This window comes from Peromyscus maniculatus, chromosome 4, assembly GCF_049852395.1.
Source record: "Peromyscus maniculatus bairdii isolate BWxNUB_F1_BW_parent chromosome 4, HU_Pman_BW_mat_3.1, whole genome shotgun sequence".
Lineage (NCBI taxonomy): Eukaryota > Metazoa > Chordata > Mammalia > Rodentia > Cricetidae > Peromyscus > Peromyscus maniculatus.
Genome location: NC_134855.1, coordinates 116,378,532 through 116,665,870, shown reverse-complemented (window position 1 = coordinate 116,665,870; position 287,339 = coordinate 116,378,532). Strand labels below are relative to the sequence as shown.

Below are 287,339 nucleotides of genomic sequence, written 5' to 3'. Positions count from 1 at the left end.
CCTTTTCCAAGCCTCTGTTGGGTGAACTTCTTAAGCGACAACTAACCCTAGAAACATCATTCTGCATTTTCAAAAGAAACCCACCATCTCTGTCATGGTCCCTGGGCTCTGGGCTCTTCAACTCTCCTCTCCCTACTAGCTCTGCTGGACAGCTAAGAAACATGTGTATCTTCAACATCCCTGTATAATTCTTACTATTTTATTTCCACTGAAAGCAAGAAGAAGGGTAGAGATATAATAATATACATGGTTGCATCATCTCAGGGATCAACTTTCTGGTGACATTTCTTAACTAAATGGTATTGTTACAATGACTCTTGTGCACATTTTAATATATATAATATATATTAATATATACTATATTATATATTTATATATTATATATTTAATATATATAATATATATTATATTTATATCACTTTACAGTGGAGGCCACTGAGGCTTAAGCAAGGCCGCTTACCCAATACCCTATAGTTAGTGAGTCATGAGGACAGAAGTAGTAGGGTTCAAGTGTTCTGACATCTACCACAGTAATTTTAAATTACCCATGTCTAATATTACTAGCCTATTGTCACCAGGATTTGCTCTGAATTCCACTCAGCTCTCTAATCCTTATGATTTCTGTTAAAAGAATTCAGATGAGACATAGCTCAGTGTAGAAAACAAGTTGTTCATTACAGAGCAAAGTAGGGCACTCTCAAAGAATGAGACAGAAAATGGCCAGAGACATTATGACAACCTACGTTTATTTATACTACTTCTAAGATCTCTAGTACACCTTTTCCAAAAGGTATTGTTCTGTCCTGGTATGGGTAGGCTCATTCAGATGGGGGTGTGTGATGGTATGTCCTTAGTATTTACCAAAAAGCCTCTGGCTAGGCCATCATATAAGGTTTAGATAGTTATCTATTAATGACTTTCTAGGCTATTTGTGATGTCATATCTCCACATAGAGTAATATTACTCTGATCCTACTCTTTAGATTAGCAATCAGAGTCCAGTGGTCTCAATGTTGGTTTGATAACCTGCTGATTATGAAGGAGAGGTCCATCCAAAGTGATTGCCAAACCTGCTAATATCCAACTAGCTGCCTAACACTATGGATTTTTCAAAAGTGCAATTTTCTTTACTCAGTTTCAAAGAAAAGCAAATGGACTATTTCCACAGAAATGGAAAAAAATAAATCTCTTCTCTTTTTATCTTAATAGCAAAAAAAGCCAATGGAATTTTCAGATATTTGATAGCTTGTCCTTTCCTGAAGACTCAATGTTGGCTTCATTTTTTCATTATATCTTGGATCCCTATTCATCCAGGTGCTGATTCTACTAACAAACTTAGGAGGGGCTGGAGATTGCACGTGATTCTGAGTCATGAGTGGCATGGTCTAGACTGAGGAGAGGAATGAAGAGCACCATATGGTTATCACTAAGATTTCCCTCACAAAATTGCTCTTTTGTAAGAATTTCCAGGAAGGGGCACACACCAGGAGAAGAGAGACATTATTCTGAATCAGGCACTTAGAAATTGCTTTTACAAAGGAATAGTTAGTTACTTGTATCTGAAAGTTTTCCTGTGTCCCGCCTGAGCTGCGCTCAGGACAAATCTCTCTCACTCGCCAGTCCCATAGCCATTTGGACCCAAATAAACACACACAGGCTAATATTATTTTTAAACTATGGCCATGTCAGGCTTCTTGTTATCTAGTTCTTATATCTTAAATTAACCCATTTGAAGTAAATCGGTGTTGCCAGGAACAAATGTGTCTCATTGTCTAGAAAGTCTAAGTTTCTAAAAAATTTTAAATGTCGTATTTCAAAGGTCTTTGAAGTGTTTGAAGATTACCTACCTAATTGAATTATATCTATGTGTATCTAGAAAATGTAACATGGCCATAGTTTAAAAGTAATATTATCCTGTGTGAAATTTGTCCTGACTATGGCCCAGGCGGGACACAGGAAAACTTTCAGCTACAGTTATACATATGTGCATCCTTGGTAATTGAAAACAGGGTGAAAGCTAGGCATCTATGCCTTCATTTTGCATCTCCTTTACTTTGGCTCAAACTCCTGCTTGACTCTGCCCACCTGTTGTATCTCATCCCTGGTAAAGGGTGACACTACAGGAATAAGCTAGTGTCATACTTATGTAATCACCTTGGATTCCAGAAGAGCCAAACCTTGAAGGACAGATATCCCCACCCACATGAAAGCAACAATCCACAAGAGTGAGGCTGCACCCTGAAACAGAAGTAATCTCCTGTAGGAAGCAGATAGGTTCCCTCAGACAATGACAGCAATTAACAGATTAACCATTTATTTTATAGTTCCTTCTCAAAGCCTGAAGTCTTCCTAGTCATTGAGATAATGAGCCCTAGTAAGAGACAGCTGCTGAGGTACCATTATTCCTAGGGTGCATTCATTATAATGGAATATACTTGAGAAAAACCCACAAAAACAAAAGCAATATGAACGACCAGGAATTGGCAGACTTTACAAATGGAGCTCCTACCTGCTCTGCTCTAGCCAACCTGTTCAGTGAAGTAACTGCCAACCTTGTGTGCAATTTCAGCTGTGCTCATCATTCTGAGAGTTCAGCACACACTAGCAGACAAGGTGGAGTGGGAAAAGCTTAATTCATCTCTCTTAAAGCTGCACCCCCCCTTGAATGTCTTATCTCCTATGATTTCATCTATAGAATATATAATGTACATTTTATAAAAGCAAAAAATAGACCTCCTGGTTGGAAAGACTTGGAGAGGGAATGAGCAAAGTACAAACACCTGAAAGAAGACTAATTCCATTGGGCAAAAAGCCCAAATCCACAGACACCACAGAGACAAGTGGAGACCTCAGTAGAAGGATCCTTCTGTCCCAACAGATGAAGGTACTGGAGTGTTTGAAGCCAGGTTGTGACGAAGAGCCTCTGTCTGATAGGAACAGTGTGGCCTTATCCCCAAACACCAAACTCAAAACAACCTTGAGCAGCCAGAGCTTGCCTATACACTTTGGCTGGCAAAGATTTCAAGTGGTAGGTTTTAAAACTTTGCCATTCCACTCCATCATTTACTTTTACCTGTCTACTTACATTGGGGATAGAACTGAACTTGATTTTTATAAGCCAAGAGCACTCAAGCAAAGTTATAGGACAGAGAGTTCTGGAAGATTTCTGGCTGTTCAAAGCGCCTAGTCAAATGATTTATTTTGGTCAGTATATCTTTTAAATCCTATTCTATGGACAAAACTCCAAGCTTACATTATTTCATAATAACATGGCTAAATATTTCACTCACTCACTGATTTTGGAATTCCTCCAAGGCCATGGGGGAAGTTACAAACCTCTTTTTCCCAGCTTCTATGAATATACCTTGGCTGGACACAGGAGCAAAATAATTCCTTTAACCCTAGCTCTGCGTGGCTGCCTCAGTAGCCACACAGTATACTTGAAGTAAGTGACTGGGGTGATGTTGAAGGCCCTTTCATTTACCCAGCACTGAGGACCTGGAACTGCATTCTGTATTTACTTCTAACTATTTGGTGAAGTGGAAATGATCACTACCAAATATCATCACAGATGTACAAACAGGCTAGGAAGTATTGTCTTCTCGGGATGATGCAGGTAGGAGATAAAAGATCTAGAAAAACATTATCTCCTGAAATCTCAGCTTCCAAAGTCCTACTATCTATTATCTGTCTTTCTGTCCCATTCTATAGCAGGGAAAAGGACACTCAAACAGAGGGAAGACATTTGGAGGCCTCCTTTTGGTAGTGACAAATTTTAATCTCACCTGAGATTTTACAATAACAAGCCAACAACACAGACTAAGCTGCCTTTCCCTGCTCTGAACTGCTCATCCTTCTCATCCTGCAGCCAATATTCACTGCACATTGATCAAACCCTTGTCCCCTACTTAGACCCTATGCTAGGCATTAAAAAAAACCACTCCAATGAACAGACACTTATTCCCAGTTTTCAGGAGTTTCTCATCACAGGAATAAAACAAAACAAAATAAAGCTTCTTAGGCAACATTTAAGTACAGATGGAAGTTTTCAAGTACAGTACTGTATAATGCAAAGGAGTCCAGGTTTTACAACTGGGCTTCCAAAAGCAGCATAGAAAATGCCCTAGTTCAAATCTCTTGTTTCTTAAGCAGTAGTGGTAACAGCAGGTCATGGAGCTGTGGAGGAGCCCAGAGTGACCCTCCTCACCAACATTCCCAAACAGTAACATACTGACTCATTTCTACAAAGCTTGTACAAGCCAGGCAAACTTTTATGGAAGCAGATATTCCTCTATTTTGGTTGCCTAAATCTCTGAATATGTTTAATAATATCTGATAGCAGATCTCATTCATTGGATTAGCTCTGCAGCAATCACAGACAGCAGACTCCTATATCCTATGAATCTTCAAGAGTATGCCCCCAATAGTTCCAATACATACAACAAGGCTGCAGTCAGAAATAGACCACTCTTATGTAAACTAGTTGTATTTCTTCTGTGAAAAATGGTGTGCTAGAATCTGCTCACACCAGCTCAAAGAGACTTAATTGCTCAGTCTCTAGAAGTCCTCAGTCAGTTATTAAACACAAGCCACCACTTGCATATATATGCAAAGGTAACAAAGACATGGATTTCATCACTCTAATTATTTTATGTTTTGCTACCTTCCACAGTCTTGAGGTTATTTTCAGATACTTTGTGGGCCCATGTGTTGGGAAAACTTCCCAGAACTGTATTCTAAGATGTCATACTGGAAATTTGAAATCAGCCGCTGTGTATTTATGCTATGATATTCAGTTAACACTAAAAATCAAAGCCTTTTCTCCCCTAGAGAGCCAGTTGTTATATTTTGCCAGCACAGTACTAAAGAAAATCTTTCTCTTCCATAAAAAATAATGCAACCAGCATATCTTTAATTATGGGTCCAAGGCAAATACAGGCCCAGACACAGCTGTGTAAAAGCCTGCAGAGGAGACAGATGAAGACTAGACAACTAGAGGCTGATGATAACATTGCAAAGCCTGCAACAGGCAGGCTTCTCAGCCATGCCACCTAACAGGCTAAATATTGACTGGGAACTTAGGGGAAACGATTCATTCAGTTTTTCTAGATTTTCAGATGTGCTCCTCAGAGAAGTCTTCCAGGAGCCCCTCAGAAGCTCCTAAAGTGGAGAAGTACAGATTATAGGGCAGGACAAAACAAAGTTGTCATTGAACCAGAAATGGTTCACAGACAGACACCATGAGAGTAAAGTCCCCACCACTCAAGGAGGACAGACTCCCCAAGGAGGACAGACTCCCACTGAGAGCCAAAAAAAAAATACCTGGAGAATGAGGCACATGGGGTAGATTTCACGTTTTGAAGTTCAGTGCTTCCATTCAGTTGCCGTTTAGATAGACTTTAAAATTGGGTTTTGAAGAAGCCATCTATAATTCAATGTTCTCCAACAGGTCTTTCTACAAGGCTAGAAAACACCCTGTGTTATCTGTAGCATACTACCAATGTATGCTGTCAAAACCTGGGGGTACATCATCTGGCTATTGAGCCCTTGAGGCTAATGCAGCCTAGTTATTAAACTTTGGATTATACTTGGCTTTAATACCATAGACTTAAATTTATATGACTTTATGTGGCCAGTAGCTACCCTATTGGACAAATTCAAGTCTAGTAAATGCATAGCATGCAAATAGCATTCAATCAGGGTGGCTCTAAGTCTTAGAATTAGGGTACTAACTAAGTATGGTTCCATGGTTTAGCTAGCTTATTAAAGTATAGTCAGATCTGCAGGATCCTCTAAAGAGTAAATTTCTGTTATTTTTTTTAAAGGCCAGTCTCATTACTTAATAACACCACTTTAGCCAATGCCCCAGGAAGTGGTTCCCCTGAGCTAGGGAAGAAAGCCCATAAGAATATGCTTATTTTTCTAAGCTCTTATAATTAATTTTATCATATGTAGTCTAGTACAGCTTTTGAGTCCACCCTGACTAGTCAGAAACATAATATCCACCAACTTGTCATCTTCTGTGTACCACCTTCTTACTGAGTTGCATTCTCTCTCTGGTCCCTAACTATGGGACTAGTACTGTTATAGTCTCCGTGATCTTTACCCTGTCTTTACATCTGCTGGGTCTGTAGTTTTGAGCAGCTCTCTGTTCTTTAGAGTCATGATAATATATTACCCCTACCTTCTAGGAGACTTTTCCATTAAAGAGAACATACAGAGTACCTGGAGAATCACAGCAGCATGACCCATTTACCAGCCCCAAACTCCTATGATTATGAGGCCTCTCAGCTATGCCCATTTGCATGAGTGAAATTGGACCTTGGGTCATCCTTTGTGGCTGATGATAGAGTTGGATCCTGTGAGTATATCTCTTCTAAATCTAATTTTAACTTTTGAAATTTATTTTATATGTATGGAAAACAATATAAGGCTCCAGCACATGTATACAATCTGTAACGACCAATTAGCATTTCTATCCCTATTCAATGCTTATTTCCTTAAATCCTTCTAATACTTTTAAAATTGATAACGAATTAGTGTATAAGTTAGTTACCCAACTATGCTACTGTGTTTTATAAAACTCTTGAACACTGAAAGAATCTTCATGTTTGTTTTTGATGGATTTCCACATTAACATTCAAAAGAACTTAGAAATTATTTGAGGCTAATTTTCTTTAATTTCTATAAACCATAATACATGGGCTCTTGGAACCAGGTTGGCTACATTTATTTTATCTTGGCTATCAGATAATATCTTCTATTTTGGTTGGTTTGAGATTTTTCTATTTATTTATCTACTTACCTAGTTGTTTATTTTTGAGGAGTTGATATCTTTGTGTTTTTGTTTATTTCTGTTTAATCAGATTTTCAAAAACATTGATTATATAAACTAAAATTTACCTTCTTAGTCATACAGTTACTTCTGTGAATATCGACAAACACAATACAGTGATGATTTAGATTAAGATACAGTTAGAATCATAACAAAAGATTCCCTCATGTCCCATTGCAGTCATTACTTTCTCTGTTCCCAAGACAACATGATCTGCTTTGAGTCCTTGTTCTGCCTCTTCCAGAATTCCTTGGGTGGGATCAAAGACCAAGTGGATAGCTATGATCCTCTGATGTCTTCCACTTACAATACTATATCTAAGAATGTCCTGTTTCACTTGTTCATGTGGTGATAATGGGGTACCACTTGTTACAGTTACTGGGTACTGCTGCATGCACTGTAACAAGGGCTGCCCAGAAGGCAAAAGAGGAGCTAACAACTGACATTACAGACAAGTCTTGGAAGTCTTCTCAGAGGAGGAAATACTTCACTGGGATCAAAATGGGAGTCAAATTATGAAAAGAAGAGCCTTCCAGGTCTAGAAGTTAGTGCCTAGGTAGACAGTAAAAAGAAACAATCTTCCTGTCCCAAAGAGAGCTACTAAGTTGCAAAGCATCTTGTATTTTGGTCTAGAGACCAAAGGTACATCTGATAGTCTTAGGATTCAAGTTCAAACTGTATGCTCCTAAAATCCAGTAACCCTGGGCCCAAATAAAATTAATGCATGCTTCCAGCTACCAAATGCATCTGCATCAACAGCCTTAAATTTACATCATTAGTAGTGAGGCAAAACCCTTTCAAGCTGGAAACCCATCAGCTGAACTAGAACACATTCTATATTAAGCCTCTCCCTGGAACCAGGGTTTGGGAAGATGAAAGGAGGGACTGAAGACAAGTTCTCAAACTTCCCCTGACATGTAAGCAGGAGAAAATGACTTAACATTAAATAGGATTATAGGCCCATTAGTTTTCCCGTGGGAATTTTAGCAGAATGAAGTTGAAAAATAATGGACAGAGATTATAGGCAAATGTTTCTAGGTTCAGAGGCAGCAGAATGGTTCAATAGTCAACCAACTTCTTGGACAAGTCCCTTGAACTTTCTGGTCGTGTTTTCTTTCTTGTCGCGCGCTCGCCCCCCGCGCCCCCCCCCCCACACACACACAAATGGAATAGTGAAGGAATGAAGTCAGGTCAGGCCATTTCAGAAATTCTTTCTAGCTCTTTTATTTTGTGGTTTTAGAAGTTGACGTCAAAACCATTGCACTTAAGGAAGCTTGCAGCACACTCTGAAGTGGGGCTCACATAAAGGCTGCATTCACCATGCCAAGGTTCAGCGAGCACAAAGGAGCTTTTTGTTGAGGTGGTGGGTGGAGGGTGGAGCAGGAATCTAGGAGGTCTGCTATTCATGTACACAGATCCCAAATGAACTCTTGAAGTTATTGTAGCAATGGTGAATGTAAAAAGAAAGAGAATTGCCATTGGCTCTACCAATCACCCCGCACCTCTCCCGGGCCACTAGAAGAAGGTGCAGAGGTCACTGGGCCTGGTTCCCATCTGTCTTTGGTAAAAGGTCATTTCAGCCCCATCTGTTCACATCAGCTCAACTGGAGTCCTAATCAGTTTCCTTGGGACTGCGGAAGTTAGCATAATTGAGACCAGGTCGGTGTGTCCCAGGCACCTGAGGACACTGAGATGTTCTAAAGAAGTAATTCTCTACTTTTCCACTGGGTCACTGCCTCCTTACTCCTCTACTTCATCTCCAATTTGTGACTGCCTCTGCCCTACAGGTCTACCACCAGCCCTGGACATTTTCTGACCTTATAGGTAGTAATCCAGCACTTTTCTCTGCTCATTTAGTGCAGAAATGAAACTCTGAGATAAGAGACACCACAAGAGGGTCAGGTTCCTGTGATGAGCCAATGTTGCCAGGCTGTCTTAGATAAAAAGGGCCCCAGAGAACTAGGTTCACTGATACTCAAATCTCTTTAAAAACAAACAAACAACAAAAATCCAAACCAGCAACACTTCTCAAATAAAACTTGTAAGGAAAACTAAAATGGAGAACAGATCTAAAAGTTATGGAACCAGGGCAAAAATATACAGTAGAGATGGCAGAAACTATTTATTCTTTTTTTGTGTATTTATTTTAAATAGACATAATATTTATACATATTCATGTGTACAGTATGATAAAATGATACATTGTAGAATATAGAATGTTCTCAAAGTAAACATTTGTAACCTCTCAAGCATCCAAGCTTTCAGTGTGTTAATAATTTACAAGCTCCAGCTGGCCATAGTTGCACATGCCTATAATCATAACTACAGCAGAAGCTGAGGCGAGAGGGTCAAAATTTTTGAGACCAACCAGAGCAACTTAGCAAAACTCTGTCTCAAAATACAAAACATAGAGAATGGAGCTCAACAGGAGAGCACATGCCTAGCACATGCAAGACCTATGTATGATGGCCAGTACCAGAAAAAGAACAATCTTTCAAAACCTCTTTTCATCTTATTCTGAACATATAATGAAATGTTGTAGAATAAAGTTGCCCTACTTGCCAGAATTAATTCTTCCTTTCTAATTGAACTTTGGAACCCTAAACCCCACTTTCCCTATTGGCCCTATTCCTCGATATTCTTAACCTCTAGGGACCATCATTCCATTTTCCTCTTCAATATGATTAGACTTTTCGCTTCTACATGTAAGTAGTGATGTACCATATTGTCTTTCTGTGTCTAGTTTATTTCATAATGTCCCCTGTTTATCCATGTTGTTTCAAATGACAGAATTCCATTATTTATAATGAATCTTAAGCTTAGTCCTTTATTCTTTTCACAAGGTTATACACAAATACTCACATGTGCACACTGAATATCTGTGTGTGATACATTATTGGATATAATCATCTTCATATAGGTAGTAGAGCAAAAGTATCATTATGCTGGACAAGCAAGCATATGTTTATTCTCTTCCTCTCCCTCCCCCCCTTCTCTCTTTCTCTCTCTCCCCCACTAACATTCTCCTAGGAATGCTACCAGAATGAAAGTGGAGAAAGACCCAGAACCTTTAGCTAAGAGTTTCTAGTTAGGAGGAAACAGGTACACTAGAATGTTCCTTGCATCAAAGGCAACACAATCAGGGACTGCAAAGACAAAAATCACACTTGTACAAAGTCTTCCACAAGTTTTCTAAATAAATAATAACTAGTTCTCAGGTTAGATGATGGGACTGCACCACTGGTTCTGCATAGTTAGTTCCTCGTGCCTTACTTGGGATTTGGGATTACTATCCATGTCATCTAGTAGCCATTATCTAAACGGGGTAAATATGAACTGTTAGCCTGATTTTTCCTTTGAAATTTTCAAAGTAGTATGTTGAACATATTGGTCCCTCCCTCCACTCCCAACTCCCCCCAAAAAACCCTTTATTATCTTCCTCTTAACTTCCTGTCCTACTTCTTAATTAACTATTTTTTTATTTATTTTAACCCTCTGAGTTCAATTAGTGCTGCCCATGTGTGCAGGAATGTGAGGACATCCTCTGGGGCATAGAGAGCCTACCAGTGGCCATATCCCTAAAGAAAAGTGCTTGTTCCTCTCTTAGCAGCCACTACTGTCAAGAGATCCTCTGCTGCTGGAGGTGAAGCCTTGGAAATCCCTCCACACTCAACATTTAAATGTTTAACTGGCTTTATACTGCCTAGGTCTTGTGTAGAGATCTGCTCTTGTTATTAGTTCACATGTTTAACAGCCATGTCATGTCCAGGGGACAGCATTTCATGTCACATCTCCTGACTCTCTGGCTCTTACATTCTTACATTCTTTCTGCTCCCTCTTCTGCAATGCTTCCTAAGCCTTGCGGCTAGAGGGTCCATATAGGTTAGCCATCTATGGATGGGCACTCACAGCTGTTTATTCTCAACACTTTGAACAGGAATGTGTCTTCAGCATTAACCACTAAATACTAAAATAAGAAGCTTTTCTGACCAAGGTCGGGAGCTGCACAAATGTGTGGATATGCACATAAAATATTAAAAAGACAGTTTGACAATATGGCATTTAGAAAAACAACATCAGTGAGTTCTTCCTTGGGGCCTATAACTTTAGCTATATTATTATTATTATTATTATTATTATTATTATTATTATTATTTTGTTTGTACTACTAGACATGAATTTTCTGCCTTGGAGCAGACCTCAAATCCAACAGAGCAGTTGGTCATCCCATAGACAGGTGTGCCACTATTGTAGCAGTGGGTACATCTTGCCTAACAGGTTGAGATTGCAGCATGAATGATCCAGTGCTGGATAAGAGCATTGATGTCTTTTCCTCCTCTGCAGGCTGCAATAGTAATTTCCAAAAGCAAAAAAAAAAAAATCTAGCCATCAGGGAGAATTTCATGGTCAGTCAGTTCTAATGTTCAAAGAAATGGTCTATGAGAAAGATAGTACAAAAGAAGGAATGGGCTTATTTGGTTTCTACAAGATATTTTTCAAGGAGAGAGATTAAAACACATACACACATTTACAAGTTTTATAAGGCAAATGTTCTGACAAAAAAGAAAAGGATACTACTTTGTTTGCAGCAGGAGGAACCAGGCCTCTCCTTTTGAGTTGTTACGCAGCACACACACAGGGATGCAGACACATGGTGCTTACTTGAATTTTCAACATTTTGAATTCAATAGGCTGAGACCTTTCATAATGAATTCCCACCCCATTCTTGAATTAGCATTTTCCCAGTTGTGACAATGTCAGAGCCTCTGCCTATGTAAAACACAGCTTCTCTACCCCCTCAGCTCTCAGCAGTTAGAGTTGGGGTGAAGACACCCACACTGACTACAATCAGAACAACAGGATGCTTGGGCTACTCCAGGTAATTCAGTCCAAATCTCAGGAGATGGAGCATGTTAAAGTCTGGGCCTGAAATGTTCTCCACAGATCCATATATTGAAGGTTTAGTGCCATTAGGAGTTGTTAGAACCTTTAAGAGGTAGAGAGCCTAGTAGACTATATTAGGTCATTGTGAGATCCCCATGTCTTCCTCTCATTTCTCATTTCCTGGACACTGTGAATTGAGTAACCCAATACCTCTCCATAATCACTCCATGGTGTATAGCCTCACCACAGCTAGTGAGTATAACCACTCATAAGTGAAAACATCCAAAACTGTCCCTAAATCAGACTTTTCAAACTTTCCTCTTCTCAAGTTTATTGCTTCAGTTATTTTGCCACAGTAACCAAAAACTACCCCAGAATCTGAGCGTTGCCATGATTTGAAGAGGAAGCAGGTGATTCTAATTTGCTTCCAAGGCTATAAGATTCACTAGGTTAAAGGTGTAAAAATGGCAGTGATGGACTAGATAAGACAGGAGCTCTTGGCCCTGGCTCCACCTTAGAATCCAGGGTTCTTTTTAATAGTCTTGTTGCATAGACTACTCCAGGCTCCAACATATGAGGATCTCTAAGGGCACAGGACTGGAAGCCAAGCACTTGCAGTTGTTAAAGCTCTCTGTGCAGTCCTGAGTTCCAACCAGAACCACTAAGTTAATAATTGGCCTTTAATAGCAGGAGGACTCATGGGTAAGGATCATAACCCTATAAGTTATATGTGTGTAGCTAGAAGTTTCCTCAGGTCCCACTCGGCCCCACAGTCTGTATTCCTCCAGCTGCTTATACTCAGAGGCTTAATATAATTGTAAATTATATGGCCTATGGCTCAGGATTCTCACTAGCTATCTCCTATAACTTAAGAATTTCTATTAATATGTAAGTTGCCACGTGGCCATGGCTTACCGGTCTTAGTTATATTGATGTGCCATTGTTCCTTTTGCCTTTACAATCAACTCAAATCATAGTTCTCATCTCAGAGGAAATATGAAAGACTTTCTTCTTAGCCAAAAATGAGTGACCCGTGTGTCAAGTCTGAGTTCTGGGGCCAGGGACAGAGAGCTGCAAATGGCTAGGAAATTAGAAAAAATATGTAAGCGTCACGCAGGCATGACATACTGTATATACCCTGTGTGAAAGTGTGATTCCCTGGTCTTGAGGACATTTATACAAAAATCATACAAAAGTGGCATCATGTCAGAAATAGTTCTATGGCAAATTACATAATGCTCACATTATTTACTCATCATTCCCCCATATCTGTAGCTGTCATCTTAGCCAATTCATTCTGGATATCCATTTTAGTGCTATGTTATCTAAGCCCTTCTCTGTCCTTTATGGCTTTTATCCCTTTCATCAGGGATGGAGAATATGGATTCTGGTTGGTCAAGTAACATGTGTCCAACATAGAAATGGTTACACAAACTTTTATAGTCACAAAACAAAAGAAAGTCATTAATTAAAGCATTTGTGGGAACATCTGGTAAGCATCTTTCGGGAAAGAAGGGAAAACACTATAGAGATTCTTCATGCTGTCTGATGGCAGTCTTAGCCATTTGGTTGGTAGAAGCTAATGGTCAGTTAATATTCCCAAGGTTTTACCTGATAATTGAGAAAATATTATGTTGGATACAGAAGTGGGCTACTAAGGGAACTAGACAGCCCAAGATAACATGGCTCTGGGTCTACATTAATCCAACTGTCCACAATCACAAAGATCCAGTCAGACAGTCAGAAGTGAAGACTATCAACACAGCATGGTTTAAGGGGGTGGGGTGGCACTTCAGTTTTTATCACCAGTGCCATTCTCAACTTTATTATCCAATGTAAGTAAAAGATTTCAGGGCAGAGAGCACTGTCAGTTCCTTACACTTCTCATGTCGGGTTGACAATCCAGTTTATACACTCACATGTCCATGCCCCACAGACAGAAGCACTGGGAAGAAGACTAAAGGTGTCCTAATTGAAGGAGGGAAGGGAAAATGTTCTACAGGTTCTCAGACTTGTGCATGCACAGGTTATACCTAGCTGGCTTGTTAGATTCTCCTTCTCAGGGATGCCCATTTACTCATCTGGGATGAGACCTGAGACTCCAACAAATTCTTGGCTATTATTAATGCCCCTGTACTCAGGGTGAACCTAGAGATCCTCGGGCTGTCCAATTCCTCTCTTTTCCTTTCTTGTTCATCACACAATCAAGAAAAGATCATTCTGGGCCTGCCTTTGGTTCTTTCTATACCTCCATGACCACCCAAGCTCGGGCTTGGATTGAGGCAGCACTTGAAAATTGCTTCAGAAGGCATTCAGGCACTATTCAAAGGAAAATAACATGCATAAACAGACTTGGTGGTTTTGAGGGAGCTCCCTGCCTGTTCACCACCATCTGCAAAGAGCTCTTTGTAACAGGCAAAGGGAGAGAGAGTTGGTGGGGGTTGGTCTCTCACAAAATTCTTGTTTTCATTTTGCTGTTGTTTTTCATCTCCACCCCCATATTTTCTCACCACACCCTGGGCTCACTCCATTTCTTGCCCCAGGAAACCATCTATCATGTTATAAAGAAGAATAAGAACATTTTAGAGATGTAAATTTATGGACGTATCCTCAATGCTGCGGTGTACTAGAAGATGGTGAATAAATAAGAGCCTTTTCATAAACACCAGGGAATGAGAACTTACTTTAAAAGCAAGAGCTTTTTCCTGGAACTGGAGGACACGGAGCAAAGCACAAACACAAAGTCAAGTTCACTTCAGAGGCAAAGGAAAGGCAAAGACTCACAGGGGAGAAAGGTTGAAGACCCAGGAAATCTAGAAGACATTCATAAAGAGAAGCTTTGAGTCAGCCCCACTGTACACAAGCGTCTTTCTGCAGTCTAGGAACACCCTTTCCAAGAGCTGTGCCAACTCAGAACTAACATTCTCATAATGTCCTCAGCTCCTGAGCCTCATAAAGCACTTTAGAGCTCACTCCAAGGTTGCAAAATAAGCAAATAAAACGATCAAAACACAGGGTTCCCACTATTTATCTGAACTTTGAATTTAACAAGGTCTCTGGAATTTTATCTGGGTACCTGTATCAATCATTGCCCCACTCCTATGGTGCCTTGCCTGGTTGAAGTCACTAGCTATTATTACTTGCTTTTCAGAATACCTGTAACCTTTTTCAGAATACAAGCAACCACCTGTTATATTTACCAGAGTGTCAGGGAGGACAGGAGATGTTTGGCTTTTATCACAGAAGCACATGTGACAACACAAAGTTTCAGGCTTCACACTTTCTAAAGCTGGCCTGCTATAACCACACTGAGTCCACTTGGCTCTTCCACCACTTCTAAAATGATTTCTGTCACATTCAGATGACAACTTCAAATGACAAATACTTATAAACCTTTGGATTCCCTCTGTCTCATTTTGCACCTCCAATCAGAGTATCATCTAAAACTTTAAGTACAGAGTCCTGAAGCCACAACCAATGACCAACTGAATTGCCTAGTGACACTTGCCATTAACATCTTCCAAAGCTCCTCAGGGGAGTCAGTTGTGCAGCTGTCTTTGGGAGCTTTCTATTGCTGTGATAAAACACCATGATCACAAGCAACTTGAGGAGGAAAGGGGTTACTTGGCTTCCACATTCTAATTACACTAGATCTTAAAGGGAAGTCAAGGTAGGAACTCAAGGTAGGACTCTGGACACAGGAACTGAAGCAGAAGAGTGCTGTTTACTGGCTTGCACCTCCTGGCTCGCTCAGTTACACACACACACACACACACACACACACACACACACACACACACACACACACACACACACACACACACACTGGTCTGGGATCTCCCACTTCAAGCGCTAATCAAGAAAATGTCGCCACAGAATTGCCTACAAGCCATCTGATAGAGGCATTTTCTGAAATGAGCTTCCTCTTCTCAGAAAACTCTAGTTTGTGCCAAGTTGACAGAAAACTAACCAGGACAGCTTCTTGGATTGAGAAGCCCTTGTGTAGAGCAGGCTTCTAGGCAGGCTGGAGGTCCTGCATTTACAGCAGGTTCCCAGGCCAGGTGACACTGCTGCCAGAGAGAGGAACACAATTTTGGGGGAAAAAATCTTAAGGAAAATTGAGTACCAGTTATTGAGAGTCTTTCTAGTGAAGGGTGGTCATCATTCATAGGAGGGAGCAGTTTGTAAGCAGTGTATCCTACAACACTGAGAATACACAGTAGGTACCACAGTGCACGTGAATGTCTTCACAGAGGGCAGATAGTTAGATGTGTGTTAAGTGCACAAGGGTAGAAGATTGTTTTAAGAGTTCATAGCTTTCTTAATGTTTAAAACTTGTACTAGCTGAGATACTAAGATCCAAGCACTTCTCTGATAAAATAAGAAGACCGAATACTTACAATCTCTGTTTCAAAGAACCCTATCATAGGGATGCTCTTGTCTCCCTAATTTTTAATGACTTATACCTGAAAGTTATATGTCCCCAACTGGTAGATATCAACATTTAAATTCAGAGATGATTATAGACCCATGGCTATTGCAAGTATTCTACAAATAAGAGCAGTCAGACCAATGTTTCTATTAAATTTAGATACACTAGCTAATTCATAATATAATTATGTCAGTACTTCTCACAAATGAATGTGTATCCCAGTATATCAGGCTTTGCTAAAATGAAGGCTTGGGTGTAGTAGGTATGAGGGAGCCAAGGCTGACCCTCAGATCACACTGGTGGTATCCAGCCAAGGGATACACCCATGGTAAGCATCAAGGAACACAGCACAGCTTCCTCCAGTAAGTTCAGCTGTGCTTAGCTCTGACACTTGGTGGCTTTAGCTTTCTTAGCTGTGCCATTCTAAGTATTCTGTTTTTTCAAATATATATTCTTTTGTTTTATTAGGCCCACAATTAATAACTAAAAGAATGGACTGAGACTTCTTCCATGGAACTGTGTTCATTAAAAATTTGGAAACATTCCTTAGAAAAATATGCTTTTTGATCATTATATTTTAAACTGCTTTCTTTAAAAAAGTTGCATGGAGCCTCACTACTTCTGCCTTCATCATTTTTATTTTTCAGATGCCTGCCAGGTGTGGTAGTGCACGCCTTTAATCCCAGCACTGGGGAGGCAAAGGCAGGTGGATCTCTGTGAATTTGAGGCTAATCAGGACTACATAGTGAAACCCTGTTTTAAAAAAAAAATTTAAAGGAAAGATGTTTTCTATATTAATATGGGATGGGAGAGGCTTTGGTCCAGTGTTATAGAAATAAAAACTGGCAACATGTATAAATTTTCATGCAAAAGTTTTAATTTGAAGAACAGAGCTTGAGGAAAAAGGAAAATTCAGGCTGTCCAGTAACAGAGAGGAAACCCAGCATTTTGTTAGATTCCTGTCAGGGTCCAAGGGTGTCAATCATGAGAATTTTTAAAAATGTCTTCCTCATGGTTTAAAGAGACTTTTCAGGTAAAAATACAAACACATATCAGTGGCCAGGTTGTTCCCAGAGACATCCTGACATTATCCTGTACCTGAGGGGTTTCCTCGAATAGGGTAGGAGAATGAGGGGCAGACATATTCCACACATTGTCAACACTGGAGGAGGGCACTCCTGAGAGTCACAGGCTCTACAGATGAGAGAATGAGAGCCCTTGTCTCCATGAGTGTCCCTGTTAATATTTTAATAGGAAGTTACTTGCAGTAATTGTATGCAAAATGAATGTGTACAAAGCCAGCATTGCTTTATGATATAATTTGTTATTTTCATTTGAACATGGGTCTATGGAAAAATTACAATTCTTAATTTATAAAAAAGAAAAAACCATGTGGATAGGGGGAAGGAGAAAGAATGTAACTCCTATCTTGAAAATAAATACTTTTTCTTGGCTTCTGTCAAAGGGGAAAAAAATGATCAACTTTCCAAAGATGAATTCCAGCCTCAGAATACAGGCATCTCTTATGTCAGAATCAAAATGTCGAAAATGAGAGCAGTGTTTATTTGCAGAAAGCTCTCCCAGTTGGCAGTGTCTTTAAGATTATCATCTTACACTTCCCATGAGATCTAAGAGAAGAGATTTCAAAGGTCTCCAAAAGAATGAAAAATGTCACCTCCTCCCAGCGCACAGTCACTCATTTTAGCTGCCCTCACTAATACAGTCTGAGTGTGTGCCCATTCTTTGTTTTTAGAATGCTATCACATTTTTCATCAATGACAAGGAGTATAATGGTGCCTCTATTACCCTCACATAAACCATCACTTTTCACTCTAATATTTGTAATACACTTACCACATTAATATTCCCAGTTTCCCACTGTTCCCATGGCTTTGGTAATGACCTCCTAAGACCCTGGGCTTTGGTAATGACCTCCTAAGACCCTGGACTTGGCTGTGCTTGTTTTGGCCAGTGAAAGAAAAGCAAATGAAGCAAGCAAGAGCCTGAAAAGCTAGTTACCTGTTCTTTTCCTGTGATGCTTCAACTGGAAGCTTGTCAGAAATGTGCTGGGAGAGCAGTTATCCCAGCAGGGGCCCAGTGAGGTAAGCCATTCCCTAGCTGATCATTAGCTGTCAACAAACACATGAGAAACCTCAGAAGGTCAGCTAGACTCAGCCCATATCAGAACATCAATTGCCATACTCAGAAGAATGAGGTTGTTTTTGAGAATGGCTTTCTTCTTCTGCAGTAACCACGAAGTCTACAGGAGTAAGCAGGTCTCTAGCTTGTTCCCACCCAGGACACCTAATTCAAGGCCAGTACAGACTTAGAAAGATGATTGTTTCAGGTTTCAAGAAGGCAAAGTTGGGAAGACTTGAGGCAGAAAAAGAGCATTTTGAGAAAATATTGTCTAAAAGTTCTGAAATCTTGAAGCTCGCAGCATGAAGAAGCCCATCCTCTAAGAGCAGAGTAAACAGCAGCTATAGATAGAACCAATATAAATACACCTGCCTACTCTTTGGCACTTACAGTCTTTTGTTTTGCTTTTCATTCAAACGTGGGAAGAAGCCATCAGCAGGATGCCTGAAAGTTTCTGGGTCTTTAATCAAACAAACGATAAGGAAAATCTGTCAGTCTTACCAAATGATGTCTACAGTCATTTATTCTTGGAAAGGAAAAGAAAATAGTGTGATTTGAGTTTATACTGTAGAGCAGAGAAGGAAAGGAGCTTTTATTCAAAATGTTGAAATGTGTGAAAGCTGTACACTAGTATATACAAAGCAAGATCCTATGTACTGCTCACCCCCCAGCAGAACTATGCCTGAGCTTACAGCTCTGCTTTTACTCTTGTTAGAGAAGCTAAAAGACACTTTACTGATTTCCAAAGCCAACTCCATGAAACTGTCCAATTCCTATGACAATATCAACTCTACTTAAACATTTAATGGTATACAGTAAGGCCAATGAGGCTCTTCAGGGGAAGGCACTTGAGACCAAGACTAATGGGTCAAATCCAAACTCCAACATCCAGTGTAATTGGGGTATATATGTGGAGTGTTATGGAATATGTGTACACTGTGTGAAGATACATTGCTGTGACTGGTTGAATAAAGAGCTGAATGGCCAATAGCTAGGCAGGAGGTATAGGTAGGACTTCTGGGCAGAGAGAGAGGAAGTAGATGAATCTAAACACAAGAGAGATGCCATGGAAAAGTAGAATGAGTCAGGCACAGCATGGGGGTTGCTGTGGGATGGTCTGTATGTCAAAGTGCTCTGATTGGTCAATAAATAGAACACTGATTGGCCAGTGGCCAGGCAGGAAGTATAGGCGGGACTAACAGAGAGGAGAAGATGCCGGTAAGCCACGAGCCACGTGGCAAGGTACAGATTTATGGAAATGGATTAATTTAAGCTATAAGAACAGTTAGCAAGAAGCCTGCCACGGCTATACAGTTTGTAAGCAATATAAGTCTCTGTGTTTACTTGGTTGGGTCTGAGCGGCTGTGGGACTGGCGGGTGACAAAGATTTGTCCTGACTGTGGGCAAGGCAGGAAAACTCCAGTTACATGGGGTGGTAAAGGCCACATGGTAAAACATAGATTAATAAAAGCAGGTTAAGTTAAGTTATAAGAGCTAGTGGGATAAGCCTAAGCTAAGGTCAAGCTTTCATAATTAATAATAAGTCTCTGTGTCATTATTTGGGAGCTGGATGGCAGGACAAAGGAAGACTCCAAGCAGTGGCTACATTTAAAAATTTGTTCCCAGTGTCCCACCTCAGACTTGCAATCATTTTCAAGCTTTCTTCAGTTAAATATAGCCTCTTGCCTGGTTTGAGAATAACTCTTCTAAAATGATCTTCCCAAGGTCCATAAGTGACTTTAATGTAAATCCACCTACTTTGGTCTCCTTTAAATAAGAAGTGGGGAGCAATGAAAGCCTGCTTCTCCCATCAATTAATAAATGGGAAATATCTGAAGTCCTGCTTAAAGCAAAATACTCAGTTGTCTTCCTATGTTACTTGTTAGCTATTAAGTTTAAGAAAATAATTTAATCTAGGGACTTTAGACTGTTGATTGACAAGTTTACCTTAATGGCTCAGCATGTTTCTGATTCTGTTTTTTGCATGCTTTCATCCCTGAGTAAACTCTGCATTATTTATTTTCATTTATCTTCTAACTCTTGCCACAAACCTGACACTTTTCAAATACTCTCATCTAAGATGGATCATCCACCTCTGTGATGAACATTTCTATTGCTTGACTCCCATCTACTGTAGCCAGAAACATCATTAGCATAAAAAGGAGGAACTTTTGGAAGGGGAACTTTTCCCTCTTGTTCAAATTATTTCCTTAAGGTCTTCCTTCATCATGGGGTAATAACACAAAAATACATGTTTAATCCTACACAGACATAAGGATCACAGAAGGCATTCAGGAAGATTTGTAGACAATCTTTGTTTGACTACAGCTACTGTGTTGATGGAATAGGGTAACCAAAATTCAAAACCTAGCTCTGTTGAGACAAAAGTTATGTCAGGCTCATGAGTAACTCAGCAAGCCTCCCTTTATGAGGCAGTGGAAGAACTGGACAGAAAGGAAAGATAGAAGAATTTTCTCCAGAAGAAAGTACTTTGTGAGTAATTACAGGAAGCTGCAAAGTCACTGTTAGGATTGATCAGTTCTGTTAAATCGGATCTGAACAGGTCTGAAGCTGGAGTGTAGTTCTCAATTGGTTCTCTGCTGTGTGGAAAACTGGGTAAGTGTAGGGTGATGCATTTGGGGAGAGGCATTTGGTACATGGGAAACTTATCTACTACAAAACCCAAATAAATAAGATGTTATATTTATTGTCTTATAATGTGCTCTTTGTGCCTAACAATCAGATGAAAACATTTTCTTCTATCAAAATTACTTTAACTTTATTTTATTTTATTTTTTATTTAATTTTTTTTTCATTTTACATACCAACCACTGTTCCTCCTCCCTCCCCTTCTCCCTTCCTCCCCATCTCCTCCCATCCCACCCCAATGCATTCCTCATAGTGAGTAAGACCTCCCTTGGGTAGTCAACACAGGCTGGCATATCAATTTGGGGCAACACTAAGCTCCTCCTCCCTGCATCAAGGTTAAGTAAGGCATCCCACCATAGGGAATGGACTCTAAAAAGTCAGTTCATGTACCTGGGATAGGTCCTGGTCCCATTGCCAGGGGCCCCACAAACAGATCAAGTCACACAACTGTCACCCACATTCAGAGGGCCTAGTTTGGTCCCATGCAGGCTCCCCAGCTGTCAGTCCAGAGTCCTTGAGCTCCTACTAGCTCGGGTCAGCTGTCTCTGTGGTTTTTCTCATCATGATTTTGACCCCCTTTGCTCCTATAATTTCTTCAACCTTTAATATTATTTTTTAATGGCTGCAAAGTGCAAGTTGAAAATCCCTTATGTGAATTCCTTGGAACCAGAAAAATTTTATATTTTGGAATATTTGAATATGCATAATGAGACAACATTAGGATGGAACCCAAGGTAAAAAAAAATATAAGATGTTATGTTTCATGCACTAGTCATATAGTTTGAAGATACTTTTTATAATATTTTTAGTATGCTTATGATTTGACAGTGACCTATTCCATGAGATTAGATGTGGAATTTTCCACTCTGCATTTTGGAGCATTTGGGATTTCAGATTTCCAAATTTGGAATGCTCAACTGTCATTTCCACATCTCCTCTGTAGAGATACAGAATAGCAATGCCAAGTCACAGCCAGATCTCATACCAACTCTCATTTAGTTTTCATATTTCTGGAAATGCAGTTCTAAGCCAGAATTGGTAGCCACTTTTCCATCATACCTCGAATCAGTCACGCATCTGATATTACAGATAGAAATAGGTAGGGGCATAGTAATACACTGGGCATGTGATGCCTGGTCTTTTCTTTATCAGAAAGAAGTATATGACTACTAGGCAGCCAGATTAATGTAAATGTACTATCAGCTACTATTATAGTTAGAACTTTCCCAGTCACACTATACGACAAATAGTCAAGTATAAGTGGCTTACAGGGTAAGGGGCTATGATGATCTTAGGAAATACTAATTATGACATGGAGTAAGGAGTAGGGAATATGAGTCATAGCTATGAAAGGCAGTAAAAAGAGGGCATGTGACTGAGTAATCACTGTGTGTACTCCTGGTTGATTTTGCTAGTGAGCATGAGGACAGATAGATAACTCCTCAGTTACTTACTACTTTTTAATAATTAACCCCATCAGCCATTGTTTAGGGGATGCTCTGAGAGGAATTGAATCTCAAGCACTTCCTATCTGCTGTGGACAGAGCCCTGCAAAGTGATGCAGAGCCAGCGCACTCTGAAATGGTATGGGTGGGAGAGCTGTAGTAAACTGTGACAGACTAAAATGGAGCAAAGTGGATTAGTTACATACGGGTCTGCATCGTCTAACTAGTCTCCTTCAGTTATCTTTCATCCCTGAAACTAGAAGGAGAGTTTTATAAAGCCCTGTGTCCAGTTTATCGTTCAAATTCCAGAGTGAGAATGTACTGTGACAGTTATTCATGTGCAATAAGCTGTGTGTATTTGAAACTTCTGCTTCCAGCCCTTGTAGGGTAACAAGGATTAAATTTTCTCTCTCACCTGAATTGCCTAAAAACAAACTGTATAAAATATATGAATCAATGATTACTTGTGGATACTCCTTTTTTATGGCAGAGTAGTGTTCATTATTCATTCATTTACCAGTATAAGAAAATTGCACTGGTTATGAGTAAAGTTGTTTGGAATATTCATGTATATATATTTGTGAGGACAACTTTTCATTTATCTTGGCTAAGTACCTCAGAAAGAAAGTATGGGTCATACTGTAAGTCTATATTTACCATAAAAAACCCTGCCAAACATTTATAAAATATTTCTTTTCACATTCTCATAAGCTGGCACAATTACTCCACATCAATATGCAGTAGTCCCTCAGTGTGGGTTCACTTTGCATTTCCCTCATGATGGATAACATTGAGTATCCTTTTCTGTAGCTATTGGCCATTCACAAATACTTTCTATGAAGTGTCTATGTGAATATCTTTAAATTCAATACGTTTTTTTTCTTCCATTCAGCTCTATATACTTTTTCTATACTCAACCAAGAAGTCCAACATGAAATATACTAGGCAAGTGTTCTGTCCCTATTTGTGGCTTGCGTGTTCCTTCTCTTGATGGCTTCTTTCAAAGGATAGGTGTTTTGATTTTGTTTCTTAATAGTCCCAATTTAATTTTACTCTCAGGAAAGTTGTATTTGCTAGAAGAATCTAGTATTGTTTCAGCATTTTAGAGATCAGGAGACCATCATTTCTCTGTCTTATTTGAAGCTGTAGCTAGTGACAATGTCAGCATGAAAATTCATTTTTATGAGTCTAGGTCTGTTCAGAACCTGAGTGTATCAATTCAGGGGTGATTTGGGGGTTTACTCTTTTGAGTGACATCTAGAAAAGACTTGCTTTGTGTGGTGATACATGCTCTCGCAGATGGAGGGTTTCAAGGCTCTACTTATAAATCTGTATTCCAGCTGCAGCTGCCTCTTCCCACCCACGAAGGAAGATGTGGTGAGGAACAGGACAGCAGTCTTAAATTCTTTCAAGCTGAACGCTGTTTATTAAACCTGGCAGGTGATGGCAGAGCAAGGTCGCCTGCACTCTCATCTTCTCTGACCTCTCATCAACTTCTCTTTCCTTCTTGGACTTAAAAAAAAAATCACATTTTAATGCTATCCATAATTCATGAAAAGAAATGATAAAATCAAAACATATTACTACTGGCTTACAAATGCTGGCGCTACTATTAATTATTAACAGTTCCTAAAGGAAGGCAGAAGCAATCCCAAAGGTGAGAGATAAAAAGCCAGTGGACACATATGCACGGGCATGAGCAAATGTGCACACACACACACACACACACACACACACACACACACACACACACGAGAGAGAGAGAGAGAGAGAGAGAGAGAGAGAGAGAGAGAGAGAGAGAGAGAGAGAAATTGATTGAAATCCTTTGTACAAAAGTTTCCAGTTATCACTCATGTTAAGTAGAAATTTATTTCTCTCCTAAAGAAACAGTAATTTAGCTAAAACTATGACGGCAGTCACCTCATCATGAAAGATCTTTTCGCCACAGAAGAGAAACCTGAAGTCCAAGGCAAGGAGGGCTGCTCTGGGTCCACAGACAGATAGGCATAGAGTCAGTCCTGTCTTCTAAGGAGCAGAACTTCTCTTCCTAAGCTTGTTCTTAATTGATAGATGATAGTCATAATGTGTACCAGTGAGGCTTGATGTTTCTTTAAGTGTAAATGTCGTAGAATGACCAAGTCAGGTTATTTAGTGTACCTATGACCTCAAGTGTGTATCATTTTGTTGTAGAGAGAACACTGAAAATCTTTTCTTTTGGTGATTTTGAAATATACTATAAATTATTATTACCAACTATAGTCACCAGTGCTACCCCATAGAGAGTTAGACTTTGCCCCACTAACTGACACTGTAAATTTATTCCCCAATCTCTCCCCTTTCCTTGTCCAATTTGCTTCTGAGCCTCTGGTCTCTGGTAATGAATGTTTTATTGTCAATTTCTCTAAGTCCAGGATTTTGCAGACAAGTGCTCACCAATGAACTATATCCCTAATCAAAGGCCCACCATCTTTAGATTCCACAAGAGCCCATGAGCTTGTATTAATGTAGGTTTTAGGTTCAAAGCCTGGACTCTAGCAATTCCAACAAGCACAACTTAGCTGTCCACCCCCAGCATCCAATACAAAGAAATAAGCAATAATGAAAAATAAAGAAAGGAGACTTAGTCAGTGAAGCCACATTAAGAAGAGAAACAAAGGGCTCCAGTGGCCCATAAGTCCATCTCTAGGTACTGACTTGGGATTTACATTTAAACAAAAGATAAGCAGTATGTAAAATTAAACAATCTTGGTCAGTGTGTAGTCCTGCACATCACTGACCTTTATTGTCTTGGCTCATGTCTGTCCTTCAAGGAAGTCCAATAAGTTGTCAGAGCTATGTGAATTTTTTTCCTGAGAGACAAGTTCCTCTTTTGGCTGGCACCTGAGCTTCAACCTTTCCCTTCCTCTAGTATGATCTTCCTGGTGAAATTTTTAATTCTTTGACATCATTTTTAAAATAGTCTGATAGAGAAGTGCACATATGTCTGCCTTTAATCCTAAAACTAAAAAAACTGCTAGAAGAAAACATCAGGGACAGCTCCATAACAATGGACTAGAAGTATTGTCTTGGATATGATCCCAAAATGAAAGGCTTTTGTAAAGTCAAAGCTAAAAAAAGAAAAAACAAACAAACAAAAATAATACCAACAAACCCCACAAAACAACAAAAACAAGCAAAACAACAACAATAAGCTAAGATGTTATAATCCATAGACTAGGAGAAAATATTTTAAAATGATATATGTGAATTGATACCCAAAATATATGAGGAACTGAAACTACTTGGGAGGCGAAGGCAGGAGGATGAGGAGTTCAAGGCCAGCCTAGGCTACAGAGCAAAGTTGAGATAAATCTGGGCTGAAGCAAAAAACAAAAACAAACTAAGTAAAGTTAAAACAAACTAACAAGCAAAAAAAACCCAAAACAAATAGAAAATAAAATGACTTGAAGGGACATACTAAAGATGATATAGAAAAGGGCTGGAAAGATCCTTCAGTTCAGTAGCGTAGAGACTTGTTGCTCTTGCAGAAGGCCCAGATTTGATTCCCAGAACTCAGATGGTGGTGCACAACCATCAGTAATTCCAGTTTCAGGGTATCCAATGCCCTTTTCTGGCCTCCATGGGCATCAGGCATAAAATAAAAAGAAAAAAGTGGAAGGTAATGCCAACCTTCAGAAATCTTCAACCTGAATGCTAGGGACTCTTCTCTGAGGCTCAGTCAGGACAAATGGCTTGTTCTGAGAACTAAGTTGATGCACACAGGCAGAGATTAACTGGGGAGGATCAGAGCTAGAGGAAAGACTAGGAAGGATCTTAAATGTGATAGAAAAAGTGAATTATCAGCCCAAACTTGCTATAGCCTTCTAAATAATTTTGTCTAGGCTCATGATCTTAGGAAATTAATAAAAATAGAGAGAATCTACTTCAAAGACAATCCTCTCATAAAAAGAACTAACACACACACACACACACACACACACACACACACACACACACACTAAGGGCGCATAGGTCTGAAATGGCCTGCATAGCTGGAAAGACACAAGTAAAACCAAACAAGAAGTTTCCAGCTGTGAGGAAAGCGCTAGCTGTTCTCTTCTCTGGAACTTTCCAGCTCAGCCAAGCTTATGCACTGTATTCTCTTATTTTAAACACAAGGACTTTTTTTTTTTTTTTTTGGTATGCTGTTTTTTTCCTCCTCAGCATTGGAATTCCACCAGAGTTCTAGAGAGGAATATATTCAATGTCAGGATTTGTCTTTATTTGAGAGAGGGGAAAAAATAGAAATTACAGAGAAACCCATGGCATGGCTCTTTCTGTCAGCAAACAAGGGAAAGTCCTCTGGGGGAAACATCTGCCTTCCTTGGGTGACTGTCCATCTCCAATCCCAGCAACACCAGGCAAATCCACAGTGGTCTTTCCACTGCAGTCTTGTTCCAGGGCCAATAGAAGAGGCTGTTCTTTGTACAAGGAATCTCAACAGCATTCTCCCTCTCCCCTCTCCCTCTCCTCCCTCTCCCTCTCCCTCTCCCTCTCCCTCTCCCTCTCCCTCTCCCTCTCCCTCTCCCTCTCCCTCTCCCTCTCCCTCTCCCTCTCCCTCTCCCTCTCCCTCTCCCTCTCCCTCTCCCTCTCCCCCTCCCCCTCCCCCTCTCTTCTCTTCTCTTCTCTTCTCTTCTCTTCTCTTCTCTTCTCTTCTCTCTCTCTCTCTCTCTCTCTCTCTCTCTCTCTCTCTCTCTCTCTCTCTCTCTCTCTCTCTCCCCCCATGCCTCTTTTCTTCACTTCTCATCCAAAGGCTTCCCAACAGAATCTTAGCCTTCACAGGCAGGAGATACAGATGTAAGAACGTTCTGACAGCTTGGCTATCTAGCTATACTATAACACCCTCTTCCATTTTCACTTTAAAAATCCACCATGAGAGGCGGCTCAGCAGTTAGGAGCAGTGCTGTTCTTCCACAGGAACCGGGTTCAATTCCCAACACCCACAAGACAATTTACAACAGCTGTAACTCCAGTTCCAGGGAACATTATGCCCTCTTCTGGCCTCCACTAACTAGCACCAGGCCTACACAGGGAACATAGACATACATGCAGGCAAAATACTCATACACATAAAATTAAAAGCAAAACAAAACAAAAATAAGCAGCATTAATTTCTTCTCTTCAGTGCTTATATTTTGATTTTGAAACATACTACACACAAATACTATTTCCTTCTTATAAATGTTATGCAGTTAATAGTTTAAGAAGACAGGCCAATCACAACGAATAACGAATGAATGACTGTTCTCTAATGTCCATTTGGAACTAAATTGCCCAAGTTCCAGTAGGGGGTCTGGCACTGGGGAGGAAGATGTTTGTACTCTGAGGGAGGTGGGATGTCTATGCTGCGATTTGGACTCCAGTGAGTCCTACAGTAATTCCAAGATGGATTATGCCTTCTATTTTTGGATTCACACTGGGAAGCCAATTAAATTAAAAAGCTATTCATTTCCCTATATTTGTCTCCAGGCTGCTCAAATAGAAATGCAAACGACTCCTATTGAGTGAGTTTTCTGCCTCAAAGAGAATGGGACAAAAACACCAAGCTCTGTGTGTTTCTCAGAGTCCAACTTGCCTTGAGGGGGAAAACCACAAACCCCCAACTCAGGGCTAATTACTGATTTCTTTTGCAAGTCATCCTAAATGGAGGCACAGTCACCTTCTCTGGCTTTCACAGTTTGGAACAGTTGTAGAAATTGGGTTCCCATTTACACAAATGGACACAACCAAGAGAGAGCAGCTCATTTTCTCCCAGCACAACTCAGAAGAATGGAGAAACTACAGTCCTTAAACATAACAAACACGGTTTCCATTCACTATAGGGTATGGCCTTATAAGGAAGATAGTTGCCTGTAATCTCAAACTCTATATTCTCAAATTCTACAAAATTGAGATAGTCTACACTCCTAATAATTCAAACTGAAGTACCAGGAACAAGCTGTGCTAATCTGATTTATTGTGTGTAGACAATGATGACCTGATCTCAGAGGCTAAAGCTTCAGTTGACTTAATCAGCTAAGACCCTCTTGGAAGCAGTAGGTGGAATCTACCTGCCTGAGACATTAAAGGACTGAAAATAGGCCTTTGGGAGGCACTGAGGAGTAGTCACTGAGGAACTGACTTCTTATCTCTACTAAGAGTAGACATGTCCTTTCAAAATTAGATTGACTGGTTGCTTATCCAAGAAAATAATTTGAAGCAGTTAACTTTCTGGCGTTTTTGTTTGTTTGTTTTCTCCTGAAAATACCTATGGCCTGCAGGGCATAGGGAGATTGTCCTCTACTAGTCCTTGTACAGAAACGATTTCAGTAGCCTATAGTCTATAAGATGACAGCCCACAACCTGCCATTTGTAGATCATTTTGTGTACCTGGCCAGCCCAAATTGAAACTTTCCCATCCCATTGGCAGATGAAATGTTATGTTGCCTCTAATGGGAAGACTACAGAATCTTAAGGATAGGGAAGATATGGCTTCTGGCAGTTTCAGTGGCCTTCATTATGGCTTAGGGAGACTTATGGAGCAGGCTGTAATAAGAACAAACAAATGTGTCCATATTTATGAAAGTCTGAAACTATTTCCCAGAAAAGAAGCCATTTGGAGAAAATTGAAAATCACTTGACTTTATCTTCACTTTCATGAAAAATATCCCCATCTGAGCCCTGCTTAACTGTAGAAATTCACATCTATCTATAAATGATTGGAAAGAAGGCAGAAAAAGGAAAAGGAAGAAAGAGAAGGTAGACTTGAATAGGAATCCCAAGATCTAAAGAACAGTGTGAGTATTTTATTATTAACCTGCCTCTCAAATTTCAAATTTTTCTCTGTTTTTTTCTTCTTTCTCATAACAGAGCAAATACGAACCTGGTGCCTAATCTTCTATTAGGGAAAAGCTCTGAAACGGATTTTGGTTTTTGGCAAGTGATGAAAATAGCAAGTTGAATAGACCAAGATGAATGGGTATTTTTTTTTATTCCTTTATATTTCTACTGTCTTCCTTTAAAACTCCAAAAAGCCATTAAAAGAAGTATAGTCTACTCATAATAATCCCTAATTTTAAGCCATTTATTATAAAGCAACCAAATGGTCATCAAGGATAGAATAAATTACAGTGTGTTCACTTGTAGAATGGACTACGAAGCAACAAGGAAAACCACTAACTCCAACTACATGCAACAGCAAGAAATAACCTCACAGCATACTTTTTAGCAGCAAAACCCATGACAATGGAGTCATCCTTGTATTTGCAGCACACTTGTGCCAGTATCCTTGAAAAATATCAATCTCCATGGCTCACGTACTTAAATAAGTATAGATTATTGTACTCCAAGTCCCCAAAGGCATTCTATGTCTATATCAATGTTAGTATTAGCTGATTGAGAAACTGAAGTTAAGAATTCTTGGGACAATTTTAATGCGTAACCCTCTAAATTTCTTCTGGTTTCATTCACTCTAACATGCTGTATCAGCACATTATTGTGACTCAGAAAAAAATGCTACCAGACAAACAATAACAAATGCTCATTTGTGCTCACACCTCTAGAGCCATCTGGGGTAACTTGGGCAGCTGTTGGTCTCTGGGGCTTATTCCCTCACCTGGTATTATGTAAACTATGGATGATAAGTCAGACTAACAGGGAATAAACTGGGGCATTTTGGATATTTTTATTATTATTAAGGAATTTTCTATTCATTTTACATACCAACCACAGATCCCCCTCTCCCCCTCCCCCCTCCTCCCACCTCCCAGCCCTTCTCTCCAACCCACCCCACATTCCTACCTCCTCCAAGTCAAGGCCTCCCATGAGGAATGAGCAGAGCCTGATACACCCAGTTGAGGCAGGTCCAAGCCCCTCCCCCTGCACCAAGGCTATGCAAGGTATCCCACCATAGGCATTGGAACAGTGACAGAGTGGGAGAGCAAGGAAAGAGATACCATCATAGAGGTCGAGACATCATGGTAATAGGGAGAAACAGAGTGCTAGGGAAGTTCCCAGGAATCCACAAGGATGACCCCACCTTATACTACTAGCAATAGTGGAGAAGATGCCTGAACTGGCCTATTCCAGTAATCAGATTGGTGACTACCCTAACTGTCATCATAGAGCCGTCATCCAGTAACTGATGGAAGCAGATGCAGAGATCCACAGCCAAGTACCAGGCTGAGCTACAGGAGTCCAGTGAAAGAAAGGGAAGAGGGATTCTATGAGCAAAAGGCATCAAGATCATAATGGGGAAATGCGCAGAGACAACCAAACCAAACTAATGGGAACTCATGAACTGTAGACCAATGGGTGTGGAGCCTCCATGGGACTGGACTAGGCCCTCTGCATAGGCGAGACAGTTGTTTAGCTTGCCCGGCTTAAGAGGACCCCTGGCAGTGGGATCAGGATTTGTCCCTGGTGCATTTTGGATTTTTTATCTCCAGGTATTCATGCCCTCAAGTAGTCCATCAAACCCAAACTACAGCTTGCCTGTGTAACTCAGGGGATATTTCTTTAAAATATATTTTACTGAAAACAGATTTTTTTCACATAATATATTCTGATTATTGTTTCCTCTTCCTCTACTCCTCTCAGTTCCTCCTGAGCTCCCCTCTCATCCAGTCCTCTTTCTTTCTCTCTCTCATTAGAAAACAAATAGGCTTCTAAGCGATAATAATATAATGTATCTAATATAATATATTAAAACAAAAACTAACATATTGGAATAGGAGAAAACAAACAGGAAAAAAGCCAAAGAAAAGGCACAAGAAACAGATATAGATGCAGACAGAGTCTCACTCATTTGCACATTCAGGAATCCCATAAAAGCACTAACCTGGAAACTGGAAGCTGTAATAACCTGCAAACCTCATAGGGTAAAAGGGTATATGTATATAATAAAAATAAAAAATGTTTAAAAAAAAAGCCTTAACCTGACATTAGGAAACAAGGAGATACCAGCCATGGGGGTCTAATGGGAAGAGTAGTTTGTTTCCGCAGTGATACTCCCTTGGAGAAAATGAATTGTCATTTGCAAGTGGTTAGCTATTGGAAATAGCTCCTGGGTTAGGGAGAGGGGCATGTTCTACTTCTTCTTTCAGGTGTGGGATGCCCATCAGGTACAGACCCATGCAGGCCCTGTACATGCTGCCTCTTTCTTTGAGTTCATATGCCTATCAATCATGTTGATTTAGAGGACCTAGTTCCCTTGGTGAACTCGATCCCCTCAAGCTCTTACACCTTTTTCACCTCCTTTTCTTAGGGGTCCCTGAGCTCTGAGGGGAGAGATTTGATGGAGGCAACCAATTTAGGATTGAGTATTCCAAGGTCTCTCACTCTCTGCATATTGTCTGGTTCTAAGTCTCCATATTTGTTCCTATCTGCTTCAGGAGGAAGGTTTTTTCATGATGGCTGAACAAGGCACTGATTTATGAGTACAGTAGAATGTCAGTAGGAGTCATTTTATTGCTATGCTCTTTTAGTAGAACAGTCATATTTGTATCTGAGCTATCTAGTCTCAGGTTTTTGGTCACCCAAGCAGTGTCATGTATGGGTTTCATCTTGTGGAGTGGGCCTTAAGTCAAATCAGATCCTGATTGGTTACTTACATAAGCTTTATGCCACCATTGCAATAATACATCTTGCAGGCAAGACACCATTGTAGATCAAAGGTTTTGTGGCTGGGGTGGTGTTTACATTTTTCCTTTGGTAGCATACAGAATACCGTCCTATACTAAAGACAACAGAATGTAGGGGTGAAGGCTCTATGTAGGTACCATTTTACTTCCCCATCTACAATGAATTGTGTATGTGTTGTCTGTGACAATGGGGCCTTGCTATCAGTTTGTAGAGAGCAACCTATTAATATCTTTTCAACATACTGGGTTGCTTGTGGATTCCAATGGGACCCTTTTGGCTAACACCTCAATTATATGTAACCCACCCCAGTACTAGAAGCTTCATTTGGCGACAAGAGATAGCCAGTTGGGGCACCATCTTCCCCATTATTCTGCAAATTCATTTAGATCCCCTTCATGTACGTACATATTTTAGGAAGTGCTGTGGGATAATGCTTTTGTACACTGGTTTAGTAAAATGCTGACTGGCCAGTAGCCAGGCAGGAAGTATAGCCAGGATAAGCAGACAAGGAGAATGCTGGAAAAAGGAAAGCTGAGTGGGGAGACACCAGCCTTTTGTCCAGGGAGCAGCATGTAGTGGCACACAGGTAAAGCCACAGAACACGTGGAGAATATAAATGAACAGAAACAGGCTGAGTTTAAGTGTAAGAGCTAGTCAATACTTAGCCTGAGCTAATGACCAAGTAGTTTTAATTAATATAAGCCTCTGTGTGTTTACTTGGGTCTGAGAGGTTGTGGACCAGGTGGGACACAGAAAAACATTCAGCTGTAAGGAAGCTTCTACTCTATTAGGTTTTCCTAGTCCTGGGAAGACCAACTATAACAATTGTTGAGATATATCACCTGTCAAGATTCAGGAGGTCTCCTCTGATCAAACCTGATCCATATCAACCCTGAGGGAATCCATAGCCTCTCATTTCCTGTGAAAACAAAAGCAAAACATCTTCCCCAAAGCATTTTTTACTTTCATTTGACAAATACATTTTTGATTCCTTTTTTAAAGTTAAGACAACCCTAAAATATCTAGGCTGGTTCAATTTAGCAGTCCTGTTCGAAATCACATGTCTCTTAGCAGCTGTCATTTATTTGCTTATCAAAATCCACACAATACTATATAGGATCCAGAGTCCCTGTGTATCATCATTACATGGCTTTTTTTCTTTTATATTACTTTTACTCTCTCTTCAGAGACTTTATTATTTTTTAAACTATTTCTTTCTTTCTATGACTATCTATTTCCTTCTTTTTTCTTTCTTAATCCTATGCACATTTTTAAACACACTGGAACATGTTTAGATGTTTGTTTGTTTTTGGAGGGGGGTCTGGATCTCTTTTACCGTATATCTCTAGTCTTTCTTAACCACATAAGCCTTTAAACTGCTAAGCTGTGTAACTAGGTCCTCCACTGCAGCTGTGGTGGCTGATTCTGCTGCTTCTTAGGTCCATAAGAGCCAAGCCTAAATTTCTCAGGCCCAGTTGGACGTAGATGAACAAGAACTACATTCAACACCCCAGATCTGAAATGCCAGTGTTCTGAACTGTGGCAGGCATTTTTATTTATTTTTTTTGTTTCTATTCAATGTGAAAAGGCTGTTTAAGTGCTCTGCTGTACTGTATAGCAGAACTTCTTAAAGTAGCCGTGTCTGGTTTTTGTTTGTTTGTTTGTTTTGTTTTGTTTTGAGCTTTCTCAGGCCCTATGTAAATTGAAGACCCATGTTGGAATGTGAAAATGTAGTGTGGTTTTTGTTTTTTCTCTTTTTTCTTTGGGCTCACCACCCAGCTCCCAAATAAATACATGGAGACTTAGTCTTACTTATAAATGCCTGGCCTTAGCTTTGTTTGTTTCTAGGCAGCTTTTCTAATTTAACTTAAATTATACCATTTCTCTTTTTCTACATTTTGCCTCTGGGCTTTTTCTCTCTCTTTATTCTGTATATCTTGTTTTCCTTCTTACTCTGTAGCTGGCTATGTGGCTGAGTGGCTGGACCCTGGCATTCTCTTCTCTTTCTCTTTTTTTATGTTTCTCACTCCTCTCTTCTGAGCCTAGATTTCTCCTCCTATTTATTTTCTCTGCCTGCCAGCCCTGGTTAGCTCTCCCTCTTTGTTAGCTATTAGCCATTCAGCTCTTTATTAGACCAATCAGGTATTTTAGACAGGCAAAGTAACACAGCTTTACAGAGTTAAACAAAGGCAACATAAAAGAATGCAACACATTTTTGCATCATTAATCAAATATTCCACAGTATAAATGAATGTAACACATCTTAAACTAATATTCCACAACACCCCTCCCCATGTGATCTCCCTGTCCCAACACCCCTCTATCAATTCATAACTATTTATTCTGTTTCCCTTAACTTGGGAGATCTAGCTGTTCCCCCTAGTCCCTTCCTCTATATCTAAACTCTGTAGTGCTACAGATTGCACCCTGGTTGTCATTGACTTAACAGCTAATATCTACATATAAGCTATAAGTGAATGTATACCATATTTGTCTTTCTAGGTCTGGGTTACCTTACTCAGGAAGATTTTTTTTTCTATTTCTGTCCATTTACCTGTGAATTTCATTATTTCATATTTTTAATGGCACAGTAATAATCTATTGTGTGGATGTACCATATTTGCTTTATCCATTCTTTAGTTAAGGGGCATCAAGGATGTTTCTAATTTCTGGTTGTTAGGAAAATAACATCAATGAACATGGTTGAGTAAAAGTGTCTCTGTGGTAGGACAATGAGTTGTTTGGGTATAAGCTTTAGAGTGGTATATCTGGATTGTGAGGTAGACAAATTCTCATCTTCCTGAGGAGCTACCACACTGATTTCCATAGTGGCTGTACAAATTTGCACTCCCACCAGAAATGAATGAGTGTTTCCCTTATAGTACATCCTCACCAGTATGCTGAACATATCTTTGTTTTCAGTCATTGTGTTTAACCTTTTAATAATTCTCAGTTTAGATCTGTACCCGATTTTATTGGGTTATATGGGGTTTTTTTGACACCTAGGGTTTTTTTTTTTTGTTTGTTTTAGTTTTTTATATAGTTTGGCTATTATTAGCTTTCTATCAAATGCGTAATTAGTAAAAAAAAATTTTCTCATTCTGTAGGTTGTGCTTTGTCAAAAATCCTACCAATCCAAGCACATGGTGGGGGGAGTGGTACTTTGAGTATAATTGCCCCCCATAACCTCATAGGGAGTGGCACTACTAGAAGGTATGGCTTTGATATAGTAGGTATGGCCTTGTTGGAGGAAGTGTGTCACTATGGAGGTGGGATTTAAGGTCTCATGTATGCTCAAGCCATGCCCAGTGTCTCAGTTTACTTCCCATTGCCTTCTAAGGAAAATGTAGACCTCTCAGCTCCTTCTCTAGCAACAGATCTGCCTGCATGCCGCCAAGTCCCACCATGATGTTAATGGACTAAACCTCTAAACTGTAAGCCACCCTAATTAAATGTTTTACTTTATAAGAGTTTTTGTGGTCATGGTGTATCTGCACAGCAACAGAAACCCAAAGACAGTGATTTTTCCATCTTGTGATATGTTCTTCAATTTCTTTCTTCAATCTCTTCAAGTTTTTAATCATACAAATCTTTCATTTGCTTGGTTAGAGTAACCTCAAGATATTTCATATTATTTTACATATTATTTGAGACTATTGTGAAAAGTATTGTTTTCTTGATTTCTTTCTCAATCTGTTTGTCATTTATATATAGGAGGGCTAGCTACTGATTTTTGTGAGTTAATTTTGTATCCAGCTATCTTGCTGAAAATGTTTATCAGCTGTAGGAGTTTCCTGGTGGAATGTTTAGGGTCACTTACGTATACTATCATATCATGTTCAAATAAAGATACTCTGACTCCTTCCTATCCTATTTGTATCCCCCATGACCCCTTTGTCTTATTGCTCTAGCTAAGACTTCAAGTTCTATATTGAATAAATGTTGAGATAGTGGACAACCTTATCTTGTTCTTGATTTTAGTGGAATTGCTTTGAGTTTCTCTCCATTTAAGTTGGTGTTAGCAATGGGTTTGCTCTAAACTGACTTTTTTATATTAAGATACATTCCTTGTATCCCTAATCACTCCATGACTTTTATCATGAAAAACTGTTGGATTTTGTCAAATGCCTTTTATGCATCTCATATGATGACCTTCCATCTTTCAGTATATTTATATGGTTGGTTACATTTATCAATTTGAATATGTTGAACCATTCCTATATCTCTGGTATGAAACCAATTTGATCATGGTGAATGATTTTTTGATATGTTCTTGGATTTGGTTTGGAAGTATATTATTGAGAAGTTTTACATCTATATTTATAAGGGAAATTGGCCTATAATTTTCTTAGTTTTTTTAGGGGTGTGTGTGTGGCTTGGATATCAGAGAAACTATGTCCTTGTAAAATGAAATTGAAAATGTTTCTTCTTTTTCTATTTTGTGGAATAATTTGAGGAGTACTGGCATTAACTTTTCTTGAAAGTCTGTGCTAAAATTGTGTGATAAAACCATCCAGCCCTGGACTTTTTTTTTTTTTTTTTTTTGATTCATAGACTTCTATTTCACTGGGGGTCATAATGCTGTTTAAATCTCTTGCCTAGTTTTGGTATGGATTCAGAAAATTATATTTCTTTTATATTTTCCAATTTGGTGGAAGTACAGGTTTTTAAAGTATATCCTTATGATTCTCTAGATTTCTTCAATGTATATTGCTATTTCTCTTGTTTCATCTCTAATTTTATTAATTTGGATATTCTCTCTCTTTTTTTAGTTAATCTCTCTAAAAGTTTGCTTATCTTATTGGTTTTCTTAAATAACCAACTCCTTTGTTTCACTGATTCTTTGTATTGTTGGTTTTTGGTTTTTGTTAAATTTTTGTTTCTTTTTTATAGCTTTCAGTCCAAAGTTTGATTATTCTTGCCATCTATTCATTTTGAGTGTGGTTCTCATTTTGCTCTGGTGATTTCAGAAGTTCTGTTAAGTTACTAGTATGAGATCTCTCTAATATTTTTATATAGGCACTTAGTGGTATGAACTTGCCTCTTTGAATTGCCTTCATTGTGTCCCATGAGTTGGGGTATGTTGTGTATTCACTTTCATACAACCCTAGAAAGTCTTTTATTGCTTTCATAATGTAAGTCTTGACACATTTTTCAATCAGTATTGAGTTGTTCAGTTTACATGCCTTTGTAAGCTTTCTGTTGTTTCTGTTGTTCTAGATAGCCAGCTTTCTTCCATGGTGGTCTGAGAGGATACAGAGAGTTACTTCAATTTTCTTGTATCTGTTGAGATTTGTTTTGTGTCCTACCTAGTATGTGCTCAGTATTGGAGAAAATTACATGAGTTGATGAGTAAGACAGTATATTCTTTTGTGATTGGGTGAAATGTTCTGTAAATATTTCTTAGGTTCATTTGGTTCATAATGCGAGTTAGCTCCAGAATTTCTCTGTTTAGGTTTTGTGTGGCTGACCTGTCTATAGGTAAGAGTAGGGTATTGATGTCTCCCACTATTAGTATGTAAGGGTCAATATACAGTAGTGTTTCTTCTATGAATTTTGATGTCCTTGTGTTTGGTGAATAAGAATTGCAATGTTCTCTTGGGGGATTTTTCTTTTGATGAATATGTAGTGTACTTCCCTATCTCTTTTGACTAATTCTTGGTTTGAAGTCTCTTTTGTCTATATTAAAATGGCTATACCAGTTTGCTTCTTAGGTCCATTTACTTGGACTATTTTTTTCCATCCTATTACCCTGAGATGATGTCTATCCTTGATATTAAGGTGCATTTCCTAGATGCAGCAGAAGGACACATCCTGCTTTCCCATCCATTCTATTAGTCTGTGTCTCTTTATTAGAGGAATTGAGACTGCTGATGTAGGGAGATAAAAGTATTTGTTGATCCTGTTATTTTATTGTTGCTGTTGTTGCTATTGGTGGTGGTAGTCATGGTGGTGGTGGTGTGTATGTGTGTGCATGTTTCCTCTCTTTTAGTTTACTGATATGGGGTTATTTATTCCTTGGTTTTTCCTGAGCATGGTTAACCTCTTTAGATTGTTGTTTTCCTTGTAGCACCTTCTGAGGGATGAATATGTAGACATGTATTCCTTAAATTTGATTTTATAATCGAGTGCCTTTTATTATGGGCTGTATTATTTTCTCCATCTATTTTGGTTGAAAGTTTTGCTGGCTATAGCATCTTGGGCTGGCATCTTCAGTCTCTTAAAGATCATAGAACATCTGTTCAGGCCCTTTTGGCTTTAGAGTCTCCATTGAGACATGAGGTATCATTCTAATAGGCCTGCCTTTATATGTTATTTAGTCTATATCCCTTGCAGCTTTTATATTCTTCCTTTGTTCTATACATTTAGTGCTTTGATTATTATGTCCCAAGGGGAATTTCTTTTTGGTATACTCTACTTAGTGTTCTATATGCTTCTTGTATCTTAATAGGCATCTCTTTCTTTAAGTTAGGGAAATTTTCTTCTGTGATTTTGCTGAAAATATTTTCAGTGCCTTTGACCTATGTGTCTTCTACTTTCTGTTCCTATTATTGTTAGATTTGTCTTTTCATACTGTCATTGATATATATATATATATATATATATATATATATATATATATGTGTGTGTGTGTGTGTGTGTGTGTGTGTGTGTGTGTGTGTATTACAAAATATCCAGGAAACTATATATATATATTATATATATAGTCATATATATAGTTATATAAACCATACATATGTTAGATACATAAACTTTGAGGTATCTATTTCTTCTATTTTGTCTTCAATGCCTAATACTCTTTGAGTTTCTAAAACTTTAATTTCTCATATTTCCCTCAGTTTGGATTTTCTTTATTGATTCTATTTCCACTCTCAAGTCTTGAACTGTTTCATTCATTTCTTTCCACTGATAGTGTTTTTATAGAGTTCTTTAAGGGAATTATTAATTTCATCTCTATGGACCTATATCATACTCATAGAGGCTATCTGAATATCTTTTTTCTTGTATTTCAGCTATGTTGCAATTCTCAGGTCCTACTGTGTAGTAGGGTTACTGGGCTCTCATGGAGACATATTATCCTGGCTGCTGGGTGTGGGATGATTATGATTCTATGTGCTGCTTTTCAGTCTTATCTTTATCAGGTGACTGCTTTGTTCCTTGGTTTTTATTGCCTTCTCTGGTTCTTAGGAGGGTGTGGTAGCCGTGTATTGACTGGTAGGGAATTCTTCTAGGTTGCTGCTAGGTGTGACCATTGGGGGTTCTGGGTCATATGTGTTTCTCAGTATTGAGGGTTGACATTTTGGAATGTGGATGGGATGAGGGTGGAAATGGGGTCCACCAGAAGGAGAAAAGCAGGATTTTCCACCAGGATCTGCTTGGTCTTCCAGGAATGGGGCAGAGAGTGAGGAGAGGCCATAACAGGTAGACTATCACACAGCTGAGGATAAAACCTGGGATTGGATTTGGAGAAGAGGAGGGAGGGTGAAGATCTGAAGCTGGTCTATCTGCTTTGTTGGCCTACTTGCATCTCTGGCAGGCTTGGCTGGTGAATTTTACGGGAATGCCTTCTGGAGTTGGGGACTGAGATAACAGGACTGGTGGAGAGGGAGGTTGGAGGAGAAAATCTTTGTGATCTACTAGGGGCAAGGAAGAAGGGACTACAACAGATGGTTTGGTACAGAGCTGGGGATGGAACTAAGGAAGTGGATTTGAAGGGAAGGAAGGAGAGGTGAAGATGTGCAGTTAGCCTCTCTGCTTCCCTGGCTGAAATGCCCTACATGTTCCCAGGGGAATGCCTATTAGTGTTGGGGGCTTGGATAATGTCAGGATAATTCAATAAGCAGCTAATCAAACACTTAGCAACCAAAGACACTGCAGCTTCTGCCTTGCTCTCAGCCCTGTAGAGAGATGTGTATAGCAAGGATTGAATTCCAACATCTAGGGACAACGACAACGTGGCAGAAAACCAAATGATTTAGGTTAGAAGTAAATCCTCCAGAATCAGTCAACCTCTGAGCTACAACTTTGAGTTAGAACCAGTCATCTAAGCTGTTGTTGAATTCCTCAAATTGTGAAAGATAGTAAACACATTTGTGTTGTGTTTTGTTAGTTGGTTAGGTTTGGGATTTTTTGTTGGTTTGTTTCTTTGCTTCCTTTCTAGCTTGCTTGCCTTTTAATTTTATGTTGCTAAGTTTGTGGATAATTTCACATGTGTTTCTAAGTAACTAGTATTCTAGATCGCATATGATATAGCTATCATTATTCAATAGCCTACCTGGATTTATTTATAATGTGATATCAGAGATTTAAGGGGACAAATGAAGGCATAGGCCACATTTCAAACCTTCATTGCACCATATTTTCTTTTTGACTAGAACACACCAGATAACTGAACCTACATTCATGGGTATCTTAGATAGGGTATCTATTGCTACGAAGAGACACCATGACCATGGCAACTCTTATAAAGGAAAACTAATTGGGATTGGCTTATAGTTTCAAAGGGTTAGTCCATTATCATCATGGTGAGAAGCATGGTGGCATATAGGCAGACATGGTACTGTAGAAGGAGTTCTACATCTGCATCTGCAGGTAACAGAAACTGAACGGTTACATTGGGTGTGGCTTGAGCATATATGAGACCTCAAAACCCACCTCCACAGTGACACACTTCCTCCAACAGGGCCACACCTACTCCAACAAGGCCATAGCTCCTAACAGTGCCACTCCCTATGTGCCAAGCATTCAAACATGAGTCTATGGTGCCATACCTATTCAAAGCCCCACAATGGTGTAGGGTAGGTTAACTCACCATGGGAAGGTAAACTACATGAAAAGGTTGATGGCTGAAAAGTTGTCCACAAATCCATGGATACTGTACTATTTTAAAAGATGGTGTCTATTCCTCTCTTCTTACACATGAGCTGAACATAGTGATTCAGTTCCAATGATTAAAATATGATACATTTGGTGGTATGTGGCTACTCATGCTTTGTCATAAAAAGGAAAACTGTTTCCTGCTTCCCTCTATACTATGGCTTTTTTGTTTGTTTTGGAAAAAGACAACCACATATCATTAGGATAGACATAGAGAGGTCTATGAGGAGACAAACTTAACAGCCATGTTGGAAGTGTATCCTCAAGCCCCAGTGAATCCTTCAGATAAATGTTTCCTTCCCACATTTTACCTGAACTTCTGAGCTAAACCACTATTGAATGTTGCTCATCCACAGAAACTGCAGGAGGTAGTCATTATAATGTTATGGTAAGTCTCTAAGCTATGTGGTAACTTGTCATACAGAAACCTACAGGTTCAGAGAAGGATGAAGGAACTGTTTCAGTTTGCTTTGTTTTTGAACCCACATGCTTGGGATCCTTATTCTTACTTTTCTAGATAATAGGACCTCATGTAGCTACTCCAAGCAGAAAAGAAACAGAGCACAGGGTGTTCAAAAACCTTCAGTTAAGGCCACAGCATCATCTCTAAGGTTTTCCATGCCTACAACAATGCCCAAAGCACAAGGCACCTCTGCTCCAGTCAGAGCCCCATTCCCACTGAACTGAATCAAGATACCTCAGCACATACTAAAGTAAGTTGGTAACTATACACTAGAACCCCTAGCTGTAATACATAGAAAGATGGCACCTTCTCACTCCATTCACCCAACAGTGGCTTCTGTGAAGCACCAGCTATTTCATGCTGTTCTCAAAAGTCTAACGCAGCTGAAATTATTGGAAGGGATGGATCTTCAAGAATAGATGGACAAATGAATTATGGTTATGAGTTATCCTCACTTCTTCTCCCCATACAAGACCATCATTGTATTATTTTAATATTGGTAACTGTGGAAATAATTTGTCTTTCTACTTTCCAAACTCTAAATGATTTTTTGCTCTGTTTTGTTTTTAAAGTTTCAACTTCAGAGCCATTTCTAACAAACTGCTAATGATGGCCTAGAGTGCCAGGTGAAGACCAACTGTGAGGTTGCACCTGATCAGTCTAGATAGAAATCTGGAATCAAGTTATGAAGATGACACCGGTTGTGCCAAATGAGAGACCTGAGAAAACAAACAGCCTTGGTGTCCCTGTTTTCCATTTCCTCTCATGACTAGATAAATGTGTAGGTTAAAACTACTTCTGAGGAGTGATCCCTCATTAGCCACTTCACTGAAAGGACATCTAAGCCAGTCCGTGCCCTCTGTTTTGTCCCAGTACCAGGTAGAACCTAGATATATAAAATGACATCTATTCTGATAGCAATTCCAAGATGTCTCCACCCAAATTCTGCTCAAAATGCCCCTTTCCCTCAACAATGACTTCAAATATACCCTAGTGTTCTCCACTTTGGGATCACTTATGCTAATCTGCCATCAATAAGGGTACCTTGCCAGTACATCACTACTAATTGTTGCCAGACTTTAATATCCATTCACTGAGAATGACAAAGTCCAAACTTCCTAGGGCATGCTCTGGATGCCACAATTGACATCTCTAAACAAGGTTGAGCATGGAGGAGAGAAAGGCGTGGAAATTATGGGACACTTCAAGCTATGTGAGATGAATCTTTCTGTGAAACCTGTTCAAAAATACCTTACCCTGTGGTATTATCTCCACATAGATAGTGGTCCATCCACTAAAACATAACCAGAATGTAAATTATATTTTTCTTGAAATTTCTCAAAAGGGGATTATATTTTCTATTTTTATTTTAAATACAACCTAAAACTCTGTCTTCTTTATAATCTTCTTTAGACACTTATGTTTCCCATCTCTTCTGTCACTCTCCGAACCGTCAATTCGGATCCATATCCCTACCTTTTCCTCCCTTCCTTCCTTTCCCCTCCCCTGTGCTGAGTGAGGTAAGCAGGATTTGATCTCTGGGTTCCATCATCTTCTCAGTGGCCTGATACACTCCTTTTCTGAAACAGACTTAGAATTGCCCCAGTGGGGAAGGAGAGAGGGCATTCTCCTGTATCATCTGTGCCTGGCTTGATTATTACTGCCACATCATAACTCAGGGAGATCATTCCTTCTATTTCAAGGAAATAGAGCAGGCTACTTATTAACAGAATTCTAATATTTCCTGATTAAGAAAATAGACTATGTCCAAAGACTACATTGACCTTTAATTAATGTATACGTGTGTGTTTGTGTACATAGTGTTTGGTGTGTTTTCTCCAGAGTCTAATAACTCCTAACAAGATGAAGATTGTTGCATTGTCTGTGGTCTCCATCACCAAGAAGAGGCTGGGTCTTATAGATAGCCATTATTTATCATTTACCTATTTTATTCATTTATTTATTTATCTAATGGTTATCATATTGTCATCAATATCTGAAATGTCACCTTAGAAAGTTATTTTTCAGGAAATCAAACCACTGGAAGCTCAGAAAGAAAATCCGTGATCATAATTTTGAGAATATTAGAGCTAGAATTCAATCAGATGTCTTTGACATACATCCACTGACTTTACTGCTCTGCAGAAAGCCTCGTAACTCCTCATGCTGGGAGTCAGCTCTGAGCCAGTCCCTGTGACTGCTAATTGTATGCAACATTAATGGAGACTGTGGATGGCACTGGCTTCCCAACCTGCAACTCCGATTCATAATCCCTGGTTTACCAGCTGGGACTCTGATGGGGCGTTTTACAGCAGAGCCTTTGCTACTCTCATGAAACATTATAATCACATAAAATATTATGTTGTACCATTGATTGTAAGTAGTGTGGAGCCTACCCGTGGCATCTGTGCCTTAATCACCTCTTTTCATCACTTCACTGCCCATTTAGGAGTCCTTAGAAGGCTTCCCTCCACATGAATAGGGGTGTGGAGTTTAATCAGCCACACCTGGTGAAGACACCCTCATTTGCAATTCCAGTTCAACAACTCACTCAATGTAGCATTGGGAAATTCTCTCCACTTCTCTCTCCTCATATTTATTCAACAAGGAGCTAACATTTCTTTAGTCTCATTTCACCCATTTATATATGGGACTTGCTGGACAGACAACCTGTTCCAGATGCTGAAACCAACTTCCCTATAGACAAGTACAACCTTGAATCAGGGGCATAGGCTTGTCACCTCCATCTACTGAGTTCTACCAAGGAGAACCTTAGTGCCAGGAAAACTGCCCTCGTTTTCAACCTTGAGAAGAGATAAAGGATGTAGCTGGACCAAAATGTGACATCACAGATCTAAAGCTTGTTCCTACCTAGCACTGGAGTAACCTTCCTAGCTGTCCATGTGCTTAGCCTCATACAACTTTCAGGACCTGAAGCAGGCCATTTCCTGGTTCCACCCAGTTTCCTGGGGAACAGAGCACACAGCACTAGAACCAGCCGACTAATCTGCAGGGCAGTAATAAACAAAGCCTGCTTTGAATTAGCACCCGCTTCTGCAGAAAACATAAAGTGGACCCATTCAAAGGCAATGAGCTAAGGCTGCTGAGGTCAGAGACTACCTCTACTAATCTCTGCCCTATACCAGCAGGGCTGCCATTGTGTCCTTTGAGAGGTCTCTCCCAAAGTCAGCAAGATGACAGCCTATCAGACTTGGGTGAGTACTACATACACAGTGTGGGTCTAACAACACTCCACAAATAGAAATTACATCTCTGTTGTAACACAATACTTCCAGTTCATCACAACTCATCTTGTCTTCACGTAAATGTTTCTGATTTTAGCAAATACATAAACACAGAAGTCAATAACTGGAGAAAGAGAGAAAGAATGTCTCCCTCTCCACGCTGGTGTTTCTTCAGACCCTCAAATGCTCTACTGCCATGTGATGCCTTGATCAGCAAATATATTAGACATTCTAATCACCTAGGACCTTTTATAATATGTCAGACCCTAACTGATTCAATTTAGTCATTTAAAAAAAAAGACATGAAAGTAGAAGGAAGGCTTGTTGCAAGAAGAGAATTAAAGGAAGTGGGCAGGGATAAGCGAGGGGAACCGAGGGGGAGAAGTAATCAAAATACATTATATAAACATACAAAACTGTCAAAGAATAATTTCTATAAATTAAAAGTTACAGTGCCCACCACTGACTCAAACCAATTATATCTCCATGCTTGAGGAAGGAAATCAGGAATGAGGGTTTTAGTTTTTTCAAAGATTCCTGGCAATGCATAAGGCAGTGTTTGTTAATCATTAGCAAAATGGCTATGAACATAGTCTTCTGGGAAGACTAGGATTCTGTGTTAGAATCCTAGCCCCACCTCTTGTGTGACCTTGGCCAAGCTACTTATATGTTCTGTGCCTCATCTTTCCCATTTGAAAGCTATAGTGTGAACAAAAACCAATAATGTAAACCTCCCATGACTTTTACTAGGATTCAGTGAGGCATTATTTGACAAGTGTCCACATCAACTCCTGGCACCTGATAAGTACTACCAAAGTTTGTTGTTAAGAAAAATAAACACACTAAGTTCATTCCTTCCTCGGGGTCTTGCTCCTGTGAGTCTTTCTTTCCAGACCTCACTGTTATCCTGATCCTGTAGTATTGCATGCCTTTAATCCCAGCACTCGGGAGGCAAAGGCAGGCAGATTTCTGAGTTCCAGGACAGCCAGTAGAGAGACTTTGTCTCAAAAAACAAAACAAATAAACAGACTTCATTGCCCCTGACTGTCATGGACAATAAGAAATTCAAAAGTTCTACTTATGCTCCTCTACCTTAGCATCCCATTTAGTACCACATGTTTAGGCATATTAACTGCAATCATGTATTTTGGTTGCCTTCTCCCAGGGAAGTCATGTGAGAAAAAGATCTACCTAACTCTAGATCAGCAGCCAGAAATGGGAGAAAGGAAAGGGATGTGAAGTAGGGGGCGTGAATTTCATTCCTGGGGAACACTCAGTGGTGCATTAAAAAAGAGAGGCTCAAGCTTCTGGACAAAGACTCCTTCATGAGCTCCCAAAGTTCATGGCACACATTACAGTCCTGGTGTTTGTTGTGGGTGCAACATCATGGCTGGGAAGAAGTCCATGTGTTGGCATCCTCAATTAAACCTTGTGCAATATGAACCTTACATGTAAACAAGAGAGGCAGCCTCTCCCTAAAAATCTAGACCTGTTGAGATTCCATACAAGATAACTGCCTTATTTCAATTCCTTCATTTAATTTCAGTAAACAGTTCATATCTATCATGTTTAGTATAAAGCTCAATTAGCTCTTTTAATTTCTCCCAACTGTAACTCACCCCATGTCAGGGTCACAGTTTTCACACACTGTATGGGTATAAGAGAATAATCTTCAAAAATATTAAGCTTATGAAATACATAAGAACCATTATCAAAGGTAGGGAAGATATTTATACCCTATATGTATAGCATGGTGGAGATCAGCAATGATTCCATAGGAACCAGACAAGGCTCCATGCATTACAATAGGATTTGAATTTCACTTTCTGCTGATCATCCTTAAGCCATCAGATATGAGTGTTCCAATCCATGGAAGATAATATATCCTACCCTAGAATCCCAAGTTATTTGGAGTGTGATTTGAATTGTACTGTCACCTCCCCTTCCAAAGGATCTGCTATGGATTCCATCAGATGAGAGCTGTCCTTTATGAACATTTCAGGATACAGATAATAAAAGTATTATGGGGCTGGAAAGATGCTCAGTGGTCAAGAGGACTATCTACTCAACCAAGGACCTCAGTTCAATTCCCAGCCCCCACATGGTGGCTCACAACCATCTGTAAGTCTAGTCCCAGGGAATCTGATACCTTCTTCTGGTCTCTATAAGCACTGCATGAATGTGGTACACTGACATATGTAAAACATGTATGCACATAAGATAAAGTAATTTTTAAAAAAGAAAAGCATCATATTGGTGAAGGCTGCACACCTAAATATAATCTGAGAAGATGCCACCATGCTGAGAATTTGAGAAAATGTCACAGTGGAAATTTTCTGTTACCTGGCATCTGACTATGGAAGATTGCCTAGCAGATGACAGCCAGGCAAGGCCATTCTTGTTTTGTTATTGTCTGACGTGGGTCTGGAGTTCTCATCACAAGGAGCTTCAAAGAAATGTGACTTGGTTTATGAACTGACCTGCGGTCAGAGAACAGCCTTGCTCTTGCAGCACATTCTGCTCATCATGCACATTAGGGTCTTTCCCTGCATCCAGAATGTCTGTGCTCTATCTACCAGACTGACCTATCTGTTTCGCCCTTTTCCCTTCCTTGACATGGTAGCTCTGCAGCTCCAGTTCAGACTCAGACATCTAGTAGATTAGTGCTTCTCAAACTTTAATATACACACAGGTCACCTGGGAAAGTTCTAGTTTTCAGGTTCAGATGCAGTCAGTCAGAGAATACAGATGGTCAGAGACACACCTTGAACAGCAAATATCTAGCACTTCCATATTTCTTCTCTCCAAACCCATCAAAATCTAAACCTTAAAAAATGACTATTTGAGCACAGGGATTCAAATGAGAGGGAGGTATGCTGTTTTTCTATTCCTGAGGTCATTTGCCATTTTACAAATCTAAGAGTGCTGTGCCATTACAAATCTAAGAGAGCCAGTGTTCTAGTATCTAGAATTCTGGTGCTGGAAGCAGTTTCAATTGGGTCCAAGAAATATCTACCTCAGTGCTCAAGCCTGGAGCCAAGTTTACAGACAGGCAGCCCTGTGACTGAGGCAACGGAAAGGGGGAAATAAACACCCCAGGGTGGAACCCAGGGTCTTTTTCTTTTTCTCCACATAATAAAGTATTTGGATATGTGCAGCTGGTTCTGTGTCAGACCATAGAGCAAGAAAGTATACATAATCAGCCCTTTTGAGGCTTAGCGGACCACAATCTGTCCCCTGTTACAGACTCCAGCTGCTGAAAAGGCCTCCTTGCTACAGGAAGGGGTGGTTAAGACCAATCCTACCCCTGACTTTATTATCCAAAGCAGTTGATGGAACACTCCCTGTGAGGCTCCCCTCCCTTCCCCAAACTGTATTTTCTCTCTTGTTGTTCTTAAGGATCTTTTTATTTATAGCTAGGAACAAATAATTACCTACAGCTGTGTTTCTCAATTGCAGACAAGGCAGTACTTCCTCCTACCCAGTCACCCGCCTGTTTCCTCATCCCAGGACCTCCTGGCATATTCCAGGTCTGCAGGTTTCTTCCCCCTCTCAGTTTCCTTTTGTACTCAGTGTGGCTGAGAATGATGCCAACCCCACCGGCAGAAAAAGTAGAAAATGCAGGCAAAAAAAATGTACTTGCATGTTAAATCTGAGGAGGTATTCAGTGACTGGGAGCAATTACTGGGAAAGGGTGGATAAATCAGAATACCAGAATTAAAAGGGGGGATTCCTTGAGGATCCTAGACCACGGAAAGGGTCATTGCAAAGGTCAGAGAACATGAGAATCACTGGACAGATCAGATTTTTCAGCTCCACCCCAAGATGATGGGATGAAGCAGATGACAGGTACAGCCATAGATCCGCATCTTTAATAATCTCTCAAGGTGGTGTTCTTAGTACCAACTGGCCACATCACCTCTTTTCCTGAGACTGCAATCCCTTTTAGCCCTTTCATTCTGTGAGATCACTGGGATGCACTAGTGGGCGACTCCTAAGATGAGGAAAGAAGGGGACGAATCTTTGCTAGTGACCCACGGTGAGTCAGATGTGAACTTGAACTATTACTTCATCCTCACAATGACTTGTGAGATCGCTGGCAGTTAGTTGTTCCTGGTGTGTACCTGCTGTTTGTTTGGTTTAAGATGGTGAAACTGAACTGAAAGGCCACACAGATACTATCACACCGCAATGTTGAAGGGCTCAGATTTGATCGCATCTGGAGCCCATGACCTGAGACCCAAGATGCTGTATCAGTGATGTAACTAGGAGCCCCTACTCCATGGCATTTTCATTGTTAGTTCATTCTAAAAAGTTAAAATCGGTATTTAGATTTATGCCAAAGTGCCGTCTGTACCGTCCACAAGTTCACTGGTATTAGTGAAGTCTTCTAAAATTTAATTAGGGTAATGATTTACTTTCTTCTAAGACCGCATAATGGTTAAGCAAATTCAGTCCAGACGGTGTGTAGCTGTAGGACTTTGAGCAAGTTTCTGACTTCACTATGCTTCTATTTTTTCCCGAGCCTGTAACGAGGGCTAGCATTACCCATCCATCAAGAGAAAACACGCTAGTGCATGTACGGAATGACACAGCAACTTTAGCTTCAGCTCCATGATCTCCATAAAGTCCTGTGTAACTATAGGTCTTAACAACCAGACAGGACCCCACAATGATATCAGACAGAACAACCAACAATGGCTTTGTTTTTTTTTTCAAAGGTGTCTTTTCTAGTCTTTGCCGATAATTTAGAGGTTAGGGATGAAAAGAATACCAGTGGCACCTATGCAAAATGTTAATACAAAATGGCTCAGAGTTCCTTTGTTTTCTTGCCAAGGTGATTGTACTTTGATTATTTGAAGGTAGAAACCTGGAGTTATTCAAGGTTCTGAATCTGCCCTTGCACATCCCAGCCAGTGTGTGCCCTAAAGCCTCAGAAGAGCCAAAAGATGGGAAGATAAGAATTACCTCATCACAAAAGGGCAGGTAGCTTTTTATTCTTTGTCAAAAATCACCTTCAAGGACCAGGGTGCAGTTCAGTGGTAGAGCGCCTGCTTCATAAGTCATCTCCAGCATAAACATAGCCACATCACTGCAAATAAAAGAAATAGTTTCAAAATTAAAGAAGTAATGTAAATAGTGGGACTAGGGAATACAAAATTAAGTCTATACTTCCTGCTTTAGCTTGAACATCAAGAGAAAAAGCTTAATTTCTCCTCTATTTGTTATATCTTTATTCTTGACAGAGTAACATTCCAGCCCTCCATATCAAGACTGGAGTGTTTTCTTAGCTCTTGGATTTGGGGTTCCCTGTGTGAGTTACTTTGGCCAGTTGGATTCAGCGGAATTGATGCAATGGCAGTATTGGGTGTGGGTCTGAGAGGCTTACGTTCTTCTGGAATTTTGTCATGACCTCAAAAATAAGCCCAGTTCTTATGCTGCAAGGTGGAAGACACACTTTAAGACAAGCCATAGAGGCCATCCAAGGGCAGCAAGCCTCTTGTCAGTTTACCAGATGATTATAGACTCAAGGTCTGGATCCAACAAGGGAACCAGGTAGCTGGTCCATAGATTCAAGTTAATTGCTTTCTTTCTATGATGCTGGGGGCTGTATGTTTCACAATAGGAACTAACTGCTATACCTACATTGTTGATAAGAATAAAACAGCAATAACATTAAAAAGTAATTATAAGTCAGGTATGTGGTACACACTTGTGGTCCCTCACTAAGGAGGGCCTGGTAAAAAATGGCATATTCAAGACCAGTCTGGGTAACATAGAAAGACACTGTGTCAGAAAAATGTGGACACTGAAAACAGTAACATCTGGACATTTATTATTATTTGCCAAAGTTGGAGTTTCATGTGGATTAACCAAATATTATTAAGCATTTCTCAAACACTAGCACTACATTTAATGTAATCATCTCATTTAATTTTTACAACTCTATTATATATATTATAATATATGCTTATATATATGTATACACACACACACACACATATATATATATATAATCCCTATTTTACAAATGATCAAATACATGGTAAATAAATAGCTGTTGAAGAAATGAACAAAAGAAAAGGCAGCATGGTAGTCAGTGGCTGGTGAGAAAAGTAGTTGAACTTAGATTAGATTGGGTTGACCATTCAGGTAAGGACAAGTGAGAGAAGCCATCCCCTGGTCAATCCTTATACTCACTATGACAGGAATAGGGTAATAATGACAATGACCAACACTGGCCAAGCACTCACTGGATATCATGCTGTTCAATGATGTTAACATATCCCAGTGGATGAACCAACTCATATAAGCCTATGAAGAAGATATGATTTATACACCCAAAAGCCAAAGCCTGCCACAGAAATCCTACAATATGTGTTTTTGTGCTTTGCCTGGATGTATGTACACCAGGTTAGTGCCTGTGGAGCTCAGAATAGACGGATCCACTAGACTTGGAGTCAGGGATAATTTTGAGCCATCAGGTGGGTGCTTTGATCTGAACCTAGGTCTCTGCAAGAGCATCAGATGTTCCTAACCACTGAGCTATCTCTCCAGTCACTCTTTTAACACCTCTGTTGACTGCTCCAGGTTATTATACTAAAAGTTCCTGGTTTTATGAGCCCTCTTTATTCTCCAAAGGATACCCACAATCTTTCGTTACCTATTTGCACATAATCATATCACCTTTTTGAGAAACTAAGTTAAATTTCTCATGGAGACCTAACAGATGTCCTTCTGTGGGGTCTGGAGACTCTCTACCATTCTCTACAAAGGCTGCCACTAAGCCTTACCTTTTCTACTGTCAGTATCACATGTCTGAATTAAGACATAATCTCTACAAAGCTTAATGTTAATTAAATCACACTAACTTAAGTTAGGAGACAGCAGACACCTTGAGGAAACAATGGGTGTGACTTAATAGAGTACAGATGGTGTGGGAGAAATTGGCAGACTAAGTCCAGGTCCTCTTTAAATATGGGTGCTGCTGCTAACTACTACACAACTGGTGTCATAGCTGTGACAGGTGTTTTTATTTTACCAAAGAAGACAGACACCTAGATACTTGTGGGCAAGGGAGGAAACTGCTGGGCAGGCTAGAACTGGATTACAGGAAGCAGGTTTGGAGTCCTGAGTCCTGTGTCATTTTCTTAGTGTAGGATTACAACAAGGGAGGTCCTTACCTTATGGACATCCTCATCACCGGGGAGCTGGTCAGGTTACAGGATCTGAGTCACAGGGAGTGTGACCCAGGTATCTGGGTTATCAAGCCCTTCAGGTGATACCTATCCATACCAAGATAAGACTGTCCCAGAAGCAAAAAGGAGTAGATATGCAAAGTCCAAACCATCAGGATCTGGAATGCAGCTGTGGCTAATGGACAGAAAGGTCTCTAGTCCTCAGGGTAAGGAAGAGGGAAGGCAAAGGTACAGATACAATACAGGAAGGCCTTTGGAAGTAATGCACACAGGCCTGGTCCCTGAGATGCTCTGAGGATCCTGCTCATCATCTTTGCTCCTGTTCTAAAGCCAAGACATCAGACTCTCCAGCCTGTGGCCTCCTCCCATCCCAGCCCTCTAGAGAGTGACACTGTGTCCCTTTATTTGCAGAGCTTCGTCAGCACTAAATCTGTTCAGAAGCATATCCCCAAGTTGTCACTATTCACAGATAATTAGTCAAAGATCTCCATCTGCCTGAAGGCTCACCACACTTTCCATATTAAATTTCTATGCAAATATGGTGATTCTGGGACGGAACAATGTCAAGTAGTGGGGTAGGTACCTAACTCAAGTCAGCACAGGACGCATCCTTAACAGGCAATCTATAAAATATCCAGAAAGATCACATTGAGCTAAGTCTTGGTACGTGGGCTCCCAGAAGCTTAATATACTTCAATTTAAGTCATGAGCTATATTATACACACATTGTGTGTGTGTGTGTGTGTGTGTATGTGTGTGTGTGTGTGTGTGTGCCCTACTGTTGTCTGAGTTACATAAGAAACTTCCCAGAAAGCCAAACCTTCAAAGTACAGCTCAATTAATTTAATCATTCTTCTTTTATTCCTTCTCAGTTTTTGCTTATTTAAATGTAATTTTACCTTTTCCTATTTTATGATATTTGCTTCCTTCTTTAGAAAGCAGCTGAGTTATCTTCAAGAACAAATCCCATTGAGGCAGAGACCTCAAGGACATAGGGCTGAAGATTAAAGCCTAGAAGCAGCTTGAAATACTGATTATGATTTGAAAGAAGGGTCGAATGTCCAATATTAATTCAGTTATAACTGAAAAGACATTATTCTTATTGTTTCTTTCCAAGCAGAACGATCTGGACTCTCATGAAGATCATTGCCAGGACAAGGGAAAATATAATAAAAATTGAAGGAAGCCATTCCTTAGCCCAGTGATAAACCTGCACTGACACTCTGCCTGGAGATATTTTTAGGCTAAAATTAGACTCAGGGTTCATATAACCTCCTTTCTGTTGTATGACATAACTATTGCTATGAGCAGAGCATCCAGCACACAGTGACAGCAACCATTTCTAACCGTGGGCTTCCACTGTGTGTCTGTTGTGATGTACAGGTGCTAGCTAGCCTGTGACCAGCTAATGTCTAACCAGCCTAGAATGACTTCTCTTTCTGCTGACCAGTTACCTACCAAGACCCTAAGTTAAAAGTTCCCTGTTAAATTGTGATAGGCACTGTCTGCACCCCAGACCTTTAACATCCCTTCTGTTACCCCCCCCCCAATTTAATGGATTTTGCTGCTTTGGTGACCCATATGGTCAATCCTGGACCTTTCCAGTATTTAGAGTTAGAAGTGGTTTACCTCTAGACAAGATTATGAAAACCTACGTCTCTTACTTTGGTGGAGATAATTGTTGGTGGATAATTAATGTCCCAGACACAATAAGAGGTCAGGCTGAAGCTAGAGATTTTCTCAAATTGGCCTTTTGCTCAACCTTAAGCCCTCAAGCATTCTGTCTTTCCCACTCCTTCTGAGAGCTTATTTCTAATAGACCATTTGCTCAAAGGCATTCATCTTCAAGCCTGATTTCAGTCATTCTGAGCTAAGAAAGACTGTCTATCCCAGATGTTTCCAAGAGCAGATTTGATAATCTGTGATAAATGTATACTGTTTTGTCTTTTTTTTTTTTTTAAGAATAAAATCTCATGCAAAGCTGGGCATGGAAACACACACTAATAATCCCAGCTCTTAGGAGGCAAAAGTTTCATGAGTTCTGGCCAGCCTGGGTACTGTAGCAAGACTCTGTCTCAAAAACAAAAACAAAACAAGAAACATAAACAACACCAACACAAAACAACAAAATCATACAAAGAAGAACTTCCAAACCCCAAAAGGTTTACCTTAAGAACAAACAACAACCTCACATGGCTTTGCATGGGAAAAGACAAACATACAGAGATGTGAAGCCACTGGTTAGCAGTTACACAGTCAAGGAGGCCAGAACAAATTCAAGAATTCTTCCCTTTGACTTCCATTCAGTTCAGTTACTAAGAGCAACTGAGCTCCCCTAAGAATCCACCACCTCAGGAAAGCTTGGGGGAGGAAAGAGCGGTGGCAACAGTTTGCTAAGACTGGCTGTGGTACTGAGTCAGGCTTCCACTGATCTTCTTTCCCTCATCACTCACCCTCTCTTCTCCCCCCACCACTTGCTTTTGCTCCTTGCTCCCTCTCTCACCCCCTCCTCCCATCTGTAGGCCTTCTCTTCCCCTTCCCTTCCTCTCTCCCTTTTCTTTGCTCCCTCCTGGCCTTTCACCATCTTCTGCCCCTCTCCTGCCCTCCAGCCTCTTCCTCCTTCCTCTTCTTGTCTTTACCATCTCTTCACGAGTCTTCCCCACAGCCTCGTTCCTTCCTCCCCCCCCCCCCCCCGCCCCGAATCTTTTTTCCTCATACTCATTTTCTGTTTATTTCGCAAGTGAAGACTTGTGAGCTAGCAATTTGGCAAAATACACAAATTCGAACTGACAGTCGTGAGCTGGCTATTCAGAGGCGTTTCCATCAGCAAGAATGCCATCCCAGAGATTCACGGCCTGTGAAACGGGAAACAGAAACAGCGGCCTTTTTCTAGCAGAGGAATTTTATTGGCAGTGCTGCTCACAGATCTGCAAGGCTTGATTTAGCGGACTGAAGATCAATGTGAAAATACTGTCAAGCTCCCGAGACTGGGAGGATATTTAGATTCCTCCGCTCGTGGACATCATCGTTATGAAAGGAAAAGGAAGTGGTTAGATTATAAATTAGAAAGGCCTACAAGAGAAATTCCATCCTTTCTGAATCCAATCTTTTATGAATCTTCTTCCAAAAAGCTGAGCACTACTGTCTAAAAAAAAAAATTTTTTTTTTTGAGTAATTTCTTCTGGTATTTCAAGAGCCCTTTGCCAAAGAGGCAGCTTTCAGGTACTTGACATGGAGCAGACAGAGTTCTGGCCAACCATTTCTGCTCCTTTGCTGATTTCCTACTTGAGGATAGCCAAGAAGTTCAACACTAAACACCAGTTGGGAGCTGGTGGAAGTGGAGGAAGTTGAATCATCTCTTTGTCTTTCTGTAGACAAGGACACTGAGACCTAGGAAAGCCTATCTTATACAGAGAATCCAAGGAATAAATCAAGAGCGGGGGATCCCAAGACGGGTGGCGGGTTGTCTTAAAAGTTTGTTCATTTTCCTCAGGCCTATTTCTTAATCTTTTGACATTCAGAATTATGGAGGTTAAAAAATGTCCACATCTGTGCGTGCCTCCCTTTGTCAACGTTCTGCAGTGAACTCCACTGTGTGTTCCATCAGAAGCTGGACTGCATTTTCTGGCACTGTCCTCTTAGGCAGCCTTTTAACTTGCTTTGACCAACAGTACATAACAGAAGTGCCGCCGTCTATCCTCAGAGCTGGCCTCGGAGGCTTGCATGGGAAAGATTCCTTTGTTGAAACCTGCTCAGTCATCCCAGGTTGGGCTAGTCTTTCAGAGGTAGGTTCCACATGCTGGGAGGATGGACCGTGTTGCTGAGGTCACCCTGTGCTAGTCACTCTCAACTGACCAGGATCTGCCCACAAATGCCCAAATTTAGCACAGAGAGGCAAAGCTGTCCGGCTACACCCATCCTAAATTTGTTAGCCACAGTATCATGGGCTAAGTAAATCACTGTTATTTCAAGCCTGTGTCATGGGGTGGTTTGTTATGGAGCCAAATTTAGCTGACATACTAGGTTCCTTCATCGCTTTGAAAAAGGGAGGGAGCATAGGTCTCTGATTTTAAGGACTATTTGAAAGAACCACATTCACAGAAGGTTAAAAACCCTCTGAGTTTCTACCGGGTAGCCACTAGCTGCATAAACTTAATTATTGAAATGAAGTCAAATTGGAACTGCATTCTTGGGGCTGGGGAAATGGCTCAGTGAGTAAACCTCTTGCTGTGCAAGCAAGAGGTCCTGAGTTTGGATCCCAGCAATTATGTAAAAACATTTGCTGCAGGGGTGCATGCCTGTAACCCCTGTACCAGGAAGGCAGAAGCAGGCAGATATCTGGAGTGTACTAGCCAGGCAGCCTAGCTGAACTAGGGAGCTCAAGGTTCAGTGGAAGACTCAGTTTCAAAAACTAAGCTGAAGAGAAATTGAAGAAAATGCCTATCTTGCCTAAATGCCTAAATCTGACCTCTAGCATCCACCCACCATCATACACACATAGTCACACTCACATAAACACGTATACAAACATACATCAAACATATATACACATATGTAAATACACATACACACACACAGGAAAACTATGAACTTTAGTCCTAGTAATGATGATTCAAGTTCACACCTATCACACGTACCACTCACAACTGCACAGAATAGCACAGGTACAAGGGCGATCCTAGCAGCAAACAAAGACCTGGTCCTAGAGTCACTATGAGAACCAGCCTCAGAGAGTGCAGCTCAGACCTGCAATGTCACTACTTCATGATGCTTCCTCCTTGGAAACTTTCAAATCTGTATTGAATCTTCTATTTTACCTAAAATAACTAAATCACTGAGGAGTGTTTGGGCTGGCTGTAAACTCTATCAGTGTTGCAGGGAGAGAGTGGAAGTGTGGCTTTTAACGAGTTGGGAAAGTCTTCTTCATGCTGAAGGTTTCCCTCCTTCAGGGTTTGCCCTACATTTTATTTTAAGCATTTTTATGTCGATAAGGTTGATAGCTAACTTTATTTGAATTCAACCCTCTACAAGGACCAATAGAATTTTTTTAAGTATGTAGGCTGCTTCTTTCCAATTCTCTTTCCACTATTTTCCCCTCTCCCACTCCAATGTGTCCTTTGACTTCAAAGAACTAGAAAAGACTCAGAGGAAAATGGGTATCTGACCTAATTAAGCACATCGATTGAAATTTTCTCTTAGCTGATGAAATATTCCCTTTTCTTCCCCAGCCTCATTCTGATTTCCTGAAACAGGGGACCTAGAATACTGTCCTCTTACTGTGCCATAAAAACTTACAGTCCTTGGGAGGAGCATCCGGCAAGCAGACAGCAGGCAGGGGACAGTCCATGAAACAGTCAAAAGGGAACTACAGTTCTCAGATCCCAGCCCAGCAACCTTCACCACTTGGTCTAATAACTTAACTTTCCTGTGGCTGTGCCTTGGAGTTTGCATTGATTGCATGGCAAATTTCAATGCCAATAAGTATTTGATGACTGGAAATAAGGGAAGCATCAGAAACAGTGCTGCACTGGATGGAACAAGCATTCTACTAAATGAGAATTCCAAATGGCAAGCTAATGCCTCATCCAGGTCTTTACAGTCTGATTTTCTATGTCCATACTCAGTTCTTCTGATCTGTGTTACTGAAAGATGTACCTACAGCCTCTAAGCCTATCCTGAGATCACCCATTTCACCTGCAGGAACAGGGGTCCAAACTGTTATCCATGCAGCCAGCTACTAATGATAAATAGGGGCCCCAAAGCCCAGTGCTCCTGCCTTCAAAAAGTCCAAGAAGGAAGTCAATGCACTCTAGAGGGCCCTGCGTGTAGGCTCAGGCTGGCCTTTGCCACTGTTCCCTTTCAGTCTCTTTTCATCTCACAGCTTTCCCCATCTAGTGACTCATGCTAATTCCCTCTTGGCTTTGCCTTCCTTGGCATTGCTGGTACATTTGGCTACAAGCTGTTCAAAGCAAAGATGACAAAACCTACTTTGTCTTCTTTCCAACTCAACATAGGCACATTGCACCTGACAAACACCCATACACTGATTGAGAAGGATTACACTTGATCTTAGAAGACTTGAGAAGTGATAAGGATGTTATTGGATGAGTGCTATGCAGTCTCCATTTCCTGCCTTATGTTTCTGGGTTACTAGGTCTTCAGGTAGCTTGTGGTACCCACTATGTAATACATTGACTGCAAAAACACATCTCCATTCTCTCCTACTTCGCAATATGCTTTGCAAGGAAAGGCACAATCTCTTTCACTGTTCCTTGACTCTGAGTCCAGCTTCTGACTTGTTTCCATTAATAGAACACTGCAAAAGTGATGTTCTAATTATTCTAGACATAAGTCTCAAAGGGCAAACATGCTTCCTATCCCCTTCCTCATTGTCCAGTCACCATCCGAACAACACTGAGCTAGCTAGTTTCCTGGAGGATGAGCTTCCACATGGAGCAGAATGAGCCGCCACCTGAACTACCTCTAAAGCAGGCAGCTCCCACACAGCCTTTCAGATGACCCAGTACTGCTGAGAGGCCATGGCAGATCTATAAGACATACATCTATTTATCATTTTCAACAGTTATATTTTGAGATGATTTGTTAGGCACAATAGATAGCAGATAACCTGAGTGAAGGGAGTGCTGAGCAGGTGACCTTATACCAGATCTGGGTTTATGTTACGTCATTGTCTTTGGATCAGATAGATAGATCGAGAGATTTGTTATTTTATACACACAAATACACACGTACACACACACAGAGAGAGAGAGAGATAGATAGAGAGAGAGAGAGAGAGAGAGAGAGAGAGAGAGAGAGAGAGAGAGAGAGAGAGAGAGGCTAGTTGGCTTCCAGGTATGACCATGTGATCAAGTTTCTCTAGTTGAAAGTTAGTGGAAGGTTGGATGGCTATTGTGGGTCTGAGGTGGAGACAATCAATTGCTGCTGCTGTTGATCTACAAAGACACCAGCATCCTAGGGATGTTGGAACGACAGAACCTGATTCCAAAAATTGCATGTGGTGGAAAACCATCTGCTCAAGGGAAGACCCAAATGTGAACTCTAGGTGGTAAACCAATAGTATCCTATTTGAAAAAGTTGCTGAAATATATTTGGTTTTACTAGTAGCTTTATTGTGATTAATATGCTTTCACCCTATGGTTATTCATCCATCCATGCATTTGATAAATATTTATGAAGCTCTCATCTATAAGGCACTGTGCCAGATTTCTGCCTTCAAGGATCTTACCTGACGGCTTAAATATAAGGACAGACAGGTTTATTTGCCTTACTGTGTGGCAGGCCATATATAAGTTACTTCACATACAGCATATCAGTTAACCATCACATCAGTTCTACAATATAGATGATACAACCTGTAATGACAAATGAGAAACCTGAAGCCCATGATATCGATGAGACAGGACTTTTAACTTAAATGTCTTTGACTTTCATCACATTATACTGCTTCCTACAGGAGAAGTTATTTAAATACACAAGAACTCTCAAACTAGTGAAGAACACATAACACAAGAGAGAAATCTTTACATGTTGACAAAGATAGCTATTTCAATATCACATTCATGCTTTACCCAGGCCATTCTCTGCACAGAATCATCTATTTCTGTCTGTGGTCTGGTGAGCATCATCCTCATCTTCTTCTGCATTAAACAAATTATCATCATCATTTGTGTGTATGTATGGTATATGACAGATGAGGGTATTGTGCATGCCATGGCATGCATGTATAAGTGAGTGAGCCACTTTATGGGGTCAATTTTGTCCTTCTATCTAACTTACAGGGATTCAGGAGATCTAACTTAGGTCACTAGACTTACTTAGCAAATGCTTCCACCCATTGAACCATCCTACCAGTCTCATCTTTGACTTCTTTGACGTCACGTGATGTTTGGAGGCTCAGAAAGGTCCATACAAGCCTCCAAAGTATTTGTTAAAGCATTAAAAATAAGGACTCAGTGAATCAGAAACTTGCATATACCTGCTTTTCTATTCTATTTGTTGCAATTTTAAAACTCATTTCCTCCCTCTACCAAGTAGCACTGACAGAGCTACCTAACCCCACCTCCAGAGAATGGGGGCAGGGAGAGAATGTGCTCAAAATGCATAACACCTTAGAAAGCATACATCAATCTTTTAGTCGTTCTCATTTATTTAATAAACAATAATGTAATGTATCCTGTTTTCTTGGTCATATACATAAACTTTCTACTATCTTAATTAATTTCAGACACACTCTATATAAGAATGTTCTCAGCATCCTAACTTGGCTGTAAAACCCAAGGCTTTTCATTTGCCTCAGATGTAAATGCCAGGGGAAAAATCACATGCAGTTAACAGCCCACAAAAATCTTCAGATCTGACACGTTTCTCAGCAATTGGATGGGAGTCTGAGGGAAGTGGATGACCCACAGACTTCAAGGCTTCCTGTCTTAGTTAAAAGAGATACAAATTGCTTCCCCAGTGTACCTTCTCAGGGGATTTTCCAGGATAAAATGCTGAGATTGCACGGATCTACCTTAAAGCAGAAACCTGAGGGAGATGCCATTACTTTTTCATGTCATTTTAATGGACCTGCTTTTGAAAGACAGTGATGTGTTTGTGCGAGGTTCCTGGACACTTTATACTGGGCTCTGTGATGGCTCTTTATGATTACACAGTAAGCAGAGTGGGACCCCATGCCTCTTAGATATTTAATAGGAGCCCCCTTTTTACATAGTTACTCACTTTACTTTCTCATATACTCCTTTGCTTTCTGCCTGACTCAAAAGAAAAATGTTTACTTGCTTACAAGCCAATATGTATTTATGGTGCACCTGTTTCAGCTGGGACTCTGAAAAGAACCCAGAAAAAAATCCACATTATGTAGACATTGTCACTGTCTCTGTCTTTGAGGGGCTCACTTCTGTGGCTGCATTGTACCTATGATGCTCCATATTTTAGTTACCAGTGCACCACCCAGATAGAGCTCCTAGTGAGACCTACAGAGGCTGACTTGTGATGTGGGACAGATGTTCTGTGCTTGTTTATTGAATGAACAATTGAATGTTTGACAGAATAGCTCACACACATATTGTGAAAAACAGTCTATTTTACACAAACAGCCCCCAGTTTTGTTGCCCAGGGCCCAACGATGAAAAGAAAAACACTCTTCTAGAAACTTCTATTTTAGTTCTATAAAGTATACATCCATTCTGTTATCCCTTCAACAAAGAGCAATCCTATAATGGTCAATATGAGTAAATACCTGCAGTAGCAGAGTTAGCCTAATCTTTAAGAGGGAGAATAGGATTTGAGAAAATCAATCAATCAATCAATCAGTAGACATCACAATTTGACAGTATTAAATAATAGAAAATAAACAGTATTTCCATTGCTACTTCATCACAACAAACCACTCCATAATGATATTAAAAAAAAACACCCTTTGTTATAGACTCCATAGATGAAGCATTTGGACAAGGCACACTAGCGGAATACTGTCCCGAGTGTATTATACAGGACTTCAGTTCTAGGTTGCCGGGCTTGACTGTCAGGGGCTGCAGCTACCTGAAGGCACTTGCTGGTAATGTTTGCTGTCTCTTGTGACATGCATTGAGTGCTGACTGGAAAACCTCCGTGTATCTTGGGCTTCCTACCAGCATGGTGGCCTCATGCCTCCTACCTTCATGCCTGTTGACTACAAGATCCAAAGGCAAGCGGCCCAACTGGCAATGTGAAGCTCTATTACTCTAATATCATAGCTTTTCTAAGTGAATCTGGAGGCTGTGAAATCTAGGATCAAGGCACTAGAAAATCCAGAAGACTGCCTGGAGCTTTGAAAAGGTACCCACAGAGGAGCAATGACATGTGTTCTCATGGCAGAAGGACAAGAGGGCCAAAGGCTAAGTAACACATCTTTAATGAGGACCAAAATCCCACTAATGAGGGAGGAGCCCTCATGACCTAATAAGTTTTTAATGGTCCCCTTTTTAATACTATCACATTGGCTATTATGTTTGAACACAGGAATTTTGAAAGAGACACATTAAAACCAAAGCACACAGCCTTAGCAATGAACAGGCCCAGTAATGGCATGAACTCTGTGGGTGGCCTTAGTCAATCTGAAGGTCATATGGTGCCAGCTGCTACAGCTTGTTCTCACAGAACATCTGTGCTGCCATCAGCATGAATCCAAGAGCCACTTGGCAATAGACACTTCACTGGCTGTCATCCAGAAACAACCCATGGTCATACAACAGGTTATCTGTTGTTATATAACAAATGTAGAAGCTTCATGGCTTCAAATCACTGCTTACTGTTTTCTATGATTCTATGGGTTGAATGAACTATTCTGTGTCTGGAGTCAAGTCAGTTGATCGGGACAGGACTTGCTCATGCTTCCAGATGTTAATCTGACAACCAGAAAGACTTAGGTGACTTGTCTCTTAATTTCATGTCTTTTGAATCCCTCCAACAAGGTGGCCTGGGCTTATTTTCATAATAGGCATTACAGAACATAAGTAGAAGTTGACAAGTTCATTTCAAGTTTCTGCTTATGTCTTGTTAAAGTTTGGATTTGAAATACCCTACATTAACTCATATTTTAAAGAATTGGTCCCCAGGTTGGCACTACTGTCAGAAACGATGGAAATCTTAGGAGGTGGGTCCCACCTGGGAGAAGTCAGTCAGCAGTGGTGTGTCTCTGAAGTGTATAGCCTAGTCTTTGGTTCTTGTCACATTCTCTGTGTCCTGGTATTGCATAATGGGATAGACTCTGCCACAAGTCTCCTTCCATGACTGCCACCATGTCTTTCCCACCAAAGCACATTAATTAATATCTCTAAATCTGGGAGACACAATAAAGCTTTATTCCTTTCAGATATTTCTATGGATCAGGTATGTTGTTTAGTGACACAAAAATAACAAATGTATGTGCCATTTGCTACTGTCTTATTGGCCAGTGTAGATCATGTGGCCAAGCATAGAGTCAATATGAACATTCAGTGTAATCTAGTTACATTGCCACTCATTTGTCTTATAGAGTTGTGATTTTTATTAAATAATGGGCTGACTAGGGGGTTGTTGACCAATTTGAGACAGCCAACAAGAGACAGAGTTACATCACCACTGGGCCCCCCCTTCTGCCCTTTCTCTGTAACACAGTCCCCAATCCCCTTTAGTCATTGTGGACCCCACAGTTAAAGAATATGATTACGGAGTAGGACACTAAGAGTCTGCTCCAATGCTTACATACCCTAGTATCCTAGTCCAGAGTTGGCTCTGCTGAAATCACCTGTGATATGACTGAGAGGATTTTTGTTTGTTTATTTGTTTGTTTGTTTGTTTGTTTTGTGGAAGACAATGTGGCTTAGGTTCTGGGACAGTTCTGACCTAACCCATTTAATGTTTTCAGGTTCAATGTCTTTACAATGTGGAAGCCAGGAAAGTTTATACCTACCTTGAAAAGACAATGAATATAGTAAGACCTTTAGCACAGTGTGGCAGAGAGTAAATAATAAGTTAGAGTATTTATCATTGTATTTATTGGAGGACAACACAGATGTTCCCTAAAAGTTGACCGTATGAGGAAGGCATAAGTGGAGACTTCATTACAGCGACAGGTGTCCATAGAGCCCCTTCGTGGGCAGTAGAAAAGCTGTTACTACGATGAAGAAGCATTTCTCGGGAAGAAGTATCATGTTTGGCGGAAGACAGCTCCTGAGAAACAAACGATTGGCTGATGTGAGGTGAAGGCTGCCTCTTTCTTTTCCAGCCCTAGTCATTCTCCTAGGAGAGGCTTGATGAAAAAAGAGAGGGAACTAACTGTCACTACATGACTCTAGCCCCACTTCTTTTCTTAGTAGGAAACACTTTGTATTAGTTACTTTTCTGTTGCTATGATTAAAAAATGACCAAAAACTATTATTATGAAGAAAGAGTTTATTTGGCTTAGATTCCCAGACAGAATCCATATTGGGAGGGAGAGGTATGGCAGCCGGCAGCTGGAGCAGGAAGCTGAGAGATCACATCTCCAACCAAAAACACAAAGCAGAGATAAGAGAACTGGAAATGGGGGAGGCTATGAACTCTCAAAGCCTCTCTCAATGATGTATATCTTCCAGCAAGGCCACAAAACCTACCCAAACAGCCCAATCAACAGGGAACCAAGTGTTCAAATATTTGAGCATATGGAGGACATTTCTCATCCAAACTATCACAAGCTTAGAACAAAAGACTGAAGAGTAAGATACACAGAGCTTAGGAAATTGGACAGCATTTGTAACATTATTTAACAAAAAACACTAGAATTTTAATGCCCAACTACCACACATGCATAGGTTGTATATTGTGCCTATACAAGTGCATGGAGATTCATTTACATTGCAGTCTACACGACCAGTGCTTTTGATACTGTGCAATGTATATACAACACCAGTGTACAATAAAGGAACATACCTGATTGCTCTGCTTAAGCCAAACTTTTTACATCATTAAGCTGAGAAGGAAATTTACAGACATCCATTGATCTCAGCCTTTATATTCAAAACATTCACAACTTTCTCTAGACTAGACCTAATTCAAACTTGATGAAAACTTGTGTATGCTTTTTCTAACTCAAGTTTTCTTCCTGACACTGAGAGCTGATCTCAAATTATGTATGACTTTCCACATTCTATCATTATATTTCTATCCATGTCTGACTTCTCTTTACAGTAGAGTGAGAATGATTCTCTTATCTTCAGAGCTAAACCACATGGTATTATTACTACTATTTATGTTATTGTTGGATTTTGAAACTTAGTACATTTATTTATTGTTAAAAATAGTAAAGAGTGGCTTATGAAAGCAATGGACACTTTGCAAAGATGTGTTTCATTCTTCTTTGTGAATCTACAGCATTTAAAATTTGACTATCAGGGCTGGATGTAGTGGCACACACTAGCACTCAAGAGGCAGATACAGGCAGATCTCTGTGTTTGAAGTCAACTTAGTATGCACAGCAAGTTCCAGGCTACCCAGGACTATCTCAAAACAAATGAGAAATTTAACTGCTAAAATTATGCTGGGGTGGGTGTGTGTGTGTGTGTGTGTGTGTGTGTGTGTGTGTGTGTGTGTGTGTGAGTTTAATTCTTATTAGAAAGTGTTTTAGAATCTTAAATGGTTGTGTAAGTTCATGGAAATCACACTCATAGTGTGGATGTAAATATATATTCAACAAAAATCCAGACTGGTGGGAAGATGGAGAAAATAAACTGAGGGAACATTTCAGAAGCCATAAATTAAAAAGATCCTGAGTAACTGTCTACTGAAACATGTAATTTCTCCCAAAAGAGACAGTAAATTATATCTGAAAATTTAAGTGACCCTTCCAGACTGTTAAATATTTCATAAATACAGGATTAGAGTTGCAGACATGAGCTTCTTTGTAGTAAGATCTCCCACTCTTTAGTCCTAAGACTGATTTTCTCACTGGTCACCACCTTCTGCAATTCTCCACACTCTCTTTTACTTAACCAGAAGATTTTGGTTTTCTTGTGTGAGGAGACACTACATTAAAGAGAAGTGAAGTATTCCTTCCTTGAATTACAGGGTCATTTGTGTCTCTATGTTCCAGAGATAAAATGCCAGTCACACAGGCTTGGATAATGTCAGAATTTACTGGTGTATCTGTAAGATCCAAGGGGGAATGCTGGTTGCTGGCCAACACTCAGAGGTCCACATTATTAGGAGAGCTGTGATACTTTCCTTGTGTGATTCTTGTCTTATTTCTCACTGTGGGTTGGCTTGGTCCTTGGATTAGCTTTTCTCATAGCAGTAAGGAAGCTGCCAGCAGCTCCAAGGGGTTCCATCTACTTTCTATCAAGCAGTGATACCAAGAAAATCAATCTTCATCTTGACATTTATCTTGACTCTGGTAGACTGCTTACAAAATGGCTCCAATTCCCAACCCCTCTATGAAATCATAACCTATTAAATATGAACTTCTGGTTTCTCTCAGTGTAAAATGCAGCATCTTTCCCTACCTCTGGAAATTGTCTGGTATTATGGCTTACATTAGCCAATAGAGTATAGTAGAAATGATAAAATGCTTGTTCTGAGCCTAAAATTCAAGAGAACTTCATAGTCACTGGCTTGAAGTTCTGCCTTATACATGAGGACAAACCCTAGCTATCCTGACGGGGAGTGAGAGAAGGCATATTACAGAGATTGTCACATCAGCTGGGCCCAACCCAGACCAACCTACAGATATCCAAGCCTCAAATACAGGAGTCCTTCCTGGACTGCAGGCCACAGATCCACAGGCAAGGGCAGTTGAGAAGAGCTGCATAATCAATATGGGCCTATGAGTTAACAAACTCTTACTGTTTTAAAACCGTGGTTCTCAACCTGTAGGTCATGACCCCTTTGAGGATCACATATCAGATATTCTGTATATCAGATATTTACATTTTTATTCATAATAGTAGCGAAATTAGAGTTATGAAGTAGCAATGAAATAATTTTATGATTGGGGTCATCACAACATGAGGAACTGTATGTATTAAAGGGCTGCAGCATTAGGAAGGTTGAGAATCACTGGTTTTAAACATCTGAGGACTGTGGTAGTTCATTACACGGCAACAGGTAACTGACTCATAGATTTTCTTTGACAGTATTGACTGCATGCTAAAGGCTCTCCTGAAACTATTACGACAGTGGACCTGATCCATTTAATGTCTCCTTGGAAGTGTACATGGAAGTAGAAATGGAAACCGTAAAGAACAGCAAGGAACACTAAGCAGGGTATGGCATAAATGTGAGGAGAGGAGATTATGCAATCTTTGAAGGCATACAATCTGTCCTCCATCATTGCTTCCCCAGAGTTCCCAAGTGTATGAGGATGGAATAGGATAAATGCCTGAAGAGCTCCACTGGACTGAGGGACCCTAACCCAAAACAGGGCATCACAAACATCTCGGTTGAGATGCTTGCTTCAACAAAACTGCCAATTACTGGCTGCTCTGAAGGCTCAAGTTACTGAAAATTCTTGTCTAATATTACTACTGGTACCATTTTTTTGAATACTGACAGCTTCTATAATACACATGAAAACATACCAAATCCCATGGCTTTTGAGCTCATAAAGACTTCAAAGAAGAAAGCTGCCATATGTCCTATGAGTATTCAACAGCATACAGGCCAGTAATTCCCACAGTATTTTTTTTCTGGAAGGTTCTGTACCAGAAAATCCTCCTGCAATGCTTAGCAATGCAATGAAACCTCTAGCCAACTTTATTTGAAAACACTGTCAAGTGTTGCTTTAGTCTGTTTCCTAAAATTTATGTACTACTACTTTTTTCTTTAAATACACTATACAAGGATTAAAATAATTTTAAAACAATTAAATAGAAATAGAAAAAGCAAGAATACACATTGGATTCATTCTATCCCAACAGGTATAAAGTGTTGTAAAAGCACCCCTCAGTATAAAATCACTACTGGATGCTCCACTTCAAATAACAGATATTGACCGTGGCTGAAAAGAAACAGTGTCACCCTTCTAGTACAGGGAGAAATAATCATAGCTTTCTAGTAGCAAGTTTTTTTCCTCTTTTTGTTTCTCCGTGCTGCTCTTAGAAGCAGAGCAGGAAGGAATGTGTGTGTTTGAGAAATTGATTATGTTCTAGAAGAACAATTTAATGGAATTTTGAAAATATTAGTAATTAGTCAGATTTTCAACTTATGGAGAGCTTGGGAAGAAAATAATGCCAAGGGATTTTGATATGAATATTGACCTGATGTACTGTAAAGGACTTAACTTTAAAAATTATATGGACTTAACTTTAGACTTATTCATTAAAAATTAAGGAAAATTGAGGATGGAGATATGGTTCAGCAGTTAAAGAGCACTGGCTTCTTTTCCAGAGGACCTGGGTTCAATTCCCAGAACCCAAATGGGGGCTCACAACTATCCGTAACTCTAGTTCCAGGGGCCCCAAAGCCCTCTTCCAACCTCTGCAAGCAATTCATACATGAGGTGCATAGACATCCATGCAGACAAAACACGAATACACATAAAAATAAATAGATTTTAAAAATTAAAAATAAGAGAATAAGGACTATTGAATTAAACCGCTGAGGAAATCAAGCAAATGTTTTGCCATTCTCAACATTTCTCTATGAAGGGCAGTAACACCCTCAATGGCTCCACAGTGTCACAATTGCCTGCACTATGTCCTTGCATATCTATCTTTACCTTACCTTTACCAGGTAACTGTATTTGGTCTTTTCTTTTGGACAATGGAACGACAATACATTTGATACAAGGAGAGTCTTGAAAAGTGTGCACATGTTTTCTCTTACTGTCTTAGATTCCTGTCACCATATTTATGTGCATAGGCTAGCCTGTTACAGTCACATGAAGAACTCAATCATCTCAACCTAGTGGGATTTAAACCAATAAAAATATAGAATCCATAGAATGTGGGAGAGGACAGATTCTGTCTGAGTTTATTTTGGGTACAAAAGTCTGTATTGGTTGTCCCCAACTTCACAGCAAATTTCCTTAATATGCAGGGGCTTAAAAACTACATATTTATTAACCCATATAATTTATATGGGTCACAAATCTGGATCAGGCTTAGCAAGGAGGTTCTTTTGGGGTCTCTCATTAAGATGTAGTCAGGGTGTCAGCTGAAGGTCTGAATAGGATAGAAGGATCTGTTTATAAGATGACTCACCCAAATGCTAGTACCAAACGTTGTGACCTGATAACTAGAAAGTCACCTTGGACATTTAGTGAGATACTCTATGGTTATGAATACTTGCCCCCAGAGCACCTTTTCAGATAAAGAATCAGAGATAGACTAGAAGACAGGTTAAACAAGCTTCAATGAAAGGAAAATATAGTAAGAAGTTAGAGTATCATACACAACATAAGGCAGCTTAGACCAGGAAAAGAGAATAGAGCTGACTGCAACAAGTCTTCATGGCCAGAACCTTTTATTGAAGTGGACATAAAGACTGTATACTTCCCTGGATGACCTGAACCTTGGGCAACAAAACTGTGCTTCACTCTTCCAACCAATCATGGAAGAAATAGTCGAATACATTCTATCACTGTTGGCCTAAACTTTGCAATTAATTACAAGCTCTATGTGGCCACAAACTCAAAATGAATGTCTGCAATATATTTATCACCATGAATTTATCTTTCAGTTTTATTCAGCTTTGAGTTAGGATGGCACAGCTAGTTTGATTTCCTGTAGTTGGTTTACTCTTAAATTCTGAGGCTAGTTTAGGAACCTGACCTGCTGCTTTGGTTTAATTTTAACTGAGCAGTAATAAGCAGTTTAAAAACTGTTTGCCAAAATATTAGCATTTCCAAGTTTTAAACTGTGTCTTTGAGAGTCTGACTTCTCTCTCAATTCCTGGATGCCTCGCCTAGCCAACACCCTTATGCATTTGTTGGCTGTTGGCAGAGGTCTCAATTCCACACACTATTTACATCTTTTCATGGGAAAATTACCTTAGTTCTTTTGTGAGGATGGCTGCTGGCTTTCCATAAGTGTGAATAACCCCAAAAATGCAAAGCACAAGTTATGGTATCTTTTTTGACAATTGTTAAAGTAACACATAATTATCACATGATAGCCTATTAATTTCCCAAGTTAGAACATTCACTATACAGGAAATCACATTGCAGTATGAATCTAAAGACACAGGGATCATCCCCTGCAGGCCATCTAGGAGAGGGGGCTGCTAGAATACCTTGTAGATTTAGATCTGCAAGTAAAACATGAGAACTTTGTGTTTCCTTCTATGTCAGTCTCCAATATTACTTGAATATGTGCCGGGCCTTACTAGGATTTATTTCTCAGGGACTGCCACTTTGACACCTTATTCTGAAGTTCCAGACCCAGTGGCTACTACAAGCAAATGACAGGATTCAGACCTTCCCTTTCTTCCATCTCTCTGGCACCCACTAGCTTTGTCAGAAGCCACTGTCTCAACGTTAAGCTCTTGGTAACTTCTCAGTCAGCAACAGTTGCCTCTCTTGCCTCACAGGTCCACATGGCTATTTCTGGATAGCCCTTCCGTGGGCTCTTCTTTCCGCTGACACTGCTCCATTGGTAGCTGCACTCCACCCCAAAAGGACTCAAATGGCCAAAGGGCTCATTGTGTCATTGCCTAATTTCTTCTCTGAGCTCTAATGCCATCTATCTAGCCAAATGAAAGGAATATTTCCTCACCTGTGTATGTGTGTGTCTGTCTGCATATGTGTCTATGTATGTGTATATCTGTGTGTGTCTGTCTGTGTGTATCTGTGTGTCTATGTACATGTCTATGTGTGTGTCTTTATGTGTGCATGTATGTGTCTGTGCACACATGTGTCTGTGTGGGTATGTGTCTGTGTCTGTGTAAGTGTGTGTGTGTGTGTCTGTGTGTATCTGTGTGTCTATGTACATGTCTATGTGTGTGTCTCTGTGTGTGTATGTGTGTGTCTGTGTATGTGTGTGTTTGTCTGTATGCTGTTGTTGTTGATTTACTTTCCTGGGAAAACAAACAAAAAAAAGCATCTATTCACCCTATGAGAAGAAAAGGAATCCTTGAATGTGTGAAGTCCAAGTGTGTATGTAGTGTTGACAGGAGCTGGCCATGCCAAAACCTTCCTCCAGCCTGAGTGCGAATGTTGATAGTGTGTGCTGAGAATGTCCACTGTTGTTTCCTCAAGGCCGCTCAACCTGGCAGATATTTAAGGCCTAAAGACTTCTCCCCTACAGACAGAGACTGCTCCCCTACAGAGAGAGACTGCTCCCCTACAGAGACTGCTCCCACTGAGATTAGCGAGACCTCACTTCTTGATCCAGCTGTATACTGTAAATCCTGTCCCCTTCCTCAAATTTTTGCAATAACCCCACCTCCCTGGTCAACTGTATATAACACACACACTGAGGTTTTGGGGTTTTGTGGCTTCTCCATCAGAGAGCCCAGTCCACTTGATCCCAGCTTTTCTGTGTCCATGTTTCTGCGGCTTCTTAACATCTGTTATTTCTTTAGTCTCTCACTGCTCCTAGTCAGGGTTCCAGGGCCCTTGCAGCCATACAAGGCTGTGGCATCACCTCAACTAGAGAAAGAGCTGAAAGACCACAGAATTTCACTGAGTTCAGCCTGGCAAATGAAGGAGACTCCTGTGCTCCTCACAGAAACCTGGGTGACTCCCAAACAGCAGCACTGCTGACAGATCCCAAACTCAGCCAAATTTCACTCTCTTATGCACTCCAGCATTTCTAGGATTATACATAACTGGGCAGGACAGAGTGGTCACTTAAGTCTCCCGGTGATGGGCTCAGTTCCCCTTCTCTCCATCCACAAGGCAATGCCAATAGTGTCATTTCCATTGTCACATATAGAGCTACCTGCTATATATTGCTTATTTTGCTGTCATAACAGCAGACCACAGTTTCCTGTAAGTCATTACAGCACCAAAATGGCAACATGATATTAAGCCTAGAGGAAACACACACTAAAATGAAGTGTGTGTGTGTGTGTGTGTGTGTGTGTGTGTGTGTGTGTGCACATGAATCCACATATGTGCATTTGAATATGCATTTGTGTATGTGTGTGCATATGTGTATGCACGTATGTTTGTACATGTGTATGTGCACTTGTGTGTGTGTGTGTGTGTGTGTGTGTGTGTGTGTGTGCACATGACTCCATTTCCTTTTCCTGGAAATACTAATCAAATTTTGTATTTGATCACAGGTTTGCCCTTTTAGTTTTTCTAGTTCCATGCATAACATTTGCTACTATTTGAGAACTGGGGAGGTATGAAACAATTACATGTACACCCATTCACTGCACTGCATTGTCCCGACCTAATGATAATCCTGGAGTACATTTCTTGGGTGCTGCATGAAAAGCATGTCTGGATACCAGGAGAGTTGTTTCAGCTAAGAGATAACGCAGGGAGGGCTAGGGTTCAGTGAGAGGAGAGGTGACGAAATGCACAGATTGGAGATCTATTTTGAATATTAAACAGAAGGATTTACTAATAGATTAGATATGTGAATTGATGAAAAAAAAAAGTCTTGCAGCTAGTTCAGGAGTCATGACCTTTATTTAGAGTCTACACAGAAGCAGTTACACTCTGTTGCAAACCATTGGTGGTGGTTTCTTTTGTTTGGTCAGGAGTAGAATTAATCAATAATTCCCTTGAAAACAGATTTTGAGAGCTGGGCAGTGGTGGCGCATGCCTTTAATCCCAGCACTCAGGCAGATCTCTGAGTTCCAGGCCAGCCTGGTCTACAAAGTGAGTTCCAGGAAAGGCATAAAGCTACACAGAGAAACCCTGTCTTGGAAAAAAAAAAAAGAAAATAGATTTTGAGTTGACCCTTTGGACACTCAAAAATGAAGTAGCAAGAGGCATCTGAACATACAAACATGAATTACCGAACTGAGCTCAGCATAAAAGTAGGGGTTATTATTCAATGTGTCAAAACAAAACAAAACAACAACAACAACAAAAAAAAAACCACTTTGTGTCATGAATGGCAATGTCTTCATTCTGCTCACAATTCTGTGAATTAGTATTGGATGAAGATATGTGATGATCTCTGTTTCCTCATCTGTGATGATCTGATTAATACAGCTAGGAAGTAACTTGAATGGGTGGAGCAGAGACATCTGAGGCTAGAGGATCCACTTTCAATCTGTCTTCCCATTCTGTCTTCTTACTACACTAAAGGATGGATCGAGCTGGGTATACTGACCAGAATACAACATGTGACCACTAGGATACACAAGGGTCTTGTGGTAGCTGTCTACCCCATTATCACTAATAGCTCCAGGGGTATCTGAGGTCAAGAGTGATCAGCCTTTCAAGTCATAGTGCATCACCATCACTTCTTTTGGATACTATAAACCAGTGAGGTCCAAAGGAGTAGACATTGATCCTGCTTCACATTGACAGAGTAGCAAATAATTCAGGATCATGTTTAAAACTGTCACACCTCATTCATCACTCTCTCTCTTTCTAGAAAGTAAGTTCTGTGAAAAACAGATTTTTGTCTCTCTTGTTCACTACTATATCTCCATATATTAGACACTGTTTTTCAGATAAATAGAACAGAAGGGTTTAATATTGAAATTAAACCATGTAATATTAGTGGTCAAAAAGTCTTAGAATGACCCATGTGCAAGCTGAAGACCAAGAAATCCATTGGTATAATTCAGTCCTGGTCTTAAGGCTGAGAACATGGGAAATACCACATGTGCACAATGTGAAGACATGAAGATAGTGGGGGAGTAGTGACCATGGCTTCAATATTCAAGAGCAGAAGAATTTGGGCATCTTAGCTCAAGAAGAGAAATAGATTTTGCCTTTCTCCTCCCCCTTTTCCTTTTAGAGCTTTCAGTATATTAAATGAGCCACATTAGTGAGGGCAGATGGGTAGAGGGTTGCTTTTTTTTGTTCGTTTTTGTTTTGTTTTTAATCATTCAATCTATTATTTCAATGATAATATCTTCCAGAAATACTCTCACAGACATACCTAGAAACAATGTTTACCAGGTACCTGGGTGTCCCTTAATCTCGTCAAGTTGATACATGAAATTATCCGTCACACCTTGGTACCAAGAAAGATGTGTAGTTATTGAATGGGAAACACACAAGGGCTATACAACCATGAAAAATTATTAGGCATGAAGTAAGAAAATAAGGTTACAGAGCTCAATCACAAGTTTGCTGGACTATCCATCATTTAGAGCAGTGGTTCTCAACCTGTGGGTTGTGACCCCTTTGCAGAGCACATATCTGATGTTTATGTTACGAATCATAACACTAGCAAAACTAGTTATAAAGTGGCAATGAAACAATTCTATGATTGGGGGTCATCACAACACAAGGAACTGTATTAATAGGCCACAACATTAGGAAGGTTTGAGAACCACTGATTTAGGGTAGTAAAAGAGAAGGAAACAATATTTTCCACATGGTGCCCCTGAGCCCCTTAATTAGGGAACATGATCACCTAGAACCCACGTTTCAACCTCTATATCATGTAGTATGTGGATGCAGCTTTCTTGGTCCCAGTGGCACCAAGTTCCCTTCCTCCTATGCACAGACCATGGCACCAGGATGCTCTCACATAGATACCAAAGACAATTCTTGGGTATTGGGCTACAGTGAACCAATTTGAATGTGTGGGTAGTGGAAACCATGCATAAGTAGAGACAGCTTGTTATTTTAGATAAAAACAGGAGTGGAAAAAGAAAGGTTGTGAGCTCAGTACATGGGCCCAGTATCCATTAACCGCATTCCCAAATACAGAGCTCTGTGGGGCCAAGAATTTGAAACCTGGCTTCTAGGCTGTTACGAATAATCAAAGTAGAATTATAAGGCATATTTTGCTCAGCAGTTTTATTAACTTGACTAAGACAGCAGAACATACCTGATAGAGCAGTTTGTAAGCTTAATTTAGAACTCATAATATTTACACGTATAGTTTATAGACAGGCATTCATATGACTGTCTTGAGCACTGTAACTGTGAGGTATGGCTAAATAGAGTCTCTGCTAGAAGGCACAGAGCACTGCATTCAAAAACCAGACTATCTGAAACTCATCTCCATTGCTCCTAAACCCTTGCTGCACTTGCAATTAAAATTTGCTAAAATTAGATTATGTTGCCATCAGGGGAACTGTGTGAATGCCCTAATGAAGTCATGATCTAAACTTCCAGGCTTCTCCTAAATATGATTAACAAAGATCAAGAATTTAGAATGTGTCTCTATTTAATTAGGAACTTTATGAACTGGGAACCCTCATTTAAGCAGATGAACATAAGGATCAATCCATACATTTAGGAGGATATATTATTTAAGCTTTAAAATTCATGCTCATGAAAATCTAGTCTATGTCCCAAAATGCTACAGTAGAGTTGACTACAGAGACCCCTTTGTCCATACAAGATTACAAAACAAACCAGGTTCACTTTGCAATTGTGTCTTCAGCTTAAGTGTTTAGAGCAGGTCCTATTAGAATCACAAATTAAATGTAAGGGTTAGGTTACTTCTGCCCAGGAACTGCATCTTATTTATTAGCTCTGAGGTCCTATACCTATCTGTTTTAAGTAATTTTTAGAATGGAAATTTCCAAACACACAATGATAGATTTTACAATGAAGTCCATATCCTCTTTGGGAAGCTCAGCCTATAAATCTTTGTTTTCATTTGGGCTTGAGAAGCATATTTCTCTGCACTGGAAGAAACCAGGGAGTACATCTCTTACTATTTATTTGTGTATCCATGTCCTTTGTGTTGCTACCTGAAGGAGATGCATGGTTCTCTCATCCTGAATGATGGAAATGTGCTCTCTTGATGGACAACTCTAGATAATAAAAGCATTCATCCCAGATATTGGTTTCACGATTCATATTGGTTATTATGGTCCACCAATGATTGTACAAATGTTTTCATTGTTAACCAGAAAAGAAAGTGCTTGGGGAAGAAATGGGAACGGTGACACCAATTTAACATACACTTTTGTGGGTAGCATAAAATGATAGGGCAGCAGGAAATGGTCAAATGGCTTTCCAAATGATTCTGAGAGCTGTTCACAATCAGGCATGATGTTGACAAGACAACCTCGAATAATGACCAATGAGGGACTGTGATCTGGCCACACACAGTGGTATGTCTGCCTAACTAGGGCACTGAGGGGTGGGGGTATCGGGAGACTACCTGGCTCTCGTGTAAACAGAAGCCATATGACAAAACCCAGAAACTAACCCATTCTATTTAAGCTCTAAGAAGCCATTTGGTAGGGATCTGGTGACATTCACAACCCTACACCCTAATTTCTAGCACTGTACCACAGGGCCACCATAAGCTTTACCACCAACCTGACCCTTCCATATTCTTCTACCTCTTAAAGTGGTCACTTGGTTTTGAGATAGATACTAATGCTTTTGTACAAGAAGTTTCCCTCATCTTGAATCTTTGCTGATGAGTGAAGTGAGGGTCAAGCAGGACGTGGCATTGGCTAGCCAAGTTCAAGAATTAGAGCTGGACGTCAGAGGTGGCTTGAGACAAAATCATTGAGGCAAGAAGGAAAGTTATGATAAAAGATGTGGGGACACAAAAGGACCTCTGGCTTCTTATGTGAGGCTGACTTCACTCAGCCCAGGGTAGAGTGTGCGCAAGCAGTAGGATATTTCAAGTATCTTTTGGCCTCGGGGTTGTCAGGAGCAAGACCTGGCTCTTCCTGGTGAACATCATACCTGGTGAAGCTCACGTACCTTTTCAGCCTCAACATGTCTTCAGGGCAGTGTTCTGTTGGAACCTGTCAGAAATGGCCTGATTTCTTGCCTGACTTGCATTTTAGACTTCCCTTTGGAAGCCCAGAAGATGAAAACACCAATCAAGTCCTGAACAGGTCATTCAGAGCACTCTAAGCACAAGGCTTGGCAAACCCACAAAAAAAAATTGTACAGGGTTTGGGTGCCAGGGCAAGAAGACCTAATAGTGCCACTTCTGCTAACCTTCAAAGCAGGGCTCTATGCCATACCCTCCCTGCCCCAAAAGCAAGCAGAGTTTTTTCTTTCAAGCTTCCAAAGGGTTCTTACCTTGGAGGAAACTGTGTGCCCTGCCATCTGATCTCTTTCCCACTTCCACTTTTCTGCTACTTCCCCACTTTTTCTGATTTACACTTTGTGTTAGTATCCTGGAGACAGGACTTCTCATTTTTGGAACTTTGTTGCATCAGAGGCCAAAGAAATCTGCTTATTTGGATGATTTGAATATATGGAACTAGTCATTGCTCACCTGGAAAAGTGGGCATTTCTTTGGAGCTCTGCAGAAGAGCTTAGTTCACTTGTACTGTTTTTGTGCACCCTGCCTCCAAAATGAAACATTAAGGAATGGCGAGAAAACCTACTACAAATGGCTCAACAAACAAATAAATCACACTTAACTAGTTTTCTAGCATATCTAATTAATTTGTATATTGGAATATTAGAATACCCATTAGAGCCTAGTGTAAGGGTGCATGCCTTTAATCCCAGCACTCAGAAGGCAGAGGCAGGTTGGTCTACATAGTGAGTTCCAGGACAACTAGAGTTACATAGTGAGACCCTGCCTTTAAATAAATAAACAAACAAACAAACAAACAAATAGTATCTATGAGAATAGATGTAGCTCCCTCTGCTTGACTAGACTTTCTTGGGGCATTGTCTTTATGAGGAAACATTTTCTTCCTGTGTAGAGAACAAGGGGGGAAAAAGGAGATGGGGGCTTTAACATTCTTCAACTAGGAAGAGGTTCAACCTGGAAGGTGTTCAGCTGCAGCCCCAGGTTCTCTGTCACCAGTGAATAACTTTGGGAAGCCACTGGCTATGTGGTTCTCCTTCATACCAAATGCCATTACCAACCTAAATAACACCTACAGCCGTGGACTTCTGACAAAGAGGACCAGCACTAATTAAATGGGAACAAATTTTACCTCTACATCATTGTTCTATTTTGGTGTTGAATATAACCCTAAACACCCACCCACTGAGCTTTCCATGTTAGACACTGTGGGTCAGGCAGGGCATCCTGAGGAAATCAAGTAATGAGTACAAGAAGCCCCAGGTAAACAGCCATTGAAGGTTTCTTGGCAACTAGAGTCCCTAACTTCTCCCTCCCCACACCAATCCTTTACCCATTCCCTCTTACGGCAATGACTCGGTGGGATGTTAGACTGAAGTACCATACCTTTCCTTCTGACTCTGAGTCAGAACTCATCGAGTGTCCCCATCATCCTGTACCTGGATGAAGACCAGGGAACACCTACGGTCTTCAGGGAACAATGCTATAAATAAAGATGGACAGAAAAACACAACAGAACTCCTATTTGTCTTCACAATGCCTTGCTTTGCCAGGGTCTGGCTTCTTGAATAAGACTGAACAGTGAGATCAACAGGGCCACAGTTGAAAGTGAAGTTGTGAGTAGAAAAAAATAATACCTCTAAGGTGTGCATTGACGTCAGGTGAAACAGGGATTTGACTGTGATGGAAAACTTCACCTGGAGGGCAAGGACTGAGAAGGGTCTCTTCTTAGCAGAGCCAACTAGCCACCTGGAGAGGAAAACACCACACTGGTGTTTGGGGAACTGATTCCATGAGTGTGGTGGAAACTTTCCCTTTCCCCTATCAGTTCTTCATGACTACTGAAAATTTTAGTGCAAATAATGTCTGTGTAAGTAGTTCTATGTGTTATAGGATCAGAAGGACCACAGAATCCATTGACAGCTTTCTTTAGGACCTAGGTCAAATGCTGAGTCCCACTGACTATCCCCATGGCCCATCAAGTCAGCCTGTTCTTAATCCACAGCCTTGGTCTTGTGACTCTCTGACTCATTCCTCAGTAAGGGGCAGGGCACTTAATTCCCCACATGCATCTCAATGGCCTTGTAAGCAGCTTGGACCAATGGAATGCGGTAGAAGTGATGATGTACAAGTTGTGAGCCCAAGTCCTGAGAGATGAGGCATGTTTCCTGCTGTCGTGGGTCATTTTCTTGAGCCATGAGAATGATCTGGGGTGGTGGACTGTAGAAGGATGAGAAATAAAGCAGAGCTGCCTCAGCATAAGCAGGCCACATTGGCGGCTCTCAACTTGTCAGCTTTGGAATTCTGACCACGCCGCTCAGAACCCTCTAATCAGATACCTTCTTTGCACTGCCTAAATGTCAATCTCTTGAGAATGAATTCCTCAGAGGGTTCTTCTACAAGAGAGCGGAGAATCTAATCCTCAAGGAACAGGGGGAGGGGGATTCACTTCCAGATGTCCTGACCCTGGCTGGAGGGCCAGGTGAGATGTAGAAGGATGGAGGCACTCCCAGGCAAGGCAGAGGTGATTGCCAACAACTGTGGGGCCAGGCCAGAAGCACCAGTACTACTGGAACACCAGTGCTTACTTAAATAAATGGAACCCACCATTCAAACATTCCCCGTCAGATTCACATCACTCACAGTAAAGGTCAAACGTACTGCCAACAACGGGAACAATTTCAATGCTACAACTAGTTTTAATCACAAAGTATTTGCAGGCATTCAATCCTAAATCACCTAAGACCACCGTATAATAAGAAGTTACTTTAACATTGAAATTAATAAAACAAAATTTCCTAAAACATTCAAAATGGACTTCTGATGGGAAAATGTCTGAAGAATCCTGCATTGCACCCTCCTACAGCTTTTACAGTCATGAAAAACCCTAGCAGAGTAGGCATCTGATGTGCCAGAAACATCCACACCATAATAAATCATTTCTGTATCTCATTATCATGATAAAATTAAAGCTCTTATTAGAAATCTAATTAAAGTAGGAGAATTCCTCAACAATACAGGCCTTTGTAGCTTTACAATCTAGATGGCTATTGAGTGTGAGGATTTAAAAGAACAGCACCAGGGCCTTTTCCAACTGTCTACATTGACAACTTGCAAAAAGAATGTGTAAATTGAAGGTGCATATGCATAGGTGAGGAACGTTTATGGTTTACTTTGTGACTCTCCATCTCTGGGTTCACTGAGCACTTTTAGGTGCATTTTCTGTTCACCAAGCACCGTCACAGGTGCTTTGGAATATTAATTGTCCTCACCTACCTCTTCTAGGAAGGCATTTCACCATTTTCCTGGAGAGATGGGAGTTCAGAGGTAGAGCAACTTGCTTCAGGTCACATGCAGATTGAGCCAAGGTTTAAAAGTAGATGGCAGTCCAGCTCCAAGCTGATAGCCACTACACCATGTCTACATTTTATTTTAGCTTATTTTTTAAATAATGTAAGGGGAGAATCTTGAAGGGTTTCTGTAACACAACTACTTAATCCAGGTAAAACTCAGGAATAAACAGTAAGGCAAGAGGTTTTACCATTTTTGGTAAGTCCTTTTATAATGGGATATTCCAAAACTCAACCATACCCTGGGAATCTCTTCTCTACACTTCTAAAATCTGCATCCTCTTAACCATTTCCTAGCTGCTTTAGTCTTCATGTACATTATTCTCCCAACGTTCTCCTGGCCTCCAGCCTGATTCAGTCTATCATGCCCAGAGTTCCATGCCTAAAATACAAATTTGTCTTGTCTGTTTTGAAATCTCTGCCTTATTTTGTGTCTAAAATGCAGATAAATGGCTGATACATGGAAGACTTGCTTCCTGCTCCTGCTAAGTCAGTGTCTTATTCCAAACCCAGCACACAGGATGTGGCTTCATTCTACATGGACCCTTTACTGTGGCCACATTGGGATGTCTCAATGTATGATCTTCTTCAGGGCTCCATACTATAATTCGCCCATTTATGCCTGCAATTATTTCCTCTTCCATCTTGAAGCTGATCTACGTGTTGCTAATGATCTGCCAGAAGCTCCAGTCTTCCTCTCCAATCTCTCACAAAGCCTCTCCTCTACTCTTTCTGGGTCAGTGGTACTTCGTGTGATCTGCAAACAGCAGGAATGACATCACAAGGAAGCCTATCACTCAGGCTCCATTTAAGACCTACCTCAGAACTTCTGGGGAATGGGGCTGAGTCACCTATGATTCTTCTGTACCTAACATTAAAGCATCCTTGACCTTGACCACATTCTCCCATGACTAGAGAATACATCTTCCTTGCCTGCCTCCCTGCACCTCTGAATGCTTGTGATGAAGCAAAGCACCAATAAAAGATCAATGAATGAATGAGCAGTGGGTTAATCCTCTGAATGACTCATTAAACAAACCTTCTGGGTCATGTTGGAGCTAGAAAGACATAGATCTCCAGTCCACTACTTTCTACATGCAGCGGGAGGGACTTGGTCCTGCCTCCACTACATGTACCAGGCTCTGTTGACTCCCCATGTGAGGCCTTACCTTTATTTTAGAGGAGATAATGGGAGGGGGGGGGGGTTGGGAGTGGAGAGATGAGGGAAGAGAGGGGGATCTGTGATTGGCATGTAAAATGAATAAAAAATTTCTTAAAAAAGAAATGAAAATTTTCTTTAAGAGTAAAGATCGATGACAACTTTCATTTTTGGATTAGTTAAGGGTTCATGCAGCTTCAAAACTATAGAGACGCTGAAGTAATTTAAAGTTTACAATTTGGGAAGCACTAAAATGAGAATTCCCTAAGATGCACAGAACATCTCAAAAGAACATTTTCATGCATTCTACAGTATAACAGAAGGTGGTACTCTCTACTTCAAGCTTTGAAATATTACTCATGTTCTTTTAAATAGTCATTACCATTCTTCTGATAGGGAAGAAAATGCAAATTGTATAGCCCTAGTGAAGACTGCTACATACCAAAACATCTCAGATTATTCTAGTTTCACACAAAATGTCATGTTAAAATTAACAAGGTCACTCATATGACTTATTTTTATTAGCTTTTTTTTGCATAATCTCACTCTTCTACAATAACAAATGAAATAATGGGCATAAAAGAAACAGTCTATTAAATATAAAACTGCTCCCAAAGTAATAAAAACCAAAGTATGTCCTTATTTGAGCAACTTTTTGTACTGCTATGGCCTTAGTAAAGAAAGACTGCCTGCCTCACACAAACCTTTAACATACAACTACTCTGCTTGTCACCAGCAGTTTAAAGAGGTGTGTAATGAGTAACTAACTGTCCTACAGATGGACCTAAAATGCAGATGTGGCACAGCTGTTGGACTTATCTTGAGGTTAGGGGCTTTACAGACATGAAGAGTATAAAACAGTATCTGCTAGCAAACATGCTTTCCACTGGACATTTCAGTAGATGAGCAACTAAACGGTAACCACAAGGACAGAGCCTGCAGAATGGAAACCACCTCTACTACCCTAGAAAGGGTTAGAGAAGACAACCGAGGAGAAAAGGTTGACATGAACAAACTGTGGCCAAATGTTCCTCAGAAGGCAGACAATGGCAGCCAGGGTTGAATGCTCTTCATTGTGACATCCTCAGTGTCATCTATCCATTTTTATAAAAATTTCATTTCACCTGAGAATGTCAAATTCTCAACTGGGAAACTTTCCACCCAACAATGTTATGGATATGGATATAAATGCATAAATTCTATTTTGAAAGAAAATTCTCCAGAAGTGGTTTTATTGGAATATATGTTCTAAAAAGTAGAGGGTAAAGTTTAGAACAAGAAAAACAACTGGTTAGTAAGAGGAAGGCACTTACTGTGGACAAAATGTTGGAACGTATCACCTGGAAATTCTACTGAAGCTTCTCCAAGACTCAACACATCAACACATACTTTTAGCTCATTTACTTCTTTGGTCCCCCTACATTTTATCCCAGTTAGTTTCTACTTTCCACTTTTCTCTCAAGTTTTGGTCCAGTCTTCCCCAGGCAAGCCAGTCAACCAGAAAGGTATAATTTCAGTGACATGTTAATCTTTGGTCCCAACAATGGAGTTGGATCATTCCCAACTGTCTTGGGATAATGAAAACAAACATTCGGATTAACTTTAAATAGAAGCCAAGAAGATATACAAGCTGAGACTTCAGTGGATTAAAGATCTTTGCAATTCAGGTTGTAACTGTGGGTAAGCTGATGAGGACAGGGGTAGGAGATTCCAGTTCTCAAGCTTAGGAGTAATTCTAAAAATCCTTTGAGCAAGTAAACAGTAGAGTCTGAACCTGGATAGGTGAAGTGGCTAAAGACATATAAAGCATCCACAATGAAGTCTAGTAGAGAAGTATTAAAGAGGTGCAGAGAAAAATTATGTATGTATGCATAACTATATATACCTAATTATAAATGAGCACATGAGCATGCCATGTGCAATATGTACGTGACACAGAGAGAGACACCTGATTGCTATCCAAAAGACCAAGAAGTAGTAACACTGGGAACCAAATGGGAAATGAACTGATTATATAACAACTACACTAAAATTCTGCCAAATAAGAATTTTAGTGTAGTTGTTATACTGGCAGTTTATTTTATTTTTGGGTCCAATTAAGACCTTGGGAAACAGCAATACAGGTCCCATTAGAAGCCAGATGCTGTTCAGTACAACATCCACTTAGTACAGGGAGATCCAGACATTTAAGCAACTATGGCAACTATGGCTTGGAATGCCAGCCAACCACAAATTCCATAACAGGAATATAAATGCATCCATTCACTCACTCTCATTAAGTGAACAGTCAGGCTTTGAACAATGCAAATGATTAACATATTCATTGTTCTCTTAGGCTTTTACCTCAAATTTCACCTTCTTTAGGAATCAAAGATACTGAATACTCCACAAATAAATGCCCCTGTGAAATCATCATTCTAAAACGCAGTGACACCAAAAGTGACAGAATTAACTTGTTACTATTTCAAGGGAGCAACAAAAATGCTAAGAAAGCAAATCTATGAACCAGTTTTATTTTATTTGCATTTAACATGATTACACATTCATGTGTCTAACAAGATCTGCACTGTTACATTAAAAATACAGTACAATAACATTCAACATGAGGTACTTCATATTTATATATTTTCCTTCATAAATAATGCTGTAAGCTGCTAAAGTCAAGCACACTGATGCATAGTTGCCCACAGTGTACTGAATTAGCTGAGCTTATTTAAACACCTTTAAAAAAAAGAACAGTTCAGTGCAATAATTATGTAGAAATGAGACCATTTACTTAAATACTATCTTACGATAAGATTAAGAATGTTGCATTAGAACTGCTAGCCTAGTTACCCTTATCCCCAGTATGAACAATGATGAAGATTGCCAGGTATGCTGGGAAAAGCATCTACAGCGTTTTCTGCTTACTAAAGTTGTGTTTATACACTAGAGCTGGCAGCCCTGTCAGAACAATGGTTTCTATTCTTACAAACTACAAAGTTCAAAACTACCAAAGGAAACCAAAGCAAGCACATTATCTTTTGTTTTGCTGAAAATGCAGATAGAATAGGTTCAGAACATAAAATTTCTTATTTTAGGTACAGCTTTCCAATCTTACCCACAGTTCTTGGCCAAGTGGGTGTATCATTTTTTTTAAATATAGTAATAATTAATATAAAGTTATGTTATCCCATCCTCAGTGAACTGCACTTGCCTAGCCACACAGAGGGCAGCTAAGTCACAATAAGAATGAGTAGGGGGTGGATGCTGCCCCTTTAAGGCTATCACACCCACCCTGACTATCTGACAGGACTCAATCAGTGCTAAACAGAATTCCTTCTCCTCTGGCTTAACAGTAAGTGCCTTCTAGTCAAGCTTACCAATTTGTATGGTAGCTATGAGTTACTGAAATGTTTAACCATAATTTTAAAACAAAAGTCTTTGTAGAAGTAATTTTAATTGACAATGTACCTTTATTTTATGTATGCTTTGCCAAAACTACAACCTGTCATCTTCTTTATTAAGAAGCAATTGAGAGATTATTTTTAAAGTTGTCCTAGGAATATTCATCTAGTCACCAATAAGAGCTTTTGGTCACCTATGTTAACAGATGTAAGTAATGGCAAAATGATTAAAACATTTCCCATAATCCAGTGCTCTCCTCCACCAGGGATGCTGGCCAAAGGCCACAAGCCCATATCTGTAGGGGGAAAAGTGGCCCAGAAGCACAGTGAGTGGAAGCAGTCACTCACTGGGCCTTGCTGGCACCAGCAGGGGGGTGGGAGGCCTTTCTGACACACCCACCAGTAGCCAGGCAGGGAGGAGGCAGTTCCTGAGTTGGCAAGCACTCTCTCATGCGCATATTGCGCACACAGACACACACACCCCAGGACTAGCCCCTGCTCCAGGGAAGCCAACTTTGGCTTACAGAGCAGGAGAAGGAGGCGGCCAGGGACCACACTCTGGGTGGCGGGGAGCCATCTCAGGATCACACTGGGCAGAAAAGCTGCCCAGAAACACATGGATATTTCAGTTTCAAGTGACCACACTGGACACTACCAGGGTCACAGGCACTAAGCCAACACGAGCCATCATGGAAGGAGAAGTTGTCTGTGAGCTTTTCCCTCTTTGCTTATGCTACCATGGACAAATGAGAGCTGCATGTGATGCTGATGAGGTGAATACTCGGTATAACCCAGTGTCACTCCGAACCATTTTTCAAAAACCCTGCAGGCATATATTGGCACTTTAAGATGGCCAGAGGCCAGGTTCTAGCAGTCCAGAAACTTGTTCATAATCAACAAATAAGATCGTCTATGGTCAAAGATCAGATAAAGAATGTTTCAATTAAAAAAAAAAAGCATAAAAAGTACATTATCACATTGACAAGTAGTGCTACCATTACTCCATACCTCCACTGCTTGGTCCTCTTCTAACAGGGGACGGGGACGGGGACGGGGACGGGGGTGGGGGGGAGTACTCAAGTCCTGTGCAGTAAGACTTAAGAACAAGCCGAGAGGAGGAGGAGCAGGAGGAGAGAGAGAGAGAGAGAGAGAGAGAGAGAGAGAGAGAGAGAGAGAGAGAGAGAGAGAGATTGAGATTTGGGGGGGGGTGGTGTCCAAAACTATGAGCAAGAGTGGCTTTTCCAAACTGTATGCTTCTCACTGATAAACTGAACGATTCATTGTATAGGGCATTTTCAGGCTTCCCTTTTATCTGTTGTAGTATAAATTAGCAGGTTTGCAACTTTTTTTTTTATTGACAATAAAATTTTCTAACTTCACCAATTCTGAAAGAAGTATCTGCACTCTGGTATCTTGTCTTCTAAACTGAAAGAATGTAAGTCTGCTTTGTAGCAGAAGTCGTGGCCTAAACAAACATCCAGTTCCTTACACCACAGTGTGAATTGTTTAGTAGGAAACACAGATATGAACTTAAGATACAAAGAATATAAAAACAAGGCCCAGAAGCAACAAATGTAAAATAAGAGAGTCAAACATGATGACTGGCCTACTGGTTACTTTCTAAGTTTACTTTTTACAAAGCAAATATTCTTTCAAAATTGTACACTGAGGTTCACCTGTTTTTTGTTTTTATTTATTTTGAGAGGAAAGGAGGGGTTCCGTTTAAAAATAACTTGATATTACTTTAGGATACATACTTCCATTCATCAAAAGAAATTCAAGTCGATTCAAAATCTTCTTCAGAGGTACAAAAGTGGGAGGTTGGTGGGCACTTGGAAAAGCACATGATCTCCCTAGGCATACAGACGCAACTCTAAAACCACAAAGCCTGAGTAAGAACTTGGCTCTTCTAAGCATATAGTTAAAAGCGGAATGTTGCATTTTAGCCTGTACATAATTAAAAGGTTCAAAGACATTAGAAACTGCCTACTGCTTCATTCATTACAAATTACCTGTGCTGACCACATATCTGGAGACGAGCTAAGCGTCAGGCAAGGATGGCCCATGTGGGTGCCTCATGATGCGTAAGCAAAGGAAGGTTCAGGCATAGAATATGAGTTCTGGGATCTGCCCTCCCTGTACCCCAGTGCCATTGGTGCTATCTGAGGAGCACTGAAACTGGACAGTCACCTTGCCACACTGAACTTCGGTCATGCCTTCCTGTCCAAAGTAGCTGAGTTCATTGCCATCCAGCACCACACTGGCTGTATAGAAGGTGTCTGGCTCAATCTGCACCGGATATTCAAACCACACAGGGAAGGTATTGCTGGATCCGTCTGAAAAGTACTTGCTCAAGTTCTGGCCCAGGACAACGCCCTGCCGTTTGAGTTCAATCTTGGCACTGTACTCTGCAGAGCCACAGCTGGAGCCGTACAGCCCAAAGCCTGCGATGAACACCCTCTTATCAACCGCAAACTGGATGCTGTCACAGCGACCCCGATAGCGCCACTGGTTGCTCCGATAGGCACATGACTGGAACCGGTGACAGCGCTGGGGGACTAGGCCCTTTCGGGCTTTACTCACAAACTGCAGTTCTGGTTTTTTGGACGCAGTGTACCAGAGGAAGATGTCATTAGTCTCGTTGAGAGTTAATACCCCAGACTGCGCAGCACCATTTGCAAAGTCATCCAGGGCCATGGTGGGGATGCGGATCAAGTACAGGGCCTTTCCTAGGACCTTGCGCTTATTTTCAATGCTCAAGGCCAGATCCTGCCGCTGGCATTCTACTTCAGCCCAGTTCAGGGCTGCCTCAAAAACCACTATTTCTTTGGCATTCAGCGTTTCCCTGCGTAGGATACTTTCGAGCGTCTGGAAGTCGATGTCGCAGAACCCCTCGGACTTGAGTGCTAGCTCGGCTTGAGCATCAATCACCTCCCAGCAACGCTGTGTGAGGTCCGGCTCCTCAAACAGGCAGCTCTGAGACAGGAGCACACAGGCGTTCTTGGCGCTCAGGCTGGTCTCCAGGAAATTGACACAGGCTCTGGCAAGGTGAGGAACTATGTACTTTTTGGCAGCATAGAGCGTGGCCAGCACTGTGTCTGCAGCCAAGTCAATTTCATCACAATAGATGTATCTGAAAGAAAGCATCCAACATGTAAGCGGATTTCCACAAAATGAGCATGTGCAGCAAGGAAGGAAGCCACTGCCTTCAAGCCTGTCCAAGAATATAATTTCATGTGACAGTTACTACAAACATGTTAGAAAAAACATCTGAAATATATTCATGAGGTGCTAATATTTCAGCTCAGCAGTAAGCTTATATAATTAAAGGGATTAACTGTGTTATCATTCATCCTCTATCCAATACATCTTCAGTCCATTTTCAACAAAACAGGACATACTGCAATTATCTAAACGATGACTGTATGTCAGACATAAGATTATGAAAACACAGCAAAATTCTATTGTACTCTATTAAGTTAAAGCACTGACATTCCCAATCCCACAGTTTAAAACAGTAATTATGATATATTCATGTGTGTGCACGTGTGTGTATTTGTGCACGTGTGTGTATTTGTGCACCTGAATACTTCTGGAGACCACAAGAGGGCACTAGATCCCCTGAAACTGGAGTCACAGGCAGTGGCGAGCTATCCCATAGGGGTCTAGAACCTAAACCCTGGTCCCCTGCAAGAGCAGTGCTCCTAACCTCCGCGCTCCCTCTTGAGCCCCACCAATGTTTAAAGTGCAGCATACCGCTTTATTCCAGTTGGTTTCTGCACATTCAACTGCCTTTGACAGTAAGGTCAAAAATTACATTTTAGTGATCCTGGACTTTTTTTTTTAATGTAAAATAAAACCTGATATTAAGTATTTCTGAAGTGGTTCCAAGTTCAGTAAATCATCAAATTCAAACTTCAACACTACCTTTTTAGTGAACTTCAAAAATCTTTTGAGTTCTAAATTTCTAAACTTGTATGTGTCCCCCACATATTCCTCCTACTTTCAGAACTGAAGAGTACATTATTTTCACATGTATCTATTAAAAGACAAAGCAAAGAGCTTAAACGCACATTGATTCTGAGCTTCTGTGAGCTGTACCTATCTTAAGAGATGAAGTATTTCATGATGTTTACAGGATGGTGGCAATTTCTCCAAACAGTATGGAAAGGTGGAAGCCACCTGCTATTTTATATTACAGGACAAAAGAATAGCCAATGAGAACTCTACTAGTGAACAGCACTGAGAAAATTCATCCTTTCAACTTTTCCAGCTAAAGCACAGAGTACTTTATCTGATTTTTTTATAGTTATTTTATTCCTTGTTTGTAAAACATACCTAAGTTAAGAAATCCAGAATAGCTTTTGCAAGAAAAAGATGTAAACACACATGCAAGCCAAAGTTTCCGCAGTCACACAGAGAAGGGCCTTCTGCTTCCAGGAAACTCTTCTCTAATAGGCTAAGCCGGTTACACTGGCAAGACCACTCAACAGCACAGCTGCAGTACAGCTGCACTTTGCCCAGAGGCTAGGACTAGGGAAGCATCCAGAACATGGGCTGGACTTGTAGCCTCACCCTGGAACTCCTGGGAGCTAACACTCCTTTTCTCAATGGACAGCTACTCACCCAGGATGCAGGAGGAGGAAACCTCAGTCCCTGCCTCAACTACAGCACAGCAGCAAGGCCAATGAACCTCACCGCAGTCTATTCTTACCACTCCACCTGATTCCATGGATCATTTTAGAAAACTGTACTAGCACGCTCTAGGCAATACAACTATAAGGGAAGACACTTGGCAAATGATAAATCAAATGACTTGGGAAGGATGTAACTTTCTGCCATTCTTGCTCATGTTCCTGACTGTGCACGTGTCTAGGATACAACACTCTTACTTGACTTCAGTGAGGCCAAAATGTTAACTAGGGTGGCATTCCACTCGACAACAGATGGCACTGTCACATACATAGAGCTGGCTTCACATGCAGTGATGAAAGGCAAGGATTCGAGCCCGTGAAAGGTTTCTGGTTGATTGTACTAATGGATTCCACAGGTTCAAAAGTGATGAAGCAGTTAATGTTATATGGTACTTCACATGCTCACTTGCCTTTAATCCCCCTGCTTCCCACTGGGAAAGTTCTAGTTCAATCAGATTTCAAAGCTATAACAGGAACAAGGAATTAAACACTTACAAACTTTAGAACTGACTATCACTTGTTTTTCAGTAAGCAGTAAATAATAATTGTTTTAACAATTTGTGAGAATATTGTCAAACTGGTTGACCCGCTGGGCAGTTTTTCCTCAAAAGTTTTTTTTTTTTTTTTTTTTTTTTTTAATTTATTTCAGTGAACTTAAATCCCTAGACCAGCAGATAACCTTGAACCCCCAGGTTAGTGTTGAAAATACAGTTTCAGAAAAACCTTCTAAATACAGCTTACGGTAACTGGGCTTAACCATGTGGCAGACTATCCCATTGTCTAGCATCAGACATTGGTACCTGATTAACATGCAACAGAGTCTGCAAAGGACCTATAAGATATGAAACTTTTTACATAACTATGTAACTAGCCTCTCTAATCCATTTACACTTCTATATTACTAATTGAAGAGTGCTTACTTAAATCTATAGGAAACTACCATTCAAAAAATCTCTTCAACACCATAAGCACGTCCAATTTTGTAGGTGAAATGTATGTGGGCAAAGAGCAGATAAGCTCCACTTCTGGGACACGGGTCTTCCCAGTGCTGCTAACTAAACAAGGTACCTAATTTCTACAATTGTGAAGTGAAGGGGCATTTCTCTGAAGCCTTCTTAACACACGCTGCTTTCAGGAGAACATGCCTATTAAATAACACCTATACAAGGAAGCTATTTTTCTTCTGAAATGTCGCTAAAGAGCAGCTCACCACATAAGCTATTTGCCCCTAGGCTCTAGGCTAAGACAGGGCTCTAAATGCCTGCAACATTCCATACGACTTCCAAGGAAAGATAAAGAGTAATTTCCTCCAAAACCATTTGCAAGGCAAGCAGCACCCTCTCTCTTTAGAATCTTTCCTCTTACACAGAACTTACATCTGACTTTGAAGCCAGCAGAGCACAAACAGAGCACAAGCGAACTCTTTCCAATCACACAAACAATGCTTACTTCAGCATGGCGAGGAAAGCAGCAGGTTCGACGTCTGGTATTCGGATTTCATCTTTGTCCTCAGCAAGTTCTCCATAAAACATTGCATGGAACACTGAGCTCCCAACAGCTAAGACGTACTGTGGAGAAAGGGAAATCTCATTTCACGCACTAAACTGAAAGCATTTTCAGCAAGTCGATCCCGAAAAACAACTAGCAAATCAGGGGTAGGGGAATGTAAAGTACCTAATCTGCTTCTTTGAAACAGCCAGGGTACAGTGTATCCTGACAGGGGAGCTAAGATTGTCACATAAGACATGATCTCTATCAATATCACTAAGCTTTAACATTAATGCACACCCCCCACTGTCATATAAGTAAACCAAAGCTTATTTATCTGATTTCTATAAGAACAGTAAACAGTAGACTTTCCAAACCTGTTACAATGCTTTCTATCACTGGGGAGTGAAGAGGGCATGTTTCTGTGTGATATATACAAGCGTGTAGAAGGAAACAAAGACAAAATTAAGTGTGGCCAAAGCCCTTGGAAAGGGTCTGCTTTCTCTGTAATCCGGTGAAACACGCACTGCCTGCCATCGGCAAGCTGCCCACACCAAGCTCCGGGCTGAGAGGGTCCCTCTATATAAATCTCAAGACTAAACCGGTAATGCAGCTGTTGCTTACTTTGTGTCCTGGCAACCGCTGAGTCCCACCTGGTGGCCCAACCACAAAATGGACATCTGCCATCAAGTCATTATTGAACATCACCGCATTTCTACAAACAGAGGCAATTCATTAATTCACAGCAGCCTGTATTCTTACCACCCCCTTCCCCAACATGCAAAACTTAAAAGAAGCTATTCAAGCTAGCTAAGCAACAACAGCTCAGTGACTTCACAGCGCAAGAGCAAATAAAGGGTCCAAGAACACAACTGTCTTAATTCACTGCAGAACACGGGAAATAGTGAAGTTTTAAAAGTTAGCCAAACTTTCATGTGGCTTAGGACAAATGAAGGGTTTCTCTTCTGTGCTCCACAGACACAACCCTGCCGCTTAAAAGTTACAGCTTGCAAAAATATTTTTTTATCTAAGAGGAAAACAGCTGGACTGTTTTGGAAAAGATACAAGGTGGCTTTCCATTACCAGTAAAGCTTCTGGGAAAAGAGGAAACAGAGATTCGTGTTCACATGCATTAAAGGTCATGCATAAAGAAACTTCAGCACTGACTGACAAACTTTGAAAGTAAATACTGGCCGGGGACTCACCTTTCTCTGATGGTGGGATAAAGACCCTGCCAGTTGGGGGCCGGGATGAGGTTGTTGTTACAGAGATTGTGCTGGTGGTGCTGCTGGACAGTGGTGCTGCTGGAGCTGGCTGGTTTCTTGCGGGGGAATATATCAGCAGCCATCTTTTTCTTCTTTTTAGTCTTCAAGGTAATTATTTCATAACAAACTGGGGGCAACTTACTGCCGCCGCCGCCACCGCCGCTGCTGCCGCCGCCGCCGCCGCTGCCGTTGCTGCTGTTTGCTTTCTTTGAACCTTTCTTGGACCTGTTCTTTACTGTCTCTGGAAGCATCAAGAAGAAGGTGAGACATTTCATGTTCTTTTCCTTATCATCTACCATGAGTACAGGATGTCTCTCTTTAGAGCTAGATATCCCAAATTTGCTCGAACATCTAGGCAGAGAGGCTAGCCAGGGCTAGGATGTTAACAGAAACCGACACGCTGGTATTTTGCTGCTTTTCTCAGCCAGGCAAGGTGACCTTTTCACTATGTTGAAGAGGAACTGGCTTTAAGTTTTATCCAGGACCGGATCTGTTAAATACATTCCCATCATGATTCCTGTTTTTCTTATTTGCTCATAAAAACAGCCGTTTTCCGGATCACCTGAAAAGGCTATGCTGAGCAAAGGAGGCAGGCAGAGTGCTGTGGCGCTTGCTTTCTGAATTAGGTTAGCAAGATTTGCCGAGCCCAGCGAGTCTGTTCAGCCGGCGAAGTTGTGTGGTGAATGGATCGGCGAGAGGAGAGTAGGTATTACAGCCCTGCAGACGGAGTCAGACAGCCAGCGCTCCGAGCCAATAGCTGAAGCCACCAATCAGGATTGGACCAAGCCAAACAGTGACACCTATTGTAGCATGCACAGCTCTGATATTAAAGGAACAGCAGTCACATTCTCTTTTCTACTGTATATTTAAGTAAGACAAACAGCAAATGAAATACATTTGCAAACAGGAAGGGAGGGATTTATTTTTCTTTAGTTCGGGAGTATTTTCATTTCAGCCCAAACAAGCAAAACCCATTAACAAAGAATGGGAACACATATGTCTAATCTCTCTTTCTGGCAAAAATCTTTCTCCTAGCAGCATTTACTTGCAACTATTTTGAACAGGATCCTCTGGTGCCTAAAGCCAACGGGAATCAATGTACTAAAACCAAATCAAACACATTTAAGTATAGTTTTGCAGGCACGGGGAGGTCTTTTTCCAGACTTTCTGAATGTTTTACTAAGGCCATGCGTTTAGCTTACTTTCCAATGTTTTCTAGCTCTGCCATGATCTTGGACAGGAGTCCCAGGTCACAAAACACTGTTAATTACAACGAGCTTATACCAACACACTTAGCTGAACTGAAGCATAGGACAAATTCTAGATACGAAAACAGCATTCAAATGAGACATATCTGGTAATCAGTCAGACACTGTAATTCACTAAAAGTATGTCAGAGGGGGCCCTGTTCAGATCTCAAAATCCACTCCACTCTTACGACTAAAGTTAATCTTGTCGTACAAATTTTAAATAAAATAATCCACAAACTCTAACACAGTACCAGTAATAGGGCCATTTAAAACGATCCAAGTCTGCTATTACCTAGTTAAAAGGCAAAAGGGCTCTCTGCTTCAGACGGGAAGAAGACTTCCCCGGCAGCTCCTAGTAATCAGCATCTACTGGAGCTGCTGCTGCACACGCCTGCTTCTTTGTAAAGAGGGACTAGTGAGTAGAGTGACTGCAGGATTACTCTCATCTACTCAAAGCACAGAGGCTATTTGCTGCCCCTCCATGAAGGATGCTTCGGGGCCATGGTCCTGCGTGCACAGTGACTCCTGGGCAAGGTGAGGGCTCAGCAAAGGAGAACTAGTTGCTGCCATAACTGATAGTATAACACACACTAGCATCCTCATCACTAAGTCAATCCAAAGACCATCCTTGGCGTTGTCATTATTATTAAAACGCATTTGCAAATCCAGAGCAGGCACAGTATGTAGGAGACGGATAAGGTTACCTATCCCCATTCCAGGTGGAGCCTGAGAGATGCTTATTTATCACAACTATTGTATTATCAGGGCTAAAACACCATGCGTCAGTACCTTATTTCAGCTGTACTTTAAGTATAATTTAGAGATATAACAACCTGTTGAAAAGTATCTAGAAGGGCTGGGGAGAAAAGCACCTGCCATGTATGGACACCGAGTTTGGATCCGCAGTACACGTACACACCCCCCCCCACACACACACACACACGGGGGGGGGGGGGGGGGGCAAAGCTATGCACAATAGCATACACCTGTATCACTAGCTCTAGCAGTGGGGTGAGGGGGTTTAGTGAGGCCTCACCAGCCAGCTAGCCTAGCCAATTGGTGAGCTACAGTTAAATGCACAAACTCAAAAAATAAGGCAGAGAGCGATAGGAGACATGCTGTGTCAACCTCTGGCCTACACAAACACACACACACACACAAACATACACATAATATACACCACACACATATCATCACACAAACATACACCACACACAAACACTCACACCCACTACACCCACACACACACCACACCACACAAACACTCCATATATCATACTCACTCATCACAACACACACACACACAAACACCCTTACCCATCATACACCATACAACAGACACACAAAACATCCCACACATTATACACATTTGCAACACACATACCACAAAACATACAAACAATACACATACCAATACCCATAACCACCACACATACACCACACCACAGACACAGAAATATCTCATACCATACATACTCACCACACAATATACATACACACGCACTCACAGACACACTCACACACTCACAGGGCACTAAGAAAAAGGCACTAGGCAAACAAGTAGCTCTTGCGTGAGTAGGTTGAAACAAGAGGGTCTCTCTACTGCAGCTCCTGACTTCTCATTCACGTCTGCCTAGAAAGCCCGTCTGAAGGGCAGGCCCTTCTGAAGAGCATAAAGCCCAAACATACTTCTAACAAACCCAGTTTCTGGCTTCTCAGGTCAGAACTAATCAATTAAAATGGAAAGAGAAACCAGCCGCTTTGAGACAATCATTATTAGTTGTCAACTGAAAAAGAGAAAAGAGACGAAACAAAAGAACAACATGGGAGGCTTTGTGGTCATTATTCATTGTACATACAGCTAGCTGAACATCCATCCCAAAGACAGCCTCCAAAACCACGGCTTTGACCTCAAGATGAGGAAAAGTGCATGCAATCCGCAGTTTGAGAGAGGAGAGTATGTAACGTTTTAGAAAATACTCTTTTTGAAATTAAAGATCCCAGGTATTTGGAAAATCAAGCTTTGTAGAAAAGCTTGAAAAATTCAAGCTAAATGAAGGAGGACTGAGTGGAGACTCGGACTCGCTAGGACAGCGCTTGCTGCAGAAGGCCATTCTGTCACTCAGGCACAGAGGCCGCTTGCTCAAGTGGCTGTTAAAAGGCAGACAATGGGAAAGGCACACACAGCTGCCTTTCCTGATCTAGTGACAAGGCAGGCCAAACCCTGCTGCTAAACCTGAAGTCCCTGGGCCAGCAGCAGGCGCAGGGAGCCTTTAGGGAATGCAGAATCTCAACTGGATCAAACCAGAATTTGAACAAGGACTTTCCCACAGGGTGTATGGCATTGAAGCTTGAGAAAAACCTCCTTCCCCAAAGATCCAGGTTCAACATCCACCAGCACATGTTCTCTTCAATTCAATTGAATGAGCAAACAACTCAAGATAATTTAATTTAGTTTGGATCAAGAATTTAACCTCTTATATCTTGTTCTGAAATTCTGTCCTGATTAATGGTGTGATTCTAGGATCCAGGTGAGCAGCCAAGCAAATCAAAATCCTAAGATGTGTGGTTCTCTGGGAAAGCAGCTCTAGTCCAGATTTTCAGAAGTCACCAGCAAGGATTCAAAAATACCAAGCAGATGAACCAGCCAAACCTTAACCAATCAACTCCACAATCTGTCTAAGAAAGCTAGATGAGCACACTGTCAACATCAATAACCAAGTATCAGTTCCCTTTCGGTTAAGTCACTCAACTAAGTGGTGGGAGTGGGTGGGTGGGGCTCTGAAATCAAGTCAGTCTTTAAGGAACTCAGTTTTCTCAGCACAACAGTGAGGTTGTTTGGAGGGCATTTCTCCAAATGACGCTTAATTCAGTTAAAATCACATTTTATAGTCTGACTTTGAACAGAGCACACATATCCGAAGAGTGTAAGCGTAAAGCTCAAGCTGATGTTTTCTATTTATTTTGATGTTGCTCTTGATACAGTCAATTGTACTGATGACTAGCTTAAGAAACAAATGATTATTTTGTAAGGCACCAAAAGTTTAATATCCAATGTTCTTTTCTATCAAGAACTTCGACTAGGGACTACCAGATGAAAAGGTAAGACCCCCTCTTACTTACAGAGTGCACATGAAATCCCTCAAATTGTATGCACAATTGGCAGTGTGCAATGATGTTTCTGGAAAGAGTAGCAATAATTTTCATCTGTCTCTCTGAGTAATACATTATCCAGAACACAGTAAAGCAATGGTTCTCAACCTTCCTAATGCTACTACTCTTTAATATAGTTCCTCATGTTGTGTTGACCCCCAATCATAACTTTTTTTCGTTGCTACTTTATAATAGTAATTTTGCTACTGTTAGGAATTGTAATGTAAACATCTGTGTTTTCTGATGGTCTTAGGTGAGTGACCTCTGTGAAAGGGTCATTTGACCCCCAAAAGGGGTCTTGCTACACAGGTTGAAAAATGCTAGAGTAAATATGGAAAACAAACAAACCTGGTATTAATTTAAGTAATTAATGTATTTATTCTGTTTTTGTTTCTACTTTACTACATTAAATACAATACCCCCCCCCCTTATTTAAATATAAACAGAATCTCATCTACTCACTCTCCAATCTAGACAGAGCACCTACTATTTGGGAAGATCATCTAAAACCTCCTCCCAACTAGCATTTTCTCACTTGCTCCTTGACTTCCTCAACTTCAGAGCTTTTTGAAGGAGGTAACTGGGCCAAGAAGGCCTTCAACCTTTAAAGACAGCATTCCCAAAACACACCGTGCAGAGCCTGCGGTGTACTAGGTGCTGGGCACCCAACTGGGAGGAGCAGGAACCATGGTCCAAAAGCTAGCTAGTAACAGCGGGTTTCTATTGATTTTATAATTGTCAGAAAGATGCATCACAACGTATACAGGCAGTGTGAGGAAGGAAATCCTGCAAGTCTGAAAAACAGCAGCCTCATTGCAAGGCTACTTGTCAGAAGCGTGAGGGGTTTATGAAGAAAAGTCCACAGTAAAACAGTAGGGTGACACATGAACTGGGAGGCAGGTCTGCTTCTCAGTTCTATTCATCCCACTCAATCTAGTGTATCATTCACAACAATCACACCACCCATAATCCTCTATTTATATTTCTAATCTACTATAAAAAAAATATATGTGCAGAGTTCACAAAGACAAAAGCCATGAACATACATGGTCCACACCCTTGCGGAGGCATTTCAGGAAAGAATGCTCAGAGGACAGGATCTAGAAAGTGCTCTGATGGGAAGGAACAGCCATTGAGAGGTTGTTGCAATCCAGGAGGCTCTCCAAGTAAATCTGAAGTCAGAAAACCAGCTATTCCTGGTTAACATGGAGTTCTGTGGCTACAACAATGCTGGCAACTCTTGTTTAGCTTGTTCTAACTCTAGTCTCCTTGTCTGGACTTGTATATGGCTTACTACAAGACACCTAAAAACCATGGCAGCAAGGTAGACTGAAAAAGTCACTTCTAACCCAAGTCACAGAACATAACAGGAAAACAGTTCAACCTGATGAGTTGTGATACAATGCTGTTTGGGTTTTGCTTATTTTTCCTTTCAGCAACAAGCAAATGTTATGCTTGTGACCTGGGAGGTAGAGAGATAGGTGACAAAATGCTGGCAGTCCCTAAAGACAGCAGCAGCTGCTGGAAAACACGCTATATGCTTTCTAAATTTGGAGATAAATGAAGAGGCGAACAGCACAGCATGTATAGTGAAAAAGGTAAGAGCCAGTAACAAGGGACTTCAAGGTTGGTTTCTTAGCATCTGAGAGCCTCATTTTCCTCATCTGCCAAACAGAATAATTACATACAGCTCAGCCCTCTCACGTTTACTGTGAAGTCAAAATTATATGTTTGTGAGAGCACTGTGATAAATGTTGAAAATGGTCTACAAAGGTAAGCTCGCACTCTGAGTAGCAATTGGACTCAAGCAGAAAACATCATTTATGATGAACTCAACCAAAACACAATGGCAATGGCACTCTGCCTTCCATCCTTGCACCATCCTCCAGCAGCATAGCTGCTGACACTGCACCTCTCCAGGCATGCTCTGCCCCCATCCGTGGACCACACAAGTCCCAAGTTACTTTGCAGCTTGCTGATTCTTCAAGTCTCTGAACCATGCAGCTCAAACAGAGCCACAGCAATGTCAGAATCCTGCACTGTTATTGCCAAATCTGCACCTGAAGCCAACACTGCAGGTCACATGTCTGTCGGACTTCAAACATTCAGGAGGCAAGTGCTGGCTAGTGCCCTACTGTATCTACAAAAAGCCTGAAGCTGCAAGAAGCCATCTAGCCACCTGACAATGCCCACACTAACCAACTCAAACTGGACTCCCTCAATGAGCCACTTTGAACACCAGCACCAAGGGTGATGATACCTAACACAAGCCTTTGCACAAAGCATGCCTTAGTTGTCTAGAAGGGTGAGGCACACATATGGTCAGTTTACTAAGTCAACTCATTTACCAGAAAGAACTCCAGATAACCTTGAAATCTGAAGGGGAGCATCCAAGTTAGAATCAATTCTCAGAAAACAGAAACAATTCGTTTAAAAATCCTATACAGCATTTAACATACCCGATAATTACAGCCCTGAAACATACTATATCGCAGTCCACCCCTTCTTTAGAATACTAAACAACTCATTTAAATCTGAAATTACTTAGTCATACATGAAGTGAAATAATCTTGAAAACTAGTATTTAAGATGCATTATATGATGACTCTATAGACAGCTATTTAAAGGAATATCATCATTCATTATTTTGTCAAGGTTAAGATATTTCGATAGAAAGGTAATCTATCACCAAGCTTTACATACCCTAAATGATCTTATATAGATAATTTCCTCTCTAGATTTCTAGAATTAAAAAAAAAAAAAAAAACAACTTATTGAGAAATGGCTTAGTAGCTAAGAGCACTTAGTACTCTTGAAGAGAACTAGATTTGATTCCCAGGACACACTTTAGAGTGGTTCCAAGGGATCTGATACCCCTTTCTGGCATCTACAGGCACCTATAAAGACATGTGCATATATATATATATATATATATAGATAGATAGATAGATAGATAGATAGATATAGATATAGATATAGATATAGATATAGATATAGATAGATATAGGTATATAGATATATATAGATATAGACTGATATGCACATAGTAAAAAGTTTATATATGGCAGAAATTATTTACTTACTATAGTTTCCTTTTTGCTTATTTATTACAATAAAATTATTTGTAAATATATGTGCAATGTTTTGTTAAATTTTTCCACAAACATATATATACTTTAATCTAGATTCTAATGATTATAAGATAGCATCTAATGATTATAACCACTAGGTCTTTTTTCTTAGACTAGATCAAATAATAACATATCTTGTAACTCATGGTACCCTGAAGTCAGTGAAATAACATAACATTTATACAACTCAACAGAAAGAAAGTAATCTTTTCTCTAGGTTGCTTAACTATGCCCTTAAACAGACAGGATAAGGGCTTAGAATTCTGGCTGACCTGCATTAGAATAATTGCGCTTTCATCATGCAGGCATTTGATAAAGTATATAATCACAACTCTCAATTGAGACTGCTACTATGACAACCACTGATATAGTGGAAAACGTAGATGGAATCCTGAAGTGAGAACTTCCATCGCCAAGAATGGTAAAGCATCCTTGCATGTAAGAAGTTAGTAGAAACCAATGACTCACTGGGTAGTAACTGCTAGAGATACTTATCAATTGAAGATTAACAGCTGTATAAAGTAAAAACTGGGGGTGAAATGAGTCCTTAAAAGATGCTGTATATATTCAGATAGACTCTGTATTAACAAGTTAATTTAAAAGTGAGAAACATTATAATGACCATACACTCCTCCCCCATATGACTCTTACTACGTACTTGAAAACAATTTATCCAAAGAAATTCCAGGGCCTGAGATCTCTTTGAAACTCTCTGATCCAATAGGAAACTCTAACTCTACTGGGAATGGTCACAATGGAAAAATTCCACACAACCATTGCTGTGGCCTTTTCCGGGTCACCTGTTTGCTTTAGATGACAGAGAAGGAAAATAATGTGTTTTGGTCAATTAAAAAAAAAAAAACCCAAGCAACTATATCACAAAGATGGTTGTTTACTTTGGCTGATTTCTTCTCCACCCTGTATTAGGAGGAGAATCACCAAGAACATCACAACCAGATCCGATCGTGACTGAAGCCCACGTCACTCACAACCTAAACAAAGAACCTCTGACTGCATTGGGAAAGTCACCCTGCTCCAATGAGCACATGGGATGGTAACAAGGAATCCAGATGATTCCTGAACCACTGGATATTTATTTTGTGCTAGTCTTGATTAATAGTGGGATTCCAAATCTGTCATAGACAAATTTCACTTTTAGTGAAAAACTCCTAAAAACAAGAGAATCCTAAAAACAAAGCTATCCGAATGTGTGCTGTTCCACTACTCACTTAAAGCACAGAAATAAGGGGCATTCTAACCCTTCAATTTACCCTCTCTTGTCACTCAAATACACCTGATCAATAAAAATTATCTTAAACTTTACAGTATTTGAAGCAATGCCAGGAAGACCTTTTAAATTTTATTTTTTAGCAAACCACATAGAAAGGACTGGTCAAAATTCTGTGTTTGGATCACCATTGTACACACATCCACATGGTGTCAATTAACTAGTACTTACTGATGTTTCTCCCTTCATTTTTACAATATATACGATCAGAATAAAATATCATTTCTGGTAAATGATAATGATACAAAACAGAGAGGTCAGTTACTCAGGGAAGTCTAGGAATCATGACTAGAAAACAACAGTAACAGAGATGAAAAAGCACCTCCACAGCCTTTGCTTTTTTTCTTTCCTGTTATTGTTTTTTTTTTTTTTTGGGGGGGGGGGTGTTTTTGTTTTTAAATGAACAGGGTCTTGCTCTACAGTTCTGGTTGGCCTCAAATTCAGAGCAATCCTCTTGCCTCAGTCTTCTGTGTAGTAGGATCTGAGGCTTGTAACCTGAGCATGGTTCTACCATACCTTCGCTGAAATACACATGTTCAAATGAAATAAAGAAGATATATGTATGCATTACCAAAAGAAGCCTATGATGGGGATACTGTAGTAACCAACTTCCAGCAAAAGTTCAAAGTAAAATCTCTTCTAAGTTCAAATTAAAAGTGGCTTACGATAGTTTTAATTACTTTTAAGATGTGTGTGTGTGTGTGTGTGTGTGTGTGTGTGTGTGTGTGTGTGTGTATGGCACACACCCCTGTATGTGTTTACGTGTACCACACACATGCAGGTACCCACAGACTGTAGAAGGTGGCATGGGATCTTCTGGAACTGAAGTCACAGCTAGTTCTAAGTTGCCATGTGGTTGCAGGGAGCTGCAAAAGCAATGACCTCACCTAACTGCTAAGGCATCCCCCCTGCTCTGACGGTTTTTTAATTACCTTTAAAATGTGCAATTCCTTAGGTGTGTTGTTAAAGGTATGTTATGAAGGGACAGTGTACTGTAAATGTTTGTGTAACCTTAATGACATCAACACCAAGAAACATTCAGAGACCCTGCATTTGCCATGGGAAATAAGGCGGCACTGGTAAAGCATCCCTTTGCGGCTCCCAACTCACTCGCTGTTGTAAACTGCTGAGGAGTTTCTTCTATACTTAACTCGATTTCATACATTAGAACAAGAAAATAAGGTATTTGGAACAAAAGTTCAATTCTAATAATATACTCAGTAAGTTTTGTTTTTTGTGATAAGGATACTATTTAAGTGGGTCAGTGCTTGTACTACACAGAACTAAAGATAAAATAATCTAATTGCTCTTAAAATATGTCTCACTTTAAAAGGTCAAGAACCTGTTCTTAAGTCTGGGTTTCCCCAATCTACATCACACAACCCTCAGGCAGAAGCATGTACCGTTGCCCTTAACTGCCACTAAAGTTAACGTACATCTTCAAAGAAGGCAACTCCTAATTTTTCTTATTAACATATGGAGAAACATTTTACTGTAGTTTACAGCTACATGGTCTCATAGGAGATCCATGTCAGTGTAGTGACAACTGGAATGAGACCAAAGCCAAGCTTAGGCTCTAAAGACAAAACAAAATTTCTATCTAAGTCAGCTAGCTCTCTTTGCTCAGGCAGGTGTAGGCACAACATGGAACTACTAAGGATTCACTATTTGCTTACACTAATATCCTCTGGTAAAATTTAAAAATAACACCAACAATGGAGACAAAAAGAGATGTTTATTAAATGGCAGGTGGCCAAATCTCAGCTTCACTGAGATGGTCTTCATAAAAAGATATAGTGAGAATGGACTCTCCTGCACACCAGGAGAACACAGCAAGCATCTACCCAGGCAAAGGAAACCATATCCTGCTTCTTGCAATCAGGAAAAAGCCGCATGACTTGCAGTGTGTTCTGGATCTCTATGACCCAACTCTGACTCACTCATTATAACTCCTTTGACTTGTTCTTTTCCTTCTTCACAGTACAAATGACTGCTGCATCCTGTCATCCTCATAGCACTATTTTTCTATGAACAGATCAGAGGCTTACCCCATCCTTCACCTTGCAGTCCAGAGGATATCTCAAGTCCAGGTCTCCTTAGTATTTCCCCTCCTGAGATTAGAGAATTCATTCTCTAGGGCTGCAGCTCACACCTCTATCTAGAGCTAAGAGGCCACACCTACACACCTGGCATTCTCTGGTTACATAAGAGCAAAGTTCATGCCTAACATGTCCAAGTCAATTAGCACTCTATATTAAATTGTGCAGTGCAACTGATCTTGTGGTAAAATGGCCTCAGACTTCGGTCTAAGTGTTTCCAACTGTCTGTGTTGATAGCTTAAACTAGGCACAGTGGCAAAGAACAGAGAACTATTAAATGTATCCCGAGGCTCTCCCAAACATGTCCAAGCACAAATGCAGCTTATAATACTACATTCAGCTTGTAGCTAATGCAACTGAAAATAATAAAGCTCAACCTAATGCAAGCCCCAACATGCGCTTAAAGTAAGACTTTGGTTCAATGGAAGCCCAACATTTAATGCACTGTAGACATTCACAGAGAAATGTGAGTTAACCAGGGGCAAGATCGTTTACTGGGACAAGCTGCTTTCAGTCAAACCCAATTCATGGTCGAGTATATTTATTTATAGTACCAGTAGAGAATTTTAGTGATTTAATGAACTGGAAAGGATGATAAATTCTGTGATTCACATGAAAGGAGGAAAGCAATCATATGAATAATCCAAAAAAATGATAATTAAAAAGACTTTTTGTGGCTCTGAAATGTGTTTCATCTGTATTTAACACTGAATGGATGAATTTCCACTACATTAGACACACCCAATCTTCAAACAAATCTTCAAACAAAGCAATAAAATAGTCCGTGTGAATAGGGCAGTCCAAAAACTGCGACCTCCGCAGCAAACAAGCACCCTCACAGTATCTCATCTCAGATGATCTCCTAACACAAGCTGAAAAGGACAGTGCTTCCATCTGGGTCTTGCTCTAAGCACGGGTGTCAAGCAGTAGGGGGTCTGAAAGGAAGAGAAGGCAGACGACGAGCATGTAGCTCAGCTACAGTCTACACATTCCCTCACAATACTGGGGTAATAGGAACTTTAGTATGGCAAAAAAAAAAGAAATGTAATGCTATTTCAATTTTCCAACAGAGAGTTCTCCTAACTATAAAAATACATTTCTGGGAGGTGATAGAAGGTAAATATATTCTAAATGCACCTGTTTTATTAAAAGTACAAAGTGTCTTAAAGACTTGTGGGCTGCACTGCTTAGGAAAGTGTCGGAAGTAGCCACCAGCAACAGAGTCCCAGAGCAACATCTGGCAGTAGTGATGCAGAACTGAAAGTCTCCACAGGAGAACTATCTGTCACAGAAAGAAAGGACAGGGAACTCCAAAGGAGAGAACTGGTCTACAGCCTGACTCTTTTCACTATCATGCAAAGCCTGTGGAAGGTCACCCCAGTGGACCCTAAAATGAAAATGGGTAGATATACTGAAGAAGGACATAGTAAATCACTTTATCTCCCCCATTCTCCCCAGCCACCAATAATGGGGTATTTGGGCAATTGGTGAACAGCCTGCATGAATGAAGATTAGCACAACTCTACATTCCTTAGCTATCATCAAAGTAACGTTTCATGGGGAAACACGAGAGAAGCCACGGTAAAAACGGTCCATGTAATAAATCCAACGCTCGAGTATACACCTTCTTAAAGCCTGCACAAGGCACTGCTGATGAAAGTGAACCAGAATGGTAACCTCGAGTGAAGCATTTGTGAAACTTGTGTAAGTCAAACCTACAGCATTTGCTAGCCACTGTCACTTGGGAATAAGCAAGGTGTGCTTATCAAGACTCTGGGAGATAATTTCTCAAAAGAAGTAAGCCTGGCATTGCAAAGGAAAAAAAAAACTGACAATATTTATTGTTGATGGTAAAATTCAAGCCTCTGGGCAAAAATCAGAATTTTGGAAACCACAATTATGGCACCAAGAGTCTGAAAACTTCCCAGCACTTAACACTATTACAATGAAAGCAGCTTATTATACAATTTCTTGAAAGTACATAATAAAAAGTGCCAACATCTAAAAGATTTACATGAGTCAGTGAATCAGTGTTTTCTAACAACAATGCACAGGTTAAAAAAGGGATATCTATCAACAAAACCGTACACTGATAAAAGATTCATCCGAAGTACAAGAAAATCTAATAACTTAGTATGACAGAGGTATAAAAGTTCACCAACACTTTTTGGAACTCTACATGGCAATTAAAAAAAAAAAATGACCCTTTCACATAGTCAGGTAGAGCCAGCCTGAGCCACTTGCTAATGGGAGCTCAGGCTGACGCAAGCTGCAGGGGGATTTTCATGACACCGTAAAAGAAAAGAGCTAAAAACTTCTGGGATACAAGAACGGATCCCACAGAAACACTTACTGAATGGTAAGTAGCAAATTAACTGGAACTTCTATTCAAGTAAAGGAGCTATAAACATTTATTAATTATCTGTGGATGTCATCTGGAAGAACTGTGAGGGTGCCTTGCTGGCCACGTTCAGAACAGTCCACTTTCCAACACACTCTCCAGCTTCAGGCACTCAGGGGTCTTACAGGCCTAAGCTACCAGAGAGGGTGAGTGAAAGAGGAGGCACTGTGCACAATTCCCAGTCTGCAGAGACAGGGCAGGAAACTGGGAAGGACCCTGTATGAGATGCAGCCAGCTGCCAGCAGAGAACCTTGCTTCTTTAAAGGTGCTTCTGGGAAACTTGTCAGCATTTCTAATGTTGACAGTAAGCTTTGGGGAGAGTTGTTCACTGTATTCCCAATTAAGAACTTAATGGATTTCTATTGGGCATGTAGATCATCCCAAGTCACATTAAATGTATCTTGACTTTAAATTGCTTATATTTTCCACTAACAAACTTGAAAAATAGGTAGTGGTTGGCATCAGAAGCCCTTCTCTATGCAGAGTTTAAAATATAATAGCAGCCAAGGGCCAATGTAGTCCCTCGCTAATGAACGAGAACATTACTTATAAGAACCAAAAACAGCAGATGCAGAGAAATGAGGTGGCAATTCAAAACAGACAAAATAATAAAATAAATAAGTAGATAAAAAACAGTAATGCCAACAATGTGCACAAAGCTGGAAAGAGTGCTCAGTAGCAGAGTGCTTGCACAGCAAGCAGGAGACTGTTCAACCCCCCCTCACCCACACCCCCACACACACCGTACAAAAAAATACATAAATACAACTGCTCACAAGGGCAGCAATTACCTGCAGGAGACCCTTAACAGAATATAGACCTGGAACAACAAGGACTATTTTCCAACTGGATGACCCATTAATGGCTGAACCTACAGGAAACATGAGTCATCATCAGAGAGATCTTTCCTGTCCATTTTGGCCAACAGTACTGACTACTGAGAACTCAATATAAAATGAGTTGTAACCATGTTAAGGTTTCCTAATAACAAAATGTAGATCTAGTCGGAGTTTCAAAGACAAGGCAAATTCATCAAAACAATGTTGCTGTAGCATGCTGTTTCTGTACATAAAAATCATGGCTAAAATATTTATGCTATCTAATTGAATATGCGGATTACTCTTACCTATAAAATCCATAGAAAAATTAAGCCTTCATATATATAAGGAATTAAATACGTCTTGAGGAAAAAAAATAAATAATAGAAAAAAAATCTTTAACTTTGGATTTATATAACAGCTACTGGATTCATGTATGTCTAGAGAGCACCACGTCATGATTTAAAATCTATATGACATTTAATTTACTCGTGTGTGTGTGTGTGTGTGTGTGTGTGTGTGTGTGTACATGTGCATGTGTGCGCGCGCGCACGTGTGTGTGTGTGTGTGTGTGTGTGTGTGTGTGTTTCACAGTATGAATGTGAAGGTCAGAGGACACTGTCTTGTCATATAAAAAAGAAAGAGGGCGAGTTTTTACGACAGTCTTAGATTTGGAGAACCCAAACTGAGGTACAATCTAAGCAAACTAAAATGACAACTAGGGTGACTAAAGTAAGGCAGACAGCAAGGCCCTCATCTCTGGGAACCTCTGGACAAGGGTGTGCAGAGTATTACAGGCAGAGGGAAAGGAATGTGCCTTCTGTGTTCAAGGGTTAGCAGAGAAGGCTGAACAGCTGGAGTGGACAGTGTGAGAGGAGAAACGGAAGAAGAGGTCAGAGTCAGTGGGAACCGGGTTGTGAAAGCAATGTCAATCATAGAGAATCTGGCCTATGTGACACAGAGGCCTCTGGAGATTTTTACACCTAGGCTGATTCAAATTTGTAAAAGATCATTTTGGGGTGCAGGTTGTGATCAGAGGTGGAACATTTTCCTAGCATGTACAAAGCTCTGTGTACAACCTTCACCAAAGAGGAAAAGTAGAGGAGGTGAGGGGGCAGAGAGGACAGAAGAAATCCTTCTGGTAGTTACGTTCATAAAGACAAGTTAACAAAAGGGGACTACGTTTTACCTTGGAAGGCCACTGCAATAGTACCAGCAAGAGCCCTCTGCATGTGTGTGACAGCTGTGTAGCCTGGGCTGTTTGTAAGGCTTCTCCTAGCAGTGAGTTCAGGACCTGTCTCTGGCACTTAGCTGGCTTTGGGAACCTGTTCCCTATGCTGGATTATCTCACCCAGCCTTGATGCAGGGGGAGGAGCTTGGTCCAGCCTCAACTTGATGTGTCATGCTTTGTTCAAGTGCATCATGGGAGGCCTGCCCCTTTCTGAGTGAAGACAGAGGGGGAATGGAAGGGGAGAGGGGTAGATGGGAGTGTGTGTGTGGGGGGGGAGGCAGCTGAAGAAGAGGGAAGAGAAACTGTGGTGGCTATGTAAAATAAATGAAAAAATGTTAATTAAATAAAATAAAATTTAAAAAAAGAGTTGATAGGAGAGATAAAAAATGCTGATAGGAGAGGGGAGAAAAGGAGCTCCATTCTGGTTTTGGTTAACGGCAGAATTCTGAACATAATCTTGAAGACAGTAGCAGTAGATACCTCAGAATGGGGTAGGAAAGAAAACTCACGATAACATCCAATGGTTTTAGAATGAACAGACCCAGAAAGGAAGTGAGATGCAGATAGAACAGGTTTATAGAGAAAGATTTTCTAACATTGAACTTGCTAAGACTGTCTTATTTAAGGCAATTAAGTGAAAAAGTCTTGGAGCTGTCTGAGCAGGTAACAACATACATTTGGAAATTGCATAGAGGTGCACTGTAATGTATTAAAACATTATGAGTATTTGCATTGAGGATGGTAGGAAGCAAGCCTCGGCCCATTTCAAAGTAGTAGGTTAGGAAAAATTAGCATACATTAAAAATCTGAATGAGAAAATCCAAAAGACCAATGGTATAGGAGGAAATGAAGATGTGGAGTAACTACAAAAATCAACTACAGAACTGACTCAAGAAGAGATGGTCAATCGTTTCAAAAGCTGTCAATAGATAAGGTGAGAATTTACTAACCAGGAGTATTTTCTTCCAAATAACCCCAAGTGACTGACTCATATCCCATATCAAAGAAATCAGGACTGTGATTGAAAATTGTATAGTTCAGTCTTATGGTGAATTTAACCTTCTGAAGAATTACCCAAAGACAGGCCTGATTCAAACTGGTAACTGACACTCACATCAGTTCGCTACTTTGAGACCAGTGATAAATGACAGATGCAAATGGCCATTTGCTAATATTCAAATATTATCTGCTAAAATATTAAAAAGTCTTATATGTAAATGAAAGGATAAACTTCCCTTGTCCTGACATGAGACCATGACAAACCAAAAGAAATCTGTACTCCTCTTTTGTCTATCAAAATAAAACACAAGTTTTTACAGTAACACTCTTATCGATAATGTTCCAGAAGCATTTTACATGATTGCAAAGGCTAACTCTAGTGCAACTTGCCATAAAGCCAAAATTTAAAATGTAATTACTACAAGGAAGTAAATATGTCATTATCTGCAAATGCTTATGTAAGTAGGAAACCAAAGACGGTAAGTTGCAATGCTCTTAGAGTAAGAGGCAGTCATAAAATAAATACACAAAACCACCATCCCTCAGCTTGGCAAGTCAATCTGATAAGGTACAAAAGCAACGAAAACATAAATCCACAGGAAGAACCCCAGTAGACAAAGTTAGGGCCTTGCTGAGGGAAGTGAGTGCTGCTGAGCCAGATAGGAGGTCTGAAGAACATTTCCTCTCTCCCAACAGGAACACTGACCACCCTACAAGAGAGTAGTGCTTACCAAATGCAGCAGTAATTCTAAAGATTCATGTTCACAGTCTTTAATATCCAATCACAAACTCTCCATGTATTCCACTAAAGTAACAGTAGAGACACCTTTCTACATGGCACAGAGACCCACAGACTTAAAATGGCTGTAGCAGAGACCAAAAACATGGAGACAGGGCAACCAAGCATTTTAGCCAACCTGAGAAGGACCAGCAATGAGGAACATCAAGAAGTGCTGTGACTCACTCTGAGGACAAAGAGTTGAAGACTGATTGAGAAACCCTGAACTCCCTAGATGCCCTCTCCACCTTCTTACTGTATGACACTGACAGTTCCAGAACCCAGGTAGACTGAAGACGTGCTCTTGGACAAGTAAACCAAACACATAAGTTCAAGTAACTACACAAAGAGTATGATGAGACCCAGTCAAACTCCTCTGTGAATTCCAGACCCTCCCTCAGTGGAGGACATTGAAAGACCACTTTCACCAGTCCAAGAAGAAACCCTGACAAGTAGTCAGTGAAATCCACAGTAGAACAACAACAGCCCCCACTGGTTACTGCTAGGTCTCAAAGAGACCCAGGACAAGTCTCACTCAGTACTGTGGCAACTCCCCCAGCTCTGATCCCTATATGGCCACAACCATCTTAGCCACACAGTTTCTTGACACTCTTGGTCTCCATGTGCTTTCCTGGTCTTCTCTGTTCTCTTCCTCTCTCACTCTCCCCTCTCACTCCTCTCATGGCCCAGTTCAGTGTGGACCCTTCCTGATGTCCCTGGCTGTGCTCTCCCTCACATCTACAATAACCCTTCTCAAGGACACCTAGGAGCAGTCATGTCCTCATTTTCATCAGTTACCACGTGGGAGACAGACTAGGGGACTGGGATAAGAGGCCACCGATATTACACATCTGGGAGACATTTAAAACTTTGTACAGATTAACTTAAATCTAACATCTTTATCTGAAAGGACAGGTAAATAAAACGATTTCTTAAATCATGTGACTTGATCTATCACTTTTCTATGTCTTCTAAATCTAAGACTGTGGCATTAAGCTTTGGGATTGGTGTGTAGATAAAGAAGGGCTAACAGTCAATCTTCAACATTTATGTTTTATGTACATCACCGCTGGGCCTGTCAAACAAAACTGTTTATAAGGAAAAAAAATCAACCATAAAAGACAAGTGAGACAACTGGCCTTAAAAACATGGAAATATAAAATTGTGAAAATAATGTGCAGTACATTATAATATATAGTAAAATGTGCTTTTTTTAAAAAAAAAATGGAAGTATTTTGTTGTCGGGAAAACACTGTAGCATAAGTTACTAATGAGTAACAAAGTGATGCCTCTGTGAGGAGTTCACATTTACACTTCCAAATAAACCTTTCCATCTTGAGCACCTCTCCTCTTAAACCTCGTTCTGAAAATACATATGCAGTTTTTAATAAATACCAACTCGACTTCAAAAATCCAAAACCAAAACAAAAAAACAATTTAAAAACTATATATGAAAGTCTCACAGTATTTTTTGAAAACATATATTTAACTTACTTTTAAGAAAATTATCATTTAAAAGTAAAGTAGAAATGGTACTAGCATGGACAACTCCCACAGCAATAAGTTACTATTTTCAATATTACAACTTAATAAAGCTTTACAAAAACCAGGGAGGATTAAACACTGGAGTGCTGGAACACCTGACCACAGAGTGGGTAAAGAAGGAACAAGCTAACAAGCCTCAGCAACCATTGAAGAGTGCACCTGTTTCCTGGGTGTAAATCTAGCCCAAGCTATCACAGCCACTAAGACTTTCTCACACAGGGCATGGACCTCCGCTGTGCCTGTTTCCCAGGACTGCACGGAGCCCATGACCTGCTGGCCTTCTTCTATTTGGTTCATTCCATCTCCCCGCAGCTCTACAATACAGCTATCCTTATCCCAAGAAAGCAGATTTAAACACTAATTAAGGCCACCTAGCAAGGGCAATCTAGGCTTTGCAACCTGAGAATCTAACAGCATATTCTCAATGGTGAAAATGGAGTTTAGTATTTAAAAACAAATAAAAAAAACTCAAGCAAATGGGCATATCCATCATAAAAAATCTTATTTTCACATGATTTAATGGCAGAGGAGACATTTGAGATATAATGCTAATTAAAAGGTTCTATTTAAAAGTACTTAAGCCAGGTATGATGGTACATGCCTATAATCTCAGTACTCAGGAAGCTGAGGCAGGAGGATGGTTGGAATACACAGTGAGTCCGAGGCAGGCCTGGGCTATGTAGTGAGACCATTTCCACAGACAAACAGAAACACTGAAAAGCCAACTTTGTTTCTGCAGGGAAACACAAAAAGCCAAATGGAAGGAAAAAGCAATTAACAGATGGTGACCGCCCGGGGATGTGACTATGATTTTAATTTCCTTATATTTGTTGCAGTAATCCCCAGAAGTCTGAAATAAAGGTAAATGCTGTTGTTTGCTTTAAGATGCTTAAAAAGCCCCGGAAACAAAAGAAATTCTCAGCTATAGCTACAAAAAAAACTTTTCAAAAGGATTTATCAATTACAGTATATGAATACCCATCCTCAAGGATCTTTTACTGGACAACTAGACTGAACTTAGGGTGGTAGTTTTCACTGTGTGATGAAAAAAAGGTGTGATGGGTAAAAAGAAACAAACAAACAAACAAAACCCCTCCTATTTCAGCACCTGAGGTTCCCAGGTCCAGATTACAGATCCCCACCATCACTCCTTCTCACAGTTCAATGGTGAATTTGCAGAATTTGGTTGAAGGCAAGTTACCAGAAGCTGAATTTGCACCCAGAAACAAGAGAAGATGCCCAATCCATGCACAGAATCAATGCAAACCTAATGACACACTGGGATCCACTACACTCATTACTTACCATGAAGCTTAAAAGATTTCAAAACACCAAATCTGGAGAGCATAAGCAGCATATTTCTGTCCTGCTGTATTCACAAGGCTTTTTGTTTGTTTGTTTTTTAACTGACCTTTGAATGCTGGAGAAGGAAGGAGTTCTATGTCTCTCCCTTTGTCATTTCTAAAGGATGACATTACTCAAGGGGTTTGAGTTTTTGAAATTAGTCTGGGAAAATAACCTTCTAGGAATCAAACAACTTAAAACGCTGACAGCGGCATTTTTTCCTCTCACAATATGTTGATTTATTTTTCTTTTTTTCTGTTTCCTTTTTGCTTTGCATGGCTGTAGGATATTTTATGTTTATAAACTGCTAAACATTAACTGTCTTAGTTCTTTAAAAAAAAAAAAAAGAACATGGTTTACAATTCACAGATTTGTGTGTGTGGAAGGGGAAAAGTCAGGAACATGGAACTTTGCTAAACAAATCAAGTGTGGGCAGAGGAGGATTTGGAGAAGGGGTGAGTGAGGGCTAGAGTACTGAGCGACCAGCACGTAGCCCTAAGAAGTATCCTTCTATGCCAATCAGTAATTATCCTAGAATGAAAGCCTAGAATAGAATAACCTGCACCTGCACTGAGGTCAAAGAACTGACAGAAGTCAATTAAAATCTTCCTTCGGAAGAGTCCTGTTTAGACCCCATGGTAAGAGGTCCCGCCCACTTCCCCTGGGGGACCCATTGCTATGGGAACCCACAGTAACCCTTTAGGTTCAACACCACCAGTAAGCCCAAGGGATATTCTCCCAGACACTGAGGTACATTAAATATGGGGCCCTGGGAGAGGGTTGGGAGGAACGGTTAAAATGAGAGACTCGCGGCTGTAAGTAACAAGGAGCCAAAGGGGTGCACGAGGAGGAGTTCCAACAGGAATTCAAAACACCAGAGTCATAAAGTCTAGCTCAAGTCTGACCGTTAGGGACGCTTTCCCCCCTTTCCAGTGGGGGAAACAAACCACTGTTGTGTGTTCCGGACAAGGAAGAATAAACTAGAGTTTCAGCCCAGCAAGTACAAACCGAATGCTACTACTTTCTAAAACTAGTCTTGACCTTCTCTTCTTATCCGAGTGTCTCTGAATTCTACAGCTCTTAGGATTACATGCAGACCTTTTACAAACAAATGCCTTGTGTCTGAATTTGTCTAGAGTGCAACGAGAGCACGGGAGAGTTTTAAAACTCGCCAGCCAATCTCCCGCACAGACAAGTTTGAGAACTGTCCTAGAGCAGGAGTTACAGCGGTGGCGGGAGTATTTCAAAAAGAAAACGCCTAATTATACCATTGGCCTTCTTTAAAAAAAACAAACCAAAAAGAAGAAGAATTAGCTAGTCTTCTGCACCGGCACACGGAACAATAGATTGCTTGACACACAAAATAGGCAGCACACCCTAGCAATACTTTATTTGAGATAAAGGCAGTAACAGTCTTTTCTTCCCAAGACAGCAAACAACCAAGCCACCAAACTTCAACATCTACGTTAGAGCAAATGGGCCCTGCAAGGCACTCGAAACTTGGGAGGACGCACTGCAGCAGCAACAGGACCCCCTTCGAAGACACACCTGAGGGGACCAAAGCTAAAAGGCAAGGCGTGGGTCCCCAGAATCCCTAGTCCGGGACCCGTCGGACACGCCCCAATAAGTTTCTTGGGGGAAGTTTGCTCGGGCCCCTCGGTGCTCTCGGTACGCTCAGAGCAGACTCGGCCCTGCACTGTGCAAGGTGGCCGCCACCCTGTCCCGGACCTCCGCCCCCACCGAGGTCCCGTGGCCCACGGCGTCTGCCCGGTCGCGGCCCGGCTCGCCTCGCCCTCAGCGGGGTCGCCTCCGCCGCCCTGGTCCTGGCCCTCGGCCATGCACCCCGCCCAAAGCTCCGTGAGCTCCGTGAGCTCCGTGAGCTCGCGCCCCCCCGCGCCCGCCACCGCCCGCGCCCCCAGCTCGGCCACTCCCGCCTCCGGGCGCGAGTCCCAGCCTGGGCCCACGCCGCGCACGCGCGCAGCCACCGCCACTCGCCTGCACTCACCGTCCGCGTTTTGCGTGGCTCCCGACGCTACCGCCGCTCGCGGCTACGACCAGGTGCCCGCTCCGCAGGCCCGGCCCGGGCACTCAAGGATCCAGAGCCCGGCGGGCTAGGCGAGCACCCGCACGCAGGGCACGCTCCCCGGGACCGTGAACGCACGCCCGAGCGCCAGGAGGGGCCGGGAGGCGCTCCCGGAGGCTGCCCTGGATACGGGGCATGCGCAGAGCCCTCCCCTTCCCAAGGCCCGTGAGGAGTGGGCGGGGATTCTGGACGATAGGGTAGGAAGACTGAAGAGGAACTCCAGGAGTAGGGTATGACTGTGAGCCTCTGTGCCCTTGTCCCAGAAACCCCGGTTTCCTTCTCTAGTTCACGCATTACATCAGATATTAAACATTTATTGAGCATCTATGTTGCAGACTACATACAGAGCAGTCTTCTGAGGTAGTAGACATTTTGCCTTTGATTTTGGAACTCCCTTTGGACTGATAGAGGAATGCATAAATAAGAGATCATTCTGCATTTGAAAGAGCAAACATGAATTACACTCTTCAGTGACAGAGGAAAGGAGAATGGCTGGAGTGGTAATGAAAGCTTAGTTGAGAAATGGAAAAACAGTCAGAGCAGAAGTCAGAAGACAAACTCACCTGTTGGGGAAGAAAAACACAAGAGCAAAGCTCTCAGGGATTCTATGAGCTCCTGAATGCTCAGAGGCAAGAATATCCTGGCTGCTGTGTGGAGGGTTAAAACGGCAGCTGGAAATGTAGTTGAAACTCATCTGGAAATAATCTTTCATGCTTTCCCCAAGATTAGATAGAGCTCTATTTACTGAATAAATGGGAAGTGCTTAAAATGGGAGAAAGAGGAATCCCACGTTGGCCTTTTGAGGCACAACGTCTGAAATGCTTAGCTATCTGCTATAAAAGAAGTAGTTGAGTCCCCAAGAATATTAAGAGAGTTTGGGGTGAGCCAACGGCCATGGGATACTGGTCAGAGAGGTCCCTGTGGCCCACAAAGCAATACAGACTATTGCTGTTGCTGTTGCTTTCTCACTAGGGACACTATTGCTAAAGAAACCACACCTGCTTTGGTTGTAAAACAGAGAAATCAAGTTGTGCAATACCAGAAGGTGCTGTTTAGGCTGCTGGGGGAGAACTGTTATCAACAGTCTTAGTTGTGGACCCTGAATGCTACATTACTAATTGCGCAGGCAAGAGGAGCTTACTGGTGCAATAATGGCAAATCTGTTATGGGCATAACCAACCTTTTTTTTTTTTTAATTTGAGGCTTGCTTCCCAGGAAGAAATCTTCATCTGGCACTATAGACTTAGTCATAAACCTGTGTCTAGAAGGTCATGGGCCCTAGTGACTAGCTACAGCTGTCATTTTGCTAACTGGATATGATGTACCTGTCAAGTTGCTTTCTAAATATGTTTTTCTTTATGTCCCTAGATGAGTGCTGTTGTCAGCTTTGGTCAAAAGGGTTCGTTTTGCTCGGTGAGTAGCAGTTACTGCAGAGACTCGTCTGTTTAAAGCATTGAGAATAACTGTTGAAAGCTGAGCTCTAAATGGAACATCTGCCATCCCCTACATGACTCGGGGGATATTGTGAAGTAAAGCCAGAAAGAATATAAGAGGAAGAGGAAGGAGTAAATTATTTGTGGAACCCTTCCTTCACCATGTGGCATAGTCTTGCATTCTTGAACTGCTAGTTGATATGATTACCAGCACAAGGCCTGCTAAAGATTGGGGCCATCAACTTTCTGTCTTAGACCAGGAAAGGGCTCAACAGGGCTTACTCCTCCCTGAGGTTTTGAATGCAGTTATGGTTGGTAGGAAGTGGAGAGACCTTTCCTTCAGCAATCTAGTCACCGGTACAAGGTTGTTTCAATAAATAATCCCCCACCTATACTCCTGTGAACAACTAACTAAACTTCAGAGATCACAAGAAAAAAGGCATGCAATGGAAGACAAGATAAGAGGAAGAGTGTGTCAAGAGGAGCAATTAACCAAGAAAGGGTTTTGGTTGCAAATATAATCAAAAGGCATTATGTATGCATATGAAAATATCATGCCTATTATTATGTATAATTAATATAGGATTAAAAATAAATAGAAAGAACGTAAAGAATGAATGGAGAAATTCCAGAGATTGTAAGAGAAAGAATATCTCCCAGCTTTGCTCAATACTCCTTTGGAGTGCAAAGATGTTTATCATAGCAGGCATATTCTTCATGGCATTAGACCATCATCCTTGGTAAAAGTTCATCAGTAGACAAAGACACCAATAAAACATACAGCCATAGACACTAAATGCTTATTTTAGTGTAGATTTGACCCTGTGAGAATGTGTTTCTGTGTGTTTGAAAAAATATTAATATGAAAAAATGATGTGGGGCTGGAGAGATGGCTCAGAGGTTAAGAGCACTGACTGCTCTTCCAGAGGTCCTGAGTTCAATTCCCAGCACCCACATGGTGGCTTACAACCATCTGTAATGAGATATGACACCCTCTTCTGTATACATAATAAAAATCTTTTAAAAAAAATGATGTATATGAGAAAAACACTTTGGCTTTCCAAATCAAAACCCCTTGGATACAATAAACATGTTCCATAATAAATAACCTGCTAGTGCCCCACTTAATGTTTCTGAGCCTTACCAAGCCCATCTGTGATATAGAATCATAATATTTACCTGGAAAGTGGTTAGTTTTAAGGTGAACTTTCTTGGCATAATTTCTAGTTGGTGATTTTTATTCTAGATGGTTCAGGTAAGGTATGTTTGAGATGTCATTAACACATCTGTAGCTCTGAAAAGAGCACTTTGCACTGTTGATGAGTCTTACCCAATCAGCTGAAAACATAAATGCAAGTAGTCTGAGTTCCTATAAGTAAAAAGAATTTTGCCATCAGTCTGCCTCAGGCAACTCTTTCCAAGTTCTTCAACCTTCCAGACTGACACCACAACCCTGCTTAGTATCCCTCTCTCTCTCTCTTTCTCCTTTTGTTCTGTATCATACTCTTGAGTATATGTATGTGTGTATACATGTGCATTATTTAGCATGCACATATATATGCTGCATAGGTAACATTGATGAATACATATACATTAAAGAAAAACAGGAAATTCAAAGTTGAGTCATTCATAAAAAAAAGAATTCCACATCACTAAATCAAAAGTAGATAGAGTTCTTTAAATGAAAGATCACATCTTTTGAGAAACAGGGATAAAAATAATGGCCAAATCCTAACAAAACTGTGTAATAATATTATATGTTATCTTAGTTAGGGTTTTATTGCTGTGAAGAGATGCATGACCATGGCAACTCTTATAAAGGAAAGCATTTAACTGAGGTGGCTGCTGTGGGATATTCTGTATGCTGTGAACATGTTGCTCTGATTGGTTGATAAATAAAAAGCTGATTGGCCAGTAGCCAGGCAGGAAAAACAGACAAGGAGAATTCTGGGAAGCAGAAGACTGATTTAGGATGCTGCCAGCCACTGCCATGAGAAGCAAGATATAAAGATACTGGTAAGCCATGAGCCATGTGGCAAAGTATAGATTTATAGAAATGGGTTAATTTAAGATGTAAGGTCTAGCTAGCAAGAAGCCTGAGCCAATAGGCCATACAGTTCATAATTAATATAAGCCTCTGTGTGTTCATTTGGGTCTGAGCAGCTGTGGGACTATGAGGATGCGGGAGCCAGGTGGGCACAGGAAACCAATCAGCTACAGGTAGCCACTTAAACTTTCAGAGGTTTAGTCCATTATCATCATGGCAGGGAACAAGGTGGCATGCAGGCAGACATGGTGCTGGAGAAAGAGCTGCTACATGTTGATATGCAGGCAACAAGAAGTAGTATGAGACACTGGACATGACTTGAGCATATACGAGACCTCAAAGCAGGCCTCCACAGGGACATACTTCCGCCGACAAGACCACACCTACTCCAACAAGGCCATACCTCCTTATAAAGGCCAGTCCCTTTGGGGGCCATTTTCTTTCAAACCACCATATATATATATATATATATATATATATATATATATATATATATATATCATAGTGAAAGTAACTTTAAAACACCTACGCCTATATTTGTTCCTTGGCCCTTCTTTCCTCGATTTATTCTGTCTGTAAAACTTGCCCTCCCTGTTTAACTCATAGAAGCAACTTTCTCTTTCATAGACTAGATACATATCAGTACATGGACCACTAACAAGAGCCAATGGATTCTTTTACATTTATTTGAAGTTTTGTGCTTTGACATATATATATATATATATATATATATATATATGTAATTTTTGTTTATAAATAAAATATTCATCCTATTGGTTTCATTTCTTGGGACAACTCTGACTACTACACCTTGTAAATTTGTGAATATAATGTAAATTAATTCTCAATTGGAAAACCCAACATAATCTTTAACTTGCTACTTTCAAAAAAATCTAATTCAAGTATGAAAAACTCCAGTACATAATAGAAACTGCATAAATGTCAAATATTATCACCTGTGAATGAATACCAAAGGCAAAATAAAAAGAGGGAGGGGTGATATTTGTGCCTTGAAAGCACTTTTCTCAGTTCACTGGGTAATAAATATGTAAAAACCAGATTTTTGAGGTAAAAGGAAAAAATTGTTGTCCATAGCTACAACACAGAAAAGGTGGCACATGTATATATTTTAGTTATTTATAAATAAATGTCTTAAATAGAAACTAATTTGGAATAGATACTAGGTGTATGCTAAAATACCAAACTTACAAAGGCAGACATACAAGACCACATCGGCACATTTTATTCTAATTTCTGTTCTGGTTCTATTTATTCTCTTTGCTGCTAGGATGTGAGGAATCTAGGATCTTACTTCTGACAAAAATCCAAACCTCCCAGAGTGGCTGCATGCTGCAGCATTCAGTCTATATTAGCATTTTTTTCTTGATTCCTTTCTTTTATTGGAGAACCCAATAGCTGAGGGGAGTATGCAAAAATGATTAAAATATTCCATTTATTCTACAAATATCACAATATGTTATTCTAGGCAATGCCTTGCTCTTGAGGGAATTTATTAAATCATCCAAGAAAAAGAATCCTGACTATAATTTAGAAGAATGTGACAGGCACCTTAAGAGGAAATGAATGATTTGGCCAATTATACTTCATCAGATAGTTAATGCCAGCGGCTTTCTTTCCTTATGGTGGCCTCACCATGGTTCCTAACTTTCCATTTTGGTTTGGTAAAAGCCAATGAGGTATGACAGAACATTTAAATAGGTTTCATTTGAGGTTAGTAAGTATTAGATAACTTAACATTCTCATTCCACTGATCCTTGGATTCTCGGATGCCAGAGGTACAGTTCCTTTAGGCCTAAAACTCTTTCTTATCTTTTTTCATTGTCTTGGTCATTTTATTTAAAGGAGAATTTAAATTAAAATATGTGGTGATATATTTGTAATCTAAGAAATAAAGCTTGCCTGAAGATCAGAGGACAAAGCCAGCCACAGAGTTAGTCATAGAGGTCAGGCAGTGGTGGCACACATCTTTAATCCTAGCACTCAGGAAGCAGAGAAGAAATCCACCTGGATTTCTGTGAGTTCAAGGCCACAGTGGACTACACGAGATTACTCCAATCTAAAAGAGAAACAGCCAGGTAGTGGTGGCACACACCTTTAATTCCAGCACTTAGGATCACACATCTTTAATCCTTGCACTAGGAAGGTTAAAACAGGAAGAGAAATATTATAAGAAATATAAGAAAGAAATATAAGGCGGGAGGAGACAGGAACTCTGGCTCTTTCAGGCTGAGAAGTTGGTGAGGTAAGAGGTGGTGGCTGTGGCTTGCTCTGCTTCTCTGATCTTTCAGCTTTCACCCTGGTATCTGACTCCAGGTTTTTATTTAAGATTAATTAAGATTTGTGCGACAAAATATAAAATAATTCTCCTGAAATAATGGAAATTTATAACAAAACTACATAAAAACTTCCATAGCAAAATTTTTTGGTTTGGGCTGCTAATGGGACAAGAAGTTGGAAGTTATTGGCATGTGGAGCATGATGACTGCTGTTTCAGTTCTATGGTCAGCCCCATTCTGATGTAACACTCTTTTCCTTTTGGCAAAGTGTACAATACTCCATTGTGAAGTACTTCAACACCAGAATTAACAACAACAACAAAAAATGATCAGGGAGAAAATACATGGCATTTTAGTAATCTTAAAATCATCGGGATGTTTTATTATGAGAATCTGTGAATATCTTCATTTTGTGAGCTGGAAATCTATCCAAAAAATGGAAGAGTTTTAATAAAATTGATGGGAATGCCCTCAAAATATAGATGAAAACTTTCATTTGATAAATAATGGTGATGATAAAAGAAGTTGTGAAATATTATATATAAAATATACAATAAATATAAACAATATATATGAAATTAGATAGATAGATAGATAGATAGATAGGTAGGTAGATAGATAGATAGATAGATAGATAGATAGATAGATAGATAGATAGATAGATAGATAGATAGGAGATTTTTAAGCCAGAGTTTTTCAAAGATTTTGAACCTTGGAATGGCATCTTACAAAGTTAGACAATGTGCTAGCTCCCAATGCATCTCTTTCCCATATATTTTCTAGGTCCATATTACAGTAAAATGTTGTCTTTTTACTTAGCAGACAATGATACTATAGAGGCTACTTCATGTGAGAGTATTTGATCTTGAAATGATTAAAATTTAAAAAAGGTAAGAATTTAACATGGTAGTAATAATTAATTACAAATTCACTCTTCCTCTTTTCTTTTAATATTTTATCCTACTGACAAATAAATGTGACTGAAGCAGTATTTTAACAAGGTGACACCAGGATTGGGGACACATGCCTATAATCCCACCACTTGGGAGGCTGAGAAAAGAGGATCCAGACTTAAGTCAAGACTTGACTACATAGCAGAACCTTCATCTCAAAAAAATGAAAAACACCCCCCCCCCAAAAAAACAAAACAAACAAAATACCCCAAAAGCAACAAGATGATTTTTGTATGCCTTAATTATTTCTGTATCTCAAATTTCACTTAAAATTCGTGTGGTGATTTGGAAGGAGTAGCATTATTGGTGGTGTGGCCTCGTTGGAAATGTGGCCTCATTGGAGGAAGTATGTCACTTAGAGATTGGGCTTTGAGCTTTCAGAAGCTGGTCAGGCCTAGTGTCACCCTCTCTTCTTGCCGCCTGCAAATCCAGATGTAGAGCTCTCAACTCCTTTTCCAGCACCATCTCTGCCTATGTGCTGTCATGATGACAATGAACTAAATCTCTGAACTGTAAGCCAGCCTCAGTTAAATGCTTTCCTTTATAAGAGTTGCCATGGTGTCTCTTCACAGCAATAGAAAGCTGAACCAAGCTACTTTGCGTCAGTGTCATATTTAAAATATTAAATTTAGTATAATCATGAAAATTAAATTCTTGTGAATTACTTTGTATGAGCAATGATAAAATGAAAAGGTTATATATTGAGGTACAGTTCCTTTAAAAAATTAACCTGCTGTGGAATAATCCTCTTGTATATTGTAAAGATTTATCACTCAAATTGGTTTAATAAAGTGGTGATTGGCCAGTAGCCAGGCAGGAAATATTTTAAACATGTATTTTTACTTATTTTCATATTTATGTCTTTGAAATCTGGTGTGTTCCTTTCCTTAACCGCTCAGTTAAATTCAGGTTAGCCATATCTCTAGTTCTTTCTAGTTACTTGTGGTTATCATATTGCACAACACAGATCTAGACTTAAGTTCTTTGTTCCCATTTTCAGAAGCATATTTCTTTTTTTTTTTTTTTTTTTTTTTTTCCGAGACAGGGTTTCTCTGTGTAGCTTTGCGCCTTTCCTGGAACTCACTTGGTAGCCCAGGCTGGCCTCGAACTCACAAAGATCTGCCTGCCTCTGCCTCCCAAGTGCTGGGATTAAAGGCGTGCGCCACCACCGCCCGGCCAGAAGCATATTTCTATCAGCTGAAAAATTTAAAATTTTTCTTATGTCTGTGTCATAATCCCACAATTATGGATATTTGGTCTGGACATCACCTGGGAATTTAGATCTTTAAAAACTCTTCATGTGATTAATATAAGAAAAAAATTGAGAAAAATCTCATTTACATGCATTTTGAAAGAAATTCAAATTTTTTAATTAGTATGAAATTGTTCTTAAGTTTACTTATATTTATTATTACTTATATTTATTCATATATCAGATTATAAAACATTGCTGAAATATATTACGAATATAGTATATTTAATACCCTTTGTAAATGAGCATCACTAGTATATCTTAAGAATACTTGCTAATAAAGTCCAATGCTTGGTTAATGTGGTCAGGTTCATATGTAACATGGTCTATTCTAGGTTGCAATTTAATCCTACTACTTGATGTAAACTGCTGATCAGTGCTACTTCTCTAGATGATCTGGCCAGAAGGAAAATCTCTTTCTCTACCACAATTTATTCTTAATCTTACTTTAATTAGTATTTAATTATTGAGGCAGGGTCCTGCCATGTTTCCCAGGCTGTACTCTAACTCTGGGGCTCAAGTGATGCTTCTGTGTCAGCCTCTCAAATAACTGGGATAACAGCTATGTGTTACTGTGCCTGGCCAATAAGAAATACAGGTTTGTGATACTATTTTGTTTACAGAGGAGAAGGTGGTCTTTTTCATATCTTCATGAAGGCAAAACTCTTTTGTTTTAAATCAGTCACTGTCAACCTAATAAGCAAGTTAAGACATACCAAAATACCAAGTCTAAGAACAAAGTTTATTCATGCAAAAATGAGAAATACCATCAGGAAGAAAACAATATTTTCATTGTCTAGAATAAGTGCTCCCAAAATGGCTCCAAAGGCTCCAGGATTTTATAGATTAAAAGAAGAAGAGGAGAAAGAGAAGGAAGAAGAGGAGGAGGAGGAGAAGGAGGAGGAGGAGGAAGAGGAGGAGGAGAAGGAGGAAGAGGAGGAATGGTACAGCAAAAACACTTAGTACAGGAGCATTGGTCAGCAAGAACAGCACAGGACATCCTAGGTCACTTAGGCTACACATTCCAGGTTAGAAATGTAATGAACAGGAAAAGACTTTTACATCGAAGTTCTTTATTATCTTTATGGCATCACAGAGTTCATAGATGCATACTCTGTTGGGTCAGGATGACCTGAGTGACCATGGCCCCATGTTTCAGTTTATCCCAAGGCTAAAGAATTTATGATCTCATTGCTATAACATTTGAAGTCTTTTCTCAACTTTTATTAACTTCCTAGTCTGTTGGTCAGTCGGGTGCCACTAGCTTCTGGACTTTTTCAAACAACTCCTCTTGGATGGTGGGTTGCTAGGGGTCAGGGATTCTAGCAAAGCCTTAAATGAGACCACTCAGCTCTGCTCTGAGTGGTTTATCTTAAAATCCAGCCACAGAACTAAGAACACAGCCAGGCTACAGTGCTAACAATAAGAGGCCATGTAAGACAAAGGCACAAGCACACTTTAAAGACTCTGCATCAAGTTGCCATTGTATTCATGGCCAAAGTTAGTCCCATGGGTGAGACCATCATTCCAGTAAGAGCCTATCCAAAGGGTGTGGAGTCAGGTATCAGTGCATCGAGGCTATAGGTACAGCATATATGAATGGCATATTTTTAATTAGTTCTGTCATGTTCCTTTCCATTGCTCTCCCTCTGTGATGTTACTATAATTATTGCAATGTCATTTTTTTTAAAATTACATCTCTCCTTCAAATTTATTTGTATCCTTTTAAAAAAAGATTTTTCTTTGTATTTTAGTCATTTTTATACTTAAAAAACACTCTTCTTAAAATGATTATATGGATAAATAATAAAAATGAATATAATCTTTGATCAGCAAGCCAAAGAGAGAGGCACTAGACTGCAAAGGCTTCATAAATTTTCTTGATACCAAGAAAGGCTGTAAATGCTGTACATTTTTTCAAAATTCTGAATCAGATTTCAAAATAATTAAATAGGGAGTGTTTATTTGCACGTGACATTGACTAACACACCCTTTTTGTCTGCCTGCTGATCATCTGAACCTTTGTTTTTCTCTGCGCTCCTTTGTAATTGATAGCTCAATCCATTATGTAAAACTGTTCTTGCTTGTGTTTTGTGGCAGACATACATAGATCCAAGCATTACAGTAAACACCATTGTATTTTACCAATTGGCAATATGACTAAGACATTGTTGAAGGCTGAAAACAAAGGTTTTCTTCTCTAGGATAACTTATTTGATGTCTCTTGAGTTTCAGACTCTTATAGGATATTGTAAATTATTTGTTACTACATTAAACCTTATACCAGTGAATTATACTCCATGCAGATTTGAATTGCCATGGAACATTTTGTGCCAATATAAGTAAGTAACCAAAAATAGACTAATTAAATACCACCTGGAAAAGGATTACCACTCTGTGCATGTGCATGATGAAGAAAAGACTCGATCTTCTTGTGTGTAGCTGGAGAAGATGGTCTTCCCCACCAGATAACTAGAACTAGACTCCCTATGGTTCCAATTCTCCTAAGATTCACTTCTAAGGATCCTATATGGCAGGAAAACAGCATATACCTCTAGATCCCTTTGCTTTGTTTTTCTTCAGAAACAAATAGAATTCTCAAATAGAATTCAAATGAAAGTGGTTTGTCTGGCAGTGGTCCATGGGAAAGCTGGTGATAAAGGAGGGAAGTAAAACAATGAAGGAGAAGCAGCCAAGTACGGCTGCAGGCAGCTGGAGTTGTAGTATGCTGGGGACTCTGAGAGCTGGCATGGAGTACACACACACACACACACACACACACACACACACACACACACACACACACACAGATATCCCAGTGAAGGGCCAAAAATTCATAGATCATTACTGACTACCTCCTGCTGATCAAGTCACAAGAGAGCAGAATCATTAACCATTGGTTCTCATCCATCAATGTTTCAGGGTGTTCTCCGAGAAACTATTTCCCTAGTGCTTTCCTTCAGTTCCTGTTCATGAGCTGAACAAGGTTCTGTGCCCAGGAAAAAGTAAATGAAATTCAATAGTTCATAATTGAAGTCTAATGTTCTGGCACTTGTATGAGCAGAGTGTCATCAGGATGTCCTGGGTATATGAAGACACAGACACATCCCACGGTCCCTTCTGAAGCATATATAAACATGATCTTCATTCCCTTAAGGGTTTATCATCATTCTCATGTTTAATTCTATGGCCTTCTCTGCTTCTTTCAAAATTCAAAATCCTTCTTGCAGGCATGTTCTAACGATGCGTACAGCAGATAGCAACTTTCATGCCTGCCTGACAGCAAGCCCAAACTACCAGGGTATAGCTGCACACTCTGTGAAAGAAACTTTTCATTCAGGCTGTTTTCCAAAATGTCTAGAAGCTGTTTTATGATGGTACAGATGTCTTGAAGGAGTCCTGAAGGCAAAATTGCCAGCAGCTCTTTAATGGTCTAACCCAGAAGGAAAATTTACACTGTTTCACTTTCTTCCTGCCTCCAAGTTGTTATTTGGCTCCTGCTGAAGGTAATTGAGTTTCAGTGTTCACAGATGATCTAATCACAGCCTAGAACCTCCAAAACTGTGAACCCAAACAAACCTTTTCTTCTAGTAAGTTGATTGTCATAGGTGTCCGTTTTAAGAGCACAGAGCTAACACACTGCTAACCATCTCATAATACAGAGTATTGTTCTTCACTCCTTAAATAATTATACATCCCTCAAGTTCCATGGAGCTTCATTAGAAGAACTGTGGTACAGAGATACTATATCAGTGGGAGAAGAGGATGGTCCAGGCCATGCATCCCAATTTCCTCTGAACTTTCAATTTTTAATCTAACAAACAAAGTTTCCGTTGATTTCTACAGGTGATTCTAATCATGTTAGTAGGCACAACAAGGAAGCTCATTATGATTTTTGAAACTTTATTGAATAAGGGAGTGGCAGTCTGACCTTTTCAAATGTTTCCAGATGCTGGGCACTGGATTGAAATGCTAAATCGAAAGAATGAACTATTACAGTGAGCAAAATGATGGCAAAAGGACCAGTTTTCTTTTGACACAGTGAGTCATGGAGGATAGAAAGATACTGACACTCAGTGATTAATTTCTAAAAATGTGGCTGAACGAATCAAATTATGTATCATTTCATGCCATTAAATGTGAGTTCCTGCACTGTATGTAGACCTTAGCCTGTGAAATTAAATGTGCCATTTGCAAGCTATCATGCAATTTCCTGTTTTTCTGAAACAAAAGCAACAATCTGGGTACATTAAAGACCGTTATATAATTGACAAACCTGCTTTTATAGAACTTGATCTAAAACACTTAAATGACTATCATTTGCACAGGGAGACTCATTAACAGTGCAAAATCATTTAAAAACTAGGATGAGAACCAAACTTGTTTTTGTTCCCCTGGAATATTTCCAAGTGTACATTCTTATAGTTTACAAGGTTTCTTTCTCTTGGGCCAATTGCCTCACTTGATTTCTTACCTCATTCATATAAAGAGACCAAAGAGGTATCTATGTTTCCATTTTAAAATACAACTAAATGAGAATTTTCTAGTTCATCAACTGTAAGGCAGCTACATTTTCGTCCCTCAACAATAGTTTGACGTGTAGTTTAGTTTCAATTTTTAAAACACTTATTGAGTAGACACATATGGAAAGGTGTGCACAAGTTGCAAGTATAAAAGTCAGTGAATCTTCACACCCTAAAGACATCTGTGAAACTGGTGATCAGGTCAAGTAGCAGTGTAAGACCACTCTCCACCAAGCCTTGATACCACTGTCCATTTCCATAGGAGAACCTAGACTCTCCCTGCTTACAGTGTGTATTCGCTTGGCCTGAATTTGAATTAGATGTAGAGGAAATCATGTGGGGTGTACTCTTTTTGGTCTCTTTCGCTCTGTTACTTTGTGAGTATAATTGTGTATTTTAGTTTATCATTGTGTACTATTTCACATATGATATTTAAAAACAATCATCAATTTGATCATTGACAGAAACAGTTTATTTCTAATTTTTGAATTATAAATATTGATGCAGTGAACATAAATATGTATTTCTGTAGAGTTTATATCTAGGAGTAGAGATGCTTGATGAGAGATAGACTCTGCCTTAGCTGATTTCGTCCAGGAGTCTTTGGTGAACTTACAGTCCTATAATATTGTCAGAGGTTTAGTATTCCTTAGTCTTATCTATTCTTGGTATTATCTGTCATTTCATCATGGTCATTCTGTGATGTATAACATTATATCATTAGTGGTATTCTGTTTTAATCTTAATTTTAACAATTGGAAGCTAAGTCTCTTGGTACCATTAGCCTGTAAATTAAACGGTGATTTTTAAAAAACACTTAAGTTTTTCTGTTTGTAGCCCCCACCTATATAAATGCAAGGACTTCAGTCTGTCTTAATTAATTCATCTGCTTATTTCAGATTACACATAAAGACTACAGAGTGTTGAGATTATCTCTGTTTACTTCAGTAGAATTTGATGCCCATGAAGCAGAAGAGCAATTGATTATATCAGAATAATTGAGTGTGAGGCCCAATGACTCAATATTATGTTTACACCAAAAGACATTTTTACCAATACCCCAAAGTTTTAAAAGACGTGCAAGGCCACTAAAGACTCCTGCATGGATTCAGCCTGACATAACCACAGACATTCTGAATCATCACTATCATGATTGCTCCTGAGTAACCCTAGGCAGTTTTCCCTACAGAGTTTGCCAACACACTGTAAGTAAACAAAACAATTAGAGAGGTGTGTGAAGCTTTATGACCATACCTTGATGCTAAGAATGTGCCTGACCTTGGCAAGAGCTTGAGATAAGTCAGGTACATGCTAGTGTCAATGAAATATGTTTTGTCCTCTTCACTTTATAAGGCCCCCATTATTTTGACCCACCTGGTCTTGGCATCACCAAGGACTATATTTTATCTGTAAGACCCCATCAAATTGCATTCCATGCAGCCCTGTACCTTCCTATCTCGTTCTTTAGTGTCAGAGCACCAAGGGGCCATTCTCATGAACTGGGATCAGCTTGTTCTGGTACAAACCTTGTATTCTCATTTCATGAGAGTCATATTCATGTCATTATAACTGTTATTTGTTATTTAAGCTGTAAAATAATATATCTTCCTGTATTCCTATCCCCAAACCCTGTTTCTGTTGGCCAAATTACATCCAGTTCTATATTTTAGTTCATGCCTCTGGCCTTGTGACCTTTTTGGGGGTGGCTAATCATTTTTAATTGTTTCTGACTTCGCTATTCAGCTCTTCTCTCCTGCCATTTCTGTGCCATTTCTGATCCAGGAACTTCCATCTAACCTCCCTTGAGTAGTTGCTTTCATCTGTACATGATGAACATTATGGACATTTCTGCACTCTCAATAAGTAACAGTTATTAAGATGTTCAATTCCCAGAAGATGGATGGAAGTGAGAGCAATTTCAGTTGAATATGTTCAACTTTTGATGCTTAGTGTATGTGCTTAATGTATAATACACCTCTTCAGATTAGCTAATGTCTACACTAGAAAAAGAAATACAACATTACTTTGCTCAGGGGAGGTGCTTAGTCCCTACTGAAACTTTGATATGCCATGTTCTGTTGATATCTGTGGGAGGCCTGCCCTGTTCTGAACAGAAATGGAGGAGGAGTGGTTTGGGGGTGTGTGTGCAGAGGGGAGATGCGGGGGAGGGAATGGGAGAAGAGGGAGGGGAAACTGAGGTGGGGATGTAAAATAAATAAATAAATTAAAAAGAATGTATTTTACTTTGCTCATTATCTTCTTTACATCTAACTTTGATTTTATACAGTTATTAAAATAACTGTAAAACTTTCCAAATGCAGTGGATAGAGTCATCTCATGAGTCTGAGGGTTGGAAATTTTGTCAGGCCTAAGTTGGGCAAGTTTTCCATTCTTGGTTGAATTTCCCTACATGCTTGCTTCCTAGCTGTCTATAAAGCCTTGGCTGTGATGAGAAATGTGGCTAGTATCTGTTCTAGGTGTTTCTTTCTCCTGCTTCTGGGGTAGCAGTCTAGCCTGAACAGGCCCTTTCCACAGCAATGGTAAAGACAAGGGAACAAGAATGAGCAAGTCCTGTGGTACAAGGGCTCGTCCTGCCTCTCAGTGTCTTGCACCAGCTCACATCCCATTAACCAAAACAAGTCATGTGGCTGGTGACACAGTCAAACTGGGAGGTGCAGCAAAGTGCATGGCTAGAGGCGTGGAACGGGCAAGGGTAAGAAGCAGGGTGTTTTTGAGTGCTATCACAGCAGGTCATCTCAGGCAAGTTACTTAATCTTCCTAAACCTCAGTTCTGTTGTCAATAATTAAGGGATGATTATAACCTAGGAGACTCTCCAAAGTTTTTATAATGATTTAAAATTTGATATATGTATTATAAACCCATAAGTGCTTCAAAAGTGGTTAAGTGATAAATATGTGAGATGATATTATTATTTTTATCATTATGTTTACATGGTTGGCTTTAGGCAGAATGCTGAGGTGAGTGAGCTTGGCTTTCAGTGCCTCTGGCCTCACAGGTGGCTTCAAGTCTTACTAGGCTTACCATTACAGTAGCTCATTATAGTAGTATACCCATATCTAGAAAGCATGTCATCATTGAATGAGTGAATGAATTAATTTGTCAAGGAAATGGCTATTTGACTCTTGCATTCAACTAAAATGAACTGATGACTTACCTGCACAAAGCTTCCTCCACCTGTTATGATCAAGTTTCAGAAATGCAAAGAATAGATAGAGTGATAGAGAAATACCATTGCAGAGAAATTCACAGTTTAGAGGTAAAGAAAAGCAAGATAAAATGTTGTTCCAACATCAAAGCCAATATACACTGGGGTTGAAGTGAGATGATATGCTAAGCCTTCATAGGAGGCCTTAGAGGAAATATGTTGAGGGTGAGAAATAAGTGAGAGTTGCTTAGTCGTGCTGGTATTTGTTAGAGGGATATTCCAGACTGAGACAATAGACGATTAAAGAAATTGAGACTTGTCATATTCAGTCATTGTTTATTAATGTTGGGATACATAATAGAATCATAAGTGTGAAAGGAAATGATGCTAGGGAGGTGTGAAGGTAAACACAAGGATTTGAATGAGTGGAATGCTCAGAGTTGAGTGTTAGGAAGACCAGAGTAGGGAGAATAGACTGACATTAGAAATAGTCAGTGGTGGGTAAGAGTTTGGTATTGTAAAAGTTTAAGCAAGAGATGATGTGTCCTTTATTCTAAGATACATCAGGAGAGCTAAGGAGGAAAGGGGGAATATGACAGAAACTCACTGATGTTCATGGGCCTTTGTGATTAGCTTGATGGATGAAAGAGGTCTGCCCACCCACATTGAGAACATAAACAAATATCCAATTTATCATCATACAAGTTAATCAACAGATGATTATTCACTGACAGGGTACTTTGGGCAGACTAAGGCAAGATGATAAAGATACAGTGGTGTGATAATTAGTAAACAAGTAGCTGAGCTAAGTCACCATTTTAGAATAAAACCTCTGTCAAGGAATACACAATGCACTATGAGATAATTGAGAAGGGGTAACTGAACTTAATTAATAAGCTTTCTTTGCCGGGCGGTGGTGGCGCACGCCTTTAATCCCAGCACTCGGGAGGCAGAGGCAGGCGGATCTCTGTGAGTTCGAGGCCAGCCTGGGCTACCAAGTGAGCTCCAGGAAAGGCGCAAAGCTACACAGAGAAACCCTGTCTCGAAAAACCAAAAAAAAAAAAAAAAAAAAAAAAAGCTTTCTTATCATGAAACTGGGAGGTATTCTTCTAAGTCTAGATTGTTCTTGTATCCATTCATTGTCATAATAGAATCTATTTCCTTAATAAGAAGGAGCCCAGGCCAGGCAGTGCTGGCACATGGCTTTAATCATAGCACTTGGGAGGCAGAGGCAGGTGGATCTTTGTGAGTTCAAGGCCAGCCTGGTCTACAAAGCGAGTTCCAGGAAAGGCACAAAGCTACACCGAGAAATCCTATCTTGAAAAACCAAAAAATAAAATAAGAAGGAGCCCTAATGCTGTTCTCTTTCTAATCTTTATAAAATGAATAAGATTCAAAAATTAGAGTTCTAGAATTTTCTTACAAAATGCCTGGGCCAGCATTGAACAAATATTTGTCTTTGTTTAATGGTGTTTGTCTCCTTATCCTAGCTTGGTTCTGTTGTTATGAGAAAACATTGAACAAAGGAAACTTCTAGAAGAAAGAGTTTTTTCATCTTACACTTTGAGGTAACAGTCCATCACTGAAGGAAGTCAGAGTAGGAACTGAAGGCAAGACCTTGGGGTCAGGAACTGAAGCAGAGACCATGGAGCATTTCTGCTTACACACTTGCTCCCAGGCTCATTCATGCTCAACTACCTTTCTTATATCTCCCAGGACAATCTGCCCTGGAGTCACACCACCACAATAGGCTGGGTCTTTTCACATCCATCAACAATTAAGAAAATGCCACACAAACATGCCTATATGCTAATTTGATGGAGGACATTTATTCAATTGAGGTTTCCTCATTCTTTTCACATGACTAGCTTGTGTCCAATTGACAAAACTAACCAGCACACACGCAATGGCTCTTCCATCAAGATTATAGGGCTATATACTTGACTTTGGGCAGCTGTCTCTGGGAAAGCATGAGTTAAGAACTCAGATGCCCATTCTTAGCTTTATACAGGACCATTCCTCAGAAAGGTGGCAAGGGTAGTGGGTCTGGAAACCCTCTCACAGTCTTACTAACAGTGTACAGCAGGTGCGACTGGGTGCTTGTTTTACTTCCCCTAACAACTTAGCTTGAATACTGTAGAATCAGACACTATACTGAGTAACCATGTACAAGTGTTAAAGAGGTGAGTTTTACTTAGGAGACAGAAAAGCAAGTGGAGAAGAGAACAAACCACTGCTTTAGTGCTTTGCTCTAACATTGCTAAAACAAAATAACCAACAGAAGCAACTGATGGGAGGAAGATTTATCTTGACTTAGGATTTTAGAAATTTCACTTTACCATAATGCGGGAGATATAAATGATCCTTTTGTGGTGGCTCTGATTGCATTAGTGAGATGCACGGAACCCACCCATGACACCGGGAAGCACTTTCAAAGGCTTGCAGAGACCTGGCTTTTTCCAACCAATCTCCACATCATATGAGTACTACAGTCTTTGAAATAGCACCATAAACTGAAAATAGAGTAGCCTATGTGTATGTATGGGATGGGGTGAGGGTGGCAGTGGAATTCAGATAAAACCATAACATTCTGCCCCTGGATTCAAAAAATGTAAGAACACAGACAGAATATAGCCATACCTGGCTTAATTTTTTTAACTTAAAAATGTTTTAGAACTCCAAATGTAAGTACTGTGTTTAAACCATTTCAAACCCTCTCCCAACTCCTCCCATGTCTCTTCTCCACTCCCTATCAAATTCATGACCTCTTCTATAATTATTATTATTACATATTGGGGTGGAGCATTGTGAAATTTCCCCTATCAATGTTGGAATGTTGACTGGTGTGGTGATTATGTGGGTCTTGTTTAAGCAACCATATTGTTGATATTTCATGCATGCAACTTCTCTGTCATATATAGAAAACACTGTCTCAAAACAGGCAGCTCAGTCCTGTGTCTCTTACAATCTTTCTGCCCCCTTTTTTTTCACAATGTTCCCTGAATTGCATATACAGGGGTTGCTTTGTAGATGTACCAATTATGGTTGGAGATCCCATGGTCACTTAGTCTCTGCATTTTGACCAGTTTTGGATCTTTATAATAATCCTTATCTGTTGCAAAATGAAGTGCTTTGTTTTTGGCAAGGAATGAGAACTACACTTACCTATGGGTGTAAGTGTAAGTATTTAGAACACACTCAGGAACAGTGCTGCTTTAGGAAAATTGGCAGTAGTAGGTTCTCCTCTAAGCTCTATGACCTCTCCAGCTAAAGGTCACTGGCTACATTTGCAGTATCAAGTATGGCCTCCCTCTTCTTGGGTGGAACTTAAGTTCAATTAGACAACTCTTCTTTACCCCAAACATAAAAGTGCCACAGTTGCACCATTTGGGAATATCTTGCCAAGCCTATCACTGCTGTGATTCATAAACTTGACAGCTAGATATGATTGTTGATAGATTTTCTCACTTGGAAACACTAGCCAGATTATTTGTCAGAATACAATATGAATGATCTCTAGTCTTGTTTCTTGTAGGGGGTCTAATCTCACATGAAAACTCATGAACCAAGTATTCACTGTCTTGATTTCTATTGGCATTTTGTTCATTCCATTGTCACTGCCATCATTGTTACCCAACAAGCTCTGATGACAGCATCATAGGGTGCTGTGGGATGGTCTGTATGTCAAATTGCTCTGATTGGTCAATAAATAAAACACTGATTGGCCAGTGGCCAGGCAGGAAGTATAGTCAGGACTAACAGAGAAGAGAATTAAGGGAACAGGAAGGGAAAGGGAGTCACTGCCAGCCGCTGCCATGACAAACAGCATGTGAAGATGCCAGTAAGCCACGAGCCATGTGGCAAGGTATAGATTTATGGAAATGGATTAATTTAAGCTATAAGAACAGTTAGCAAGAAGCCTGCCACGACCATACAGTTTGTAAGCAATATAAGTCTCTGTGTTTACTTGGTTGGGTCTGAGCGGCTGTGGGACTGGTGGGTGACAAAGATTTGTCCTAACTGTGGGCAAGGCAGGAAAACTCTAGCTACAATAGGGCATGTAGTCTACCTCTTCAAAGTCTTCTGCATCCTTCCAGAAAACCAATCCAAAGGCTCAATAACAATGTGATACAGCTTAATCATAACAATGGTTCCACTCTTGGTGCCAATTTGCCATATTAGTTATTTTTTTGTTGTTGTTGCTGTGACAAAATACCTGATTGGCACAATGGATTTATTTTAGCTCCTGGTTTCAGATGTTTTAGTTCACGATAGTGGAGAAAACATGACAGTTTGGCTCATGGTGGTCCATGGGAATCTGAAGTGGTAGATTCTTGATCCAGACCAAAAGCAGATTAGAAACCAGATTAAAACCAAAAGCTAGTTTAACCTTCCAGGATCTATCTCAAGTGACTTATTTATGCTTGTAATAATTGCTGCTAGTGGTATTTGTATAACAAATGTGATGACTTAAATTCTTGAAATGTGTGTATGTGTGTGTGTGTGTGTGTGTGTGTGTGTGTGTGTGTGTGTGTAGATACAGGAATGAATTTATGCTGTCTTTATTTCATTAAGAAAGAGAAGACAAGGGAGATAAAGAAGAGGATCAAGAACAACAACAACAACAAAAAGAACTTGACAAAGGCAAAGGAAAAGAGGAATAGTACACGGAAACTGAAGGCTGAAAGAGAATTCTGAGAAATCTGGCATGGCTCTAACATTATCTTAGATGTTTGGGAATTTCAGTGTCCCATCTTAGCAAGATTAAGGTGGATAGTTGGAGGACAATACTTATCCCAACATTATGATGCATAAAAATAAATAATATAAATATATTTTCTTTACCGGGGGTTGAATCCAGGACATGGCACATGCTGAGATAGTGTCTTTATCACTAAACTATATACACAAACCCTGGCTATATATGTTTTTTATCTTGATTTTATTTCCATTTTTATAAATTTCATTGATACTTTTTACGTAGAAAGGAATAAAGGATATAACTATATTCACTTATTGAAAGCATACATTTTAAGATTTTAGTTAGTGATAAGTCAATTCTGAAGCCAAACTTGGCAATTAGAGTTGAGGTGCAGAACCTTTCCCAGGAGAAACTGATATTTGTCAACAAATATTGAGAGTGACTTCAGATAACTTGCACACTTTCTTAGAGAAAAGTGAACTGAAATTATGTGGTTGACAAAAGGACTAAGTTCTTAGCTACAAAGCAATTTCTGCCAAGATCATGTCTGTTGAAGTGTTTCTTTTAGGGCTATGGAAAATTCTGTGGAAATCTACACCACCTCTAAATCATGATTTTACTCAGAATGGTTCAGCATTACATCATCTTTTGGGCAGGTAGTCAGAAAGAACTAGGTAGAAAAATGCTAAAGGGAAAAAAATCATTTCCTGAAATAAAATGTCTGAAGATCACAATAAACTTATTTGCTGTACCTTTGAAGTATAATTGATACATTAATCAGGTTATATAATGAGCTTTCATTTCTTTCACCTTGTAATATAAAATTTAAGGGAATTCAAGATTGATTTATTTTCTTAAGCACAGGGTAGGCAGGCAATAACGAATGAAGGAGATGAAGAGTCTGTGATGTTTGCCTTTTGTAAAGGAGGCAGTTACTGTTCTGTGCCTTTCTGTAGATGCCTTGTGGGAATGGAAGATTTCAGTTTATCAGACCTTCTATGGACCTAGAAAAATTGAAAATGTAAAATTCTCTCAGTATTAAAATTTTCTCAGATTAAAAAATTAAAAACTGTGCCACCTAAATCTCAAAAATAGCAAGATGCCATTCCAAAAATAAAGTTAACTATTAAGTTCTTACTAAACTTCGAAGGTACTATTGAATTACAGCCATGACTTTTAACTTGGACTTTGAAATAAGTTTGATTTACTGTTTATTTTAACTTACATTGTTTGATTATACATTTTTCTCTCCGGTGTCCATTCTCAGGTATGATGTGTACATACTATAAATTCCACTCCTCAGTCAATATTTGTCAATTCCTACTTTGTCTTCTGGGGTTTCAATATTGAAGGCACATTTAGCACAGAGCTTATCATGACCATCTGAACATCTATGGCAAAACAGAACTAGAACATCTATGGCAAAACAGAAACAGAATCTAGAGTCTCTGCTCTACTTCTCCCCTGTTTTCTATTCTGTAAGACTCCAATATTGTTTCTATAAAGCAATATCTCTAAAGTAGATAACCTTAATTTTGCCATGGTCTTTTCTTGCTCCAGTACAAAATCAGTTCAGTTCAATAATTTAATTAAACATGTAAAATGTTTACTTATTAGATAAGCAAAGAATATACATATTAAAATGCCCATTTCTTTTTTATTTAAAAGTTTTTTTCCATTTTACATACCAACCACAGTCCCCCCTCCTTCCTCTCCTCCCATGTATCCCCCTCCTTCCCCCAACCCTACTCCCCATCCACTCATCAGTTCTGATGTGATTTCTGAGCACAGGAGTTTCTTTAGCCACAGGAAAAAGAGTATATTGGTGGACCTTTTGGAAACCCAACTCAGTAATCCATTCAGTCATATGTACCAAGTGTAACAGTATATACATAGCCTGTGATCCCACAATTTAGTGGCCAGGAATCTCATTGCAGTCAAACAATTGAAAAATTGAAGGGGGGAGTAGTTTGAATGAATGTCAGCATGGCTATAATGAAATAGTTTTCACTCACTAAATATCAATCAAGGTATAATTACGTTTGTGGCATGAAAGCAATGCATCAAATATGCACTAGAATGAGAGACTTAAATGTTTTCATTATGGTTCTGTTTTTGTTGAAGTGTCTAGACTGATATGAAAGAGACCAGAAAGAAAAGAAAAGTAAAAAGGAGAGCAAAAGATGAGAGGGAGAGAGAAAAACACCATGTGATGGTAGTGCTTTCCTGATGTTTAGAATGGGACTAAAGATGGCCTTGCAAGCTGTTTCTTACTCTTTAAGCATATACATAAATGAGAAATAGTAAAATTAATGTCTTTTAATACCTTTTAATATAAAATCACTTCAACCACTAGGAATCAAATGGTTTCAAGTTTGAATAAAAGTATCAGTGAAAGCACTTTGACTGGTGTGTGCTATCCTTCTCATTATTGTACCTTGATGCAAACAGCTTTTCCATGCCTTGATAAATTGTCAAACTCCCTTCAAAATGTACATTGGCTTCTCACACAATACCCTTTGTATTTTCAATACCAGAAAATATCTCTGCAAGTTTCCTTAACAGAGAGATTTTTATTGGCCTCACTTACTGTGGGATATTTTTATCCTCTCATCCTAAAATTTCTCATTTATGCTAAAGTTTGCATTCCCCATACTCCTTTCCAATGGCAGCCACTTCAACACTCCTGCAGTGGGTGGGATCTTTCTTCTTTGATTCAATGTACATTCTTTTTGAATCTTATTTCAAGAGGACATGCTCACTACATCTTCATCTTTCTTCAGAAATACCACTTTTTTTTTTTCTTGGCTAATGCATTTCTTCCCTTTCTGACTTTTGCAAAATGCAGTATGGGTTCATCAGTAGCAGTTAATGTAACAACACAGTCATCCGGTCTGCTGTCTGTGGGGGAACTGAGGAATAAATAAGCAGTGACTCACTGCAGATCTCCACACACCTGTATTATTAGCAAAGTAAATGGTAGCAAAAAAATGGTTTATATAATTACAGTTAATAGCACTTGGTAACTAAAAATTGAATCACTTTGTTGGGGAACAAAGGCTAACTAAATTCTGTAACTAAAATTTTTGTTTATCACATTCATCAACTCAAATAATCTAAGTGTAAAAAGGATGGAAGAGCATTTCTAAAATCTACAGTGAATGGCTATCTTTGGACAGTTCCAGTTATGTTTTTTTTTTTTTTTGTTTGTTTTTTTTTTTTGGTTTTTTCGAGACAGGGTTTCTCTGCGTAGCTTTGCGCCTTTTCTGGAGCTCACTTGGTAGCCCAGGCTGGCCTCGAACTCACAGAGATCCGCCTGGCTCTGCCTCCCGAGTGCTGGGATTAAAGGCGTGCGCCACCACCGCCCGGCTTTCCAGTTATGTTTTTAAAATTTTTTCCTTATGTTTGTTCTAAAATTCCCTACAATTAATGTTTATAGCATTGTGTGAAAATAAGTAAAATTGTGAAAAATAGCACTTAAATTCTTTCTTTGCGATTTATTTATTTATTTTTATTTTGTTGTGGTGTTGGAGAGCTAACCCAGGGCTTTCAACATGCTAGGCAAGCATTCTATTTGCATTTTTTTTTACTACTGCTAAATCTAATTAGATTTTGGTGTAAATCAATAAATTTAATTTGATTCAGGTAACTTGGGGATTCTTTAGCTAAAAAAAAGTTTTCTTTTACTTATTCTTTTAAATTCCCTCCCTCTAAAATTAGTTTTTATTTGAACAAGTAACCTTGATTAAATTACTTTCAGGAAAACACTCTAATATTTGTCTTTATTCCAACAACATTGATTGATGTACTTTTCCTCTTGTACTTGTCATTTTATGCTGGTCTGTTTTATAGTGGTTTCCAATAAAATCTTTCATATTTCATGTATGTTTAGAGTTAGGAATATTTCACATGGACACTATGTGCTGTATTTCTGAAATGGGGAAGCTATTGACTTTTCTATATTTAATAATATTGGTTCTAATCATACTGAACTCTTGTTAGTAGAACATATGATGGGTCATATTGACTTTCAGATTTTTGTTTCTGCTCTGCATTGAGTCCTACTCTTCTCTTCCTCTCAAGTTTCCCACTATCTTAGATGACACATTTTTTTCTCTATACTATGCTATTCATATAAGCATCCACATACCCTGTAATCTCACTCCTACTAAAAATAACATAGTATATTCCCTCCACCTGTCATCTGATTCCTCTTATTCCCTTTATAGCTAAGTTAGTGAAAGTCATGATCTTTGCTTGCTGATTCCCTCTCCCCATGCAGCCCAGAGGTGGCATAGCAGGCCCAACTTCTGAAGGCCTTCTCTCAAGGAAGGGAAACTTCAGAAAGAGTCACCACAAAGTATGAGTGGCACTCTGCACCTAAACTGTTCACATATAAGATTGGTGTTGAGTGATTTTTTTCCTCTTTCACTCTTAGAGACATCAGGCAGAAGCTGCCTCCATGGTTGGGCTCCAGTAAAAGTCCTGGGTTCCATTGCTCTCATGAGCTTGGCTAATTGGCAGGATTTCTCACAGCATCTTGTGGCAGAAAAGAACCTGTACTGTGTGAACCCAAATGGAAAGGCTTGGAGACACTCAGCTGATTTGCCCTACAACTCTCCCTTTGTACCTTTTTATTGGTGAAATTATTAAGGCCACTACACGTAGTTAAAAGGAAGATTTATCTAGTGGATAACTTACAAATAAAGGGATAGGTAGGTCACGGGGTCTGGGGAAGGTGTATCGCAGTCCAGCGGTATTCTCTGGAGCTCTGCTCGGTCAACCTCCACTGTCAAGGGTCCAGGAACAGAGAGAGCACTGGCCCATCCAGATCTTGGGTCTCTCGGTGCCTCCCTTGGCCCCACCTTGTAGGCGTGACAGTTGCCGAAGCCTCAATGGGGGTTGGAACTTTCATATCAAAGCTGGAATGGCTACCCACTACACCTTTTCATGTGGCTAATTCAGTTGTGTATCTGTTTAGTGTAGTAAGTTACAGCAGTGTGTTTAACTCAAGAAAGTCCTTAAAGCCTCTTAGACAAGAACTGACCAATAGGTGGGCACAGGTACCACCCAGCAATCCTCACTTTCAGATCTCTTTTGGATAGCCTCTATTAAGGTTTTTATTCTACTGCTCCCATGGAATCCACTCTTGCCAAGGAACCCAGGGAACCCTTTGATGCTCAATCCCATTGTCATTTCCCAGTACTCAATTTATTCTGCCTTCAACAGTTTGAGTCAGATTACCATGTTCTTTTCTTTCAAATTACTTTCTTCCTTGGTCTCTAGGATAATAAGCTTTCCTGGTTTTTGTCCTACTTCATTGATGCACTTTCCATCTTCTTTCCTAGATATTGTCTCATTTTTGAACTCCATAGTAGAAACAACTTATATAATAATGGTTTGCTGGCAGTGTGTGTGTGTGTGTGTGTGGGGGGGGGGTAAATATCTAAATCTGATGGCTGAAAAGAAAAAGAAGAGAAATTGGAGGCAGTACAAGAGACAGGAAGAAATAGTTTTCTCCCACACAACTTTGCTATGAAGGGAAACAAAATTGAGGTCCTTCCTAAAGGGGAAAATAGAGCCAATAAAATATTTTCAAGGTAGGGGAAATGACTACTGAATGACTTGAATGCTGAAGAGAATGATCTGTTTGTGGGAGTAGATGATAGGTGGATACAGGAGGCAGAGTAAAGGTTGTGGGCACCTATTGAGCAAGTAGAGGACTTACTTTAGCTAGAAATACGAGAAGCATCATCTGTAACTCAGAGAAGAGAAACCAGTAAGTATGGATGGGGCCATTTGCTTAGAGACTTGCTGGTGTGGTAGGCATGGAAAGAATGCTACAGGGTGCCTTGATTTTCACAATGAAAAAAGTCACCTTTGAACTGGAGTGCAATGAAAGGCATTGAGAAATCTGAAGAACAAGATGCTGATGGTTGTGAGAAAAGCTGTGGAATATGATGATGGATAAAAACCTGAGGAATGGCTGGGGAGTGGTGGCACACGCCTTTAATCCCAGCACTCGGGAGGCAGAGCCAGGGGGGATCTCTGTGAGTTCAAGGCCAGCCTGGTCTACAAAGTGAGTTCCAGGAAAGCTACACAGAGAAACCCTGTCTTGTTAAAACAAAACAAAACAAAACAAAACAAAACAAAACAAAAAAAAAAAAACCAAAAAACAAACAAACCCGAGGAATAAGAACTGCATAGGTTTCCATTGACCTTGTAGATAGTTCCCATGAACCTCTTCATTTTCTGATAAAGTTCCTTCCCAAATTTGATGTTCAAGGGATCTGCTTTGTAATGGAGACATTTGGTAATATAATCTATAAATACCACTAGTACTATTTTAATAGTCTCAAAGATTTGTGGCTTGCAATCTCTCTGAAGGCATTTGTGATGTTGTTGTTCAGGTAGCCTTTAATACCCTCGGAAGGTTTGCATCCTTCTGCTTTACTATTTGTCATTTGGTTTAGAACTCAGTTGATGTGGAACCACAAAAAAAATACATTTTTGGTCATTGTCTGGAACCTAGTAACATATTTCTAAAACGTATAGTTTTCTGAATGATGGGATGCTAGAAACATCGTTTGCTACATTCCTGTTTCTTAACAGAGGACACTTAAATTTGTTGGGATGTTTAGAATATCTTCTATATTTTGATGAGATAACTGGTAGCTGGAATTTTGAGGTAGCCTCCAGATGGGTCTTTGTCTCCAGAAAGACCAAGATACAATTAGAACCACGCCTGAACTCTGTTGAGATGAATTACACATTAGCTAAATCACCAAAGGTCAGTGACTAGATTTATCATGTCTATGTAACTATGTAACTAAATCTTCACGAAATCCCAAACAGATGGAGTTCAGAAAACATCTAGGTAGGCACAAAATTGTCCATGTCAGGAGTGACACATGCAACTCCACAGGGATAGAGTTCCTGCCCTCAAGACTATTCCAGACCTTAAATTATACACCTCTTCTGCTTGTCCATCTGCATCCTTGTAACATCTTCTCTAATGAACTGGAAAATATGCACAAATACTTCCTTGAGGTTTGTGAGACATCACAACAAATCATCAAACATGAAAAGGGACTTGTGGGACTCCGGTTGGCAAGCTCATCAGAAGCATAGGTGACTTGTACTCAGTGTCTGACAAAAGCAATCTTGTAGCACCAAACTTAACCTACGGAGTCTCTGTGCTAACTCCATGTTAGTGGTATTAAAACTGAAATCCAGTTCTTATCAAAACAATCAGAGGACTGGTTAGTATCTCAGTCTCTTTATGCTTGTATAACAAAGTACTACAGTTTGAATGACTTATAAACAACAGAAATTCATTTCTCTAGTTCTGGAATCATAGAATTCCACTATCAAGATACTGTTTGGTCTGGTGTATGATGGGGGCCCAGATTCATTCTCTAAGATGGCTATATCCTGAAAGGAGCCAAACCTATTGTTCTTCTATGACAGAAGAATAAGAGATCACTGTCTGCCACCTAACTTCACATAAAGGTATGTTTATGATAGTACAAACCTCAGAATTTAATCACCTTTCAGTTTTCACCTCATTTAAAAAAAACTTGCTTTTTATTTTTTGTGTGTCTTTCACATCATGACTACCAATCCCACTCATCTCACCCCTCTCAAAAATAAAACAAAATAAAATTTAAGAGAAAAAGGGGTGGGGTGGGGAATAAAGGGAGAATCTTGTCATGGAAGCTTCAGTGTGATACAGGCATTCTTTGCAAAGTATCGTTGGTCTGGTTCAAGGTCCCTGGTCTCTGTTACACCACTAATGCTGAGCCATCACTGGGACTCTTCCTGGACATCCCCTTGCTGCCCTGTGTCATAGAGATCCTGCAGCCCTGAATCCACAGGACCAATCACCCCCTCACTTTGCTCCAGCAGATCCCAGCTGGGGTGGATGTTGAGGTGTGCAACACATAACCCTGGTCTGGGCTTGAATAGTTGCAGGGTTGGTTAGCCTGCCAACTCTCCTCTGTCTTCACCACCAGGGTGAGCTCTCCAGCATTGCCCTGGTTACTTTAGCCCTTGCAGAGGTGAGCAATGGGTGGGGGCAATTCTCTGGCTCTTATGTCCTCGGGGTTGGTTCTCCCATACCTACACCTTCAGGACCAGCTCTACTGTATTGCCCAGGTGGTGCAGTGTCTGGAGTGCTGCAGCTGATGAGGGACAGGGACTGCTCTCCCTCTTTTATGACCTCAGTGCCAGGCTGGGCAGAGGGGCATCTTCACCTCATGCCTCCACGTGACAGATGAGTAATGGGAACAGCTCTCCCATGCTCATAACACCAGGGATGGCTCACCCACACCTCCACCAACAAGATCAGCTCTACTGTGCTACGGTGCTACCTAGGCAAGGTGCAGTGTCCATTTTGGGGTGCTGCAGTTGGCAAGGGTGGGGGTCAGCTCACTTTTCTGTCTCAGGTGGTAAGGGGTAAGAGGTAAGGAAATTTTCACCTCTTAATACTGTTTCACTTAATACTGTTTCAAGTGTGGGAGGGTTAAGGAGTGGGGAGGGTATCTTTCCCACACCCTCACCACCACATGGCAGAAGAAGGATATGTGGCCAGCTATCCCATTCTCACACCCTCAGGGTATCTCATCCAGGCCTCTGCTAACAGGGTTAGCTCTACTGTGCTGCTCAGGTGAGGAGCAGAGCCCGCTTTCCTAACTGTTGCAACTAGTAATGGGGAAGGTCAGCTCACTTGTCTGTCTCAAATGGTAAGGGGCGAGGGGTAAGGAAAATCTCACCTCTTAATACTGTTCCACTGGGGGTCAAGTGTGAGCATAAATTTTGAAAGGAGGTACCATCGTCCTGTCCACAGCAGGAAATCTTGTGAAGTCACTCCATATTAACGGGTAAGAGGACTCAAACCTATTAGGATGTCTGTTCTATGCAGGTATTGCAACTAGCTGTTTTTATAGAAACTCATAATCTAGTATCAAATTTTATTTGATGTGATTTAAACGTTATTGTGTTTTTTATTCACTGTTGATATTTTATGGGAACATAATTAAATTTCCTATATTTATATCGTTTCAGAATTATTTGCTAAACTCTGTTATCTGATTTTGTAATGTGCCTATAGATTTGGGGAATATTTTCTAAGAACTATTGCATCTACTCTGAATTATAGCAGCTTTCCATTCTTTTTCCCAACCCATGTGCATTAACATTCTCTTTCTTGCTTTACTTCTTTGGATAATATTGGAAGAAAAGTGATAACAGGATTTCTCTGATCCTTAAAAGCTTTAAAATCTGCACATGAAGTTAGATGCATACTATAATCCTTCCTTCCTTCCTCTTTAAGGGATACTAATGAATTGATGCATACTTACACATGGTTTAGAGCATCATATTCCACTTGCCAGTGGAAATGGAGAGAAAGGAGAATTCTCAGACCACCTATGGGAGTTTAACATCATGGAAAAATGTATGGTCGTTCCTTAAACAACTAGCAATAAATGTACCTTATCTCTCTACCACCTTCTTTTGTTTTACCTTCTTCTGTTATTTTCTATTTTTTATTTCTCTTAATATATTAGCTATAAAATGAACATTTTTCTCTATTAATTTGCCCATGCTTTTAAAATAATATAACAAAACTATTCCAAAATTGAGGCGGCAGGCATCTTTTTTATGTGAGGGAATTTTACTATTTTCTCTATTTCCCCCCTTTGATTATCCCTGTTCTCATGCTCTTCTTTCATTTATTTGCATGTGTACTTGTGCGGCAAATATGTGCATATATATGAGATGTGTATAAATGAACATTTGTGTCCCCACCTCACATCTTGTCACTTGAGAACTGTGATTATATTTTGCTACCAATCCTTGCTTTATGTGAGTTCTAGGGATTCAAACTCAGTCCTACATTTTATGCAACAATCCCATTTCTCATTGTGCCATCTCCAACCTAAATCTAAATTTTTGACAGTTTTTCTCTCTCTGAAGAACTACTTTTTCATTTATGTATTTATTTTGTATGTGAAGAGTATGTGTGCATGTGTGTGTGCACACATGTGCATGTACACAGTTCCCAGAAGTTGATACCTTCCTTTCACCATGTGGTTCCCAGGGATCTATCTCAGGTCTTCAGACTCAAGGGCAAGCACCTTTTATATGATGAGCCATCTTGCCAGCTTCAAAGAACTACTTTTAACACTTCTTTCAAGGCAAGTTGAGTTTACCTTCAAGAAATGTCTATTCACTCCATATATATCTCTAAAGGCAGACCAAAGTAATGGTCCCACCCAAGTCCAGCTTAGTGAAAGAATGAGTTCATCAGCATTGTTCACAGGAGGATGGATGACTTCCCAGGAGCTGTATCTTCTGAAAAGCCCAGCATATATGATGGCCTCCCCAAAGCTGATCAGATGGAATTCCACCTTCAGCTAGCCTTCCACTTCCTATGAATTCTACCATGTTTCAGGACTAGTAGAAGGGTGTGGAGGGAGGGAAGAGTGCAGCAATGGCTGAAGTGCCAGATGAGGATGTGGAGGCCTTCTGCTTTTCTCATTCTCCTAGGTGGTATCAACAGTTCTACTGGCATTGCCTTACACAGAATCTCTTTGCTTATTTCATTACAGGGATTACAGGAGCAAGGATATCTCTCTGCTCAGGGATGGTGATGGTGATGGGACGATCATGCTATGCCGAGAAGAGGAAGTTTGACTAAAACAGTTGGCAACCAACTTCCTCAATTTTATTTGCTAGAGAAAGTCTTTATTTCTCCTTAGTTTTGAAAAACATTTTATTCAATCCAGAATTCCCTGTTGTGGCCTTTCCTCAACACTTTAATATTTTAACTTACTTGCTGATACAGTTTCCAAAAAGTAAATGTCAATTTTATCTTCTTTCTTGCTCTGTAGGTAGGGAGACTTCCATGCCCCCTTTTGGCTTCTTTGATTTTTTTTCCTTTATTTTGATTTTCTGCAGCTTCATTATGATGTGTACATGTTAGGTGGTTTTGTTTGGAATTTATTATATTTGCTCTTCTCTCCACTTCCTGTGCCAGTGGCTTACTACCTGACACCAACTCAGCAGTTCTTCAGTAACTGCTGCTTTGAATACTGCCTTCACTCATTCTCTTCCAGCTATTCTCAGCACACACTGCTGGTATCTTTTGTAGTTGTCCTACAGTTTTGTGATGTTCTGTTGTATTATTTCATCATTCTTCTTGGTTTTTCAGTTTCAGAAGTTTATGTTGACATTTTCTTTCCACAGTAAAATCTTAGCTGCTAATAAAGACATTCTTCATTTTAGTTACTGGTTTTGATCCTAATCATTTATTTTTGACTCTTTCTGGTACTCTGTTCACCTTCTGACATAACCTATCTTATATGTGGCTATCTGCATTAGAATCCCTAGTGTTTCAATCATAGCTGTTCAATATTGTTGACCTGATGATTTCGACTTTCCCATGGCAGCTGGCTGATTCCAGTGCCTTCACTTATGACTGAGAGTATTGCCCAATAGCCCAGATGGTGACTTTCTGTTGAAGCCAGACATGATGCATTGGGTAAAGGAACCTGTAGCAAGAGGCCTTTGGTAATGGCACAGTAATGTCGGGGGGGGGGGGAAGGATCCTGTGATCTGCATTCCATTCTTTGTGAAACTGAACCTTGCTCTCAGGACTTCCTGAACTTCACAGGGACAAGATAGCCAGAGGAAGCTGGAAGTTCGGGCTTTTCCTTCCTCAGATAAGTGGGCCCCCATAAAACCTTTGTAAATTATGGTTGGGCTCAAAGAAGGAAAATTGAAAAAGACTCTCAAAAGTTTCTGTTTTTCTTAAAAGGCATTGGCTTCATACTATCAGTCAATGTAGTACAAGGTAATTAATAATCAGAATGGAAGCCTGGCGTCTTGGCCTTACTGTTGTGTTTGTCTCCTTTGCTTTGCATGTTAACCACTCAGAGTAATTCAATGACCCATCTCTTCTGTCCTTAAGGCTCAAAGTACCGAGATATGTGTTTTCCTAAACCTGTAGTCACTCTGGATTCCAGGAAGAGCAAAATCTTGGGCTCCCACCCCATGCCCTTCCTAGATAGGGGCAATTATCTACAAAGGCAAGGCTGTGTCTTGGGTTCTAAACTGATCCACTCACATGATGACAGTGATAATGACTTCAGGCCATCCTGAAAAACCAGGATGGAGACAATGATTAACCAGGTCACATCTTGACCAAAACAGTTTATGCATACCTCTTGATTTAACTCTTCATCTTTTCAAACAGAAAGGCCATGTCAGTACCCTGAAGACTTACTTGAGGTCACTGGACCCTTTTATTTATTTCTTTTCCTATCATGGCCACTGTTGAACAACTCTCCCCTCTCTTCTTTTTACCATCATCTCCTTGGCTGGTATATGAGGACACATGACCAAGACTTGTTTACTGGACCACCAAGGCAAGGCTTTTGTTCTGAAAGTTCTAGTTACATGACCTGTGCAGACCAGAGACCAACTGGTGTTTTTCTAGATGGCTGATTATTTCCTCTCTACACTGACTGCAGTGTAGATTTTCTCCAGTCTTAAATGACAAAACCTCAAAAGCTGATAGAACACCTAGACATTAAGCTCACAAGATCATCAGAACTCAAAACAAGCAAACAAACAAACAAACACCCAAAACAAACCTCTAGAGATTTTTAGTTCTAAGGTGTATTTATTGTTTTTTGCAACAATTTCAACTTTTCTTATTCTAATGCAAATACCTTTGTTTTTTCCTTGGCATATCTTCATTGTACATAGTGCTAGGCACTTTCTTTTAAATATATTAAGTATTTAGACCATATTCATCTCCTCATTATCAGTTCTTGTCTCTTTCTCCCATCTACCTTCTGCTTTCATGTCATAGATATAAATGGTTTTATGTGTCTATAAACAATCATCCTCTATGGGTTTGGCTTATTTCACTCGGCACAATAAATTCCCTTGCAGAGGTTTTGGCTTATTTATCTCTACTCCAGTCACTTAATGATTCTCTGAACCTTCTTGTCTCTTAAGTTTTGGGGGTGATATTTTCCCCTATGTTTTCAGTTCTCTGATGGGTCGCATAACAGTTTTTAATTTGTTTAGCTTTTCTTCTTATTAGGATAGATGGATAACTTTCAAGCATTTCACACATCAAAGAAGAAAATGTACTTTTGAAAAATCTGCTAAGACAATGAATTGTGTACACTCACTTGCAATATGACATTACTGGTTATAAGTTAATACTAATACATTTTTTCATGATCTGCTAAATTCACTTGGCTAAAATTTCCTTTGTAGTTTGTACATATGTTTATTAATGAAAATTTCCTATATATTTCCAGTACCCTCTTTTCTTTCTTGGTTTATGTATCATGATTACAGAAGTCACACTCATACTAGAACATTCTTTCTTTGATTATTCTCTAGAATAGTATGACTAATACTCAAATGATCCCTTCCTTGAATATTTGTTAGAACTTGCTTGCAAATCTTTTCATGATCTGAGAGTTCTCTGGCAAAGAAACTTAAAAGTACTGATTGCTTATCTTTAAAATCTACTTTAAATGGTCACTCAGATTTCCTACTAATTTTGAGTCAATATTCATATATCAGATTTAGGAGACTCAGTTCATTTTCAACTTTTGTCAGAATGTTGTCTTATAAATGTTAAAATACTTAGACTATCTAGAATTATGCCTTCCTAATGTTTCTTAGAACTTCATGCTTATTCTTTCAAATGCAAATGAAAGGTAAAATCTTTCAGATACTATCTGTCTCTGTCTATTCTAAAAGCTTGGGTCTAAGTAGAAGTGGGTTAGCTATCTGTTAACACATCTACTTCCTCACTCTGAATAGTTATGGAGGTTGCACTCCCCAGCTTCCTTGGAGTTGTGTGGGACTTGGTGGCTGAGTTCTTTTCAATGTAAAGTTGAGTGATGCATCTGATACCAAACTCAGCCTATAAAAACCTGCCCGTGGAAGTTCAGTTATTAGAAACCATTTCTAAGGATTGGTGACTTTGAACATGCAATTATTTTATTTATTTTAATGGTCAGTTGACCAGACAGTGCTGTGCTTTGTAGTCTTTCCTGACTTCTGTCACATGACTTCAGTGAACTGTGAGCTGTCTTGAGCCAAGAGAGCCTAAGATGGTCTTTCTTCCATATTGTAGTCTTTGTTGATCACTATGAGCTAGAGTTCTGAAGTTCTGTACCCTGTGCTCATTCCCTCCACTTGACATCTATTCTTTAAGGCCTCTTGGTGACCACTGTCTTGTAGAATTGACTGATAACATTACGTCATACAGGACAAGTGCCAACAGGAAAAGTTTAGATGCTACTGGCCCTCTTCAGCTCAGAACCCCCACAGTGTTACTTTCAGCACATTCTATTGGGCAACACTAGTCTTACTTACATTCAACTCAGATTCAAGGTGAGAAGCAGATTGCCTCTTCAAAGTGAAATTGTAAAGGAATTCAACCATAGAAAAATTGGAGTCTTTTGAGGGGGGTGCTTTTTTTCTAGTGTCAGGGGTGGAACTCAGGACCTGTGCATGGGAAGTGCTGTGTTACTGATCCATGTACCCTGTCCCATGGGGCCATTTTCAATGCTTTAATACATCATTCCCTGTTGTGGAATATTATCTTAAGATATGTTTGTTACATTTGTTTATGGCATGGAACATTTTTTAATGATGCAAAGATGTGTTACATTCTTTTATGTTGCATTTGTTTAACTCTGTGAAGCTGTGTTACTTTGCCTGTCTAAAACACCTGATTGGTTTAATAATGAGCTGAATGGCCAATAGTGAGGCAGGAGAAAGGGTAGGTGGGCCTCGAATACAGAGAGAATAAATAGAAGGAGAAATCTTGGAGGAGAGGTGGAGGAGTGAGAAAAAGGAGGAGAGGAAGACTCTAGGGGCCAGCCACCCAGCTACACAGATAGAAAGGTATACAGAAATGAGAAAGATAAAAGCCCACAGGCAAAAGATAGGATAATTTAAGTTTTAAAAAGTTGGCTAGAAATAAGCCAAGCTAAGACTGGACATTTATAAGTAAGAATAAGTCTCTGTGTGATTATTTGGGAGATGGGTTGTGGGTCCCCCAAAGGGCAAAGAGCCAACGAGTAAAGAGCAAAAACAACCAATAACAACTCCCTGACTATTCCTATACAGGATCCTTTTTTCCCCCTTAATGATAGGTAGATCATGTTTCAAGAGGCTTTATAAGCATCCAAAGAAGTCAGAAGGGCCTTTGTGAGAGAATTTATTCTCTACAGTTACTGCTCTGTGGTATTAAGTGTGTAGAAAAGGAATAAATGTGGTTTGGATTAAACCACTGATATTTCAGGGTTGTTTATTAAAGCTAATATTACCCTAAAATAGACATTAAAGCTAAAAATCTCAGTTTGAACTTTCTCAAGCCATATAGGTAATGTGAATTGAATGCAAACTTATGAAAGGATCATTTTGTGAACATAATTTCTCAGGGGATAGCATTTTCTTTTCCACCTAACACCAAGGTCAGAAATAGTCATTTTTCCTTTTTGATCTAGGTAGTGTGAATCATGGAAAGGTTTACAGAAGGTAGGCAGTGACTGCTTTCTTTTTCCTCTAAACTTTATTCAGTGTTGCTCTGAGTGTATCCTGCTGTGAAGCCCATTTTATCTGGGTGAGGACACATTTTGTCTCCTGACCTCTAACAAGTCTGTGAAAGCCAACAACTGCCAGCATCACGTGATTTGGTAAATACTCTCAGCCTGAAGTTTGCCTTGACTTTCTGCTCGCCTATCTGGGTTCTTCATTTAATCAATGCTGATCCATGAGAAGCCCATACTGTCTGTCCACACATGTGGGCATTAAAAAATACATTATTTGTATGTTGGCTATCATTTTAAACTTTTTTCAATAAGAGGGGAATTTAGTTCTCTGATTTTTGATAATTTCAGAAGAAGAACCAGGTATTTATCTTGAAAAAACATTTAAATTAGTGGTAAATATGTTTCTCATGACTTTCTACAGATATATAAATCTCATTCAATTTTGTGAATTTTCTAGTCATATTCTATGATGTTTTATTCTACCCCCTTCCTAAACAGAGCAGTAGGATCAAATGCACTCCAAGGAAAGTCCCAAAGATGTTTCCACCCACTTTGATCTTTTGCAGCTGGGTAATATCACAGAATCAGTAATGAGGTCAAGATTGACACCTTTCCTTTTTGCACACAGATGCAATGAACAAGCCCATTCTTGCTTGCAGACACTGCCTTTGAGAGTTCAGTAAACTTTTTGTTCACTTGGATTCCTTTATGTTTCCCAGGGAATTTTGCTATGAATTAGTTCTAGGTTTACCCTTCAGTCTAACGTTTTCAGCTTTAGACATATATCTTTGTTTGAAATCTCCTAGGATTTGCCACGAAAGTGATTCCAACATGTTGGGCCAGACACCATAGCACTCAGCATTTGTATCCTGAAGAGAATGTAAATGTGAATCTGTAAAACGCAGAGATTAGAACCAGTAGGAAATGTGTTCTATGTTATAGTAAAATGAATGCTTCATCCATTAAGACTATTGTAACAAAATACCACAGCGTGGGTGGCTTACAATCAACTTAAACTTATACTGCATGGTTCTGAAGGTTGAGAAGTTCCAACAATATCAAGTTCTAGCAAGGGAGGTTTTCCAGGTTGCAAATTCCCAGATCCTTGCTGTGCCATCAGATAATAAGAGAAGCAGATGAACTCCCTTGGACCTATTTTTATAAAGGCTCAAATCCATCATAAGAGGTCCAATTTCACAGTCTCCCATCTCCAAAGCGCCACCTCCCAACACCATTACATCAGGGGTTCAGATTTCAATACATGTATCCTGGGTGATACAAAATTTAGAATATATCAGATTTAAAGGACAAAAGTAAATGAATAGCACCCTATATCTTCATCATGGAAGTAATCACAAGGACAGTGATGCACAGCTTATCATTTTTCCTTAGGTGTAATTCATTTGATTCTTGAAAACTCAAATGAGGTAGAACACTTCTGAAATATCCATCTGTACACAGAGGAATTAAAATGTGAAAACATATCTCAGGTTGCCTAGTGTCACACAACTAATAGGAAGTAGAGTAAGATGTAAACCCAGGCACTCTAAAGACCAAGTTCCTAGTCACTATACTACATATTACCTCTCTAGTTTATTCTATCAATGTAGATAGAATTGTTAAATAGAGACAAGTAGGAAAGAAAAATAACATCATAGGCAATTAGTTCAGTCATACCATTGCTTATGTTTTCTATGAGATAAGAAATTTTAATGTATTGTTTTAAGGGTATCTCTAATAAATTGGGGGTGGGGAATCTACTCAGTGCATTATAACCAAAGGAAGAAAGGGAAGGAGGAAGAAAAATGGAGGAAGGAGGGATGGAGAAGAAAGGGTAGGAAAGAAGAAATAGGAGGATATAAATACATTCTTCTCCAAGCAAAGCCTATTTTCCTTAATTCTAATATTCCAGTTGGCACAGGATGTTTATTTTAGGAACACATTTGAGATGTAAAGTCAATTCTGTGAGAACATGTGGGTGTGTGTTTAGTTGTAACGGCTCATACATCTTTTTTTTTTTTTTTTAAATCTACACATGGAGTGTGTGGGCTTTGTTCCAGGTCTCCTCTGAGATCTCACATTCGAGAAGCCAGCAATTACTTTCACTTTGTATCTCAGGACCAGACTATAAACTCTCTCATGGCCTTTTAAAAGTCTCTTTCTTGCTGAGGCTTATTCCTTATTTAAAATAGGCTCAAAATAATATCCAGGTCATTTTTTTCTGCTAATAAAAGGAATATGATCTAAGTCATCAAGATAAAATGAAGGCATATTATGCAATTTTAAAAGGAAGCGATTTGCTCTTTTCACTTTAAGCATTGAAGTAGAAAGATGGGTGGAATAAAAAAAATCATTGAAGGAAATTAAATTAGGGATCAAGGAAGGGCAAGCACATAACAAGCAGTTTAATCACAATAATTTATAAAAGCTCATTATGGGATGATTTTCAAATATCACAAATTGGATCACAACAGATCTGACCCGATATCTTAGTAAGCAGCTTTGCTACCCATCAGTCTGAAATCTTGAGGGCTGCCAGGAGAGCATCTGAAATATGTTATTAGCAGGGGAAAATAGAAATTATTTTGAGCCTTGGAGTATGTGGTTGTCATTGAGTATTCTGTGATTAGATATTTTAGAAAGAATTGGACAAATGGTGCAATTAGGAGGAGCCAAACCTTCTAATTTAAGAAATCCTTAAGATAGATTTTTCATTTTGTACATAGGCTAATAATTAAAGCCTAATATATATTCTTAATTTTGTTTTTGTGCTTTAGTTTCTGACTTTTGCTGGTGGTAATTGTCCTTGGCCTAGATTAACTTTTTTTCTCCTGTGAATACATATGAATTATCTATAAGGAACATTCTGCTTAAAATAGCTTATGGCTGTTAGTCACTCATTATAGCACAATTCTGAAGTTTTTACAGTGTGGGTTCAGTTCACTTTTAATTGATGAATATTCTATTTATTAGTTTGTTTTTATGTTGCTATCACAGAATACCTAATGCTGGGTACTCCATAAAGCAAAGAAAATTGCTTAGTACAGAATTTTGGAGGGTTAAAATCTGAGGCTTGGCAATCCCATCTGTTCAACTTCCGGTGAGGGCCACCTGGCTGGTCAAAAGCTCCCATTGGAAAGGGAGCTGATGTGTGCAAAAGAAAACAAGTGCATGGGGTGGCTGTTCTAACAACAACTGGCTCTTAAGGTAACTGGCTCATTTTCTCGTGATAATCAGTAATCCTTCTGATTCTGAAGCATCCACTCTTCAAAATTCCACATCCTAATGCCACGATCGACACCAAGGCTCAAGCTTCCAGCACATGGGCTTCTCTAAAAGACACTGGTCAAGCCATCTACAAATCACAGCACATTGACATTTCACTTTTTATTAAGTTTCCTTATGGAGATAGCATTTCAACCTATACCTCAGACGGGCCTCAAATCCATGACAACCTTCCCATCTCTGCTTTCCAAGTAAGGTACTTACAACTGTGAACCCCACGCCCAGTAACGTTGCCATTTATAAATAAGGATTTATATAATTATATCACTTTAGAAAATTAGAGTAATGGTATTTATGTGGTCTGAACATTAACATTATTTGGATTCTTATTGGTAATGCATGTTCTCAGACCTTATCCACATATTCTGACTCTCAGACTCTGTGGCAGTTGAGGCCCAAGAGTATAACATTTCAATAAGCCTATACACAATATAAGTTTAAGGTTGAGAAAAGTAAAGGCCAGTCAGCAAACTTTTTCTCTATGTTCCTAAATCCTATATAATTTAGTCACTGTAGACATCAATAGGCCCTAATTATGCTCTTTTAGGAGCACAGTGACCAGCAATAAAGTGTGGATGTGTCTCAGTGAAACTGCATCTAAAACTAGGCTCTAGGTCACATTTGACCTATGACACACAGCTTGCCTAGCACTGAGCTGGAGTATGGAGTGCCTGTTAGAACTATGAAAATGGAAGGCAGCTAATGTTTATTAACTAATTTCTGCATACAAAGTTTTTTATATTTATTCCAACAACTTATGCTCCACGGTTCCCAGCTATGCAGATTATACTGAAAATCAACTCTTTCTTCTCTTTCTTTTTTTTTTTTAAAGATTTATTTATTTATTATGTATACAGTGTTCTGCCTGCATATATGTCTGCAGGCCAGAAGAGGGCACCAGATCTCATTACAGATGGTTGTGAGCCACCATGTGGTTGCTGGGAGTTGAACTCAGGACCTTTGGAAGAGCAATCAGTTCTCTTAACCTTTGAGCCATCTCTCCAGCCCCCCTGAAAATCAACTCTTGATGACATTTGGATGATACTGTATGCAACCCAGACAGTATGTGAAAGACATGGTTTCCATCGTTATCTTCACTTTACAGAATGAGAAAAAGAACCTCAAAGGGGTGAGAGAGGTCACCTACAGACACCCCAGGCCATGTCATGTGTGTATCATATTAAATCTGGTTTATCTAAAAACCATAAAGACAGTGATTGGCCCATCCACTCTACTGCAGATAGGTAACACCACTGTTCCTTTCTGTTTTCAAAATACAAAAAGGCAAAATCTTTCTGCGGGGTATTGGAATACAGAGAAAGAGAGAGAAAGATACTGTGTATGGGTAATTCAGGGAAATGCTTTTGAGGAATTCTGAATATCTTAAAGATTCCTCTGTATCAATATACAGATTTTATTATGGGAGGTTTCTAATAAGCTGCCTATCATTTACCAGTGTATGTATGACAAACCACTCCAAACTCAGTGGCCTAACATAAGCATGTATTGCCACTCCTCTGGTGCTGTGGATATCGCTCTATATAAATAAAACACTGATGGCCAGTGACCAGACAGGAAGTATAGGTGGGGCAAGGAGAGAGGAGAATTGGGGAAACACTGCAGCCACCGTCAGGACAAGCAATATGTAGAGATGCCGATAAGCCACCAGCCACGTGGCAAGGTATAGATTTATAGAAATGGGTTAATTTAAGATATAAGAACAGTTAGCAAGAAGCCTGTCACGGCCATACGGTTTGTAAGTAATAGAAGCGTCTGAGTGATTATTTTATGCGTGGATTGTGGGACTGCAGGGCTTGGTGGAACCTGGAGAGAAGCCCTCCAGCAACACTCTGGTCTTGCCTCAGCTCACTTACGGGGTTGCCTGTGGGAGGTCAACAGCTCTATAGGTCTTTGCTATATTCTCCTTCATGTTTAGAACTGCAGTCTATAGAATAGTCTAGGATGCATCCACCTAGGGAAACTAGGTTCCTTCAGGTTAGTTGGGGCTGAGCTTTCTTTTTCGATAGTGGTCAAGTTTTAAAGAGAGAGCCGCCAGCAGTGTGCAAGCCTTCTCTACAGGCACCATTATCAGAAACGAGTTTCTTTCCACCAAGTTGTGTCGTCTGCTTTCCCATCTTTGAAGCTTTTATGACCTTGGGGTTTCATTGGCCAGTATGCCTCAGCAGTAGGAATGGAGAACTATCTTAAACATAAGTTTTGAGGCCTAGCCTAGTCACCACGCCCAATCAAGTTCTTGAAATTCAGGAACCACATGGAAGGGATATGAGTTACCCTAGGTCAGTCTTTCTTGAGCCTGTATGAACTGAGTGAGTCACTATCTAGCTAAGCCCAATACAAACTATAAAACACAGTGCCAGGCAAACTTCCTAGCATTGTGGGTTATTTTTGTGGCACAAAAATAATTAATGAAGATACCACAGACATAAGATGGCCACCATTTGTTCTGTATCTCCTTTACATGAATAAACAGTATTTAATCTTGAACTCTAATTTGAACCTCAAAAGTTATATTAATGTGTGTGTATGTGTATGTGTGTGTGTGTGTGTGTGTGTGTGTGTGTGTGTGTGTGTGTGTATTTGTGTTTATCTTGTCTGTGACTATTGATTCCAGAAGCATCTCCAAAGGAGGGTTTGAGAAGATAAGACATAATTCTTATCTGTGAGAAATTCCTAGTCCTGTGGATGAAACAGATCTGTAAATAGATATTTGACAATTCAGTATGAAAGGTGTTGACATAGAGCTACTGAAGCACAAAGCTGTCAAAAAGAAGAGGGTTTGATTCACCCTGCATGGAGAAATTAGGGGTATCTCTTTCTGCTGCTTCCTGGGCACTGGGGATGGAGGTGGGGATGGGTGAAATTTCAAATAGAGTAAATCATATGGACAAACAGATCTAGGTTCCTAAGCTGATGGGTCTAGGGAATAGTTAGGCTGGACTCGTGGAGACTTATGCACCTCTTCAGACCCCTGAGTTCTGGGGTTCCCACATCCTTCTTTGTTTCAGCCTCCAGCATGGCTGCTGAAGCTTTCAGCCATTCATTCTTTACATTAACTGCAGTTCAGGTAGTGGCTTAAATGGCTGAATATCTGAAAAAACAAGTTCTTCCTTTGGATTCTCCCTCCTTTGTTTCCAGAGTGACAGGCATGAATTCCTTTCTCCTAACTGGGCCTTGACAACTCAATTTTCCATCCCTAAATTTACAGACTGATCTAGAGGATAATTTTGCAGAAGTATTATATAGAGAAAATAGGAGAATGAATAAGTCAGGATACTATTGCAGTTTTACAGAGGCCAAAGTCAAAGAAGGCCTTGCCTAAAACAGTCCTAAGGAGAGAACATTGGCTCAGACCCAAAATGAAGGCAGCATCCTTGATTCTCCTTAGTACCTCACCATACACTGTATGCATTAGCTCCCACAAAGCACTTTCATTAACAAGGACTCCCCATTCTCTGTGCAGGGATGTTTTGGATCTGACAAGTTTCACATCTGCTGGAGCAATTCTGGCTTAAGCTAATTCCATTCCCAGCCTTGATGATGATAATAGCTTCCAAAAAGTTATTGTCCCCACTCTTATTTACCATATAAGGCCATTATGAAGACAGCAGCCAGAGCCAATTTTGTAAACAAAAAAAAAAAAAAAAAAAAAAGGAATTGAGAGCTTCAGAGCTCTTCATTTATAACTACCACATTTCCTGCTAACCAGTAAAGCTGAGGGCTCTCTCTGGGGGGACTCCACCTACTTCTCTGGTGTCTTCCTTTGCCTGTCTCCTTCAGCCATTGTTCTCTATCCATACTGGTTTTCCTGTTCTCTAAACACTGGCCTTGTTTTCCTTTGAGCTTTGTACTGTCTGCTCCCTCTGCCTGCAACTTTCTCTGCTGAATACTCCAGGGCTGGCTCTTGTCCATCTGGTATCAGTCCAGATGTTTTCTGCTCATAGCAAATTCCCTTTCCTTTCTTGTACTGCATTTCATCATGTTCCATCACATCATGAGTGAATTTCCATTAGGACAAATATCTAAACAAATCTCATTTACTGTCCTACCTTTCTCCCTCCCCCCTTTTCCTTCCTATCTTTGTTTATCTCTCACTGGGGCCCACTCTCCTCCTGTCTTTGTGTATTATGATAGTGGATTCTCTCCCTATCATATAATCCACACATAAACACCAGCAGGGTAGGGGCCTAGTAGACACTGAGTAGTTTTAAAAAAGGATAGTTCCAGGTGCCATTTCTAAGACTGTGAGAGTGTCTGAATGTGTAAAACGGGGGAAAGAAAAACAGAGGTCAACTTCTAATGTTACTTATTTTTATTTGAAGTGTATGAATGTTTTGCCTTTATGTATGTGTGTGTGTATTGCTGTGTCTAGTGTCCAAGGGGACCAGAAGTGTACACCAGAACTTTCATTGTGAGCAGTTGTAAGCTGTCATCAGAGTAATGAAAACTGAATCCAGGTCTTCTGCAAGAACAGAAAGATTTTTGAACAACAAAAGCTCTTAACCACTGAGCCTTCTCTCCAGTCCCTTCCTAGCATTTTTACAATAATCAAACAATTTACAGATGCTTCATTGATTATAGTGTTATCAACCACATCAGAACTATTATCAGAAAAAGCATAGTTTGGATAGAAAATTATAAAATTGATTTGGAAAAAAACTTGTGCTTAGAATTCAGGGAAGAAGGGAAGATTGGAGACAAGATTTATCATCATTATCATTATAGATAATCCAATATTGCATAAATGTTTATAATCTGGATGTCTATATAATATGTGGATTAATAAATATAAATGTTAAAGGTATAAAGACATTTATATGAAATATTATATTACATACTTGTAATTGTAAGTGTCCAATATTTGAGGCCAATAAAAAGTGAGTAGACTAGATATAGAAGTTAAAAAAAGAGTGTTTTTTAATTTTAGAAGTCTTCAAAACTACTCAATTTAGAATCATGTTACTTTGAAGGCTAGGTCCAGAATATATTCATGACAGATTTCTGGCATTTGATATTATAGTAAGTCATTTATATTTTATTTTTTTTGTTTTTATTTTTGTCCCTTTATTAATACTTCTGAGAACCTGTAGTTTTAAGAGCTGATTAGAATGAGGTTATTTCAACAATCCATTCTTCTCTGATGGATTTCCTACCAGGTAAATCTCACTAATTCTGTGTAAGTTGATAGACGGTCCAATTGAAATCTCTTCCTCCAGCTATTTGAATGTCCTCCCAGGCTAGAAAAATGTTCCTTCTCTTGTTCAACTTTGAGTGTGGGGAAAGAAAGCTTTTTAAGGTCAATGCTGGGAGAGAACACTGCATTTGTAAAATAATCATGCTGTCATGCTAATCTTGGTTGTCATCTTGATATACTTCCAAAGAAGAAAAGAGGAACTTCAATTGAGGAATTTCCACCACCAGATTGGCCTATGGACTTGTCTGGGGGACATTTTTTGACTGTTCATTTATATAGTTAAGAGGATCCATCCCAGTGTGGGTGGTACCACCCCTGGACAGTTGGGCCTTGGCTGTATACAAATGGAAGCTGAGCAAGCCAGGGGAAGCAACCAGTGAGCACCATTCCCCTCCATGCCTTCTGTCGTGAGTTCCTGCTTTGCTTTCCCTAGATGACAGACTGTAAAAGTGTAAGAGATTTGATATCCTTGGGAAGCATTCCCCAACAGAGTCTGAGGGATTGTATTATTATTCAGAAAAAAGAAGAAAGAGAAGAAGAGAAGCAACGCTTCTCTTTTAGCTAAAGACACAGTGTCTAAGCTTAATATTCAGCGAATTGATCAAAATAAGTGACACTGAAGTCATAGGAATTCTACACAATGTAACATAACCTATCCACGGTGGTCCTGGGTGAATGACAAGGGTCTTTTGTCTCCCTCTTCAAAGATGTCCTAAACATCCAAATTCTTTTCCTGGAGTGGCTATACAATGTGAGTCATGCACTTCCAACTAGAACATTTTACTTGTTAGAGTTGGTATTGGCCAGAGTCAGTCACAGGATCCTATGAAAGAAGTTATATGTGGCATTCTATTGGCAAGAAAATTAATTATTTTAGCAAACACATGGAGTCATCTTAGCTATTCTTGATGTTCCACTTACCAGCTTAGAAGTTATAAGCCTTTATATGTTTCAGTTTTAACATGTAAAATGGTTCATAATCATTATGAATTCATAGGCTGTTGCTATGAATAAATGAATCAATATAGATAAAGTGCCCAGAAAAGTACTTAGTTACATACTATGAAAGTAAGTCATTCTGACACTATGTGTGAACAAATTTACTAGAAGGATTATTTGATAGTCTATAGAGTTTTCAGGGTAGAAAGAGACCACTATAGCTATCAGAAGGGTTCCTCAAAGATGTCCATATGTTAAACCATGTTACCCAACTCATGAGTATTTCATGTTACATGGCAAAAAGGACTTTTGTAAATTTAGTTAGGATTATGGACCTTGAGATGGGGAGATTGACCTGGATAATTTGGGTGTACTCAACTTAAGTACACATCCTTTCCAATCAGAACTTTTCTGGAAGAAAGCGGAGAAGAGGAAGTAGATGGAGAAGTCAGGAGAACTGAACCTTGATGTAGATGTTTCTTATTAAATAAGAAACACAGAACCAATGCAAAGAAGAAAGCCAAGAGATCAGAGCTAAGAGCTAAAAACCTTACTCTTCCTCTAATGGTGGTCCTACCTCTCCAAAAGAGACCTATTTCCTGTGTGTTTGTCTTGATAAAGACTTTCTGTTCTGCCTTCTCATTGGTTGTAAACCCAGCCACATGACTGCCTCATCATTGCCTGTCTGTACAGACCTCCAGGTCTTCTATGGTTGGTATTTAGATTAAAGGCGTGTGTCTCCAATGCTGGCTGTATCCTTGAACACACAGAGATCTACCTAGCTCTGACTACCAAGTGCTGGGATTAAAGGCATGCACCAATGTGATGACTTGCTATTAGCTCTGACCCCTGGACAACTTTATTTATTAACATACAAATCACGTTTTAGTACAAATAAAATATCACCATACCTTGAAATTCAGTCCTCAGGGTAAAGGATGCAAGGGCCTTAGGACTAGAAGAACCAAATTCTGAAAGTATTCATAGATGATTCAGTTTTTGTACTAAATTTCCTGGATAATAGTCCAATTAAATGGACCATTGTCATAGCCTAAGAAGAAACAGGAAAACCTACAGAACTGTGAGATAAAGCATTTTAGAAACTAAGTTTGTGGTGCTTTGCTGTAGAAGCAATAGGAAACTAAGAAGATGAAAGCTCAATAAAGAACATGAGATAGACTTGACTGACATACTTAGAATGAAAGAACATTACATATGAAAAATAAGGGAGCTTGGAAATGTGGGAGGTATAGGAAAGTGAATTGAATCCATTTATGTACAATATTTATACTTTACCTGCAGTGATTAAAGACTGTTAGATTAAAGTCACTATGGAAGGATTGAAATACATGGCTAAGAAAATGTCTTTAAGTGAACAGCAAATGTAGAACCTTTGGTTTTTTTCTTGGAGAAAAAGATGTGTAGATTGAAGTTTCTCAGTCCCACCTGGGCAGCAGCCATTTTTATAAAATAATCATTCAGAGGATTAATATTAATTACAAACTGTTTGGTCTATAGCTCAGACTTATTGCTAGCTAGCTATTACATCTTAAATTAACCCATTTCTATTAATCTATGTATCACCATGTGTCTCGTGGCTTTACCTGTGTTCTATTACATCTTGCTCCCTTGGTGGCTAGCAGTGTCTCTGACTCTGCCTTTCTTCTCCCTATATCTCTCTTGGATTTCTTGCCTGGCTGTATCCTGTATTGCCATAGGCTAAAACCGCTTCTTTATTAACCAATAGTAGCAACACATATTCACAACATACAGAAAGGCCATTCTGCAACAATAATGTGACTAGTGATTCACAAGAAATAAAAAGTCTCCTCTAACAGCACAGTCGGTGGAATGCACCACAATGGTTTCAGGAATTACTTCTGCAGTAGGGAGTGACAGGCAGTAGTTTGTGGAAAAGATGAGTGGGCATTCACGACAGAGTCTCTTACAATGGCTTCTCCAGAAGTTGGTCCTCTGGTAAGGATACCTGGGTTTGGGGGTTTATCAAGGCATAACTACTGGAGGAAACAAACAGAAAGTGGGTAAAGGAGAGGGGTGAGGTTAAGCTTTGGAGATCCATTTAAGGATCCACAGGGGATCGTGGGCATGAGTGATAGCTCAGAATTTGCTTTTTTTTTTTTTTTGAATGGAGAAAACCAGGATTTTCATGCTTCTGTACCAGTCAGTGATTAACTATGTGAGCCACTCCAGAGTGATACAAACTGGAAATGAATACTGGTGAACACAGGCAGCTCTGTGAATAAGAGCTGATGTGGAAACTATTGGAAGCAAAGCAAGCAGAATCAGGAAAATGGTCACGGAGAACTAAAGTGGCTCAGAAATCTGAAGCCACCAACACCATCGGCTACGAAGATGTTGCAGGCGAAGTTCAAGGCAGTTGACAGGTGGAGGAGGTACAGAAAATAAAGGCATGTATCAGTTCCCAAGACCTTTGCCTTGGGAGAATGGTGTCACCATGAAATAGAAATAGCATTAGGAAGTAAATTAGGTTAAGGAAAGACCGAAAGGGGAGATGATGGGACCAATTTTGGATACATATATAACTTTTTTTTCATAAACTCATTATTTAGAATGCCAGATCCTAGCTCAGTTTCTAGGTGACTGAAAGCCCCAAGCATGAGTAAGTTATATGAATACAAGGTTCTTGCAATGCTGAGTCTCCATTTTCCATATCAGTGCATTGAATACTTCTCATTTTCCAAAAATTGTCTAATTTTCACAAGAACACGATTGAAATGAAACATTATTAAATGGTTTCAATTACTCAGATGAAACATAATTGAATGACAATGTTTTGTTACTACTAACAATGAGAGCTGAACTAGATATTGATCACATTAGTATATTGTTCAAGTTAAACAAGAATGAACAAACGTTTTCCTCTGGCCTCTGGGGTTAGTCTAAATGAAAAAAAATTTCTACTGCCTCTTCAAATATACACAGGAGCAATCTGTAGCAATAAGCTAGATTGTGATAAATGAGGGAAAGAAACAGGCACTCTTGAAGAAAACAACAAATATTTCCTAATCTAACATAACTGTTCAAGTCTTAACTCTCAAGTCATGTTCTAACTTCAGCTCAATTTTCCATATTTTCTGTCTATTGGTTATATTCAGAATTGATTCTAGATTCTCAAAAAGATGGAGAGAATTAATTGAGTTGGTTCCATAGGCTTATTCCATAGGTTCATAAGCTTATTCTCTGAGAAGATATAGTGCTTATTTAAATCTTCCTAGAATCATTAGGGTATTTGATCTTAGACAAATCATTCCTGTTACTTTATTAAAAATCCTATGATAAATAATTTTATTATATGCTGTGGGATGGTCTATATGTGTTCTGATTGGTCAATAAATAAAACACTGCTTGGCCAGTGGCCAGGCAGGAAGTATAGGCGGGACTAACAGAGAGGAGAATTGAGAGAACAGGAAGGTGGAGGGAGTCACGGCCAGCCATCGCCATGACAAGCAGCATGTGAAGACGCTGGTAAACCATGAGCCACGTGGCAAGGTATAGATTTATAGAAATGGATTAATTTAAGATGTAAGAACTAGATAGCTAGAAGTCTGAGCCATTAGGCCCAACAGTTTAAATAATACAAGTGTCTGTGTGTTTATTTTATAAGTAGGCTGCCGGACTGCTGGGGTTTGGCAGGACCAGAGAGAAAACTCTCCAGCTACAATACACCCACATCTTGGTCAGATATGTAATCTCTAGGCCACAATTTTAAAACATTTAGGTTCTAGAATCTCCTTTGTTGGACTGTGGTCCTTGGACTTTCAGTATCATCAAAACCTGGATTGTGGCTGGAAGTGAAGCAGGATCGCTGTCTCCATCCCAAACCTGGAAATCAAAAACTGAGGACATGAGATCTTGGACTCTCTTTATTCCTCTTGTTGATTCTGATGCAAGTTGTAGTTTGAAAATTACTAAGTGAAATGAGACAGTATTTATGGCACTATATAGTGATGTAATTAGGGTCATAGGTGTCAGAGCCAGGCTGCTTCCTTCAAGTGCGAGGTGTCCAACTTTGGGACATTTCTGAACCTTTGTATCTGTTTCCTCATCTCTACAAGGGCCAGTAATAATGTAGAATTCAGAGGATCATGTAGCAGTGTTCAATATTTTGTATGTGTACAAGAACTACTTGACACACTTATCTAAATACTTATTTTGATAGAAATTGATAATTTTTCTGATGGGTGGTGATGCTGAATACATGGTATGAAGGTTTTAGAGTTTGAATACCAACTCCAGTTTACTTTGGCTCTAATGTTCAAAGCAAAAAAAAAAAAAAAAAGCTAAATGCTCAGCATCTACATCTCTGAAATAGAACAGGACTGACAACCATTTCCTGGAGCTATTGTGATTATAAACAGAGGTTAGAACAGTTCACAGGACATGAGCACCCAACCATGCAAGCCTGTATGTTTGTAGTACAAGAGAATAACTTTCCTTGATTTTTTTTTTTTGAATTCTTAGGTGGGGATTATTGTAGCAAAAGATAGATTAATAAGAAAATTCTAGCTCTGAAATCTGTGTATTTCATATATTTTCATGGTTGGTGGCATGTACCTAGGGAATCAGTAACTCTCAAAGAGGTGACTTAGAACACTAGTCTGTGGAGCAACAAAGGATAACAAATCTTTGGAGAATTATGGAATGGTAAAAGTGTAGTCTGTGGTGATATTTTATTTGTCCTGAAATTTGGTGATGTTTTATTTGTATGTTAATAAATAAAGTTTGCTTGGAGATCTGAGGGAATAGCAAGCCATTTTAAGGTAAACACAAAAGTCAGGCCGTGGTAGCACACACCCTTAATCCTATCACATGACAGGCAGAGTCTCTCTGTGTTCAAGGACACACTAGGGAACAGCCAAGCATGGCGACATACACCTTTAATCCCAGTACCAAGCATAGAGTTCTGGAGTTCTGTATAGACAGACAGTAACAAAGTGAGGTAGCTGGGCTAACAGCCAATGAGAGGGCAGAACAGCAAGGCAATAAAGGCCTGGGTAGACAAGAAGTAGCTCTCTTGAAAAGTTATGGTGGCATGGTGAGTTAAGGCTAGCTGGTGGCTCTCACTATTTCCCTGATCTCTAAGGCTTTCACCCCCATATTTGGCTCTGTGTTTCTTATTTAATAAGACTGTTTAGAAATTCATCTACAGTAGTCAGTAAGGTTTCGTAGCTTGCTCTATACATCTTTGGGCTAAAGTTTTCTTTGGTGATTGAGCTACTCTGTCTTTCCTTGAAGAAAGAGAGGGAGATACTTTGGTAATTTATGTCTTGCCTTTAGGCTAATGGGAGGATGAGAGCTTTTCCTGTGTCTTCTTCTAAATTGCCTTCTATTCAGAATAATTTCCCCAATGAACTGTACTTTGGGGTCATAGTATCACTGCCTGGGGACCAGCCAACAGCAGCACAGGGCTCAAAAGGAATCCATAGTGTCACTGTATACTAAGATTTTTCTATCTGAGGGATTAGGGAAAAGGACACTCACACACTCTCTTGATGATTTCCTTTAGACCTCTTCTTTATTCTTCTTTTGCATTCTCTATTCTTTATTTTCCTGATGATTTTGTTTTGTCATTCTTGATGTTTTCCTTACTCTATCTTTACTCTTGATGTTTCCCTTCTAGTTCCTTCTAACTCTCTCATTTCTTATGTTTTCCTTCTAACTCATTTTGAACTCTCTCATTCTTGCTGTTTTACTTCTAATTCTTTTAACTCTCTCATTCTTGATGTTTTCCTTCTAACTCCCATTCTTGATGTTTTCCTTCTAGCCCATTTTAACACTCTCTAATTCTATCTCTCTTCTTTAACTAACAGTTTATATACTCCAACAATATCTTTCAGGCAAAATAAAAATCACAATGTGACTACATTTTGTTTTTCAAATGAATGATTACAATGCATACAGATAAAAATATGTATTTCATCTACCTTACATGATTAAATATTTTGCACATTACAGGAGAAAAACAAATTATCCCAAGAACCCACATATATTAATACTCAAGCAACTTGTCATATATTAACCATGTGGGCAAGCAAGGTATTCCTTTCAATCAGGTCTGTCACTGGCAGAATGCACTTTGCAGTTATAGAGAAAGGGCCAATTACTTTATTACTTATCTTGAAAGGTAATTTTGTGAGGAATCTTAAAGGAATCACAAACCTAAACTTTTATATATGGAAAAGAACCAGTCAGCTCTACTTTAAACCTTTGGGGGTACATACCCACTCATAGTTTTTTATAACAGAAGACTGAGGGTAAAAATGTGTATAAAGAATTAATCATCATCTTTGGTCATCAATCCTAGCAAGAAAAGTGCATCATCTGGTAATAAATGGACTGCTTTGTTCTTGTTCCCTGCCCTTAAAGAGTTCTACATTTAACTATGTGCCTCTCTAAAACTTTAGATTATCTTCTTGGATTTTTTAACCTCAAAACTATTTGACAAAAACATCTTAGTGTAACTTTAAGTTATTTTCATAGCTTTGTTTCAGCTGTGATGTACTCTGAAACCTGTGAACACATCTCCCAACATTAAGATTAAAAGAATTTAATCTAGCTGGGCTACTGAGACTCAATTGTTTTCCTTCCTTCCTTCCTTCCTTCCTTCCTTCCTTCCTTCCTTCCTTCCTTCCTTCCTTCCTTCCTCCCTCCCTCCCTCCCTCCCTCCCTCCCTCCCTCCCTCCCTCCCTCCCTCCCTCCCTCCTTTCTTTCTTTCTTTCTTTCTTTCTTTCTTTCTTTCTTTCTTTCTTTCTTTCTTTCTTTCTTTCTTTCTTTTTTTCTTTCTTCTTTCTTTCTGGTTTTTGGAGACAGAGTTTCCCTCTGTAACAATCTTGGCTGTCCTGTAACTCACTCTGTAGACCAGGCTGGCCTCAAACTCAGAGATCCATCTGCCTCTGCCTTCCAAGTACTGGTATTAAAGGCATGCACCACCACTGCCTGGCCTCAATTGTTTTTCTTAGTCATTAACCTAAGCCACAGTCTATATGGCTCCTCAATAGAAACTCATGTGTTGAAGCAGTGTGACACTTCCCTGTTTTATTTTTTATCAAAACTCTATTTAAACTAACATTGTTATGATCAATTAGACAGTACAGCTTAGGAAGGGACCATCTTCATAATAATCCACAGGTAAAAATGCCCAGTAGAATGGGATGTTTCCATGAGATAAACACACTACATTACAGGCAGTGGGGATCTCCCCATACCCAATCATACCATGTCAGACACCGGAGAAAGATAGCAGTAGCAAACATGTAAGGGCACAACAGAAGCAAAAAACATTCTAGGGTCTGTGGTCTCGGGGCCTTGCCTGTCTGAAATTGACCCATCAGTGAGTTTCCTCCTGGTAGGCTGACACCTTGAACTTCAATTGCCTCCTGCTGCTCCTCTGACATGGCCAACAACATTGTAGGGTCTGCTCTCTTGTGATGGTTAGTTTTAATTGTCACTTTGATACAACTTAGAATCACCAAAGAAGTGAGCCTCAATGAGGGATTATTTAGGACAGGTTGGCCTGTGGACATACCTGTTGGGGTTTGTCTCAGTAAGAATTGAAGTGGGAAGACCCACTGAGGACAACACTGTTTTCTAGATCAGAATTATAAAAAATTGGAGAAAAACAAACAAACAAAACAAATGAATGGAAGCAAGCACACATATATTTGTCTTTGCTTGTGACTGGATATGATGTGACTAGATCTTTGAAGTTCCTGAAGCTTATCCTTACCTTCTGTGGTAGACTGTAACCTCTACTGTGAGCTGAAATAAAACCCCGCCAACAAAGGTGCTCTTTCTCAAGGTATTTTATTTCAGCAAACAGAAATCAAACTAGGGCAGCTCCACATTTGTAGCTAGAGTTTTCCGGCCTTGCCCACAGTCAGGACAAATCTCTGTCACCCGTCAGTCCCACAGCCGCTCAGACCCAACCAAGTAAACACAGAGACTTATATTGCTTACAAACTGTATGGCTGTGGCAAGCTTCTTGCTAACTGTTCTTATAGCTTAAATTAATCCATTTCCATAAATCTATACCTTGCCACGTGGCTGGTGGCTTACCAGCATCTTCACATGCTGCTGGTCATGGCGGCATCTGGCAGTGTCTCTCTGCCTCAGCCGTCTGCTTCCCAGAATTCTCCTCTCTCCTTGTCCCACCTACTTCCTGCCTGGCCACTGGCCAATCAATGTTTTATTTGACAGACAGACCATCCCACAGCACACATTGATACTGAGTTGTATTGTTTCTAAACAGAATCTGTGTGACGAAGCTATATATAGCCCCAAGAGTACCAGAGATGGGTCAATACATTTGATTTGAGCTTCACTGTCCAAAATCTTCAAATTATCTCGTGAGTCTATTGTTTCTCATTTGGGATCTCAATGTCTATAAAACATCAACAGAACACACAATGTATGAGGTATGGTTCTCTAGAGGAGCACAATCAATAGACTGTGTGTATGTAAATAATAAAAAGTATTTTATTAGACTGGCTTATAGAATAGGGACTAAGCCAACAATGACAGCCTGCATGTTGTAGAATCTGAGAACGATGTTGCTTTGTAACCTAGTAAACCTATTACTGTTAACCAACTGCTCAAAGTATGAAAGTTCCTGGAGAATTGCAGATATTGAGTCCATATGGAAAAGCTGAAGAGGCTTTTTTTTTGTCTTCTATATCTTTCTTTCCCACAACTCTATCATCTATATATATCAATCAATCATCAGTCAGTCTATCTATCTATCTATCTATCTATCTATCTATCTATCTATCTATCTATCTATCTATCTATCTATCTACCTATCTATCTATCTATCGCTAAGCATAGGGTTACTTCACTGTGTACCAGGCATTGCACCTAATGTGTGGTTCTTTGGCAAACAAAATCAGACAGTTTCTGACTTTATGTTGTTCACTGCATTGTTTGAAATAAAGTAATTTATCTATCCTCTCATCATTCACTTAAAAATGTTTATAGAATATTTCCTGTGTGCTGGAAACTCTTCTTAATAGGTTAAAAAGAAGCTGACATGCAATGAATATGACACACGAGCTATAAAAATGCAGGAGAGATAGATGAGTGATGTTAGGAGATTTTCTAATAGGGCTGTTTGGAAAGATTACAGAATATAATCCAGGACAGAAGACGAGTTTACATTTTCCTTGAACCCTCCCAGAAAGGATTACAAATGTACAAAGGAGTTCAGAAAAAACTCATCCCAAGTGAACATGCTACCAACACTCAGATCAGGTGACAGAGCTTTCCCACTGTGTCAGAAGCTCTCTTCACACCCTCTTTACGTAATCACTCACCCAAAGTAATAGACTTTAGTTATTACAAAGTAATAGTAATAGTTATTGAAACAGTTAAAAAAAGAGCTTAGGCAACACCAATCCTTCTGTGCATTTCCTCCCTCAATCTCAAGTGAGATGGGTTTGTGATACTTTTCATATTGTGTATTAATCACTCCTATTGCTAGATAGTATTGTGTGCTGTGAACATATGATTTAAGGCTTCCATTTTATTCCCTTGGGAATCTAGGTAGTTTTCAATTTGTGATTAATATACATCTTGATGCTGCATATATTTGATTGCCCATCTTTTGATAAGGGGATATGCATATTTCTGTTGAGTAGACACACTTGGAAACCAGCTGACAGTTGTAGTGAGTGCAAATGTTGAACATGTGTAGATAGCACAGTGTTGGAAGTGCGTATATTATTTTCCACACTCATTGCTAATGCATGGGACTTCTAGTGAATAGTGATTTCAAACCAGGGCCACTCTTGTGTTTGTCTCTGGATTTCTCCTTGGTACTGGAGGACACTGGGTAAACTTATGTCTGATTCCTTCTTGAGTGTGGGATATTATGGTAGGAGAACACAGGAGGACAATTGCTTTTCTCTAGCTGGAAGTAAATTGATCCATAGTAAGGAAGATTAGAGCAGACTTCTCCAAATCTCTGGTTTTTTGACATTTCACATGAAGATGCATTTTAGGTGGAAATTGCTTTTTAAACTTTATATGTCTACATCTCTGTTTCCATTCTTTTATCTTACTTCAAGACAGGGTCTTGCTGTGTATCCCAGGCTGGTCTCAAACTTGTGGCAGTCTTCCTACCTCACCTATTATATTCTGAGACTGACTATAGAAGTATGTCTCTGTACTTTATTTCTCATCTTTTAAAAATTATTTTTAAAATTTAGGTTTTGAGAATTTCATATGAGTACTTATTTAAATCATTTTTCTTCTTCTCTTCTCCACCCCTGTTCCTTCTATGCCCCCCAACTTCTCCAATTTATGACTTCTTTTTCTTTAATTGTAACTGTTACATATTTGTATATAAATTTATAAATACAATTGCTGAGATGATTTATTGTTGCTCATATGTGTTTAGGGCTGACCATTTGGGCTTGGATAACCTATCGGGAGGCTTGTTCTGTGAAGACTGATTCTCTTTCTGTTGGGAGCAATCAGTTGCCTCTAGTTTTCTAGGGGTGAAAACCCCTGAGAATCCCTCCGTCCATGTTGGCATAGTGTTAATATGGAGACAGGCAGAAGAAAGAAAATATTACAACAAGAAGAAGGTAGAATAAGATAACAATTTAGTACAATTCACTTTCAATGTTTCTAAATACTTCTCTTGAGGTAGGACACATTTCAAAATTCAGGACTAGAGATGTAGGTAGTGTACAGTGAGTGCTTAGTGCAGTCAAGACCAAAGTTTGATCATTCCCACCACTACAAGGAGGAGGAGGAAGAAGAGGGGGAAGATGGGCATAGTGGTTCAGTCCTGTAATCTCAGAGTAAGACAGGAGGATTACCATGAATTCCTAGTGAGCTTGGATAATAGTAAGTTTCTGGAAAATCTAGGCTATATAGTGAGAGTCTGTCTTAAAATAAAAAAGCAGCAAATTTGAACACAATATTTTCTTACTCAGAAGCAGAAAGAAGATGGGGAAAGTATGGGAGTGGGCCACTTGCTATATAACATTCTAGTCCAAGAGCACACTAAGGCTTTGTCTTGGGCAAAAGGAGGCAGATCCATTTTACCTTCCATCCTGGGAGTCTTGCAGGTTAAACAAGCACCACTGAGAAGCTGGCATTTTGTGACATGCTTCTTCAAGATACTTGCAAGAACTATGGTTCACACCTGTGAATCCGAGAACACGAGAGGCTGAGGGACATTTGTCATTTACAAGAATCCATACCTAGTTGATATATGGATATCAGGATGCTTTAGTAGCCAACTAGCCTAAACACTGCTGAGTGTTTGTGTTGACTTTGTATTTTTGCCCCTTTAAAACAAATTATGTCTACCACCTAAGTCACCACTCCCCCAAATTTTTCTGGGTCTTACCTCACATTTCTCCTTTCCATCTTTATGTCCTCTTCCTATATGTTTTTTAAATAATACACTAAGTCAAATTGTTATGCCCACATGTGCATAGGTATAAGGCTATCCACTGGAATATGGGCAACCTACCAGGGACTACACCTTGAGATAAGATTCTCCCTCTATCAGCATTTACCAGCTAACTATAGCTGTCCAGTAAGATGTAGGGTCTCAAGAGCTACCACACTGTCTATGCTGGAATTTTGCCCTCATGGATTTGCAGCCATGTCATATCCAGAAGATAAAATTTCACAGTACTCCTCTCTCTCCTCCAGCTCTTTCATTCCTTCTTCCTCCTTTTCTGTGGTGTTCCCTGATGTTCCATTTAGTAATGATCACTGAGTCACTTGTTCTCAGCATTTTGACTAGTTATGAGTCTTTGCACTGACTGCTGTCTGCTACAAAAACAAGATTAACAGACCAAGGCTGAGAGAAGCCTGGGTCACCCTAAGGCCCATGATGTCCTTAGCCAAGGACTTTTGACCACGTTTACAGCTACAGGCATGAAATGAAATTCCCTCCTGTGGAGTAGGCCTAAAATCCAACCAGAAAGCTTTTGGTTACCCCTATAACAGTCAGGCCATTACTGCACCAGTGGGCACATCTTGCACACCTTGCCTGGTAGATACTATATTTAATTTTTTTAATTAATTTTACATACCAACCACAGATTCCCCCTCTCATCCCTACTCCTGCTCCCCTATTAAAATCAATCCATATGAGTCTATTTAATGGGCAATAGGGATTTATTAAGATATAAATTGAGAAAATACACTCACAAATACAGAATGGAGTAGACAGCTGAAGTTGTCCTCTGATCTGACCAGGAGTGAATCCACCTCTGAGGCAGCAGGGAGAAGGGGAATGTGACCCTTCTCCATTTCCTTTTTTTTATGTTTATGTTATTCACTTTTTTCTTTTCTTTTACAATACAATTCAGTTCTACATATCAGCCATGGATTCCCTTGTTCTCCCCCCTCCTGCATCTTCTCCCTTCTCCCCAGCCCACCCCCCATTCCCACCTCCTCTAGGGCAAAGCCTCCCCTGAGGACTGAGATCAACCTGGTAGACTCAGTCCAGGCAGGTCCAGTCACCTCCTCCCAGGCCAAGCCAAGCAACCCTGCATAAGCCCCAGGTTTCAAACAGCCAACTCATGCAATGAGCACAGGATCCGGTCCCACTGCCTGAATGCCTCCCAAACAGATCAAGCCAATTAACTGTCTCACCCATTCAGAGGGCCTGATCCAGTTGGGGGCCCCTCAGCCATTGGTTCATAGTTCATGTGTTCCCATTCGTTTGGCTATTTGTCCCTGTGCTTTATCCAACCTTGGTCTCAACAATTCTCACTTGTATAAACCCTCCTCTTTCTCTCTAATTGGACTCCTGGAGCTCCACCTGGGGCCTACCATGGATCTCTGCATCCAGATCCCTCAGTCATTGGATGGGGTTTCTAGCATGACAGTTAGGGTGTTTGGCCATCCCATCAAGAGGTCACATACAACGGAAAGAAGCACCACCTCCTTTGGGCCCTATAGCCCAAGGTCATGGGCAGAGCAAATATCACTACACTCCTCCCCGACCCCCAAGACCCACCCCCTCATCCACTCTTACAACAGGACAAATTCTCCCATTGTGGGGGGCGGGGGGGGGATAGCTAAGCCTGGTACATTTAGTTGAGACAGGGCCAGTTCCCTTTTCACTGCATCAAGGGTGAGCAAGGTGTCCAACCATAGGTAATGGATCCAGAAACTCAGCTCATGAAACAGGGATAGATCCTGATCACATTGCCAGGGCTCCTTCAAAAAGACCCAGCCAGCTATACAACTGTCTCCCATATGCAGGTCTAGTTTGGTCCCATGCAGGTTCCTCAGCTGTGGGTCTAAAGTCTGTGAGTTCCTTTGAGCTTGGTTCAGTGTCTCTGTAGATTTCCTCATCATGATCGTGACCTTTTCTTACTCATAGAATCCCTCTTCCCTCTCTTCAGCTGGACTCCTGGAGCTCAGCCTGGTGCTTGGTTGTGGATCTCTACATCTCTTTCCATCAGTTACTGGATGAAGGCTCTATGACAACAATTAGGGTATTCACCAATCTGATTACCAGGGTAAGCCAATTCAGGCACCCTCACTCTATTGCTAGTAATTTAATCTGGGTTTGTCCTTGTGGTTTCCTGGGAATTTCCCTAGCACCAGATTTCTCCCTTACCCTATAATGTTTCCCTCTATCAAGATATCTCTTTCATTGCTCGTCCACTCCATCCCTCCCCCAGCTTGACCATCCCATCCCCCCATATTCTCATCCCTCATCACTTCCCCTTTATTGCCTCCCATCTTCAGTTTATTCATGGTGATCTCATCTGTTTCTCCTTCCCAAGGTAATCCACACTTCCCTCTTAGGGTTCTTTTTTTTCTTAGCTTCTCTGGGGATGTGGGTTGTAGTCTGATTATCCTTTGCTTTACCTCCAGTGTCCACTTATAAGTGAGTACAAATCATGTTTGTCTTTCTGAGTCTGAGTTACCTCACTCAGTTCCATCCATTTGCCTGCAAATTTCATGGTGTCATTGTTTTTACAGCTGAGTAATACTCCATTGTGTGTATGTACCACATTTTCTTTATCCACTCTTCAGGTAAGGGGCATCTAGGTTGCTTCCAGGTTCTGGCGATTATAAATAATGCTACTATGAACATAGTTGAGCAAGTGTCCTTGTGATATGCTTGAGTATCCCTTAGGTATGTGCTCAAGTATGGTATCATTGGGTCTTGAGGTAGATTGATTCCCAATTTTCTGTTAAACCGCCATATTGATTTCCAAAGTGGCTATACAAGTTTGCACTCCCACCAACAGAGGAGAAGTGTTCCCCTTGTTCCACATCTTCTCCAACATAAGTTGTCATCAGTGTTTTTGATCTTTGCCATTCTCATATGTGTAAGATGGTATCAGAGTTGTTTTGATTTGCATTTCCCTGATGACTAAGGATGTTGAGCAATTCCTTAAATGTCTTTCAGCCATTTGGGAAAATTCTGATGAGAATTTTCTGTTTAGATCTGTAGCCCATTTTTTAATGGGATTGTTTGGTATTTTGCTGTCTAGTTTCTTGAGTTCTTTATGTACTTTGGAGATCAGCCCTCTGTCAGATGTGGAGTTGGTAAGGAACTTTTCCGATTCTGTAGGCTGTTGTTTCATCTTATTGACCATGTTCTTTGTCTTACAGAAGCTTCTCAGTTTCAGGAAGTTCCATTTATTAATTGTTTCTCTCAGTGTATTATATTTAGGAAGTGCTCTCCTGTGCCAAGGTATTCTAGATTATTTCCTACTTTCTCCTCTAATCTGGTTCAGTTGGATTTATGTTGTGGTCTTTTATCCACCTGGATTTGAGATTTGTGCATGATAATAGATATGGATCTATTTGCAATCTTCTACATGTTGACATCCACTTATGCCAACACCATTTGTTGAAGATCCTTATTTTATCCATTGTATAGTTTTGGCTTCTTTGTCAAAAATCAGGTGTTCATAGGTGTGTGGATTCATACCAGGATCTTCAGTTTGAATTCATTGGTCCACATGTTGGTTTTTATGCAAATACCAAGCTATTTTTATTACATAGCTCTATAGTAGGGCTTGAAGTCAGGGCTGGTGATGCCTCTAGAAGTTGCTTTATTGTAAAGGATTGTTTTAGATATCCTAGGTTTTCTGTTTTTCCATATGAAGTTGAGCATTGTTTTTTGGAGGTCTGTGAAGAATTCTGTTGTGATTTTGATAGGGTTTACATTGAATCTGTAGATTGCTTTTGGTAAGATTGCTATTTTTATTATGTTAGTTCTACCTATCCATAAGCATGGGAGGTCTTTCCATTTTCTGATATCTTCTTCAATTTCTTTCTTCAAGGACTTAAATTCTTGTCATATAGTTCTTTCACTTGTTTGGTTAGTTACCCCAACGTATTTTATATTATTTGCTGTTATTTTAAAGGGTGATGTTTTTCTGATTTTTTTCTCAGCCCATTTATCATGTGTGTATAGGAGGGCTACTGAATTTTTTGAGTTAATCTTGTATACTGCCACACTACTGAAGGTGTTTATCAGTTGTAGGAGTTCCCTGGTAGAATTCTTGGTGTCACATATGTAGACTATCATATCATCTGTAGATAGCAAAAGTTTGACTTCTTCCTTTCCACTTTGTATCCCCTTGATTTCCTTTTGTTGTCTCATGGCTCTAGCTAGAACCTTGAATTCTATACTGAATAGATATGGGGAGAGTGGATAGCCTTGTCTTGTTCCTGATTTTAGTGGAATCGTTTTGAGTTTCTCTCCATTTAATTTGATTTTGGCTGTCAGCTTGCTATAGATTGCCTTTATTATGTTTATGTATGTTCCTTGTATTCCTAATCTCTCTAGGACCTTTATCATGAAGGGTGTTGGATTTTGTCAAATGCTTTTTCAGCTTCTAATGAGATGATCATGCGGATTTTATGATGGATTACATTGACAGATTTCCACATGTTGAACCATCCCTGCATCCCTGGGACGAAGCCTGCTTGATTATGATGGATGATTTTTTTTAAAATGTATTCTTGGATTCAGTTTGCCAGTATTTTATTGAGGTATTTTTGCATCAATGTTGATGAGGCAGATTGGTATGTAATTCTTTCTTTGTTGCATTTTTTGTGTGGTTTGGGTATCAGGGTAATCATAGCCTCATAGAAAGAGTTTGGCAATGTTCCTTCTGTTTCTATTGTGTGGAACAATTTGAGGAGTATTGATATTAGCTCTTCTTTGAAATTCTGGTAGAATTCTGCACTGAAGCCATCTGCCTCTGGGCTTTTTTTGGTTGGGAGACTTTCAATGACTGCTTCTATTTTCAGAGGAGTTATAGGTCTATTTAGATTGCTTATCTGGTCTTGATTTAATTCGGGTATATGGTATCTATCCAGAGAATTGTCAGTTTCTTTTAGATTGTCCAATTTTGTGGAGTGCAGGTTTTTGAAGTATGACCTGATGATTCTCTGGATTTCCTTGTTGTCTGTTGTTATGTCTCCCTTTTCATTTCTGATTTTGTTAATTTGGATATTCTCTCTCTGGCCTTTAAATTAGTTTGGATAAGGGTTTGTCTATCTTGTTGTTTTCTCAGAGAACCAACTCTTTGTCTATTTGATTCTTTGTACTGTTCTCTTTGTTTCTATTTTATTGATTTCAGCCCTCAATTTGATTATGTCCTGGTATCTACTCCTTCTGGGTGAGTTAACTTCTTTTTCTTTTAGAGCTGTTAAGTCACGAGTGTGAGATTTCTCCAACTTCTTTATCTAGGCATTCAGAGCTGTGAGCTTTCCTCTTAGTATTGCTTTCATAGTGTCCCATAAGTTTGGATATGTTGTACATTCATTTTCATTGAATTCTAGGAAGTCTTTAATTTCTTTCTTTCTTCCTTTCTTCCTTTCTTCCTTCCTTCCTTCCTTCCTTCCTTCCTTCCTTCCTTCCTTCCTTCCTTCCTTCCTTCCTTCCTTCCTTCCTTCCTTCCTTGATCCAGTCATGATTCAGTTGAGCATCATTCAGTTTCCATGTTTTTGTAGGCTTTCTGTAATTTGTGTTGTTGTTGCATTTTGACTTTAAGGCATGGTGATGCAATAAAATACAGGAGGTTATTGCAACTTTTTGTATCTGTTGAGATTTGCTTTGTGATCAAGTATGTGCTCAACTTCAGAGAAGATTCCATGGGATGCTGAGGTATACTTTTGTGTTTTGGTGGAATGTTCTGTAGATGTCTATTCAATCCATTTGAGTCATAACATCTTTTACTTCCCTTATTTCTCTGTTAAGTTTATGTCTGGCAAAACTGTCCATTGCTTAGAGTGGGGTGTTGAAGTCTCCCACTATTAGTGTGTGGGATTTATGAGCGATTTAAGCTTTAGTAATGTTTCTTTTACATATGTGGGTGACCTTATATTTGGGGCATAAATGTTCAGAATTGAGACTTCATCTTGATGGATTCTTCCTGTGATGATTATGTAATATCCTTCTTGATATCTTTTGATTAATTTTATTTTGAAGTCTATTTTGTTAGATATTAGGCTAACTACACCAGCTTGCTTCTTAAGTCCATTTGACTCCAAGACTTTTCCCAGCCCTTTACTCTGAGGTAATGTCTGTCTTTGAAATTGAGGTATGTTTCTTGCATGCAGCAGAAGGATGGTTTCTGTTTTCATAACCATTCTGTTATCCTGTGTCTTTTTATAGGCAAATTGAGTCCTTTGATATTAAGGGATATTAATGACCAGTGACTGTTAATTCCTGCTATTTTTTGTTTTTTTGGTGGTAGTGTTGTATGTTTCCCCTTGTGGGATTATCTATTGCCTGTGTTTTCAAGGGTGTATCTAACTTCTTTGGGTTGAATTTTTTCTTCTAATGTTTTATGTAGGGCTGGATTTGTGGGTAGATATTGTTCAAATTGGTTTTATCATGGAATATTTTGTTTACTCCATATATGTCAGTTGAGAGTTTTGCTCGGTATAATAGTCTGGGCTGATATCCATATTCTATTAGTGTCTGTATAACATCTGTTCAGTATCTTCTGGCTTTCAGAATCTCTATTGAGAAGTCAGGTGTTATTCTCATGGGTCTACCTTTATATGTTACTTGGCCTTTTTCCTTTGAAGCTCTTACAATTTTTTCTTTATTCTATATGTTTAGAATTGATTATTATGTGGTGAGGGAAACTTTTTTTTTTTTAGATCCAGTCTATTTGGTGTTCTATAAGCTTCTTGTATCTTCATAGGCATTTCCTTCTTTAGGTTGGGAAAGTTTTCTTCTATGATTTTGTTGAATATATTCTCTTTGTCTTTGAGCTGGTATTCTTCTCCTTCTATCCCTATTATTCTTAGGTTTGGTCTTTTCATAGTGTCCTAGATTTCCTGGATGTTTTGTGTTATGACTTGTTTGGCTTTAATGTTTTCTTTGACTAATGAATCTATCTCCTCTTGATAGAGTTATGCTTGCATCTACAGTTCTTGTTCATTTCCTCAGATTTTCCAGTTCCCACAATTTGTGTCCTTTTTATTGCCTCTATTTTAGTTTTCATGTCTTGAACTGTTTCCTTCACCTGTTTGATTGTCTTTTCTTGGCTTTCTTTAAGGGAATTATTGATTTCTTCCATTTTTGTTTGTTTGTCTTTTACTCAATTTCTTTAAGGAAAATTTTCATTTCCTCTTTAAAGACCTCTATCATCTTCCTGAAGTCATTTTTAAGGTCATTTTCTTCTGCTTCTTCTATGTTGGGATGTTCATGTGTTGCTGATGTAGAACCACCAGGTTCTGGCAGTGCCGTTTTGCTGTTTATGTTGTTGAATGTATTCTTGCACTTGCGTCTACCCATCTATTCCTCTAATCAGTGAAAAAGGTGTCTGTGTCTCAGGGAGCCACTCTTGGTCCAATAGGAGCTAGTGGAGTCTGTGTCTCATGGTGCAGCTGTGGTCTCAGTAGATGGGTGGGTTTGGGGGTGAAGTGGGGCTTGTAGGTACAGAATCCAGTGAGAGGTGGTGGTGGTCAGGCTTACCTGCAGGAGACCTGCCTGCTGGCCTGTAACTGGGGCTGCAATGGGTGGGAGTTGAGGGTACTGATTGTGCCTCTGGGCCTAAAGCCAAAAGACTGGGGTGATTGGCTAGGAGAACAAAAATGATACTATTTTTTTAAACACAGTTCTCACCGTGTATCCCTAGTCAGTCTAGTATTTGCTCTGTAGTTCAGGAAGGCCTGTTTCTATATCTCTTTGCCAGATGAATGTTGAACAAAGTCATGAACTGTGGGATTAGAGGACCTTATTTGAAATGCCACAGGAGGTTCATCAATTTTGTGGTAACTTGAAAAGTAGAAAAAAAAGCCAACTTTGTTAATTGTTTATCACTGTTCCTGAAATGCCCATGTAAATAAAACGTTTAAGGGTAATGGGGGCCCACAGAGACTCCATGGTATAGCCTTATTCCATCTTAACTCAAGGTCAGAGAGTCTGAGCTTTTTTTGCCCCATAAGGCTGCATAATAGGATACTTCGCCAAAGGTGTGGTTACCAGGTATCTTATACTTCAAGGCCTAATTACAGGATGCTTTGCTATAAATCATGAATACTAGATGTTTTGAGAATTAAGAAAGTGTTTATACTTGTCTGTACTTTGTACCTTGAACCATGGTGTCCTTGAGATGGGGAGGTCTTTTGCCTCTCCACTTGCTGGTGTATAAAAAACCCATGAGGAATAAACCCGAGGCAACGTTGGTATTGACTCAGAGCCCTCCCAAACCTATTCTGTGTCTCTGTCTTTTTCTTTTACATTTACATCTCTATTTTTCATATCTGTTATTTCTCAATCCTCACTCCCCTATATCAAGGCTTGTCTGAAGTTCAGGCTGGACTCAACAATGATCTTATTCTTTGTCATTCAAACTCATCATTAAACAAGGGCACAGGTTTCCAGGTCATTAAAATCTAGTCTTGAGGTCCTGAAATCCTAAACTACTAGGAGATAAGGATTACTTTTGAGAACCAATGCCAAAATATTCAGGGTGATGAGCAAGAAAGAAGCATCTGGTGTCTATGCCAAAGACAATTTGTGGATGCCCAGTTTCTATAGATTAGACCATAGCCATTAACTTCTAGGAAAAAAAGATATAAGAAGCTGAAAAATGAAGCAGTTGGTACTATTAAGTAGTTCATCATTTATCATGGGGTATGCTAGTGTCTTCTATCATAAAACCTTCTTTCTTTGCTAATGCTTTGTGTCCTTAGTATATTTGTCATAGCTCTGTACCACATCTGTTAGGCCCTGAGAAGCAGGTTGATAGAAAAGGCTCAATTTATGTATGAATTACCACTTGCTACATTAATGATGTAATTTCAAACTGACACATTTCAGCTTCACTTAGGAATAAACACATTTCTCTTTCCCAAGTCTTCATTTCAATTTGTGGTTGTACTGGTCTGGCCTGCCCTATTTACCCTTTAAGGCTTAGCTTGAAGCCTGCTACTCTTTGATGGGTAACCAGTATTTATAAAACTAGTATAGTCATGCATAAAAGAAGGGAAAACATAGGTTTTCTTAAGTACATTGTTGACCCAGTAAAATTTATTTCTGATGTGCTTACTAGATGTAGGATAAGACTTGAGAAGATACTTGCATATTTTTGCAAGTTTGTCCTTTAATATCTTTGGGATACCCCTTTTGTAAGTATTAGTTCAATCAATATACCCTATTATCTGTGTATTTATTTTGTAGTGTGAATACTTCTAATCCTCAGAAGTAGCAGACATACTCATTGTGGTTGAAGTGGCAAATAGTAAAATGAATCTTAGAAGAACACTTAAAATTCTTATGTTTTTAAAATCATGGTTGTGGTGATGGTGTTTCAGGTACTAATCCAAGTCCACACGTAAGTGTATACAAAACTTATCTAGGTTTATTTTTTTCAATTCTAGTTAATGTCTATGAGAAGACACTGTATCATTATAAGGCACATATTTGATTTCAATTAATCCACATATTTGCTATTACTACATGTTAATCTCTGAGGCTTTCACTGTTTCTTGACTTGCGTTGTATAGGGTCGAGAATACAGAATGATTTTTGACATTGCCAAATGGGAGTTAGGATTTACCCTGTTTCTCAGTCATTGGTGCCTGTTACTGATATATAAGATTCTATTTACAGAACTCCTTATGAACCATCTCAACACAATGAACACATATGCTGTTGTGCATAATGGACAGCCTGGTGAGACACTTGAATTTTTTACTGCTATCATGTCTTGATCAGGGCCTACTATCTAGGAATAATCAATTTCCTTGCTATCTCAGGGCCTTCTTGTTCACCTGCAATTTCACCAAAGGAGGCCTGAACATTTCCCCACTTCATTCCTTTGAACATGTCCTAAATTTCCAACTACTCTGCTCCAAGCATTTGAACCCCAAGTTTTGCTGTTTTCTTCTCTAAGGGAAGCACTTCATTCTCCTGTGTCCCTCCAATTTCTTTGCTTTGTTTAAGGTGTGCATGAGCTGGTGAATTCAGGTTTTGCACATCTTACTTTCTCCCCAGCTTATTTCATTTCTTGTGTCACAGGCTCATTTTGCTCTTCTGTACCTAACCTTTCAAAACTCAAGCCTGCAAAACAGTTGATGTTTCTCTCCTTTTATCCTGTCTCATGTTCCTTGAAACAGTGAACATAAATAAAATACTGTCAGAATTGGGGCAAGGAGTGGAAGCAGAACACAGGAGAATGTAGCAGAAGGGAAAATGATTGCTGGTGTGTTGGTAAATGTTTAACAACCTGCTGTCAAAGGGAAAAAAAGTCAGCTTGATGTGTAGCAGCACTGATTTCTCTAGTGTAAATACTCCCATTGGCCACTGTGGCTGGTTTGGAGTTGTCAGAACAGTAACACTGAACCTTGGCTTCAGCCCAAATGGCAGCACTTAGCCATCATCAGTACTTCTACCACACAGTTACCAAAGTCATGAGTAATGCCAACAACACACAGAGAGTGGCCAGAGCAATGCAATTACAAAATAATCAGTTGTAACTACTTTGCAGCATCTGTGATGTTGGGGTTGACCTCAGTGCTGGGTGAATACTAAGTACATACACAGTTCAACAGCAGTCAACACCTCCAGTCCAATATAATTAGCATTAAGTTTTTATTCTGTAATTTTTGTGTAATTTTGTGTAATTTCAGACACAAAATGTCTGAAAATGTAACATAGGCTCTGGGAACACCAGTTATTAATATTTTGAACTCAGCTGTTATTTACTGATATCTTGTGACTCTTTCCTTGACATATGGAAAGTAGGCTTTTGTTGCTTAGAATAATAATGTCGTTAGATGTTATTGATATGTTGTATATCTGAGTCATTCCTCACATTTTCTCAGATTTACCTATTAAGCACCTCATTGTACAAGATCATTTGGGCCTACTAATTTTTCTCATATTTCCATAGATTATACTTTGATCATATTATTTCCTCTCCCCCAATTTCTCCCAAATATTGCCCCATCCTTCCCTAATGAATTTCATGTTCTTCTCACTAAATAAAACAAAGCTAAACTACACACACACACACACACACACACACACACACACACACCAAACAAATTATGGAGTCTATTATTTTGTCTTTGGACTTTTTTTTTTCAGGACTGTTTCTAGCCTACCTTGGGGGTGTGGAGTTGCCTACATCCTCTGGAATAACTCTCAGCTGATGAGATAAAAAAGGTAATAGATCTTGATTCTGCTGAGTCTCAGTTCCAGCAAGCTCCAATTTCACGTAGCTCTGGCCAAGTCTATAATGGACAGTAGGATTGAGACCCTGCCCCCATTTCTGTTCCATTCTCTATTGCCTTTACTTCTGTTCTCTGAGAGCCCTTGTAAACTGCTTGTATCCAATGTCCATCTCAGGCTCTGCTTTTTAAGAGCCTCTTGATTAAGACCCTGTACATCTCCTTATTTGTTCTTTTGCCTAGTCCACCTTAAAAATATCAGTTTATAGTTGAGCGAAGTCATCTAAAACCAGGCCAATTTTAAAAGAATATGCTACACATCTAACACAGACAGCAAAACACTGTCTGGAAAGTGAAAACACAGAAAGATTCTGTGGAAACAGAAAACACAAAATATTCTGTAGACATGCTGGGATAGGAAAACCCAAAATACTTCAAAATACACTAATAACACAATATATTAATACTATAAAATATTGATTATCTACTCTCATGATCATATGGCTGATCAGAAGCTGCCCCTTCACAGCATCACAAGAGAATGTGGCAAATGAAAAGATCAAAGTTCAAGAGTATGTTTTTTACTGAATGCATATCACTTTTGCATCATTCTAAGGCTAAGATATAGTAAGTCTGAATCATTGTAAAAGATTGCCTGTATACTATATGTACTTAAACATCTAGTAAATATATGTGTATATATAGATTGATTTAATGTTACATACAGTGTGTATGTTTGTATATCTACCCCCCTCTGTGTGTGTGTATGTACTTTGTACATATAAAGTTAATTCTCACTACTTGCAGATTCCATTTTTGAGAATTTACATGCTCAGCAAAATTAATCTATAACATCAAACTAGCACTCACAGCACTTTCAAAGTCATTTGTGTGTGTGCACAGAGCAGCAAACTATTCAAATCAGATACATATTCAATGGGCTTGAGAGCAGTTCTGTTTTGCCTTCATGCTTCAGCTTTCCTACAACAAACACACCCTTTCCACGGTCTGGTAAGTGCTCTGGTTTTTACATATTTGTTTGAGATTTCACTGTTTAAGATGGATGCCAAGCATGAGGTTGGAGGGATTTGTGGTATTCCTAGGTTGAAGAAGACTCTAATATGCCTCTTGGAGAACATATGTGTGTGGAATAAGCTTTAAGCATGTGTGTTACAATGCTGTCGCTACAAGGGCTGGATTAGTGAATCAACAATATGTAGTAAACAAGAAACACATTGAAAACAAGGCTTTGTTTTTGGTTGATTAGCTGATGAAAATGCTTTGACCTAAGAACTTAATGCTGTACAAATTTTCCCTCAGATCACTGGGTTTACATTCACTAATTATGTCTTCACCAAAATTTTATAGACCATAGCTTCTGTAAGATATCAAAATCACTTGAAAATCAAGAAGGACATGTAAGAGGAAAATAGAACAGTCACCCAAACATTAATTATGCTTCAAAACCCCCAAAGCTGCAGCAGCTTCGTGAAATGCTTTGGCTGCTACTGAAGGTTGTGCGAGAGTACTGTAGCAGCCTCATTGCAATCAGAAAGATGCTCCCACAGAGCCAGCTCTTCTGCTTCTGAAACATTTTATCAGCGATTTGGCTTCAGAGTCTGGGGGACGCCTTTTCTCTCTCTGTATCCATGTGTGTCTAATACTAATAGTTACATATACAGATAGAAAGAGACAAATAGATGTTTGTTAGAAATAGATAAATAAGCTGGTGTGGTGGTATGTGCCTTTAATCCAAGCACTTGGGAGGGAGGCAGAGGCAGGTAGAATTCTGTGAGTTCAAGGCCAGCCTGGTCTACAAAGCAAGTTCCAGGACAACCAGGACTGTTATACAGAGCAACTCTCTCTTGAATAAGAGAAAAAAAAACCAAGAAAATAAATAGATAAATAGTTATTTGTTACAGGGATTTAACTTTATTCATTCATATAGCTTTATATTTAATGCACTGTTGTTAACAGTTTTCATGTATTGTATTACCATGTCATTTAAGGAATAAATAATCGTACTTGCATATTAGGTCTCAAAATATGCTTTTGTGGTCAATATTACTTCAATTATTTTCTTGAATGAATTAAATAATATCTTGTCATCTTTATTTTATCAATCAATAAATACTAAATTATATCACTATTGTGTACAAGATACTCAATTGATTTTTCTTTAAAAAGAGGCCCTTATGCACAAAGAGTTATTGGCATTATTAAGTAGTTAATGAACTATATCCATTAAATGAGGCACAGTCAATATTATGCTTCTCAATTTCTTTATAAAAAAAGTAGTATTCTTCTTGTTAGAACACTGAATTCTATAGAAAAAATGTATAAGATTTTTTGACATATGGTCTAGTGTTAAACTTAGAAAAGAAGTTCCAGAGATACTTAAAAAAATAAGCTTACATTATAAAATGCCTTTAAGTATTAAGAGCACTCATATAGTATAATAAAAGACTAAGGCATAAAACACTGATTTGAGTTCACTTTCACATAATGAGCACTGTCCTCACATAACCTCCAGAAGACAGACCTTGTATTGATGTCACACATTTAAGAACAAGAAGACTAGCAAAACCCTGTGGATAATATGATGAACCTGTACCTAAGGTTCAACATCAAAGGGTCACTTTCAACTAAGTCATGTGTCACAGAGCTAGAAACTCCAGTTTCCTTTCTTGTCACTGAATAGAATTGGCCAATAGTCATGGATGAAGTGCAGGGAAACGAGAGCATGAATAACTCCTTTGAGCAGCCTCAGCAAGGGCTGGGGAGTTAGCTCAGTGGTTGAAGGCACATATTCTTGCAGAAGACCTGGATTCAATTCCCAGCACCCATATGGTGGCTCACACTATCTACCACTTAGTGTCAGGGGATCCAATACACTCTTCTGATCTAGGCAGACACCAGCTATGTGTATGGTGCACATATACACATGTACTCATACACATGAAATAATACAATATTTTAAGAAAAAATAGAAGCCTCAGCACACACTTGTTCTCTGGAAAGACCGGTAGAGCTTCAGGCCCCATAAAAGGCTTCAGCCTCTTTTGAAGATGGAAGAGTCTTCACTATACCCTCAGGTTTTAGTGTGGTGGTGGATCTTGCGTTCTCATGAGAAAAGGAAAATGTTCTTAGGTAATCAAAATAAACTATAAAATATGATGGTTTGAAATCGTAATGCTTCAAGATTGAGTCCTAAAACTTCTGTGACATTTTCTAAAAACACCTACTTCTACTTAAAATTCATACACATAAATCTCCCTTTCTCTTGCTTTTGTCCACAGTTAGAAGCTTAATAATTTTTCCTTTTGATACTTATAAAAATGTTGTTTGAATCTGTATTTTAAACAGATAATATGTTACAAGGTATATTTCGAAATACATTATATTTAACTGACTGAAGATATAGTCACAAAGTATCATTTGTTCCTCAAAGCTATTAGACAAAAACAAAACTGAACCATCAACATCTTTTGATCTAAAGCAACAATTCACTAGGAATTCATCCAACACACCACATTATATATGTGTTTGGAAATTAGCTTGAGTGTTATGTGATTTCTTCACTAAGTTCATCCTTCCACATAAGATAGGGTGACCTCCATCTGAGGAAAGCAGGGCTTGAATTTGGAGAAGGTAGGGATGGTTTTATAAAGAAGTGCAAACATATAATAGTCATAAGAGGAATAACAGTAATCATGATTATTATGTTTTCACAGTTGGAAATCACACTTATCCTATTGACAATTATTTTTATTAAAATTTAGGAGATGTCTCATAGGAATACAATAAATACATCCAAAGGGATGGAATCAATAGTCCCAGATGATCAACTTGTTTTTGCCCCTGCACCAGTTAAAGTACACCAACAGAAAGCAGAAACAATATTGATTTTCCCTTTCCATTTTTAGAAAATATATTTTCTATGCTTGGTAAGCAATGGAAAAAAAGTGAACTCTACAGGACTGTTTTTCTTTGTTGTGTGCAAGGCCATTTCTAATGTAGTTCTAGTCATCTATTTGATCTGATCCTGAGGAAAGTTTAGTGTTAGTTTGTCTATGGCTATGGTGTTCCCTTTTGCTTGCATGCATTCACCCTATTTTAAAATACCAAGAAAAAAGATTAGCAAAAATGTAAAGTCAAGATTCTAGCCTTATCAATAACTGCAGAGGATATGACACTCATTACATACATATCAAGCACAGCAATTTTCCAACATGACCAGTGTCCCAAATTATATTTGGGATAGTAGATGGAATGTATTACAGTTAAAGATTTTAAATCAGAGTACAGACAATAAAAAAGAATCATCAGATTATTTTATACATCACACCATAATAGCAATCTGAAAATGACAGTCATGTTGCAGAGCTGCCATTGTGGTTCTCATTTTCAAGAGTTATATATGAATGTGTTTATTTATAGCATGAATGCTTGAGAAAGGGGAGGAAGTGACTCATCGAAGATGTTTTGATTTCTTGACTAAAATTGAACTGGTAGCTTATCTCCACGATGCACATCTATGCCGTGAGAGCACATACCTTGAGCACAATTTCCTGTTATTCTTTATTCCTGTAAAGCAAATGCTGAAACAGGGAAGAGAGTTATAGTGGGTTCAAAATATATGTCTTATTTTAGAATATAATAGGAAAGCCTTTGAATCCATCCATTCTGTTTCACCAACATTCATTTGTAATACAATACTTTGAAATACACAAGTCTTTGTAAAACTATTCAATTGTTGGAAATTATTCATGGTTTGAGAGTTTTATGCATGGTCCTTATTCATATTTCCTCCAAGGGAAGGAATCTTCTCTGCTGGTTGACAGTAATCCTCAGTACAATAATGATCCTCTGAGAGCCTTTCATTTCAATGAGTTATACATGGAGTCCAGAAGCTGACAGAGACTTCACCTGCATGTTTACAACCACTATTCACTGGGTCAGAGAAGGAACCATGCTTCAGCCTTGGTTTCTCTTTCAGAGATTATCTGCACATCCCCTTCTGTCATCCATTAGTTGTGTCTCAAAAGGAAAGTTTATCTGAATCTATACATAACCTAACACATACCTTTCCCAGGTGTCTCGAAATGGAATCTTTTAAAGTAAGTGTTTTTGGTAATTTATTTCCCATCACTGAACTGAAAAAAATGAAGGTGCCAATAACTGTACTTCATATAGGGCTACCTCATAAATAACATTTCACTGATTTGAAACTTATCAGGAACCCAGCTTCACAAACTTTGTCTGTATCCCACCCCTCAATGGTTGGATGTCCCCTTTACCTTCCTTGACCTCATATTTGGGAAATACACAGTTGTTTTTTTTTAATGTATTAAAGATGGCAAATGGATTTTTACACCACTGAGTAGAAATGGACCATTTACTATTCAATTTTGGATATTACTTCTTTCTTGAATGTGTGAATTTAAAAGAAAGCACCAGATACTGGCTTAAAATCCATCTTGTCCACTGTAGGGACTGCTCTTCTTGAGTCAATCCTTCCTGTAGTCACTTTGCACTCCTGTAGCAAATAGGGCTGAAACTATCCCTAAGAAACTAACAGCTTTGTAGGACAGATCAGTCCCCCAAAAGGACATTTATCTAAGGTGAAGCTTTATCCATTGCAACCAGGCTGATTCCTTAAGCAGACTGTGTTCCAGAACCAGAACTGAGACAATTATTAACCAGACTACATCATGGCTAGGAAAGATTTATTGTGCATATTTCTTCCTTTATTTATATATAATGCTATTGTCACTACCCAAAAGAGAGATATGTAGTTACTGGGACCCCTTTATCTATCCCTCTTCCTAATATGCCATCTATTCAACATCTTTCTTTGAATTTTCACCATCACTCATATCTTCTATTGTGTATTGGGAAATCCCATTGTGTTGGAGATGACCAAACCAGGGACTCTCCTTTAAAACTCCAGTGGCAGGCTTAGGGTAAGGAAGATGGTTCACTGTTAGATGGAAGCATGGAACAAGGTACATTGCAAAGAGCTGTAGCAACCCCTAAACAATAAGTTGTTCATTTAAACGATATCCTTACCTACACTGCTGGATTGGATGATATTGGTAAGTCTTGTGGGGTTTAGGGTTTCGTGACAGGAAGGGTCAGTAAAGGTCTGCTTCTGGCTCTGGGTGCTACCCACACAGGTAATCTTTCTGAAGGTCACAAACTACTTCTCACGTGTATTTCTGAAACCTGTGTAATCAGTTTTGAGAGTAGAAAACACACCTAACAACTACTGTACACCTGGATATCTAGCTGTGTGAAGCTGGTGGCATTTAACTTTGTTCTTCTAAAAAAGGTCTTTCTATTTTGAAACTATTACATATTGGTGAGAGTGACAAAGACAGGACAGAAAGGCTCATCTGGCCTCTATCCAGATTGCATAATTATATTAAAATGGCATCTAAGTGGTTATAGGTCACACAATTACATCACAATACTGAAATCAGGAAGCACACATTGGTATTTCATCAATAGATAGATTCTCCTGATGAACACCACTAAAAAGATGTCTGCTAATAGTCACTTTGAACCTCCTCCGTTCTATAACTCTTCATCTATTGTAGTTACTGAGATGTCTCCTGCCTCGATAATTTTTGCCTTTTTGCGGATATTGTATAAGTGAAATCATACTGTATGTGATCACATCAGATTGGCTTTATGTTTTTATCTTTTTATAGCCTTGAGAACCATCCAAGTTGTTTGTAGCAGTTTATTCCTCTTGTTTTGCTAAGGAGGATAGTACAACAAGATACGCCACAGTTCATTTAATCATTTTTACATTGAGTAAGGGATTTTTTTTTTTATTTGGTGAACCATGGATGGCCTCAACCTGCCTCTGCCTTCCAATTGCTGGGATTATAGGCATACACTATATCATGTATGATTGAGGCACATTTTGTTCCTAGAATTTGCATATATTGAATAAAATTGCTATAAAGATTCATATAGGTTTTTTTTTTTTTTGGTGTGTGTACATAGACCTCCTTTCATTTATTTGGGATAAATATCAAGGGCAGCAACTTCCATGTCGTGTGGAAAGTGTATGTTTATCTTTTAAAGAAGTTGTTAAACAATTGTCCAGAGTGGATACTTCATTTACATTTTCACAGGCAGTATATGAAGAGCCAGTTTCTCTACAACCTCATCAGTATTTAATATTATTGTCATTTAAAAACTGTAGCCTTTCTAATAAATAGTGATATTTCATCATGTTCTTAATTTGCAGTTCCTTAGTGCCTGGTGTGCTGAACAACTTTGCATGCATTTATTTGCCATTTGTGCATCTTAAGTGGCATAAAAAGAGAAATCAGACCAAGAGGAGTGATTGGCTGAGAGCACAAGAAGACAATGCATGAAGTCAAGAGGCTGGAAGAGAGTCATAGAAATAAGAGTGAGAGAACTGGAGATGGTCTCACTCAGGAAAGTTAATGTATTTTTACCTCTTCAATCAGGGAGGAAGAGTAGAAGTGAGAACAAATGCAAGAGAAAAGAATTGTTGCTGCCTTGTCTTATGATCTCTTTTATTGATGCTGTCAATATCTATATGCATGTACATGGTATTCCAATGTTACTGATAGGTAGAATCAAACTAATTAGAAGACAAATATTTGGAGACAGGATTTAACTATGTATCTTAGGCTGGCCAAACTCTCTATGCTGACATCAATTCAATGATACATCATCCTGAGTGCTAGGATTAGAGGTATGTCTCTAAAACAGGAACCTCATGCTTGATAGAAAATTGGTATGGGGTTAGTATACTTTTACTAAAAAAATATGAAGGCAATGCATGCTTTTGCATTAGGAGGTATGGAGGGGTCAAAATGACAGTCTGTGGATGAGCAGAGATGAGGTATGCTCTCAGTCTGGAATGTACCTGTCATTACATTCGGGTTATTTCTCCAACTCACCGTGTTCTCATGTTATTAATCTGTGAGATGAATCAACTTAAAGCTTGACATAAATCCTTCTGAAACCAGGGGATAAAAGAATTAACCCCAACCAGCTGTGTCTATGACGAGAGGCCATAAACCCTTTCTATAGAACTGAAAAATAGATTTCATTTTTGACCTGAGATATCTCCATCTGTCTATTTCAGAATTAATCCAAATCTGTTAAAAATCAAAATCTTTAAGCAGTAGTATGTACGCTGGAGGCAAAGTTGAAAGGTCTCAAAGTCCACTTTAATTCTGATTGAATATAGATTTCTAGGATCTAAGTTGTGCTTCGAACAAAGAAAAGACACAACGTAGTAAGCCCTTCTTCACGTCTTCTTTCCAGGTAATTTTTGGGAGAAAATAATTTATAGAATGGTCATTTGTTTCCATCAGGTTAGTTTGCTTCATGGGAAGAACCTTTAGTTTATACCCAGTTACCATATATGCTTAAAGATTTCCTTTTTATGTTGACTTGAGATGATGAAAGTCAGCTTTATTTTTATTTAATTTTTTTCAAAATCCGTCATTGACTGCGAGGCAGTAGCCTCATTGCTTTACCTGCTGAACTAAATGGTGGAGAGCTGGTGCTATCTTAAGGTGTGGTCTCTCTCCCTTGCCTAGCAGTTGATGCTGAGAGGACTCTCCTATCTGAGCCCCATAGGCTGGGGTTCCTTCATAGTTTCTTGTCTCTGTGGGAGGTCTCTTTATGGATATCTTCACAGTGAAGCTTCAGTGTGGCCACACTTCTTGCCTTTGGGGTTAGGAACAATGCCAGGCAAAATCATACTTCCCTTTACTCAGTCGCAGAAATCAGGCTGCACTCAGAAAACCACAGGTACTGACCAAGAGAATTACAGAAATCCACCCAAGTGGAGGAGACACAGACCTGGAACTCTCCATGGAGAAATTCATTGTGTATCTTAACATAGAATAGATATATGGGCAGTTTTGAGAAAATATTTTCTTCGGTATTTTAGTTTTCCTGATGTGTGCTTAACTGCACACCTATGGCATCTCTTCTACTGTCTTAACACATAAGATAATCCACAGCTTCCAAAGTCTGATTCTGGCTCTCAGTTAGGAGTAAAAACAATAAACGACGAATAAACACTCAGATGACATGTCATGACTGACACTTTTGATGATGACATTGTATTGACATTGGAAAGAACAGAGTTTGGATCTCAACCCTGCTATTTTCAATTCAGGTCTCTTGATGTGTAAAATTTATTTATTTATTTTTAAATCTCAGGATAGCTATCATGATTATGCAAGATAATGTATGAAAACCTTAAGCAGAGTATCTCACCATGTAGCAATTGGCTTTAGTAGGAAAGCATCAGTGATGGAGATAGGAATTAATAGAAGCAACAACAATGAAGTACTTAAACTCATCTATTTTGAATCATCTCAATGGATTTTCATCTGTGTGTCCCTAAATGCCACAATAAGTAGGTTTCTTTTCATTTTATACCTGAGTTCATAAGCACCAGTACTGAGCAATTCATGTATATCTGATGAATGTACATTGATTTGAATTAAATAAAATCAAATCAAGTTCTCTCTAAAAATAATCCCTCAGTTCTGTATTTGGTTCAGCCTGTGAGTCATTGCAGAACTTAGAATCAGCAAGTGCTCTGCATTTTGCACAACTATAACCTCGTTTTAGGGTTGGTTTCTTTTATTTCAGAGTATCATTACTTACTGTGGTTGAAGAAGTTGATTTTATTAATAGTTATCATGGGGCATGTGCTCTCCAATAGGAGCCCAGCAAACTTCAGTAAGCCTTCTGAGGCTGCTGATGCCCTCTGTACTCTCTCTGTTTTCACTAAGGACCCTGTCAGTGCTCAGGGTCTCTACTCATCAATTTACACATCTCTCCAAACTCTCCTCTGGCCTTTTTTGTACAGCCATACTCAAGCAGTCATCTGTTAGGACTCTTAAGTTCTGCATTTCATCCTCATCTTGTCAGATCTTTGTGGACAAATGATGAATGTTCTACTTACCTAATTCTTTCACCAAGATGTACTGCATGCATTTATCACCCACCAGCCAGGCACTGTTTTCAACTCTGGAGATACATAGCGTGTTCCAAAAACTTTTGCCTTGGGCTGAATTCTCCCAGAAGCAGATTTTTATCCTCAAACTAGTTGTGAGATAATGCTAGGAAATACCAATTGGCAATTAGAATATAGAAAACCCTAAGAATGATCTAGTATGTGTGCTTTTCATCAAGTTAACTGCTGTGGGCAACTGGAGCTTAATGTTACTGGAGATCTTTGAGAAACTAAAGCAGTTATCCGACTTTATCCTACTACTACAGTTTGGATGTTAAACATCCCCCAAAGCTCACGTGTTACAGGCTTGGTCCCCAGTATGGCACTACTGGAAGGTAGTGGTACCTTTTGGAGGTAGGGCCTTGTAGGATGCCCTATGGACAGTTAGGTAGATATGTCCTCAAGAATGATAACAGGACTCTGGCCCCTTTCTTCATTTCTCCCTGGCTGGTGATATAAGCGATTTTTGCCTCCTAACATGCTTTACCATGATGCACTGCATCGCCATATGATCTCAATAATGGGACCAAGAAGCCATGGACTGTGAATCAACATTAACCTTTTTTTTCGTGTTATTTATGTCAGGTATTTTGTTATAGTCATGGAAAGCTGACTAATACATCAGGGAGTGGGAAGCACGTGGATGCTTTTATTTCTACCAACTCCCATTAGGATTGCTCATGAATTTCTAAACTCTCTGCAAACATGATTTCTCCCCCTAGAGACAGTTCCTGATAAGTACATGATATCCCACAGCTGGTGACTTCATTTCATAGGGCTGTTGGAGAAAAGTAATACGAGCTAGATGCCTTAGATGTATAAAAATGTGTCATTTCATAGTTTTGAATTTTTAACGTTTGAAATGAAGGTTTAACTGGGATCATGTTCCCTCTGAAACTTAAAGAGCAATCTTTCCTGGACTCAGCCTGGCTTCAAATGGTTTGCAAGCTTCCTGGGGCTCGTTATCCTGTAGATTTATCCTGCTAAGTCTCCATGTACACAATATTCCCCCTGTGTTTGCTAGAACTTCCTTTTGTATACATCCAAGTGGAGGTGCAAATGTTTCCCTGATTCCCTGTGTGTGTACATGTGTATATGTCCATCTATGTACACATGTATGTGTGTGTACATGTGTGTGTAGGTCAGATGACAACCTCAGATGTCATTTCTCAGGTGCTGTGATTTAGTTGTAAACTTGACACAATCTAGGATCACCTGGGAAGACAGTCTCAATGAGGGATTGTCTAGATCAGGTTGGCCCTGTGGGAATATCTGTCGTGGTCCTTGATTGTGTTAATTGATGTATAAAGAAAGAGCACAACGTGGTGAGCATCATTGCCTGGGTTTCAGTCTGAGACTGTATCAGACTGAAGAAAATGAGCTAAGTACTCAGGGCATGTATACAGTCACTTCTCTAGGTTCTTGACCGTGATTTGACTGTGTATTTTAAGTTCCTGCCACCTCTGCTGTGGTCGACTATAACCTGAATTGTGAGTTATTGAACATCTTCTCTCTTACATCACTTTTTTTTCAGGGTGTTTTGCCATTGGAACTAAGAATAAAAGTAGGACATAGGCCTTTTTTTTTTGACAGGATATCTCAGTGGCCTAGGACTTGCCAAGTAGGCTAGGGTGGGTTCCAGGAGTCCCCTGTTTTGACTTCCTCAGTGCTGTGACTATAAGGGCTTGTTACTCCACCCCAAACATGGGCTTTGCACTTGCATTCTGGTCTCCATACTTTCTATAACTGAGCTGACTACCTGCTTCCCAGAGAACCTCTTTTACAAGGATACCTGTCATAATGGATCCCTCCACTCATTGCTGCATTTTCCATTTGATCACCCCGGGAAAAGACCTTACTTTCTATGAGAAAGCATTCTAAGGTTTCGAGGGATTGTGAACTCAAGACAACTTTCTAGGGAGATACGATTAAACTGATTTGAGAGGATAAAAGTGGGGGTGCTAGCAGCATCTGCATCTTTGTTTAAAGGACTTGGCCTCTAGTGGAGAAAATTAACTTTCTATTTAGAAAACACCAATCCAATATATAATGTGTATGGTGATGATAAATGCTATAGAGAAAATAAAGAATGGAAGTAGAATGATTCTTGTTACTGTATTGAAGCTTAACATAATCCAATGCACAGATGGGGGTTCAATAAATATTTGTTGATGGTATAATTGTCTAGGAACTAAAAGCATGGGTGTGTGTACTAACAACCACTAGATGATTAATATTCATCAATGATGACCCAACCAGGGTTTTGGGTCTTGAGGAAGTATTTGTGCCTTTTCAAAAACATCTTAACAATTTGTTTATTTACTCTGGGTAACTAGGGGCATTTAAGGAAGCTCCAAAAGTTGGATGCTGAGCTCAGAAAATGATTAGTTGTTTATAATGTATAATTCCTCAGGATCATATATAACACAGTTTTCCTTTAGTATCTACTGGAGATTAGTTCTGGATTCCCTCCCAATCAGATAACTAGCTTTTTTGGTTGTTATAGTCCTTTATATAAAACAGTAATGTATTTGTATGTATCATATGAAGGTTCTAACATAGGCTTCAACCATTGCTGGATGACTTGTAATGGCTAGTACAAAATATAATGTAATAGTTATACTGAATTTCTTAGTGAGCCACGACTAGAGAAAACTAAATATATACAGCAGGTATGCGAAATAATTCTTTTATGTTCTTCATGAAGCAAAGTCACCTTATACATTCTTCATAGCTTCAGATTCACTATGTCACCTATGCTGGTTTTAAACCTACCATTCTTCTACCTCTGCCACCTGGGCGCTGGGATTGCAGGTGCATGTCACCACACCTGGCTCAGACACAGTTAACCAGTTTTATTTTTCCAGTTGTGACAGGTGGAATTCATGGGTATAGAACCCATGGATACAGAACCATGACTTTACTTATGTATGTATGTATGTATGTATGTATGTATATTTATATATGTGTGTGTGTATGTGTGTGTGTGTGTATTTTTGTGTACTGCCAGTATATTGCTTCTATAAAAAGTGATTTCATATAATATTAAGTAGAAAAAGAAAGTGAATACAGAAAAAATTTCCAGCTTATTTTCCGTAAACAGTGATACCCCTTTCTAGCCCTCACACATAATTCTCATTTAGTGCATTGAATTTTATTTTTTAATGCATAATGTCCCTTTACCAATACAGAAGTGGGCATTTTAAGTACTGTAGGTATAATTATATAAAATGTTATGACTTTGTTACAGTTTTACTGAGGTAGAAATTATAGCAATAAATGCCTTCTCATTCTGTGTATTATGGGAAGAAAATGATATTAATCCCAAACAATGGGTAATAATCAAGAGGTGTTGTCAAGTGGTGCAGTGACAGAAAAATCCACTTGCTGATCCCTTTTGTTTCTTTGAATAATTACTAGCTGAAAAAAAAGAGCAGTTCCATGATATAATTCCTTTTTGTTATTAATTGGGAGATATTTTAATCTTATTTTGACAGTTGCTTGCCTAAACTGTTAGCAATTGCTTTACCCTGCACCATTAGTCTAAGTCATCAGTTGTGGTCACCAATGCCTGGACATCTCAGCTCTTTCAGCTCTGTTCTCTGGGCTCTGTGCCCTGAGACTCATGGGGGTCTACTCAATAATGGCCTTAAATAGAGAGGGCTTTTCTTCCTTAAAGCTACTAAGCACAGTTTGAATGCTACTGATTTCAATTAAACCTTCCAGGTTTTGTGATGGTGTCAAATAGGCCACCAATGGGGTTGGTGGCTTCTAATGAGTGTAGAACTGAGGAAACTGTAGGACAGAGAGAGACAGTCCTTTCAACCAACACAAAGGACATAAAAGATGGGACAGATTGCTCTTTTCATTGCTTGACTTAGAATGGAAACATTGTAAATGATACTTTTAAACAAGAGTCACAGTAAAAATATCCATTGCAAAAGGACCAAGAAAAGAACTTTAGCTGCGTTGGTTACTGTATTAGCAACACATATATTAAGACAGACAAGACAGGCAGTCTTATTCTTCAGAGTTAATTTAAAGATTTAAAAGAGGAGTTATTTAGAAGCTTGTCTTCCACCTCCTTTCCTTGTAGCAGTTTCTCTGTAACCTGTGTTGAGAACTGAGACTTTTCTAATTGTTATGCTTGTTGAGAGACAAAGAGGATGCTGATAAAGATGATGGCCCTCATCATCTCCTGAAAGCTCTGGGGTGCCTTTTTGAGAGCTATCTGGATATGGGATCCAAACTGAGCATATGCACAAAGTAGGTGAGAGGTGCAGTGATATAGGGAAGAGGTCATGTGTGTAGCAGTGCTCAGTCTTCTCTTCCAGGTAAGAAACATCTGAATGAGGTATGTTCTTATGCTGATCTCCAGCTTCTCAGAAGGCTCGAGCTCTAGTTGCTCATATAGTAGCAAGTACACAGGATTGCTTCCCTTTTTGCCATGTCTCCCTATTGATGTTTCCTGGGATACCCCTAAATACCTATGCCCACTTATTATACTTATTAGTGTTATCTTCAATATAAAGATGCTTTTATTAAAAATTACACAGTATATTTGATCATATTCTTTCTCTTCCTCCACTCCTTTTTTGTCTCACTGTGAAGATTTCAATGTTTTAGATCCATAGAGAGCTTTTTATTTCATAATTATACTCTTCATTTTTGCCTTAGGGTAATATTTATACACAATCCTGACATTTTTCCTGGAAATATTTTAATATTGCTTGAAAGACCTGGAAAAATATGCAAACTGATCTTTTTTTAATTTAAGAAAGGAGTATCCATGTGGTTTCTTAAACATTAGAGGTGAAGATATGACAACTACAAGAAATTTGATTAAGTTTTCTGTGATCTAAAATAGCCAGATATTGTTGATACATACATACATAATCAAATTTAAAAGACAATTTTCTGAGAGGTATAGGAAATATATATCAGAAAATGTCTAAATCCAGAGAAAGATGTGTCACTCTACATACAAGAGTCATTCACTGTATCCAACAGACAAGACCAGAAATCCCCACATCACATTCGAGTTAAAGCACTGCACTACTCAGCATTATCTAAGGGGACCAAACAGATAGAACACACACACACACACACACACACACACACACACACACACACACACACACACAGACAGAGACAGACAGAGAAGCAGACAGACTGACAAACAGAGAAGCAGAGAGACAGAGAGGCAGAGAGACAGAAAGGCAAAGAGGGGGAGAGGGAGAGGTTAATAAATTGTTTTAAAGGAAGTGGTCAAGCTAGTCCCCCAATGGCTTGTGTAGTTGCTCACAGGAGTGAATGTCTCAGCAGTTTCACTGTGGCACTGAAGTCCTGGAAAGCTTCTGGTCTTCAGTTTGCATTGCAATCCTAATGAAAGTGGTTATAATGACCAGAAAGGAATGAGGCAGCAATAGGATAGATGAAATTTCCTGAGAAAGTGAGGACAAACAGGTGAAACAAAATTTTCTTCTTTCATGTCCTTTTATCTAGGCTGCCACCCCAAAACACAACCCACATTTAAGGTAGGTCTTCTTACTTCAGATGATCTGATCAAGAAAATGTCTCCAAGAGTGACCATAGGCTTGGATTTTAGTTGACTTCAGATGCATTTAGGTTGTCAACCAACATTAGCCACTGCAAACACTAAATACAGACCCAAGAAAGTATGTTGAAAGATGCAGGTGAGAAATACCAAGTCCCATAAAAGGCAGGAATATGGGAATAACAGCATATTTCTCAACCCAAAGTTTGCAAGTAAGGAGGGCTTGGAATGTTTTATTTCAAGATGTGAAAAAAAAAACAAGTGCCAACCCAGACTAATATATCTAGCAAAGGTATTTGTCATAAATGAAGTGGAAAGAAAACTCTACATGACAAAAAACAGACCAAAGGAATTCATACATCTAAGCCAGTTCTAGAAAGAATTCCTCAGACTGAAGAGAAAGAGAAACACATATTTTATAAGGCTGAAGAAAAGAGTGAACCATACTCAAACAGTAGTCAAGCAAATGAAATATAAGACAATATTAAACATTACAAAGTCAACAAAATGGCAGGAATCAACATACAACTTTCAATATTAACTCTGAAAACTAGAGGTTTTAATCCCTGCAAGCAGAATACACAGACTAGGAGACTGCACTGAAAAACAATATTCATCTCTTTGCTGCCTCCAAGAAATAGACCTCTTCATCCAAGAGAGTTGCAACGTCAAGGCGAAAGGACTGAAAACAGTACTTGAGGCCACTGCAGCTGGGAAACAAGCTGGTACCACTGTCCTAAGATCTGACAAAATCATTTTAGACCAACTTAGTCAGAAGAGATTAAGAATGCCACTTCATATGGGGAAGGGACAATCCTTCAAGAGGACATCACAATTCTAAACACATATGTACTGACCCCAGCAGCATAGAATTTCATGAAGCAAATACTGCTAGCTATGAAGACACAGATTAACCTTAAACAATGATAGTAGGTGACTTAAATCCTCTGACCAATAGACAGTTTATCCCAACAAAACCAAGATATATCTGAGTTAAATGACATGATAAATCAAAAGGATTAAATTCAAAAGAGTACTCTATTCAAACAATGTAGAAAGTACTGTCTTCTCACCATCCCACAGAACATTCTCTAAAATGATCATATAATAAGACATAAAGTAAATATTAGCAAATATAGGTAAATTGAAACAATTTCTCTGGTTTTATTTGACCATGGTGAAATAAAACTAAAATTTAACAGCAAGAGAAACATGGAGATTAAACCATACACTATTGAATGAAAAATGTGTCATTGAAGGAAAAACAAGCAAAAATTCCTAAAATTGAAATACACACACACACACACACACACACACACACACACACACACACACACACGTTGAATAAAATGAAATCAGCCACAATAGGGACATTTATAACTACAAAAATCTACATTAAATAATCAGAGAGAACTCAAATAGATAACTTAGCAGTATACCTTCGGGCCTTAAATATTAGAACAAAACAAATCCAAGAGTAGACAGAAAGGAATAATTAAGATCATGTCAGAAATTATTGAAATGGAAAATAAATAATATGAATAATGAATGAAACAAAAGTTCTTTCAAAGAATAAACAAAATTGAAAATTTCTCAGCCAAGCTAACCAAAAGAAAGAGATAGAAGACCCAAATTAATATAATTAGTGATTGAGAGGGAAATATTGAAAAAGATACCATTGAATTTTAGAAAAATATTAGGATAAATCTTTAAATTTTTATATTTCACTAAATTGAAAAATCTACAACAAATGGATGAATTTATAGATGTACATGGCAGAGCAAAATTTAAACAGGGAGTGAGAAACATTTTAAACTGATCTAGCACAAACATTGAGCTTGAAGCAGCAATAAAAAGTTATCTATAAACATCCCAGGACCACACAAATTCAGTGCTGAGTCTACTAGATCTTTATAGAACTAACTACAGTGTTTCTCATGTTAATTTTACTTGCATTATTCCATAAAATAGAAATGAAAGGGATGCTACCAAGCTCTTTCAATAAAGCTGGTGTTATTTTGATACTCAAACCAGATAAATACACACCACCACTAGGGAGGGAGGAAGGAAGGAAAGTAGGGAGGAAGGGAGGAAGGGAGGGAAAGAGGAAGGGAAGAACAGTAAAACTTAAGCATAGTGGCACATGTCTTTAATCTCAACACTCTGGAGGCAAAAGCAGGGAAGCATCTGTGAGTTCAAGAACAGTCTTGTTTACATAGGGAGGAGAAAATAATATAGAACAATAAACAATTCTCAATAAAGTATTTGCAACACTAATTAAAGAACATACCAAAAAGATCATTCATTATGATCAATTTGACTTCACTATAGAGATGCTGATTCCACACTATTGCAGGCACATAATTTTTATCAAAGATGCCAAAACTATACATTAGAGAAAAGTAGCATCTTCAAAAAATAGTGCTGGGAAATCTGGATATCCACATGTAGAAGGTTGAAAATAGGTCTCTCTCATCCTATTCAAAAATCAATTTTGAATGGATGGAAATAACCTTAATGTAAAATCTGAAACTGCTGGAGAAAAAATTAGGAAAACATGTCAACATATAAGAATAGGAAAGAACTTTTTAACCAGAACTTCATTTGCTCAGGAAATAATGCCAATGATTGACAAATGGGATCTCATGAAGTTAAAAAGCTTCTTGTAGCAAAGGAAACAGTTAAAATCATGTAAAGAGATAGAGTATAGAATGAGAGAAAAATCTTTGCAAGCTGTATATGTGATAGAGGACTAATATGTAGAACATACAAAGTACTAAAAAACAAGCAGCAAAAAGTCATACAACTGTAGCTGTAGTTGGAAGTTTTCCTGTGTCCTAGCCAGCCAGCAGTCAGGACAAATCTCTCCCACTCCCATCCCCCAAGTAAACACACAGAGTCTTATATTAATTATAACCGCTCAACTGTTAGCTTAGACTTATTACTGACTAGCTCTTACACATAAATTAACCCATGATTCTTATCTATGTTTAGCCATGTGGCTTGGTACCTCTTCTCAGTTCTGACTTGACATCTTGCTTCCTCTGTATGTCTGGCTGGCAACTCCTGACTCAGCCTTCCTCTTCCCAGAATTCTCCTTGTCTGTTTATCCCATCTATACTTCCTGCTTGGCTACTGGCCAATCAGCATTTTATTTATCAACCAATCAGAGCAACACACATTCACAGCATACAGAACAATATTCCCCAGCATACAACCCAATTTATAAATGGGCTATGAAATAAACAGACAGTTATTAGAAGATGAACCATAAATGGCCAGTAATCACATGGAAAAATGCTCAACCTCCTAAGCCATGAGAGAAAAACACATCAAATGAGCTTCCATATCACCCTAATCAGAGTGGCAACCATTATGGAAACAAAAAATCTGGAAAGATGTAGACAAAGAGAACACTCACACACTGCTTGGGGAAAATGCAAACTAGTCAAGCCACTCTGAAAATGAGTATAGAGAGTTCTCAAAAACTTAAATTAGATCTACCATAATCTAATTTTAAATTAGAATTAAATTAGATCTGCCATACTACCCTGCAATATAATTCCACAGAATTTATCTGAAGGTCTCCACCTTGATAAATCACAAAAGATGCTTAAATACCAATGTTTATTGCAACATTATTCACAATAGCTAATTTATGGGACCAACCTAGTTGTCCAATAAGGGAGGAACAGAAATAAAATATGATGTATAGACACAACAGAATATTTTTTTAGCTATAAGGAAAAAATAGAGTTTTGTCATTTACCAAAAAAAAAAAAATGAATGCAACTCAAGAAAATCACTTTAATAGAATTAAGCCAGTTTCAGTAAGACAAATGTATATTTCTTCTCTGTGTTACTAGACTTTTTAATAGATACATAAATCATACATGTATATATGACATGAAAGTATAAGTGAAACTGTCTATAGAAACTAGGGACACTAATGTTGGGGGAGAGTACAAAAGGGAAGAAGAGAGGCTTATGTGAGGGTATGCTCAAGATAAAATGTGTGTTTTCATGAAAATGTCCATGAATAACACAGTACCACATAAAGTGAATAAATATCACGAGTCTTAGACAAAGGAAGATTGGTTTTCTTGTGAACATCTATAGTATTACTATAAATATTATTGAGTTCTCACTCTGTATGTGCCTTGGAGACTCACTCCTCTTACATGGTGGTGCCACACTACAGATTAGGTATGGGACACTTACCACATCCCAGGAAGTGGTCACATCTCCTTCTGATGCAAGTTTTATGGCATTGTGTAATTTACCAAAGTTATTGTCATACCTGGATAAGAGAAACATTTGGGAGAAGGGAGAGGATTATAATAGGGAAGTTAAGTTCTTATTCCAATGTGGTTCACTTTTGGATCTCATTTTTGGTCTACCATCCCATGCACATTTACCCTGAAATGATTCGAGATGGTTACCATATAGAAAACGGAGTGAATTAACTCATCTTTCTGCAATAAAATACTTCTACAGTAGAATTAGAACTCAATGTAGGTCTCAAAATCAGATTAGGTTTTCTCTTCCTACTGCCCAATGTCTTAGTGGCTACCAAGGTTATTGACACAACTGTCAAAGATTAAAAAGAGGTATACAGAGAAATCATTTCTCTAGTTAGTTCTTTATAAAGTGATTATGTATTACAGAAATACAAATGTGAGTACTCAAGCCTGTGCCAAAGTGACACATTCTCTGCGATAGTGAAGTCCTTGGAGCAGATAGAATTATGAGACTTGTGGATTAGAGCAGTGGTTCTCAACCTTCCTAATGCTATGATTCTTTAATACAGTTCCTCATGTTATGATAACCCCCAACCATAAAATTATTTCATTGTTACTTCATAACTGTAATTTTGCTTCTGTTATGAATCAGAATGTAAATACATGATATACAGGATATTGATACCTGACCCCCAATGGGGTTGTGACACACAGGTTGAGAAATACTAGATTAGAATCACAGCTATAATCTTAATTTAGGATATGTCATGCACCTACAATACTAGCTGGAATTCAGAATAACTTTAGGAAGAATAGATTAAGCTCTAAAGCTCTATCAATCAGTCCAAATATCCTACCATCAGTATGGGAATCTCTTACGTATTCCCTTGACCTACTGGACCACAATCATGTTAACTAACACACACATAAAGAGAAGAATTGCAGTAGGATGCAATTGTACTATAGTACAGATCTATGTGCTCCAATACAGCAAGCATTAGCCATGCATGGATATCAAGCACATGAAATGTGGTTAGTCACTTTGAAATATGTAAATTTCAGAGATGGTATGAGAAAAAGAATGTAAAATACTTGAATTATTTTTCATATTGATTACATATCAAAATGATAATATAAATATACTGAATCAATTGAAATATATTTCATACAATGCTTCTTGGTCATTATTTAATGTGGTTAATAAGAAGTATGAAAGTCTCATTTGATGGTTGGCTAAGGTAAATGGCTGGCAGCATTTCTAACATCACACAAAATTTTCTGAACAGAGTATGAAAAACAGCGATATGAGATCTTTGGAAAGTAACAACAGCAAGCAGTTTAGGATTGGATTCAAGACAAAGTAGCCCATGTGCTTATGGAACAGACATGAGTTCCAAACGTGGGGGATTTTCCTTCTCTATCTCCCATCTTCAACCCAAGATGAGTCAAATCTCAGAATTGCAGAGAAGGTGCCAAGGGCACAACCATCCATGGTAAATCTCCTCATTTTGATGAATAGACTGGTGAAATGGGCCTCTGATGTGTATGATTTTGGAGAAAAGTCCTATTTTCTTTATCTTTCCTGCCTTTTATTTTCCCTCTCTTCCCCCTCAGCCTTGATCAGAGTCAGTCACTCACAGGCATATGGCAACAAAGCAGGAAATTAAACCTTGGCAAAAACTGCTCTGTCAGAGTCCCACTCTTACTGCAGAATACTAAGTCAATTTACAAGGACAAAAAGCTTGTTTTGGGCTCATGATTTCTGATTCTTAGTCCACTGTCATTTTTGTATTGTTGTTATGTGGCCCATAAAAAAATACATATATGGAGAAGAAGACTGCTCATTTAACTGTAGCCAGGAAGCAGAAACAGAAAGAGAAACTCTGGGGTTTTAATATCTCCTTCATGGACACATCCTCTGTGAACCAATTTTCATTCCTTAGACATCCTCTTCTAAAGTTTCTACTACTTCCCAACAACATACAGTTTGACAGCCAACTTTTCAGCACATGAGCCTGAGAGGCATATGTAAGACCCACACCGTGAAAAGAAATATTGTTTTTCCAAATAGAGGAAACAACAACAACAAAAATGGAGATCTTGTCTGAACAATATCTGCTATTGACATTATTTTTCTATCTCTTTTTTGTCACTTAACCTCAACCTAGCTGTAGTTATCCAACAGTTCAGAGCTGTGGGAAGATTAAATACCTGATAAGACTCTCTTCTTGTTATGGGAAATAAAATAAAGCAATTTGGAATTAGAGCTCAAGGAAGAAGACACTTAATGGAGGAAGCTGGGTCTCTAAATTTGGGGTATGCAATGATGTAACTCTTGGACTAACTCTGAGCTGGGAATGTGTAGACAAGCACAGCATGGCACAGAAGTGCCTTTGAAGACGGTGTGACTAATACTTAAACTCCAAGTCAGATCTTACTCTGTCTTGGAGTGGAGCATGATCCACAAGGTGGGGAAGAGATATGGAATGCAGAATTGGCATTCCTCATAGCAGTGCAGGAAAACGTCTGGACAACCTGAATATTGTCCTATTGATCGTTACTTCAAAACAACCAACATTTTCTAGTAGATTATAAAAAGACTTAAAAACTTACAATATCCAATTTAAATGTCTTGGATACAATCTAATGTTACATGATATGATAAAAATCAACAGAATCTGATAAGTGCTCAAAAGGTACATGATTACTTACATCTTGAAATTGCCAGTTAAATGTGTTAAGCTAGCTATTATAACTATTTCTGATGAGACAAGGTCTAAACTCGTGTTTTAGAAAATTGATCATGACATATAGAAAATGCCAGCCAAAATATAGGAATATTCAAAATGTAATGAATGGAAATTTAGAAAGTGAAAAATATCATATCTGACATAAAAATACAGCACAAAGAATAATTAACAGAGTGGAGGAAAGAGTCTAGTATAAAGTGTATAATCATTGAGTTAGGGAGGCAGCTGTCAGTAAAGCATATGCCTTGTAATCATAAAGACTTGAGTTTTACCTTGAGAACCCATATACAAACTTGGGCATAGTAGTGTGGGTTTGTAATCCCAGTACTGGGGGGGCAGAGGCAGCAGGATCCCTGAATCTCTCTGACTTGCCACTCTAGCCTAATTGGTGGGTTCCAGACCAATGGGAGATCTTGTTGCAAAAGAGGGGCGGCTTATCTGAAGAGAACACCCGAGGTTGCTCCCTGGCTTCCAAATGCATGTGCATGCATTTGTGTACATGCACATACACAAATATGCACAAACATACATATATAAAAGGTATAAAATTTGAAAAAAGTATGTATTAGTAGTTGTATTAGTCAGGGTTTTCTAAAGGTACAGAATGGATTTAGAAAAATATTTATTTTTAAGGGAATGTATTAGAATAGCTTATAGGCTGTGGTCCAGGTCAGCCAATGATGGCTGCCTCCCATGGAAAGGCCAAGAGTACTGTAGCTGTTCAGTCCACAAGAATAGATGTCTCAGCAGTCTCAATCTGGTGATGGAGTTCCAGGGACTTCCTAGACAGCTGTTGGTCTTCAGCTTATATTGGAATCCCAAAGAAGTGGATTCGAATATGAGCAATAGAATTCCTCAGCAACAGGGCAGATGAACTTGCCAGTGAGAGTGGGGATAAGCAGGCAAAAACCAAAACCTCCCACCTTCCACGTGCTTTCATGTGAACTGTTACCAAAAGGTGTGGCCCACATTTATTATGGGTCTTCTCACCTCAAATGATCCAATCAGGAAATTTCCTCACAGAGTACCCAGATGCTTGGATTTTGTTTGATTCCAAATGTAGTCAATTTGACAACCAAGATTAGTCATTATAATAATGTGTAATAAGAGTTCCTTTCCATTCAATAGTTTGTTAGTCTAATCTTTGGAATTCCAGAGATGAAAGAGACACTAGAAAGTAAAGGACTTGAGAAAGAAAAAAGATGTTTGAATAAATAATCAATGACAACTCCACAAATTTGATGAAAGTCATATTAATAAATTCAAGAAGCTCAGTAGTGATTTTAAAATGTTGAAAAATTATGAATAGATCCTGATCCCACTGCCAGGGGTCCCTTGAACAGATCAAGCTACACAACTGTGTTACTTATGCAGAGGGCCTAGCCCAGTCCCATGCAGGTTCTACAACTGTTGGTCTAACGTTCCTGAGTTCCCACCAGCTTAGTTCAGTTGTCTCTGTAGGTTTCCCCATAATGATCTTGATGCCCCTAGTTCATAGAATCTCTCTTCCCTCTCTTCAACTGGACTCCTGGAGCTCATCCTGGTGTTTGGCTGTGGATCTCTGCATCTGTTTCTATCAGTTACTAGGTGAAGGCTCTATGATGACAGTTCACGTATTTTACTAATCTGATTACCGGTGTAGGCCATCTCAGGTACCCTCTCCACTACTGCTAGTAGTCTAACCCTGGTGCATGAGCTGGTTTTTTGGAGCCCATTACCTATGGTAGGACACCTTGCACAGTCTTGATGCAGTGGGGAGGGGCTTGGACCTGCATCAACTGAATGTGCCAGGCTTTGCTAACTTCCCATGGGAGGCCTTACCTTTTCAGAGGATGGGATGGGGGGTGGGATGTGGCGAAGGCTGGGGGGAGTGGGAGAAGGGATGAGAGGGGGATTTGTGATTGGTATGTAAAATTAATAAAACATTTCTTAATAAAAATAATAAAAGAAAAAAGAAAAATTATGAACATTATTTATCAATACAGAATTAAAGCAGAAACTACCAGAAACCACAAGAGAAATCACAAATGCTTTGATATTAAACAGGACATTGCTTCACAAATTTTGGGCTATAAGCAGAAAAAGCCAAAGGAACCAAAGATATGTTAGGGAGAGTAGGAAAATAACGAATAAGGTCACAGGTATAAATGTAGTCACAATCAATAATCACATTAAATGTAAATGGGATAAATGTCTATTCATTAAAAAGCAAATGTTTTTCAGAGTGATAAAATAATTCTGGACTGTCTCTAAGATAACAAATTTGAAAAACAATGACACATCTTAGCTTATGATATTAATGGTAAGTGAATAAAGATGGAGTGGACTGCTTTAGGGTAAATAATATTACTATTGAAGACTCACTGTATAATGATAAAGGGTTAAGGTAGGAAAGAGTAAATAGCTCTTAAACTTTTTTTTAAACAATTAAATTGCAGTACATAAAAAGGTAGAACCACAAGGAAAATTGATTAATCAATCTACAATTGGTAGATCAGATATGTGAGTGTTCTTACCTTGGTAATTCAGAGACAAGTGGATTAGACAATCTATAGTACATAGAAGACTTCAAGAAAATACTTTGTGTATATATGTGAACTGTTTACCAAGGTAGAACATATTCTGGATTATATTTCAAGTTTTGATATATTTAAAGGATAAAAGTAATATTAAGTATAACCATTGACCACAAGAATAAAGTAAAATCAACAACAGAACCACCTGTGAATTTTTTTGTAAATTACTTAAGAAACCAAACACCCATTTCCCAAAACTGCCCCTCAAATTAATGAATAATTAAAAAAGAAAAATTAGAAGTAGTTCGTACTGAAAAAGGATCAGAATCCAATAAATTTAAATTTCTGTGGTACTATTGCACCTTAAGGAGAGATTATAACACTAAATACTTGCATCAGAAATAGGAGTCTCAAATTGGCAGCCCTGACTTGCTTCAGAAGAAGCTACAGGGAAAAAGAGTAAATCAAAAGTAAAATTGTGGGTCAGCAAGATGTTTCAGTGGACAAAGGCATTTGAAGGCTAAGTGGACCCATGTACTTGCTGAAAATTCTGAGGACCTGCGTTTGATCCTCAAAACCTGCATGGTTGAAGGAGAAAATGCTTCCTCTAAGTTGTTCTCTGACATCTATGTGTATGTGCCCCGCACAGAAACATTTAAGAAAAAGACAACTTTTTGTTGTTTGGTTTTTTGTTTGTTTGTTTTAAGTGCAATACTTCCATTAGTTCCTTTCCTTTGAGGAGGGTTATTTGAATGTTTTAGACACTTGACTCTCCATTGACCTGGGTACCCATGTTTGTGAACAGATTTGCTCATGACCTCTCAAATTGCAAACAACAGAATGATGAAAGAATAAATAAATAGTACATCCTTAAAGAAAGACGGCATCCACAGATGAGTAAGTGCTGCATTATGCTAATTTATAGAAGCCAAGAAAGCTACTGTTTGCTTCTGTGTCTCTGACTTCTGGAAGAGGTAAATGGAAGGGCAGGTAGCAGAGCAGAGGTTGAGCTTGAGGAGTGTCAAGCACAAAGCAGGAGTGAGAAGTTGTCTGGTGTTGGCAATGATATTGTTTACATGTCTGCATGTATCTCTGATAGGTAGAATGATAAGTCTGCATCATATATTATGTTGCTTTGTGAGATGGAATTAAGAGTGTAGACACAACACGAGTTTTAATTAGTTGACTTCGGTAATCATAGGGATTCTCCTGGTTTCTCAATATGTAGGCCATTTAGAAGACATACTCTCTGGCTATTTAGTTTTCTTTTCCGTCAGAGTAACTTCTTCCCTTACATGTTGACTTGGTTTATTTTCAGTGACTATAATGAAATACCAAAAGCTGGGCATTTTACAAAGAAAAGAAAGTTATTGATTTTGTAGTATTGGAGTCTAAAATGTGGTGGCTCTGCCAGTTTGGCACCTGGTGAGGATTTCTTGGTTCAATCGCAACATAGCAGATGACCTTATCATATGGGGAAAGTATGAAATAGAGAGAAAGGAAGCAAGAAGCCAGAGGGGATTGGCCTTGCTCTTTTTACAATTCTATGAGGAATAATCTGCTCTTACCAGATAAACCCCAGTCCTGCAGATGGCATGAATATGGTAATGAGAGAGATGCTTTAGGAATCAATCCCCAATTGGCTAGATTTCCCTAACAACTCTGAGCCTGTAGCTAATTTCGCTTGCTCCAGGGAATCTGCTGATAAAGGCTCACCTTTAATCTTCAGGCAGTGTCAGAGTTCCCATGAGGGTTCAATTTCCTCCTGGTCTTTGCTAGTCAGAGTGAGCTCTCAGCCTTTATCTGGGCACACCCTGCTCCTGCTCATGACTTCATATATATAAGAGGTCACTGAGACCCTGAAGAATATGCTGATGCCTGCCCAAATGCCTGTCATCTTGTTCTCAAACTCTTCCTTTTAAATTTTTGTCAAGGCCACTGTTTGCACCAAATGAAATTCTCAGAAAGCAGCTTTGAAGTGACAGTGTCACCCGTAGACTGCCACGGTTTTCACTTCTATCCCGGGGATAGGACTTTTTTTTTCCTTCCCCCATCTGATCTGAGCTCCAAGTGAAATCAAACAGAAACAACAAGCTGCCCAGGAACTCTCCAGGAGCATCTAATTTGATCACCGAATTGAGTAGCCTCTGGAGATGTAGCTTTAAATGGAACTCCAAAGCAGTCAGCTTTCTCTGCTGCCTGCTAAGCTGCCGGCCATTTCCTGAACACCTGGCCAGTGAGGCAGAGGGAGGGAGGCTGGAAGAATCCCAAGTGAAAATGACACAGGCATGCTGTATTTAAGAAAAGACTGAATTGGATCATGTTGCCTGTATTTCCGTCAGCTGATGTAGCTGGGGTTCACTGAGGAGTTTCTCATTTTGGCTAGAAAATCTTAATGACACTCAGTTATCTTGGAATGAAACATGCAAACTGTTCATCTCTCTGTTTACTTAGCAAATGCCTTGATGACTATAAATTGCTCACAGGGGCTTCAAGCATATTACTAAGTATAATAAGCATGTAAGCATTCGAATATTATTACTATTATCCAACTCTTTTCTCATAAAGAGAGGTCTATAAGGCCATTGTTAAGCAATGAAAGCGTTTATAATGTATTTGCGCAGATTTATGATGGTAACCTCAGCTAGTTCTGAGTTCACAATTCAAAATAGTGGAGGGATTGTGGCAGGGAACTATCAGTTGAAGAAAGCTTAGCATATAAAAGAATCCAGTGGGCAGATTTCTCTACAGTCTTTTACTGGAAGTTCTTCCTGACCCAGGCTTCATGCAACAAATAGTGCATGCTCTAGTCCAGTTGCAGAGCAAGACTGGAAGCTTTCCTTGCCTGGGTTTCATGTAGTAAATAGATAACATACAAGAGAAGCTGGAATAAAGAAACATGGGAGAAGCAGGTGCTACATAACAATTATTAAAAATGCTCTATAAAGGGTCATGCATCTCATGGCCAAGGCTTTCCCTCTTTGGGCCTTTACCTCAGATCATTAGTCCATCCCTATTCTTGAGTGCTTTCCCTTTCCAAATAAACTGTTTCTGTTTTTATTTCTAACTGTATGTCTTGTGTCTGTGGTCTAACTTTTTGTCAGGACACTAGCACCTGCATACTTTTTAGCAGGGACCAAGATCCAGCTTGCAAAAGGATGAGTGCTATCGAAGCCTGGGGATAGAAGCAGTACCAGGTTAAGCAGCAACCAAGGGGAGCCCCAGGACACCGTAATATAAGTAAACTTCCCACATGTTCCAACTTTACTTCTCAAAGTTAAAATGATTCTTTGACTTTTGCAAATTGAACAGTGAAAATACTTGTTATGGCTACTTTTGGTATCATTTGACTGCAACTCGAATTAACTAAAGCCCAAGTGATTGGGTACACCTGTGAGGGATTTCTTTCTTTCTTTTTTTTTTTTTAAAGTTATTTACTTATTTTACAATCCAACTGCAGTTTCTCCTCCCTCATATCCTGCCATTCCATGCCCCTACCTCCACCTTCAACTCCTCTTCTGTTTCTGTTCAGAAAGGAGCAGGCCTCCCATTAGTCTCAACAAAGCATAGCATATCAAGTTTCAGTAAGACTAAGCATATCCCTTTGGCTGGGCAAGCAACAGTATGAGGAATAGGTTCCCAAGAGCCAACCAAAGCATTAGGGACAGCCCCTGCTCCCATAGTTAGGAGTCCCATAAGTAGACCAAGCTACACAATAGTCACATAGATGTAGATGGCTCAGGTCAGTCCCATGCAGGCTCTCTGGTTGGTTGGTGGTTCAGACTTTATGAGTTCCTATGAGCCTAGATTAGTTGTTCTTTGAGTTTACTTGTGATGTCCTTGACCCCTCTGGCTTATACAATCCTTCCTTCCTCTCTTCAGTAGGATTCCCTGAGCTTAGCTTAATATTTGGCTATGAGTTTCTGCCACTGTTTCCATCAGTTACTGGATGAAGGCTCTCTGATGACAATTGGGGTAGTCACCAATCCGATCACAGGAGATGGCCAGTTCAGGTTACATATTCACTATTGCTAGGTGTGGTGGTATTGTGTTACCAAAATATTGTGTACCTTAATAAATTTATCTGGGTTCAGAGAACAGACAGCCACTAGATACAAAGGCTAGAAAATGGTGGCACTCACACCTTTAATCCTAGCATTCCAGAGATAGAAATCCCTCTGGATCTCGTAAGTTCAAGGCCACATTGGAAACAGCCAAGCATGGTGACACACGCCTTTAATCCCAGAAAGCCAGCCTTTAATCCCAGGGAGTGGTGGTAGAAAGCAAAAAGATATATAAGGCGTGAGGACCAGAAACTAGAGGGCATTTGGCTGGTTAAGCTTTCAGGCTATGGAGCAACACAGTTCAGCTGAGATACATTCTGGATGAGGACTCAGAGGCCTCCAGTCTGAGGAAACAGGATCAGCTGAGGATCCGGCAAGGTGAGATAGTTGTGGCTTGTACTCTCTCTCTGATCTACCAGCATGGACCCCAATAACTTGCCTCGAGTTTGATTTTATTAATAAGAACTTTTAAGATTCCTGCTACATCTGGCGCCCAACGTTCGTGTTACGAATTCATGAAAAAGCTGTTTGCCTGTGGCCTTGTGAGCCCCAGCTCAGGCCCAAGCTACACTCAGCCGGTTGTGGTGGCACACGCTGGTAGGATTTGCTGAAGGAGACAGAGGCAGGAGGATCCTGAGTATGAGGCCGGCCTAAGAGGCTTGGGAGAAATTTTGGCCTGGACTGAGCCACAAACAGTGGTGGGACCATGGAAGCAGTGGCTACTGCTCCACGTTGCCAGCTCCTTCTCATGTTGTTGGTGACTGCGGTGATGCTGCTACCAGGGATGAAGGGTTTACTGCTGCTGGTTCAGAGAAGAATTGCCAGGACTATCGCGTTACAAGAAAGCATCGGCAAAGGTCAGTTTGGAAAAGTTTGGCAAGACAAATGGTGGGGAGAAATTGTTGTGAAGATTTTCTGTTCTAGGGAAGAATGTTCATGGTTCCGAGAGACAGACATTTATCAAACTGTGATTGCTCCAAACCACAGAGGAGGCAAAAAAAAAAAAAAAAAAAAAAAGTCTGCAGGAAACCATGACCATGCCTAACAGTGACTTTGAAATCTTCAAAAAGATGACAAGATCCTACAACGATGATTCCACATGGACTATGATAAAGCCATTAAGCTGATTAACACCATGGAAAAATCGACTTTGGACTACAAACTGGTCAGGACAATTTCTAGAGGACTAGCTGAGATGATCCAGCCTGACAGACTACTTGAACAAGGACTTGAAACAAGCCCTGAACTTTCCTATTATGTAGAGACTGGACAAACGATACAGGACTTGATGATTAACCCCAAAATTTTCTTTTCAAGATTCCCTAAAGATATCTTCAACCCTAGAAAGCAAAAAGAAAAAGAGAATATAGATATGAGATAGATCATCGAATCTACTCTGAGAAAAAAGATAAAGTGTGGTGGTAATCTAATTGTACTGAATTATTATTTTGATTGTATGTTAATAAATAAAGTTGTCTGGGAGTCAGAGCTATTAGAGCCATAGCAAGAGTGTGGCGGTGGTGGCACACGACTTTAATCCCATAAGATCTCTATGTGTTCAGGGATACAGTCAGCATTGGAGACATATGCCTTTAAGACCTAGGGGGCTGTACATTCAGACAGTGACGAGGCAGTCATGTGTTTGGGTTTACAACCAATGAGAAGGCAGAACAACATACTATAAAAAAACGAACCAACAGGAAGTAGGTCTCTTTTCGCGAAGCTGGGACAGCAGGAGGAAGGGTGAGATTTTAGCTCTGAGCTCTGACTTCTCGGCTCTCTCTTTTACATTGTTTCTGTGTTTCTTATTTAATAAGACCGTTGGTTACATCTACATCTGGCACCCAACGTGACAAGAATCCATTAAAAACTGCTTGGCTTGGCGGCAGGTCCGCTTTCCCGCAAGGGCGGCAGGCGGTGGCAGGCGGCGGAGGAAGCGGCAGGAAGCCGCCGGCGTCTTAGTCCGAGCTTCCGGCATCCTAGTCCAAGCTGCCGGCGTCCTAGTCCGAGCTACCGGCTTCCTAGTCCGGGTAGCAAGTTCTAGCCCGGGCCTAGGTCTGTGAGCAGCTTGCCTAAAGCCGGTGCTACAAACAACTCAGACCTGCCCTGCCGAACAGGGCCCTGCCTGTAAAGCCAACGCACGTGGTCGGAGCTTAAGGAAGCCAGACCCAAGCCTTGACTCGGCACAAGAGGGAACACGTGGCTGCATTTAAGCTTTAGCCGGCTACGCTTTCTTGTGCATTCTCTCTTTCCTCTCTCTCTCTCTCTCTCTCTCTCTCTCTCTCTCTCTCTCTCTCTCTCTCTCTGGATTTACACCTGGGACACTAGGTGGCTGCTTTGAAAATCCCCTCGGATTTCTACTGTTCTACGCAGATTTGGTAAGTCATAATATATCAGATATTTTAAAGGAAACTATCTAAAAGAGAATTTTTTCCACATTAAAAAACAAATGGGTTTTATGTGTACATTGGAAGAAAATTGGTTTTTGTTCGAAATTTTAGGCAGTCTGGCAATGGAAAAACTATATAATATTAGTATTGGTGGAATTATGCACCTTATCACTATAATAATCCACATTTTAATATTTAAAAAGATAGTCAATTTAAGTGCCAGGATAACAGCTTTAGAAGAACTTGTTAAACCTGTAAAAATTCAGACAGAAGAAATTAACAGTGAAGTTGTTTCAAGTCGGGATCATAAGGTTGCAGAAAGAAAGCCTGTTTTCACACAGTCACCCTTAATTTATCCTGTAACCGTACAGCAGATGCCTGATCAAATGGCTACACAAAATACTTGGGCTCCAATTGAAATGTTGGATTTAAAAAGGTTTAAGGAGGCAATAGTATCTTATGGCATGCATTCCCCATATGTAAAGCAAATGTTAAACACTTGGTCAACATATAATAGGATAGTACCACAGGACTGGCGGGACCTCGCACAAGGTGTTCTGGAACCCAGCCAGAGACTTCAATTTCTGACTTGGTTTAAGGAGGAGGCTAAAAACATAGAAAAACAATGGAGGGATAAAGGAATACAAGTTTGCCAGGATCAGCTTATGGGCGAAGGCCAATATGCTTCAGCACAAGCACAATGTTTATATGATGTCCAAACCCTAATTTTATGTCGAACGGCAGCCTTGAATGCATGGGACAGAGTTGAGGAACCAGGAAAAAAATCTGAGTCATTTACAAAGGTGATGCAAGGCCCAAAAGAGTCTTTTACAGATTTTTTACAAAGACTGGCTTCAGCAGTAAAGAGAATGGTCTCGGATTCAGAAGCTAGTAAGGCAATAATTGAATCTTTGGCCTTTGAGAATGCGAATGCAGCATGCAAAAGAATAATCAGGCCATTAAGGGCAAGATCTGCACCTATAGAAGATTGGATTAGAGAAACAATTAATGTTGAAGCTGATGAGCATGATGATACATGGGTAGGAGAAGTAATTTCAAAAGGTTTGAGGAGCGTTAGATGTTTTGGATGTGGAAAGCAAGGACATTTGAAAAGGGACTGTAGACAGGTCATTCCCAGAAACAATGTTTCTTCAAGGAACAATGGCAACAGAATGCCCCTTCCTTCTGGAGTATGCAGAAGGTGTGGTAAGGGAAAACACTGGACCAAAGAATGTAGATCAACAAAGGACAGACAGGGTAATCCTTTGCCTCAGTCTTCGGGAAACTCCCAGAGGGGCCTCAGGCAGGCCCCCAGTGCAAATCCAGTTCAAACCTTTCCTGCAGCCATAGAGGAAATGCCTGCTCTGGAGAGCGATTAAATAACCAAATGCCTATTGGAATAAATCATGCTGGTCAGGATGATGAAACAGAGAGAATAGAAAATTCAGGAGAAAACATAAAGAAAATTTTTTGGCAAACTTCTATTAATGAACAAAGACCAAAATTAACAATAAAAATAAATGGTGTTTTGTTGTCTGGTCTGGTAGACACAGGTGCAGACGTTACCATAATTACACCAGAATTTTGGCATCCAACTTGGCCTCTTCAGGAGGTAAACGTTCAACTGTTAGGAATTGGGACATTATCTCAGGTGAAACAGAGTGCAAGATGGCTCGAATGTATAGGTCCAGAAGGACAGAGAGGAAAATTAAAACCATATGTGGCTAACATAACTATGAACCTGTGGGGTCGAGACTTGTTGCAACAATGGAATACTCAGATTAACATCCCTCCAATCTCAGAAACAAATCATAAACTAGCACATGTTACTGAGAGAAATATTAGAAGATATTGTTCTAATGAGTGGTCACCAGCCATCCATATTATACAAGAACAGGGCACAATAACTGATGATCTTCCAAAGACACCAACAGCTCTACCTTTAAAATGGTTAACAGACAAGCCTGTATGGGTCCAGCAATGGCCTTTAACAACAGAGAAACTCCAGGCTTTAGAAGAGCTGGTAGAAGAACAGTTAAATGCTCAGCATATTGAAGAATCAACCAGCCCTTGGAATTCTCCTGTATTTGTTATTAAAAAGAAATCTGGTAAATGGAGAATGGTAACAGACCTTAGGGCAATTAACAAAGTAATTCAGCCAATGGGTTCTCTACAATCTGGGATGCCTTTGCCTACTCTGTTACCAAAAGGATGGCCTCTCATAGTTATTGATTTAAAAGACTGTTTCTTTTCAATACCCTTACAAGAAAAAGACAGAGAAAGATTTGCTTTTACAGTGCCTACTTATAATAATTCTCAACTGGTTAAAAGATTTCAATGGAGGGTCCTCCCTCAGGGAATGTTGAATAGCCCAACTCTGTGCCAATATTTTGTGCAACAGCCATTGGAAGTGATACGTAAAAAATTTCCTAAATCTATAATTTATCATTATATGGACGATATTTTACTAGCTGACTCAAATGCAGATACTTTAGGAATAATGTTTGAAGAAGTAAAGAAAATTTTGCCTTGCTGGGGATTACAAATTGCTCCTGAAAAGATACAAAGAGGAGATTCTATTAATTATTTAGGATATAAAATAGAGCTACAAAAAATTAGACCCCAAAAGGTGCAAATTCGGAGAGATAGACTACAGACTCTTAATGACTTTCAAAGATTATTTGGAGATATTTCTCATCTACGAACTATTGTTGGGGTAAAAAATGATGAACTGACTAATTTGTTCAAAACCTTAGAAGGTGACAAGGACTTAAATAGTCCAAGAGAATTATCACCTGAAGCTGAGAAAGAATTAGCCTTGGTAGAAAAGAAAGTGCATGAAGGACACGTGAATCGTATTGATCCAAAGCTGGATTGCATTTTGGTTATTTTACCTTCTAGGCGTTCTCCTACTGGAATATTAATGCAGAGGGAAGATATTATATTGGAATGGATATTTTTACCAAATAAACCAAATAAAAAATTAAAAACTTATGTGGAAAAAATCTCTGACTTGATTTACAAAGGAAAACTGAGACTTCGTCAATTAGCAGGCATAGACCCAGCAGAAATTGTAGTACCATTAACTAAGGAGGACATTGAAAAATTATGGACAGAAAGTGAACCTTGGCAAAGAGCTTGCAGTAATTTTTTGGGAGAAATTAACAGCAAATATCCCAAAAGCAATAGAATTGATCTTATAAAGAGAGCTGATTGGATCTTGCCTCGAATTGTACGGCAAAAACCCATATCTGGAGTTCGTACATTTTATACAGATGCCAACAAAGAAGGAAAGGCAGGTTACAAATCAGAAAATTTAAGTAAAGTGGTTCAAAGTCCGTATAATTCAGTTCAAAAATCAGAATTGTATGCTATTCTGTTGGTATTAATGGATTTTTCAGAACCTCTCAACATAGTAACTGACTCTCAGTATGCTGAAAGAGTGGTGTTACATATTGAGACTGCAGAATTTATCCCTGATGCTTCAGAATTAACTTCACTGTTTATTCAATTACAAGATACAATCAGGAAAAGGAATCATCCTTTATATATAACTCACATTCGATCCCATACTGGTCTGCCAGGCCCTCTAGCACAAGGCAATGATGAGATTGATAAATTATTGATAGGAAATGTGCTGGAGGCCTCAGAATTTCATAAAAAACATCATGTCAATAGTAAAGGTTTAAAAAAGGATTTTTCCATAACCTGGCAACAAGCCAAAGAAATAGTAAAGAAATGTCCTACTTGTTCCTTCTACAATCAGACGCCATTACCAGCAGGATGTAACCCAAAGGGTACTCAGAGAAATGAGATCTGGCAGATGGACGTGTTTCATTTTGCAGAATTTGGAAAATTGAAATATGTACACCACACTATCGATACTTATTCAGGATTTCAATGGGCAACTGCTTTGAGTTCTGAAAAAGCTGATTCTGTAATCACTCATTTGCTAGAAGTTATGGCCATCATGGGTATACCTGCACAAATCAAAACTGACAATGCTCCATCATATGTCTCTGTTAAAATGAAACAGTTTTTTGCTTATTACAATATAAAGCATATTACAGGCATACCACATAATCCTACAGGTCAAGCAGTTATAGAAAGATCAAACAGAACTCTAAAGGATATGCTAAATAAACAGAAATGGGTAACAAAAACCCCCAGAAATAGACTGCATAATGCTCTTCTAACTTTGAATTTTCTGAATGCCAATGAGAAAGGAACAACAGCTGCAGAGAGACATTGGATAATAGAAAAAACTACAGAATTAAATCAGCCTATATACTTTAAGGATGTGCTGACCTCAGAATGGAAACCAGGGTATGTATTACATTGGGGACGTGGTTTTGCTTTTGTTTCTACAGGAGAAGATAAGCTGTGGGTACCATCAAAATTGATAAAGGTTCGATTTGAACAAGAGAGACCTCTTAATTGAGGAGGTGATAGTTCATTAACCAGCATGAACATCCAATTTAAACTAACTTGTATCAATAACACATGCCTTTTCATTTAATCAGATAATAACTTGTCAAAAGGAAACATCCCCAAAATTAGTCTTGGGGAAAGGTTTTTGGTTTTGTCTTTTAGGAGAATGAAGGTTAAGGAATCTGAAGAACACTGGACAAATGAGACAACTGAAGAAAAGTGACAAATCATCTATCCCAAGAAACAGAGTGAAATGGTGTATGGGTATATATTATCTAAAAAAAATTTATGTCTTCCTAAATGTTTGTTTCTGCTTTTCTCTAAAGATTTAACACTATTGGTTTTCTAATAGTCCCAGTTCAATTAAAATTTAAAGCTGACTTTGGAGTTGGAGAATGGCTCTCTCCTTCTTTAAACTCAAGCATGTTGTTAAAAGGAAAATTCAAACTCCCTGTATCATGCCAGAATAAGAGCCATCTTCTGCTATGGTACAGGACAAAAGCAAAATTAATTAAGGGACTATTCTATTACTAATCTCAACTCTTTGATTCTATTCTGATTCTTTAAACTTTTCTCAAAGTATAAATTTTATATCAAAATTTACAAGATTAATATCTATATACATTTTAAACTTTGTTAAGATATGTATGGTCACATAGAGTACTAACTAATTCTAGAAAAAAGGCTAGCTGCATATATATGTTTTTGTGTTCGAGTCTCTTATCAGTTTTCTGCAGGAAATCATGGCCAGGCCTAACATCAACTGAAGTCTCCAGAAAGAAGATGGGGCCCCACAACAACAACAATTCCACGTGGACAATAATAATATCATTAAGCTGACAAACATAATCCACAGATCAGCTTTGAACTACAAGGTGCTCAGAGCAATTTTGAGATGACTAGCTGAGATGATCCAGTCTCAAAGACTACTTGAATAAGGACTTGAGATAAACCCTGAACTTTGGCATTATACACAGACTGGATAATGAAGGATATAGTTACCTCTCCTAGAATTTGACAATTAACCTAAAATTTTTCTTTCAGGATAAAGAAAACTTCGCCCATACCCAACAGGAAGCAATTTTAAGAATACAACGCCCACATTCCCAAAGAGGTGGTGTGGGGCGGGTGGTTTTTTGGTCTTTTTAATGGGTTTTGGGTCTGGGATAATTTTCAGTATTTAGGGGGGTTGGTTACAAGTTATTGTCAAGGGTTAGGAAAAAGGCTAAGCAAAGGAGATTAGATTTAAGGTTCTTGTTTAAAAAAAAAAAGAGAAAGAAAGAAAAGAAAAAGACAATTACTAGTTTTAAATACTTTACATTGGATTGAATTGTTTTATATTGTACACAAATTTGAAACTGATATTGTTAGAAAATGCTATATGTATATTTCTAATTGTATTTATTCCATCCATTTAACAATGTAATGCAAATTTCTGATCCTTGAATGTTATTATTATCAACTATTAGGATATAAAGAAATGAAAGCTAGTAGTTAGACATTATCATAGAACTTGTAGTCATATTAGATATGTTTTAAAAATTGAGCAGAGATGTTTTAGACAGGTCATCTTCAAACCCTTCAGAGATCTACAGAATATGGCATTTACAATGTTTTAATAACTTAGAAAATTTTTCTTTTTTGAGACATGTCGGCTCCTGGCAGTACCAATCTACTTTAGAGAAAATATGAGCATTGAAGAAACTGCATATGGAGTCAACTTTCATTCTGACAAAAGTTAGCCACTGGACAACAAAGTATCCTCGAATCAACAGGACAAAATGGACAGACAGATCACGAAACAAGGGACTACTGATTCTTGCCAAAACAAGTGTGGTTATGGCTTTATCAAAAGGCATCTTCTGAGGCCAGGACAATATGGCCCCATCCCTGAAGTGGCCTTCGCATCCGGAAAAGGTACAGTGCCCTTTTCTTCGAAGGCAGCTTAACAGGCAGAGGGCCGATGGATTCTGTTGTACAACGGAACAGCAGCTGAAAGCTCATGCCTCTCAAAAGTAGACTGGCATTTAATAGAGGGATGTGGAGAAGAAGGGGATGCTGAGATGAAGCCATATATACACAGCCAAGAAGAATGGACAGCTGAATTAAAAAACTGTCAACAATTTCCAGAATTTAAAATCCTGAATCATGACAGGACACTAGTGGAATTCAGGTGTTTCTGGTACGTGGACTGCTCTCACCCAATGTGAGGTTGAACTGTTGACCTTGTGTACATCCTACTTCACAAATGAGTCTGTCAGATACACTAAGCCTATAGGCTGAAGATGATGCCCCAACACTGCGGAGAAACCTCAGGTGACTGCCCAGGCAGCTGGCTGTTTCTGTCAACTCACAAAATTTTTTGGAAGTTGCTTGCATGCACTTCCTGTTTTTATTTTTGTTAGCTAATATTATTCCCTTCTTGGGTCTCTGAGGGAGTTGAAGATTAGTTAGTTATGGTTGAAGATTAGTTAGTTATAGTTGAAAATTAATCAGGATAGAAAGTGCATTAGATACATCTTGGATTTACCAAAATAGGATAGATAATGGAATTATTTTCTCTGATTTGTCAAATACCTGTTTAGGTATTTATTACTTGTATATATTGTATATAGTTATTGTACTTTTGTATATAGTTTTTCTTTTGTTAGTTATTACCTTTTGCTTTTTTTCTTTTTATTAAAATAGAAAAGGGGAAATGTGGTGGTAATCTAATTGTACTGAATTATTATTTTGATTGTATGTTAATAAATAAAGTTGTCTGGGAGTCAGAGCTATTAGAGCCATAGCAAGAGTGTGGCGGTGGTGGCACACGCCTTTAATCCCATAAGATCTCTGTGTGTTCAGGGATACAGTCAGCATTGGAGACATATGCCTTTAAGACCTAGGGGGCTGTACATTCAGACAGTGACGAGGCAGTCATGTGTTTGGGTTTACAACCAATGAGAAGGCAGAACAACATACTATAAAAAAACGAACCAACAGGAAGTAGGTCTCTTTTCGCGAAGCTGGGACAGCAGGAGGAAGGGTGAGATTTTAGCTCTGAGCTCTGACTTCTCGGCTCTCTCTTTTACATTGTTTCTGTGTTCCTTATTTAATAAGACCGTTGGTTACATCTACAATAAAGAAATAATAGGATAAATAGGTAGATCATTGAATCTACACTGAAGAAAAAGGGGAAGATATAAAAATATCAAAAGGTAGACTACTGAATCTATTATGAAAAGAAAAAAGAGAAAATATGGATATGATAAGATAAAAAGGGAGATTATGTAATCTACTTTTAAAAGGGAACTACTTGTTTTAAATAAGATAAGTAATGAAAATTTTTTGGTCTGAGTTTATCAGATGTTACTGGACTGGACAGTGTTAATATATATAATGGAGTTTTTTGTCTGGATCTGTCAAATGTTAATGGACTAGACATTGTTGATGTAATCTTGACTGTATATTGCATATACTTATTGAAGATAGTTTTTCTTGTATTAGTTATAAGCTTTTTTAATTTTAGACAAAAAGGGAGGAGATGTGGTGGTATTGTGTCACCAAAATATTGTGTACCTTAATAAATTTATCTGGGTTCAGAGAACAGACAGCCACTAGATACAAAGGCTAGAAAATGGTGGCACTCACACCTTTAATCCTAGCATTCCAGAGATAGAAATCCCTCTGGATCTCGTAAGTTCAAGGCCACATTGGAAACAGCCAAGCATGGTGACACACGCCTTTAATCCCAGAAAGCCAGCCTTTAATCCCAGGGAGTGGTGGTAGAAAGCAAAAAGATATATAAGGCGTGAGGACCAGAAACTAGAGGGCATTTGGCTGGTTAAGCTTTCAGGCTATGGAGCAACACAGTTCAGCTGAGATACATTCTGGATGAGGACTCAGAGGCCTCCAGTCTGAGGAAACAGGATCAGCTGAGGATCCGGCAAGGTGAGATAGTTGTGGCTTGTACTCTCTCTCTGATCTACCAGCATGGACCCCAATAACTTGCCTCGAGTTTGATTTTATTAATAAGAACTTTTAAGATTCCTGCTACAGCTAGGAGTCTTAGCTGGCATCATCCTTATAGATTCATAGGAGTTTCTCTTATATCAGGTTTCTACCTGACCTTGAAATGCATTCCATTTCCAGTCATCTCTTTCAGTATTCCCACTTATAACCCAACCTGATGCCTCAAGCTCCCATCCCCACCCAACCCAGTCCACCTAGGAGATTTCTTCTATTTCCTCTTTCAAGGAGATATATGCACTCCCCCTCTTGGGCCCTCCTTGTTACCTAGTCTCTTTGGGTCTGTAGCTTGTCGCATAGTTAGAGGGATTTTTCTTAATTAGATGAAGTGGGATGACCTATTTTCCACTTTAGTCCAGATATTTTTTGGTCAGAAGACTCATCTTTCATCTGGGCCACATCTTCTGGTGGCAGTCTATATAAAGCACATGAGTATATATTCGTTCTATTAATTCCATTCCTCTAGAGAACCCTGACTAACACAATACTCTCTTGATTGTGTTTAGAATCATATTTCTTGAGAATTGACTATCCATATAATAAAGGTGTTAATAAGAACAGATCTTGACTAGAAGAAAGCCAATAAGAGAAAAATAGAAGTCCCCTAAATGATGCCATTTAATGTCCATCTTCTAAAGAGAAAACAGGCCCCACACTATCTAGGTTAGAAAGGTTTGAACAGAGCTTGCAATATTCCAATAAAATAAACATCTGTAGGGTGTCACTAGGGGCTACAGAAACACAATTTTCAAAAGTTGTAGAAATTAAACATTACAAAAATGAGTAGCTCTTGATAATTTATAATTTATAATAATTGCTTGTTTGTTTTGTTTTGGAGTTAATGACTCTCTACATACCCCAGGCTGTTTTCTAATATGTGATCCCTCAGTCTAAAGGGGGGAGCATAAGAAGAGTAAAAAACCCTAACCCTGAGCCTGACTACCTGAGAATTGACATTTCTAGTAAAGTGAACAATTTGATGTGAAGGTCATCAATATGGAGACACAATATTCCTTTTATATGGAGACATTTCAAATAAGAATGTTAGAATAGCAACAAACCATGCTTAAGGCTTAAGCATTTATGACTTTTGCTGGAGTCCAGCTCCAGATGAGGGCAGGCTCTGAAGATGGGTGAATGCAAGAGCAGTGACAGGAGGAATCAGACATAGGACACTTCTTAGCTTCGTTTTAGGAGAGATGGGCAGAAAGAAGCACATCTTTGTATGGCTTGTCCTGCTCTGATGGGAGCCATCACTGGTGAAACAGGTCCCAGCAGAAGATATAAGGAATCAGTGGGAAAAGGAAGTGAGTCAGGCCATGGTGGTTGGGAGAATCTTGCAGCCTGATGAGCAGCCAGAATGCTTCTTTATTTATACAGAATTAGTAAGCAGGGATACATTCATGATGTTCCAAAATACAGATCATATCATCTTGATTTTGGACATGTATTTCATTTTTTTGCTCATCTTTTAGTCATCATTAATAATTTATGACAGGACAAAGGTATCATTTCCAATCATTTTCCTTTAAGTTTTGACATCATTGATAAACAGTTATCATTTTTTATTCATTAACCCTATAACTCAAATTTTAAGAATCTAGAGGCATATGACAGCCTGTTCTCAGGCTGATAGCTTTGGTTGCTTCAAGAACACTAGACCAAAACAAAATCTTAAAGCCATCCCAGGCATTTTGCCATGTCCCAAGCAGCATATTATTAACTGTTAATGGTCAGAGTGCCCACAAAAAATCCTCGGTCTAAAGCTGCTGCAGTTATTACTCAAATTCTGGCATAACACAATGTTTATATTTTATATCTTTATAGAATTTGTCTATATATCTAATGCTGGCATCCTGTTGTTCTTTGGTCATATGACACCACAGTTGCTCTTCATGTGCTAACTTTCTAAGAAAGGGAGGTTCTGACACCTCATACTTTTATCATCTTTTCACTCCATATTTTGCTGATCAATATGTCTCTGAGTGGGGCAGGGGTATATGCTATGTAATTGTCTGAGTGTACAGTGGGAAGAGGCCTGTAATCTGAACTGTGACCAACTCCTCTAGCCCAGTGAATCAGTTGACCTTTTTGAGTTTACTTTGTTTTAAATATCTTGTTCTTGCCGGGCGGTGGTGGCGCATGCCTTTAATCCCAGCACTCGGGAGGCAGAGCCAGGTGGATCTTTGTGAGTTCGAGGCCAGCCTGGGCTACCAAGTGAGTTCCAGGAAAGGCGCAAAGCTACACAGAGAAACCCTGTCTCGAAAAATATCTTGTTCTTGTCTAAGTACAGGGACAGATGTTTCAAGAATGTCTCATAGCCTCATGAAGAAACCTCTGGCTTCTTTACGTGTCACAACCTCCAAGGAAGACCTTCAAGTAGATAAGGATATCTCCCTAAAACCAAGGAGAATTGTATGTTCAGGACTGTCCTGGGGAAGCTTAGAAGCAATACTCCTAGGAGAAGGCATAAATAATTCACAAGAAATTTTCCATCAATCTAATATCCCCAAATCATACAAATATTAAAAGTCCCTCAAGTATGCAACAGGTGGAGATGAAAACCAAAGGTGGCATGGCAGCCATCATGTGGCTCAGCTTGGCAGGATCTTTGTCAAGCAGATGTGTTGGCTTTATGACTTCTGTCATTCTATTCAGATATGGCTGTGCCAGGGTTTATTCCTTTGCCAGATGTGAACCTGAAGTTTTCTGGGCACCTTGCAAATAAGACTACAAAGTTTGTTGCTTTTTTTTTTCTTTCAATAAAAATGTGCTTATCCCCTTGGTGCAGTCTTTGTGGCCTACTATTTTAACTTATAAACTATAATCTTAATCAATTCACCTTGGGAACTACCCTACTATCTCATTTACTGGTGTTTGTGTGTGTGTGTGTGTGTGTGTGTGTGTGTGTGTGTGTGTGTGTGTGTGTTGGGGTTGCTCCCTTAGCAGCTTTTTGGGATGTAACTTCAGAAGCTACCAAAATTTTATTCACAGCTCTTGTGAAGACACCGACACACAGGTCTCTTTGGAGAAACCCATACTTGGGTTTGGCGCATCACTTCTCATATGCCTTTCTACTTACAGTAAGTTCTGTATACTCCAATTCACCTTCTGACTGACTTGACATGGAGTTATTTTCTGTAATGTCTAAGAATTCTAGCTTTGATAGATTAAGGGATTCTGCAAAGAACTGCTCTTCCTACCCCCCAGACTGCTACAGGTGGCAATACAGAACTGTGTCTCCAAATCCCCTTCCCTGATGTCACTGGCAATATTCATCAATAAAATGGAAGTCCCATTATTGGCTGATATTTGCACCTAGTTGTGGAGTACAAGGGTCCTTGGAGGGAAATGGATAAGCCAAGGCATTCACTTGATCCAGGTGGGCTGCATACCTGGATCCCCAGGTCTGGAAGAGGAATGTGGCCCTCCTTCTGAATGTTGTATAGGCTCCAAGCAATGTCTAGCAGCTCTCTTGTGCCCCTTTTGGCTTGAAGCCTCAGAAACTAAGAATGTGTTCCCTGAAAGAGTCTCTCCTTGACCAAAGCTCATCCAAGTTACCCTTGGCTTCTAAGTCCTTTAATGATGACATAGTTTCTACCAGTTTGAGAGCATGCCCCTAAGATCACCCCAGTTCCCTCTAGAATGATGTCTGCTTGGGAAAACTCAATCCTGATCACACACACAAAAAGTTGTTTCTTCCTGTCAATCCCTAAAGATGGGACTTCAGTCTCTCAGTCCCAGTGTGAAGACAGAGTCCTGTCTGTAGGAACTGGCAGCCAGCAGACATGGCTGCTCTAATTATTGTTGTCTTGCTAACTCAATTGGAAGTTTGTACTGCCATGACTCTCCTAAACTTTCAATTGCTTCTCCACTACCAAATTTCCCTTTAAAATACCACTTCACATCTGTGCAGATGAACTGGACTCTTCCCTATTGCAGTGCTTACCACTAATTGAAACTGTCCCTACCACTTTAACTAGTGTTCTGTTGCTTTTTATCTCTGACACTTTGCTATTAGAGTTGTCACCAACTTTGCAGTGGATGATGGCACCAGTGACCTTTCAAGTAGAGCAACCAGGGAGATCATGGAGGATGATTCTAAGAGGTAGTGAGTTCAAATGAGACTCACTGCTACAGAGTCCTAAGGATCTTATTATACTACTCTGCCACCGTGTTGCATTAAAAATTGCCTGGTTTTATTACAATGAATTTGAGTGCTTTAACATTAATAAACTGATTATGATTGAAGAGGCTTTAATTGTCCCCATTGAGCCTCATATATATGACCAACAATGCTGCGTATTTTCTGTTGCTTAAAGTCATTCTTCAAAGTTGCTTTATTCTCTCCATGATATAGATGAAAGAAATGGGGTACATGGATGCTAGAAACTCTCCCCCAAACACATACCAACTATTTGGCGAAAACAGAATTGGTACTCAGATATTTTTCAACCCAAATAATATTCTCATGCGGGACACAATTTCCAATACCACTTATAGAAACATAGTTCTTACTTGTGTCTTTTAAAATTCTGGATTCTGAACCAGGATGCATAGGCAGTATAACAAAATTCAAAGAAACAAGTCAAAGAAATGATAAAAGTGGTTCTGACTGTTCAAACATTACCAGCTCTACAAAGCCACAATGAGAAATGGGAGGAAATGGAGAATTGCCTGCCCAAAAGGGGCACAAGAGAGCACAAAAGGAATTTGACTCTTGAGGCTATTAGAGAGGCAATTTACAATGCAGTAGTGGAGGTAACAATTGCTTCCTTTTCACGTATTCAAGTTGGGAAAAGAAAGTTAATTTCAAAAGCTGAAATGCCGATAATTGCATACATGGGGTTCCATTGTAAAGAGAATAGCCTTGCCCAAGGTGGAATTGTTCCTGTGAAAAGATGGTCAACTTTGGAATAATCTATGTGAATTTTCTGAAGTTAATGGAAGAAGAACATGAGAAAGAGAAGGAGGAGCTGGTGGACAAGTATGTCTAAATACAAATTAGTCCAACTCTTGACTGCTAGATGAGTGCAGAATGACACTTAAGCAGCCAGTAAAATGTCCTCATTCCAATCAAGATCATATTGGAATGTGAGGGGCCTGATCTTAGGCCCCAAGACTCAGGGCTTCATAATGCTCAAGAAAGTTTCTTTCTCAATGATTTAGGCCTGAGATTCATGGTGATTCATGAAGTTTGCTTCCTGCAATCATAGAAATATTAGTGCTGAGAATTAACAGTAGTGAGGCCCACTCAGATACAAGTTGCAAGTCACTGTATACCCAGCCCTAATCACATGTTGAAGTACTCATTCCCAGTTTGACAATACTTGTAGTTAGAGCCTCTAGGGTAGTAATTAAGGTTGGAGTCAAATCTCGTGGGTGGGACTCTAACTGGAGGGGAGTTATGGACTTAGTCTTGAACTTCCATCCTGAAGAAGTGAGAAAAAATGAATGTCAGTAGTTAGAGTTGTGTTATTTTATTATGACAGGGAAGATTAGAGTAATCAGTTTAATCAGATCTGCGTGTGGCTATCTCATGTACCTTATTGTATTAATCAGTATCATTCAGCCTTCTGCCCATCATTTAAAAGTGTCTCAAAGTAAGTGACCATGGCCGGGATTCTTAAGTTGTTAGAACCATCTTTGGGTGAGTTTTAAAGTGGTGTAGCTCCTGTCTCACAAGTCCCTTTCTCTTCTGCATTCAATTTAGTTGCATGCCATTTACATTGATCTATATAATTTCTATCAGCCCCGTTTTGTTTCAAGCAAGAATAATTTTGCTGCATTTAAAGCTGCCATTTAAATACCACTTAAGGGGAGCTTTATAAGAACTTTGTAATATCCCAGGAAAAGTTTGGGTCTTTTCACATTTATCCAGTGTGGATAGGTGATTGGAGAAAAGTGCAGATAAAGAGTTTCTTACTTTCTAGACCTCACTCAAGATGTGAATAAACAAAGTTCTCCTCAGAAAACTTATCACTAGGGCTACAGTGTCCAGTGTAGTTTTTGAGGACAGACACTGAGCTATATCAACAGAAACACAGCAGGGTCATTGGCAACTTCAACACCCTTGTTTAACTATCACTAAGCATTCCTCTCATCCTTGTTTTCTATACCTGGCTCCTCTGAACTCTTTAATGGTGGCAGTCCAGTGCATTCAGTGTGTAACACTTTGTGTTTGCTCCAAACCATGTTGAATTTTACTGACATCCACTTGAGCTCATTAATACACTGGTCTCATTAAAACTGATTTCAATAGAATATAATTAGTTATTTTAACCTAAGTGCATTTCAGAATCACATTTTATCCACTTTTTGAGAAGCAAATTAGAACATACATTTTCTTGTTGCCACTCAACAAATTCATGATGAGTCCTTTAAAAAAAAAGAGGAAAGTAGATCAATCTACGCAGACAATAAAAATTAGTTCTTTCTGTTTTCACTAAAGAAAACATGTCCTTTGGATGGAGAACTTCAAAACTGCAAATTACAACTTAACACGATGATAGCTGAGGGGCATAGTCTGCAGGAGGCAATTTTTGTAAGATATATTAAACTTGAAGTTTTATATTTGATGGGATGTAAAATCATAGCATTTTAAAACTAGAAATAAGAATGGGGCCTTGGAGCACTCTCAGGGAAAAACCACCACTCCTCCCCACACACAATTTTCTGTAGGCAAAAATGGAAATGTGCATTTCGAAGACAGAACCTCATTTCCCTAGAGGTCTGTGCAAAGTGGTTTTCAAATAAAGACAAAGATAATAAAAAAATGTTCTCTTAAATATCTGGTTAGCACACATACACACGTCCGTGCTGCCAGTGAGAGAAGCAGACATCCATCATCCAAGGATCCTCTATTAAGATGCTGCACCTTGGCATGATGCCGCAGGGATACTGCTGACTGGTGGATCTGCATAGAAGATGTCCTAGTGCATCTCCTATACATCTCAGCCTTAGGACTGGCAATTTTAGTAGGCTTCAATTATTTTTCTAATTTTCCATCTTGACACCATAAGGATGATTCTAGAATATAGAAATAAAGCAGAAATGGCAGACTTGGCACCAAAGAGAAGCACTCTGCATTCCATTTTGCCATTTGTTAACTACATAGCTTTGGCCAGGCACTTATTTCCTCTCATTTACAGCTGGATAATGATTCATGATGCCTACTGTGGCATTGCTGTGTGCATAAGATATAGCACATCTGTTCTGGCTTGAATGTTGAATGTTTCCCTAAAGAAAGTTGGTCCTCTGAGAAGTAGTAATGGAAGGTGGTAAAACCTGGACATCAAGCCTAATGGGAAGGTTTACATCATTGGAGATATGTCCTCAAAGAAGGGTGTAGGATCCTGGTGACTTCTTTATTTTTGACTTCTGGCTATAAGGTGAGGAGGTTGATTATGCACCAAAAAATATGAAACAGTTAGCCATAATACACACTACTGAAATATTTACTTATATTTAATGTTCATAAGTGTTTTGCCTGCATGTATGTATGTGTACCACATCTTTTCCTGATGCCAGCAGAGGCCAGAGGACTGTGTCAGGTCCCCTGGAACTGGAGTTACAGATGATTTTGAGCCTCCATGTGGATGCTGGGAACTGTGTCTGGGCCTCCACAAGAGTAGCAAGTGCTCTTGATTGCTGCACTCTCTCCAGCCCCTCTTTCTTTTCATTTCTTTTCTTTTTAAATGTTATTTACTCTGAGAATTTCATGCGCGCGCGCGCGCACACACACACACACATTATCCACCCCCACTCCTCCTCTCTACCTCTGCATTCCTCTCAACATTTCACCCCTCCCAACTTTATGCCTTCTGCTTTAAATATATATATATAATATATATATATATATATATATATATTATATATATATATATATAATTATCCACTGAGTTCAATTAGTGCTTCCCATAAGAACATAAGAGTAGATCCTCCTAAATGTATTCTAGCTTTTATCTCTTAAAAAATTACCTCCTTCCCCAAAGCCCCTTTCTAGTTTCAAACACTTATGGCATTCCAAATGAAACACACATATTGAAATATTCAAAGCCAACATCCACACATGAAGGAAAACATGCAATGTTTGCCCCCCTAGGTCTAGGTTATCACATTCATGTTGATAGGTATAATTTTTGGGGCCTGGACATAGACTTTCTCTAGGCTTAGAAGATTCTCATTGCCGATCTTCTGGTAAAAAGATGTACGATTCCCCTCTTGGGGCATCTTGCAGTCAACAGCTGACTGACCCAGGGGTATAAGAGCTCCTTTGGCTTCAGAATGGCATACCTATGTGTGCCGTTGATGCTCTGGTGTTCTGGGGAGCATCAGGCTGCACCAAATTTTCAGTGGTGACTACACGTTACCCAGCTCTGGTCATTGCTCTTTCCTGCTTGTGAACTTTGCTTGTGCACTGAGTAGCCTTCACAGAATCACATGCATGGCCTTTTCCAGCCTCTGCTTTTTGTCAGGATGACTTCATGTTTGTTTCTGTAAATAACAGGAAGCCATTAAAGATTTAAAGTCAGTGTCGTGACTCCATCATAATGGTAAATGTGAACAGCATGACTTCAATCTGAGTCTGAGAATTTGAATTTAAGAGTAAGTCCTCCAGTTTATTTTTAACATAAAAATATATTTCTTATACACTGCTTTGATAAAATTCTTGATGTTCAACCTGAAGAGAGGTGCTTGCATGTGTGTGTGTGTGTGTGTGTGTGTGTGTTTGTGTATTATTCTAATGTTGTTAGGAAAATGTGGGTTTTATCTGGGAAAATTTGAATTTTCCCTTTAATGTGTTCTTTTTATTGCAGTTATGCTCCAGAATTTTCTCCTTTGATTTTGCCACTCATAGCTGTATCATTTTTCTTATGGCAGTAATTGCTTCTCATTTCTGTGTGTATTGTCTGAAAAACATTCATATCCTGTAGTTTGTTTCTTATGATATTAGAATTAGGCATTCATAATTGATTGTGGACTAGTAAAGGTGATCACATTGGAGATTCTGCAAACTAAGCAGTATTTAAAAGCTTCCTTCCCTCTTCCTATCACTGTCCATTTGCATTCCTTAATTCCTTTATATATATTTTTCCTTCCTCCCTTCCTTTTGTCTGCCCCTCCCTCAACCCTTCCAAACTTGGATGGATAATTCAGCATATTAAATATATAACCATTAGCCTCCTACCATTTAGAATAATTGGCTTTTAAATTTTGTTTTGTAAAAATTCAGCCTTACTAATTAGTTGACCTTTATGAATAAAATATGCACATTTTTATTCAACAAGTGCTGGGGTGATATAGGTGTTTTCTGCAGAGCAGTACTCTATCCACCAGAAATATAATTATATTTCTGAAACTGTGATGCTGGTCTTGATCTTTGCCATGTGAGGGGGGGACCTTCATGTATCTATATAATTTATTCTCAGTCAGAGAAAGGGCATAAATCTTTATTTAAGCTATTAAATGCATAAAGAAAGCCATTGAAAACTTCAAGTGAAGAATTATTCTTATTAAAAAATAAAGATGTTATGCCCCCCTTTTATCTTTACCAGAGGAAATGCTACTCAGCCTTCAAAACTAAATTAGGAGATTGCATCTTCTATGAAAGAGATGCTGAAGAAGACAACAGCCATTTCTGCCTTCCTAATCCAGAAGTCAGTTCTTTCTCTAATTCCTGTAGAATTTATTTTAGATCTCTTTGGATTTTATTTGGATGTCATTTTAATGTGTTTCCCAAAGGTTCATGCGTCAAGTTGGTGAAAGGAGACATGAAACCCTTAAAGGGCAGACCTAGTGGGAGTTATTTAGTTCACTGGGGGTAGTTCCCTCAGAAGACAGTCTATTTCTACTGGGATTGTGGGTAGTTCTTGGGAGCAGGATGTGATGAAGAGTACTATGGTGGTAGGCTGTAAACCAGGAGGTGTTTTTTTTCTCCTCTTTGTTGGACTTTCTCACGTGTTTGGAGGGAAAAAAAGCTGTTAGGTAGTTTAGAATAGCTGGTGAGGAAAAATTAATCCCTTTTCCTGGTATCCTGTGATCCAGAAAGCTAATTCTGTCTTGTTTAGATGGCATCTGGGCAGTATTCTGGAAGAGATCGAACATGCAAAGCATCTTGAGCCCTAGGCTTGGGATTTATCACTTGCATTTCCTTCTATACTTTAAAGTAAGTCACAAAGCAGATAGGTTCAAAGAGTATGAAATAAGCCCCACCCCTCAAAGGAAGGAATTAAAAAGCTACTTGAAAGAACATGATTCACAGAAGGGTGGAGAACTGGAAAGTTTTTGTGATGAATATACTATATTTATACATGTTCGTGTGGATTTTTGTCTTCTGCCAATCCAAATCATTTTGAAGATAAGATATCTTATTTTCCAGTATCAACAGAGAGGTTTAGAATGAATACTTTTTGGCTTTAACCTTCCAGCCTCCTTCTTCTTTGTTTCTGCTACTGGTTCTTGCATTTTGGTGTTTTTTTTTCCCACATCACATTATCAGTGGTTCTTCTGAACCTAAGTTGTTAAATAGGTATCCTAACTCAAAGTCCGCTTAGGTGATCAGAATTATCAGGCTGTAACAATAAGTCTCTTTCAAAAGGTCTATCTTGGAGACTCAAATAAGAAGAAAATGTGGTTGAAGCTGACATTACTTACTTTCTAGATATCTGGCTTTTTAAATTGCCCATTAACTTTGGAAGTGAGCAGTATACTTTATATAAATATCCTTTATCTTTTTATTTAAGGAGAATCATGTAGCTGTCATAGTGTCTTATAGCATCTCAACTTTCAAAAGTTTGTAGAGTAATTGAGTGAAAGGAAGAGTGTTTGTATTCTGACCCGCCCCTTGGGGACATGCCTAGCGTCCTCTTGACACCATCCTACATTTCCTTTAAGAAGAAAAATCTTCCCCTTTTTCTTCTTCTTCTTCTTCTTCTTCTTCTTCTTCTTCTTCTTCTTCTTCTTCTTCTTCTTCTTCTTCTTCTTCTTCTTCTTCTTCTTCTTCTTCTTTCCTTCCTCCCCTGCCATGAGATGTGCATACCTCTGCTTTCCCTCCATCCTCTTTCTTTCTGTCTCCGTCTTCCACAATCTTTCTCTTTATCTCCCTATTATAATAAACTCTCTTTCCACATGGATGCAATGCCTGGAGTGTGAGTGACTTTCCACGCTGCAGCCCACGGCAGCATCTACATGGTATGTTTCCCTCACCCGTGGGACACTTTGGCCCAGCCAGCCAGGGCCTCCTGCATGCCATATCACTACAAAGAGACCTATAATCACTCACTGCTTGTTATTTGAAAAGTAATTAGCATGTGCCCTTTCTTTCATAGACACCATTGATTTGTCTGCTCTGCAGTCCTTTCTCCAGGCAGATTCTTCTCTCCTCAACAAGGATGATGAGAAGCCATCAAGTTTCTCAAAAAGGTATCGTAATTCACAGCCAGTTTATATCTGACGAAGATAGCCAATGAACAGCCAAGTGTACATAAGAGACACGGATAGTGAAGCAATCTAGAAACATAACATGTATTTTCATGCTGTGGAATATTAATACCCAAGTACAAAGATATGTTTTGTGAGTACATGGATTTGGGTAAGCCTTACCTATCTAAGCTTCAAGCTCTGAATCTATGAGTGGAGTTTTCCACATTTCCATCCCAGGGCTGCATATGGAACATGATAAATAGTATGAAGTTTATTCTACACAGCATTGCTTACTCATAGTTAGTACAGGTCTACTTTCATATAACATCTCATTTCTGAGTTTCCTAAGCATTCTTCACCAGATCCCCAATACAGCTCATATTGCTTACTAAGTACTTTGTGCTGTGGGATGGCTTTCTGTATGCTGTGAATATGTGTTTCTCTGACTGGTTGATAAATAAAGCTGCATTGGCCTATGGCTAGGCAGCTTAGAGGCAGGTGGGAAATCCAGGCAGATATACAGGAAGAAGAAAAGCAGAGTGAAGGAGATGCCAGTCTGCTGCCCAAGGAACAACATGCCAGAAAACAGGTAAGCCATGGAACATGTGGCAAAACATAGATTAATAGAAATGGGTTAATTTTAGTTATAAGAGCTAGCTAGCAAGAATCCTGCCATATGCCATGCAATTGGTAATTAATAGAAGCCTCTGAGTAATTACTTTATAAGTGTCTGCAGGACCGTAGGTGAGAGAGATTTGTCTGGACCACACAGGGCTGGGCAGGACCCGAGAAACTTTTGGCTATAACTTTGTTAAGATTCTTATCCATTAAGAATAATACTGAATTGTTATTTTTGAAGCTGAAGAAACAACGAAGTCAGTCACTCCTTTCTTCTCACAACACAAGCAGTACATAATATTCTGAGACAAGTTGTCTAGGATGTTCTCTACATATACCAAGCAGGCAATGAATTCTTTCCTGCAATGAGCACTAGCTAAATGTTCTCCAATTTAAATCTTACACTCTTTACTTGATGATAACAAGAGAGCCCACAGATTGAGGGATCATTCTGTCATGACTGTACTATGTCAGAAATATAGATGGATACCCCTTTGTCTTTTCATAACATCAAAGTTTATTGAATAACAATAAAATACAAGCCACCTCAAGTTATGGTTGAAAAAAATCACTGAATACTGTTAAGTTTGCTTGATAGGCACATCCATTATCACATACAGCTCTTTTCTTCTCATTTTAGCATTAATATCAATTTTCAGATTACACAAACTCAACACACACACACAAATACACAAACACACACATTACAGATGAGAATAAAAGAGTTAAAGAGACTACAATTTTCAAGAAGGCCCCGAGGGCAAGAGCAGAAAGCTGATACAGACACAAAGAGAGCCTTGGCGGGTGGTTAGATAGATATTAATGAAGCAGGACACAGAGTTCTTGAGATGCACAGAAAAGGTTCAATGCAAGATAGAGAACTTCTCAAAGCTAGAGAACTGGGTCTAGGTTAATGGCAATTTGAATTAATGGCATCAAGCAAAGAGACTGATTCTCCGGGAGGTAAGTCACGCATTTAGCAGTTTTCAGTTTTGTGATACCTACAGTAGGTAATCTGATGATGTCAGTGGGTGCTCCTGCACTAGTGTTAGATGCTCCCCATATTATAGATCCTTGTGGAGTGATTGGATGAATATTGATCTGGTAAGTTCATAGGGATTTTATTTCTTCTCTCTCTCTCTCTCTCTCTCTCTCTCTCTCTCTCTCTCTCTGATATGCTTTGGATGCACTACTGTCTCTACATGGTCCTGATTAAATTGGGTAAGTCCACAGGCAGAATATTGTATCTGCATGAATATGTTAACTGCCTGTGCCATGGTTTGTGTCGGACAGATTGTAGTTGTTTACTTGCATAAACAAGATGTAGAGCCATTCTGTTTCAGCATTTGCACTCAAAATGAGCAAAATGTTATTTGTAAAATGGAGTCACTTGGGACAAGGAACAGCCTGATACTATTTACACACTGGGGAGTAACTTAGAGTAGAACACAACCTGATCGCCACACAACCATGTGGGGCTGCCCTTGACTCAGATTCTGCTCACAAGTCCAAGCTGCTGCCAACTATATACTGTGCTTCCCATGATGACATACTACAGCTTGAGTAATGGGCTCTTATGTATGGTTCACAGAACTCAGAAATTCACCAGTTAATTGCATAAACTATAAAGGACACTATCTTTTTTTTTTTTTTTTTTTTTTCAGAGACAGGGTTTCTCTTGTGTAGCTTTGCGCCTTTCCTGGAACTCACTTGGTAGCCCAGGCTGGCCTCGAACTCACAGAGATCCGCCTGCCTCTGCCTCCTGAGTGCTGGGATTAAAGGCGTGCGCCACCACCGCCCGGCTAAGGACACTATCTTACTTAATTTTCCATTCCTGTGATAAAACAATATGACCAAGGAAACTTAAAACAGAAAGCCTTTAATTTGGGGCTTAAAATTTTCAGAGGGTTTGAATTTGTACCACCACAGCAAAAAGCATGGTGGCAGGCAGGCAGACATGGCAGTGCAGTAATAGCTGAAAGATTACATCTGTATCTAAAAGCATGAGGCAGAGATAGCTAAGTAGGAATGGCTGGGCTCTTGGAATCTCAAAGTCCATTCCCAGTGACACATCTTCTCCAGCAAGGTCATATTTCACAATCATTTCCAGTTTCACTAACTGGGGGACCACATATTAAAATATATGAGCCTATGGGGACCATTCTCAGTCAAACCACAGACTTTTGGAGGAGTAAAGGTGTAGGGCAAGCTTGTAGGAAGGAACCCTGTTTTAACATGGTACCCTGCTGTGGATATTACTCTATGTAAATAAAACGCTGATGGCCAGTGACCAGGCAGGAAGTATAGGCGGGACAAAGAGAGAGGAGAATTGGGGAAACAGGAAGAAGCGGGGAGAGACACTGCAGCCACCGCCAGGAGAAGAGCTTGTAAAGATGCCGGTAAGCCACCAGCCACGTGGCAAGGTATAGATTTATAAAAATGGGTTAATTTAAGATAAAAGAACAGTTAGCAAGAAGCCTGCCACAGCCATACAGTTTATAAGTGATACAAGCGTCTGAGTGATTATTTTATAACTGGATTGTGGGACTGCGGGGCTTGGGGAACCTGGAGAGAAGCTCTCCAGCAACAGTACCCTTTAGGATCTTCCATGTGTTGCGGTCTGATGACTACCCCCTACCCCCAGATCCGAGGCACCTGAGAGCCCTCAGCATCTTGTCAGCTCACCAGACAGTTACTGTTTCAAATCTTTGAAGCCCTATATCATGAAACAGGAAAGACCATGTATTACATGTATTTTGTGTTATTACGATTAGATGCCATTTTTCTAAATGACTGACATTTATTGGTTGATTTAGTTTCCACAGGCATATCCTGAGTAGTTACTTTTGTGTTTTAGCACATAGATAAACCACTCTAAAGTTCCAAGCCATGAGGTGTTCAACCCAGTGTCTTCTGTCTCCTTCCTCTTTAGTCCTTGCCTAGTAGCTCTCACCACACATTTTCTCAAAAGAAAAATATCTCAGTGGCCCCAAGATAAAATAGATGGAGCTTTTCACCATTCAGGATGACTGGAAGTTAGGGCCTCACCCAGAACCCCCATTGGCAGACATAAGAAAGGTACAATTTAGGGTGACTTTTGAGCAAATTTTTACACTAAAGATGGTTAATCAGAACAAAGAACATTCTCTCTTTGCTATAGACAATAAACAGAGGCAAAGTATTGAGTCAATCTCTAGCATTATGGAACTTTCTAGATTAAAGAATTATCCTCATCCACTGACCATTGTGCCCTTTTCTAATGTAATAATTAAATGCTAGATTTCTAGACAAATAATATAGAAAAAATTAGAATGCATTTCTTCTCCATATGTTCATGTTCCTTTAATTTATTTTGCTTAGAATCAGAGTTCCTACAGGAAAACAAAATGGTTTTAAATGTCCAGTAGTTGTTTGCTTGTGGAAGGAAAGTGCTCTTCTCAGGAGTGGAGAAGCAAACATTTCGCCAACCTTAGTTTTTGTAAAGAGAAAGATGCTTGTAGCTTCATTGGTGAAGACGTGGGTTGTGTTTTATAATGTGTGGATAATAAGCTCTATATGGAAATTCTATAAAAAATATATATACCTGTACATATGCATACATATCCTATATACATAATCAGCAATAATATATAATGTGTGTATATATAAGTAATAGTGAATCCAGGAAACCATTTATTGATCAAGAGAAACAGAGAGCCTGGAGAGATGACTCAGTGGGTAAGAGTACCTACCATCTAAGCAAGAGGACTTGAATTTGATTCCCCAGCACCCTCCTAAAAACTGGGCATGGCCATAGATGCCTGTAATCCCAGGGATGGACAAAGACAGGCCCCAGGAATCCATAGGATATCCAGCCAAGCTTAAAAGATGAGATTAAAGTTTCCAATGAGCCCCTATTTTAAAAACCAAGGCAGAGAGGGCCAGTGAGATGACTCACTTGGCAAATTGAGTTTGATCCCTGGGATTTACACAGTGGAAGTAGAGAACCAAGTCCTGCAAGTTGTTCTCTGACCTCCACATGCATGTGTCCCCATACACACAATAAATAAATGCATTTTTAAAAGCCATATGGAAAGTGAAGGCATACTATGTCCTCTGACCTCTGCATGTTTGTACATCAGCTTACACACATAGGCCTAATGCACACACACACACACACACACACACACATACACAGAGAGAGAGAGAGAGAGAGAGAGAGAGAGAGAGAGAGAGAGAGAGGAGAGAGAGAGAAGACACACTTATTAAATGTTATAATTGTAAAGAGAGAAGGCCAGAAACTTTCACAGACGAGCTGTAATGTGAGTCACTGTACCGCCCTAATTTTCACAGTGAATATGAGTGGCATTTATTATGCTCACATGTGATATGTTATGGGGTCCTTTGTCACCAGATGTGACAAATTCTGTATTGTCACTCTAGCTGCAGGGATGCACATCATGTCTGGCTGAAACCACCACCTTTCCTAGCATCTTGCTGGCCCAGTCCTAATTTCTCAGTAAATTGCTCTCTCATATGCCCTATTTCAAGCTCTGCTTTGGGGAAACTCAAATCCAGATACCTCATTTTATTAATTGGTTTATGAAAGCTTACAGAGAGCAAATTGGCTAAGGCTAGCCCAACTCAGACATGAAGAAGGTGCTATTAAATTTCAGCTTCTTTACATTCCCCAATCCCTCTGTAATAGTTGGTAACTGAGATACTTAAAATATTTCTGTCTCTGCATTTCAGTACCCACACTGTGCTCATGGCCATGAGTTGAATCTTATACCTGAGCTTCTGTTTCCAGATTGCCTCTATCTTTACTTGGATGTCTAGGACATCCCAGTCTCTGTGGAGCTGTGATTTAACAGCTGTTCTCTCTTCAGACCTGCCCTTTGCACAGCTAGTTATGTTTCAGTTAACATTAACAGCATCCTTCCACTGCCCAGGAGTAAAGTCTTCTAGGTATTCTTGTTGGCTGTTTTCATTCCTACTTTCAATCAGGTGAGAGATGAATTTTGTTTTTCAGCATTGAAAACATTGTCAGAACCTGACCCCCTTTCTTGACCCATGCTATTATCATTCAGTTATTGGCCCCTTCTTCTTGTCTGGATTGTTGGAAAACCCTAGTAATCGGTCACTTTAATATGGCTTAATCACCTTAATCTGGTCTTAATACGGCTCATTCTCAGCTAAGAAAACCTTTCACAGTTTAAGTTAGACAAAGAGAGTTAGAAAATGGCAGGCAAATCTTCTATAAAATGCTCCATTCTCCTTCCATGGTTTTTGTGAAACCTCTCCCTCACTCAGTCCAGTTCCAGCACATGGGGCCTCCTGGTTCCTCCTCAAATACAGACTATACTCATGCAACCTCCTTGTCTTCTACCACTGTTCTTTAAGTTAGCTGCTTGGCTGTCTGTCTTATCTTTTTCAAGTGCTTTTTTTCTTCAAATACCACTTTTTAAAATTGCTTCCCAACCTCAACTAACAATTGATTTTCATTATGACTTATTTATTTATTCAAGTGTTGGCCCCTCCCTTATCTGAAGATAATCTAATGAGTGGAGAGGCCTCTGAACCTCTGTGAGCATTGGTATACCCTGTATGCCTAAGGCAGATGGGCACATGGTAGGCTCTTACTAAGGATTTGTTGAATGAAAGTTCTCGTTTCAGTACCAACATTTTTTGTTTGATCAAAATGGCCATGATGGAATAACAGTGTGGGTTTTGATGACTGGTAAATAATTTTTTACGTTGCTGTAACAGTGTGCCAAAGACTGCATAATTTACTAGGAAAATAACTGACTTTCTCACAGTTCAAGAGGATGAAAAGTCCATGGCTGACATATTGCATCTTTCTTCTCTTTCATCTCATGGTGGAAGGCAGAGGACTGAGACAGCATGTGAATAGGAAATAAGAGACTGAGTTGCAGCCTCAAGCCCTTTTATAATCAGCTTTAATCTGCTCATGAGGATGAAATCACACAGTCTGATCACCTCTCAAAGGTCTTGCTTCTTAACAGTGTTGCACTGGGGATAAGACTAACTCATGCTTTGGGGGAAAAAACATTTTAACTATAGCACTGCCTCTCACTGTAGGGTGCAGCAAAATCCACAATCCACATGAGACTAAACTGCCAACTGCTTATTTATATTTTTCATTCTCATCAATTTAGTCCAAACTTTCTAAAGAAGAAACTGTACCAGCGGTTCTCAATCTGTAGGTCTCAATCCATTTGGGAGGTGTCTAATGACCCTTTCACAGGGGTCATATATCAGATATCTGCATATAACATATTTACATTATGATTCATAACAATAACAAAATTAAGGTTATGAAGTAGCAACAAAAATAATTTTATGGTTGGGGGTCACCACAACATGATGGACGGTATTAAAGGATTGCAGCATTAGGAAGGTTGAGAACTACTGAACTATCTTATAATAAGCTTCTTCACTTTCATAAAATCTGCAAATATATATTCATTATTTAAAAACACTCTGGGCAGAATAAACTAAAAATATCCATGGAGTACTCAGAGTAAAGACTCTGGGGATTTATATTGATTTCTAGATCTTACATCTTGTCAAGATTGCTATAGGCCTTGATATTTTGTGTTTGGTTTAACAAAAAATCTCCATCCCCCTTTCAGGTCATTCTTCCTTTTAAAAAGTCTGGGTACTTTCTTCAAACATGAACATTCTTCATTTTAAACAAAGAAGTTACATTACTGAGGACTTTAAAAGTATTCTTCATGAACACTTTCCCCTTTGGTTTTATTTTCCCCAACTATTTATATCATCATAATGCTTGTGTCTTCATGCTCCCAAAATGCCACTTTTATAAGTGATGAGGCTGTTCTCTTGAATGGAAAAAGTTCTGATAGTTAGAAGGCTATAAAGCTCTGGTATCATCACTAGTTCCTGACAAAGCCCAAGTGGTCCATTTTTGGTGAAAGTGATGGCTGTTCCCATGCAGGTAAAACTCTCCTTCTACTGCAAGCACAATATTGAATCCAAAGCCTAATGTGTTCTTGGCTCCTCGGGCAACTGACATTTGCCCCAGAATAGCACTGTGGAAAATAAGCCATCATTGACAGTTGGAGGTCATGCCCTATAAATATTAAAAGTTCTGGGCTGCAGGCAAGTTTCAGAGTAGAGCCTGGAACTTTTCATTTATTGGAAACATCTTTCAAACTGCCAGCAGCAGACATTTCAAACTAATCAAGATTTTAGACAAATAAGGTAGTTTCCTCTTTGACACCATTCCTTTTTGTGGATGCAGCATTTCACAAATGCAAAAACCTTCAATCTGTGTCCTAAGGAGCACCGTGAGTGTGACCTTGAAAACATTGCTAAACTTGCCGCTACTTAAACACAGGTGAGGCTTCCTTTTCCCTCCCACACACACCTTAGGAAAGTAACTGAGGTGTGAATCGTATGACAGAATTGATGGTAGGAGAGGTCAGACTTAACCGTTACAAGTTTGTTTTTTTTTTTTTTTTTGGTTTTTTTTTTTTTTTTTTGGTTTTTCAAGACAGGGTTTCTCTGTGTAGCTTTGCGCCTTTCCTGGAACTCACTTTGGAGACCAGGCTGGCCTCAAACTCACAAAGATCCACCTGCCTCTGCCTCCCGAGTGCTGGGATTAAAGGTGTGCACCACCACCGCCCAGCATGATACAAGTTTTGAATAGAAAGTCATATATGTAGTATATATAAAGTAGCTGTGAATGAACAAACAAAATGAGCTGATAAAGATTTTTATGCTGTCTTGAAAGGGAAACACAAACTGTTTTACTGAGCTCCATTTAGACACTATCAGCTAGAAAAGAGCAGTTTATTCATCATATGTGGCCTCAGACCCTTTCCTTCTGAAAATAGGTATGGATATGGCCTCCTCCTGAGATGATAAATGCAATATGCTCCTGGAGGGTATTTTTATTCCCACACAAGTTCTTGTTTTTATTCAAAATGTTTACATTGTCAATTAAATGCCAACTTCAGACTCGTTCTCTGCTGCAAGGAAATGCTTAATCATTAATAGGAGCAAAGGGAAGAATGTCCAGCTGCCGAGATGCGATTTTGTTTTCAGCATCATCTGCCTCCCGCCCTCAAAAAGTCCCAAATTATAAGAAGAAAGAGATAAATACATTTAGAGGCTTTGGAAAGAATCAATTTGTTTTAGCATTAGATTATTTTTATCTGAAAAACAAAATGAATTTGAGGTGTGTGGGTTTTATATATCATGAATCATAGCTACACAAATTAAAGTATAAAATGTGAGTTTACATGAATTCTTTATTAGTCAAAACTTAGTTTCTCCTGAAAGATGCAAATTTCCAGAAAATTCTTCAATTAATATGTCAGTGCCATTACTAGAAGTCTTTTTTTTCTTATAACTGCTTCTCTAAAGAAGTACTTTTACTTTAGTAAGAATATACTACTTGCATTGGTAAGTTGTACCTTCACATTCTTCTTGACCAATAGTTTCCTTCCTGCTTCAGTTTTGGAAACTTCACTAGGGATATAAGGAAAAATAATTTTTTAATGCTCTGAAACTATTTTCCCAGTCAATGCTAAAGCTATATTTTCTTCATATTGATTAAAGTAATTAGGGCTGATTTAATGAATGGAATGGAGAAAACGTAAATATTGGAGAAGTCTCAAAGTCATAAAGAACACAGACACAGACTACAAAAAAGCTAAACTATGTGGAAGAGTATCAGAGATATAGAAAACGTCTTTTTAAAGTTCTGCATGACAGTGAAAGAGAAGAAAAATGTTCTGACATGGAATGATCTACAGAGATCAGAAAACTACCATAGAACAAGAGACAACTCACACAAGTCACCCTTTTTTGTCACTGGTCAGCAGGTTGTTCAGTATTAAAAGAATATTTTATGCCATTAAAAATGAAATTAGGCCGGGCGGTGGTGGCGCACGCCTTTAATCCCAGCACTCGGGAGGCAGAGCCAGGCGGATCTCTGTGAGTTCAAGGCCAGCCTGGTCTACCAAGTGAGTCCCAGGAAAGGCGCAAAGCTACACAGAGAAACCCTGTCTCGAAAAACCAAAAAAAAAAAAAAAAAAAAAAAAAAAAATGAAATTACTGGGTCAGTGAGATGGCTCAGCAGATAACAGTGTTCGCAGCACTTTTTGATAACCTTAGCTCAATGCCCAGAATCCACAATGGAAGGACAAAGGTGACTTCTGAAAGTTATCTTCTGATCGCCACACATGAACCCTGACGTATATAGATTGCACACACAAAATTAATGAAATAAAAGTAAACTGGCCATCTCTTGACATCAAATAAAGCTTCCAGTACAGGGATTGGGTTACATCTAAATGAGTTGTTGGCCAAAGGGGTCCCTTGGGAATCCCCAAACAACCCAGGCTTTTTCCGAAACAATAGGTTGTTCTCCATAAACTGACTGCAATGCCTTATTGCTGAAGACAATACCTACCCAACTCACTGAATATGGAGAAGTTGAACTGTTGCTATACTGAGCTTCACCCGTATGTTCCAGTGTCTTTGGAATGGGAAAGTACCCTGTATGACACTAAAACAAAACAAACAAACAAACAAAAAACACCAACCAAATTATAAACAAACCCTTTGTTCAGCAATGGTGTTCTGCCTACAAGATATGCTAAGGCGATGGTGGCACAAAGCTTGTGGGAGTCATCAACCAACGTCTGCTTTGACTTAAGGCCCGCTCCACAAGATGGAACCCATACATGACACTGCTTGGGTGAGATTAGCTAGCTCAGACACCTAGTTTAAAACCAAATATGATTGTTCTACTAGAAGAATATAGCAATAAAATGGCTCCTAATGACATTCTACTGTACTCATAGATCAGTGCCTTGTTCAGCCATCAGCAAAGAAGCTTCCTCCTGCAGCATATGGGAATAAATACAGAGACCCACAGCCAGACATTATTCAGAGGGTAAGATACCTTGGAACACTCAGCCCTAAATCAAATGCCTCCATCAAATCCCTTCCCTCATCAGAGCCCATGTAACTAACCCCTCAGAAAAGGACGAGGGAAGAATGTGAGAACCGTAGGCAACAGAGGACACCAAGAAAACAAGGCCCTCGAAGTTAACATGAGCAAAGCTCATATGGGCAAACAAAGACTGAAGCAGCATGCACAGGTCTTCATCAGGTCTTCTGCATTTATATTACGGCTTTCAATTCAGTGTTTTTATAGGATTCCTGTGTATATCAACTAGTGGGTCTCTGATTCTTTTTTTTTTTTTTTTTTTTTCGAGACAAGGTTTCTCTGTGTAGCTTTGTGCCTTTCCTGGAACTCACTTGGTAGCCCAGGCTGGCCTCGAACTCATAGAGATCCGCCTGGCTCTGCCTCCCGAATGCTGGGATTAAAGGCATGTGCTACCACCGCCTAGCTGGTCTCTGATTCTTGTGCCTTCTCTTGGGATCTTTCCTTCTGTTGGTTTGTCTTGTCCAATGTCAATATGATAGTTTTTGTTTTATCTTATTTTATTTTGTTATATTTTATTACTATCATTAGAAGCCTGTTATTTTCTAATCATAGACAGAAAGGGAGTGGACCCAGATGGAAGGAGAGGTGGGGAGGAACTGGGAGGAGTAGAGGAAGAGAAAACCATAATCAAGATATACTATGTGAGAAAAAAAATCTATTTTCATTTAAAAAAACATATATATATATATATATATATATATATATAAAGAAAATTAGTAAATCTGTCTTATTCCTCCACTGTTTCAATGGGTAAGAAATATTCCTATGATTTAACTTCCTTTTCTCTTCTTTGGTTCTTTCTAGCTATTGACCTGACCAATGTCTCCATGGAATAATGTAAATGAAATTATTCCCAGCATAGAAATGTATTAATATTTTATTGCTCTTTTTCTATTATTCCTTAAAAATAAGTTCATTTCTTTTTTATAGAATTCCTCATGTGAGTGGTGCTATTATTTTCAAATTCTACCCATCTCTACATTTTAGCCTAAAAATTACTTTCTTATATGAGATTCTCTTGACCATTTTCTCAAATTGTCTTTTTTTTCTTTCACTCCATTGCATGGATCTTTAAAAATCTTCTTCTATGCCTCTGATTTTCTCCCATAAGAGAAAATTCATCTCTATGATACTAGTGTTCTTCGTATGTGGTGCATATGAAGGCAGGGCACATGTCCCATGCACTTCTGTGTTCTCATCCTATTCAATGAAGTCTACTATGTAAAGGAAGCTTCCAGAACAATAATGAGGAATGAGTATATTTCCAATATTCATGATGTATTTTCTGTAAACCAGTACTGATGATATAGGCAAAGTAGGAAATGATGCTTCTTATTAAAATTATAGTATTTAATATAACTTAAACAGTCTTTATTTCTCAGGTGGGAAAGAAGACACAGAAGACAGAGAAAGTGAGTTAAAAACACACAAATAGAAAAGGAAACTCCTCTACTCTGTAACTATGAATCACATTTTGTTTTCAATTTCCTATACAGATTAAGAAAGAGCTTAGTTCAGTGTCCTTAAGAGAGATAATTGCTTTCAGGTAAACTTGAAAATGTATTCTTAACAACGACATAATGGTTTACAATGAATAATGAATGCCCTTGAGATAATACACTACAGTTTATTCCAAAATAAACTAAAATAAAAATAAAAAAGAAACATGAGGTGAGGTATGCTGTACTTCTGCTTTCCATTTTTTATCCTTCTATTCCACAAGAAAGACTAGAATGTTAGAAATTGTGAGATTAGCACACATTCCTTCCTTGAACATGAAAACTATCTGACCCACCATCACCCCAGTTTGTCAAATTTTGTTAGATATACCATGAATAACATGTGTACGCTTCCACAGTATCCTGGTGGCAGGGAACAGAACTCTGAATAAGCATAGTTGGATGTTTTTCAAAACTGTCATCACAAGTAGATTTACAGTCACTAAGAGACTTATCATTAAATTGAGCCAGTGATCTTATAGTTGGAGTAACCCCAAACCAGAGCTCTCAGCCTGAGGTAGACCAATGTCAAAGAACAATTAAGAGTAAGTAACAAGATTGAAATCTGACATGTGGGGTGAGAGTTCAGTAGAAAAGAGTTGAAATGCTGATGAACTGGTGTTAGATAATTTAGAACTCCCTGAAGAATGATTTCTTCTATGTGGAGCAGTTAGAGAACTACTCAGTTGGGTCAGCTGGCAGCAACATTAACACAGTTTGAGAGTACATAAACACCACCTGAGGATCTTGTTAAAATGCAGATTGTGTTGTAGCAGGTCTGTGAGTTTTAACCATCTCCCAACATGATGCCAATGCTATTGGTCCTCAGAACACAAGCTGCTTTGAATAGCCAGGGTTTAAAATTTGTGTTATCTAATAGAGGAGTTAATAGTGATCTTGAGTACTGAATTGGGATCACAAGGAAAGATAGGAAACGCAATATGTCAGAAGCCATTTTAAAAATAAATGTGGTAAGAACAAGAGATAGAGATACTGGTTAAGAAGGACAAGGATCCTAAAGCAGCAGTTTCAAGAAAGTCCTTGCTGGAAGCCAGAAATGCCAGAACAGAGTTCTGGTTTGTGATTCCTTGTTATTTCTTCTCCTAAGTAAGCAACCTTATATCTGAAAGCTATAGGTGATCTTATCAGAATCGAGGGGAAGCACCTGGATATCTCATGGTTGTGCAAACTAGCCTGGCTACCTCCAATATTTTATCCCAGTGTTTGACATTAGTCCTGTGTAAAATTCCCAAACAACTCAGTGGTACACTATTTTCTGGAACATGTTCTTGCTAACATTATACCCACATTATTTATTCCTAAAATAAAATACCTCTTCTAAAAGTTATCCCACTGTGGTACATGAATTTTGTTCTTAGAATTTGTGAGACAAGAATCTGAAAGCCGATGACTCACTGAAAGTTTTATGTGACCATATCTGGTGCCTTTATTCTCAAATTAAAGCCCACCTGAGGAAAGAGGGCTTCCACCCTTCTCAATGACATCCAACTTTCCAGGCATCAAAGTGACTCAGCAAAGGTCCTTCGGTTCAAATAGACACAATGAGTTTATGAATGAGAACTCAGTGTTGGTTGTGTTTGTCAACTTATAGGCCATGCATAATCTTGATGAGTGTGATTTTAGTGGCTTGATAAAGTACAATGCCTGAACAAGAAAAAAGACAATGAAAAGGTTGAAGTTTTTAAAGATTTACCATAGAAAGGTTAGAAAAAAAATGATATGGCAGGGTGGAGGGAAATAGGGCTAAAAGGAGATTTGTTGGTGGTGAAATATATTTAGTAACAGAATGTTTATTATAGTGTCAAGAATGATTATGAAAAGGGAGAATATGAGATACAGGACAGAGACAAATATCTGGCAGAGTTCATTGCTGGAGGGGCCAAGTGATGATGAGGTCTAGTGCTAACTTGAGTACAGAGAATGAAAACGGGAGAGGCAGAGCACCATTCAGAGCCATAGGTGAAGTGGATACTATGAAAGATAGAGGCTCTCTTTCTATTTCCTCACTGAAGAAGTTACTCATAGAGAAAGATGAAGTAGCCATGTATTACTGTGCTGATTAAAATGAGGAAGTGTGACATAGTTGTTTCATGACAAGAAAGAGAAGGAGGGGGAGGGAGCAGAAAGAAATCAGTTAGGCAATTACAGAACTCTCAGGTATCACTAAGGTTGCACTTGAGGGGAGGTGCCATGAATATAAAATAGGATCATTCATCCAGTTCTGTTTCTTAGTGTACAGCTATTTAAGAATGGGTACAGAGAAGTTACACAGGACCTGGACATTTCTTTGTTAATTGTGATACAATAAGAGATACAAGGAGGTGGTAATGGAACAAATGGTATTCTGTTTTTCCTAATTTTTACTATTCATGTACATAGGACTACAACTCTAGACTTTTGATACATAATTGTAACACCTGCCATGAAATACTGCATCATTGACCTTGGGCCCAACGATATGGTTGGTTTTGACCAATAGAATTAGCACAGTTGTCACATATGCAGGCTTTATGCCTGCATGCTGTGACTGATTCTGTGCAGCTTCATCTAACACTAGTGAAAAGGCTGTCTACTCTAGGCAGCTACCTGTTCCATAATAAAGGAAGCTGGTAGAGATGTGAAGCAAGCCTGTGATGCAGGGGTTCCCAACATCCTACAGATGTACAATTCATAAAGAGAGCCTCTTTTCATCATCCACAGAGACTTTGGATCATGTTACATAATATTATTTCATCAGAAATCCAAGGAATACATTACAAAATGATCTTTACTGTGATAATACGAAGGTGTCATCACAGTGAAGAGTGGAAGAGAAGGCAAATAAGGCAAGAAGTGAAATGGTGACAGAAGGCAAGGAATCTGTACTGGAGGTCACATTCAAGAGGGAGCTGGGCTATGCTATTAGAAGTGATCTAGACAGAGAGGAGACAGTGATTTGAGAAGAGCATAACTGAACAAGATTTTAAAGGGCTTAGGAAAATATGATCTAAATTAGCCTAGCTTGGGATTCATCATTTCTTATACCAGATGTTTCTTTATGGTGGCTTAACTTGGTGGTGGTTGCAATTCCAGGGACAATTTTCTTTTTCTCTGGCACCAAAGTCTACTTCCTCTTGATCATTGTACCTGGCAAAATCTGCCACATAGATGAAATGCTTAAAACAATACATTGGTGACATGAGCTAAGAATTTCCTAGGCACCTAAGTCCTTGTCCTAAGGCATTAGTTCTCAACAAGTGGGGCACGACTCCCTTGGCAAAACTCTATCTCTAAAAATATTTACATTACAATTCACAACAGTAGCAAAATTACAGATATGAAGTAGCAACAAAAATAATTTTATGGTTGGGAGGGGTGTCAACTCAACATGAGGAACTGTACTGAAAGGTCGCAGCATTAGGAAGAACCACCGTTCGAAGGCATATGCAATAAAGTAAACTGGGGCCTTCGAAAAGATGCCCCAAGTCTCAAGCCTTATTTTAGCCTGGCTTTAGTTAGACCCACTGATGTTGGAGCTCAGTATCAGCATTCTCAAGGTTTTCAGATGATTCTTTTGGGTCACTAAACTTGCAAACCCCTTTGAAGAAAGAAGGTTCTAAAATGTGCTGCTTATGATATAATTGCATTCTATAGTACATGGTTTGAGGTGCAAGAAATGGCAGTTGTTGCTATAGTAACCCTTGTCACCATACCTGGAATATTAACTGTGTTACACCTTTACTTTTTTACACTAAAGACAAAGTTGCCGTGTTACTGCTTTTTTTCTGAGGGATTTTGCCACTCGCTTGTTTATTTCTTATCACCCAGGGCCTGCAGCTAGTTTTGGTTTACATCTAGTTCTGCCTTTAAAAAGCTACATTGTAGACAAAGCAATAATTCCCAGGAGTTGCATCTGAAAGCAGAATCGAATCTTCATAATTTGCATTATCCCGAGGTGTATTCATCCCAATGGAGGCGACAGCCATTTAGGCTGAACTTGCGAAACATTTATGGCTTCGCTTTCTTATTCTCTTTAAGGTTCCTGGCAGCTAGTGATGTTTAGCAGGCAGTGTTAGCTGATGTGCACTGACCATAGAGGACTGGAACAAAAAGCTAATGGAAGCCAACTTTTGCTCTTAGTACACTTTGGGGGCTCTTTCAAAGGAGAGCTGGAGAGGGTATTCTGTATTTGCAATATGTCAAAGGGATCAAAACAAGGGTAGTATGGTAAATACTCAAATGACATGAAGGAGTCTTTTTCTTTGCTATTTTTGACTCTTTGTCTACTCCTCTAGTATTGTTATAACAATGCAACCATCCATGTGCTATATGGCGCTATTCCTGGGGAGACTTGAACAAATATCTGCCTGCTCACCTCAGATAGGAAACTGATGTCAGACCAAATTCAGGGTACCACCAAAGCCCATCTTGGTAAACCAATGAGTTTTACTGTGGTTACTTGCAGAAATATTGGTAAGGGGTAACATTCAGAAGCAGAAAGACAGCTGCATCAGCAAAAGCCTACCCCAACAGAGGTGACAGCTTATGGAAGCTGGAGACCTTCCATAAGTGCACTGCACATCCTACAGACAGTTCAACAGGCCAGAGAGTGTCCTTACCAGGTAACTCAGTTGGTCTAAGCTTTTTCCAAGCAGTTCGGTTGGTTTCTGCCTCCTCCTGACAGTTCTGATGGTCTTTGCTTCTTCTAAGCAGTTCAGCTGACCTGGTGCTTGAGAAGAGAGGAGCCTAGTAGAGATGGTTGGTTTTGGAGAAGACTCTGAGTTGCCTACTTTCTGATCTTAATGAGCATCCCTGCAGAACAGAGCATTTCACCTTACTTTAGAGCATGCTGTTAATTTACTCACCCTACTTAATGTCCTGTGTGTGCCTGAAGGACATTACTCCAAACAGCATCCTTTGGTCTAGCACATGTTTTCTGGACTCTTCATTTTTCTTGAAAAAATCTCTATGGTGGCTTGAATTTATTTATTTGTATTTTGTGAAGATTAGATCTAATTATATTACTAACAAAAATTATTACATGAATTTAAGGAATTCTTTCAGAACGTACCGCAGAATGTTCATATGGGCTTTACTAGGCCTTGGCCTGAGCTGAGCAGCCTCGGGGACCATAGATGCTATCCTTGTTCCCTTATGCTTTCTCTTCTTGCCTCTTTTGCAGCTACAGCTCACTGATCCTATGACCATATTCTTTATTTCATTTTCTTTCTTTTTTTTTTTTCCAGACCGACTTCTTTTAATTTGTTCATTAGCCTACACAGACCTTTCAGAATCAGGAGCATCAGTACTAGAATTCACCTGACATTATGGCTGCATACAGCTTCACATCATTGTGGCCTAATTACAAATTACCTCTGGGAAGACCTCTATTATTACAGTTCAAATCATGGGTCCAAATCAGGTCAATCCAGCTGAGAGGGAGAACTCTTCCCACATTCTGTAGGGATGTTCCTTCTGCAGCTATCTAAGAACAGATGCATTAAACAAAAGGGTAAAATTGGAAGTGATTCATGATTGTAATGGATGATGTTTATAGAATGATATGTTTACATGGGCTCATCAGATGAATACATAGAAATATTTGAAGTTAATTTCTAGAATATTAATATTTGATCATACCAAATCACAGCTCAATTTTCAGCTTTATTTAGACAATTGAAAAGATTATATATAATATTTGTGATGGTTTGAATAAGAATGGGCCCCCTAGGTTCATAAATTTGAATACTTAGTTATCAGTTATCAGGGACTGGCACTATTGAGAAAGATTAGGAGGTGTGACCTTGTTGAAGTAGGTGTGGCTTTGCTGGAGAAAGTGTGTTTCGGGAGTGGGCTTTGAGGTTTCAAAAGGTCATGATAGATCTAGTTCTCTTTTATCTTATGGATTGGTATGTAGCTTTGATGTACTTCTCCAGCACCACATGAGCCTGCCACCATTGTCCCTGAGTTGAAGCCTCAGGGACCAAAGATGTCCATGATTATAAAGGACTAAACCCCTGAAACTGTAAGCAAGCCCCTTAATTAAATGATGTCCATTATAGGATGCCTTGGTCATGGTGTCTCCTCACAGCAATTGAACAATAACTAAGACAATATACAAAATGACAATTTCATATATTATACATTGTAATTATCACAGTCAGTTGGTCAAGTCACTCTAAATTTTGGAGTGAACATTTAAAATCTATTCAGTCATAAAAGTAAAATATAAAATATCATATTTTTAACTGTAGTCATGATGTTATGTTATAGACTCCCAGAACTCATATAAAGGATTCTACTGATTTTTACTGCCAGCTATATGTTCAAGATTGTGTGAACAAGAAGAAATGGATAAATGGCTAGAATCATAGTGCTGGTGGCCCTGTCAGAGGAGCAACAGGTGGCAATTGAAGTTCAAGGTGTCAGTCCTCCAGGAGAAAACTCTTTGATGGGTCAATCTTGGACAGGCAAGGCCTTTAGACCATAGACCCTGGAATATATTTGCTTCTGCTGTGCCTTTACATGTTTCCTGCTGATATCTTTCTCTGGTATCTAGCATGGTATGAATGCATGTAGAAATCCCCATTACCTGTAATGTAGTTTGTTTATTTTATGGAAACATCCCATCCTACTGGGTACTTTTACCTGTGAATTATTATGAAGATGATTTTTTTTTCATGTATCAAAGTTTAAGTTTGTGGTTCCTTTAAGATTCCTTATAAGATTACCCTTCCAGACAAGTTATAAAGCAATTGGCCCTTTCTTTGTAACCGCAAAATGCAGTCTACCAGTGAAAGAACTGACTGAGAAGAATACTTTGCTTGACCACATGGTCAATCTATAACAAGTTGCTTGTGTGTGAATGTATATGGGTTCCTGGGATAATTCCTTTTTCATCTGCAATATGTAAAATGTTTAATCATGTAAGGGATATGGAAAACATACTGTCTTTTACTGTTTGTTTTATATTCATTGTAATCATTCACTTGAAAAACAGAATGTAACCATTTGTAGTTTTTATATTGCCTGAAATATTTTTCTGGGGTATATAAGCTGTAAGAGGAAGCATAGAGAGAGTTAAAATGGGCCAGAATGAAAACATCAAGAATGAGAGAGTTAGAAGGAAAAAAATCAAGAATGAGAACGCTAAAAGGTACTAGAAAGGCAAAATCAGACTAAAGATAGAGTTAGAAGGGAAACATCAAAAATGAGAGAAGGAAATCATCAAGAAAATAAAGAATAGAGAATGCAAAATAAAAATAAAGAAAAGGTCTGAAGGAAACCATCAAGACAGTGTGTGAGTGTCTTTTTCCCTAATCCTGTCAGATAGAAAAGTCTAGTATATACCAATGCTGTGGATTTCCATTTGAGCCCTGAGCTGTCTGGAGGCTGGTCCCCCAGGTAGTGATAACATAGAATCTGAAAAACTGCATTGTGAGGAAAATAACATTCTGAATATACTGATAATGAGATTTAATCAGCAATTCAGTAATGAAATTCTCTTGTCAAAGGAAAACTCAAGATCTGATGGCTTTCTTGATAAATTCTTCTAAACACTACAGATGGAATGATAATTCTCATATATTTGAAGAAATTCAATAATACATTTTAAGATTAGTATTGTATTGAGACCAAAAAGAGATAAAGACACTTACGAAAAATTATAGACTAACATCTTTTAAGAGCACACAGACACAAAAATCCTCAATAAAATACTAGCAAATAAAATTCAGAAGCATATAAAAAAGGATAATATACTATGAAAAAATAGTATCTGGCCCTGGGATTCAAGGACGGTTTAAATAAATAAATAAATAAATAAATAAATAAATAAATAAATAAATGTTGAACTATACAATAACAGAACAAAGAACTAACAAATTAAAAAATCATCTCTTCTCAATAAACAAAATCAAAGCATTTGCCAAAATTCAATGCTTTTCCATGATAAAAACTTTCCAAAATTGTATATAAAAGAAATGTATCTTGGCATAATATAGGCTATATATTACAAGTGTTCAAGTAACATCATACCTAATCATAAAAGGCCAAAATATTTTCCTTATGATTAAAAATACATCAGAGATGCCATCTCTCATTCCTTCTATTAAGCACAGTTATAGAAATCCTAAATAGAAGAGGTAGAACACAAAATGGGAGAAAAACATCTATATTAGAAAAGGAATAAATAAAATTATTACTCTTTGCAGATGACATGGATATATTTATATATGTATATATGCATATATATATGAATGAACTTAGTAAATGTCTAGAATAAAAGAAAAGCATACAAAAACTATTTTACACTCTGTGCACTAAAAGCAAATTATCTAAAAATGAAGTAAATCATATCATCCACTACAGCATTAAGAAGAATAAAATAGTTAAGAATAATTTAACCAAGGTGTGTATATATATATATATATATATATATATATATATATATATATATATACATACATACATACATACATACCTATAAATGACATTGATAAAATAACTCAAGGAATCACATATAAATGGAAAGATATACTCATGAGCAAAAAAATGGATTTATTAAGTTGTCTGTACTACCTAAGGGAACTTATTGATTCAGTGTAATCCCTATCAAATTCCAAGAGAATTTGCCACAAAAATACAACAAAATTATTCTAAAATATATAGAGAACCATGAAAGACTCCAGAGAGCAAAGCAAAAATCCTGAGAAAGAAGAATAAACCATCGTTTACTTCCTACTTTCAAGATATAGTACAGTAGTTTTTAAATTACAGTAATTAGAATATGATATTAATGTAAAATAGATGCAAATACCCATGGCATGGAAGTTAAAACTATTCATATATGATCAGTTTACATATGATAAGAGATACAAGAACACAGTGGAGACACAATGATTGTTTCAATAAAAACACAGAGAAAACTGGTTATTTACACGTCGGAGGGTGAATTTGAACCTTAACCTCAGCCCCATCACTTTGTGTCATATAAATCAACACAAAATGGATTGAAGATGCAGATATAAATACTACACACTGCAAAACTCTTAAAAGGAAACACCGAGGAAAGTGATCCTTGACATTGGTCTTAATAATAACACCCAAAGAGCAAACAATAAAAAGCAAAAATAAATGAGTGTGGCCACATAAAACGTAAAGCTTCAGAACAGCAAATGAGCCAATCAACAATAGGAAAGGAAAGCCTGGAGAATAGAATATGTTTGTAGGCCTGAATCTAAAGATAAGTCTTTAAAATCCAAAGTAAATAAGAACTCCATACGACTCAGTAGTGAAATGGAAATAATTATATTAAAAACTAAAGGAAGGACTCATGTAGACATTTTCCCAATCAGACATACAGGTCACCAAGAAGTGTGTCAATTCACAAATGCCCTGAGAAATGCAAATCAAATCCAAAAGGAAGTAATAGTTCACACTTGCTGGGATTACTGTTATGAAAAGGACAAGTAAAAAGCATTGGTGTTGGGAGAGTATGGAGAAAAGGGAAATGGAAATAGTGTTAGAAGAAATGTAACAGGATGCAGTATCCTTAAAATATTGGAAATATAACTATTGTTTGATCTAGTAATATAGTTATAGTTTCTGAGCATATAGCTGAAGGAAGAATTTGAAAGGGGAATCAACAGTCCCATGTTCACTGCAGTCCCATTTACAATTAGTAAGACATGGTAACATCTAAGTGTCCATTAACAAAGGAGTAACTTAGAAGGTGACTCTAAGACAGAAAAGAAAAAATACTGCATGTTCTCTCTTTCTCCATTTCCCTGTCTCTCTGTCTCCACCCCCCATCCCCACCCCCCGCCGCCGCCACCGCCCTTCAGCCAAATCAAGAGAAGCAGAGCAGAATGAACGGTGGTTGTAAGGGGCTGGAAAATAAGAAAATGGGAAACTGTTGCTCAAAAAGTAGAAATCAAATCACTGTTAAATGTAATTGCATGCACGTTTTTGAGAACCCACTATAATTCGAGTTTATGTACAGGAGAGCAATAGCATCCATGTTGAACATGCAGGCAGTCTTTATTTCTCAGATACAGATCTAACAGCTGCTTTGCACACTGCAAACTTTAATATACACCTTCACTTTACAGAAAATGTAGGGAGTCGTCAAAGAAATGACCAAGAAATAAACACAAGCCCTAGAGGAATAATTTTATCATCAATCTGGCTAACCTGTTTCATAGTTTCATACCCTTGAGCAAGGCATATGTGAGAAAAGAAAGGATTTGGCTGGTAAATTGTAAGACAGAAATAATTGCTATTTTGCTACATTTATTTAGAATGCCCTTTCAAGGAACTTGGGTCTGCAGCATCATTGACTATAGTAAAGCACTTAAAATACAAGAAACCATGTGTTCAAAATTAAAGAGAGCAGAATGAATTTTTTTATGCAGTTTGACAAAAGTTTTAGGAAATTACAATGACCAGGCATGACCTCTGATATGATGGAAATTTTTATTTTTAGTAGGAAGTGGATATTTGTCAATTAGTAACATTGGTAATTGTCCATTATAAACAGTGATGGAAAATCACAGGCAATGATGGAAAATTACAAGCAGTTTTGAGATCATAAATGTATAACCTATTATAGTGACAAGTGAATGAGAGAATGTCAGAAGTGACACTGAATTGGTGATTTTATGGAATTGAACTACAGAAACTCTAAATGAGGCAGAGGAACCCACGTAAGCATTAGTCTCCTGGAGAGAAGTATAGCACCAGAGAGTGAAAGGAGGCAAGCATAGGGTGAGGCAGAGGACTTGTAGCTAAAGGAGGCTGGGAGAAAGGTAGTCCCAGCAATGGGCAGGGCCTTGTGCTCTGTATTCAGTATAGCTCCTTTTACTATGAGAAGAGAAGGAAACCATTAAGAGAGTTTAAACAAACAAACAAACAAAAAAGCAGCAAGACCAGGGTTTCTTTGCAAAAGAAAAAGAAATTCTTGGTGCTATATTGAGAATGGTCTGAAGAGCAAGGGATAAGAAAGATGTGGACAGAATAGTTAAGAGGCTTGGGGCTGGAAATATAGTTAAGTCAGAAAAATGTTTGCTGTACAAACATGAGAATATGACTTTGGATCACAGTAACCACGTAAAAAAGCTGTGTGCCACAATAAGTGCCCATAATCCTAGTGCTGATGAGGCTGAGACAGGAGGATTCCTGGTGTTTGCTGGTCAGCCAATGTAGTAGAACCAGTGAGGCCCTGTTTCAATGAGAAGTCCTGTCACAAAGGAACAAAATAATAGAGTGGAACACTATTGAGTAAGGCACCCAATCTCAACTTCTAGCCTACACACACACACACAGAGAGAGAGAGAGAGAGAGAGAGAGAGAGAGAGAGAGAGAGAGAGAGAGAGAGAGAGAGAGAGAGAGAGAGAGAGAGACAGAGAGAGAGACAGAGAGAGAAAGAGAGAGAGAGAGAGAGAGAGAGAGAGAGAGAGAGAGAGAGAGAGAGAGAGAGAGAGAGAGAGAGGTCTGTAGGCAAGACAGGGTACTCTAGTTGTAGTCACAAAAGAAAATATGACAGCTGTGGAAAGTATTTCTAAGGTAGAGTTTCCAGGATTTATGATGAATTGGATGAGGAAAATAATATATTAGCTGTCAATATGACCCTGATCTTTCCCTCTACTTAAATGAGCCCTGACTCCTGTTAATAGATACCCTCAAGAATTTTGTTTACTATATAACTGATGTTTCCTGTGTTTCTCTTCTTGCCCATGTACCTGGTCAATAGAAGCAGAAATTTCAGTTTGAGGCTTTGAAGCCTGCAACTAGGCTTTACTCTTTCCTGTGGCTTTGTTTCTCTGTGAAAACATGCCCGAAGTGGCCTGCTGGAACATGATGAATGCATGAAGGAGAGTTGAGATGTTCAGTCATCCCAATGGAGCTTGATCTGGATCAATAGACAGACATTTGGCACATAACCAAAAGAATAAGCCTAGCCAGAAGCTATACAGCCTTGCAGCAGATCCCTAGCTGCCTCCTGATGTGTGAAGCCTTGCAGCAGATCCCTAGCTGCCTCCTGATGTGTGAGCAATGACTGCTTTATATTATGCCACTGAGATTTTATGTATGAAGACTTTTGGCAATATATTGGAAATATATTTGTAATACAACCTCTGTTATAGTCTGAATACTTTTGGTTCTCAATTCATTTGTTGATATCCCATGCTCTAATGAGCATGGTATTAAGAAGTGGGGGTCTTGGGAGATACTTAGGTCAGAGGGATGGTGCCCCCAGGAATTAGTGCCATTAGAGGAAGAAGCTGGTGAGAAATGATTTTTTTTAGTCATCATTTCAGTTAAAAAAAAAAAAAAAGACAACACCATCTGCACATTTGTAAAAGGAACCCTATCAGAAACTGGGTCTACTAGCATCCTAACTTTGGGCTTCCAGGCATTCTTAATTGTGGAAAAATAAATATTTATTGTTTAAAGTGCACAGTTTATGAAATTCTGTTATAAACAACCCAAACTGGCCAAGACTTTATCTGTGAAGAACTGCTATCATGGAGGAAGTCAGTGTATTATTCAATGCAGTATTCTTAGGGATTAGGAAATTGGAGTGTTAAGTGTTGATGGGAGGTTGTACCTTTAAACCTTCCTATGACATTGTCAGCAATTCATCAATATTCCTCAAAAGTTGGATTAATGGGTGTGTCTGTCCTTAGTAGTGGATGGTCCTAAGAAAGAAGATTCTAAAGGGGCAGGTTATGCTTTTGAGTGTTGGTTGTTGTTATGTTTTTTTTGGAGTCTACCTTATCTGTGATGACAAAAACGTTTTTGTGTTCAAGCAATCATCATTCTTTAAAGGATACTTACAAGATCATATAACATGGCAATGCATTTTTTTTTTTTTTTTTTTTTTTTTTTTTTTTGGTTTTTTCGAGACAGGGTTTCTCTGTGTAGCTTTGCGCCTTTCCTGGAGCTCACTTGGTAGCCCAGGCTGGCCTCGAACTCACAGAGATCCGCCTGCCTCTGCCTCCCGAGTGCTGGGATTAAAGGCGTGCGCCACCACGCCCGGCTGGCAATGCATTTTTAAAAGATTAAGTTGGGAAAATCCTGCTCAGAGGAGAGCTTCTAGTTGGCTTGCATTTCTGATAGCTATGTCCCACTTTTGGACTATTTCAGAGAGTTACAAAGAGGACATCACCATTGAAGGCAGGAACAAAACAGTCCCAACAGCGACACTGCCAGTTCAAAGCCACATCTCTTCAAAGAGGATGAAAGCAGAAACTGAACAAAAACTTCTTTCCTGGAGTTTAACTGTGGAAGGATGGCAGGGATGGACCAGGCTGCTTACATGCAGTCGTGACCCCTGTTTGTAAATGCTCTCAAGAGTCTCCACATTTAATTGTTGCTGCTAGGTAAGGGGTTCAGAATAAACATCTCTTTCACACAAGGGATTGCTGTTAGAGGAAAACAATTGCCTTCTAATCTTTTTTATTTGAAACTTGATTGTTTGTTATTATTTTTAAATGCTTTCAAATAGATTCTACCTGCTAGTGTTCAAAAGACTCACCATAGCTCCTTAGTGAACTTAATAATGTTGGTATGGTATAGGGCCTGAGATTCTGAATTACTAGCAAGCTCCTAGGAAGTGCAGCTTCTCCTGGTACATGCACCATGTGTTAAATGGCAATACCTTAAGGGAGGTACTTCTACTTACAAATCCAAAGAGAAAATTCTGAAAGCCTTCTTATATACAACCTCTCCTCTTCTCTCCTCTCCTCTCCTCTCCTCTCCTCTCCTCTCCTCTCCTCTCCTCTCCTCTCCTCTCCTCTCCTCTCCTCTCCTCTCCTCTCCTCTCCTCTCGTTTCTTTTTCTCCTCTTCCCTACCCTCACTCTCTCTTTCTCAATCTCTCTCTCCTCTCTTCTCTATCTAATGCTTATTTTAGTTATCTCATGTAAAAACATAACTGTAGATGTACTGTGCTAGGTTTAAAAATGATGCATTCTTTCTAATAATATATGTATAAACAATGTGAATCAGTAAAATGCACAATTGCATGTCCTTCCTCCTCTAGATCTCATGCCTTGTGAAATTGCGTTGTCAATCATTCTGAGGAACTGAAGAACTGCAAGTCTTAGAGGACATGAAGAGTGTTGTTATATCTCTTCCATACCTGCATTTCGCTGCTCAGGAGAAGTCAGCTTAACCCTGCACCACAAAAGCCAGTGAAGGAGAGACAAGGGCTTTGTCCTGGATGCATTCACATTCTCCACTGGATGGCAGCCAGCACGTATGGGAGGTGGAGCAGTGCTGGGCCCACTTGGCTGCGGACTTTCCTTGGTGAGCATTAATGGAGCAATTTCATTTTCCCCAGTTTTCCCTATGACACTAACAGTCTGAGATGTGACAAAGAGTGCAGGTGGGTGGATGAAAAATGTTTCCTGGCTTCTGCTTTTCTCCCTTTACTTTTAACATAATTTTTGTGCATTTTATAAACTAAAAGTGAGAATCTTACAGAAAGTACAGACAAGAAAAAAATGAAAGGAAAGAAGGAAAAAAGATGCAATTAATTTCTTTCTTGTGTTTTTAGGTGAAAACAAAATTTTATAATTTTTGCAAAATTAAGATCCTGCTTTACAGGTGTGGCTAATTGCTTTCTTTTTAGTAATATGTTGGACACTTTCATGTATCATTAAATACTGCTTAATAACAAGGTTTTTAATGCCATAGAATTTTTATCTTTATCCCTTATGATAATTTAAGTGTTAAAATCATTGTCATTCCCCCACACCCCTTCATCTCTCTCTCTCTCTCTCTCTCTCTCTCTCTCTCTCTCTCTCTCACACACACACACACACACACACACACACATACACCCATTGTCCCTCTTTGCTTCTCTTTTCTAATCTCTCACATATTTTTGTCCTTATGGAATAATGAGAAATAAGAAAGGAACAAGAGAAAAGCTTAAATATAGGGAATTTTAAAGTGATGGAAAGAAAGTTTGCCTGAGAGACATGCATATTTGCTCAAGTCAAGGTTTTAAAGGACAGCAGGAGAAAAAGCCTGGGGCTCCAACACGTGAGAAAACAGAGTAAGCGCTAGGAAAATAAACGACATAGAGAGGAGACATGGAGGTTATCTGCTGTATTCAGTCTCCCATCGTGGGAGAGAGTCAGCATAAACAACAGAAACAGACCCACAATAACTAACAGCATCACAGTTTCTAAAAAATAAACCCAAATGCATATATTAATGTGTTTGGTTAAATGAAAAAGTGTGGGAAGGCAAAAAGGAAATAGGGAATTGCATAATTATTCTAATTCTAATGTCTTATTCTAACTAATAAGACAGCCAAATGGTAACTCAAGAAATAGAAAATAAAACTTTCAGTAATATATAATTTTAAATGTATTCTCACAACATGAAAAACTAAGAATAACTGAATTTCAAATAAATAATGTATTTTTCTCACCTCAATATGTGTCAGGTCTTTTTCAACATATGATACATGTAAAATTATTGAGACATATTATGTTTTTTATGTAAATCTTTAAAATACACGGCATGTAGCCTGGAAAGGGGAGGTGGACATGAAGTCCTACTCCTAGTCAGGAACCTGTGGACAACTGATAGCTGCTGAGAGAGGGAGAATCAGTGTTCTTTAAGAGTGTGACCTCTGGTAGGTCAATCAGACTCCAGTGGAAGGCCATGTATCCAAGAGTATGTGAGTAGGACAAATTTGAATTAATGACTTATTGAAAGAAAGAAAAGAGCATGATGCAATGTTAGATAAGTATGAAAGGGAGGTATGGATTTTGGAGGAATTGGGGGAGGAGAAGAATATGAGTAAAATACCCTTACAATGGGTCCTGGAGGATTGTTCAGTGGTTAAGAGCACTTACAAATCTTGAAGAAGACACATATTTGGTTCCCAGCATTCATCAGCCACCTAGAACTTTATTTCCAAGGGAGTCAACATCCTCTTCTGGCCTCCATGGGTACCTATATGTGGTGATATATTGTGTACCCTAATAAAATTTGCCTGAAGATCAGAGAACAGAAGAAGCCACTAGATTAAACAAGGAAACCAGGCAGTGGTGGCACACACTTTTAATCCCAATACTTGGGAGTCACATGCCTTTAATCTCAGCACTAGGAAAGTTGAGACAGGAAATGATATGAATAGGCAGAGAAAGGTATATAATGTGTGAGGAGACAGGAACTAAAGTCTTTTAGCTGAGGAAAGATTTTTAGGCTGAGGAGTCCTAGAGGTAAGAGGTGACTTGTTCCTTCCTTCGTGTCTCTGATTTTTCAGCACCCACCCTGTTATCAGGCTCTGTTGTTTTTTTTAAACAAGACCTTTTAAATTTTTGTTACACCCATACACACATGATCATAAATAAAATTTTAAAATGTATCTTGTACTAAATTTTTAAAGAACTACTAAAAAATTACAAGCAACATCAAAACAAACAAACAACCCCCTAGGTGTGGTTTACCATCCATCCTAGTGCATATACTTCCCCCACATAGATTATTCTTTACATTCACATGTACACACACACACACACACACACACACACACACACACACACGACTGTACATCATAGTATATGCACAGCGAGCTTTAATCCAAGTTGGAATACACAAAGCAATATTACTGTCTTTGTAGTGTCACTATAATAACTTATAATTGACTCAAGATGGAAGGTGTTGTGGCACTTCTCGTTTTATTTTTATTTTTATTTATTTATTTATTACTACAAAGTCACAATAAGAATCAGAATGGTATTGTCACATGTATATACATGGGACAGAATAAAATATACAAATATAATGCTGGGCGTTGGTGGCGCACGCCTTTAATCCCAGCACTCGGGAGGCAGAGCCAGGTGGATCTCTGTGAGTTCAAGGCCAGCCTGGGCTACCAAGTGAGCTCCAGGAAAGGCACAAAGCTACACAGAGAAACCCTGTCTCGAAAAACAAAAAAACAAAAAAACAAACAAACAAAAAATACAAATATAAACACACATAGTTGTAGCTAACTTTTTTTTACAGAGAGGTAAAAATACACATTAGAGAAAATATGAGTGCTTTAACATATGCTGATATAAAAACTGGATATGTACATATAGAAAACTTCAAAAGACTGTAAAGTAAGACTTGGTACTCATATACTAACTTCTAGTAGATAAAGCAGAGTACACTTCAATGTACAGGCACAGGGAAGGACTTTCTGAAAGGGACCCAAGTTGCTCATGAAATAATGGCTGCAACTGATAAACAGGACCTCATGAAACTGTACAGCTTTTACTGTGCAGGAAGGAAAGGAAATAGCTAATTGAGATCACCTACAGAACAGAGGAAAATCTTTGCTAATTATATATCTGATAGAGGAGTAATATCTAGAATACAAAAACATCTAAAAAAATCAATAAATGAAAAACTGATGTGGGCAATCAAGTCTTAAGACATTAAATACAAATAGCTAATGATTATATAAAAAATTCAATCTCACTAGCCATCAAAGAAATGCAAACAAAATTCCATCTTCTCTTAGTCTGAATATCCAATTGCAGTTGGAAGGTTTTTCCAGTTCCGCCAGGCCCGTGGTCCCACAGCTGCTAATAAAATAGTTACTTAGAGGTTTATATTAATTACCAATTGCATGGCATGTGGCAGGCTTCTTGCTAGCTAGCTCTAAAATTAAGCTCAGTCCATTTCTATTTCTCTATATGTCACCATGTGTTCTGTGGCCTTACCTGTGTGCCATTACATGCTGCTCCCTGGACGGTGGATGGCATCTTTCCCATCTCTCCTTTCTCATTTCACTATCTTTCTTGGATTTTCCTGCCTGGCTCCATCCTGCCCTGCCATAGGCCAAGTGCAGCTTTATTTATCAACCAATCAGTGCAACACATATTCACAGCATACAGAAAGACATCCCACAGCATCCTATTATTAAGAAAACAAACCAAAGAGAGCACTTAAGTTTTGCTGTGGGGGTGTAAACTAGTCTAACTGCTATGGAAATTTCTCAAAGAGCTAGAAGTAGATCTGCTATATGACCCACTTATACTATTCTTGAGTGAAGGCCTCCAAGTCAACATATCTGCACATTAAGTTTATTGTGACAGTATCCACAAAAACTAAGCTATGAAACCAACTTAAGTGTCCAACAGTGGCAGATTGGGTAGGGAAAATGGGGCATAAACACAATGGTATGTTTTTTCAGCCATGAAGAAGAATGAAGTTATGTCATTTCAGAAAATGTATATAAATGGAGATAAAAATTAGTCTAGCCAACCTCAGACATATATAGTGTGTTTTATTTCATTTGCTGTTCCTAGTTCAATATACTCACATAAAACCAAGCATGTATATATTAAATAAAAGTAAAGGTGGTAATGTGCATGGGGACAAAGGGTACTTATATGGGTGAGAGAGAAGAGAGAGATGAAATAAGAGAGAGTAGTGGGGAATGGGATGAGCTACATGCTCAAAACATTATAATACATTATCTATAAAAATTTTTAAAGTGGGTGAATAAAAGCATTTTTATAAAGACAAAGGACTTGGAACCAGTTGTAGGAAAGAAGGCAAAGACAACCGGTAAAGAAATATCCATTGGACTGACAGCTGGCTTGGCATAGCATCAATCAGAGCACTATCTTAACTTTGGGGAAGGAAACCCCTGACACTCTATGAAGACATGCCTTGAGGGAGAACATTGCTGAAATAAAGCCATTTTCAAAGCAATACTGAGAGAGTTTACAAGCAGCAGATCCTCACAGAGGCCATAACAAAGAACACATTCAGATATAAAGAAAATTATACCAGATATGTCTATACTAAAAATGAAACAAAACATTTTATACTGGATGGAGAGGTGGATGTAGTAAGAACTGACTAGGTATAAAAGACAGAATATCACATTTTTTAGGTTAAGAAACCAAGCTGAACAGGGTGGTGGTGGAGCACGCCTTTAATTCCAGAACTTTGGAGGCAGAGGCAGGCAGATCTCTGTGAATTCAAGGACAGTCTGGTCTACAGAGCTACTTCCAGGACAGCCAAGGCTACACAGAGGAACTCTGTCTAAAACAAAAAAAAGAAAAAGAAAAGAAAGAAAAAAGAAAGAAGGAAAGAAAGAAATCAAGATAAATTTGATTCTGACAATATATTTAATTTGTAAAAGAGGTAATTGGAACTAATTGTTTTACAGTTTAGTGTCTGAAATAGAAGAAGAGTTAAGATATTGATTAACTTTAGGGGCTGAAGATATGCCTCACTGGTTAACTTTAGATTTCTTTTTTTTTTTAATTTTTAAAAATTTATTCTTCTCTCACACAATACATCCTGACTGCAGTTTTCTCTTCCTCCACTCTTTCTTCTCCTCCCTCAAATTCCCTCTCCCTCAGATCCCTCCTCTTGTTTTCCTTCAGAAAAGAGCAGTACCCCAGAAATATCAACCAAACACAACATACAATGAATTAGCCATAAACCCTAATATTAAGGCTGGATGAGACAACCCAGTAGGGGGAAAAGGGTCCTAAGAGCAGGCAAAAATAATCATAGACACCCCACTCTCACTGTTAGGATTTCCACAAAAACACCGAACTACACAACCATAATGTACTTGCAGAAGACTTAGCAGAGTCCCTTGCAGGCTCCATGATTGTGATTTCAGTCTCTGTGAGCCTGCATGAGCCCTGCTTGGTTGACTCTGTGGACAGTGACACAACTGCACCAGAAGAAGAAGAAGAAGGAGGAGGAGGAGGAGGAGGAGGAGGAGGAGGAGGAGGAGGAGAAGAAGAAGAAGAAGAAGAAGAAGAAGAAGAAGAAGAAGAAGAAGAAGAAGAAGAAGAAGAAAAGAAGATTCTTAATGATATTATGCTATACTCCTAGATCAGTGTCTAGCCCATCAGTTGAGAGGCTTCATTCAGCAAATGATGGGAACAGATGCAGAGACCTATGACCAGAGAGTAGGAAGAGCTTGAGGAACCCAGAGAAGACAGAGATAAAGGAGTGTAGAAGCCAAAAAGATCTAGGACACCACAAAACCTTTAGATTTCTTACTAGGAACTCAGGTTAAGGTCCCCAGAAGGAGAAATATAGAAACTTAAGGCAAATCTTCTAAGCTAGGAAGTGTTGAAAATGGAATGGGGATAAAACCTAATTCAAATGGGGTTGAGAAACCATGAGCAAGTACATAAACAAATAACAAATGGGTACAAATCAGGCTGAGTAAAATAAAAATAGATCTCTTTTCACAGAGGGTGAAAGAAGAATTTTTAAAAACACTCACCTGAATTAGAGCTCACATACACAAAAAAATTGAAAATAAAACTGTAGAGTACCCACCAAAACTAGTTAAAAGAACATTAGTAGTAATGAAAATATTGAACAAAATCAATTTCAAAGCAAAAAGCATTGTAGAAGATAAAGAGGTTAATTAATATATTAAAGAAAGATTTTAATCATTGGAAAATATTTTATAAGTGCATAAGCCTAAGAAATAAACAAAAAGTTGTAAAACTCTTAGAAAAAGATAAAAAATTTCCTATGTAGAGAGATTTCAGCAATCTCTCAATTGGGGGTATGAATTAGTCTATAGGAATGTTGAGCAATACAATTAAAAAGTAAATATTAGATATATTTAAAATCTTGATCCTGTAATACATAGAAAATTTATGAAAATTCATGGTATGTTAGGTCAGAAAGCAAATCTTAATGCTCAGTGATTTATATGCATGCATACCACATGTCATAATTACAATACAATTGCTGGGCTGGCAAGTTGTTACTGTCTACTTGGTGCATACTAGAATTATCTGGAAAGAGAGAGCCTCAGTTGAAAAAGATCCCTCGATCCTGTTGGCTTGTGGCCATGTCTGTGAGAGATTGTTTTGACTGATGACTGAGGATCCAGCCCATGGTTGGTAGCACCATCCCTGAACAGTTGTGTCTGGGCTCCTATAAGAAAGCCAGTATCTGAGCCAGTCAGTAATATTACTCCACTGTTCATACTTGAGGGTCTGCGTGAGTTTCTGCCCTTACTTCCCTCAGTGATGTAATGTGAGCTGGGCACTATAAAATGAAATAAACTTTTTCCTCCATAAAACTGCTTTTGGTCAAATCAAAGTACTCTATCACAGCAAGGGAAAGGAAACTAGAACAACTGCTTTAAAAGTAAATAAATAAAAGTTAAGAAACTGTTGTAGGGGGTATTTGAGCAAAGAAACTCACGAGCGGGGCAGCATTCAGAACCACTGGAGGGTAGGAGCACTGCACACAGCAATTGGTATGGCAGAGTTCTGAGGGCTCACCAGGGAAGCATGATAGAAAAGGCATCTGAGCCACTGCAGGTCTGTGTCTGTCTTACTTGGACATGGTGTAATGGGAAATTGGCCTCACTTTTTAATGGTCTAATCAGATGGCTGCATGAAACTGGCTAAAATCAAGCTGCTTATTTAGAAACACTCTTAGGCTATGCTATATTAATATACTAAAACTGTGGTTTGCTTCATGAGAAATAAAAAGACAACAGCCTCAGTTCAAACCCTCTTGTTTACTTTGTGCATAAGTTAGGAATTAATAAAATTATAGCCAAAAGGAAGGTACCCCAGTGTGAGAGATAAGGGTTAATTTCCTCAAGATGGTACCATGTAAACTAGCTTTCTAGAATAGGAGGGGGCCTCCTACAAAGCTTCATGGAACCTGGCTATGTTTTCTTATGTAATGAGTAAGCAGAGCTTTGGGCAATGGTCCCCAAATCATGTCAGGATAGGGCCAGCTGTTACAGCCCTTGCTGTGAATGTCAAGCTGTCAGGAGAGGCCTGGGGCCAAAATTCTGCCATGTCATATTTGTGTTATCTAGAAAAAGCCTTTGATCATATATCGGGGTGGGAGAATTGTGTTTCCCTAGCAGTGGTTCTTTACAGTCTTAAGACCAAGATGTAGGGCTTCTTTTCCAGAATGACTTCTGGCTATGCCAGAGTCCTTTTTAAGTTTTCCTGGAGCACAGTCAGGGTGAAACTACTACCATCCTATCCCTGCAAGCAGTTTCCTCCTGTGAGCTTTTCTCCAGCAGGGTTGGCATGTGCCCCAATTTGTTACTTGCCCTTGTTTTCATTTTAGAACAAGGAGACTCTCACATGTGGATGAGGGGACTGGAAACTGGCAAAGCCACTTTGGAAAATAAGTTGGTGTTCCTACCCAGTTGGCCCAACCACTGCTCTGTGACTAGGAAATTCCACCTCAGAGAAACTGGTCTGAGTTCACAGTAGGCCTGCCTGCTCTGCCATGATAGAATCCAATGAGGTGACTACTTATCATAGGCCAGAGCAGATTGCCCGAACATCCTCCCTTGGTCCTCAGAAGAGTTGCTTTAAATGTGAGGGTCACAATATTTGCCTCCTACAGTCTGAATGTTGAGACAAGTCTGCTTTCCACTGCCGTTGCAGTTCTGAGATACTGAGACAAGCAATGAAAGATGCATCACCATTATCATTCTAGACTACGCAAGCTGTGGGCTGCTGGGCACCACGATAACAAACAAAAGGCTGATAAGTAGGATTTTCTCAGTTTCAGTCATTTGTTCTTTTTACAGAACTTTAAGTCAAGTGGGCTTTGTGCCCCTCTTTCTTGCTTCTTTCAAAATTGAGAGATACTAGATTAGTCCTATTTAGAGATTCAACATAATGAAATTCATATAGACATAAGTCACCTACAAGTTTTTTAAGAGTCTCTGAAATAATTGTTCAGGAAAATAAGTTTCAAATATGAGTAGTTTTAATGACCACAGAAAGACATATACAAACTCATAAGTTTCACCAAATATCATGACTAATTCCCTGACTTCTGAGATGGTTTTCCCGAAACCAGTAAATCTCTATGTTTCTACTACATAGGTAAATTAGAATTTTATTTGCTAAATGAATGTCTTTTACACTTAAGTATGTTTGTTTGTTTGGCATAATGTTGTCATAAAATATACCCGTGTCTTCATTTAAGATATGCTTTTACTTTCTTGTGTTTCCCTGTGAGCAACATGCCATATGGAGACAGAAAAAAATAGCTTTATTTACATTCATGTGGGTTAGAGGCCCCTCAGGGATTGCACAAAGTCACCAAAGTCTGGAGGTCTAGGACATCACAGAATGAGTTTTCACAGCAGGTAGAAATCATTTGGGGGCTCATCTCTCTTTATTTTCTTTAAGTTTTTCTTTGCCTGTTATTGGTGACAGGGCTTGTGACAGCTCCCTCCCATCTCCTATTCAAAGTATATGGGAGGGTGGGATCTGTTTCTACCTTGTAGTGAGCATGGCTGTGTAACTTGATTTGCCCAAAAGTATGTGAAGAAAACTTAAAAGCCATTTCTCAGCAAATACATTAAATTGTCAGAATAAAGAGAAGGGATGATCAGCTCATGTCTATAGAATAGCAGTCTTGATACTTGTTGGGGAGCACAAATATACTCTGTACAATCAAGATACTTTTGGTGTATGAAGTTGTGGGGATTTCAGAGATCGTTATTTTGGCATCCTAACAACATTCTAATACATTATTTCATCTACTTAGAGAAGCACTAACACCATTACTACTGACACTGTATTTTTATTATAATATTTCATCACAAGACTAATGTTTCATTATCTGAATTCCAATGATTTCTTCTGACAGTGAATCTCTTTTTCTCCAGCAATTCAGTGTAAAAATCTGTCTCACCTGTGATTTTTCAACCTCCATGATGTCGTGTAATAATTTGCTAAATTATACTGATGTCAGAAATGGAGATTAGGAAAACAGAGAAAGAAGACCATGATCCTCCATCCTTTTCTTATGTAGCTAACAGATACTTTAGTGTAAGAGATTTGACTCCCTTGTGTTTGTTTTCCTATAGATTTAAAATGAAAGAATTGGACTGTGATATTTTTAAGTTAATTTTCAGCTCTAATGTTCTATGACTTTTTGCAACATTTGTTAAATGATGTTCTGCCATAGCCCGTGCTCTCCCATCTTGCTTCTTATCCATTTGGTGGATAACTTTCCATCTTAAATCTCACTTCTATGTACTTAGCTTTAATTACTTTCGCTATGCAGATGAGCTGCTCAGAGTTACATGGTCTACAGAGATCCATTTTTAAAAATTCTCCTGTTTTTTTTTTTTTTTAAATTCTTGAGAAAATCCAGAAAACATGCCATTGGCTAAGAATGATTATGTTTATGTCATGTTTTCCCTACTGTGTGCCCATGGTAAATGTCAGTAATCAATGACAATACATTTCCTCTTTAGCCGTATTTCAAAGTTGCTTTTAACGGTGCCCATTAGAAACTGCCAATAGATATTCAGCTTTTATGTGGACATTTCTACTTTCCCTGATCTAACATGTGAGATCCAACTAGTGTTCCACATCTTTCATAATCAAGCTACATTTTTTTTTTATAAACACTGAACCTACAGAATCTAGTTCAGTGGGAGACCTTGTTATGGCAGTAGGTTCTTGAGTATTTGTTATCTTCAACTAGAGTGATTTCTGCAGGAAAAAAAAAGCAGTGTTCCTTCATCGCCCACAAACTCAAATCTCTTTTATGATTATGGCTTCCTGTTGATACTGTTGCTCTGGAACTTGTGACTGGGGTTTCATTCTCCCTGAGTGTCACCCTTTAGTAGTAGCTGTATCTCTAGACTTTACTGAGAGAATGAATGAATATTGCAAATAGCTGATAGGGACAGAGGCAGAAGGTTTTTAAACTTTATTTAATGTGTATACTTGTGTGCCTGGGTGTACATATGTGTATAAGTAAGGGTCAGAAGAGCCCTGGAATTGGTTCACAAATGGTTGTGAGCCACCTGCAGGTACTGGAAACTGAACTCTTGTCTTCTGCAAGATCAGTAAAAGCTCTTAACATCTGAGGCATCTCTCCAGACCCATAAGCAGCATTTTAAAATGAATAAACACAGCATTATTCACTTATTGGAAAACAGCAGCAGAATCTGCATATGTGAAACATTTTTCATCCTGTTAATAATGTTTGGTGCACATTAAGAATTACTCCTTAAAAGAAGTCCATGGCATTACCCTCACCGGGGTCTGTGGTGGGAAAACACATTGCTAAGAGGCTCCTGGGGTTTTCCTTTTCTAGTAGATAGCATTTCTTTATAGTAGAAACGACAGCCAATGACTTTTCTCTGCACTGTAGTACCTTCCACATCCCTATGATTCCCCATCCCAGCCACCTCAGAAATGCAGAGGCACATGTGGGGAAAATGATTGCTTTACTGAAGTGCAACTGTGGGCTCACTGTTTCAGAATTCTAAAATATAGACCCAATAGCTAACAAGGAAAACCACAAGTCAAGAATATGATATTTCTCACATCTCAGTACTTTGCTTCTTAATGTATGGTCCATGGACTGCCCAGTCAATGGTAAGGAAAAAAAAACTGGGGTTGAGAAAAAAAATCATTCAGAAAATTTTATAGCATTTTTTTATTATGCTTTTCCACTGATTCATGTTGATTGAAATGTGACTTTGAGTTTTAAAATAATGTGAATAAGGCTTGTATTTTGCAGGTCTTGGCTTAAGTTTTATTTTATATTGTATTAATCATTTATTTTCTAAAAGGTATCTCCTTTGATGACTGGAAGGTGTATAGCCCTTGAGAATTATTGCTGAATGTATATCTGTATCTATATATTTATGTAGACATGCATTATTTCTAGGCTGGGTTTATTTGAATCTTTTTTCTTTTGTGTTTAGAGTTCTAACAAGCATCAAAGTCTATGTTTCAATTTTAGCAAGGCAAAATATACTGTATAGGTTTCTTTTAGAGAGGATATCAATAATTAATTATGCAAGGTTTCCTCGCAAGCACCCTCACATTTTATCCTCCCCAGATGACATTGTATCTAGAAACACAAAGAAAGATGACTAGATGGTGTGCACAACTGGCTTCCCATCTTCCCTTTTGAGCTGCCTGGATTGTTAGCTATAGCTCTAAATTTAAACTGTATTAAACATGAATTATTGTTCAAGAAAAATGAATATAAGCTCCTATGTCCAAGGAACAGATAATATGTTGCATTCAGAACCAGGTGTCCTTTGACAAATGCTGGCAGTTGGAGGTTACCGGCTGTGTAAAGGGTATGGGAGGTAGAATGCACAGCAAAATACAGTTTCATTGCTGCTGAGGTCATGTGGGGATTTGGCTCGCCTACATTTTCATTTAAATGGTATTCACAAGTAATGCCATTGTGAATGAAGTTATGTCATTAAAATGTCAGATATTTTAGACCCCATTTCCATATGCCTATTATATGAAGACCTGCAACTTGAAATCTCTCCAGATTAAACTGAGAGGAAAATATAGGCTCTCATTTTGAATATATCCCAGAAGGGATTAAGTGACCTGATTTCAAGGAAAAAAAATAGAACAGGCTATGCAATGACTAATTTGCCTCTTGGTAAAATAAAAGTGACAAACAACAACTTTATTCATAATAGACCTTTCCCCAAAGCAGACTTTTCTGCTAACGCTGGCATATTCTATTTGTAAAATATTTTGAATGTATCTCATGTCATGGGCCTCTGTTTGTGAATTCAGGTTTTCTTCCTTGCAGACACATAAAATCTAGCTTCCAGTTTAATGTAAAATTAAACATTTTAGAAGGTATAGAGAAAGCTTCACATCAAGCACACAATTTTATTGGAAAGCAGGCACTCTGGATCTCTCGCATCCTGCAAGAAAGAGCTATCATCCATAGCCAGTGAGCCTTATCAGTAGATTTATATTTGATTTGTACTCTCTATATTCTTAATGTGGTTTGATTTGGCAATGAAATGAATAACTACAGCATTTTCTCACTGCAGTAGAATTCTCAGCATGTAGAGTAGTTCGTTTAGGAAAGGTACTGATTGAAAAATAAGTATGGGACCACTGTTGTCTCTTCATTACATGTTTATGATTGGGACTCTATAGATTTATTAATGTAAAACATTGAAGTAACTAATGATTTGTTCCTGGTTTGTAATTCAAATATATTAGTAAATTCAGATTTAATAGTTCTTTTTCTTTTCTTGAGACAAGGCCTTTTTGTATAGGGCAGGCTGGCCTTAATTCAATACCTTTTTGCCTACCCTTCTTGAGTGCTGGGATCACTAGTGGGCACCACTATGTCTTGTTTTATGATTTTTTAAAGCAATCCTTTTAATATTTTAATTCAGAAGATGATACCTTTTCTCCAAGATTTCCCCCCCTAGATTCCCTGTGAATGCAAGGCCAGCCTGTTCTACATAGTGAGTTCCAGGCCACCCAGGGCTACATAGTGAGACCCTGTCTCAAAAACAGAAAACAAAACAGAAGACGAATACAGAGAAACAGCAATGTCAAAAGAAAGGTATTTACATTTCCCTTTTCAAAGTGAGAGTTTAAATATTATTCTTTTTTTTTTCTAATTCAGTGACTGTTTTTCTTCAAGGACAAGGGGAAGAGTATGAATACATGGGCTATAATAAGAAGACATAGGCTATCTGCTCATATTTTAGTCAGCTATATTAGATTTCAATATGTTGAGAAAGTATTCCCTCCTTCAGGTATTAGGACTGGGAGCATGCAAACAGTATGTGACAACCTTCCAAATTCAGATTTATCACAATACAGTTTTCAAACGCTTTCTGAGTTTTCTTGATTATACTATGGTGTATGTTAGTAATGGTCACGATTAAAGACTGGGTTTCAGCTGTACCTGCTGCTTGGTCAGTATCTTTGATATGCCATATGATCAAGCAGGGGTCTCATACCTAGCATCTCATGATGCTGAGATGCCATATCACAGGAAGGGACTCTAAGGAACTCAAGTACCTCAGCATTTTACTTCCTCTCTTATCACAGACAGTGAAGACAAATCCTGGCTGTGACAATGAGATTTCAGTAATAGGGAGAAACTGAAGAGATGGCTGCAGTCCAGAGAATGTGAAATCACATTCAGCCAATGTTGCCTAGGCTTACTGAAAGAGGAATACACTTCTGGGCTCTGGGAGTGTTGTCATATATGTGGGCATGCCTAGAGAAATGTCTGTTTTCATGCTGTGCACCGACACATAAACAGAGAATAACTAGCTCTCATTCACAGCTTAAAAAAGAACAGAACAGCTCACACTTATATTAGAAACCATAGGACATGGTTTCTGTCTCTTTCTTTATGTCTCTGTGTTAGTTCTATGTGTTCTTTCCCTGGACTTGGAGCAACTCTTTTACCTCCTTCCTGAAATACTCGTGATGGATTGTGAGGGTAAATCCAAAAAAACAAAACAAAACAAAAAAGCTCACTCAAGATACATTTTTGTTATTGTTGTCTGGAATAGTAGTGGAAATGGAAGTTCTTGTTTGTTTGTTTGTTTGTTTGTTTTAAAGCGAAGTGTTTTCCTCTTTCCCCCTTTTCTTCTTCCTTTTCCATTTTCTCCTTTCGCTTGCCAGTTTGTAAGGAGTAATCCCATGAAATTATTAGTCGAAATATTGTGTAACTTTTCATCTTTCATTTTAGAACTCCCGAACCAAGCATTCACTCTTGTCCCAACTTTCCTGGCATGAATTCCATGTGAGTGTGCCCCCAGATCTTTAAAGAGATGAGGATAGAATGAAATAACTATCGTTATCCATTTGTGGGTCACCAGATTCCAAGGCTGAATTGGAAGCAAAGAGAACTGTGAGGAACTGTGTACTTTCCTCTCTGGAGTGAGACACTCACACACACACACACACACACACACACACACACACACACACACACACACCTCAAATGCATTGTAAATGGTCATTATATTTGAGACAAGGGTCCAACTATGGGAAAATTGACAAGACTAGTCACATGTGCTTTGTCAAAGTATTTCCTTTCCCTCTGTGTGGGTCTTCACATTACTCCCTGGATTTCAACAGCCACAGCATCCCTTTCCTTTTCTACCTCCCTCACACAAATCCTTAAATATTTGAGCTGTTTACATATTCTTTATGTTGTGATGAAATCTGCATCAGGAACGTTATCATTCCCAACTTTCTAGATGTTTAATAAATGCGATATTTAGTACATTCACCTTGTGTAGCCACAACCACCATCCATCTCTAGAATATGTTCATCTTCCTAAACTAAATCTCAGTCCCTATAAATCAGTAACACCACGTTCCTCCCTCCTCACACCCCTTGACATTTCCCTAAAGCATTTATTCATACACACATGAATCCTAAAATTCTCCACCCATTCTTATAATCAAGGAGAATCTCTTTCCTATGCAGATTCTGTTATGTATGTATCCCCATAGTAATAAAGATTTAAGAGGAATTAAATTCAAAAGAAGCAACTTAGGAGTGCCAGGCACCCATCATTGGTGGGAGGAGAGCAGTCTGTGTTGGCCTGCTAGTTAGTAAGTGAACTCTGCCACTTCGATTAAGTCTTTCTGCAAGACATTATTACTAGCATGGATAAAAGAAATAACAGCCTACTCTACTTCATATAATACATTAATGTGAGTGTTTTCATCAACCCATTAAATGGCCTTTTTCCCCCACTGAGCAAAGAAAGCAGAAATTAAAAGTTCCTACTTTATATAAAGCTTGTCCTATATATTAGTTTGCATAAGCCTCATTAACGCTTTATAAAAGAATTATTTTTTTTTTAAAAGAAAACAACCCCATCATTTATTGAGCTTCTCCCAGAAGACAGCCAGTTTACCACTAATTGCCCTGAATTCAACTCTCCCTGTGAAATAGGTACCATTAAGATTTGTTTTTTGACAAAAAGGGAAATTCAGGCTCAAAGCAGTTGAAATGAAGAGTTGTAAATGCAGAATAGTGTGGGTCCATTTACATTAGTTACTGAGTATAGCCAATAGTTAGGTCTAGACAGTGGAGAAAGCCAGAATCCAGTAAAGGATCGCCTTCACAATGGCAATGCAACTTGGGTTATGTGGAGTGTAGGGCAAAGGGAGTAGGTGGCTAAGATAGATGCTCCTCTTTTCAACCTTTTCTGAATACCTAGATCCTAGATAATTTTCTCTCAACCAGGTAATAACTATTTTAAAGAATTAGAAAAAAAATTAAGGGAAACATTGAGGAGAAAGCATTTCTGCAATCAAAATGCGAATGATATTAAGATATATGATGAAAAAGGATTAACAACTTAGATAAATAGTTTCTATGAAAAATGAAGTACTGACAATTGCAGCAAATTTAGTAGATATTTTTATAATTAAGTCTCCAATAATGCTATGAAGTAGATCTTATGACAACTTCTAAACATATGAAAATGGCATGATACAATGATGGGTAGTAGTTTACTCCAGATCACACTTCTGCTGAGATTAGCCTATGCTACTTGCTAAGGCTATTTCAGGTTATTTCTCTCAACTTCTTCTAGGCTAGGATGTCAATTCTCATTTTTTAAGGAAGGAAAGCCATGCCAAAGAAATAATTCTGCTGATCTAAAACTGACTACTTCAAATAATAATTTGGCCTAGTTGGGGAGGGGTGACCTTGGTTTTCTTTCAGATAGAGACCGTATGCTGACAAAGGAAAAGAGGATAGAGTTCAATATTCTGTCTCTGCTACCTAGGTCTGTGTCAAGCAGAGCTAATCAAGACATCTTAATGATGACATGTAGAGGTAATCTTTATTGGGATATAGTATACCATAACATTCTATTTCAGAGGGTAAAATGGGATATTGTCTTATACTTAAGTGAGGTATCTGGAATTTAGAATTTAGTCTTTGATAAATATTTTTCTGCAGCTGGAGTCTGCATGGGATCCTTCTCCAATTCCTTATTAAGAACCTGAAGTAACAACTGCGTCTGGTTTCTTGGGACCTAGTTTGGAAAGAAAAGGCTGTATAAAGAAACACAAACAGGTGAAAACAACCAAGAGAAGCATTCATTGATAGCAAATGAATAAATTCAGGGTGGAAAGTAAGATGAAGGGAAATTGATAAAAATCATTGTTGTTATTAATGGAGACAGAGCCTCCACTGACTATGTAGTACAATGTTGCACTCTTACAGATCATAAATATAAGATGAGAAACTATTAGAAGTTATAAGAAAATGCATTAAAAATTATAAAATGATTTAAAAATATCAGTGTTTCTCAGACCAATTACACAAAAATTAAATTCTAAATAGACAATTTATTTGAATAACTTTATTAATGTTATTGAATTAGTTGCTAGATACTAACACTTGTCTTTAGAAGCAAACATATAGTTATAGATACATAAAAAAGTCACTGGGAAAGAAAATACTACTACATTTTCAAAAGTCAAAATTTAAAGTTTGTATTAGTATACTAAATTAAAATATTAGCTATCACTTAAAAATTTTAATATATAAACACTATATAAAATAAATTATTCTAAATCCAATAAAGTAAAATAAAAATGAATTAATTAACTTTCAGAAAATTGTGATAAAGAGGAAATGGTAACATTAGCATTGATAACCAAAGTTGTACTCTAAGGCAAATTTGTAACTCATTTAATAACTTATATATATTAAAATGAAACAGTTAGGGAGCCTCTGCATGTGTGTGACAGTTGTATAGCTTGGTCTCTTTGTAAGGCTCTTAGCAATAAGATCAGGACCTGTCCCTAGCATTTATCTGGCTTTTTGGAACCTGTTCCCCATGCTGGATTACCTTGCCCAGCCTTGAGGCAAGGGGAGGAGCTTGATCCTGCCTCACCTTGAAGTGCCATGCTTTGTTCAAGCCCCCAGGAGGCCTGCCCCTTTCTGAATGGAGACTGAGGAGAAGTGGGTGGGGAGGTGGGTAGATGGGAAGTGGGGGGGGGGGGCGGCGCACAATGGGGAATTGCTGTGATCAGTGTATAAAATGAATGAGAAAATGTTATTTAAATAAAATAAAAAATAAAAGAAAATTAAGAAAGCATTCAATGAACAAATTGTTTTTAAAATATGAACAATGTACAATAAAACAGAAAAAAAATAAAGATATAAGCAGAAAATTGAAAAGGAGCAAAGTGGAATAGGACAATACATACTTGAAAGACTGTTCTGGAAAGTATTGACATTTTGGATGTGGAAAATTTAATCAAGATTTATAATGAGTATTGACTTACTTGAAAAGACATTAAGAGTACATTAAAGTATTAATATAACTATAGCATTTCAATAAATTATACTAATGAATAAAGTTTTGCTAAGAAGATTGAGAATCTCAATGACACTATGGTTAGTTAATTATCAGTGATTAAAAGCACTAAAGAACTGACTAGATCAACACATAGAATGAATTGTCTCCTGCAATACTCCTCACTTGTTAAAAAACAAATAGAGGCAATAGTCCACTTGGCTGCTGAAGAGAACATTCATTGATACTGAAAGCTTTGAAAACAAATGCTAGTGATTTAAGTCTAGGAGATCCACTTGGTATTGGATAACCAATCCAGGAATCCTATCCTGGGATCAAGAACACATGGCTGTGTATGTCATCAGTCCTAGAGGAGAATGTACCACTATTATTCTGCTAAATGGTATAATATCAAACTACCTTCTAAATGCTTATCTTTATAGCATAGACTGTGTGCTTCTCAACCTTCACCAGGGAATCTTCCTTTTATAGTAAATGTAGATTTATACAGAGACTTACAATTAGAGTGCAGACAATAAGACAAAAGAAGGGGAAGACAGAAAGTGATGTAATTCTATTTCAGTTAAAAACAAAAAGAAACTAAAGAGATGATACAAGGTTGGCTGTGGAGGTTGGGTGTATCTGTGAGGAGCTAGAGAAAGGAATGGTGGTGAATATGATCAAAGTACATTCCATACAATTCTCAAAGAGTTGCTTAAAATTGTATTAAAATACACACGGGGAGAGAGTGAGAGGAGAGAGAGAGACAGAGACAGAAACAGAGAGACACAGAGAGATCCTGAAGAGTGTTTAGTCCTAAATGGGTGGTCTGTATTATATCCCCCACTGAAGGCTCAGAAGTCATTGTGGAAGAGGGGATAAAAGATTGTAAGAGCCAAAGGTTGCGGTATTTGTATCAAACTAATAATGTTAATATTAATTTCTCTTGTTTTAAAAATTATTATCATTATTGTCATCATCATTATTATTATTATTATTATTATTATTATTATTATTATTATTATTTGTGTGTGTGTGTGTGTGTGTGTGTGTGTGTGTGTTTGTGCATGTATACACATGCCAGGCCACATATATGGAAGTCTGAGGACAGTTTTGAGGAGTTGGTTCTGTCCTTCCACTGTGGGTCCAGGGATGGGTCTTACATCCTCAGACTTGTGCTACAAGGGTTTCACCAGCTGAAATATCTCACCAGACTGTAGCAGGAATCTTAAAAGTTCTTACTGATAAAATCAAACCCGAGGCCAGTTATTGGCATCAATGCTGGTAGATCAGAGAGACAGAACAAGCCACAGCTATCTCACCTCACCAGTTCCTCAGCTGGTCCTGTTTCCTCAGACTGGAAGCTTCTGTGTCCTCATCCAGAATGAATCTCAGCTGAACTGTGTTGCTCCAAAGCCTGAAAGCTTAACCAGCCACATGCTTAACCAGCCAAATGCCCTAGTTTCTAGTCCTCATGCCTTATATATCTTTCTACTTTCTACCACCACTCCCTGGGATTAAAGGCTGGCTTTCTGTGTCACCATGCTTGGCTATTTCCAATGTGGCCTTGAACTCACAGAGATCCAGAGGGATTTCTATCTCTGGAATGCTAGGATTAAAGGTGTGAGTGCCACCATTTTCTAGCCTTTGTATCTAGTGGCTGTCTGTTCTCTGACCCCAGATAAATTTATTAAGGTACACAATATTTTGGGGAACACAATACCACCACACCAGACCACATTTCTCTTAGTAGAAAAGTTCATTGTAGTTCCTGAAGAATTAAAAAAAAAAAGAAAGAAAAAAGTGTAGACTTCTCACGTTACTCTCTTAATTGACTTCTTTGAAAAGACTTTCTAAAGGATGAAGTTGAAATAGAAAACATAAACTATTATTGAACCACTGATATAGATGGCATTTGTATGTGATTTGATTATAAAATCTCAGAAATTTGAAAATATTGACAAATAAACCTTAAATTCCTCAAAGAACTGGTAACTTGCTAGGTGCAAAATGAAATTTGCAAAATTCCTTTGCTGTCTCATATAACAAAAATAACTAAGGAAAAATGAAATGAGGAAAAATAATACCCTCACAACATCATTATGAATGGAAGCAAGCTAAACATCAACAAAATATATGCAGACACTCTCAAAAAATAAAAATACAAAATCTTAAGTGATGTAAGAATTGAACAAATAGAGACATATCCTAAGTTTTACATGGGGAGGTTTAATATCATAAGGTTTTCAAATTTTTTCTAATCATAAAAATACTATGACTGTAAAATAATGCCAAACCAACTTAGGTGATAGAGACAAAAAAGGTCCAAATTTCTTAGTAAGGATGAAAGGATTAATTTAAAAATATTTTAGAGCTACTGAATAATAAATATACTTACACAAACAGCCAAATGAAAACATAAAATGAGTTGAAGTGGTCTGACAATGATCTCAGACATCTATATTGCAAATGAGTGAAGGACAAGAGGAAATCTAGAATAGGCTGTGGAGCTGAAACTGTGGGGAATTAAATGATTTTCTATAGGTTTAGATTGACTCATTAAAGTTGTATGCTTGAATATGAAATCAGAGTGCTTGTTCAGAATTAAATGGTGGTGTGCTGTCTTTTGTTCCTTTTGCATTGATTTTCTCTACAGAAATAGACACACACACAATAATCATCACAATTAGCATTATTGCTAATGTTCATGTAGTGCTTCTGTTGTGTCAGGAGCTATTCTAAGCACATTATCTGTACCTCATCATTCAATTGACCTAACAACCCTATAAATTTCATACCATTATTTGCTACAATTTACAAAAAATGCTCTTAAGGCATAGATAGTCACCATAAATTGCCCACATATTGTGACTCTGAGACCACAATATGAAAACAGGCAATCTGCCATTAGAGCCCAGTGCTTAAAATTTAAACGGAACTTGCACATGTATATGTATATATATATGTATATATATATATATACATATATATATATATTTATAAATATTTCAAACCAAAAGTAGTAAGTTGGGACATAGAGACACTAAAATATTAATATTGTTTTTAGTTTTTATGGTGAGAATTTTTCTTTTTCATACTCAAAGGATTAATACAATTATATTATAAATGGCTTTTATAACCATTAATGGTTATAATCTACACTATCTATTATGCTGTACTGTCTGATTCATTGGTTCTTTAATACAAGACCTTAATGCTCATTTAGTTTTCAGTGGTTACCAGAGATAAATGGCCTCATAATAATTATAATTGGCACTGTAATTTGAGCATTAGACCCTCCTAATTCTGGAGTTGGGCACAGTTCTTTATGGTGTACTCTAGATGTAAAGTGTATTGTGATGTGTGTTCATTCTTCTGGGTTGAACAAAGATCTGAAAGTTCATTTTAGTCAACCATTTTGTAAATTGGTATCATTGGGAAGAACTTAAAAAAATGGAGGAACATTTCATTTCTTACTGAAACTAAACATACACTTGCATTTAAAAAATATTTTGATGTGAACAAAAATTTAAAACTCCATTAAATTGTGTCTTCTATTTTTTAGTATGTACCCATAATGAAGACACACACACACACACACACACACACACACACACACACACAGACACACACAAGTTGTTTATGGCTGCCATTCCAGCCTGGCTAGAATTTGCTGCTCTAGCTGAAGCTGAGTAGAGGAAAATATGCTGCTTCTCTGTATTCAGCGCCTTCTACTCTATGGCTAAAAATAAGAGAGTGGGATGGAGGTCTTCTGAGGTGGCACCTGATTCATCCCTCAATGTTGCTCTGTGTGAGTATGTGGGTGTGCATCTATGTGACTCAACCTTCCTCCACAGCCATCTCACCAGATCTGCCTCCAAGAAATGCTTATGCCCTTGTGAGCTGAATACAAAACCCAACAAACACAACACGCCCTTTAGTTCCAACTGGCAGATCCATCTCCTTGGCAGAAAATGCCTGTGTGCACCTGTTCAAATAGATCTCGAGTGAGTTTTAGTGTTTCTGCACTTGGCTGACAAGGAGTGTAGAGTGATTCTTCATTTACTTTACAAATCAATAAGCGCCAAATTAAGTTTAATAATGATGGCAAACACATATATGCACATATATTTCTTCATCTTCAATTTAAAAAATAGGATTTATTACAGTCTGGCTAATGATAAACAGTTCATTTCAGCTATTTTTTTTTCTTTTTTAAGGGCAAGAAACTATTTTAGGCCACTGGATCATTGTTTGATCATAGGATTTGGATCAGTTTTTCAAGGAACATTGAAATACTTTACCTACAGCCTATAAGTGCCTCTGATATTCATGTTTAGAGGGGAATAAATGGTGATGTTCAGAAATGCCTGATGCAGTTGTAAGGTAGCAACTATGTTTCTTATCCTATGGAGTGTACTGAAGTAGGAAAGCTGTAAGTTAGACACGTAGATGTTTAGGTTCTTGTTTCTGCCGTGGGATTAGAGAGACTATAGTCAAACAGATCTTCCCCACCAGCCTGAATCATCTCACTGTCACTGACAGTTGACAGTCACCTATGAGTCTTATGCTCAAGCTGTGACAAATCTGATTATAATTATGGCTTTGGCACACAGCTTCTGATGTGCTTGGTGGGTGGGAGACTTACTCAGCCATTTCAACCATGGCTGGCACATGTGCCCTCCCAATCCAGTTATCTGTCATGCAATAATATTCTGAAATAATTTAGTGAGGAAAAAAAGAACTGATTTGGAACCCCGACATCCAAATTCTGGGGTAAAAGGGAGGAAAAAACAGTGATTTGACATACTAATTGGGAGAGATTAAAGGAAAACATAATTAAATTATTCTAGATCAGTATTCCATTCACTATGAATTAGAGTATTTACTCAATATATAGATAACTGTGTCAAATTTCATGTTTATGAGTATTTTGCCTGCATGTATGGCTATGCATAATGTTGTGCAGTGCCCTCAGAGAGGCCAGAAGATGGTTGTGGACACCCTAGAACCGGAGTTTAAGACAGTTGTGAGTCACCATGTGGGTGCTGAGAGTCAACCCGTGGTCCTCTGGAAGAGCAGTTAGTGCATTTAACTGCTGAACCATCTCTCCAGTCCTCTGTGTTGAAACTTACTATAAGGAAGGCTGAACATCAGTATAATTTGGTTATAATTTTTTTCTTTGTCTTCAGACAGGGTATCACATAGCGTAGGCTGGTGTTGGACTATATAGTAAGGCTAGCCTTGAACTTCTGATCCTTTGCCTATAGCATTCCAGTGATGGTTTTACAGCATTGTATCACCTTGACTGGCTAAAGTTTTTAAAATTTATCAATGAAATTTTTTTTGTATGTGTATTTTGTCAGAAATGCCATACACAGGGCAGACAAAAACAAAGATGTATTGGTTGAGTTGCTGATAAAGCACCTGGAAGTTCCCATAGTCATTTTTCGCCTACATTGCCTTTCACTTTATATGAAACATCTTTTATTTGTGGGGGAGGGGGCTCACAACTCTGTAGAACCTAGTTTGAGAATGACCCATAGAGTTGAAACATTTAGCTCAGGTTAAGCTTGTGGCCAGAAAGCAACAGTGAGCATCTAACTATGATGAGAAATGGAGGCAGACACCTTGATCATTCACTAATTCCATGGTAAGGGATCCATATACTTTCTTACCACATGGGCCCATTTATAAGTTTGTTCTTTGAGACAGAGAACATCTATGGAAAAGCTTACTACAGAAATAGAAACAAGAAATAACACTGCCAAGATTGAACAATATGATTTTTCTGTCATTTCACCTAAATGTTAGAATGATACATGGTTACTTTGACTTAGTCTCTTCTTCCAACCTCAACTCAGTTGTGGGGAATGAGGAATTACACTTTGAGAACATGTCATCTGGACAGAGAAGCACAATATTAAAAGTTAGGTAGTCGTATCAGAGATTTCAAAGTTCACAAATTCATGGATCAACCACGCACCAGGAATGCTTTAGAAGTCATTTAAAGAAAATGACTAAGGATAACATAATGCCAAATTCAAAAGGTATTTTGAAAACTATTGTCCATAAAATTAATATAGAAATTCATTCCTCTTCTTCCTAGAAAGGAAAAGACCATTCAGCTATGAAGTGAGAAAATTTAGGGCAGAGGGTCTTACTAATTAAAGATATGGCGTGAGACTTTAAGGAGAAGATAATGGCTAAACATCTCTTTTCCTCTGAAATCTCCTGTGTGTAGAAGAGTAGGGTAGAAGGTCAAGAGATTACTGCGTTGACACACTGGTGATTGCTGAAGATCAGAGTTATGGACAGCAAAACTTTTCAGAAAAACAAATGTAAATTTGAACTAATGCAAAAATGAATGCCAAAATAAGTATAGAACCACATAGATTTAAAAAGCAGATTGCAGTATCTTATAGAATAAAGTTGAGTATACCGTGGGAATAACAGAGAAACAGAACATGGTGAGTCTCAGAAATAGAGGGTTGGGCTGGGGCGCTGAAATGTGCTGCTTGGCATGGCATATGTGTAGGTCAGGGCCTAAAAGAAGGCATGAACATGCAATTTTTTTGTTGTTGTACCTTTGTAGGGATGAACGCTTGCTCTACAGATGTAGCCTAGGAAGCAGATTCACGAGCGGGAATGGCCAATAGCACAGGAGCGTTATAAACAACAATAAACACACAGTGATACATTAGTTGTCCAAATTCATTATGTATTTACCTACTCAGCCACTGCACACTTGTAATTTATATTTGCATCAGTTAACACATTAAAGATAATGTCAGAGGACACAAAAATACATAGACGCTGCATTAAGTAATGAAAACAAAGCAGTTCCTCTTGGATTCATTTGACTAAGATTAAGCACAAATTTGAATCCTCCACTTCTCTCACTGTATCTTCCGTCTGGAATCTGTGGTTGCTGGCTTATCTGTATTTTGTTTGATATGTATGCCTGTGCCTAATGTCTAACTGTCCCTATCAAAGAATTTTTCTTCATATTTATTGAACAGCACAGAAAACACTCCATGGGAACAGAATGAGGGACACTTTATAGAAATCTTTAACAGAATTTTATGAGGGGAAGTCTTCTTACTGACCCAGATTAGTTGCAAAGAGAATTTATCAAGCTATACTCACATTGTTTTCAACACTTATGGTGGGTATTTGTTGCATAAGGTTGCTTCTGACCAGTTGGCTCCTTTCAGCAAATAATTACCACAACTCGAACATACATTATTCTGAGTTAGAGGCATGGAAGACTAAATGATTCAAGATTAAAAATATAACATTAACGTAGGATGTAAAGATGATATTATGGAAAATCTAAGACATAGTAGGTTGGTTACACTGTTCTCTGAAGGTAGGTTAAACTTGAAACAGGCTGAGTACACAGTAGGACAGCAGGTAAAATGTATAGCTTTAATTAGTCTCAAATGAACTCAAAATGTATTATTAACCTTGCTGTGAGGTCTGGGAGACATTCAGTATTTGTGAAATGTAAAATATTTTCATAAAATTATATCTATATCTATATCTATATCTATATATATATATATATATACACAATGAAGCTTAGTAAGTTAGGGTATTAAAATAGAGTTGCCTAAATTCAAATATTAGGAAGAAGTAAAAAATATCCAATTGTAAATGAGACAGAGATTTATTTCCTATTAACTGAACCAATAATCAAGAATAGTTAATGTACCAGACACTGCTCTGCCCAAAGGGTTGTAGCATGCTGGAGACAGGTACTAGAACACTTACTTCTATAGTTGTTTCTTTTTCTTCTTTTTTTTTTTTACCCTAACTCCATGTTGGAACACCAGATTGTTGTTGGTTGTTTTCCTCTTTTTACTCTTGGTCTTTGTTTTTTCTGGGGGCCCACCATCCAGCTCCCCAAATAATCACACATGGAGGCTTATTCTTTCTTATAAATGCCTGGCCTTAGCTTGTCTTGTTTCTAGCCAGCTTTTCTTGACTTAAATTAGCCAGTCCATCTTTTGCCTCTGGGATTTTACCTTTCTCTACTTCTGTATAACTTTTCTTTCTTGCTTGCTCCATTGCTGGTTATGTAGCTGCGTGGCTAGCCCCTTCTTTTCTTGCTTCTTGATCTTCCCCTCCTATATTTCTCCTTATATTTGTTTTCTCTGCCTGCCAGCCCCACCTATCCTTTCTCCTGCCTCACTATTGGCCATTCAGCTCTTTATTAGGCAATCAGGTGTTTTAGGCAGGCACACTAAAACAGCTTCACAGAGTTAAACAAATGCAACATAAAAGAATGCAACACATCTTTGCATCATTAAACAAATGTTCCACAGCATAAACAAATGTAACACATCTTAAAAATAATACTTTCCAACATAACTCCAGGAAGGGCAGAATGAATACCCTTTATAAAGGATCTTTCAAGTGAATTCTTTTCTACACACTTGAAGAAAGTACAAAGAACAAGGGCACTGACATCATAAGGGATACAATAGATGATAGTTTGAGACTATGCTGCTCCCACTCACCTGAAATGATACCAGCACCAATGAGGAATAATAAACAGAATGGAGACAAGAAACTGGCTTTCTACAGGTCAGAAGTGACTTTTAGTGATTGCACACACTGGGCATTAACTCTGGCAGATCATCTTTAGGGATTATCATAGGTTCTTCTGGAAGAGTCCCAACAGGAAACGGTAGGCAGTGCAGCACTGACTCCCCTGACTGAGGAAGAAACTGTGGCCACACAAGAGTTCCCATGTAAAAATTCACCAACCTGTGCCATTCTAACACATGCATTTTGTTTGAGCATTTGACTCAAGATATACTAGAAACAATGAAATTTAGAGGCATTGTTGACAAAGGAATCAAATTCTTGGCAGAGAGAACAAAACAACTGAAAGTGTTATTCAACTTCTATGCTCATATATGTGCTGAAAGATAAAGAATATGGGAAGAGGAAAAGGGAGGGGGAGAGAGAAATTCTATTCTTTGTTCATTTCTAGAGCATAATGCACAAAACTGATAGTAATATAGCTTACCAAATACAAAGTGATAGGCATAGGAGTTGCAGGAAATAGAATGACTGTGACAAATGGAAGGTGTCATGCCACATTTCTTCCATGATAAACTACTGGTCAAAACTAATACAAACTTTCAGGTAATGACAGCCTGTATCTCATAGAGAGCTAAGAGAAAATACAAGGATACTTTGCATCTGGGATTGTTGTGGAAAATATCCTAGACATCTGATTACAAAGAATAATGAAACTTACTTATTAATTCAATTATTCAAGAAATGCCCAAGTCTCTGATGCAAAGACATCAGCAGAGAAGAAATGGTACTAGAGAGTATAACTGAAGGCAAAGGGAATGATGAACCATGACATGAGAATTAAAGCTGTGTAAACAATTGGGTGTAGAAGAATTTCTAAACAGTCTTATTAAATAAGAAACACAGAGACAAATATAGGGGTGAAAGCCTTAGAGATTATGAAAATAGTAAGAGACACCTGCTAGCCTTAACTCACCATGCTGCCATAGCTTCCCAAGAGAGAGCTTCTTCCTGTCTAACTTGTGCCTTTATTGCCTTGCTGTTCTACCTTTTCATTGGCTTTTAGGCCAAGTACCTCACTTCCTTGTCACTGCCAGTCTGTACAGACCTCCAGGTCTTTATGGTTGGTACTGGGATTAAAGGCATGTGTCACCACTCTTGGCTGTTCCCTAGTGTCCTTGAATACACAGAGACTCTGCTTGCCATGTGATCCGATTAAGGGTGTGCACTACTACTGTCTGACTTTTGTTTATGGCTGGCTACGTCCTCTGATCTCCAGGCAAACTTTATTTATTAACATACAAATAAAATATCACCACGATGGGGAAGGAACAATATAGATACAGATGATTAGCAAAGATGTAAGAGAGACTGGCCAGAGGAATAAACTCATTGTGAAAAAAAATAATCAAACTAAGATGATGTTTTGAA

General features: G+C 39.0%; 1 protein-coding gene and 1 long non-coding RNA gene across 3 annotated transcripts; one reads left to right on the top strand and one right to left on the bottom strand.

Moving 5' to 3' along the window:
• Positions 1-83,185: 83,185 nt before the first annotated feature.
• On the bottom strand, positions 83,186-113,792 carry Btbd3 (BTB domain containing 3). Of its 2 annotated transcripts, XM_016002236.3 has the most exons (5): positions 113,562-113,792; positions 91,460-91,760; positions 90,879-90,969; positions 90,216-90,334; positions 83,186-87,205 (listed from the first exon to the last, which is right to left on the bottom strand). In XM_016002236.3, the coding sequence occupies exons 2-5, from the start codon at positions 91,600-91,602 to the stop codon at positions 86,173-86,175; spliced, it is 1,386 nt and encodes a 461-aa protein (XP_015857722.1). In that variant the 5' UTR covers positions 91,603-91,760; positions 113,562-113,792; the 3' UTR covers positions 83,186-86,172. The 2 variants fall into 2 exon arrangements, with proteins under 2 accessions (XP_015857722.1, XP_006983736.1); XM_006983674.4 differs by lacking the exon at positions 113,562-113,792 and having other exon boundaries at positions 91,460-95,503.
• A 1,246-nt stretch (positions 113,793-115,038) lies between these two features.
• Positions 115,039-259,561, top strand: LOC121828865 (uncharacterized). Its single transcript, XR_013050792.1, has 4 exons — positions 115,039-115,052; positions 233,078-233,145; positions 258,400-258,635; positions 259,296-259,561. It is a non-coding gene; the product is annotated as an uncharacterized LOC121828865 (long non-coding RNA).
• Positions 259,562-287,339: the final 27,778 nt, after the last annotated feature.

What these genes read in the sequence shown, in the direction of transcription:
- Btbd3 (XM_006983674.4), bottom strand. Translation starts at nt 91,818, where the DNA reads ATGGTAGATGATAAGGAAAAGAACATGAAATGTCTCACCTTCTTCTTG. An exon ending in TATCCCACCATCAGAGAAAG is followed by an intron (nt 90,970 to 91,459) that starts GTGAGTCCCCGG and finishes CTCTGTTTGTAG; the next exon opens with AAATGCGGTGATGTTCAATA. An exon ending in GCTTTCCTCGCCATGCTGAA is followed by an intron (nt 87,206 to 90,215) that starts GTAAGCATTGTT and finishes GCTTTCTTTCAG; the next exon opens with ATACATCTATTGTGATGAAA.